This window comes from Bombus flavifrons, chromosome 1, assembly GCF_040668555.2.
Source record: "Bombus flavifrons isolate JBK064 chromosome 1, iyBomFlav1_principal, whole genome shotgun sequence".
In the NCBI taxonomy this organism is placed as follows: Eukaryota; Metazoa; Arthropoda; class Insecta; order Hymenoptera; family Apidae; genus Bombus; species Bombus flavifrons.
Window position 1 is genome coordinate 12211035 of NC_138442.1, and position 243793 is coordinate 12454827.

At 38.6% G+C, this 243793-nt stretch overlaps 17 protein-coding genes and 2 long non-coding RNA genes across 41 annotated transcripts; 11 read left to right on the forward strand and 8 right to left on the reverse strand.

The window, feature by feature from the left end:
- The first annotated feature begins 3486 nt into the window (after positions 1-3486).
- On the forward strand, positions 3487-158847 carry LOC138184321 (discoidin domain-containing receptor 2). The gene is made up of 16 exons (XM_069122187.1): positions 3487-3817; positions 72979-73157; positions 79026-79131; positions 95580-95811; positions 110686-110833; positions 111639-111946; positions 122860-123067; positions 132618-132957; positions 135743-135933; positions 136214-136395; positions 140246-140368; positions 143065-143174; positions 147349-147549; positions 148690-148782; positions 155520-155661; positions 156187-158847. The coding sequence occupies exons 2-16, from the start codon at positions 73058-73060 to the stop codon at positions 156535-156537; spliced, it is 2835 nt and encodes a 944-aa protein (XP_068978288.1). The 5' UTR covers positions 3487-3817; positions 72979-73057; the 3' UTR covers positions 156538-158847.
- Positions 158848-163145: 4298 nt separating this feature from the next.
- Positions 163146-165014, forward strand: LOC138184369 (uncharacterized). The gene is made up of 4 exons (XM_069122255.1): positions 163146-163538; positions 163666-163934; positions 164020-164594; positions 164668-165014. Exons 1-4 carry the CDS (start codon positions 163360-163362, stop codon positions 164914-164916), a joined length of 1272 nt encoding a protein of 423 aa, XP_068978356.1. The 5' UTR covers positions 163146-163359; the 3' UTR covers positions 164917-165014.
- LOC138184380 (magnesium-dependent phosphatase 1) lies at positions 164975-166028 on the reverse strand. Its single transcript, XM_069122265.1, has 4 exons — positions 165812-166028; positions 165568-165622; positions 165273-165494; positions 164975-165195 (listed from the first exon to the last, which is right to left on the reverse strand). The coding sequence occupies exons 1-4, from the start codon at positions 165855-165857 to the stop codon at positions 165039-165041; spliced, it is 480 nt and encodes a 159-aa protein (XP_068978366.1). The 5' UTR covers positions 165858-166028; the 3' UTR covers positions 164975-165038.
- Positions 166029-166302: 274 nt separating this feature from the next.
- Positions 166303-168210, forward strand: Pabp2 (poly(A) binding protein nuclear 1). Of its 2 annotated transcripts, none has more exons than XM_069132577.1 (7): positions 166303-166434; positions 167027-167163; positions 167257-167371; positions 167484-167551; positions 167641-167882; positions 167966-168058; positions 168139-168210. In XM_069132577.1, the coding sequence occupies exons 2-7, from the start codon at positions 167029-167031 to the stop codon at positions 168170-168172; spliced, it is 687 nt and encodes a 228-aa protein (XP_068988678.1). In that variant the 5' UTR covers positions 166303-166434; positions 167027-167028; the 3' UTR covers positions 168173-168210. The 2 variants fall into 2 exon arrangements, with proteins under 2 accessions (XP_068988678.1, XP_068988756.1); XM_069132655.1 differs by having other exon boundaries at positions 166307-166442.
- Positions 168211-171822: 3612 nt separating this feature from the next.
- On the reverse strand, positions 171823-176679 carry LOC138189780 (protein zyg-11 homolog B). Of its 3 annotated transcripts, XM_069132055.1 has the most exons (11): positions 176542-176668; positions 176338-176364; positions 175508-175755; positions 175132-175303; positions 174846-175040; positions 174365-174759; positions 174142-174287; positions 173437-173825; positions 172844-173213; positions 172339-172678; positions 171823-172227 (listed from the first exon to the last, which is right to left on the reverse strand). In XM_069132055.1, exons 3-11 carry the CDS (start codon positions 175638-175640, stop codon positions 172079-172081), a joined length of 2289 nt encoding a protein of 762 aa, XP_068988156.1. In that variant the 5' UTR covers positions 175641-175755; positions 176338-176364; positions 176542-176668; the 3' UTR covers positions 171823-172078. The 3 variants fall into 3 exon arrangements, with proteins under 3 accessions (XP_068988156.1, XP_068988249.1, XP_068988071.1); XM_069132148.1 differs by lacking the exon at positions 176338-176364 and having other exon boundaries at positions 176542-176679; XM_069131970.1 differs by lacking the exons at positions 176338-176364; positions 176542-176668 and adding an exon at positions 175841-176092.
- LOC138189921 (PP2C-like domain-containing protein CG9801) lies at positions 176623-179530 on the forward strand. Of its 3 annotated transcripts, none has more exons than XM_069132268.1 (7): positions 176623-176761; positions 177119-177425; positions 177517-177743; positions 177813-178013; positions 178122-178419; positions 178508-178997; positions 179140-179530. In XM_069132268.1, exons 2-7 carry the CDS (start codon positions 177259-177261, stop codon positions 179353-179355), a joined length of 1599 nt encoding a protein of 532 aa, XP_068988369.1. In that variant the 5' UTR covers positions 176623-176761; positions 177119-177258; the 3' UTR covers positions 179356-179530. The 3 variants fall into 3 exon arrangements, with proteins under 3 accessions (XP_068988369.1, XP_068988457.1, XP_068988545.1); XM_069132356.1 differs by having other exon boundaries at positions 176686-176812; XM_069132444.1 differs by lacking the exon at positions 176623-176761 and adding an exon at positions 176911-177038.
- Positions 179531-179945: 415 nt separating this feature from the next.
- Positions 179946-190451, forward strand: LOC138182418 (mucin-4). 4 transcript variants are annotated; one of them, XM_069118244.1, is made up of 16 exons: positions 179946-180182; positions 180760-181408; positions 181562-181742; positions 181829-181909; positions 181997-183562; positions 183630-183881; positions 183970-184071; positions 184282-184386; positions 184725-184869; positions 184966-187472; positions 187540-187950; positions 188068-188271; positions 188348-188883; positions 188952-189195; positions 189259-189361; positions 189443-190451. In XM_069118244.1, exons 3-16 carry the CDS (start codon positions 181638-181640, stop codon positions 190180-190182), a joined length of 7101 nt encoding a protein of 2366 aa, XP_068974345.1. In that variant the 5' UTR covers positions 179946-180182; positions 180760-181408; positions 181562-181637; the 3' UTR covers positions 190183-190451. The 4 variants fall into 4 exon arrangements, with proteins under 4 accessions (XP_068974345.1, XP_068974351.1, XP_068974356.1 ...); XM_069118250.1 differs by having other exon boundaries at positions 187540-187941; XM_069118255.1 differs by having other exon boundaries at positions 181853-181909.
- A 2405-nt stretch (positions 190452-192856) lies between these two features.
- Dph2 (Diphthamide biosynthesis 2) lies at positions 192857-194909 on the forward strand. Its single transcript, XM_069118479.1, has 5 exons — positions 192857-193115; positions 193373-193706; positions 193780-194261; positions 194335-194629; positions 194709-194909. The coding sequence occupies exons 1-5, from the start codon at positions 193011-193013 to the stop codon at positions 194876-194878; spliced, it is 1386 nt and encodes a 461-aa protein (XP_068974580.1). The 5' UTR covers positions 192857-193010; the 3' UTR covers positions 194879-194909.
- A 473-nt stretch (positions 194910-195382) lies between these two features.
- Nhe1 (Na[+]/H[+] hydrogen exchanger 1) lies at positions 195383-199842 on the forward strand. Of its 2 annotated transcripts, none has more exons than XM_069118347.1 (5): positions 195383-197133; positions 197229-197398; positions 197474-197845; positions 197913-198255; positions 198694-199842. In XM_069118347.1, exons 1-5 carry the CDS (start codon positions 195846-195848, stop codon positions 198720-198722), a joined length of 2202 nt encoding a protein of 733 aa, XP_068974448.1. In that variant the 5' UTR covers positions 195383-195845; the 3' UTR covers positions 198723-199842. The 2 variants fall into 2 exon arrangements, with proteins under 2 accessions (XP_068974448.1, XP_068974455.1); XM_069118354.1 differs by having other exon boundaries at positions 195395-197133; positions 197913-198244.
- A 4037-nt stretch (positions 199843-203879) lies between these two features.
- SRPK (SR splicing factor protein kinase) lies at positions 203880-207768 on the reverse strand. 2 transcript variants are annotated; one of them, XM_069118375.1, is made up of 6 exons: positions 207099-207768; positions 206536-206731; positions 206140-206455; positions 205404-205982; positions 205037-205331; positions 203880-204956 (listed from the first exon to the last, which is right to left on the reverse strand). In XM_069118375.1, exons 1-6 carry the CDS (start codon positions 207317-207319, stop codon positions 204665-204667), a joined length of 1899 nt encoding a protein of 632 aa, XP_068974476.1. In that variant the 5' UTR covers positions 207320-207768; the 3' UTR covers positions 203880-204664. The 2 variants fall into 2 exon arrangements, with proteins under 2 accessions (XP_068974476.1, XP_068974467.1); XM_069118366.1 differs by having other exon boundaries at positions 206536-206749.
- Positions 207769-208182: 414 nt separating this feature from the next.
- Positions 208183-210167, forward strand: LOC138182545 (ataxin-3). 3 transcript variants are annotated; one of them, XM_069118522.1, is made up of 6 exons: positions 208183-208377; positions 208442-208616; positions 208791-208927; positions 209138-209292; positions 209358-209477; positions 209602-210167. In XM_069118522.1, the coding sequence occupies exons 1-6, from the start codon at positions 208370-208372 to the stop codon at positions 210021-210023; spliced, it is 1017 nt and encodes a 338-aa protein (XP_068974623.1). In that variant the 5' UTR covers positions 208183-208369; the 3' UTR covers positions 210024-210167. The 3 variants fall into 3 exon arrangements, with proteins under 3 accessions (XP_068974623.1, XP_068974613.1, XP_068974633.1); XM_069118512.1 differs by having other exon boundaries at positions 208186-208377; positions 208452-208616; XM_069118532.1 differs by lacking the exon at positions 208183-208377 and having other exon boundaries at positions 208480-208616; positions 208770-208927.
- Positions 210168-210677: 510 nt separating this feature from the next.
- On the reverse strand, positions 210678-212174 carry LOC138182028 (piggyBac transposable element-derived protein 4-like). The gene is made up of 2 exons (XM_069117509.1): positions 212063-212174; positions 210678-211996 (listed from the first exon to the last, which is right to left on the reverse strand). Exons 1-2 carry the CDS (start codon positions 212172-212174, stop codon positions 210678-210680), a joined length of 1431 nt encoding a protein of 476 aa, XP_068973610.1.
- A 737-nt stretch (positions 212175-212911) lies between these two features.
- On the forward strand, positions 212912-219718 carry Unr (cold shock domain-containing Unr). Its single transcript, XM_069118333.1, has 11 exons — positions 212912-213054; positions 214199-215485; positions 215571-215750; positions 215844-216034; positions 216126-216336; positions 216419-216648; positions 216716-216977; positions 217053-217289; positions 217361-217566; positions 217659-218243; positions 218336-219718. The coding sequence occupies exons 2-11, from the start codon at positions 215090-215092 to the stop codon at positions 218502-218504; spliced, it is 2667 nt and encodes an 888-aa protein (XP_068974434.1). The 5' UTR covers positions 212912-213054; positions 214199-215089; the 3' UTR covers positions 218505-219718.
- A 141-nt stretch (positions 219719-219859) lies between these two features.
- LOC138182560 (protein crumbs homolog 2) lies at positions 219860-222488 on the reverse strand. The gene is made up of 4 exons (XM_069118545.1): positions 222075-222488; positions 220571-220708; positions 220290-220421; positions 219860-220046 (listed from the first exon to the last, which is right to left on the reverse strand). The coding sequence occupies exons 1-4, from the start codon at positions 222121-222123 to the stop codon at positions 219982-219984; spliced, it is 384 nt and encodes a 127-aa protein (XP_068974646.1). The 5' UTR covers positions 222124-222488; the 3' UTR covers positions 219860-219981.
- A 786-nt stretch (positions 222489-223274) lies between these two features.
- On the reverse strand, positions 223275-225701 carry LOC138182534 (suppressor APC domain-containing protein 2). Of its 2 annotated transcripts, none has more exons than XM_069118492.1 (5): positions 224510-225701; positions 224148-224294; positions 223863-224075; positions 223654-223796; positions 223275-223574 (listed from the first exon to the last, which is right to left on the reverse strand). In XM_069118492.1, the coding sequence occupies exons 1-5, from the start codon at positions 225356-225358 to the stop codon at positions 223568-223570; spliced, it is 1359 nt and encodes a 452-aa protein (XP_068974593.1). In that variant the 5' UTR covers positions 225359-225701; the 3' UTR covers positions 223275-223567. The 2 variants fall into 2 exon arrangements, with proteins under 2 accessions (XP_068974593.1, XP_068974602.1); XM_069118501.1 differs by having other exon boundaries at positions 223649-223796.
- Positions 225702-225959: 258 nt separating this feature from the next.
- On the reverse strand, positions 225960-233803 carry Trhn (tryptophan hydroxylase). Of its 4 annotated transcripts, none has more exons than XM_069118410.1 (15): positions 232069-232376; positions 231335-231630; positions 230403-231123; positions 230217-230346; positions 229840-229944; positions 229285-229498; positions 228911-229014; positions 228746-228813; positions 228604-228654; positions 227926-228024; positions 227802-227848; positions 227579-227714; positions 227261-227387; positions 226821-227050; positions 225960-226682 (listed from the first exon to the last, which is right to left on the reverse strand). In XM_069118410.1, exons 4-15 carry the CDS (start codon positions 230313-230315, stop codon positions 226340-226342), a joined length of 1623 nt encoding a protein of 540 aa, XP_068974511.1. In that variant the 5' UTR covers positions 230316-230346; positions 230403-231123; positions 231335-231630; positions 232069-232376; the 3' UTR covers positions 225960-226339. The 4 variants fall into 4 exon arrangements, with proteins under 4 accessions (XP_068974511.1, XP_068974504.1, XP_068974497.1 ...); XM_069118403.1 differs by having other exon boundaries at positions 225961-226682; positions 230217-230333; XM_069118396.1 differs by lacking the exon at positions 232069-232376 and adding an exon at positions 233712-233803 and having other exon boundaries at positions 225961-226682; positions 230217-231123.
- LOC138182568 (uncharacterized) lies at positions 227287-228573 on the forward strand. The gene is made up of 2 exons (XR_011173829.1): positions 227287-227442; positions 228156-228573. It is a non-coding gene; the product is annotated as an uncharacterized LOC138182568 (long non-coding RNA).
- A 1888-nt stretch (positions 233804-235691) lies between the features above and the next one.
- On the forward strand, positions 235692-242689 carry Aplip1 (JNK-interacting protein Aplip1). 6 transcript variants are annotated; one of them, XM_069118454.1, is made up of 8 exons: positions 235692-235928; positions 238218-238442; positions 239509-239750; positions 240440-240715; positions 240935-241057; positions 241268-241548; positions 241646-241824; positions 242265-242689. In XM_069118454.1, the coding sequence occupies exons 1-8, from the start codon at positions 235846-235848 to the stop codon at positions 242335-242337; spliced, it is 1482 nt and encodes a 493-aa protein (XP_068974555.1). In that variant the 5' UTR covers positions 235692-235845; the 3' UTR covers positions 242338-242689. The 6 variants fall into 6 exon arrangements, with proteins under 6 accessions (XP_068974555.1, XP_068974524.1, XP_068974545.1 ...); XM_069118423.1 differs by having other exon boundaries at positions 235694-235928; positions 240905-241057; XM_069118444.1 differs by having other exon boundaries at positions 235695-235928; positions 239530-239750; positions 240905-241057.
- LOC138182564 (uncharacterized) lies at positions 237500-240484 on the reverse strand. 2 transcript variants are annotated; one of them, XR_011173827.1, is made up of 5 exons: positions 240349-240484; positions 239448-240262; positions 239059-239141; positions 237927-238469; positions 237500-237786 (listed from the first exon to the last, which is right to left on the reverse strand). It is a non-coding gene; the product is annotated as an uncharacterized LOC138182564 (long non-coding RNA). The 2 variants fall into 2 exon arrangements; XR_011173828.1 differs by having other exon boundaries at positions 239448-240245; positions 240349-240464.
- Positions 242690-243793: the final 1104 nt, after the last annotated feature.

Below are 243793 nucleotides of genomic sequence, written 5' to 3' on the forward strand. Positions count from 1 at the left end.
ATGAATAATGTTATACATTATCTGAAATCTCGGAAACGGTATTTTTATACACAGTGATAATACCTTGATGCGTATCTTCCGCTGTTGTTAATGCATACGTATAAATCCTACTGAATTGTAACTCTGGTACAAAAACTTTTAATGCACGTCGTTTCCATATTGTTCCATGATACGAGTTATTAAAAATTATTTTACCAAAAGAGAAAAAAATGAAGAAAAAGCATGGATAATCTTGTTTATACCAAAGATTGTAGCAAATTACGGCAACGAAATTTCATCTCCAAATTGTTATCGCTAACGAGTTAATAATTTACGAAATAATTTCCTCCGCAACGTTAAGTAAATCCACTGTACACAGGTTGCCAAGGTTATACACCGTTATCGCCTTTCTAATTAATAGCATACAATTTGAGCAGAAATATAAAAGCGCCCAGCTCCTTTCTGCGCACGAATAAGTCTGCCACTGCCGTAAAAAATGATTCTTGTTGTTCGCTACACCGAAAGCGTTTATTTCTGCGCGCCACTAAATCTAAGCTCCCGGAAGAAAGGAAGGAGTGTAATGACGGCGTAGTTCGTAGAAACAATTCCGGCTTTTCTTTTTCTACCAGCTGGATAAGCTGAACCCTCCAGCCACTTATCAGGAAGGAATTGCTCCGTGGAAATCTTATTCTACATTTCCGATTGCATCACCAGCAAAAAACGAAAGTCGATCCGTTACAGCTTATTCGCAACGCTGCTAAGACTCGTGAGATTATTCTCTGATAGATTACTAAACGATGCGAACATACGATCAAATAAAGTTGTCCTATAAAAAACACGCGACATGGTATTAAATCTAAACAATTGAATTATTAATTTACTATCTTCGCTCAATAATCTTACGACATTTACGAGATATAATATACCGTATGTAGACTGTTGATTTGAAACGAGAAAGAGACAATAAGGAAACGCTTCTGGGAACGAGTTGGAGAAACTGTTAAAAACGACAGCTCGTCGAGTTAAATGGGATTAGAGGTTTATACATAGTGAGGTCAGCGTACGACTGAAGTGTTTCAACAAGGCATTGTGAATACACACTACACACCAACCTTACACATGTCGCACGCAAGATTGTTTGCGTTATACAAGTACGCCTTATACTCCGTTCAGATGCTCACGACACGTCTGCTGATTGATTCTCTGAAGTGATTTCGTACTATCGGCATGCATTATCATACAGAAGGCAATAGGGAGCAATATCTCGAATGGGTACGCTTGATTCATGGACATGCAATATTGTTCACAATCGCATTGCCGCGACGCTCGTCGACATATCGGAGGCGGACGTTCAATCAGAAGCGTGAACACCGCAGCTGAATACCGGAATTCGATTTTACCTCTTTTTAAATCGTAAGAATTTTTATAAATCGCATAAAAAAAATTTGTATTACGCAGAGTGTTTAAAGGCTTTTAAATTGGTATTAAAGAATGTTTATCAGATTCATATCTGTTTGAATGCAACTGAAGAAATTGCGTCTATGCAGAAATTTATTCTACTTATATGTAATTATCGAAGTTGGAAAAAATATATTTGCACATGTAAATATATTCGTGTAAACAGTAATAAAGCTCCGTTTAAGTTTAAAATACTCAATGAACAGATAAATAAATATTATAACGAGTACATACTTCACTTCTATTTACACATTGTTGTATCTTTAAATTCTTCATAAATGCATAAACATTCACACTCTATTAATTAATTATTACAAGATTCTGCAAATGATATCAAAAGCAAATATTTGCGTACAATACTTATATCATCATATATTATGACTAATATCATCGTTCAAACAAGAGATATGAATATGTATAATCAATATTCCTATGTTCGACTACAAAAGAACTAGAGGAAGGGATAAAGATATGAAGAGAATTTAAAAGTAGAGATGTCTTGACAATGTATAGGTACGTATATTAGTCTGAATTCCTATATGAAGTGAGTTTTACTCATATCTGATATTTCTTCATTTTTAATATGTCAAAACATCCGTTACAGAAGCTGCCCTAAGGATACATTTTTGAAAGGAATCCTCTTATACGCTCCGTTCGTTTCTCTACAGAGCCGCTGAATGTTCGCGTCGACGTTTGACATTCGTCGCGCCAGACGAACCGAATCAGACCTCGGGGTCTACCGTGAATCGTAAAACGCGTGCAAGGAGTCGTACGTGCGGCGTAGTCTCTCATATACGAAGTTACAGTCATGGAAACGGAGTAGTAGAGAAGCGATGCGGTAACTCAAATTCATCCGAAACGACGAAAACACAACAGGGGAAAAAGGAGGAACCGAAAAAACACGATGAAAAACTACGGTCAGTCGTAAACTTGTATGGTACTGTTCGATGTTGCAAAAGATAAAAATAGGAAGAAGAAAAATGGTCGATATGTATGTGTAGACGTTACAAACACAACATCCGAATTTTGAAATCCAATGAATTGTAGAATTTTTATGGCAAAAAGCAGCAGAAATTATGATCGAATTGATAGATGTATAAAGTGATCCTCATGAAGCGACCAATACGGTTATTACAAAGTTTTAAGATGTATGAGAAAAGTATACATGTACAAAATTGTTGTTCTGCAGAGATACGTCGTATACAAACTATTTGTTTTTTAAGGTTATGTGTATCGTAAAATCAAACCTTTCTTTTATCAATTTTTTAATTTATATATACACTGCGCACGTAGGTTATATTGTATATTGTTATTTTCGTGACATGTTCGTAACGCTGTACATTTTCAAACTTATTTAGTTACGTTTAAATTATGATATATGCAAGTTCGAACAGTAATTCAGATACAATATATATCATGTCTTTTAAAGAAATAAAAATTAATTTTCTATTGTCCTAACCTATCAAGATCTATGCAACTGTATAAAAGATCTGACACAGTATTGTAATATGGTGTCTACGCTCTCCATCTATACCATATCGATTAATTTTCATACTCATATCGATATCTCTCTAATGGCGTCACTTTACAAGAATCACTACATATACAACTTATACATATGTAGCTTATATACATCAATTAGAATAATCAAATATATCATTATATATTCTCGAATATCGTCGAAAACATCATTGAGCATGAAAAAGCAGTGTTTTTATAAATATTGTTTATACTCACAGAAGTGCTGTACCCTTGTCAACACTTTGACGTTTGATTAGTTCTTGTCTCGAAGAGTTTGAAGGAAAGTATCACGGCACTATTACAAAGGTCAAACAATTCGATTAGCACTTTACGATCGGATAAATCGAGTCACGTGAAATGAAAATGCGAAAGACGAACAACTTTACCGAACTTCGAAGATACTCCTTTCGTATTTACTAGTCGCGTGTGCGGGCCCACGGTAGACGGTATATACGGGTGCAAGTTTAGTTTACGGTGTCTCCACGGGTCACGGTGGCGCTGTACCATCAGCGCGATCCTCAGTTCGTCACGGGGTCGCGAGGGGTACGCATTGCCTTCGTCGATTGGCCGTACCCACGTTCGTTCGTCATAACGCGCGAAAACTGTACTCGCACGCTTAACCTCTAACATTACGAAGGACGAAATTTCGTCGATCGTGAATCGTTCGCAGTTTTCTGTTAGTGATTTCTGTGCGGTGTCATGTCGCGAAGTTTCATGTTACGCGCGTGATACTTCATATCCTTACGACGCAACGAAGGAGACAGTGCACCAAGGAAAGAGGAAGAGGAAATCAACGATTCAGCGTATCCTGCGACACGAAAACGCAAGGCACGCCGGCTATTTTTGCTGTCAAAAAAACGTGAGTGTTTTCTCTTACTTCCTATTTTCATTCACTTTCTTCGCTTTCGGTTCTTCGAAATTGTTTCGAACGTGCGCGTGGAACACGTCCCGTAAAGGAAGGATAGTTCCAATCGTTACTGACAGTTCGACAGACTTCGATTCTGACGCGTGGTTTAGAATTCTTGATCGCGCACGAGGCGACGTGTTTCCTTTACCTTCCTGCCAATATTCTTAGACCGATAAAGTTGAACTTCCGTTTGAATAGCGCGCGTGAGTACATGTGTGTCGTTTCATGTATATTAGGACGTGTAACGTATTCGTATGCGGTGACATACTCGGCATAGATATACACGGTGCACACTCTGTATACTCCATTTGACAATCGTATACGTTCTATGCATCTCGGTGTTTTGTAAATCCTTTATCGTCAAAATTATTAGTATTTCATATATGAGATATATTTATATTGTGAATTTATGAGAAAGCACGAACCTTTCTAGTCCCAATGCAAATTACGTATTAAAAATGTAAAATTTTTAAGAAAAAGTGACGATTTAGAAGGCAGTAGGAACGAGAAATTTATAATCATAATTCAGGCGACAGCAGTGCAGTTCGCAATCACATAGGTTACAAAAATGGCGCTATTATTTGAAAAGTATATCTTTTTCGTATAACTGCTTATCGAACAATTCTTTTTAATGCAACGATGCAAATAGCATGTTGCATAAAATATTAACTAGACTGAATAACGTATATGAAAGCAGAATATTCTTTTTTATTTCATTTTTTAAATTATGTATTAATAAAAATGAAACGTGTTCTATATATTAAACACAACGAATTCGTTTTATAATAATGAGACGAAAAATCATTACGTAAGCTCTATGCGGTAATTTTCGAGTAATTCAGAATTATGACGAAACAGTAATTATTTAAATAGAGGAAATAGGGGAGGTTCAATTAGTACGGAAAATCCAACTCTGCTATTCTATTCAGAGATATTTTCCCCGAAATAATTTTTCCTCTGTTCGATGATAAAAAAAGTGTAGAGCATTCAAATTTTTTGAACCAGAAACTGAAGGTACGAGATGTAAAAATACTTTCTTGAAACATATTCCGTAAATAAATGATAAAAATTTCATTTTTGATTCATAAAACAAATCATTGATTTTGTAACTGTTTGGATAAAAATACAAAAATAAAAATATCGTAAAAATAATACCAGAAAAGTGATGTAAAAACAAATCGATACATCGCTAACTATACACAGAAGCACGGAGAAAACCATACAAACCAGAAAAAACCAACACACGTTTCGCTTATTTAAGAAACTCTTAGCTTTCCCCGCCCGCTTACGCATACAATTCTAAACAAGAAGAATTACGAAGAAAAGTTCGAGTCTCCGTTTTCTCTTATCTTTCACCGTTTACCAACTGTTTCGTACACTTATCTCGCTGCGCGTCGCAACTAAGAGACAAGGTAACGTCCGTACACTATTCTCAACTCGCATCTATAGGTATAGCGAGGATGTCCCCGTTCACGCATACAGCTAGCTGATATTAATCGTTTCGAAACGTAACTGTCATAAGGCCACGTGGAAACTGCACCACTGGTTGCTTCCTCGCGATAAGCGATTCTCTTCGCGTAATGCAGTAGTGTATACCATGCATGTCATTCTACTTATAAACTACTTCATGTCAACGACTCCTTCGAAGGTTCTTACGATCGCGATCCATTCACGTGTTGGTTTAGAATCTCTCTTGGTGTACTTTCTTCCTGCACTAGGTTAGACACGCATCAACTCGACGTGGCAATCTTCCTGAGATAATACCACGCGCGTTCCGTGGAACGACAGTTTTGCACAATCAACCAGTTACAAGCGTTTTGCACCGATAATAAAGCGACCACCGCATAAATAATTAATCGCGCGTAATCGGCGTATTTACGTCCATATTGCCGTCGGTCCGGCGAAAATTGCTTCTCTTTGTCGTGGAAACGTGAATTGCAAGCTGAATGATGCGTTTTCAAATCGCCCAGCGCGTATATTCTTGCCTCGGTTATTCGTATACGTGTGCATAGAAGAAACAATTTCGCAACGTAATGTTATTTCTTTCAGAGTAATTTCTTTCGCTTAATGCGTGGATTTAAAAAGGTTTTTCTTTACTGTGCCGATCTGCGTGCTTTTCACTCGCTCGCGCTGTTTAAAGAAACTTTCGGTAGACATCGAAGGGTATAATTCTTCTTCGTCACCACAGCCACGTTTTCCAACAACAAAGAACAGGGCTGAAGTTAAATTATGCTTCCTCTGAATATAGATCGGCCTGAACAGAGCATATAAATGTAGTGTAGCAACATCAATCAACGGCCATATGAGCCATTATATTACTTCGGACTGATAACAAATAGCGTTTCTTCCGCGATAATTTCTCTTCCTGTTCGTTCTCGCGTCTTTGGTTCCTTCGCTTCCTTTTTTCGACCGTCTCTCATTTTCCTAGCATTCAAACGCTCATCTGCACAACAGTGGCCCGAACAGGTGCCTATTTTCTTACACTCTCTCGTCCCGGGCACACGTACCGTTTACTTACTATCTTTCTTGTCTCTCCCGTCCATTTCTCTCTTTCTTCCTCTCCCACTCTTTCTCGATGATCAGCCAAAACCATAGGAGCACACGTATTACCCGTTGCTAGAGCAATACTCGTGACTTGCTTGTTTATTGATTAACCATTAACGAAATTAATGGTAGCTCCAGGCTGCAACACAATGCCGCTATAAAGCTTATGAAGGTGAATTAGATACGGGACACTTGCGCGAGTTGCACTTATTCATGCATCATGTGAATAGTCGTTGTGACGCAACGATTGTTCATTTAACTCGTGATTTTCATCGATTAATTAAAACAAAGTAATATAGAGTCTGGGTTAATGATGCGTGTTATACACAGTTATTATAGATATAAATATATCGAAAAGCTATTTTTATATATAGATATTGTAATAATGATAATATCGTTTAAAAACAAGTAGATCAATTTTTTATTACGGCCTGATAAAAAGCTATTTTCATTAAGAAAATGTACCGTTGTACGATGAATTTATTAATATCCAGTTGCTAATAAACATAAAAAGGAAGAAGCTACTTTCTAAGAGATGTATTTCAGGCCACATATTTCGTATTTAATAAGAATCGAATCCTCCAAAAGAGTGATAGGTGAAATTTTTGCTACAACCGGATGAATGAGACGATACCTTTGAACGGGTTGTAAAATGATTAAACTTCCCGAATTTCATTTGTAAATGAAGGGCATCGCGGATGTAGTGCCGTGTTCATTTTATAATGGCAAGAATGTCAAACAAGCAGGATGACAGTGCTCGGCCGAGAAGAAAGCTACACTTGACTATTTTATGTGCCGTACTCCTCTTCGCTCGGAGCCACGGAACCCTCTTGCATGCGCTAGTTCAGTTTCAAACTTTAATTAAAAAGGTGGAGTCGCAATAAGCTACCACCGGCCCCGCGTCCACCCTTCTCTCTTTTTCCCTTTTCACCCCCATCCTTTTTCCCTGCTTTCCTCTTTTCTCGTTCGTTGTCGCCGAAACTGCAGGGCCCCAGAGAAGTAGAGCTATTTTAATTTCATTTACCAGAAATAAACAGAACAATCAAATTAACGTAGGCGAGTGAATATGCACGTCCGGCTCCTGCCTTTGATGTATTCCCGAAGTGCGTATTTTCGGAGCAACGACCATCCCCTTTCTTTCTCTTCCCTTCTCTCTCTCTTTCTTCTCCGATATTCTATTCGGGTCTCTTTCTCTCACGCGCGCACAATTGCAACCGTTGCTTCCATCGGGGTATATTGTAACGCGTGAAAGGATAAAACCACAAGCAGGAATCCGTGAGCGACGATTTGGTATTCACTTTGTGCGTTTGTGAATTAATTAACGGATTTTACCGATGCAGAACGAAGAACGAACGCACGAAACGATCACCCAGGGGATAGAATTGCACAATGTTCACGCCGGTATAGAACTGTTACGAATTCGAATATCGACTTTCGTCTCGTTGCTTTTCGCCAGGAAACGCTCGGATTTTCCGAGTTTCCTAGCTTCGAATTCATAACCCGCGTCCATGGAGAACAATTGGAATCGATGTTTCCTAGCAGAACGATGATTTAAAACGTAGAGAAACAGGCGCGCTGCTAGATACGGGTTTTTTTTTGCGACATATCTCTTTCTGTCTCTGTCTCTTTGTCTTTCTCTTTCTCTTTCTCTTCGTTTCTCTTCCTCGTTTCCTGCTCGTGAAGTGATGCACGAACCTCTATGACTCAATATATTCGAGGAACTACGCAGCTGGATTTACGGCCACGATAATAGTTAATAAGCTTTCATTAAGGATTCGGGGAAAATTGCTCGCATATCTCGTGAAATATTCGCGAACGTTCAATTACGTGCGTTCGCGATAATAAATTTTCCAACGCACGGTTGCTGGGCGCACCGTTTGAATAGAACCCGTTACAAGGCAGAAATTAAATGAAAATTAGCAACCCGTTTTCAACGTTACCTAATTAAAAGCGTAATTATTTAGGAATTACCCGGGCCGTTCGCGGAACAAACAAACGCGCGAGCCGCATCAAAATTTCTCTGTCGATTCGGGAACGAGCCTCGTTGGCCTGTGCTTTCGCGTTTCAACGCTGCCTCGTTTTCGACACCACCACCACCGCTACCGGTTTCGATCGAACAACCACTCTTGAGCCTTTGGCCTTTCGACAACGGATCCTACGCTTTTCACGCAACGAAACACTCTATCCGGGGAGGAATATTTACCGAGACGTTTATTAGGGGCTGTTCCACCATCCCCGACAGAGGAAGCAGAGACGAGCGTCTCTTTCCGCGTCGGAGCAATTATAAGGTCGTCCGATGTAACGAACGATGACACCGGGTCATACTCGGGCGCAATTTACTACGGCACTTTAACCAGGCCTCGTAACGTGCAGCATCGTGGCACACCGAAACCTTAATTTCGCCCGAACAAAATATTTATCGAGGCCCCTAGGAGTAATTGCGTGCACGACATCGTCACGTTGAAACAGCTCAGAGGCGCATAATGAATAATCGGCCTGTTCGCCGAGTGATCACGCGCGTGAGATTACAGTCACATTTTGTGCACGGTACTGTCAGCATCGCGTGCGATTAACACGTCGATTTCAGCCGCCAGGGGACTCGGCTTTCTCGTAAACATTTTTATAGGGATTTCGCGATAAACGAGGCTATATCGGCCGCAGGCATCTCGCTAGCCGGCATCGGTTATTATCGCCCGAGTAATTCTTACTTTACTCACCCCTACCATTAATACGACAAACTTCTTCGTTTCGTTTCTTTCGTACCTGGCGAAATCATTGTCGTTCCATACGTGCAACGAAAAGAGTCCATTATCCGCAGTAGATTGCTCCAAATAAGTAGAAGCGTGCTTGTTTAGTAAAGTGCTCGGTGTTTTAACTACTCCGACCTGTTACGGAGAAAAAATATTACTACTACCTACACGATGTTATTTATTCTTCCGTTTAGAGATCGCAGAAACAGCTCAAAACGTTTAGGTATCGTAGCCATGTTACATAGGTACGTTTCGAACCGATACTTCGCCAAACTGGCATCGAGGTTGTTTAATTTAGGAACCTGTTCTCTCAGCACCTGTTCGACTACGAGACCGCTGGTCGTTGGACGCAGTAACAGTTGTTTAGGTCAGTCCCGTCTTCGTTAGACAGTTTGTATCTCGGCGTCTTTCCAAATAGTCTCGCGACCGTTTACCCATCACGCCTGTTACACTGCTATTTCGAGTTGTTGTTCAGCGCGAGAACGTAGAAGCGCGTCAGGCTTGTACCGCTTGGACAGTAAAGCGATCCGGTTCCACCAATAGAATCTGCGGGCCACCTAAGATCCGTAATGGCAACGGTGTTACATAAAACCTGGTGCCGTCTGCGTGCTCGTTCAGGAATCTTATGCTTTTAGACCGCGAATCGATCTTTCACCGAGGCTGGCATGCAGCATCGATGAAACAGCCCGTGAGATGCTCTGCCATTGAATTTCTTTCCTCATCTAGCACACGCGTCATATCTTTCACGCCTGATATATTTCCTAAAGGGCGATACATCATTTGTCTTAGAAGGCGAAATACGCTCTCGCGCCGATACCATGTTCCAGCTCGCGCCACCCGGGGAATGCTTTATATTTATCGGGACTAATACCATTTCCATGCCATAAACTACTCACCGCGACCGCTTTTCCGTTACCAAGCTGCCTACGTTATCTCAGGCTGTACGAAAGTGGATATGCGTCAAGGTAACGAGAACGTTTACTACGATGCGTGGCGCGCGTTATGTATGCGCCTGTATTAACCCATTATGAAAGCGTTCGTTTACCGCGCGTACCCCTATCGACATTACGTTACGAGGGCGGTGTTTAAAAGAGCCTCGTAGAATATTTTTAAAAATGTATCGTTGAATATGTATTCACTGGAGGGCATCGAATCCTCTCCGCTGAAGCACCATGTTCAACGAAATTGCTGTTTTCTAGTGGTTAAAGCGGCTTAGTTTATCCGCGCGATAAAACTGTTTTTTTTTTTCTTTTTTCTATAGCGGAAATATTTTTGGACGGTATCTACAATTTTATTGTTATTATCTTGAGGCAACGGTGCGTTAAATTTCTGATACAGTTATCAAATTATGGAATTGGGTATTGTATAATACTTAATCATAAGTAGTACTTTGTCTTATGTTCCTTTATACTTAGTTGTAAGTCTATCAAAGTGTTAAATCAAAGATCAACTTTCTCGATCGAAGATACATATCAGAACGTTAAGCTCAACGTCTTATCTCCGAGAAGCCTGTTGTCATCAATTGCAGCCTTGCCGTTAACGACGTTGACGAAACGGTAAGCGAACTGTTTCGTAACGGTGGTTGTTCGTAACTAGGAACGCAAACATGCCAAGTTCGATCCGACAAGACCGAGAGAGCTAGCCGCGTCGTTGGCGCGCGTACAACACACATTTCCCTGTGAGATAATGCATTATGAGAGTGCAGGTTCAGCGCGCACCACACGGAAAGCCTTTCGGAAGGTGCAACTAGGTGCAAACTTCCGAAAGGCGATAACTCGTTCTAACCCAAATAGCCCAGTTGCAGTAGGGAGTAGGGACCGCGGGCCGATCGTGGCCCCGTTTGTCTACGTTTGTCCTCGTTTGTCGTGCGAGCTGTGTGCGTTGTGTACGTGTTCTTTGCACCGGAGCACACTCAAGGGCAAACAGGAAGTCTACCGGTTTGCACCACTATCTGTCCGCGGTAGTGTGGCGCAAACATTTGTTCAGGACACGGGGCGAAACCGGGACGAGACGCGTACGGCAGCGATGCGATATCAGTAATAAGATAACGACTGTCTGGTGAACCGAGTCCGCCTTTCCTGCTGCTGCTGTTCCTGTTGCTGTCCTCTCGCCTTCTTCAACGTCGTATTTCTTGTAGCAAAGAAAGATCTCCGCCTCTTCGTCCGCCTATTTCACGCTGGAGAACGTCTAGCCTACGCGAACGCGCGTTTGCCGCAACCTCACGCGCCGATACACGCTCGTTTGTTCAAACTTCCTCACCGAGGGTCCTCGAGCAAAGTTGCCAGCTTAACTGTCCGCCGCTCTGTCTCTCTTCCTTTCTCTCGCCACTTTGTATCGACCGAGTATCGAGCGAATTTTTGTCAAACCAACATGGAACCACAAAATGCTTGCTCATGCAGAAATTGTCGGAGATCGACATCGTGAAATGCTAACGTCTCACAGAGTACATTCCGCTCCGTAACGTCGTCGCTGCGAAAACTTGAAAGCGAAAATCATAACGGGGAACTATCGCGCGGCAAATATTGATCAATCGTGATAGAAACTCGACGGTTGATTGAATTAAAGTTGGTGTGTCGAAGCGTCGTTCGTTCGACACGATTATTTCAGTCTTCCCCCGATATTGAATACCTGATCCCCGACGATTACTCCTGTCTCCTCCGCGAGAGCCGTCGCTGGAATTGAAATCTTTCAAATGCCTCGGGTACGCCGACGTTCTTACCGGTTCGTAATGGCGTCCGCTTCGTACGAAAGTCCCTACATGGATATCTGGATGCACAAGAAGAATATTTCGTAGTATTCTTGGTCCGGTCGATCTCTCCACGTTTGGGATCCGGCGCTGTCGGACAAAAGAAGAAAAGAAACGCATACGTGTATGTATGCGCACGGATACGAGAACACACTCTGCCAGATATGTATTATGAGCCTCTGGCAGCCACGCGTGATCCGTCTATATTAAGGGAAAAGAGGAGGAAAAAGAAAAGAAAAAAGAAAAGGAACGAAACAACGATCTCTTCCAGAATTTTTGTAACGGACCGCAGTTACGAAGTTGCCTAACCCTCTGGGATTGGTGTCCGTATCCCTGCGCCAATGAGCCAGGCGCGCGCGTGTGTGCACGATTTTACGTTTATACTGCAGCAACCCCCGGACAAGGAACAACGTATGCTACGGCAATGGGCGAAGATTGGCATTGGGTGTTTGGGAGGCCGGCGTCGCGGCCACTCAACCCCATTTCCGTACGGTGTGAGAGTCGAGCATGTGGCAATAAACAATTTGTTACGTGGAGGGTCGAGGCCAGGCGGCATACGCTCTCGCACGTTGTATCCATCTTCTTCTGGCGTACGCACGGTGTTGCTCCAAACAACGCCGACGTAACAATCAATAGCAACGCGTCACGTTTTCCGCAATACCTTCGGTCACGTCGATCGTTAACCTCTCGATTATCGTTGCGGTGAGCGCGGCAATCGACAACGATCCAACCCGTCGCGAATGTCGTTCATTATCTATGCGCTTTGTTCCATCGATAGCGATTCGCGATGTCTAGCACCGATAGCACCGAGTAGATACGCCGATCATCTTTTATATCGACTTTCGTGTCGACATTTCTCGAATAGTATCTTACAAAAAGGCGAATTTCTTTTCTTCCAAAAATTGTTACCGGCAGAGAAGCTCGATTAATAGAGTATTGCAAGTAGCCTTTTATAAGATAATGAGAATATAATGGAGCTCGTAATATCGTAAGTTAATTTTGTTCTATCGCATAAAGTTCCGACTTGTTAACCCTGTTACAGAGAATTCCTTTGGCGTATTCCATATATTCCTATCGTTCGTTACCACTAACGCGATTACGCCTGTCATGCGTCAATCCTGGAAAATATAAGCCCTCCCCACGGCACTTTCTTTTATTCCGCACCACCCGATCGAGTAGAAGAAATATATCGGCAACGTTTGCTCCCAAATCAATACACAAACGAGCGCGTGAACGCACTGTGCGTTTTGCACAGAAGCGCAAGATCGTCGGCGAAAAATCTACTTGACTTTCGTTTGCGCGAAGACGAGGAAGCGCTGGAAAAGGGACGGAAATTCCTTCTTTTTTTTCTCCTTGTTCGACTCCCCTCCTTCTCTCATGAACGCCAGCCGGCGGCGTTATACGAACGCAGACGATAACGGAGAGGCGCAAAATAAAATGAGATCGCATTATGTGCACTCGTGAAAAGGAGCCGGAGGGGTCGAGGTCGCTCGCGCATGGATCATATAGCTGCCGATGCAGATTCGTACAAAAGTGTTTTGTATCACGGATACACGCACGCACACGACTGCGTCTCAGCATTTGCGTCTTCCTTTTTACGCGAAAACGTGGTACACGCGGACTGTCTGCGTCTGTCGTCGTGACTGATTTCACAGAGAGTAGAGGAACCACCGAACGCGCGTCGACGCGTTTATAAGACGGCGTTTTATGAAATCGAGGATTTGCCCGAGCAAAGATGGGTGCATCAGTCGAGCTCTCTTCATTAGAACGATATCCATTGACACGTAACATCGCGGCTCTTCTCTACGCACGATTCGTTCGTATTTTTTGCCCCTCGCTAACCCTCCTCTGTTTCTGTCGTTTTTTACAGTCCTCTCTTTCCCTGCGTTTTTCGTTTTGCAAAGTCACGCTTGGCGGGTGACGGTGTTCACCGTAGCAAAAATGTACGTGTTTACGATTCGCGCGAACGATCGCGCGATTCCCTTCCCTCGTCTTTTCATCCGTTAAACCTTTCCGTTTCCACGCGTTTGTATCGCGCTTCACGAAACTCCTGACTGACGTGGCTGTCGGGGCGTCGTGATGAAAACCGCGCGGTAACGGAACTCCATTAATCACGTGGCTTTCGTCGCCTAATGAAAGGGCAAAATATGGCAGGAGTCGAAAACGACGAGATAGAACGCCGCTGTGGCTACTGAAGTTGCCATTGCACTTCTAACGCGCGCGTGTGTCGCTACCTCCTGTTAAATGATTTAAGTCGAGATTTTCAACGTCGTCGTGGAAAATACGCGGACGGTGTGATCACGTTCCGTGTTTCGATAGCTTGTTTTCGCTCGGGAAACGAAAAGGATATTACAGAAACGAGAAATACCGATCCGCTTAAAGAGAGATTGTACTTCGTGTCTTCTATCGTCGCTGTAAAGCTTTATATTTATTACATTTTTCTATCCGTTGCTTGTGTTTATTCGCCATGAAGACCCTTCTGTTCGTTTATCGCAGGTTCCTTTGGCCGGGGATTCTATTGTAAGCTTGAATTCGAATTTCTCTTGTTAAGCAGAAGACGCGAGCAAGAAATCGATAAAAGATCGCGTTGTCTCGAGACTCCCCGCGGCAACTTCTACCGATTTCTTGTCACACGGCATGTAACTTCTCAAAGCCGATAATGCGATAATGGCTATAGAAAAATTACGTCAGCTCCGTGTATACTTCTCTTTGTACCTACGTTTTACCAACGAAAATTTCACCAGCATTTATTATTGTAACGGTATCTCTTCCTATAACTCGAGACTCTGCTGTAAAAAAAGAAAGTTACTCTCCCGGCTATGTAGCGTTAGACAAGAAAAGATACATCGTGTATATACATATATATATATATATATATATATAGGAAGGGTGTTCTATTAAAAAACTTAGAGCGAACTATTCTAATAAAATGCAGCTTGCACATCGAACGAAATATATACGCGTATACCTGCACTCCCTTTGGCGGTTATACATTCAATCTAGGAGATTACAAGTTTCGAAACGAAGTTCACCAATGAAAAAAGTGAAACGAGAAAAATTGGATTACCCCGGCAGGCAACCGACGAGAAAGTATCTCTCCTCGTGAATCTCGAGACGATGTGGTTGCGGTCAGGTTTCTAGCGTTGCTCGCAACGACAATGAAAGCGCAACGATAATAGCTTATTATTACATCGTATACCTGTCGGGGATACGCACAACCCGTTCACATTGTGAGCTCATTAATAACACTGTACGATTCAAGATAACGCCACGAAAACGGACACGTGGTTTGCGAACGCGTTTAGCAAGTGCCTTCTCCGTGTAACGTGGATCGTAGTCACGCATGAACGAGAAACACTTGTCGCTCGAAATCAGTTAATTCATCGGCTAACACGGGCAAAACATCGAGCCGTACAACACGGGAAACCACGAGTTTCCGCTAAATTATCTCGTTTTCATTCGTAGTTAATATTACGCGGAATATTTTAATGGCGAATATCGGCAGCGGTACGATGATTATTCATATTCCATTCATACAGTGCCGCGTGTCGATTTAAGCTCTTAAAAATCCAATTTGCTCGACGAATATCTCAGACCTACGGCATAAATGAATTAAAAATCACGGTCACGCGAGGATCGCGTATGAATTTCACCGAGCGAGACCGAAACTCGCAGAATTACCCTTCGTATACATAAAACGCGCGTGTTGCTCGTGTGCATATGCACATTGCAGCTGATGACGCGTGACACGTGCGCGTCGTCGTTGGGAATCAATTAGCCCGACATGCACCGCTGCCCCTGGGATACGTGTAACACCTTCCCTGCCGAGCGAACGAACACTTTTCGACGTTCGACATCGACCGATACGCACCCGTGCGTGAGTATACTGAGTGATCCGCAAAAATTCGACTACATTTATTAGATTTAATTTATTATGTACGAAATTTAATTTTTGAAACTTCATACATAGAAAAGGTAAACATACATATCTATGAGTGTAAGGAGGACGTTTGTAGAGTTCATGAAATCTTTCTCGAAATTCGATTATTGAATTTGCAAATGTTGTTGGTTAAATCGCTAGCGAATATAGACAAGTTTCTACGATCTACCACATCTACCTACGAATTTCACATTATTGGCATCTTACTCTTTGGTGCTTGACAGTCAATATTGACACATCGTAAATCTAAAGTAGGAAATGCACAGCAATTGGTCCAGATAGAATTACAACGCTTGGGTATAATTTCCGGTCGAACTTCACGTAGCAAATCGAATCGTTTCGAACAATGCTTCCACTCGGCAATTAGAGATGATTAGATTTTGGATTTGTATATTTTGCAAGCCGTCGGTGATTGAAGGTAAAAAATTGCTCCGATGGAAACTGTCTGGTAGATCCACTGAAACGTCGGTTGATAGCGATATGAAACGGACGCAAACCAAATTCGGAATGATGCACGTGAAAATCTTCACCGTTGATCCGCGCGTTTTTGATGGACGAAATAACTGAAGCCTGATGTCCAGCTACTATCTAGCAGCGGGTTTACGCGCATCTGCACGTGTAATCCCTGAAGGGTTTATAGGCCACCATCGTAGCATATATGTACATAAAGTTACATACCTCTGGAGCGATCAACTACGGTGGGTGTAGGGGAGTGCATGGAGGTTTCTGCAACACCCTCGCGCAGCTCGACTCGTTAATTAAAACTTGCCATGCTCGACTCAGTAAACACGACTACGTCAGGTCATGTCAAATTTTGCTGATCATTTTCGGCATGTAAACTGGAACAGGTTTCGATAACAACGTATCGTTCATATTTTCTATATACATTATTCCTCTAATAAACGAACTTGTAAACGAGGTTTGGTACGTTAAAAAGTAGAAAATCGAAAATGATTGGAATGCCGAGGGACGGCGAACGTGCGTGTCGCCACAATAGGGGATAGATAGTGGATGTTCGATGATGAAATGGGAATGTACGGCGCTTAGCATACCGACATGATTTTTAGCCTATCATCTAGATTGCACTAGATTGCGGTCGCCCGTTATCCGTTTATGCACCGCAACGAAGTGATATGTGGCAGGAACAGGGGTCAATATTATCCAATACCAAAATCGATCCATAATTATTAAGCAAACACAATGGAAATGGGCTCCAAAGCATGCCTGGACAAATATGATTACATCGTTGATGTGAACATTCCGATCAATATAAACTGTGCGGTGGTATTCTCTATCCAATTACGCTTATGGGGTTTTGTCTGTAGGTCCGTGGAAATCAATCCTCGCTGACCGTGCATTGATGGTATCGCCTAATTAGTTTGATTATTCCGCGACTTCCTGGACTCGTCAACTGCGAACAAAGAGCGTGTTATGTGCTGTTTTCGGAAATGAATAGCTCGCTTTAAATACCCCTCGCGTATTAACAACTATGTTATATAATATACTTTTTGCGCAACATTTTCCACGTCCGTTCGCTCGCTCGTTCGTTCGGTTTTATTTATCAAAATGTATCGGGCAGCCATAAAAGAAAATTATCGAGCTGAAAAACATCCTCGCTGTAATTTCACGGTACGTATAGCAAAACGAGGGAAAGAGAGAAGAGAAATAAACGAATCCAAATAACATCGTGCCTCCGTGTGCAATCCAGAAATAATATGAAAGTCAAGTACCTAGATACGTCGGTAATTCCATTTGATTTTATTGCACTTCCGGCAGTTGGCGCGGTCAAAGAATGGGCAAGAATGTGTGCGTGTCAGCATACGCGATAATCGTGATGCGCGAACGTGTCTGCCGCGTGATGATGGAAGATTCGAACGCGCGATAGATGACGATATAGTCACGAGGCTGACTTGAAGCGTTTTCGGATGAATGTAGTGCCATTCATCGTATGCCTAATTAACACAACCTCGAGGTGTTCTGACCCCGGCATTGTGCGGGCCATGGGTGCGCGCGTAGCGTTCCTTTGCGAACCGCGAGCGGTGAGAATTTAATTAACCTGTTCTGCATTTGATAACCGGCAAAAACTTCCGGTCGGTGTCTTTTGTGAAGTGGTCGTAATTAATATTCCACGACAGAGGCAAAGAGCAGAAGAAGCCGGGGTGGTTGCAAGGAACAAGGTCGGGACGCGGAGCTGCGAGAGAATTTCAGTCGGCATCTCTCGCGAGCGAAGCACGCGACGCTGCCTCTTAAAGGCGGAGCCAGAAGAATTTTCGGATGACGAATTCGTTGCTTTCGCAGCATTCGCACCGAACCATAACGTTGTTCGGAAAGTGTTTAATCGGACGTGCAAATCCATCTATCCGGAACAGTTACGAGTATTTCGCTGCGTGCCGCTTTCACTTTCACTTTTGATTATTGGATTTGAAATAAGTTCGAGTCTAGAGTCTCTTTGACACGGAACGTCTGCAAATTTAAATGGTCTTGAAAAGATCCATTTAGTATGAAACAGAAACAGGCTGGTTCCAGGCGGATCTTTAAGAATTCACGATTAAAAATTAATCGAGAATCGACGAAGTTATTGATTTAAGCAAAGTTAAATATTCCTCCGTTTTTAAACTATTTTTATTCGAGTATTCTATTAAGGTTTCTACGCCAAACTTTATTTCATTTCATCGTTGGATCTTTCGTAACTAAATTCCATTACAAAAACTAGATAAAATCAGAAACCAATTAAACTGACAATTTCGTTATTTTTCGCTGGTCTGAGTCCAGAGAAAATCGTATGTAAAAACTGTACAAACTGTATTTACTTTCAAAAGTACACGATATGTAGAAAAAACACTACTTTCTCTGTTCCTCGATCTACGAATGTATACGTATCCATTGACGTAGTAAAGTATTTTTCGCTTGGCGTGTACATTCTCAATAACACCCCCGGATTGAATGGATGTAACGCAAAGTTCGAGCGAGCGGAAGAAAAGTAATCGCAGGTTGGTCGGTGTAGCCGTGAAATCCGAGACTCGAGAGCAACCCCGTCGAAAGTGAAATACGTACACAGTCACGTTACGTCTCGACGTCGAATCCCATTCATGTAGTAGACCCGTACGTGAAACGGTGTGTCTGCGTGACCGAAGTAAGAAAATGGAGAGGAAAAAGTGGCAGGGACAAGGGCGGGGAGAAATCGTATACGCGGGTAAAACACGGCAAAGCAATTTCTGTACAACCGCGTTTTCTCGTTCCCGCGAAAGGAATCTTTGCAGCGAGACGCGGGGGAATTTACATACGCGTGTGCGTCACGTCTGTGAAAAAGGATGAACTCTCCATGAATCGGTTCGGAGCGCACGATTCCTGAGGGTTCTGCCTTATTGCGAATTATTCCACAGCCTCGTATAGCTTATCGACGCTCTCCGTGAAACTTGACGAGCTCGTGTACACCGACAGACCGCTATCGATTTCGCTGTCGTTAATGATAATTAAGGCCTGGCACGATGAGATTTCGGTAATGGAAGATAATATACCGTCCATGGTATCGTATTATTACTCGATTTTCCGTGTGAAAGGTACTCGTTTAACCGAAAATTTTCCGACGTAACCGTTGCAATCGTTTACTTACACCTTAACGATTCTTTCTACCTCTCCTCTTTCTGCACGTTTTTGAGACGCGTTACACTCATATTTAGAAGCCACATTGATCAACTGTATCTATAAACTTCTATTTTCGTTACTCGAACGAACGATCGAAATTCTACTTTTCACAAAACAAATTAATCGTTTACACCGACAAAGTTACTTGTAATAGAGAAATGGCACAAATAATCGTAAACTTCAAAGTAGATTTTAATGAATAATATCTAAAACGACATTACCTTTCGACTCTTTTAATTCACGAAAGTAATCAGTATGTCTGCTAGGTACATCGCGATAGAGCTAGGAAATATAACAAATTGAATTATCGAAAGGAGAAATACTTGGAAAGAAGCAAACTGAAAATTCCCGATATAGAACGCGAGAGGGTTTAAAGCGTACTTTATGAACGTTATATACCAGAGAGTGTACATAAACATTTTATCCATGGTTTACCGATGGCGAGGAATAGTACACGGCGAAAGAGACGAACTCATTATCGATTTCTCTGAATCGTCCTTCGTACATTTGCCATTTATCGTTGAGCGATTGGCGCCAACCGACTTTCCGCATCCGGTTATCGGTTTTATTAATTGCCTAGTAATCAAGAACTCTCCGAACGATTGTAATGTAATCAGCGAGTCGTCCGGGTATAATCGTTTGAAGAACACGCGACTGCCTCGGTTACTCGCCCGCTTATCGATACTCTCGCATTAATGACCACCGATATAAATTAAGAACGAGAGTTAAGGTTAACCGCGTTTTAATTCCGTACTTTTATCGTGGGTACCAATTTTCGTCTATTATTCGTTCGAAAAATTATTTACATTCAGGATATACAAGAATGGTACAGCGTATTGAGTACTAAATCGACGAGACTTAATGGAAGTTCGTGTAACAAAGTCAAAATAGAAGGTACAAAAGGAATAATACCGGTGGAACGAAAAATAGAGAGAAGGATGTGTTTGTTCGGTTTTATTTATACCAGACTGCTTTTATTTATCCCGCGACCGATATCCATCGTGAATCGATCAAACACTCGATGACGTACAACCGACAAGACAGAGAATATCGCGTATAGCGTAGAGCGACAAATATTCGAAAAAAAAAAAATAGCTAACAAACTTTCATCATTCTTTCGGTAACCGACGTAACGTGATGGATTGAGAAAGATCTTTCATTATAGATTTTCAATTTATTTTTCAATACAGATAGCGCGCTTCATTCATCTTGCGCGCTAAGTGATCGCGACACGTATCCATCGAGGCCCGATGTGCATTTAGATAACGCAATTTAATGAGTAATTTGTCGACTATGAATCTCTAGCCGGCGATTATAGCCAACTATTACGAATTATGTCAGATCGCGCGGCTATAAAACGAGAAATACGTGTACGTGTACGAGTGGAAAGAGAAAAATATAATACGCACGATCAGTGACGTTGCTCCGCGACGAGACCTGCATGCATATGTATCTCTCACGCGTGCAACAGGAGAAATTTCTCGGTAAGGCCAACGAACGACTCGCTACATATTTATTTCTCGTAGTCTCGTCATTTGAGTGGAAAGAAGATATCCGAGAATATCGGGGTGGGGGAATCGCTGGAAAAAGTATTTTTCTGGCATCACTGACCCTGGACAATGGGAGAGGAATTTGTAACTAGAGTCGAGAAGAACGAGTCACCCTCGGCAGCGACTTCGTTTAGACAGACTCGGTCTTAAATGAGATTCAACGAGGCAGCCTTATCTCCGGCGTCGGTCTATTGCGAGATTGCTGATTGCTCCCTTCGTTCCTTTAATTTACGATGAATCGCGCGTTGCACTCGTAATAAGGCTGGACGCGATGTCTCGTGCTGAATGGTCGTAAGCTTACATTCGAGTAACGAGCTGGTGTCATAATCTCGCTGCGTGTGCTACCGTCACGCGAGTTACGATGGACCGTGCAACCTCCACCGGCACGATTACACGCAGAGAGGAAGGCCTGGCATAAATAAGAAATGCCGGCGCGGCCAGTGAGTTATTATCATTTCTTAATTAACTTTAGAGGTTCCTATTAACTTCTTTCCGCCGATGGCTGTACTGTCGCGAAACATTTATTAACCGGCCGCCTGAATGGAAGTAGTAAAACACGCGTTTGATAGAATCCCCTTGTAGAATTTTACACAGTCAATAAGATGTTCCCTCTTGAAGAAGATCGGAAAGTGGTAAGAGTTAATAGAGAAATCCTTGTATGTAAATAACCACAGCGATCTTAAGGGGATCGTGATTTTAATATTCAGACAGTGAAGGAAAATAGGTATGTGGAAATGTCGATGATTCAAGCTCTTTGACTTTCGTCGAGTATAAGAATAGATAGTATAGAAAACAACCGTGAAACACGACCAAGTCGTGCGACGTAATGACAGTGGGTGTCGCTGGATGTCCATTTACATAACGAGATTATTTCATTTTCCCCACGATTGGAGCCGTAACCCCACATGTAAATCGGAGACACGTGAAAGGCGTACGATCACGAGTGTTTGAATACGAGGATCTTTGATCGCGATTGTTAGACTCCCTTGTGCGACAATAGCGCGTACAAAGCGCGCATCATGATTGAAAAATTCAATGACCGGCATAATCCATCATCTGCGCCAGTGCGTTGGAGATATAGCAGAAAGGTTACGCTAGTAGGTGCGTCACGGTAGAACGGACAATCGGTTTTTCTGGCAAACGACAAAAGGACTGCGCCACGTATTCTCTTAGAGAACGTTGCTCTAACTATGTTTCGTCGGGAAATTAAAAAATAGTAACGAATTACTTGCTTTTGTTCCTTTTGAAGTGACATTGTCTGTAACACAAGCGAACCGTACCGACATCAAAGCGTCGACCAGTTGAAAAAGCGAACGACCCAGCGTTGTTCGACTAATTTCTAACGTTGAGCCAGAACTCATCGCGACGATGGATCATTAATTCATAGCGTATTCAACAGTAGGCTTCCGTTGTCCTGTTAACCGGTTTATTTGGTCGAGTGCGATGTCAAAAGTTATTCGAAAGTAGGCTAACTGGCCGGAGGGTCCGGCGGAGGGTCTGTAATCGCGTGTAAGCTCCCATTTTCATTCCCGTCCGTCCGGATTTTCTGTGAAGAGGGTGGACGCGCGCCTCTGAAAAGGATTTATATATCGTGATACAAGGGATACAAGGGGTACGACGAGTCATGGATAACAGAAAGCAGAACAGAACGAAGGCAGAGAGCAGACACAAGTGGAAGGAAGGAAGGAAGGGAATGAGCACACACACACAGAGAGAGAGAGAGAAAGAGAGAGAGAACGAAAACGAAAGAAAAGGAGAGATGGAAGCAGAACTATGGTAACATCAAATTCAAGTACCGCCCTTTTGTTCAACTTGCTAAATTATTAATGGGTACCACGTAGTAAGAGCCACGCGAGCTACGTTCGTTCTATGTTCGTGCAGCTTCTGCATATCCAGCGACGTGAAAGGAGTCGGACATCGGGCGTGACATAAATATGTAACGTAACGCGTTGCTATGAAAAATGCACTGGAGATTATAAGCAAACGGATATCCAGCCAAGAGAACGGAAAATCCTGTTGCTCGGTGGATAACAATTTTCCATGCGCATCTTCGATATTACTTCGTTAAGTTTCGTTTTATTCTGCGTAACGACGTTTCCTGGTCGCTTAGAGCGCTTCTCTTATCGTGGAAAAGAGAAAGAACCGATCGATCGGATTTTTGGCCGAGATCGAAGCACGGATTCTTTGATCCTCGGTCAGACGGTTTGTCTACAACTCGAACTATCTAGGTCGATACATTCTTTCGCTCTAAACCTGGCGATAGTTCAAGACCATTCTTCTTCACCAAGCTTGCCTCGTGACTTCAAATATCTCGCAGCCGAGGTTCACCTTTTTTATTCAAAGAACGTATCTCTGAAGTATTTAAATCCTTAAACGACCAGGGATAAATCAAACGATAGGCCTCCCCTTGCGAGATTCGCGGCATATTTCACAGGTATAGAGTATATCCGATGCTAGAGTACTCGATTTTGAACCGGATGACTGGCTCGTGCGCGCACCTTCTTTTTTTTCCATCCCAGCTTTCCCGGGGGTAATCGCATAACCCGATATATCGACGATATTTTCGGTGGATCTAATATTAATTCCGTCATAAATCAGAACGGATGTCTCGGTGAAAGGGCTCGCTCAGATTTATTGGTTGGCAGGTAGGACGATATGACGAAATAACTCGATAAAGGTCTGGCACGAGACTGAAAGGGGTGGTTCTCCCTTTCTTTCTTTTTTCCTTCCGTCATTCGACGAGCTCGTGCTTTCCTTCTTCGATCGCTGTTGTTTCCTCCGATTCCTCTTCATCACCGTTTCTACCTTACCCTTTTCTATCGCAACGAGTCGTGGTTGCATCGCGTTCGAAGCTCGGATCACGGGGATGAAGCGCAGCGTGCAACACAATGCGCCACAGCAGATGTGTCCTACTCAATGGAACCGTGCATAGCCTGGTTTCCCTCTCCTCGAGTACTCGCACGTTCCCTCCCTCTTCAACGACTCTTCTCGACCCCCTTTTTCACTCCGGTTTGGTTCACCGATGCCCCGACACCGTCTCTTTTGCACGCTCATTATGAAAATCCAACTTCCACTCTGTCTATTTTTTCTCTTCCTTCCTCTTCTTCGTTTTTCCTACAAGCTATCCATATTCTCTCACTGAGCGCGCACGCCTGCATGAATTAGCATACTCTCGATATCACTGGCTCGGACATAATCGCTACGAGACGACAGCAATTTCGAATATGAGCGGCAAATCGGCGGTATTCGCTTGATTACGCTTCTTTTTCCCAGGATCGGTTCTCCGAGCTTCGAACGATACGCACCTGGTCTCATTAACTCCGTTCAATTTGCTCAAACAGACGGAGAAACCGAACCGCTCGTGTAGTCACTTTCAATCGTGACCGGGTAATTTTTTACAGTTCGACCCTCGTAATTGCGCACTCGATTGTAACTAGTTAATTCGTGAATATGAAGTGGCTCGTTCCGCTGCTACGTATAAGTAATTAGCGAGAAGGTTTCTTCTTTTTGTGTTGCTATCTTTTCGTTGTTTTTAATTCTACACCCTGTTCTTCGGCTTATATTTTCCGTGCATGTACGTAACACCGATTAACAGATATTTGCTGCTATCCACACGTAAATTGCGATCTCTTAATTAACTGAAACTTAACTGTTTGACGCTATTATTGGAGTTTTGAGTTTACGTGTTTTAACAAAAAGATTTAGCGAGTGTAATCAACGAGATCGAAGTCGAAGATATTTATTAGTTGAATTAAGGATATTTTTGATGAATAAGGTATGTGATTTTTGAGGTAGAATAATCGTATCTTAGTAGCAGCGGATATTTCTCTTCTAAATTTTCATAATAAAAGACGATTAACAATTAGAGAAAATATTCATGATATGTCTTTTACAAAATCCATCTATATCTCCGTGCAAAATATCGTAACTCGAATCAGTAGCTAGAATAAACAAACTGTGAAATGGCAGGCGCGTATGTCACAGCCATGTGCACGAAATATTTAAATTTCTGGTAGAAGAAGCTTCTCTGCTTCCTAAATTTTCTATAACATATTCGTAGCGCTTTCGTGTTTACTTTCCTAACATTTCTGGCATCCAAGACAAACGACAAACGTCTACTCCGTAAACGAGTACGGACAACTGACAAACAACGACGATCGTGGAAACTCGGAGTCCCGTAAGAATGATCTTTTGTTTAGAAACGAAAGGTGAAATAAATTGAAGGCAACAGAGGGACGAGAGAGCACTGAAACGCGCCACTCCCGATATCAAATACGGGATCGTTGCACGTGTTCCCACTTGTCGTTTGTTCTTCTTTCGGACCCCGACACTTTTTCCCCCTTTAGAGACAGACGTACGAATTATTACCAGCAATACGAGCGTGCACGCCGCGAGAGTGGTTCCAGTTATAATGGACACGAGGATGGAGGATTCAAAGTGCACGGAGCACTCGTTCCTCGAGTGTTCGCCAGTGTACGATTTGTATCGATGCCACCAATCCACCCCTGGGGTCGTTTCGTGTGTTCAATTGGAAATACCGTCTGTCGTTTCGGTGCCGCAAATTAAGACGGGAATTTAAATGTGCGCTCGTCTGCATTTTTCTGTCTCTTTTTTTCGCCTATGTCCCACTCGTTATATGCGTGCACTTGAAAAATCATAACCATTACGGTAACACGCGGTGCATTGTGCAAAACTCGTACACGACTCGTAATCAAAGTAATGAATTATATTTCTGTATTTTCGATTCCCTGCGTCGAACGTGCCGAGCTTCCCCTCTTCGTCGTTGCAATTAATTAAATTTTGGCGCAAGAGTGGCGTTTCCATCGTTGACCGTTCGGAACGCGTCGATTACTTTTTCGAACAATTTTACAAGATCTATACGGCAACGATCGTAGCAGGTACGTACGGCTTCGAAAATCGTTACGTTGCTTGTCGCTAATATATTTCAAGCGATAATCGTTTGCAGTGGTAACGAGTCTCGAGCGTTCTCGAGACACTTGGCGACTTTGCGTGGAACACGAGCTCGTAGATCGTGGCGAGTTCGAAAGGGGTTTGCTTGTAAGATCGTAGATTTGCGTCTCGGCGAAAAGCAACGTTCGATGCTCGGGAATGTGTCCGGTGTAGTCAATGGCGACCTCCCCGAGGGAATGCGCGTGGTGCTTTCGGTGAAAGGCGGCCGGACAGCGGAATAACTCTTTTTCGCAATTACTCCGGGTACCTCTGGCGCGCGCAGAAATGCTCGCACGGCACGAAAGTACTCGCGTTCGTGTCGCACTTTATGTGTACGTTGGCTGCGTGCGCAGAAATTGAATCGCTCATGCGGAATGAAGCGTATTAAAGGTGATTCGATTTCTTCGTTTTATTCTCTTCGGATCAAACAGGTTTTCTGTCAAAGGAGGAGAGGGATGTTGTTGCCAGTCGGAGTAGAAGAAATCGTAATCAACGAGCCCCAGTAATTACGTGAGAATAGAATGCTAATAACAGGTAGATCCTTTTTACGCGGGAGATTAGTATGAAAATCGATTTCTAATATGTCAGAAGGAAATTGCTTAAACGAAGCACGAAATTTATTGGAATTCGTCGATTACGACGCAACATCAATTGAGAATCAACTTGGAAAATTGAGCGACTGGGAATGTCAGCAAAAACAGTTACAGAGATTACGATTTCTCGGAATTGAATGATCTGCGAATCAATCTCTGAAGTTACGAGACTATAAAGCGAAATCACCGACACAAGTATACGTACCTTTGCTATTTTGAAATTCATACTTGCAGCAAAGGTGGAAGGAACGATCTTCGCCAGGCGTCCGTTGCCCGCGCGGTCGTTAAAATATGCATCGATCTCAAAAATTGCACGATTTCCAGGCGTCATAACGGACCTAGACAGTCGTGCATCGTCCCGATCTATCTGACTGCTCGCGATATAAATGTTCTACGTGTTTGTAAATTCAATCGCGAGCCAGGTAATACCTTGGATGTGTGATACAGCCTGTCTCGACGATATTGTCTCGCGCTCGATGTCGCGTTACTGTCTCGCATCTGCGGCCTTTTCGTGTCTGAACATCTGGGTCTTCCCGTTCGTCGAGACGCAATAGAGCTTCTCCATTTGATTCCGAGCTGTTACTTTATTAGACCGCAGCCTCGGACGGCGATGAACCGATATTTCCGTGATTCCCCGCATCAAGTACCTCGGTATTCTCCGGTTGCAATTCGCGAGAATAGACATCCGTTATTTGTGGTTGGAACGCGTACGCGCTCTCTGGTGTTATAACGTTCAAATTTGTCCGGAAACGTTTATACAGAGGTACAAATTGACGCGATAGGTGGCGTCGGTCACCACCCCCGGCATTAGTTTGCCTTTCACAGATATTTCACCGGGCAAATTGCGCGTAATTATCGGCAAGCAACTCTCCATCCCTACCACTTGGTTAGCCTGTAGCGAATTTCCTTTTTCGCTCGCACGCACGCAGGTTCCGAGGTTGTTTTCAAGCTCGATCGATTCCCAGTCGGTTTTTTACCTGGTGCTCATTGGACATCGATGAAAGGGAGCATATGACGGTTACGTCTGTGATCACCGATATATCGAACCCATAGTCGGCGGTTTTTGGGCAATATCGTTGCTGGCGCACCCTATTCTGTCTCGCTCTTTCCTGTCTCTTCTTTCGAAATGTACCCGTCTCTGTTCGCGAGTGTGCGCCTGTATCTTTTTTTTTTTTTATTCATCCCGGTGTTTGCCCAAACTGGATATCCACGGTACTTTTCCACGCGTGGTCCTTTGTAACTCGCAATGACCGCTTTTTCGTCCTTTTGTGCCGGTAGTTTTCCATTGCCCGTATTTGCTTTCATTGTTTCTGCCGGACGCAGCCGCAGCTCCCCCGCATTTTCATGCTTTTGATCTGACAGCATACGTACTCCTCCGCACACGTGAACGGACGATAAAAAGCAAGCAACGAGAAAGGAAAGGCAGAGAACGGGTGGTGCCGCGAAAAACTAACTACACCCCACGGACACTCTTTCTCCCTCTTATCGACGATTTTTTACGCGTACCATCCGATTTCACCCCTGTTCCACCCTTACAGTGGCTTCGTCCCTGTCCTTGTTCCGTCTCTCCCGCTCACCACGGTTACTACCGTTCACGGGCAATAATTTTCGCGGTGCTTACGAAACTTTTGAGAAATAAATTTCCACCTGGCTGAGCCACCGCTCGAATTTTATGTTACCACCGAGGGGGATTAATATAATTCTTTCGCTCAATTTAGGAACGAGGTTAAACAATGGAGCATAACGGTAACGAGCTCGGGCTGTTCATTACGAAGAAAGAGCTTTGAGAAATTAAACAGGTAATAAAGCAGATTTTTTGATAAGGCCGGAGCCGGCTATTTATTTCCCGTCGTAACTACGCTTTAAACGTATTGCAGCGTAATGCGCGAAAGAATCGCGTAATTATATGGAAGAATAGCTCGTTTACAAATATAGAAAGAGAAAGAGGGGAACGAGCCGGAGTCTAAGGCGAATTAAATATTCAGGAATCTAGCGTGCCGGTTTTTCCGTCGTCGTCTCTGTGAACATGAAATTTCAGAGAAAGCGACAGCAGCTAGTCTGGCCACAGTATCCCCTCAAGTTCGTAGTGCGTACTCGTCGGTAGTGGTGTGACTGCACCCTCCGGCATCCCTTGGTGCACTTAACCGTAGAAGGGCTTGGAAGCACACAGGACACCATCCACTTATGTCGCGGTTTCCCCATTGGCATCATACTAAACTAAGTGAACGGGAGAATGAGTATCGTCATTAAGCAATTCCGCTTGTAAGCGTGTTGAAGGAGGAAAACGGACCCCGTGAATTCGACACGGAACGCATCCTCGATGTAGCGCGGCGCTCGTTAACCACTAACCATGCAATTACTTATTATCTCGAAAACGAGACGTCCTCGCTCTTCAGAAAATAGAACCGTTTCCTTTTCTTCCATTTCCTCACCACCACTAAAGCTTAAAAGATCCCGATGTCGCGCAGCGTTTCTCACGCCTCCATTCCACCGACGGCTAAAACTTAAATTTAAACTACTTTCGCGCAATCGTTTCTTAAGAAATCTAATACGCTCGTATACGTAACAAGGACGGCCTGTACACGCTCGTTTATCATCCAGTTACAGAGGAAAGTACTACTTGACACGGGGGGCCAATTACGTTTAATATTACAGAGTTCACCGCGATGGCGCGGCGTGACGTGTTATTTCGATCGACCAACGAAGAAACCGATTGCAACGGTACACCGCTCTCCTCGTTTCCTTGTCGTGTTCTTCGTTGAATTTTCTTCATCTCAAAAATTTCAAACCATACCACTGCTAGGTTGTAACAACCAGCAAACTGCCTTGCTACATTGTAGAATCGCCATACCGATGTGCATTTTATTGATAATGCAATGCATCGTGTCAACAACACGAATTTACCTAATAACTAACTGGTAGAAAACGTAAATCCGGATTTTCAAGCGACGGTCTTTGGAATAATGAATAAAATATCGCTAGTGAACAAATTGTAAGTTCGTAATACACGATACACCCAACATTTTTTATCATATTTAATTTTTTAACATATTTTATAATTATTCTAATTTCTATAATATTATTCTATTTCTATAATAATCGACAACTTCCAGTTCGTCGAATTTAATCACCGAGTTTAGTCATCTGGTTTTCGTTCCTCTTCGACCAAGTCTTAGCGACTAATCGACGATGCGTAATAGCACCAACAGCTACTACAGCGTGTACAGTGGTGTGTAGTGGAACTCGCGTTCTCGTAGAACGTACCTACACATCTACTTCTATTCTTTTTTTTTTTTTCTCGTGCATCGCCTTCGCTCAAAGCTGCGAAATAATTCCACCGCGTAATTACAGCTCTTTGGACGCGAATCGTACGCGCCTTGGTCTACGACGCAACCTGATTTCCGTAGCCCCGTACGAACGGACTGCCACGACGTGGCATACGAAGAGATTAATTAAAGGGGCAAAGAGATTAAATTCGACGCCGTTGAGAACGCGGAGGCGACGTGCCGCGGGCGCGTCAGCGCAAAAATCAGCGTGCACCACGAAAGCTATGAGCATCTCGTGGTTCTCACGCTTGTCGGTGTTTATGAGCGACCCCTCCGCGGCCGGATCGTGCAAGCATTACATTTGAACAATGAGAACCATTCTATTGAAATGCAACAATGGTGCATTGTGAAACATCGTGCAGGATGAATATTCAAGAACCGGCCGCTCGAACCTGCATTAACGAACGCGTTTCCTTCAAAAGCGTTGACAATTTCATTTGTAATATCCTCTGAGCCCCTTCCATCCGCTAGTAATATCTCTCCGAGTTTCGTTTCATTGATCGATGAATCAGTTAATTAAGATCACGGTGATACGTCACCGAAATCTTCTTAAAAGGTTATAGGGTTAATTTCTTATCCTTTTTCGACGTGCATCGTATCTCGTAGGAAGAAAAACAAGTTCAACAACCTATGGTAAAAACGCGTGAATGCATATCGTTCTGTTACTACTCACGATGATGGTTGGTATCAAAAGCGATACAACGTTGTCAAAACCATCATTTGCACGATGTTTTTAATCAACTTCTGGTTACCTGTAGTTTAGATCACCGCATCTTAGAAAGTCGTTAAACTTGAACGATAAGAAAGACGATACAGAATGAGTTAGGCTGGGATAATAGGTGAACAAACTCGACGTTAAAGTTACTACAAGTTTGTTATTTCGAACCCTTGTTGATCCCTAAGTAATCCCTAAACACAAGCAATTTGTTGTATCGATCAGCGTGTCCTAACAATCAGTTCCCGTACGGAATTGCTTAAACGTTATGAAATGAGTGGTGGCTTTGCAGAAGCGGTAAAGTGTTTCGTGCTGCGAAATTAGTATAGCTCATTCCGTTCTATATCCCGTTCGTTAAGCAATTTCTCGTATAACCGCGAGATGCGCGCTTTGGATGAACGGATGTTCAATATCGACAGGCATTTCCGTGCAAATGGTACACGCGTGTTGTGTTCGGCTCAAAGGGAATTCGGCCTATTTACGAGAGGAAGAATTAACGGAGTCATGCTTACGGGGTCGCGCAGAACCATCCGAAATTATGTATATGAGTAAGAATTCTTGCTTAATTACCGATATTACCGCTTATCTCGATATTGAAATTTCAGGAAATTATGAAATTTTTCACGTTCCTCGAGCATCGGTTTGTTACATGTTGTCAAACGATACGGTCGACCGATGATGGAGGGGAACGTTAAATGAAAATTCATATTGATCCGGACATTCTTCCTTCTCGTGTGATCCTTTTTATATATATATATGTATATATATACACACGCACGTGCTCGTTTCATGATTAAAAAGGGGGCGGCCGATTGTCGTTTCGATCGACGGCGCGACGCTTGCATCGCGAAATACACATTTTACGGCGGCGGCGTGTAATTTTAATCGCACGTAATTAGTTGTATTTCAGTTGGAAATTACGATGAAACCCTCAAACCGGTAATTAATATCTCGAATTAATCAAAAGATCGGCACTAGGTTACGATAATTAAACGCACAATAACGTTTTGCTTCTGCGATTAAACGTTCATTGGAAATGTTGTCGCGATAGTAGCTACGACACGTGTTAAATATTAATTCGAAAGCGTTAAAGCAAAGTCGCGATTTTCTTTGATAAAATTTAAATGATAGGGGATTAAGAGCTGAAGTAGCGGAGCACATAATCTCCAGCGATTTCGTGTCAAGAGTCATCGTGACTTATACATGCTACCGTTTTCGTTCCCAGAAATTTATAAACCCGTGTAAAAAGTTACATTTTACAAAATTCAACGCTTAACAACGTTTACCGAAATAATCGTTCGATGCGATTGACTGTGACCGAGGAGGTTAGCACGTACGTGGAGGACGTTCGTTTGAATTATTGCCAATATTTCCTGGGACGTAATGCACACGATAGAGCCTACGGACAACGTTAATCCTGACTGACAATTTTCGTTCTACCTCTGCACTAGTGCTAGCGCGTATTTCCATCTCGTTCGCACACGGTCTTCCCTTAAACTTCGTTTCGCTCGCCATTCGATCGACAAGTCGAAATTCATGGAGTATTTTTCTATCGGATAGTCGTATCGGTATACATCAATTTATAACAGTTTATCTATATCTCTGCTCTCGTGTTGATCCACGCCGCCTATCGCAGTTTAGTCTAAATATTTCGGTATAGTTTTATATCGTATATAGTATAGTTTATTCGACGCCGAACTCACTTACGTACGTCTGTTAATCTCAACTCCGAAAAATATTTTAATCGATCGCTCAAACGTTGACAACACCTTTTAGATCGTACGCGTCGCGTAACACCTTTGCCAATTTTCCTTCCGTTTCTTCCGATCGACGATTCCTCTCAGTCCGATAAACTGCCAATTACACCGACAGCCATTCTCCTCGCGTTTCAAAGTGTAACGACAATCGACTCGTTACATCCTTTGCTCATTTCGTATCGACGGTACAAAGACGATTTCACGGATAAAAAGGGACCGCTTCGAAGTCACGACTGGGCATAATTTACAATTTAATTAGCCAGAGGGGAGACATCGAAAAATATTTCCAACGACGAATGAAGATATTCACTCGCAACGGCGTCTGAATGAGTCGGTTGTGCATGCGACTAACGAATGCCTCGTAACTTGTTAGACATTCATCCGGCGTCGTGACAGCCGCACGTTTCGTCTGTCGAAGAAGCAACAATCCGTTCGTTAAGCTTTTTCCCGGTATTACGGCAATCGAGTTGAGTCAGGACATTCGATACAGCCGGACGACTGGCCAACAGTCATACGCTGTGAATGCACAGATAAAGCAATGGAAGCGTCTTCCAGATTGCTCGTTGCTTCCAAGAAAAGGCAGCCGGCCCCCGCTATGATAGTTCCTGTCCATTCAATGAGAATTCCTATACGGACCCATAAAAGACCACGTGTGCGATGATGCGCGTGCTGGATTTATCGACGTTCCGCGAAACGATCGTAGAACGCGAAACGGTCGCAGAATTTGTTCCAGTCTCATCTGGATGCTGGTTGATTTTCGCTGGTAATTGCTCAGAAGGATCGTCGATGGCCTCGAAGGTTGATCGACGTAGAATATTCGGGAGTAGATTAGAATTCGATTAAGGTCGAGTTTGTTCGAGTTGGATTCAAATGAGTCTGCATCCCCGATGTTGGCTATTTGGAATATCAAATTGGAACGAGATCGTGGCCTGGCAGGTGCCGTGGTCTTTTGGAAGCGAAGTCTGCTTTCGTAACTCCGCGGTCAATTTTCTTATCACTTGGAATTTGTGAATTTGCATTTGGCCAGTCGGTGAATTCGACGATTTTAATAACCTCGCTAAGCGTAAGCTTCAAGTCATAGGAAGTATAAATCACATCGTGGATTTTACCACGCGACGTAAATTTCCAAGATGTAAATGTTGCCGTTCGAAAATATGCGACCATAACTCAGACTGTTCGCAGTTTGGTCAGCGGTCGGTAAAGCGTCGAGTGTTTCCGCGGGGCCAATTTTAATAAAACGTCTGAAGTGGCGCAACAAAAGCGTCCCTGCTAGCTTTCAACCACTTTCACACCGATGTATACTCGCTGGAGAATCCCGCGCCTCTTTTCAAGTTGCCTTTCTCGTTCCTTCGTCCAGACTTTCGATTCGATTCGCCACGGCTGTCTTACCCTTTGAACTTGTTGTTCTGTTTCCTTTGGGCTACTTGGTTAAAGCGATTACGGGACAGCTTCACACTACGCTCGTTCACCGTTCTCCCTGCTTTTTAAGTGCTATCGAGGATTTAGTTTCTTCCGGTCGGTCATTCGCGCGCTCGAGGTACGAACATAATCTCATTGTACGTCGAGCATCATTAACGTGTCTAGACATCGTATTGTGATTTAAACGTAATTTCACTATTCATAAAAGCAAGAGATAAGACGCGATGAATGAAGAGCACACCGTGCACGCGACTCAATCTCTGTCCTCGTGCACTCCTCGTCCTCATCCGTCGAATCTTTGCCGTTCGATTCGCCGGACTGGCTCGTCTCCACTTTTTCCCCTCTCGTTCGTCCCTTGATTGCTTCTTCGCTGGCTGCGTCTCTATCTCCGGGAAAACGGTCTGGACGTTCCAAGCAGAAGGAAGACTTCCGGGCTGTCGACGAGTAATTAGAAGGAGCAGTTGTGGAAGGAAACAATCGGTTCGAGTCAACGACGAAACTTCCTCGGTCGGGTAACTAATCGTGATTCGCGACACGAAAAACGACCAGTGTTCAACCGATCGTATTATCGTTTCGATCGATAGCTTCAGTTAAGTTAAAAGTAACGACAACGCCGGAATCACGTTATATACGCCTGTTTGTCGTATTGATATTAATTTAATTGATACAGCACCGCCGACAACGATGTTGTCTTGTTTGATTCGCTTCGACAAATATCCGCACGGATGTAATTTCTCTTCCGTTTAGTACGCATCGGTATTTTAATTGAACGAAATGATAATTAAACCACCATACTTGCGAGAATACCGCGAAAAGAAGAATAATCTAGTCTTGTCAGTGGAAACGTTGAATTGATCCGACTCGTTGCCACGGTTTAACCACGTTATTTCGGGATTCTAGTCTCTCTCTATCTCTCTCTCTCTCTCTCTCTCCCTCTAACTCCCTTTCTCCGAGTATTCTCGCAGTTCCCTTTGCCTGTCTACTGTTAACGAGGAGACTGACGCAGCAGGTAATTAGTAGGTGCACTTCTTGGAGGAAAGCAGACGTGCAATGCGAAACTCCGAAACAACAAGGCTCGGTTCTGTGTACCATAGTTAGTCGTGCGTCCTATGCGTCGACGGATTTGAAAAATCCCATTGATTTAGAAACTCTCGGTCGGAGTATAACGAAATAACGAACGATCGGATAATCGTTTGAAACGTCGACGAGGTACGCGTAACCGCGTAATTGATGCCGCCTCGTCAGGGTAATTAAGCGGGAAACGTCGAGGGAATGGAAGTATAAAATGTGTAGCGATCGAAACGTTAATGGAACAATCAAAAGTGATAAACTAACAAATCGTATCGTTAACCGTTGCAGAGGTGGGAAAATCTAACGCGGGGTCGCGAATTACGCGTGGGGCGTTGTTATAATCTACGATCGAATAATAACGTTTGTCGGGCATAGCCGAAGTCTGCTACTCTTCAGTGGGTAAATTAGCCAGCAATATGCCCGGTGTTGCTGGCAAACTGCTACGCAAAATTAATCCGACCGCGTACAAACAATGAGCGCAATATTAAATGCAAAATCGGCGACCGATGCGATTGAATTGCTCGTACGCGTCGCTAATACTCGGCGCCACCTCGTGAATTTCAATTTCGCAGCTCTCGGTTTCTTGTTGTGGCCAGAAACGTGTACCGTTTGCACGCATCGAAAGATGGTGTATGGTTCTCAAATTGAATACCTGACAGGAAGCCAAACGTTGTTCTTTGTTCGACTTCGTATTCGATCGACGATTATCGAGCTATGCAACGACGCGAAGATTCGCAAATTTACATTCAAAGGACACGTGGTACGATATCGATGACTTCGAATCGACCTCCTCCGGCGAACGTACGAGAACTCGACGAGAACAAGAGAAGCGAATCAGGTTGAAAAGTGCATTTGCACATAATCGTGATACGCGAAATATTTTTTTAAACGAACGCGTTTAATGACATATTATTAAACCGGGACCTGGGATATTCTGCCTCGTCCATCTTCTCGTCGCATGGCTCTCGTGGCGGTCGCTGGAGCTGTATCCTTTGGCGAAGCCGACTTTGCAGGCGCTTTTAATGCCAGGTCCGTGGCGCATTACTCACCGCAATGTAAAGTAGGCGAACATGTGTAGAAGTCGGCCTTAGCTCATGCCCTCTACCTGCCTCGCCAGTACACAGGTAAGTACCTGTGGGCAGCATCGAGTATATATCGCATATATCACGCGTTTAAGTACCCAAGCATAGCCCTTTCAACCTCGCAGCCTCACTCGTGAGCCCTTGAGCCGGGCCGAGTCTACCAAACGAAGACAAAGAACGCTTCCGAAGGAGACTCCCCGATCCTGCGGAGACCGTGACCGATGAAATATGCAACGTTGCCTCGTGCATTTCTGTCAAAATGTTTCTCTAAATCTTCGTGGATTCGTGATTCATGTTTCGTCGCTGCTGTAGGTTCCCGTGGAAGGAAACTGCGCCGCCAGTGCTTTATGCTTTCAAACTCGCCTTTACGTTTCCGTGAATATGTCTCTTTTCTTTCTTATTCTTAGAAAATTCTGGTCTTTGGGGGATATTTTCTGTGCGAATAGTTTCCACGTTTTTGTTATTGTATGAAAGTAGGATGGATCCTGTGAAAGATGGATCAAAAAATAATTTCGTCGTAAGATTTCGGCCGAAATTAAAATTTATTCGGCGGGGAAGCAACACAAAATACAAATTCCCGAGTTCTATGAAACTCTTATTCGAAACTATTTTTCGTTTGTTTGACAGATCTACGATTGAAAATTTACTATCGCGACAAATTGAAGTTGAATAGTTTTGAAATTATTCTATTAACCAGGGCAATATATTTTTAGTTAACGCTAAAAGCACCAAATGACACAATGGTTTTTGATAAGTATCGTGTAATGGCGCGTACATTCATGCGAAGGAAGTGGGATTTCACATTTCATTTTAAAGGAACAAGCAATCCTCGTGCTTTGTACGAGATCCTGGATATAGGCGTCCGGAAATTAAAACCCATATGTATCTCCTTGAATTTTTTACGGGGAAATAATTTCTGCCCGTGGTAAAAACGTGTTCGTGTAAATAAGAGACTGTCGTTCCCGACAGAAAGAAATGCATGGAAATAAGGTTGACGATGTCGTTTAGAATTTCCTTGCTAGATACATTTCATTCGTAATCGAGCAACAAGAATATTATGAATTTCACTATTTCCAGAAACGTAATCTCAAAATTATCTGGTAATTTGTCTCCATTCACGAGCCCACGAACGTTCTGCGAAACACTCGAAAATAATTCTTCCATGGTTTCTAAAAAATTATTTATTCTAGACGAGAAGATAGCAACACGGATGGACAATGCAATTTTGTGATTCTGTATCAAACACGCTGTACGTTTCATCGAATTTATGTATCTAACAACAGAACCATAATGCACTCGCTTATATTTCGTTATTAAAGTTATAAATCTGTCGAATCGCTATGAAATCGCACCAATATTTCGTCGTTCTACGTTATCAAACCTAAAGTCCTAAAGAAAAGTTCCTTGCCTGAACTTATACACACGCACACGCACACACGCACACAGGAACGATTTCGCACCCCATTTTTCCATTCCATAACAGACAGCAACATAACGAGAGGCGCGTTTGGTTCGTAGAACGAAAACCGCGAAGGAACCGCGGCAGGGTTGGGTGTAGCAAGGGGTTCGCTTGCGAGTGAAAAAAGGGAAAAAAGAAGAGGAAGATATGAATAAATGAATCGGTGGCCCCCGTTATGGGTCTGGCTAAACCACGGGACAGCGAAAGCGGCAGGGATGTGAGAAAAAGACGAAGGGCGAGGCTAAGAGGAGTGCGGGAAAGAGAGGGCAGAAACGGGCGAATAAAAGCTAGCGTCGAGCAGATGGCTGGTGCGGCCATTAGCTAATGGATCCCCTAACACCAGTACAGCGGCGAGTCATCCGCTAGGAAGTACAAACCGGTAGGTGGACGCGTCTATTGGTGACGGTGGTGCCGTATCCGTGCACCCTTTCACTCCGTGAACACGCAGCCAACGAAATCGTGCGGCGGCAATCGCGCTAAATCACAAACGGACCGACTGAGTAGCACGCTTTTCCGTCCGCAGCATCCTGCTCTGGCATGTTTCTCGGTTCGATCGACCGTGTACGCGTTTCCACGTACATAGACACCCCGTACCTATACGCACAATTGCCGCAAGCCGCCACGAAAATTACCAGAATACAACGCCTACGATCTCGGATGATTTCCAATCACTTAACGCGTCATCCAAAACACAGGCACCTGAGCTCCTACGACGACGTGACTTCGTGTCGTGGTCCCCTTTTTACGATCCCGCTGCGAAACGACGAGACGAACGATCGTCATTCGGATCACGCGTCGATCGAGTAAAACACGGCATCGTTTATCCGTCGACAACGAATGAGATGAAAACGACGCGTACGCGCGTAATTGCTGTTGTTACTGGAAATTAATCGAACCGACCATGTTTTGTCGTTAGCCGCTATTTCGTACCACGCGTAGGTATGTACTTTGCGATCCGTTTTGCTTTAACTCGGCACGCTGCGTGTTTTCGTAACGAGAACCGGTGATTTTTTGGCGTCGCGTATAAACCCGACGTAAATTGGATCAAGCGCGCCGGTCCGGATAGGGTGAAACGGCTTGGTAAAGAAAGAATATATTAGTCGGCGCGATGCACTGGGTGTATCGTAAAGCGTGGATTTAAGTTTGCAGGTTAGTACGGAGCGCGGGAGAGATAAAAAAGTTTGTGCAAATGTTTGCACCATCCGATTTCCTTTCTAAACCACCGTTCTTGCGCTAAACTAGTTGTTCGCCCTTCCTCGCGCGTAACTTTCCTAGAAACTATTGCACCGTTGCTATCGAAACGATCCGGGTTATATAACTCGTTTAATATTACCCACCGTATGATTATTAAATCCTGTAACGTGAGTTCTTAAATCGCAAATATATTATAACGAGGAATAATAATTAAAACACAAAAGCTCTATCTTTTTATTTTTTTCTTGTCATTTCGGTGCGTTGAATTTACCTCTAGATTTACGTCGACATTTTACGGTACGACCAGCCATTAAATAGTATTAATTACAACCAAAATCCACCGGAATCTCTCCGGATTAATTTTCTCGTTGCAAGAACAGGAAATAAAAAGAGCCACTTCGCGGCAGTGAAATTATTAATTCAGCGAGAATTACGACGTCGAACGTTTTAACAGCCGACGGGGGTGGCTGGCGGAAGGGCCGATACAAATTGTCGGACATTTTAAAGTCTCCCCTCCTGGCTCCCGTTGCCGGGCTATTTCTTTTTTTCTTTTTTTTTTTCGTTTTTTACTTTCTGCTCCTTCGTGGTAGACGCGTGTACGCGTTTTTCTGGACGGTGGAAAATGCGAGTGCGACGACGAAGAGCGGAAGAGAGCGACAGAGAAATAAAATAAAAGGGTGAGCGAGTCGATTTTGGCGGACGAGAGGAACCCACCCCCAATTACCTAAAATACACCGGCGACGCAACGCTCCCCGATATCTATAATTAACACGGTGATCGCACGGTACGCCCAGCGACGCGTGAATTCGGTATCACTTTCCAATTTACGCCTGTTACGCCGGCGAAGAACGAAGGCAGTCGTTACCAGCGATGATACGGCCGTGTCACGGCTCGCCGCGCGCTCGCTAATTGAACATTCCGAATTAAAATCCGCGACAGTTGGCGATTCTCGTTATTATTAACCAAGGCTGGCGTGCAAGATCGGTTTTCCTCTTTCCATCTCTCTCTCTCTCTTTCTCTCTCTCTCTTTCTCTCTCTCTTTCTCTCTCTCTCTCTCTCTCTTTCTCTCTCTCTTTCTCTCTCTCTCTCTCTCTCTCTCTCTGTCTCTTTCTCTCTTCAATTCCAATTCTCTTCGCAAACTCTGTTTCCGTTTCTCGTTCGCCTCGCGTCCAGTGCGAGCTCGGTTAATTTTCGTTATTAACAACTATCCCGTGACCTTCCGCGTTAATTATTTCGCAAGTTGCTTTGTGATCGCACTTACACGCCGGCACGGTTGATTAGACGTTCATCGGGTATTCCTTGTTATCGTAGTTTCACCGTGTTAAATGTATCTTGGGTAATTACGTCAGCTTTTCACCGGTGCCCGTTCTCCAACCGTATCTACTTAGCGACAAAGTGGTACTTTATGAGGCCCGAAGTTTCCGCGGCACACCGGTTCCAAAGTTTCTTTTTAAGGAAGTATTTGCAAGTATGTCTTTAGCAGGAAACTTTCTACTCGGCGGAATTGAATTTTACCTCTGTAGCGGCGGACAAGGCGGGAAAAGGCGGTTTCGGTCCTTGACGGCGAATTAAAATTCACCGAGCAACGTTTATTAAATAAATGCATTTATACAATTCGGATATCTCGCCGTGTACCATCTTCGGGCGTCGATAATTTCTGTTTCGATCTCTTTCTTTCTCGAGTTCGCCGTTACGCTTCTGCTTCTCCACAATAGAGGTAGGGTTTTAATCAGGCAGCGGCGTAACTTGCAGAAATTTCATTCTACTTTGGTATTAATCACGTTACATGCTGTTCAACCGGCACAACTTCTGCAACTTTGACTCGCGTAACTCGCAGCGTAGCTTAAAAATTCCAAGAACTTGAAAATCCTATACTATTAATTCCTAATAACTAACCTTTGCCTCGCTTTCCTCTCTCCTCGTTCTTTCTTACGTTCTTACGTTCCTAGTTTGCCACGCAACAAATTATTCTATCAAACTATACGAAATTGTATTTTTTAAGTAAATTCATCGCATCCTCGTTACGTAGGAGCAACGTTCGGCTACTCGTTCCATTGCGTGCTTTACCACTGTTCGATACCCGTGACAAATACGTACAACGAGCATTTCATTTAAAAACCAAATCGATCGACTTCATTTTCTGAAAACTTCTAATTTCATTACCGGAATATATTAATTTTCTATTTGGATAAAATCAATCAGTTTACCTTCTGTATACGTATATGGATCATATACGAGCCGGACAAAGATTAGAGATTTCTCCTAACAATCTTTTCGAAAATTTTAGTCATTCGAACGATTACCCACTGAGTTTCCTTCGAATCCCTCGTTCCTTTGATTGCTGACGAATTTTCCAGCCTCGATGTATCCTATTCCGCACCGCAACAACCGACTTTTGTCAAGTACACGCTCCCTTGTAACCGTCTTAGCGAAGTTGCATCGTGGAGGAAACGCACCGTGGAATTTGCAGTTTTTGACAGAGCGTAATTATAGCAAAGCGTCGTTGGCAAGTTGTAAACAACGTCGACGCAACGAAACGACATACGGATCCCCGTTGGCGGAAGTTAAGACGGAGGCACCGCCTGTTACGTCGCGTTACGAAAGGGATGAAAAGGTCGGATAAGGAGAAGGGGAGGTTAACGTTGCAGTATAGTCGCGCGTCTACGAGGCGTCTTAACGTTTTCAAGCACCACCGTTAAATATTCATCGCGTCGAAACGTAAAGCGCCGAATATCCTCGGGTTCCGAGCGGAATTCGAGCTCGCCGCCATCGTCGAGCCTCCGTAATCCTCGACGTTTTGCGAATGCCGGAATTAAAATCGTACCGCGATTCTGACTTACGAAAGCGTGCCGTGACGCGCCGCGGTTTTCATCTCCAGAAACCGAATTTCACTCTCTTTTCGTGGTTTCGAGCCGCGACCGCAGGAAAAAGAGACCCGCGTAAACTCGTTGAAAAGTTTGCCCTTTCTCTGCTTTCTTTTCTCCCTTTTTTTCTTCTCTTTTTTCTTTCTGACGTAGACGGATTCTTTCATAGAGGTGGAGATGAATATGCTCGAAAGAGGCATCGCGAGCGTAGTGTTTAAAGCGAGATTGCGAAATTTTCCTTAAACGTGTGTACGGAGTCGGTTAATTAAAAAAGCTAATTAGCTTTTTTATCACTTCCTTTTCAACGTAATACGTGGATCTAATGCGTGGTTAAGATTTATCGTAGTAATTTATATGGAGAACAAGTAGGTAAAAATGAAGATTCGAAGGGATCTATCGTTCTCCTACGGTCGTTACGTTGATCTTAAGACCGATTCGTTTACACGACCATTCCTCGTCGCTAATAGAACCACGAATAGCTGGAGAATATCGGAATTTATCGGACAAAGGGTGAGATTTGCTTTTAAAGTTTCAAATATACCGGCAGCGTACCGCATTGACGTAACCCTTGAATAAGTTAGCTCACAATTGCGCACACCATCGGCTGCTTCCGTGCCATTGTTTGTATTCATCCAAGGTATGCACACTCCTTGTCAGCCTCTTTGAGAACTATTGTGCCAAAGGTTCTACGCAAACATACTCTGATCTCAAGGTACCGGCCTAATCTAACTCGATAACAAATGCCTATATGTACGAGAAGGACAAACGCCTCGAGCGAATAAAGGACGAAATTGCGAATTCCCTAAATGAATTACGCTCGATTCGCTACGTTTCCTCCCTCCTCTTCCGTTCCATAACTTTTCTAATCGACGACTCGTTCACTCGTACGAGCCAACTCTCTGATTTCTTTAAAAAATCTCTTTGATGTCGATAGTAAGGTATCGATAGCGAATGAGCCTTGACGTCGAACTATGTACATATAAAGAGACGTAAAAAGATCTCGCATATCAAGTGCAAACGTACTCGATTGATATTCAAATACGTTTCTACCGTACACGCTCTTTCGAGTTATAAAAACGAGCTCACGTTATTTGTACCACGATTTTGAGGACACGGTGTACATGTAACGGAAAACCACGAAGCAAAGTTCAATTTCCATATGTGAATTCACAAAAGGATAAGATTGACAGAACGTTTACTCGGAACAAGAAATAACCTGAATCAAGGTAACGGTAAGAACACATCAATCGGGTGTTCTCATCGTCCCATCTGTGGACGCGTTTTCCAATAAGAAAGCAGGTCGGCACGCACGGAGGGGTAAAGACTTTTAAAGGTCGATCCCAAGCCACGTTTCAGAAATTCTCATTCCGGTGGCGTTTGTTTAGCTCGCACGAGGAAGCCCGTGATTGCTCAGAGTTCTTTCTATTGGGGCAAGAAGTCGCTACCGTTTTTTCTTTAACCCCGTCGCGTATACACACGCGCGTATTCTTCCTGCTCGCATTCAGCCGCGTTTGGAATAGCAAATAAGAATGGGCGCGCATCCTTCTTGCTCGGTATAACGTTCGTTTTAACGGAGAATGTCGAGAATGGCGGTCAGACAGCAAAACAAGGGAGAAAAAAGGGGGAAGCAAAGGCACGGAAACGAAAATAGGAAGCGGAAGAGGTGGAAAACGGCGGGAAGAGGGGTTAGAGGATGCGGACAGGAGAAACAGAAAAGAAAAAGTCAGAGAGACGGAAAGCAAGAGCAGTAGTAGAAGCAAAGGAAGAGAAAGCGAAAGAGCTGAAAGAGAAAGATAGAAGCTGTCCAAGACAGCGGGACATTGTTCAAATTGCGGAGAGTGGAGACATCGATCACCGTGGTGCCGCCGCAGCTGAGCCCCCGGGGACAGACACAAGCGACCTAACCGTCCCTCCTCAACCTCTCCTACCTTCGCCCTCTGTTGCTGCCTCCGTATCCCGACTCCATCGTTTGCCGACGCGTCCTGCTGGAAACCGTATCACGCGGTGATCCATCCAGACAATCCCTTCCCTCTCTGCGTTCCGTGGCCGTGCCGCCTCCGCGCATCGTCTAACTGCTGAATTTTTCAAGTGCACCGAACGCCCCGACGCGTTATTACGCTTTTTTCCCTCGTCTCGTACAATTTCGTTAATGCGCGCGCCGCCACAGCCACCAAGCAGGAATAATACCGACAAGATAAAACCGCGAACCCGAAGAAGTCGCGATGGAAAGACCTGGGAAAGAGGATGAGAGGAAGAGTGTTCTTTCTTCTTTTATCCGCGAAGGTTGGCGCGTGGAAGAAGCGTCGAACAGGATCCGGGAAATAAGCCGCGTTTTCCCGAAGTTGAAACTGCCAGCGCGACGCCGATACGTCCACTGCACGTGAAAGTAAGTCGATACCCGGCCGGAAAGATCGAGTGGGAAATGGAACTCGAGAAAGATTTACGACGGAGCCGGGAATCGTCGATCGCGACGGACTCGTGCTCGATGCGAGCAGCCGGTCGTTAAACTTCCTTTCCCGATCGGTTCGACCGAGTGATGCATAGCGCTTGGACAGCCTGAAATTATTTTCCGTCCGCCGCTAGGATAATTATATTCCGACCGCGAGATCTTACACGGTTCGTCTTACAAGCGCGTCCGAGACCGAGAGAAACGCGGGTCGAAATAAATTAATCGCTGAAAGCGAAGAGCCTATCTAAGCGAAATCGTGTTAACGTTGTAACTCAAGGTTTGCAATGACTTTATCTTGGATTTAGCGAGAATGTAATGGAATATATTTGAGTACGTTGCTTTTTGCGTCTACATCGTCCGTGTCGCGTCTAGACAATTTTAATAGATGATAGGATAAACTAACGTTTTACTTGACTCGTTTGCTTTTTCCAACGAGTCTCGCGTGCAAGGCGTACAAGACTATTACTTTGTATCATTAGTATTATTTATCGAATATTTTCTTTCTACCGTTCTATCCTTAGAATCGTGTTTTCCGTTATCTCTAATAAATAGAAGGTACTTACGTTCGTGAATAAGTAAGTTAAGTTGTATTCGTTCATTTTTAAATTTTATCTTCGAGAGGAACGTCTTAAGAAGGATACTAAAAATTCCAGCACACATCCTACAAGCGAGAACGATGTTCGAGAAACAGACCAGCCGTAAATCGAATCGATATCGATCGACAAACTTCTTTTCTTGCATTCGATTCCATTAGATATTCAGCAGTGGAAACAGACTGTAGGTCAAATCCTGCTAACGTTGAAATTTTGATACGCAGACACCGGTGGGATAAATTCTTGGATGACGTCCAACGACGCTTTTGCACCGCGGTCATTCTACATACATTCTCCAATTTATCGCAGATCCAGTTCGTTATTTATTTCTCGTGTCGGACGTAACGTCGATTCGCTCTCGTAATTTTCCTCGGCGAACATCTCTACCGTACAATGGTTCAAAGAAGCGTAGTCTCCGATAAGTACTTTTCTCTCGCAAAGTACTTTTCTCGAAAGATCTACAAACTCTTGGAGCAACTTACCTACTAACTTTACCTAAGAAAATCATGGAATTCCTAATTGAAATTATTGCCGGAAGAACGCGAACAATTTTCAAAGGAATCGAGAGCGATCGAGGATTCGCGCGGATTAGTCTTTAGTTCCGTGCAAATAGTTACCTCGAGCACGCAAACCGCGTTGTTCCGTGTATAAAAATACTCGTGGCGATGATACGCGGCCGTCGACCTGAACAAACACGGGGAATTTCTTCCGGATGAATAGGAAGATTCGGTGTGCGCGCCGGTGCTCGAGTTATGCTCTTGTCTACGGTATTAATGGACGCTGTTAGGAAGGCGCAATTCAGCACACGCCTTGCCGCGTAGTAAAGCGGCTCCGTAAACTATAGCAACATCTTCGCAAGTATTAGTTCTCAAACCGCGGAGAATACTTCACCGGCTAGGATTGGTTGTTTCAACACCGAGCCGTTCGACATTCGGCTCTCATGACTTTAGAGAGTACTCGAGCCGTTACTCCTGCCGAGGTATACAAGCTACTCGAGCCCCAAGTGCTTCTTGTCAGTCTCACTTTCTCAGCCAGGAAGCATATTTGGTAAGATGATACTCCGCCGGCTGACGGATAACAATGCGTCCTCTACCGGATTCTCTTGTTTAACTCATCAGCCGCGTCGCTGATCCTTTATAAACCACCGTCGAAATTTCAACGCTCGCCGAACCGTGAAGCTGATTTTCGCGCGCGGCTGTCGGTGCGCAACGAATTTCGTGCGTAACCGTTGGAGGCGACGCACCGCCTGCACGCCATCGCAGTTCGCGAGGAAAATTACAACCCTCGTCTCTCTGACTCTGGTTGCGCGCGTACCGCGTACAGCGAGCGAGTTATGCAAATGAGATAGGCTCGTGTTTTCTCCTTAGCCGAAGATAAGGGGAAAGAGAAAGGAAAAAAGGTCGGATGGTCGTTACGCGGCAAGCTTCGGCGATTTTATTTTACCTTAACGCATTCGCCGTTACGGCGAATCGATGACCGACGCTGTTAGCTTTAATTAAAACAGCTTACAGCGAATATGCTAATAGCGTCGTCTGCGCGTTAGCTAACGCGGTTCGCGTCTAATTTAATGTTATAATTCGTTTGCACGGTCTGTTTGTCTCGCGACATATGAATTCGCGATGGTTAAGGGGTCTAGTTGTGTGAGACTCGTTAGGTAACGCGTATACACGCTGCGTTCTATATCGGCTTCTTGATATACCGCCCGATGTAGGTACAGGTCGTTAGCGATTGTTCTTATGAAACACACGCCGCGTACTCGCGCAATATCCTCTTAGTACGATGTATTTCATGGCACAAAATCGCTCATTGTTTATATCTTATGTCGCGTTGTATAGTTCACTAAGACCTGTTTTCAAACGTATTCGCTTCTTTACCGTTATGTAATAATTAGCCTGTAAGTTATCGAATGTAAAATTTCTTAGAGCTAAAGATCTAAAGATCTCTTCGAGTCTTAACAAATGTTAAGACGATCAATATTTTTCGAACATCCACGAAACTGTCAAAAATACGTTTAGTACAGATCTGTGTATTTTCATCACTGTCACAGATTTTCTCAGACTCACAGTGTTTCTCAAATTATTGATAATGATTTTCACAGTTTAAATCATTCAATGAATTAATCTAACGTATATTATGTAACATATATTTGTTTGTCGATATCTTTTTCTTTACAAAAGGTACTTTAATACTGAACGTATAACGCTGTCAGAGACAAGTGGTGTGTAATTAAGGATTAATTTCAGACATTTTCCTTCCATTTGTGGTCTACGATCGATAACGTTGGTTCTGTATTTAAGACGTCAAAGGGTTTTAACGAAATTCCTTCATTGCCGTAAAAATCACGGACGAAGACGACACTTAAATCAGCCAGCCAAATTAAAGTCAATGTTACGCTCTGTTACAGCTAAATGATCCGATATAAGTCTAGATTCGACGTTCCTGGCTGGCTGGCGCCAGTGTAAACGCAGCCTTACCCCTCGCCAGCCGGTGTTTCATTCTCCCTTCGACGAAACTTTCGTCCCGGCATAATTCTGTCCCGAGGTTCGGTGTCCTCGCAAAAGTACCTACTGCTAATTAATCCTTTTAACAGCGCTTAAATTTAATTAATCTGAAAGTTATGTGGTCGATCCCGACTCCGTTGCTCTCGGCTGTCACTGACCTCCGTCGCATTTTCTCGTTGCTGCTCGATTTCACACGCTGGCAAATTTACCGCCGGAAATCATATACGTTAACCAGTTAGCTGTTTTTGACGAGTATACTCGTCACGAAGAAACTGCAATATTTCGTGTTACGAAGAGCCTTGTCGTGAATAAAATTAAAAAGTAAAACGGTCGTTTCGTTACAAGTTCATTCTACACTAAAACAGTCACACATACCCCGTATTTCACGAGTGTACTCGTCGTCGCTTACTTTTTGCCACACGTTTCAGGTACACAGTTTTCAAAGAAGCCGCAACAGCTAACTGACTAAACGGTCTTTGGAAATACCATTTCACGGTTCCTTCGTTCCCTCGAAACGCCATGAATCTTCTTTTTCTTCGACTTTCTTGCCTCGTTTCGTTGGTGATTTCCACTCGTTTCGTCCTTCGTCGTTCTCTTGGTCGTTCGATCTTTGGATCTCCGACGACACGTTATCGCACTCAGCAAACTTGTCTTTCACCAGATTGCTAATTCCTCGGTCGACGTTTGCAAAATTGTACGAAGTCGCGCCTGATATCCCCAGCGAGAGGAGAGAAAGAATTCCTGCGCGCTCCCCTGAAACAATTACGCGACCGCCTTTCGCCCTTGTTTCTCCGTATTCTCGACTAGTCCGCTCTCCCCAAGTAATAAGGCAGAATTCCACTTTCTACTTCTGCTTTCCCCCTTTCTCTTACTTTTTTTTTTTTTTTTTTTAATATACTCTCGAGAGAAAACCATGAGTTCTTCCAAGGGTTCTTCGGATAATCCGATTACAGCTTCGACTGTACAAATTAGAGAGGAATGAACGTCGAAGTATTGGAAATAATAAATCAAACAAATTCTTTGATCGTTTTGTATAAAAGGGAGCGCGATAACGCGTTCGAGAAAGCGAGAGGCAAAGAGACGCGTCCGTCGGACTTGGCAATTTTCCAATGCAACGACGCAACAAAACGCCGCATCCCTCATTCACGGTGCCGAATAATGAAAAAACAACATTTACAGATCGCGGCCGATTAACCGCGATCTCGCCGCAAAGCTTATCCGGCTTTGCACGCTCGTCCGGTGTATGTAGATACCTCTTCGGCGCAGTCTATGATCTCACCGGAGGAAATTTACGATCTCCACACTTTGTAGGGGAGCAAGCGCTGCGTACACGAGGCCCTCAGTCACCCCCTCGTGCATTATCGACGCTGGCCCGCGAAGTTTCGCCGTGAAGGGAACGCTGCACAAGCCGATAGGGGATAATCAATCTCGAAACACAGAACGTTCCCCCGGAGAGATTGTTGTAGGGCGGAGAAGTAAGAGGGTGAGAGAAAGCGAGAGAGGCAGGAGGCGGTGATGTTGGTGGTGGATACGGGCAGGCTTGGCTACGTGTGTTTGCATTTGCGTGCTAATTTGCCCTAACCTAATGAGAGACCGGCTTGCGCAAACTCTTACTCTCCTCCGGTTCATCCCCTTGTGCTACGCCGTGGATGAGCAAGAGCTGCCCACCGGGCATAAGCGCGTTGAAAAATTGGATCGCGAAACTTCGCCACTCGCCACGGCTGTGTCGAGGTCCGGTGTGTTTGCCGTGCGGCGATCTTTAATGAAACTAGCCGGAACACTGGATTATTTGCCGAGCTAGCAGTGTAATTATGCCTGATTAGCGATGCGACCGTAATTGGCAAGAAAGAAGTTCGCTCTAGTGAGGGAGTTTTCCGGCATCTCGTGTCGGGGTATTGTTACCGTAATTGCTAATTGATTTTTCAGACAAAATTTCTCGTTTTGAGATCAGATGGTACGACGCTGACAAATATTAAGTTTCTTTAATTAGAAAAACGAGGATTGCGGGAAAACGCGGTACGATATTGTTGAAGTAGATCCCTCTTCTAAGAAAACTCCACATCTTTTCTAAAGTTTAGTTTTCTTAGTCCTGGAAGCCATTGAGTATTGTTTAGCACTAAGTCAATTTGAAGAGCCTCTCAGGCTCATAGCTTTCTAGGAACATGCCTTGCACAGATGATGCAACGGGGTATAGACAAGCCAGTCTTTCCATAATTATATAAATACCTATAGACCCATGGGCTTCGACGCTCTTTCGTAATGTAACGCTGCCAGCGTGCATACACATTGTACTTATACTTAAACTTGCTTAAATATATTTTTCTATTAGGTTGCCCGAAAAGTTTCTTTCGTTCTATGAGGAAATAATAGACGCACGACGTTTTTTGTTTTATATTATTTTCTCGAATTACGTACGATCCATTTTATTCTGTTGAGATAAACACCGCGACATTTCACAGATTTGGTTTCACATTTGTATGAAAGTGCACTGTTGTAAAAAACACGTTTGTGAAAGAAAGACACTTTCCGGACTTTCTCTCTCTCTATTACGAGATAACACCTTAACAAATACGAACTTGCAATGGGGATTATAGTAGAAAGTATCGTATTTGGAATAAGAAATATAGCGTTGATGTACTTATGTGTATAAACCTAAACCTCTAAACCTAAAGGTCGTAGTACATTAGATCGTTGAATTCGTCTTGACATCAGCTAGTTGCGGAATCAAAAATAGATAGTTCATTTGTCGATCTTTTCGCTACGGTTTAAGGAAAAAGTCGATGTTCACAGTACGAGTTTCAAATTTTCAACATGTTGCGTAATATGTCGATAAGCAGAGATAATCCAAGCGGCTTTTAGAATGCTCATGTACGTGCGACGCTGAGACTGTGGAAAGCAACTAGTGCGTCACATATGCGCGACGCGTACTAACTAAAGCTTTTATTTTTTATCGAAAAAAAAGTTCTTTGAAATTTTTAGTACTGCATTTTGTAGCCGATTGAAAACTCGAATAATGCGAGTATCTTGGAACTATGCGTGAAACTAGTCACACAGATGTGGTTATACATCGTTTAAAATTGCATTTTCTTTCTTTCTTTCGCGAAAGATCTGATACTTTGACGTAAAATATCAGATGAAAATATCAGATCGCGTCAGTGAATCTCATTGTATTCCAACCGTAAAATTGGTTCATCTATCGAAGAGTTGATGTATTTCTCCGAAGAATTTTCAGTAAGAATAGCGTATTCATCTAGGAAATACATATTTACAAAGGATCGACATCTTCTTTTTCTTCTTCTTCTCTATCTTCTTATTGAATAAAGGCATGCCCCAACATTCAAGTGGAAAAATATGCAAAATTCTGCTGCAGCAAAGCACCTTTGCAAGTAGCATCCGAGTGATTCGTGGAACTAACATTTCTACTACGTTGTTCCAGTAAACGTCTTTCCATTAACTACCTCCTCAACCCTGGTGGTATCTTGTCTTTATTTAATAGACTCATTTGTATATTAACCTAATTAATATTTCAAACTGTTCCTGAAAGCGTCAATTTTAGACATTACAGTAAGAAAAACAATTTTTGAAATTTGAACTATCAACTGTGAACAGTTATATAAGTATAGTTTGAAAGCTATAGAAATACATAAACTTTGCACCAAAGAATTCAGAACGAAAGATGTCTAGAAAAATGTTGAATATCGTTCAAATTTCAAAAATATACCCTTGCAAATTTCCAAAATTTCCACGAATATTTCTATCAACTACGAATCGAGATTACTTGGACCATTTTGCTGATTATACAGCCAGCGAATCTCATAACTCGTTCAGAATTTTCCCTTTGTACGCTTCTAGTGCCACTACACCGACACTGACAATATAAAAATTGCTTTCTCCAAATTTACAAATACTCGTAATATTTTCCTCGCCAACATACAACTCTCTGTCCCATATCTTCATAATGAAAGTACACTAAAATCGCTGATCAATCGTACCATAAAAATTTACATTTTCACAGTCGGTTAAGAAATTCGCACCCTACGTGGGAAATTTCTCTGTCTGCCGATGAAAATCCCCGCTATCAATTTTACGTAACTCTTTCGAGCCACGAAAAGTCCCTCGTTCGTATCAATTCCATCCACGAACATCCAGCCACGATTCTCGCAAGGGACGTACTGTCTCGGAATAGAGGAGAGAGAAATGAAATCAAGGTGCACCTTACCTTGGACGTAATTGTATTCGCCCCAGCTTGGATCGATCCCCTGCAGGGCAAATGTTAGCGCAACAATTAAACCGGCGAAAGAAGAAAGGACAAAAGGTGGAGATGCTGGCAGGCCTTAGCTCGGTGAATGCGACTGCGCTGCTCCCATAGACGCGGCGCGTCATTATGCGGGAGGACGAATGAATCGCGACAAAAGGGGTGGAAGGGTTGGCGAAAGGGACGAAGGGATGGTGGTAGGAAACGGGCAAATGTTTTCGAGTAGTCCCACTTCCACGGACCCATTGTTATTTAACGCGGGCACATTGAGGATGAGCACGGGGAAGACTGAAAGACGAGGCAGAGGAACGGTAAGGAGAGAGGACAGCCCGAGAAAGGGAAAGCATTGTTGAAGTTCTGTAAAATACGATCCTCTTGGCTAGCACGTGTAAGAGTACTTGATATTCAACATATTTCTAACGCGACGGTTATCAGTCGACCCTTTTCCTTTACCTACCGTAATTGCCTTTAAGACTATTCAATCCGTGCTAATTTCACGTTGCACGTTGCATTTAACCGTGGAAATTTCAAATTAATCAAAAACTTACCCTCAGAAATTATTGTAAATCTCTGTGTAATTCTGTTACGTATACTCCTTTCTATCCGTCGCTATATACTGGTGTACTTACTTAACGCATAGCCTAATTTCCGAGAATATAAATCTCGTGAATATAAATAAATAAAAATAAATCTTCCGAATATGACGAATGAAAAGTTCGCAGGTTAAACAGGCAGATAGAGAATTACATTAAACGAGTCTATTGGATTTGAAACGATCGGAACGACGGTAAACGTTTGGTTTCGAAACGAAAACGTTTTGAGGATTTTTGGGAGTTGAAAAAAATTCATGACAAAAATCTCGCCAACGATATCCCGGCGGAGAACAAAGAAGGAGGAAAGCAGATATAAATTTTTGTTTTCTCCGGGGAGAAAAATTCCGTGTACACAGTCGATATACTCCGGTCGGGACGAACCGTAATGTTTCATCGGTCGGCTTAGCGTGGGATTACCATTATGTTTCCCGGATTACACGTAGCATCGAAAATATCACGGCCAACGGAATATACTTTTTATTGGGGTAAAAGCGTCCAGCCGATTTTTGTTTTTAATACGCGCCCGCTTGCGACCAGGATGCCATGCAAGCGGGTGTAAAGGAGAGAGATGGGATGTATGATTTTTATTTAAATTTACATAGGGGTACGGTAATGCGTCGTCGAATTGGAAACTTGATGCACGTTGGGTAAATGAAAATTTGTTGATGCACACGCCGCATCTATATCAATAAACTACCATTTCATTGTGGAGGGCCGATCGAGCATGTCCGTAATGGAAATCCCAGGCGTCGTTCTCATCCGCGTGTGCTTATAATTCGAACGCTCGTTTCATGCCTTCGTTTCGACTACGAGCCATCTAAATCAAAATTGATAGGGTTGACAAAAATCCAAGCAGACAGGATTCGAGTGAAAGGGAATGAGGGAAACAGAGAAAATAAGGAATGTATTCGCGACACGGTTTTTAAACGATGGACGTAAGTAGTAAGTCAAACGCGAGCAGTTCCGAGAGATGGTTCGCTTACCATTTACTGCCTATAAAGTTTGAAAAATGGCATTTTCGCGATTCGAGCGTTACCTGGTATAGTAATAAAAAGAAGGAGAGGAAAAAGGAGAGAAAGTTTATACGCTGTTTTACCTTGATACGCCTCTTTTATGACGGTATAAAAATATTATTAAAAAACGATGGAAAACAGCCGTACACAAGGAAGAAAAGTGGGGAAGGAAAAGACACGAGCAAGGAAAATCAATTAGGCGTGTAGCGTGGCATAAAAATACGGCTAATAAAAGAATTACTCTATAAAAATAGGTTTAAAATAGAAATTTATCGTGACGTTAAATAATTACTCGCAACGAGAGAACCCGTTCGATCTTTTCGTAGTTGCTGTCGTAAAATTTCTAGACGCTACGGTTTATACCCGACGTTAAAGTGGCACGCTGGAAAACGAAATTTCCAGAAAATTTAGCCGGTGAAGTAAAGAAAAGCAAGAAAATACATGATCGTGTAATGGCACGCGTATGTGTTAGCTCGATACAATGTGCGTCGGATTACCTCAAGAATGCTCGTAGCTATTCAGCCATGCCCGGAGAAACCACTCGGCTAAGTATTCCCAACGATCCTGCCACCGATGTTCTCTACCTCCTTCTCTCTAGCTCGGCCAGGTCTACTACGTGCCTCTGAATAACTCGCGGTCATTAGCAGGCGGTCCTTTTTACATAGAGTGCCCGGCATGTAACACCCTGACGAAATACCTCTCGCCCCCCTTTCAACCCCTCGACCCTCTTTCCGACGCTCCGCTACGATAATGAGTACTATTTCGGTAATGAGGTCGCACGCCATTGAAAATCGCGGAGAAGCACGCGATCTACACTCGCAGAAACACTGCGAGCCAGTGCTCGGGAGACCGTAAAACTTAATGAACGGAGAAATAACCGTTTCGAAAGAATCCCTGGGATCTATTCCCTCTCATACTTCCAGCCGCGCTACCTCTATCCTTTCTACTTTTCCACCCTCCTCGAGCCAGGCTAGGAGAATGGGAATGCCCGACTAAACGACCGGTCGACTTTTCACTCGCGGAGATTCGATCTATCCGGCCGAGACGCTATCAACGCCCGAGAATTCCTCCGCTCAAAAACGCGCTCGCCGCTGTAAATCGACTTTCTTGTACGTGCGCCCTTCCGTTTTCTTTCTCTCTGTACGCCCTCTGTACGAGCTCGTCCTTTCTCCTTCGCTCTTCTTGCTCAAATCTCGCATTTTCTTCAACACCAGCACCGTGGTGCAGCTCGAATTACTTTGCCAAATTTTTTATCGTACCTGCTATAGCCTCCGTCGATGGATAACGATGGTTGCGTGTCTGCTGCGATCGGGCAATATTTCACTGTCTATTTAACGTTGTTTTACGTCACTCTTTCGAGGTTATTAACATCATTAAACGGGTATTCTTTCTAATTCTGACTGTTATCGATGTGCCGTTCGTTCAGCGGTAGTCCGACTCCTCGAATTTAACGAGTTTATAACTTTCACGTATGTGACACACAACGATTTTCGTACAGTGACTCGTGTCAATTTAACGAGACAAACTTCGTTTGTTTAGTGGATGCATGCGATGAAGCGAAGGGAATTTAATGATAAATATATTATTTTGATAACGAATAACGTAGTTTCTATGTAACCAGTTTAAACCGAAATATAATCGGTGTTTGTTATTCGTATTGCAGGCAATGTGTTTGTGAAAGCTTGCCTGATTTACTGTGAACGGCAGAGTTGACAAATTTTATTTTATATCTCTAGGAAAATGGGCCGTGAAGGGAGTAGATCTGAAGCTGAAATAAATGTCGATGGCAAATAATGGACAGCCGTAAACTGTAAAATTACAAAGCAGCGAATCCGTGAGTTATAATGAGACTAGAAAATGCAGTTTGAACGGGTCCAAGTCGATTGAGTTCTTAGATTATTCTCCGAGGACAAACCAATCGACTTCGTTTCTTGTAAATTTCCCAATTTTATTGTCTAGTACGTGATTAATGTTCAACTCGCCTAAAAACGAACAGACGACACGAACAATCAAGGTAAATCTTAAAAAATAATATATCATCTTTGCTTTGTCTTGATCTACGGAAAATTAATCAGCTACGTGTCTTATTTTATCGAAATAATGTTACTACCAAATTCTAGGAATTCGCGAATACTCGTCGTTTTCATTAAAAAATAAACGACTAAACGATTACTAGGCATCGGTCGTCATAAGAAAGTATTCAGCGCTAGCAAAGATAAAGAAGAAAACGCAATGGTATCGCGCCCATTTCCGAGTATCTTAAAATTAAATTCCCAGGACGCGAGAGATCGTTGTTGGCGCGAAGAGGAGGCGAGGATCGAAACTCGCGACTTTAACGATCCACTTCGTTTGCGTGATGTTTCGCCGTACCCTCCCTTTTCTTTCGACGCGGCATCGAAGCCGGTAACTCAATTCGCGTATAATGACGTGACAAGGTACAGTACGCGTAGAACAGTCTGCAATTCCCGCGAGAACTTGTCGTTCACCTTCCTTTGATTCCGTCGTAGTCGCCGGGGAATGGTATCGGTTCGCCTCGCTCTCTCGGTCAACTTTTCACCGAAAAAGATACGATCTAGCCGAGCGGAATGTTATCACCGGGCCGGAAATTTCTAGGGCCGAGGTCGTCGTCGCTTGTACGAAGCTGATTTTCGATTTTGCGCTGTCCCACTTTCCGCTTCCTCTCCGTTTCTTTCGCCGATTTTCTTCTCGCCCCTTTTACGAGGTCGAACGCGCAACGTGAAACGTTCCAACGAAAATAATCAACGCGGAGAAAACCGATCTCCCGCTGTCTGCCTCTGTGACTTTCGTCGCGCGAGTCGCTTGTCCCCGTGCACGTGCCTCGCGACATACCGTACCGATAACGATTTCGAATCAATCGTCTGGCGAACACGTTCGCGAGGTATTCTCCCACGACCTACGTAATGGGCGACGAACTTTAGGTGGTTACGGTGTAGCCGCGAATCTTGCGGAAATCTGCCGGATACTTGCGCGAAACTCTCGACAATCTATTTATCCCGCGCGTTTAAACTTGTTCTTACGTGCATCGTTTAACCTATCCTCGTCTGTTGCATGGTCGGCGAAGACAACGGTGGAATCGCGCGAACACCCGACGTGCTCCGGTTTTCAGGAAGCCCGCAGGGATTTCAGCTGCGATGTCAGAATTTATATTTATCTCCGTTCGACTGAAGGAGCGCGACTCGTGTTCGCGTTGTTCAAATAATTCTCGTCACAGCCGTGGATTTTGAAATACCGTAGACTGTAGGATCTTCGCGGTATATCGTGGATTTTCTATTTTAATTTCTATCTCTTATTTGATCGCTAATGATTTGTTTAAGTTGCTGCCGATTTATTCTTTGTAAAATGGCAAGCTAATGGAAGGACGAACGAGGATTAATCGAAATGGAAAACCCTCGTATCGGGAATAGAAACGTGTGAAATACGTGTCCATTCGAGTATACGATTGCCCGTTTCGTTTACAAACAATAAAACAAGACACAGTGGCCATACGGTGGTTTTACGTTGATCATAACGTGTCGAATTGATGCGAGGGCTAATTCGATGAAGCATACCCCATCACCGTAAATCGTTGCACGCGATCGAAATGCTGCTACTCAAGCACCATTAGATACGAAGGAAATGTATCGGAACCGCGTGAAACCATACGTTCCGTTTCATTGTAAATTAGTCGAGCCATCTGAAACAAGGATTCCCGGTATCACGGACAACCGCTCCGCTTGTAATCTGTGGCGGCTGATTGGACCGGAAAGTCGGGTATGCGAGACACGACGTGTACCGGATACGTCGAAACAACACGCCGCTCATTGTGTCAGTGCCCGGCACGTTCTACAAGGGGCAACGAAGTAAAAATAAAGAAAGGGGCTGCGTGGACAGGAGCGGCGAAGAGAAGAGAACGAGGAAGATAGACCTGGTGAAGTGGCATAAGGAGCGGAAAAGAGAGTGAAAAAAAGAAAGAGGAGGAGGGGAAAATGAAAGAGAAAGCGAGAAAGCAGAGAGACGTAGGAGTGGCAGGGTGAAGAGGCAGATGTGATAAATGGTAATTGCGCAAAAGTACCGCGGAGGACACGAGTAACACCCGTTCCTCATTAGAGGCTTGTTAAGGAGCCGAGACACAGAGTGACGGAATGCGGAGAGAGAACCGGAGGGCACAGAAGTCGGAGTGTTCGCGGAGGCGCCTCGTCTTTTCTACCGTACACGCTTTATCCTCTCTTCTTCCGCGACGTCTGTTCTCGTTTTAGGTCAACTGGTGCGTGTGCAGCCCGCTCGTTTCTATCCGTCTTAATAACCAATCGCTTTGATCGCGTCGCGTTACTCCAACCAGACGCTCTCGCGCGTCTTCTTCGTTCGTTTCTCGCCGTTTCACTTAAGAATATTATTGTTTTGGTCCGCGTCCGGATTTATAGGGGGCGATTTTTCGCGCTGCTCGTTTTTCTTTTTTCTTTTCTTTTTTTCTTTTTCCTTTTCTTTTTGTCCGCAGAGTTCGTTATTCCTCGTGGAACAGCTGCCGCTTGGAAATCACATTTAATCGCGTTGAATCGCGTTCTTTCACGAGTGGCTTCTCACAGCGAAGTTTCTCTCTGGTATTTGATTTAATAGGACGATATAAAAGGGGTGTTCCCTCGCTCGCTATCTCTTTTTATTCCTCAGCGGCGGACGACGCGGACGACGTTATTTTGAAAATGTGGAAGATTCCTTGGGCACAAACATGTCAGAGCGCGACGGGGACATGAAAGGCGTAATTTAAGAACCGCCGCGTCGCTTTGAATGGAAACTTAAATCACTTCGTTTCTCTTTCTATCCTTGATCCGTTTTCATCGGAGCTGACGTGCTTCGTTACGGGCTTCATAATTTGTCGCTTTTGTCCGTTGACGGATCATTAAACGGATGAGGCATTCGATTAAATTGTATCTCCTTCGGCTGAATTCATTCCTGGCTTTTATATAACGTACAATACTATTTTGGTAACGCCGCTTTCACGCTCCCGTCCCGGGCTAATTGACGAGCACGATGATTGATATGAAATTACTAACGAGTACACTGTTATTCACACATCATACGTAATACCTACGTCTTGACTATAGAGATTCCTATAAATTTAATTTCTAATACAGGATATGACAAGAGAAATAAGAAAGTCAAAACAGTTAGAAACGTGAGAACGAATGACATAGAAAGTGACTTGAAGCTTTTCTCTCAAGTCTGTCTAAAATTCTCCAACGCTATTCCATTTCATCGACATGGCTACTTTAAATCCTCCGATGCGTCGCTTCCACCTTAAAAAATATAAGTCTGAAGTAACCGGTAAAAATGGTTCTTATAATTTTCGATAAGAATCGTGTTAGTTACTAAGTATACATCAGACTCAGCAAGAATCACCGTGAACTAATTAGATCCGAGTAGAATCATTTCCGACTTGTCAAGACCGAGTAAAGGTCATCTTAAACTCATACCTAGTAAAGGTCGATCCAGAGTCAGCAGGAATTAACATCCCTAGAAGCTCAAGGGTGTAGACAGGAACTACCCCCTTGCGTATCTCGTGTCCATAGAAGCCAGATTCTAGAGACTTAGCTAAAACCATCTTTAAGTCGAGAAATCTCGTAACTGCGTGGTTTTCAAGTCCCAAGGTCCAAAGATGACATCGCTCCGTGATGCTGTAGTGAGAAAGGGGAGAAATAAGGAAGCGAGAGTTTCGACGCTAGCGAAGTCGTCAGTAAGGCTACTCATCGCTAAAAGGTTCCTGTCTCAGACGCTGAAATAGTACTACAAGTTAGGTCGGAGATTGTACGTAGAGGAGGATAGACGAGTACTTGGAGGAAATGTATTTTCGGCGCGTATATATGTGGATATATATGTAATAACGAATGTAGTACAAAAATAGGAATATTACAAGAATTTCTTTTTCGAAAATGACAAGATTATCGTAATTTCCGTTAAATTTAGCGAGATTGAGTTGACCTATCGAGTCTGACACGTTTCGAACGATTTCTATGAAAAGTCCGACATATCTGGGTGAAATTAGATTTGCCGAATCTGACACAGCTTTTGTTGGATTTAACAAGTCTAATGTAACTTTCGTTGGTTCTGACAAATTTGAGCACATTTCTATCGGATTTCTAACGTGGCTGGAAAGACTTCTAGCAGTCTCGGCGAATTTTCAGCGGTTCCTATAAATTCTTACGAGCCGGGAGTGATATTTTTCCCAACGTTCCATTATGTTGGCTATAGTAAGTTCTTAGGGCGTTATATTTTGAGTTTCGTTAACGAATTCCGAACTTGGCCAGATATTTCATTTCGTCCGTTCACGTGCTACGAATTCGATTGAAAATAATATGCAATAAACGACGCATCTGCTATACTTGACACAAGAGTTAACACGCGTTATATCTATCATTGTTAACACTAGAACCACCACACCAGTCAAATTGGCTGGTTTTACAATTTTATTTTAAAATTCCTACTTCATGTTATATTTTTTCCCCGCAATGATGTAATGACGTTCGCAACGATAACTAAAAGAATAATATAATGAATTTTGTTTTGTTTTTTATGTATTCGAACTCAAAATAATTTTGTATCAAGGCTATTTATACCAATACCAGTCAAAATAACTGGTACTTGTCAAAGTATAAAAAGGTCTTGCAATCTGTTTATCGATCCCCAATTAACCAGTTTCCTCGTTTTGTACAACTTGCCACGCGTTTTTAAAATTTTTACTGCGTATCATTCAATATGATGATATCAGTTATCAGGAAAATTCCAGATCAAACGCTAGATCTCTAGTTGCCAGTACTCGAAATACCATACCAGGCAAAATGACTGGCGCTACAATTTAAAAAATGTGTCATTCCTCGTTTATACCAAAAATGGAATTCCTTCTGAAAGAAAGTAATAAATCAATAAATATAAAAATATTCTATTATTACGTATTTTTTAAAAACCAGTCATGTTGATTGGTCTTGGTAGAAATAATTTCGTGTTAATATCGATAGTTCTAGCGTTAATGGTTCCGCTAGACCGCGCGCGCGTTGCTCTATTCGCATTACACAGAATACAAACTCGATTCGAACAATCTTCGCGTTTCCCGTTCTGTGCACTCGTCCGTACCGGTCTCCTGCTTTGTACATTATCCAAAGAGATAAAAAAAAAAGCAAGTCTCGCGTCTCAACGAAACGGTATCACGTCTCGTTGATTTACACATGTATCGGCGTTACGAGGGGTTGTTATCTGAAAATTAAAATCAGAGCTCCATTTCGGTGGATAGCTCTGGTTTCCTAGACTGCAGGAAAATCCCGCGCTATTAAGGAAGTGAATCTGAAAGAAATTGTAGTAGACCGGATAAAGGAAAGGAGGGAGGAGGGCGCAGGAACCGAGGATGGGAGGGACAAAGCGGGAGTCAGGGTAAAAAGAGTTGGAGGGAAGGCAGTTTATGCATGTAAATCGTCCGTCCTGACTCGCTGTTTGTTGTTCTTTGCTTCGCCAGAGCGCGTCGGCGTTTTACGTGCGCCGCTGTATTTTATTGCGAAAGGTAACTATATATGTAGATACGTATACACAAACATACACACATACGCGCGCATATATATGTATATGTATATATGCATATGTATATATGTATGTGTGTGTGTGTGTGTATACACGAATCGGGAAAACGTAGTTGCGCGCATACATATACATGTGCCAGGGGTTTCGCTTTTCCATCCGCTTTTGTATCCCTGAATTCCCTTCGGCGGATCGACTGGTGGTGCATGCACTTTTCGCAGATACGGTCGATTCATCGAAAACTCATGTATTTGCGTTATGCGTATTCCAATAAATAATGGATCTGATATACGATGACCGATATCTTTTCCATCGCCCACCTCCAACCTGTTCAATCGTCGCTAACATTGCATTTCAACGTGTGTACCACTGCATTTCAATTGTCACTCTGCTAGGCGTTCATTGATTTATCGTTTCTAGATTTTTCTATCGGTTAGAAACGAGAGCAGTTAGGCGTTGAAAAATAGTTATTGGAAGTAAGTCGTTTGAGAATACGATAGTGACAGCCCTGGAAGTCTCTCGAGTCAGATTTAACAGAAATTAAGCTGGAAAGTCGCGAGTCGTTAAGAGGCCATCGCAATGCGACACTTACCCGAGCCACATGCACGAACTGCCGATCTGTTTGATTAACCGGAATTTTATCCCCGTTTTTATTTGCTGAATCAAACGAACGGTCCGTGTAACCTTGCCAATGTCGTCGGCTGACCTAAAAAATTGTACCAGTTTACCCAGGGGAGCGCGCGTTCTTTCTCGTCCCACGACCGATCATTATCGTTCGTGCTCATCTCGCGATGATAAATCACGCGAATGGCCAATAAATGCCAGCCAGCCGTACAGGTTAGACAAATAAACCGAGCACGGCCTGTGCGATTCCCAAACGCATCGGATAAATCTATCGCGTGATTGGTTAATTAACAGATAAACGTCTTACGCACTTGCGACAAATGATTGAACGCGGCGGAAATTACACGAGACGATGAAACGGCCAACTTCCAGATGTCACGTTCACGAATGTTCTTAATTTGAATCACGCGCTTCTTCGTTCAAAGAGTTTCCGAAGATCAAATTTTCAAATTATACACGACATAAGTTACACGAGCGTGTAAGGCGTTTAAACTTCACGTTCAAGAATTTCTAGATTTTTCGGCATACGCGTGGAATCGTTACGAGCTATTCTAACGTTATTCTGATCGTTGATAAATGATGGGGGATTTAATCCAATGGCCGACTCTAATACTCAGGATGAAAAGGCGCGAATCAGTAGCAAAGATCAGAATGTGATTCAGCGGGCGAGGAGAATTACGTTTGGAAATGGCCCAACTTCGATTGCGCTCCTCTCAGCCCCTTTTTTTCACTGCGTCAGTCGGATGACTCAGCACCGGTTGTCGCCTTTCTCGGGCGACGAACGTCTTGAAGAAGACTAACGACGCGTTTAGACGCCAGATTAGGAAATAAATGAACAAACACTGACGTCACTGAGGCACGCGGCTACGTCGAATAGTTGTGCAAATATCTACGTACGTGTGGATTTAAACATTCCAGTGGTTCGCATATATGCTGGCTCACGGAATACGGTTACATATTCTCAACATTTTTACACGGTACAGAGTACGTAAAAAAATAAAAAAGAGGATCGAGAAGAGCACAGTTTATCTCGAAGCAACACGAGATCGTCCGTTCAAACAAGATTTTAAACGCGCGTGAACAGCGTCTCGTCTTCTCCTCGAAGAGCGTCTCGTTCGCTTTTGTTTTGTTCGGTCAGAAAAGAAACATCGACGGACAACGTCCAGCCGTGGTTTCGTTGGATCTGTGGCCGTTACAGACGAACACTCGACGGCGAATCCATGTTCCATCCCCGAGAATAATGGACATTAATGACAGCCGCGGCTAAACAGTTCTCTCGAGTGTTTGCGCGAACCTTTTCTCCGTGCAGCTCGGTAATCCGAGGGTCAAATAAAATCATTTAGCAGCACAATAAGCAACATACTTTCAGCCACTTCGTCTTGTCGAGAAAAGTACTTGGTTTAAGTGCTGATTACAATCCCTCTACTCGAATGGCCACCAAACTGCCGGATCATCCGACACCATTGTTCCGCTCACCTGCGATGCCAAATACACTCAAAGGCGTTCTCGAGTATTTCAAGAGTGTTGCATTTGCGAAATGTGTTTCGTGGAATCCGCGTGGCAGTTTATAGTCGCACCGGTGCCGATACACGCGTGCCGAGTTTAACGTTAAAAACTATTTATAACGAGACGCGAAGCACGCTGCAGCAGTCAGTTTCTTAATTGACTTTCTACCGTCGCTTTACAGTCTGCTTTGAACTTTACGCTACCCTCGTAATCATTAACTTGAAATATTCGCCGTGATATTAAATTATTAATCATCGTCACCGGTTGCCATTTATTATTTTAGTTTGTACCGTGATGTGACATATTCGCGATGCCACGACAGGCTACGTAAAGGCAGAAATAACGGCTCACCCTTTAAGGGAATATTCTACTGTGAAGCGAGATTTTTAAGTTTTCTTTTCTCTTGTTAGAAATTGTTTAAGGGAAATTGATCGAAATCGACGCTAATGTAAACCGTGTCCATTCTGCTGAATCGAAATGAATTTGACTATACCGAAATGAGAAGACAAATAGCCAATAATGAAATAATGGCGACACTTTGAAACTTTGACTCTTGACTTTTTTGTATCCAAGGAAAATACCTTTAATCGTAGGATACGATGTATTTTATTGCATGCAGCCATAAAACAGAATGTAGGAAATATATTCGAAGTATACGCCTGCGACATTAATCGCTTTCTCCATTCGTCGCTTTAATTTACGATACTATACCGTAGCACAAATAAATTACAAGCTGATACTTACATTTAAATTAGAATGAAAAGAATTAAGATTAGATGCAAAATTCTACGGATCGCAAATGTTGTGCAAAAATGTACAAAATACGCGATACCATGCAACGGACGAAATAAATATTTCGTTAGATTCCAATTTTTCTTCTTTTTTTAATTATCTTAATAAAAACAAATATCCGTGATCTACCGATATACCGCAATCGATATCAGAGTAGCTATCGTCGTTTTGTTAACAGCGTGAAGTAAACGAAAACAGCTGACACCGTATAAATTTGCGATCGTGAAAAATGCGGCTGGTTTCTCGGTGAGCACCTAACCGGGGCACAAGTGTAGCTTCCTGCTCACCATACGGTGGAGTACACACTCACGACTTTGACTTGTATAAAGTCGTTGTTCTAATGCGGCGCCACTCGACGCTCTCCGTCGAGTGCTCCTAGAAAAGAGCTAGACGACGTTCGTCTTGAAGAAGAGGACCCTTTTATGGTTTTGCACCGACTAACCACGAAAACCAACCCCCGTAAGACGTTTTCACTGCAGTTCCATCGCGGACCGTCGGGCTTCAACTTCGTCGAGAGGAAATTGAATTACAATTAACACTGGCGGAGTGCTTTACAGCTATCGTTATTTTCGTTCGCCTGAAAACACCATTAACTCGAAACAATTTCCACGAACGAAGCAAAGAAAGGAGAAAAAAAGCAGAAGGATGGAAGACTTTTTGACTGATCGGCACCTTTAATGCATTTAACAATAGAACTACCGGCATTTGAGACGTAGCCATCTCTACCAAAGCCAGTCAAAATGATTGGTCTTTAAAAAATACGTAATAGTAAAATATTTTTATATTTATTGATCTATTATTATCTTACAAAAGAAACTCTATATAAACTATATAATAACAACTTTAATAATAACAATAAGTACAATAACGAAGAATATTCAGTACTAAAATCTTTGGTAATAAGAATATTAAAATAAATTTCCATTGGTAAATATAAGAAGTGTAATATAATAATATAATGATAAGCGTAATAACGCAATAGAATAAATAAAATACAAATATAACTTAAATTATTAAGTACAAAATTTATCATTCATCACAATCGATTCAAAATCCTTTTTCATTTTAAGAAGCATACACTAAGAAATATTATTGCGGTATACTCAAAGCGGAAAGATAAGGAAGTTTTACGTTTACCAGATATCGTTTCAATACTAAAATAAAATGATGATCAGTTATACGAAAATGAACGATAGATTATGTTATTGTATCGTTTTACGATATCGTAGACTGCGACAGTATAACGCAAAGCATCCCAACGATTACGTGTCATTGTAAAATGGAGTTTAAGTATGAAAAGTAGGCATCGTGAACGCGATACGTATATTCTAACGTGCATTTGTTCTTTCTTTCTCTGTTTCGCAATTGCTTTTACTCGCTTCAGGAAAACTACGCATCCCTTTGTCAGAACATAGGAATTTAATCACATTGACTTTGAACTATACATTGTCGTACACTCTTCGTTGTGACCGTAGTCTGAAACAAGCGTTTCTGCTACTGTACTTGTAATTCGATCGCTCGCAACGAACAACCGCTCGCAATTTGTTACGATACAATTAATTGCTGGAAACTCGATGCACGTTCACCTGCTCTCATTTCTCGTATTTCCACGATGCCACGGCAAATTGATATGAAGAAACAAAAACAGAAAAAATGGAATATACTGGAAAGGAAACAAGTGGCATGCAATATCCACGTAATGGAACGTCAATGACAAACCGCGGGTCATTCTGTCGTCTACCGTTCATAGTAGAACTTATGGCGGGCCAATGGAGGATACACGTATCGGTAAGATGGCTGGAAATATTTCACGGTACATCTCTTTAGTCCGACGATCGGTAAAACTCTCCTTTCGTCAGCATTGTTACGGAAAATCAGTGTGCATTTTTCACGAGTCGGCGCACAATAGGAAGGGAACGTCGAAGCATCCGAAGCCGCCTCCCATTGTGATTTTTCCATCCGCGTTTTTCCTTTTGCGGAACTCCATCCATTTGTTCGCGGGATCGAAGTTTGCGGATGTTTCGCAGCCATTCGGACCGAATGCTACAGGTACCATTCTGATAAATGGAACGTCGACCGGCCTCTACATACAACGCTATAAATCTAAACGTCGCGATACACGGTTCTCGAATAAAGCCCACCATAATTCCAGGGTATCTTATCCACCGATGTCTGTCGATGCGAGACGATGAACAGTCGGTGGCATACTTTCTCCATTACGTTCACCACGTAACGTTGCATCTTAGACGAGCGGAAAATCCGTGTTGAAATCGCCGGAAAACCATTTCCTTTCCCATCTATCCTGATCGTATTTACGACCATCGCGGTTTGCAATTTTCATCTTGAGCCAAGGACAGAGAGCCTGTTTGGTGGGTAAATATTTGAAAGGAACACGAACGTGCATCGAGCGAACCGACGAAATGCCAGGAAGAAAGTCCGTCAGGCGGACAACTGTCTCTTTTCGGACACACGAATTTTCAGCCTCGGAATGGATTGGAATCGTCGAAGCGTGCTGTCGAACAGGACGCGGGGATCACGCGAAGGATCGAACCGCAAACTTGCCCTGATCCGTCCATGTTTTTTGTTCGTTGTTAAATTCCCTCGTCGAAAGGCTGACATGGTAGCGATGAAATACCACCGGTAAAAACGTGAAAAATTGCCATCGATTGCTATGTGAACAATTCCAATATCGCCAGCGTCCTCCTTCGGCCGCCCTATCCTTCTCTTGAAACCGAAGGAAAAAAAGGAACAAATTGAAAAATACGAACACGGGAGAATTATTTCAATTATCTTAACGAATCTTTAGAAAGTTACTGTATCTGCAGCTATACGTAACATGCATATTTACGTAGATTCTAGATTCTAAAGAGTTGATTATCTAACGAAACGCGGCGATTCTTTCTCGTTGCATCGAGCGAAAGAGGAAGCATAAACGAGCCGCGTTTTTTCACGAGCTCGAAATCGACAACGAGAAATTCTGTACGGCCGTCGTGATTCCAGAAAACACGCGGGCCGCGCCCACGCGTTACAAGCACGTCGGTTCGAAAACGAATCCCCCGCCTCGAGCGTTTTACAGATAATTAACTGACATTAACATTTCGTTCGGACATGGAGCGCAGCGTGCTCGTATTTCTCCCATTTCCGACGTGTACGCATATTTCCATGGCGGATAAGCATCGCTTTTCCACCAGTTCCACACAGCCTTTTATTTTTTCTCCCTTTGTCTCCTTTGCCTTTCCCGTTCTGCACCATTTGGTCGGTTTCGATGATACGCCGGATTACCAATGTGCCGCGTGTATCTTCTTTTTTTCTTCTTTTCCTTGCTTTTTTTTTCGCTTGCATCTGGCTGACGCGGGAACGTCGAGAGCGTATCGAGGCTCTTCTCGATCCGTAATTAAGGTCAACGCGGCGATCCACCGCGCCAGTAACGACTCCTTTTTCACCAGTCTTTTTACCGTGAAATCTATCCGCGATGCCATCCTCGTCGATGTTATCGCGACATCGATTACGTTTTAACGCCCCGTGCAATAAAATAGCCGCTGCGTGGGCGGTTGTACGTTTAATTGCGGACAATGGAAGGTTCGATAAGCGCGAGACCCGTATTTTATCACGTTTCTTTATGCATTCGATTTCACGAGAAAGGAAATCGATGCTGTTTTTTGCGAGAAAAAGAGACGAACCTTTTCGTATATGTGGATTTAATCCTTCGCATATATGCACGAGATACGAGTATCTCGAGCTGTAGCGTTGTTCGTGCAATACTTTGCATAAGATATCTTTAAGGCGTGTGGTTTTCATTACGACGTGAGATACGTAAATACGTCGTCTCGGTGTAAAAGTCAACTCGTGTGAAAGTGGCAATTAAATACCGTGGTACTTAAATAAAGCGTCGATTAGAGAATGTACTGTCGCGATAAATGCTATTTCTCTCGCTTTCGTTACTGTTACGAATAACCTAAAATTGAAACTGCGAAAGGGAAAATGTAAATTATCTAGTTTAGCAATGCAAATCCAGTGCATCCGAAGGATAGAAGTTAATCAAGAATTTCCAAAGAGTAAACATTAAAAGGTATACAAAATTTGCAATATCTCAATTGCGCTTTGCGATAGACGAGATACGTATTTCGAATATTAAAATATTGTAATCTTTACGAATCTAGAAACATTTAATTACACAGAAAATTACAAAATTACCCTATATATATAAAATACCAAATATAAATTTCCATTTATATGTACATATTTACGTTCCGTATACAGCCAGAATTAACGCCCATGGAAATTTCAGATCTTCAATAAATAGAAATAAAAGTCATTTGGCCAGACATTTCGTCTGTGAATGCTAATTACAGCGTTACGCTATTATTCGCCATGCTATTCATACTAAATACAGTGTTACAGTTCAAAAAACAAATTTGTTTTATTTTTTATCTTCTTTTGCACGAAGTGATATTCAATCATAGTATCAAAAACAGATTCTCATGTTTATTCAGTCGAATATCCCGTTCAAAACGTGATACGAATATCATATCGCGAGATATTTCGTCCACAGATGCGAAACGTTAAGGGTAATTTCGTCTAAGGAACACGATGATGTTTAATTTGAAAAGGGAGGTTGGACAGGTGGCAAACAGCCGTGTACCACTTACAATTAGAACGTGTTAGTCAAGACGCAAACACCAGTGTTACAGCTTTTGTATCGCAAAGTGGGCAGGAGGACAAACAAAGCGAACCGTGCAAGGCTTGATTACAATAACCACCCCAATTGAGCGCTAACTGTCCTCGGTACTAATTGTCTAATCTCTGTTGCTCTTCCGCCGCTCAAACATACCATTCTTCGACAGAATTTGGAAACAGATAAAGCATTTCCGAAATTAGATAGATCTCGACGATGAAAATGTTTCGAATTTGGTTTTAAACGTACTGACTCCCTGTGAAATTACTTCGTTGAAAGGATAATGATACGCGCAAAAATATAAACACCGTTATGTGATTACGTTATTTAAACTTATTCTACGAGAATAATATAATCATTTTCTCAAGCGACAAAATGATAGCGATTCTTAGAGCCACGCAAAGTTCATAACACGAATTAAAACCTCGATTTCCATTAGATCCTCGTAGAAATATGAAACTACGATCACTTGAACGTTTGACAGATGATATAAAAAGATAGCAATCTAATCTCTACCTGAATTACCTTACTATCTAACTCCTTTCTCTTCTGCTCTTCGGAAAGCAAACTTGTTTTTTTTTTTTTTCAAAAAACCGGTATCCATAAAACGAAATCAATCAGGAAGAAACGCATCGTGTTCTAAACGAAACACGACACTAAATCTTCCCCGATAAATCCTAAGCCCGCGTTCTAGACTACCGACATAGCACGCGAACGCCGGAGCACAACGGGCCGGATCAGCCCGAACGAAAAAAGAAACACGAGAAGAGAAAACGAATCGATATATACCGGTCGTATATCGGGCTTCTATCATTCGCTAAACAGCTTGCGGACCGGCGGGCTTATATCTGATCCCAGAGAGACAAGCAGGCCGACCCAGGCTATTGTTTGATAAAGTCTCAGAGCCGCGGATTATAACTAATGGAACTGCGAGAGGGAGACAAATCGCGGGTGTAGGTTCGCGACGCGCGTGCTGGGTTTATGCGATCGGGAATCCTTAAGCGCCCGGCGCCGCCAATAAAATATGCATGCACGCTCGCGGGATCCGTGTAGGTACCGGTGCTTTACATCCCACGAGACGTTGTACGCGTAGACGTACCGCGTGTATTAATCTGCATAAACTCATTGCTATGCAAACGAAGAGATTCGACGTCGAACTAGGATATCACGGGGAGCCTCCGCGGCTTACACCGTGGCTTAACCGGGCCTCTTACGTTCGTTCGACTCCACGTGTGCACACCCGCCGAACACCTAGTCACGATAAACGTATAAACAGCAGGTAGCTTGGTCTACAAGTATATACGTAAGCATATAGACACGTATATATTATAGGACGATACCGATCGTAAAACGGACCTCCTTCGTCGATGGAATAATAATTGCAAAAGCTTGGCCTAGCTTGACGAGCAGGAAAATCGAGTCAGGTTTCGTAAACGAGATGAAGACAACGGCGCGCATCACCACCTGTTCCCTTGCGAGCATCGATAATCCGCCCCCTCCCCCGCAACAGCGAGATGAAAAGAAAACAGTCGATGAATAATTTCGTTATTGGAACGCGCGACAGGAAACAGGTGACGTGAAATTGATTGGAATGTTTAAAACCACTCTCGAGAGTCACAGTATCGAGATAAGAGCCAAGGGACTCTTTCTCGCTCGTCGTTCCGTCGAACCATGGAACAGAAAAATTTGCATAACCTCGAATTTTACCAAATGGAAGATATTTCACGAATCGACGTGGTCGAGTGATTTCGATTTTCTTTGGCCGCTTGTGGTCGGTAGAAGAGAATTTCATCGTTTCGCCGCGGATGAAGTCTAGAGGATCGTAGAGAAAGTTCATCCGGGCCGCAATAGGCGTAATTGTAGGCGGTTGAAGCACTTTGTTTGATCAGCAATTGAAGCTGCCGTGCCAGTACGTCTCGTAACAAGCCCTGGCCGAGTTGAAAGAATTTTCTAAAAGAGCGCCAGAGAGAAGTATTCCAGGGAGATAGACGCTAACGCTGAAAAGTATCAGAACGTTTGCGTACTTTGGCGATATTATGGACAAATTAAATTGCAGTGACTTGATTCGAATAAAACTTCGGGTGACGCATCGATTAATTTCATAAATTGGAAAGTACAGGAAACTTATGACGCTACGAACATTGTTTTTTTCAAATTTCCCTTAAAATCGACCATTATTTACGTCATCCTGTTACGATGAATCAACCGCTAAGGCTATACATCTTTTGCTTCTTCGGAATTGAACATTAATCGTGGCTGTGTAATGAAATTGAAAAATTGATGAAAAATGGAGTCGATCAGTATGCCTTTCAAGAGTCTCGTACATTACTGCCCCATCTTTTAACAGGTAATTTTTTTATACCCTTTTAATTCCAAAGGTAGCACGTACCGCTTCTAATTATGTCAATTCACCATTAGCTCGTACACTTTGATCAACTTTAAATACTCTCGCTAGAGATCGACCAAAGCGTCCGGATACTTATGATACGCCAGTGTATGTATAGATATAGAGAGGAGAACGTCGGTTCCGACGTAGCACAAAGTATACGGGACGTACACGCACTAAACTGTGGATTTTCCGCCTCGTCGGCCGTAAGTTGCCGCATGTATGTTTAATGCGAGCACGCGAGGCCTACGACCGGGCGACTTCTTACTACCGTTCGCCATTACTTATTCACTTCCGGCGCAATTACCGCCGTGTACTCCATCAAAGTCCAGACACGGGAATCGCACCTTTCTTACGAGCGTATCGTCCCCGTCGACTCCTCGACAGCGCGCGCGTCTTTTCTCTTGCCGCTTATTCGCTTGACGCGTAACACCGACAATAACGTTGCAATGAGGCATCGTACTGTCGAACTAATAAATCCATAGCCATCTCCCGTTGCGTCGTCCACAGCCGTGAATTAGTTATTCGACCTTTCGCTTTCCCATGCCGCGTCACACCTGTGTACACCGTGTCTCGAGATATCACGTCGCGCGATCAGTTAACGGTAAGTGACACGGGCATACGCAATCGAATCGCGTTGCTTTATCATTCGTATGTACGTTTGCTTCGTACAAGATTGTTGAGAATTGTGGATCTTAATCGCGGAAATAATTGTACAGGAACACTTAGATTACATTTAGAATTGATATCACAATAGTTTCAGATTTATTTAATATGTGATTTACGAGATATTCGTCGATACATATTTGCACGCGTCTCAGCACTCTCTTTATCTCACCATCTTCCATACCACACTACTAACGAAACAGTTGCATTTATCTGTTTTACGAGACGAGTAGCACACAAAATTACACGTATCTCAATAAAGATGTTTCCCAATTTTGTAAAAGTTTAACTTGGGATTGTGGCTTTCTTTTTAAGTGAGTACTTTTGGAACGTTTAGCTTAGATTATAGTCACTGAAGAGCAGTATTTCTCGTTCATCTCGAAAATTTTAAATTCGTATCGTTTTTTAAACAAAATTCTCTGTAGATTCGTTCGTTTCGTGATAATTTAACCATCGTCGTAATCGTAGTGTAAATCGATATTTCAAGTATAAATTTGTTGTAACAACAAACGCAGAACGCTATTTTATGCAAACAAGTAGTAGACTAATTTATATCTCGGGTTTGTAAGCCTCTTGTGAAAGATCATTATTCGTAGATTTTAACTCAACAAGGACTTTATTCCGAAGCAATGGAACAAATTATTTATCCCATTACAAGTTATTCTGAAACACCAAGTATATTTCAATGTCATGCAACGATGTATCAGAGATTCGAGCAAAGGATAATTAGGAAGGTACATCTCTATCGTTTTAACGGCACCCTGTCTGAGCCGGAATAAAAATGGATCGGTTGACATCGACAAAACGGCCGCGGGCAGCCCTTCAGGGCGCTTTTTAAACGCGTTATTTTTCGAGTCTGCTCGTTTTGTTGGTTTTGCTTATGAAACTTTGTTTTACCGACACGACAAACACGATACCCGTTTGTTGTCCGCGTTGTTTGTTGCGCTTTGTTTTTAGAAGCTCCGTACGCTTCCACAAATAAGATAAAGCACGCTAATGCTGAGAACGTAATAATTTTACAATTACGACATTACGCTCGAGCGTTGATTTAAGTTTAAATTGTTCGAACGAGCCGTTTCGCTTGCTCGGAGAACAACAAATTAACACGGTAGGAAACGAAAATTTCACGGTAGCTTTGTCCGGTTTGAATTTTTCATTGGACACGAACGGGATAATTTCATGAATTAATCGCAAACGCTGCGCGCAATATCGCCGATATTCTCTTCCGCGATATTGCCAACTCATCGTACGTTGTTTCAAATTTTATAAATTACGCTTTGAACGTTACACGAATCAAAGTATGGTAAAATTCCGTGCAACCAAGAGTTCATGTATTTAATTGAAAATCATATAATAAGAGTCCATTGGTTCTGCCAATTACCTATGATTTTTTATTCGTATAACATCACGTTCGAACAAGCGAATTAAATCAGTAAAAATTGATTGAACCAGTGCTAGCCAGAATTCGCTTCCGATAAATACACAGTTCTACCGTGTATATTCTCGATCGTGGTAATTTTCGAGGAAAAATTTTTCGAAATCAACGCAACAAGTGAAAAGACCGATCAGTCAGTCATCGTTGAAAGTTGAAAACTTGTTCGGGTATCTGAGAACCCATACCCTATTTGTATTTTCATTGAAGATAAAATCGATGATCGGGCCGGGAGACACTCGACTCCCTTACCGTTGTCATCTCCCGTCGAGTACCACCCTAACGAAGTCATCGAACTTGCCAGCGGAAGAGGCACCGCGCGACGAAAGCGTTCGAACGCGAAACGAGAGCGAGGAACAACAAAACACACCCTCGAAATCCCTCACCCCAGGCTATGGTGGTATATCGTTAAAGGTGGCGAGTCTCATAACGGTTTCCATGTTTTTCTCTGCTTTTTTTGTTCCAGGTTGACGAGGCAGAAATGGCACGGTCGGAGTCACGGTGAGAAAAGGGCGAGGGTGAAGCCCTCGCGCGAAACGGGAGCTATGGTGAAAAGCTTCGGTTTCTTCGCCGGGAGGGCGATACCTGCCGTCCACCTTATGCTTTTTCTCGCTCTGGCCGACACGACGAGCGCCGTAGACCTCTGTAAGTAGACCACTGCAAAGCCATGATCTGTCCCCTTTCCCTCGCCGGAGGTTTATAGTTTTCATCGCGAAACTTCCTCTGTAAGTTATTAACGAGCAAGACGCGAAGCGCCGCGCGCCACGACGATACACGTGGCGCTTGACCGCAGTCGACGAACTTTCGATCCGGAATCGACTTTGGCCGCGTTCGCATGGAAAAGCTGGATTCGCGCGTTTGTAACTCCGTCGTCGCCGCCCTCTTACACACCCTCGACCATTTGCCTCGCAGTCAGACTGCTACCTCCCTCTCTTCAAATTGCAAACTTTTAGGCAGAAGTTGTGTATTTAAACAGTGTTCACGAGGCTGGCCGTTGGCAGGGGGAGTAGAGCCGCACCATGGAACTCATGATACGCCCGCTCGATACTACAACCAGCAAACCTTTGTGCGCAATGCATCGACGACAAGCGATTTTGTTCGATCCAAATTACTTCGCGGTGATCGACCAACTTTCGTAGAATTGAAACGGACGGTGGTGTTGGTACGCTCGAATGCCGGAACGTACGCCAACTACACCGAGAAGAATCGTACATATGTGTCTCGGGTTATGGACTTTCATTTCCGACGGGTTTTCGCTTCAAGGGTGAGATTACGTTCTACGTTTAGCCCTCTATATTGTCGCGAGAGTTGAAAGTTACGCACCTGGATATTTACGTTTCTTATATATTTAGTTTCCCGATTAGGTAATATTTTATTTATTTAATTGTAGAATGAACGTTGACTGTTACAAATAATGAAATTATTCGCATTCGAAATTAGCAGCAATTAATTTAATTGTAAAATATACGGTGCTGTTTTTCAACGAGTTTCTAGTATCCTAAATTTGATATGAACTCATCCTATTTAACCTTTGGTTGGATCAGGTTAAAGAATTTTGATTGCACGAAACAACAAATACATTTGCTCGTATTTTTTAAAGGTAAAACAATACGTAGAAAAATTGCCCATTACTCGGTTGAAAATGTAGTACTGGTACCTAAAAGGTACCTCAATGTGTCCACATTAGTGGCACTTTTTCTGAAATAAAAGAAGACTTTTACACCCATTCTCGACCGAAGGTCTCCAGAATTTAATGGGTCAATAAACGTCCAAGTAAATTTCCCGTGGTAGACGTCTCGCAAGTTGTCCACATCGAGCGTTTAATCGATCATCAGTCCACTGTCCGTGCGAAAAAAGCAACCTGCATCGATTTACATGTCGGAGTGGCTTAGTCAGCATCCAGCAGGCCCGTTAACTTCGCTAAACGATCTGTCGGTGTCAGGCGCGTTACTTTTCCTTGTAACGAGTTCAGCAGTTGAAAGTATCGAAATCGTTTGGGAGCTGGGATAAACGATAGATCGTGCTTCGAATTCCGATTCAAGAAGGAGAAACATCATTTCGATTTTATCGTTTTCAGAAACTAAAAGTGTACATATAAATTCATAGATGCAGGTATACGATGGTGGAGCACGTATCGCGGTGGTGAGAATTCTCTGAGAACGATGAGTGATAGAAAACTGAATGAACGTTGAAATGCCAAAGTACCGGTAGCTAATGAAAAGCAATTCGAGTGGCAGAGAGAACGCGCAAGTAGATCAAAGCGTAGAGTACCATGTGAATATTCGAAAATTTTTCAAGTTTATATTCGATTAGTTTACGAAACTGAGGAGACCGGAGAATGTGTGGATACAGCTCGTATAAAGCGAGAGAATTTCAAGCGAATCACTAGAGTATTAAAAATGTCGTACTAGTTTAAAATCAAATCATTATTGTCTTATTTTTCTGTCGCTATTAAATAGAGTTTTATGGATGTTACTTTACGTGTAACGAATAAAAACCTACCACCTGCAGTTCGACATTCCTACAGTAGGTATTCTTGCGAAATTCGTATCGTTGACGTTTTACAGAAAATTTCCGAATCGATATTCAAACAAGCTTGGCCAAGTGCGCTGCTTATCCCTGTACGTTCCTTTCGCCGAGATAGCAAACGTATTAACCTGTTGCTACACGAACATCACGAGAATTTTCAACGTGCGCGATAAACTTTCAACCAGAGAATCGTTTCGTAAAATGAACGAACCGGTTGCCGTAACTATGAAAAAATTGGCAATATCCCAAGATAGAATTTCACTGGCTGAAACAAGACCTTTATATTTACACCAAGAGCATTTGCAGCAAAGTACATCGATTCTATAAACTGTAACAGACACTCGTTTCTCGCTGTACCCCTTAAACGTTCAACTCCTTACCTCCAGCACGAAAAGGGACTCGTTAATGTAATACATAGCGCAGAGTCGTTTCCGGAGAATCAATTCAGAATCGTGTTTCGTTGAGCAACCACGAGTCACCAACGAAAAAAGGAGAAAGAGAGAAAGAAAGAGAGAGCAAATTAAAAAAAAAGCGAAATATACATGGCAAGAAGAGAAATATCGTCATAACTTTCGTTTCGTTGAAAATGGTTGTACGGTCGTACGTTGAAAACGGTTTTTCATTAAAGAAATGGAAACGCCATCGTCGGGCTTTATCAAATGCTTGCTCTTAATTGCGATATAAATTTTCCTGGAAACCAGCGGAAAGAAATGTCCCCGTTTCGGGACCATTCATCCCAGTGTCGATAGAGTAGAAGCAATTAATGATGTTTCCGTGGCGATCAAATGCAATCCTTAAAGGGTACGCCACGTTGAAAGAGACAATTCGCGATCGGACAACGCGAGAACGAGGCTAACAGCGACGAAAAAAATAACGTTGCCGCGGAACACTTAGGCGGAATTAACAGAAACAGGGAAGTAAGTTTTCCACGCCGCGGAAACCCGTTATTCACGATCGATTTACGAGCGCGATATCTCACCGTGGTGGCTCGTTAGGGAGAACGTGCCGACAAAGGAAACGGATTCTACGAGAGGAACGATTCAAGTTTACCTCGCGAAAAGGGAGAAGTTGCAACGACAGCCGAGGATCGTGAGAATTCTAGAGGGTGCGAGCGATATATCGAGGCTTCATTAATAATAATAGCGTGCTTGATTCACGGGCGACCGCTTTGTTTCGCTGATGGGTATCGTTATTGATTCTTACTCGTAAATTTTCAGGACGCGATCCATAATACAAGTAGACGAGACGCTATGGATCTTTGTGCTATTTTTTCCTCTTATCGTTCTTTATTTATTTGTAGCTGTTATGAAATTTTAGAGTGCTTTAATGGATAGAAATGCTTCTCCGCTTTCCATCTCCCTTTCGTTGCTTTCCTCATCTACCTACTTTTTTCTTCTCCTACCCCATGCTTTCCCGTTTCTCCTCTCCTGTCTTCTCTTCATCCTGTCCCCTTTCCTCTTTCTACTTCCCTTTTATATTTCCCTTCCTCTTACTTCTCCCTGTATATACGTATACACAAACGGAAGGTATTCAGCAGAACAAACATCCATTGCGTTTTCGCATCTAAATTTCGTAGAAACTATGACGTATAAATATCTTACGAGACGTACCTCGGTAAAAGCTATCGATATAACTATTTCGCGAGCTGCTCGTTTCACGAGAATGCTTTCTCTCGACATAGCAACGATAATTTTCCAAAACTTGGGGGCGCCGTCGAGTTTCATCGATGCCCCAGTTTTCGGGGACACGTTCGCGCGACAAGTTCGCGGAAATTAATTCATTTACACGCGAGTTACTTCGTTAGCCGGTTCGAAGCACAGAGTAACGTGCTTTTCACGACAGGCTCGCAATCTGTAGAAATTTCATCTTACCAACGATAACACGACGGACCCTACCACTGCCATCGTATCCACGAAATTACGACGTCGCGGATTCGTCCAAGGATGGTGCAAAGTTTCACCGATATTAATGGCTACCTACGTGGCCATTCTGTTTCTCGATGGCTTAGCACGGATTCCTTCCGTTATAAGCTCGAATTCCCTGCTATTAATTCTCGCGGGGTCTCTGGTTATTCGCGGCACAAAGCTGCAACCTCCCATCACGTTGTTCCGGTACACCTGCACTCGATATCCGGCATTACGTATTATCGTTTATTCGCCGCGTATTCGATCCATTCAGGCAAACGATGCTCCAGCAAATTTTACCGTGGCGCATTTTAGTTGGTAATAGAACTTCGATATGCATAAATTGCAATCGATGCGACCCGCGCCATGAAGCGAAACCACCCCCAGCCCCGTCGCGCACCAGTCGCCCCTCGCAGCATCCTCGATAATCGAACTATGTTCGCGAGACAGCCAGACGTCCTCAAATTTAGAGAATTCGACGCGTTCTTCCTATTGTATATCCAATTTTACTAGTAATGCAAAGTGTGTATGATATTTAGGGGTTGAGGAAAAATGCAGGCATTCGTGAATATCGGACCTCTGACTGGCAAGCTTGGAATTCCATCTCTATCGCAAAGGCGTCATTTTAATTCTTCGCTGTTATCGTTCCCGTTTGTCAGATACGATTTCCTCATGTAAATATAAAATTGTTTTATCCGGATTTTCCGCTTCTCCTGAAAACGCGATAAAGTAAAGGATTAACGTTAGAACCATCGATAACCGAAGCGTAAAAATTGTATCGTAGAAATTGCAATGAAAAGCGTTAATACGTAGGAATATATAAGTAATGCGAGAAATATTTCACAAGAAATTATTCGAATCTGCGAAATTGCGTCGTTATAAATGTTGAAGTAACTACTTCAAGAAAAACTCTACATCTTTGTTTATGTATATCCGTGACCTGCAGACTGCTATTACGCAGAAATATTCTAAATAAGGAAAGGTGTATATTATTGTACCCTTGAATATACATTATGTTTTGGATTGCGAAGTCTAGGAACAAAGGAACTAATAAACAGATTTCTATTTATGTTCCCTGTAGCCTCTAGCCAAAGCTGTAAGCTTAACTTTTTTGGTAATGTCCTTTTGCTATAAATATATGAACGTGCTATCATTACATTTTCTAGTAACACTAAGAGACTAAGGATCTGAATCAGCATAAACTTATACTTATACCTTTAATTATTTCAATATAATTTTCTACTGCAAATTCATCCACTCGTTCTTCAATCAGTCAACCTCAACCTCAACGATAAATTTACAAAGTTTCTGTGAAAATCTACGTATCGATCATTTTGTCCGTTCTAATAACTCTGGTGTTCATTGATAAAGTGATACACAGATAGTTGAGCAGAGCGTAAAGAGTGAAACGTTACGAACACTGAATATTCCAGTTTCTATTACGGATGCAAACAAGTAGCTATATTCCGCGACTCGACGATGAAATCACGAGCATCGATGACAACGCGGAATATCAATTTACACGAACTGCCATCCGAATCGTAATTTTAGTTCCATCGACGATTTATCGTGCCACGTTACAGGCGCAACGTCTCCACGGTGCATGTTTCGTTAGCCACGATTTCGAAGTTTTCGCCGTGGCGGAACGATGGCAAAACCGTAAATAACGTGGCCAGTTCTCCATGGCCGACAATATTGTATCAAGATAGGCCCGGTTCCTGGTAGCAGGATACATTGCGTCCCCGTAACGCTGCTGTGTTCCCCTATGAAACAATTTGATCGGTCCCGAAGATACGAAAACGTTGAGGTAGTCCTTGCCGTCGTCCTAACTCTTCTCGTTCTCCTCGCATCGAAGCTGGAGGAAAGGCGGTCGTATACAAGAACGTAAACCGGCTCTATCCGACAGATTCATCTCGGTTACCTGGTTATTTAGCCATTTATGATCCGCTGGCGAAAACAGGACGAGCATCGATACCCAACCAAACCTTTTCCTCTCTGCCTTCTTCCTTTAGACTCGTATGTAAATTTTTCGTTACAAGACGAAACTTTAAACTCGATTGCACGTTTTCGTTTGTTTCAGCCCAATGCATCGCGCCGCTTGGTATGGAATCCGGCGCGATCCCGGACGCGGATATCACGGCAAGCTCTACGTTCGACACGGGAAACGTTGGTCCACACCTAGCACGGTAAGCGACGCTTTTTCATTTCGATAGCCTACCCTCCATATCATTCGTCATCCCTATCTATCGGTGACTTCTGTTGCTCTGGCCGCGCGCCATCCAATTGCCATCGGCCACGACCCTCCAACGATACTACGCATGCATGGAAAGTTACTTGCTGAGGGACAGCTTGGGGATAAGAAGAAGAGTGAGTTCAAAAATGGTAAATGTAGGAATCTGTAAGATGTTTTCGTTGTTTGTTGATCGATTGTAACGGATATGAAATTTCTATGATCCTAAACGGTCAGGACAATGGGAGAAAATAGAAGAACACCATAAAATTGTATTTGAGCAATGGAGTAGCAGGGGTTGACACACAGTGGAACGTTTGCACCGAAAGGCCGAAATAATTACTTTTCCATGAAAATCACATGACATTTTATATATTATATTATGCGCATTCTGTGCAATTTTGCATTTTCAACTTTCCCATAAACGCATAAAAATCCGCAGTTTAGAGATTGTTGAGAATTTTGGATCTTAATTGCCGAAATAATGGTATAGGAACACTAAATTTACACTTAGAATTTATATTAAAATAGTTACATATTTATTTGATAAACGATTTCAAAGATATTCATCGATACACACTTGCACGTGTCTCACCTTCTTCCATATCAGACTGTTAACTGAACAGTTTACGTTCCTTTGTTTTCGAGGCGCCACGCGCACACATACTTCCACACACTCATATTCACATACATGTATCACTACTACGCGGTCAATCTAGTCTAGCACATAAAATTATACATATCTCAATAGAGATAATTTATTACTTCGAAGAAGAGGTAATAAATGTAAAATCTTTGTAACAATTTGTTATATAAATAACAAAAATACGTTTCCTGTGAATTATACTGCCCATTTGATTCCAATAGCTAACTTTCAAATCTACTGTGGGAATCTGACAATGAGTTAGGTGTTCTATAGTACTTTGTCTTTACGACAATGTTACGCGCCTTCCTGTATCTTCGAATAGCCGTTATAACGATGGATTTCGCGAGACAACCAGTTTAGAGCAGACGGGTATCCAAGATGAAACTGCGTGCCATTCGAGTGGCAAGAGAGGGTTGATCGAGGGTTTTACTAAGGTCGTTAGATCGAGGGACGAGGGTTTATGTTTTCGAGAAATAGCGGTGATCTTGGGAGACATGTAAACGAAGGGGGACGAGTTGGCGATGGTAACGAAGGCGGAGACGGGAGGGACTTATTTAGGAAAGCACGTTTACTAGTCATGCAAAACTTAAATGGGATTGTGGAATGATTTGTAGTTTCGATGGTTGTACTTTAGTTAAGAACGTGTATTTCTACAAACATGTATTGCCTTGTGTGTGTATGTTGATTTGGTATGTGAGTACTACGAGCAACGAGTAAAGAATTTTATTTGTTCGGATGAAATAAAATTTATTTATCCAGTTAACTAGACGGGATATTGGAATTATTGTTCCATCGATTAATAATCGAGCGTGACGTTGCAAAGCGAGCAAAAGCTTCGGCGAAGATTAGAACGTACCTACATAATATATGATAGTTGCTTAGTTACAGAAGATTAAGAGAAGCTCATTAGAATTCCAATTTTATATTGAAAAAAATGACAACCATCGTTTATAACAAATCCAAAAGGGAAATCCAAGAAACTCGAAACATAGATTGAACGATCTCGCGAAGTACTCGAGCCTCGAAAATTTACTGCCTGTTTCTTCTCTACGCCCTTCTTCTCTCTCTCTCTCTCTTTCTCTCTCTTTCTCTCGACGAAATATTATCTCTTACATTTAAATCACTCTATGTGATCAAATGCACGACTAGCCAAAGAAACGACTCCCCCGAGGGGAGTTCCTTTCGAGGCTCCGATTTGCTCACGCCCAATTATACCATAATTATTTCAAGATGCCAACCAAGCAGTTATTCGGTGAATTATTCATACGCGGCGACGATGTTCGTGCGTCGAAAACCTCGTGGCAAATTCGCGAAGACGTGATACGCAGCCGGGAAAAGTAAATCAGCGCCCCTTTCCACGCGCGGCAGCCAGTTTAATCGCGGCCGAAACGCGAAGGGAACGAAAATTAATACTTCAGGATTCATTAATCGCGACGCGGCTCGCATGAATATTAAAAATGCGTTGCATCGTGCCACCATGGTAACTCGTTAATACGTAAAATCCGGTTTATCGAGTTTGCGTGCACGCACGACGAAAGACGTTATCACGCGTAAACAAAGAGAGCAGAGTGGGAAAAGCCGCCAGTAATTATTTCTAATCTGACCGCGTCACGCGCTTTTTCCCCCGATTTATACACGGAAACCACGTGACGACTACGCGGTATTTCTCACTGTCGCGACTCGTGCAGCCAGATAAAATTAACAAAATTTTTCAAGTATGAAAAAAAAGAGTACACGCGTGTATAGAGGTTGCGGTTGTACAAACGTATTGGACAAACAGGCAGAAGGTAATTCTTTATGCAAAAGTGAGCGAAATATGCGGGATAAAATTTTTCAGTCCGAGGTTCAATTTGTGAAAAACCTTGATTTTGCATACGCGATCACGCGATTATTGCGGTATATGAAATTTGTATTGAAAATTTTCAGTGTAAACTAAAAATATCGCTTTGGGACTGAAAAAGCTATTATAAATTATTTCGTCGCTTACAACGTTCGACGCTGTATCCAATATGGAAATTACCTACATCATCTTACAGTGAAAAAAATCTTTACGCCATTTAAATCGCGCAATTATAACGACCACGCGACTTTCGCGAGTTGTTTTAAGTACGAAAGGAACACGAAACACAACGGTAATTAGCACAAAGTAAACAGGGGATGGAAAGTAACAAAACAGTTATTAACAAAAGCATCGATTAAATGTAGATTGCGGATCTTTTGTACGTTTATAGAAATTTTTAATTCGCAGAGATATTCACAATACGTATATGTAATACACACACACACGTTCAGTGTCCCAAGTATTTTCCATAATATGTAAGCAGCGAAACAAATCTAGATTTCATTTTTTCGGTTTTATTTGTAAAAATATGAATTTGCATAATAAACCACAGTCTAGTTGTGCGATGAAAAAATAAATAGTTAATCGAAATACATATATCAATGCCCTATCAGTGCAGGTTCATTTATTCGGATAGGTGAAATAGAGGGGAAAAAAAGGAAAGAAGCGGAGAAGGCTGTTCGATTCTCGCAACCCGCGAAGAGGTTGATGAATTTAATCGCAAGGGTGATGCATATTCCAGGAAGAATAAATCCTAAGATAATCCAACGTGCAATTAAATCACCGGGATCGCATGTTCCACACTTTTTCGTACGCGCGCTGTGTCGCTCGGCTGTAATTAATATTTACGCGAAACACTTCCTTCGCGGCGGTGTTTATCCAGGCCGCTCCCCGTGCAATTAATCCAACCGGACGATAGTTCGATAATTCCGCGGTGATCGAACGCATGCGAACCTCGTTCCATATTCATCGGTCTTCCATTGACGCGATCGTATCCGCGCCCGTACTTTTGTCTGCTAATAAGTAATTTTACATGACAATGCGTATAACAATGCGTACATGCGATGATTGGGAAAATGGATTAAACAATTTATGATTTTATTGGAGATAAAAGAATAAATGTTATTGAGGATAAAATCATATATTTGCAGTATATCACTGGTTAAAATAAACAAAAGATATTCAATTGTATTAATACGTTGTTTATATATTTATCTGTGTAGTGTATTCATTCTATGGCAGATTTATATTGATAAAGGTAAGACAAGAGAGAAACGAACGTTTACTGCCAGTCGGACTTTTATTTTATCCTTCTGTAAAAGAAATTCTGCCTTTTCTTAGTTTTTCACTTCAATGTAAATTTGACATCTTCGTAAGAAGGAATTACGAATATATGTATAAGCGGGATGTCCGTGTCTCCTTTGAGATTCATTTGCAGACCTATATTAATGAGACATTTCTTGCTTGTTTTAATACAGTAGCTGGCAAGAGTTTGCAGGTTGCACTTCTGCTGCTTGAATCATACGTTAATAAAGTCCCTTTTACACAAATTTAATAACACTGTATTTCATAACTCACGGTAGAAGCTATACTCATAAAGCAGTCCTTTATCATCAAAAACTCTTTATTTCGATCTAATAAAATTATACCACGACAGGAAACTTCTAACAGCCATCGTCAAAAGTACTATATCCGCCGAGAGCTCTCCTTTGTCCGAATCTATCTAATATATCTTTCAAATTCATTCTTTCACCTCCAACTAGCCAACGCAACTGAAATTTAAATCGTCTATCCACGCAACTCCTTTGCTACCCTTCCACCGTAAAACTTACAGCAGCCTCGAGCCTCTAATACAATTATCACGGGGAGATGTTTGACGTCGGCCAGCGACGTAAAAAGAATATTACACCTGGCTGGTGGCGAAAGGGTTGGCCATGTAACGCCTCTTGTAACCGACGGTGCAACGCATGAATACGAGATGCGACGGCAGCGCGTGCGCTATACCGTTTCTCTTGCTCTCTTCTATCGTCACTCCATTCGTCTCGTTCTCTTTCTGGTCGACTCGAGTTCTCGTTCCAGCCAAACCCTCTCGTACACCCTCTCGTCCCCTTGTCTCGCCCCACGGATAGCCTTCCGTCGGTGGCGTTTAGATATTAATGCGTAGGGTCCGGTATTCAGCGGCGGTTGCAGCGCAACAACGGTTTATACGAATATTCCATCCCACGGGACATATCCGCTCTGGTGCAGGCCGCGGTTGTAACTCGAAGCGAGGGCCAAACCAACCAGCTCGGGCAACGTGGAACACGGAGAGCGTCGGTCGCCGGCCCCGCGGGCTCTCCGATATTAATACATTCCATTACCGCAGACAATGACTGGCTGAATGGGCCTGACTCTTGATGAGCTTCGCGGCGCCCCCGCATCGCATCCAAGTGCCTCCTTTGCCAGTCCACGTCACCGTCTAATTTAATACACCGCGACCTCGGGCGAAGGTGCTTAGAATGGCTGACGATGCACCGCCGAGCAAACCGCACCAAAGAACAACCATCGACAATGCTATTTGATACAGCGTTCTTCTTCCAACTCGAAGATTGTTACATGGGTTGCGCTATTGGACGGTGGGTGGGCGCTATAAATTGAAATCGAATCGAAAGTACCGCGGTTTTGTTGGGTTTCGCGCGACTGCGGTGATTGGATACTCTATTCACTGTACTGGGAATTGTGTCTTGCTTGTAAAGTTTCATTTAAGGTAGATGGACTCGATTGATTTGAATATATCGTGCTGTTCAGACTATTCCAAGTATTCTCTCGGGTTTATACGCGTATCTTTATTTCACATAATTCGATTAAGTTTCCTCCGTACAGAGTGTTTCTGCATTTTGTCATCTAAGTTTCTCGATGAACGAGCCCATCGGTTTTGCTTTCTCAATTTCGTTGCACAGGTACGTTGTCATATTCCATTTTTTCAAGAACGAATCACTTGCAAACTTTATTTTACTTTACTCTTACGAGTGTATTTATTACAGAAAGATGTAAGTTGTAAAAAAATACTGTTTTTGAAATTTCGTAATATTTCCCTATTTTTCTCTCTATCAAGAGAGGATCGGTATGGCCCTCTTAAGTTTCAAGCGAAATTGAGATTCTTTCAACTATTTCATCGTTTAAAGGGAAGGATAGTTACTAGGTAACGTAATGTTATTTCCAGCTTCGCTATTGGCTTCCTAAATCTAATCTACTCTTTATGAACTTTGCGTTTAATCATATCGCGCAAATCATCAAACTTTCCTACAGACCTTCCGAGATGATTTTTATACTCTTCTTTATCTTCCTACAGCTAACTTTTTTAACAAAGTCTCTGATGGATTCATCTGGTAATTTACTTCCTTACTCAAATTGATTGTTTCTTTTCAGTATTGTCTTTCTAGACTTCTAGCAACTCGTTCTCTATTTCTCTCGTTATTATAAATATCGCAGACAATACTTTCTTCCACGCTATTTTAAGCATCCGCTTGCCATCAACTAAATTCTTTTATTTCAATCTCGTTAAAACGAACATAAAAGCACCTAAAGCTATAAAAAAGTTTTTTAATATCGATCACACATCGATAACGATTCTGCCGTTTTATTTTCGAGATTGAGAAACTTTTTAACGATAGAGGAATACCATTAGATGAAAAATGACTCGGAACGGTAATAAGATCAAAATGACGTTACTTAAACGCGAGTAACTTAACTTGTATGAACAGAAACGTAAATTCAAGTAACCCGAATAATCCAACCAAAGCTTAAAAATAATAGATTTCAAAGGTAAAAGATAGGTCTGTACGATGTCTCTTTCGTTGCGGTTACGATAAATCCTCGGTGGAACGAAACGTGACGCACGAAAAGAATACAATTACGTAGCTTGAAAAGGTAGAATTCCCAACTGTCTGAATATTTGAATCGATGAAATATTCAAGCACTCTGTCTTCTTTCCGCAAAAGATAAAATCAGAAATAGCTTGTCCTATATAAACTTCCTGGCCAGGGAACCGACAAAAATGCCAGACGTCGTTCGATCGTTCATATTGACTTCAATTAAGGCCAGATTATCCCCAGTAGGTCGTGTCAATCCTGTCCATAATTGATGTATAAAGGTAACTCGGTCTGTCTGTGGCTTGGAAACCTGCCGAGAAACCGGGACAGAGCTCGCGAAAATTAAGGACGTCGAGTAATTGAGAAAGAGCCGCAACAAGCGAAACGACGAAAATACCGAAAATCCGTATCCGAGACCGTGGAACACGAACGATCGCCGTCAGAGCGCGTCAAAGCACCGATAAATCGGTGTCATGCCGTGTTTCCACAGTCGCGGCAGCGTTGCGAGCGTGACATTTAAAAAATTGCCGCGTTACTTCTCTCGGCTTCTGGCAAAAAGTTCGTACGGATGTCAAACACGTTTGCGGTGTAATTTAATTAACGGTGTTGAAATGGTAACGTCGCCGTGATAATTTCATTTCAAGCGGCTTGCGGGATAAAGAGGCAACGGCTGATCGATGAACGAATCCCCGAAGACGCTTTTCGCGTGGATGGAATGTTCAGAGATGGAAAACGGGGAACAACGGATAGAAGGGAGAAAGAAAAAAGGGCGAGAAAAGAGGAAACGAGTCGAATACAAAGTTTCCCTTGAATGCAGGTTTTTCTTCGTTGAATGGCGAAACATCGGAAACGACGTTACAGACAAATCTGGAGTAGCCGTTTTCTGCAGCGCGAAACGATCGTTTTCCATATGCGAGTACACAAAACGATTCTCAAGCGCGCCATCGTAAGAAGACACACGACTCGTGCTTTTACTATAAGAAACACCCTGGCTTTTCCGCTTCTTTCGCGCGTCTTTTTCCCTTTTCTTGCCGTGTTCCCAGTTTCAACGATATTTCCAGAATGGACGCAATTAAGATACTGGTTAGAGAGCGTGCGCGGTATATAAGAGAGCGGTCTCCTGTTGAGAGAAATAGCAGTGGACTGAGAAGTCAAAAGGCAAGTCGTAACTGCGAGTTTGCCCGCTGCTTCACCGTGTACACACAGTCCGATTCAACGAGCGAATTCAATTGGAATTACCCGAGGGGTGAACGCACTTTGGAAAAACTGGAACGTAACTGCCCGGTTTCTTCGCGTGCACTTGTTCAGATAGCCGAATTCGAACGCCTGTGTACATCATTTTTTATACTTATCTTCTAAATTCTTGCGTTAAGAGGCTGCGTATTATATTCGAACCGATAAATAAAATAAAATTACTTATACAGTTCGTTTTTATTCGAGTATGGTAAAAACTCTTTGAATATAATTTTATCGTATTTTATTCTGAAATAGTGTCACCGAATGTAGAGGATACGTCATCGTTGTCGTCAAAGAAATTAAACAGAGTACGTAGGTAAAAAGGAATAAGATTAATCGGAATGCTCTGGTAGGAACATTTTTCTAAACCTACGACTCGATCGTCGAATATCTTTTCGTTTCACGATTCCCATTTGCTGGCCGATGAGAATGCGTACCTGGCAAGAACAATTTTCCGCGATACCGCTTTTAACCTCCTAAGAAGGAGGAAAGGAATTTTTTTTTAATGAAACTGGAGGGAAGTAGGGGGCTGTTTCTCTGTACGGCAGAGTTTGACGCGAATTACGCGTAAACGATACAGCACTGCAATGTGTGACGGATAATACTGTTCTATACGTAAGCACATTGGAATAAAGTTTTTGATAATTAAATTGTAATTTTTCTTAAAGATATGACGCATATACTTGAACTTTAATAATTTACTTTATAATTAATAATACAATTGTGTGTGATATGTTTTAAAGCACGGTACGACACATAGCGCGATAGTGTTTTTCAAATTGCTCTTCGTTTTCTATTTTGAAGCGACATTTTCAGCTTGAAGTTTCTAAAAAATTACAATGACACGGATCGGCAAGTTAAAAAAAACATCTAATAATGGTATATTTATTTTAACGGAAAGCAACAATTGATATCTGACACTGGCGCATCAGAAACAAAGACTATATATTCTACCTGTATATTGTTAACAATGTTATAAAACGTTGCGAGGACAAGAAAAGTGTGAAGCAAGACAAATGAAAACGACCGTTCGGTTCAAATGGGGAGCGAATGAGTCAGTACAGTGAGCCACTATAGTGGCGCGTCGTAATAAAATGACATCCGCGAAAGCCACTATAGTGGCGCATCGTACCTAAGAGGTTAAAGGAACGAGGAATCTTTGTGTTCCCCGTTCGCGTGGCACGCTGCATAAAAATTAAAACTGTCAAGATACGATGGCGAAACAACGCCGGCTGGAATAGAAATACTTAGCTAGTGCAACGAGGTACGCGACGACGTCCAGCCCGGACTTGCGAGTAATGGCTTTTAGAGTCATTACTTGATACACTGTAATTTCGAAGAGGCAGATAAGGCTGCAGCTACGAGGGTTATACGCTGGCTTTGTATCTCGGCAGTCGATTACACACTCGCGTTTGACGATACCAAGGTGAATCCCATTTTCGATCTTGCTCGCGCTAGGCTAGGAGGAGGGTAATTCAGTTCCATTGTTCGTTCCTCGAGCTTCTACGAAAGTTCCATAAAATTTCGAGACATCTGATAAAATCGGAAACCCACGATCCCTGGGAAAGATGTGGAAGAAAAATTGTTCGTAGAAGATGCGATGTTCCGTTTAGTTGTTCCACGAAAAGGAATTTTTTTTAATGAAACTGGAGGGAAGTTGAACTGGGTCGTGTGGCGATAATTCGGGGACGAGAAAATCAGGCAGCCTGTCGTTATCCGCGTTACACGCGTTCTCTGCTGATACCAAATCGAAAACCGGAATTCAATTTGCACGGCTGCTGTATCGAATCGTACGGGACGAGAACAAATTTCAACGGGTCCAATAAGCGAACTTCTGATATTCCTCGAAGCAATACCAACCGCGAGAGAATAGAAACGTTCCTGAATAGGGTGGCGAGATAAAAGAACGAAAAATGGCCAACGGAGGATGATAGTTGGTTTCCTAAGTATCGGCAGTGTGCTCTTGATTTCGCGAAAGAAAAACGCAACGAACCTTTAAGGAAGTAGTTTCTTATCTAAGAGCAGAGCGTATCGCGATAACGTTTATTGCTCGAACGTAGTAGCGTCCACGATGCTCCGTATCGTTTAACTTCAATTTTCCAACTGGCTAATTTAAAATTTCAAACGTGTTTTAGTCGATCAATTGAATAATCAAACGAAAAAGATAGTGCAGGTTAACGGGTATAAATAGTAATCGATTGGAAGAGGAGAGAAGAAAAGTGTGAAAAAGAAAATCGTAGGAAGCCCTAGCTATATCGCTTGGTTTCATCTTATCGAATAAAAATTCTAGCAACGATTCATAATAACGTTCGAGAACCGTGTTCAGAATTATAAAGCTGTACTCGATCGTGGTAATATATGGGGAAAATAAAAGCATTGGAGAACAGGAACCTTGTTAGAGTACCTAACAGCGATTGCCGAGGTCACACAGTGGCCAGCGAAGCATCAGCGAAAGCAACGAGAATAGGAGACACATGATAATTGCAGGAACGTGGTCACACTCCAGCTTTAACCTAATCGAGTAACTATCTGCAATTGCGGTACCTGATCGCGTACTTGTTACCGGGTTTAATTCGGAAACGTAAGAGTATTTTAATTAACTGAAAAACATGTTATCGAGGGAAATTGCAGAACCATTTTGCGATAAGAAATTCTAACGATATCTTTCTCAACGAGTAATACAAAAACATTTATTACAATTACACGATCGATAGAGAAACTCCGGAGAATACAATTAGAGGAAGATAGAGGATAATTGCAGGGACGTGACTACATTCTAACCTTAATCTTATCGGTTGGATTTCCTCCACTGCGAGATCACCTCATAGTCACTAGATTTACCTACAAATTTCCTACAACCGTAAATCCACCCCTGTTCTAAACTTCCGAATTCTCATCGAACCGTAATGTCAAAGGGAATTTCTCCGACTTGCTGTAACGGAGATCGAGACGTTAAATGGAAGCAAGAAGTTTTGTGTTTAAAAAACAATCGGAACTGGAAACGATCCGACTGCGAAAACGGAGCAAGCAAATGTTCTCGCGTGCTGCGTCGATACGAAAACGCTGAAATTTACGGTTCGACGTGAACTCGAAATTTCCATCGGTCAAGGACCTATCGGGGAATTACGACCTGCTTTTCCCTCTTCCTTCCGTCGTTTCTTTTCCCTCCTTGCTTTTCTTCTTTTGTTCGACGCGCGTCTACGCAACCCGAATCAGATAAGTCTACCCGCATGTCAATTCCCCTGGCGAACATTTTGCATAATATAAACGGTATACCGTTGCTAAGAGACAGCTAAGAGGAGACAGTGTCGCGTCTCAGCTAATTTCAGCGAAGTCGAAATCATCCGCGAAGCGGTTAACGCGATGGGAAATTTAAGCCGGTCACGGTATCTCTTTTTGGTCGTGGTCGATTTAATGCAGCCAGTAAAGGGACAGGATTTCCGAAGGTTCGAAACAAAGTCTCCTCTCGCGGAACACACGCGACCGATCGTTCTTTTTCGACGGACGTCGGACCACACACGGCGCTCGATGCTTTTCTCGAGACCGGGCCCCGCAAAAAGTCGCTTTAAATGGCACGTGTAGGCTGTGGCCGGACGAAACGTCGACTAAATGTCGGCTGAAGACAGAAATGATGGAAGGGGCAAACTGCGATGATCGCGGCATTACTTTTTCGACGCCAATAATGATAATAATGGAGAGTATTTTAACCATCTTGGCTACAACGACGCTAATGGAGAAATGTATGGAAATGTTGAATGTAACATCGGTCAAAAATTAAATAAAAAATCGTGGAAGTGATAGAATGATGATAGTGCTGGATGAGTCGAGAGTGTCTAGGACAGAGAAATAGACGTGTGATTAATTTACGCGTTCCAAATTTAAATTAATGTAGATGTATTTAATACTACAAATTCAGAGACGCGTCGATTTTAGTAAAATTCATGTGAAAGAAAGATATTTCTTCTTTTAATCAGGAATTGTCTGCATTAAAGGGCGAAAGTTTTCAAGATAGTGGTTTGAAATCGTATGTGATAGGGTATCTTGTATATGAAGCGCGAGAATGATTTTTCCTTTTTAAATCGACCTTGCTTTGCGTTGAATAGAAAACTCGAAGTTCTGGATAAACGTTAAAAACGAAGGAAAAAGAGCGAAGAAAGAATTTGCCGCGTGCAAGCGTAAGTGGTGTAGAATTCATTGAAACGTGAAGTTCAGAGTTCGGAGAAAGTATGAGTGTATCTAAGAAAGTAAGAGTTCTCGACCGGCTGTTTTATAATACAGAGCAAGAATTATCGCACAATCGAATTATTATTTATTAGACAAATTATTATTTACTAAACGCAGCCACTACTATTTTACATGAAAATTTACGAGTCAAAAGTCTACCACCATCCAACATTCCTACGGGTAATACGTTTAAATGGATTTACGGGGTACGTCCGCTATAACATACACACGCATAAACTACCAATAAACTATCGATAAATCTCATGGCCGAGAAAATATCTAAAACCTAAAGCAGAAACGTCCGAAGCGCTTTAAGATTCTTTAAGACAGACATCAGCTAACCGCATCGTAAACTCTGTGTAATTAAATATTCTTCGCATCTACATTTGCATATACGTTCCAGAGGCACTGTAAATTACGTTAAGTTACGTTATCGTAACAAATGCAAACCTGGCAATATCTTAGTTACACCACGTCAGCAAACACGCGACATCTATGTATACAACGATCCATGCCAATTAGTCGTTAATGCCAAACGGTATCAATTAACGTTTTGTTGTAGCCGGCCGTACGACGATGCAATTTTACGAGACGACTTTGGCTCGCGTCTGTGGTCCAGCTAATGCCCCGACCAACACCATAAAACCGACCTACGCGTCCATTTGTCTATTATTCCATCACGGAATTGCAGGTTGCGTTTGGGTTCTCGCCGGCCGTGGTATCGTTGCGCCTCCTTGTTCGTTGTTCCAACAACAGGAAACCGGACCGTTCGAGCTGGTTGTTAAGGATAAAGAGGCGGTTGCATCGTGAGAGCTGTAAATCTCGCAAAACCAGGCCCCAGACGTTGTTATAACGACGCGTTGCCCTCGAGAACGCCGCCGCGTTATCATTCTCGGTTTGATGGCCGGTAAGCACGATTATTAGCACCACCACGCCGAGACACGATACCACGCCGAGGCGATAGGAGAACATCCTGGAAAAATCCCCTGGTACGCATTAATTTTGCCGGCCTGTTGCAAATTACCTGAAACACCGGCGAGTAAATACTATGTAACGCGCAAAGCTGAACGAGCGGTCAGGTGAGACGAGTTTAGATAAACTGGACTCAACTTCAATCCTCTTGAGATAGAGGCAGCGTGAAGTGATAGAAGCATCATCGTTATTTCTGCAGGCGTGAGTAGTTAGTCAAGGTGTCGACCATCTCACGAGGTGTCGAGTTCTTGGGATTGCACATGGAACGATGATCTCCGATCTCCGTTGATTTTTTTAAACGCTTTGTTGGATCGTTTGATTACGTTTTATCGGTGACACACCTAGAATTTCTCTTGGGAATTTGAAGCCGATGAATAATTTATTTTTACGCAACGGGTGTGGCTAGAGACACTCTTTCTCTTTGAAGAAAAGATAGCGAGTGGTTTAATTTTATGGTAAATAACAGAGCTGTAATGTTAATATCTGCCGTGATTGGCGTTGTAGTTAAAAATCATGGAATGGATAGACTAGAAATAGAGAGAGAAGATGGAGGTAGAATACGAGAAATCTAGACAACAAAGTCATTAAATGGATACATTTACGTGTCACGCTACCTAGAAAATTGAAAAACATATATTAACACCGGACGATGCTGCTACATACCTTAACTTTCTGGGTTTATTCCTACTACGTGTCTGATAAAAAACCTTTGTAGAAAGCTAATTCTAGAGGAAAACCTGGTCGATAGACTAGACCTGATTTTTCTTTTCCATTGAGCTCGAAGAACGAAGAAAAATAAAACGTTTCCCCCGCTGCAATTTGCATCGAAAGGCAAATACACCGTTAATTAAGATCAACAAAATTAAACGAGGGAATACTCTGTCCAAATCCTAATTACATTCTCAAAATTCCGCAAAGATTGCAAAGCTCGCGTTGGCTCCCTCTTTTCCTCTTACGAAAGAAACCGAATTATCCTCATCGCGTCCAAAAGAGAATCGTCGTCTCGTCGTTGTCGCCGCCGCCGTCGTCGTCGTCAGGTCGATTTCCCTAGCGACAATTAAGGATAGAGCAAATATCGTCAGGTACACGTTGTTAGGACACGCCTCCAAATATTCCAGTAATGAAGAATAATGCACGATGCTAAAACAAACTCTCCCGAGAGGGAGAGTACCGGTTAAACCTCGAAGACGTCGGATGTCCCCCATCCACGGTGTAGGCTTCTCGTCTCTTTCCGCGCCATTCACCTCGCACCATCCAAAAGGATATACCAACACGGCTGTATACAGGTATAGCGTGACGTTACGACCGGCAGAAGCTTCCCTCTTAGCCAAGCATTTAAACGGTCCACGCAATTAGGGAAGGCGCTTCGCGCCTCATCTTTTATTCATGCCGACTACGGCCAGCCTCTCCGCGCCTTGCTTTCGACCCCCGGAAAGATTAAAACCGAACCACGCCGATCCCTCGGCTCTACAGCTTGCACGTATTAAATGGCCAGCTTGCACCTTCGATCGAGATCACCTGTGTGTATACGCGTCAGGATGGATCGAGCTGTCCAGAGATATCGCTGTGTCTCTCCTCGACAACCTCGAGCCTTCGGCTTCTTTCTTTTTAAGGATCGTCATCTGGACACATAATGCGAGCTTCTACGGTTTCACGTTCATCTTTCAATTTGGCGAGCTACAATTTTTATTATCCTGACGCTGGCTTGTGAATAATTTATATTTGATCGCGGTGCTGGATGCGAGCGAGAACTGCGTGTTAAAAGTTTTGAGGAAAATGGCTTCAGCCATGAATAACGAAACAGTTGAATGGGTTTCGTAATTGGCGCGTGTTCAGGAATGTCCCGGATATTTCAAAATATTTCGTGTTTCTTCTTTTCAGGTTTATGGTTTTTGGTAAGAAATATGCGTAGTAAGTTAAATGATTAATCGAAATTATAATTTTCTCTGTTTCTCGCTTGTTTCGTGCAAGAGGTTAAAAAGAATGCAGGATATCGTGAAATGACTACAAAATTTGTGAAAGCGAAGATCTTAAGATAGGTCAAGTCAGCCAACATAGTCCGATTCGAGCCTAATCTCATAGACTAATTCTCGTTAAAAACTAGAAATGAAATTTGCAGGAAATGCGGAAGAAAGAAGGAGAAACGCGTGCAAAACGTTCTATGTTTTATGCAAATGGGATTCGAGTATTCCGCGCAAGATTCTTTCGTCCAACAACGCAATTTCGTTGTTTACTTTTCACCGTTCTTTTTTCTTTGCTATTAATTATTCGTAATAAGCGTAAAGGGGGGAAACGAGAGAAATACGTTAATCCTAGAGGGTGGGAGTTGGGGCACGCGGTCCCACAGGCGGTGAAGTTTCGCGAGGGTACGAAGATTTTACGGTGTTATGATTATTCTACTCGTTTTTAATTTCAAATGAGCCTCGCAGCGCTCGTGTCGCTGTTTCTTTTTTAATGACGATTGAAATTGTTTGGTCTGGGATAGCAGGGGTGGGAAACCAACCTGAGAATCTCAAAGTTTCTCGAAACGTTGTAATTTTCGTGAGAAAGGAAGCTCCCTTCTATGCCGGAGAAAACTATTTGCTACATTGCTTTATGGAGGAAACATGGTACGTCTTTGTCGTGGTTAAAGCGCGCTAAGGGTTCACGTGACAAAGATGATTTTGAAAGTTTCCAAGTATCACTTATACTTCTCCCGGGCTATCTGCTCGTGCTGGATCCCATTAAGTAGTTAAACTCGTGTTTTTCCTTTCTTTTTTTCTTATTTTTTTTTTCTCCTACTTCTTCTTTCTCCTCGTTACTTCGAGAGTGTATTTAATGTGCAAGATCGAGCAAGAGTAAGCCCGAGTCTAAGAAGTTGCCGCTGTAGGGTGCTCAAATTTATTATTGGAATAATGAAAGTATTAAAAGTTGCCGATGAACGAGCCACCGTATTACGATATCGGAATTTAGTTTGAAAATCCCGGCTAACCGGCTGGATTGGGAAGGAGACGGTGGGTCGCCGGGTATCTTCACGTTTAATTAATTCGTTACGTTCGCCTTAGTATTGAAAGACGAGGTGAAAAATAGCCGATCCTCGCGAACGTTCGAGGGCAGAAACGTCGAAGTTCACGGAATCTCCCAAGAATGTTGTGTCTGATTACCCCGATGCTTGAAAACTTCTTCGAGCGTGCCTGGAGTTACAACCCTCTCGATTGCGTTTCCTTTAACCTTTTCTCTCTTTACACACTTTCGCGTTGATTTACGAATATCAGGCTTCTGTCCATTCTCTCACAATAAACAAGCTCGCTAGTTCGTGCAACGAGAAATGACAAATAAAAAATAGTCGATAAATTGTTCCAATTATTAACTTTAGAACTATCAATGATTGAAGTACGATACTCGTATCAAGAGAAATCTAAACGAAAAATGTACAAGAAATACATTCTGAGCGCAAAACAAGCCTTGTTTCATAGTTAAAAATAAATCACAGAAATTCTTCAAGATTTCTATATAAAAAAAAAACTCATAAAGTTTATATCGGAGAAATTACAAATTAATTGTTACCACTCTGATAGTAGATTCTAGTGTTAAAGAAGCAAAACTCCTCAAGTTCGAAAGGATAATAAACTTCGACGTTTAAACATCTGTTTCAGATTAAAAGTGGAGAATCTGGGTGGCGCTTGGTGTCCGAAAAATCAGATCACCCAAGAAGCCCGAGAATGGTTAGAGATCGACCTTCATACGGTTCACTTGATCACGGCTACCGCTACGCAAGGTCGCTTCGGCAACGGTCTCGGTGTTGAGTATGCAGAGGCGTATCTGCTCGAGTACTGGCGACCGCGTCTGGGCAAGTGGGTTCGATACAGAGATATCAAAGGAAAAGAGGTGAGTGCCCTTATCTCTTCCAGAGCTCCATTAACTAATTTACTGACACGAAGTCATCTAGTTTCGATATACCTCTCAGACTTTCTCGGACTTATCACAAATCTAGTCGATCATGCTATTTAAGTTTCAAGACTAAGTGAATATACGTAAGATGGGTTGTAATTCGCTGTACAAACGCGTTGCGGAAGATTCCGCGATTAAACATAAATCGCAGTGATAAAATAACTTTTTGTCGTACGAAGCGAAGCTTCGTACAAAAATATTATAATTGAACGTTAATCGAGTACTTATGTATTATGCGTGATTGCTTTCGTTGCACGATATTAATTCATACGTTCGATTATTTCTGCCATTCGATTCAATGTTATGGTAATAGGCATTGTGTCATTCGTAGAAACGGTTAGGTACTGACATAAAGTAATTTTATCGTTTCGATTTGTTTTAAGCCACGCAATTTACCGATTACATATATACGATACTACCTTTATAGGTTTTTCTGCGACATAAAATAAACGAATTACGTCGGAAGATCGGAAGGCGTAATGAAATAATTAACGCAGAGACCGAAAGATCTCTGAAAGAGTACACGATATTTTACCACGAAGGTATCGAGCGTACGATGAGATACGGAAAAGGATAAAGCGATTAAGATACTTTGTTGTTTTTATATTCGAAACGACTAACTTTCCAAACGAAACCAAAAATTGTTCGTAACGTTGAAAATATTAATTTAACATCCCTGTCTCTGTTAATACGTTTTAACGAGATTATCTAACGTTTCAATTTCGGAATATGTTTCTCTTTCTGTTAACGAGCGTTACGATCAGTGGCACCGATCGTTGTAACGTTTCAAAGAAGCCAAAGGGTCGCCAGCGAAAGTGCACGCGCAGCCGCGAGATTGATAAAAACAGCTTACGATATCGTGATTTATGAACGATTCGCGCATCTGCTCGCCGTCGATCGGCAGCAGCTGCGTTCGTAATAGTCGAAACCGAATTGGCAGGCTGGTCATTGGCCTGAAATAATAATTCCGTGACGATTAAAGCGGCGTGATTGTTATTCCTGGTTGTGCTCTTGAAGCGCAGAAGCGCGCGCCGAGCGAGTAGAACGCGCAAGCTTCGAGCGCTCCGGCCTATGATCAAGAATCGAAGACCAACGGGAAGGATTATCCCGCTCGAAACGTAAGCAGCTTATCGCGAATCCGTAAGCTAATTTCGTACCGACGATGTGCCACTTTGTCGAGGCCCGTACCGAAGCCGGAGCCCTGCGGTCTTTGTGTTCCTGAGTTTCGCCAGCGGCTTCTGAATTATACAGAACTTTTCGAGAGGCTACGGATCTTGGATTTTTCCCTGGCAAAATGTTAGATTAATGCTCGAGTTCCGTTGAATCTTTAACATTTGCCGCTAGAACTACTGGTCGAAATGATTAATTCGTAACGTCTCGTAGAAATTTTATGGATTTACAACGATTTTCAGGCATTTGTATGGTTCCTTTATTTTTTGTAAAATATTCAAACGAATAAAAGCTTGCTTCTCTTCTTTCGTTATACGTTTTTTATCTTCTATATAATAGTTTTACACTTTAATTTCCTGTAGCATTGTATAGCTTTACCGTTCTCAATAATATTGGAAAATACGCGTTACACACGACCCGTATGCTTTCAATTTCGTTAATCGCAAGTTTCAATAATCGTTTCTTTCAATTTTTCTACCGTCGTGATGAAACAACCGATGGACTATTTCTGAAAAAATATCGATATAATCTCCAAACGCCCAGTTTCTCTTATATAGTACATTTTTCTATACAAATAGTATCTGAAATATTTTATAGTATTACGAGAAACAAAGAAGGTAGTTAGGTACTCGAGGTACTTGATTAGGTACCGTTGTCAAAACACCGCCTATATATCAAAGCGTAAATCGAAAGGGTTCAAACAAAAAGATTGCGTACAAATAGCATGAGAATCCTCGAACGTTTTAACATCCTGCCAATGAACCGATCGAGCCTCGAATAAACCTGTCAATGTCCCAATAAATTTCAAGCTAGATTAAGCGTGCAACTAAGGAACTTATCGAAGAATTAAGAGCACTTGAAACGGCGGGAATAGCACGACAGAGAATATACCGGGGCTGTTTCAACAAGTACCGGTTTAAAGTAGAAGCAACGTGCAGACTAGCAATAAGAGACTCGTAAGGAGTTCGCCAAGGGCGACACGATACGTTTTTACCAAACTTATCGTCCTATGGTCCGTCCAGTGTTTATGGACTTCGTCGGTATGGCTATTACGACACTTTAAACACGGTGTGTCCCTCCGGGGCGCGATTTCCAACTGACGTGACGGTCATTAATGCACGAATGGGGTTCTCGCTTCGTTTTACGACGCTACCAACGATACGCTGCCAACGAAAGGCGGAATGAAAAAGCTCGGCAGGTCAAATTGCCTGGTCTCTCGATCGTCTTGGTATCTCTGCTGTCCGGTCTTTGGGATCTTATTAATATTGATGGACCGAGGCGAGCCAAGAATCGAACGCGCCAAGGGACCGGCGGTCTCGTCTGCGAGCCACGATGGTTTCACGTCGCGTGTTCCACTTCGTGATTTCGTGTAAAGACTAATTTCGACGCCGATAACGATCGCCAGACTACTCTTGGGGCACGCTTGAACCATCGTTCCTACACTACCAAACCGATAGAAATTAGCGTTGAACGTTGCACGTACACCGAGTATTCCGCTTCGTGATTTATAGCCTATCCTGAAACGTTCGCTTTTCTAACGGTTATAGTTTCCAACAAAACTACGGCACGTTAATCCGATCGGATATTTTCAAGAAGGTGAAAAAGGTTCAAAGACACGGCGGACTGTGTGGGCGAAACTGCGATTTACCAAAGCTATCAACAGCATCGAGGCTCAAAGAAATTCTCGAATCAGGATATCGAATTACTCGCCGGCAGATATCGTCATTAAATGCAAATCCCTGGCTACTAGGCGTCACAGGATTAATCATCCCGTCGTCGTCGCCGTCGTCGTCGTAGTCGTAGTCGTCGCTGTCGTCGAACTTTCACGTTCCGAGGGAGAAAAATTCTGCCCTCGTAGCCAGCATGCAAAATAGAACTGTAAATTTTCCCGAAGGCCGACCAATCGCGAACCTTCTGTCTTTCTCTCTCTTTTCGGTAAATCGGTTATCCGATCGGCCATCTCTATACATCCGCTGTCCAGTTACTGCCTTATTAATATTGATGGACCACTTGCGCCGGCGCTAATGTAGCAACGCCAACAGACTGCACAAGTTGGCTTCTCAGGGCGACGCCTTCCCCGTCACGTGTTCAACCTTATGATTTCATGCAAAGACCAACTTCCATCTTCAGACTCATGATTATTCACTGATTCGCGACCAAGCTGTCCCAATTATCGGTCTCCAGCGGGATCTTCGTCGGTGTAACGAAGTCCATCCTCGTGCTTGTAAATTGGACGATTACAACCGGTTGAACATCTGAAAATCGAGTAACATCTTGATGATTGAACGGTTTCCTTTTGCGACGAAGATCGTGCGCGTTTGAAGCAAATAAACGACGATTTATTAAGTTGACGCATAGGTTCGCGTATTTTTTTCTCAATACAAAGTAGTCCACCATTATTCATCGCTTTTTCCAACGCTGACAACTTTTAGATCTTCTTCTCGGACACGCTCGTCGAGCCACACTTGTAGTTTCGCGTCGTTGCAAAGGGAAACTCTACTTAACGCGTTTTGGATGAAGCGAAAGAAAGAGCAAAAGTAAAACGGATGCTGGATGACTTGGCCAGGTGAAGCGATACACAAGGGTGTTATAACCACGCTGCGGATATTTGATATTTCTGCGAATATTATTTTAAATACAGCCATACTTTCTACATACGGTAAAAAAAAAGTGAAACGTGGACAAAAATTCATTTTATCTACTGAATATATTATTATATATACCTAGAGCACTGCACTTTGAATATATTATATATTTTGCGTAGTACGCGCATTTGCATAAAAATCCACAATCCAGTTACCACATATGCATTTTATAGAAAATGAGAGGTTGGTATTTGCGCGGAATAAGAGAAACCTTGACCAGAAACGTAATCTTTTGAGACGTATCCTCCTCTCCGTGAAAGCGGACCAGCAGATTCCTTAATTACTTGCGGACTCACGACGAACCTTCCTCGTCGACGAAAGCCGAATTTCTTCATTTTTTGGCCGCGGTTTCCGCGACATCAACGTATACGCTTAACTCGTCAGAATTTCTCGGATATTTCCACGAAATTATCCATAGAAGGGAGAGAAAAGAGTGCTCTCGAATACCGTGCGCCTCGCTATGGCGCGGAAGCCTCAAGTTTTCAAGGCAGCCGGGTGCCATCCGTGTTTCGTACCGCGCGTTACCACTAGAGCGGGGAAGGCAGGCAAGAATGTCCTCGTAGCTGTTTGCGTATGCGGCCGTGCAAGTTGTACCGCGTAATAATAATTGTCACCGAGCCAAAGACGGTAGCGGTGTTGCTTCAAAAGCCCGCCAGAGGTAATTAAGGCTCCAGGCGCCAACAAGCTTCTCCCTTCTGCCAGTACCGCGAATGCGAGTGCACGTTCTCGTTCTGGGGCAAGAAGGAGGCCTGCTTTTCTCTGGTCCTCATATTCGATAACGAACGGCTGCGCTGCATTCTAGTCAGCGGAATAATTAAATGGCGTTTTCAAATGGCCGAAATTTTTGTCGATTCTATAACAATTCTTGCGATACTTTTTATGAATGGAAGGAAATGATTAGTTTTTAATTAGAAGGGATGGCAGAAAGTTGGAAATTTCTTTTGGCGGGTTTCGATGTATCTATCGCGTTTGATAGTTGAAATAATAGCGAGTTTGTAGACTTTATCCACTTTTACTTGTTCGGTTACGCGTAATTAATGGAATTGATGAGAAGTTAGTATCTTTGTGTAAAACGAATAAGTATAAGTTTCGTTCCACTTATTGCGTTTAATGATCCAAGTAACAGCGAGTCCGCTTTTAATAATTCAAATTCCACTGTTGGCTACAAGAAGTCGCTGTAATTTTCCAGAATTATCTTTCGATTCGTTTAAAGTTTATATTCAACCCCAGTTCGGCCAGTAGTTTTGGTCTCTTCTTGACAAAGGTTTCATTCGGATACCGCGAACGAAACGATGATTTCGCGATAAAAGGAAACATTCTTCCCCATTCAGCCACTCGTGCCACGAGCAACGATCCGAAACTGATAAACGCGACGTGTCGAGATTTATTTCAACGACACGAAGCGTTCTCGCGGCTGATTGTCGAATTATCGACGCGCTACTCCGCGTGTTCCCGTTTTAATCGACGTGTCACGCCCCTCGCGAACGTCCTTCTCTTTTCTCGTACGAAAAGACCAACAAGAACGAACAAGGAAAAATGGCAGAGAACGTATGGAAAAATAGAAAAATAGGCGTTCCACCGATACTCGAAGCCCCTAGAATCGTTCTACTTTTTGCCTTTCCTCCATTGCGATAGTTTTTAATAAGCACTGACGTACTTCCCGTTCCACTTTCTGTCTTCCTTTTCTACGACCGCCATTCTGCCTCGTTATTTTATTTAGTGCAACGTAAGCTGTTAAACCGGGATTACATCTTTTGATAACCGGCCGTCCCGCGTCTGCAAAAAAATTCCATGCCGCCACACGAATATGCAAAACCCTGTTAGACGATATAAAAAGTACCGTTCAGTGTTTTATAGAGTGGTTCGTGGAATAAAGGGCCTTCCAACTGGCTCGTACAAAATTCTTACCACACATTTAGAAATTATGTTCGTGTTGAAAAATGATTTATTCGAGAGTTATGGCAGGACGCTAGAAGCGAGTAAAATGAAAAACACTTCAATTTCTAAAAACTCGTTTGCTTATTCAAATATTAATTTCGAGCGAGGCTTGTAGCTCAACGCGCGCTTCGTCACACTTTGCAAGAAATGTAACTGGTTTTCTTAATGTTCGTTTACCTCAACGTTAAATCGGTCACGATCAGCGATATAATTTTGCTCGACCTCCTAAGTCACCGGATTTCACATCGCGCGATTTTTATTTACGAAGCCATGTGAAGCTCTTGACAATACGAAAATAGAATGGAACATAGGCTTCGAAGGTATTAAAAATGTAATTTCTAAAAATTCCTGAAAAGCCAATATAAAGTCCCTCGAACGCTATTTCGGTGTCTGAAGGACTACATTATCGTAAATGAAAGAACTTTCGAAGAAGAAGACGATTTGTTTGATTTCAATTTTCCTTTCACGAATCCGTAAACATTTGCAATCGAACGATCGCGCTCGTCTTCGATATCGGAAAGATTAAATTCCTATAACGCCTGGCCAAACCATTCTGATACATAATCCCCTGAAAACCATTTTCTTTTCAACCTTCGTTAAAATTAACCTTTCGAAACACTCTGTATCTTTTTATCGAGAGCTCCCAGCGGGACGATACGGTTGCGTAACGTCGGCCCACAGAGGGATGTCACGGCATTAATTACCCGTATTTTAATGGGACGAAAATAGAGAAAGGATCGGGGCAGGGAAGATCGGCCGGTTTTCGCAAAAACTTCAATTAATCAGAGTGACCCGGTTTCGCTCTCAAAGGAGGCGGCCGTGTATCCCCGTGTACGGCAGCTTTAAAACGACCCTTAATCATGCTTCTCGGTAGAGTACAGTGACCCTCGACACTGGAGGGACGCTGTCGTTCGCCTGCCCCTTCTCCCATCGTCCTCCACCACCCACAGTCCACCGTTAACATTTTCCCTTTCACGAACGTCCTCTAGCTCGCGATTTTACTATGACAAACTCGCTACGTTGAATCTCGAAACGTCACTTAATCACGGAGTTCCACGCACGTTGCACCGATACAAAGAAGCGTCGCGTGCTCGGCCATCTATCTATCTTTGCTCGACAATTTATACGAAAAGTTGCGCTCTGTTCGACCACGTTTAATTTCCATCAGTTAGAAGGGAAAAGTACCGAAGAAGAAAAACGCGATGGTAGCCAGTAACATGGTGAACAACACGGACAACCACGTCTAACGACAGCCGGTGATGGTTAAAACTGACGCGTCACGCGAGTCATTTCCTCGACTCGTTTCACCGTCGAACGTCGCTTCGTAAAATCAACGAGTTCGTCGACTTGTCGCGCGAAACGCTCGTCGTTAAGCGAGATGGCGTGCGCCGTTCGCGTATACGGAGTGTCTGCAGATAGACGATATAGTTGATAATTGTAAATATCATATTGTTAATCAAAAATATTCAGAATTTCGTGAGTGCACGTGAACTGAATGTTGGACAACGGACGACGAAATATCTCCAGTGTAACTTCTGACCATATGCCGATGACATCTATACGGAATTTAATTTTCTAGAGAACAAAGCCTATAACAAACGAATTCTATCTTACATTTCATATTCTTGTCTATAAAGTAACTTTGCTTATCGTACTACCACCCCTAATCGGCTTAAAGAGAGCCAAGTACACGTATAGCCACAAACTTGCAACCCTGATTTTCTTCAAAACGGAGCCTCAAACGGGAAACCTTTCTTCCTTCTATCCCTATAATTTTTTCACGAAGAATAACCAGCTGCTCAGGTGTATCACCAGGCTGAAAGCACCCTATACGCCGATCGTTCAATTCGTCATTATCGTGTCACGCGAACAACCAGCTCGAACTGTCAGCTTTTCTTCGTGTGTACCTCGACCCATGACGCGGGAATTCCGTGTGGAAATCCGATAATTACGGAAAGGGATAAGTATAGAGGGGCGAAGGAGGGTGCGTGAGGAGACGAATGCCTGCGTGTCGACACGCAAGCAACGTTGCGTTGGTTCCCAGTCCTGGAACCTGGCTAAGCCACGATTCCACGTAAATCACGCGCTCGTACGCACGCAAACGCACGCACACACACGCATACACGCGCACACGTACACGCGTAAATGGTAAATGGCGCGCGATGGGGTGGTGGAAAAAATAAGGGTGACAGGTCGACGCGATATTGCGGCCGGTGTGTAATGTTAGTTATAATGTCGCACGCACAGGAAGCCGGGAACATTAGCGAAATGTTGTCCGCGTGATAATTCGGCCGCGTCACGGAATACGCGCGGTCGAAGCTTTATCACGGCCGATTGTTATTCTAACCGGTACCATAACTGTTTCTAATGGGCCGGATGAAGCGAGGCGCGCTTCGACGGAAACCAGATCTTCGCCCGTTGCCGGAGATACCACCGGGATGGATATCGAACCACGGACAGACTCGAAAGTTTAACCACCACCGGTCTACGCGGCGGGTATGCGAAACGCGAAATTTCCTGCGATGAGCGAACCGTGCAGCCGTGCTCGTGTATGTATAGGTACGTGTATTTTCAGAGTCTACCAAAAAGCTTGCCAACGTTTCCGAAAATTAAACATCTGTGCGATGTTACACGCTGAAATTTTACAATTGTCGAATACTCGAGGGAAAATATCTCAATGGTCTGCGGTTTGCGGCAAGAGTAATACGATTAAGAAAGGCAAATTTTTCGGAAAATTTGAAACAAAGATTTTGAAATATCTGAATTACTCGAGCAATTCGCGATGGAAAAGTTTGGTTTCTTTTATAATTCCCCCGATAGTTTTCTAAAGCCAGTTTCTCATTCGTGTTATTCGATAGCGTTCGACAAATAGCATTAACTTGATTCGATGAAATGACGACATTGTCATCCCACTTAATATCTCGCTTTAACAGATTTAATTGTAACAGATATGTGGAAGTTGAGGATTTTTGAAATATGTCACACTCCTAGCAAACAGGTGATATGATATATCGCATATTGGATTACGTATTCGAACCGTCAAATTGTACGAAATTCCTTGTAGAGCAACGTTCGTCGATTTAACTCGTCGATTTACCGCGAATACGATGTTTGCATTCGTGTAAAAGGTAATCAGCTGGATCTGCAGATATATAGTTACGAGTAGCGGTGGGAGGCAAATAAGTAAAACGTTCTCGTAAAAATATCGTTCTATCGAGAACCGAAAATCCAATAACATCGCGAGTGTAGCGGTTCACGGAAACGCTCGTCCATGGTACGCGACGTACACGCTCCGATGCAATAAATTTCTTTTATACGCCGGCTCGATAGGCAAAAACGGTCATGGGCATAAGTTATAGGTACTTGAAAATCGCGTATCTTAAGTGGAGGACGTTGGAACGCCTGGCTCACCGAATTTTTCCTCCGAGCATCTCTTCGGGGATAAGCGATCTCTTTAGCGTTTTCCCGTACGTTGCTTCCCATCCATATAAACGGAATCAAAGTTGCTAACTTTCGATCGACAGCTCGTCCAAACCTATGAAGCTAAACGATTTTCAAAGAGCCGCGAGTGTCTCGACGACACAGGAGTTTCGAGGATCTCGATTCAGAGAAATCCATTTCTACTTTTGATTCGTCGTTGTTAATATTCTCACGAGCAAGTTATTCTCGTCATTCTTGATCTTTTGCAATTCAAATGAAACAAAATGGATGTTAAACTTCAGTTTTCACATTTTAAAGCGTTTGAACGCTTATAGGTATTTTTTATGAATATATATTGCGCGTGTTGTAGGGAACATATTGAAATCTCGTTAGTACCGTAACGAGACACGATTATCAAGACTATATCGGTAAAATTTGGAACAAACCTGAAGTTACACGATATTCATTGCAAGTTTGAATAATCAATTATGCGCTATATAAATAAATCACAATATTCAGCGAGACCATCTTTCATACTAATTATATGTTTGAGCTCATTATTCATTCCGTTCTTTTATTTTTGCTCGGTGAACGTGTGCTTGCGATAAATGTCTGATAACTTGCACATATATTTTCGAACTGTTTTCAAATTTTACCGATATAATCAGAATTCGTACGACATACATTATATATTCATACAAATTTTTTATGATAAATTTTTGTAAGAAATGTTAAAATACTTTTCTGTAACAAAAGGAATATTATGTAAAATCTATTCCAGTATCTTTTTGCTAAATCCCTTTCTAGTAAGTATATACAATAATTTCTCTTGTATTTGTGCTCCGAATTTTGAATTTATTTTCGATCGTCACACGAACGAAAGTAAATTCGGTGGCTTCCAATTAACGTTCGGTTGCTCGATACGATGTTTACATTCAATTTCCTTGGCCATAAAAATGAGGACTTGAATAACGATGTTACTACAAACATATCTTTATATAGTATACGATGGATATAGCTGGAAACAAAGAGGTAAAGGTGGATACCTTGATTCCGTAGCGAGACAATAACAAAACTCGTTCGAGGCTAAACAATCGCTCTTGAGAAACTTTCCGCGTCGTTTGCTTCTTCAAAAATACATCGCATCTTTGATAATCGCGGAACGAGACCACGACGTAATTTTATAGTGTTTGAATGATGAATGAAAGGCATACAAAACAACGGCTATCTTCGCTGATATTGTCTCGTGTCCCCGAGTTATTAACAAGATCAACTTGCTTCATACGCCTTACAATTTCACTTGCTTAAAACGTAATAAACTCATGGTAAACGTTTATTTATCTCTTTTTTTTGTATTCTGCGCTCCCATAGAGTGCTGCTATAATTAAAGAAATTTTTTCAAAACATTTCGACGTTACAAAAACACGTTGAATTGTTCCAAATACTTTTTTAACTTCTGCAGTTCCGTTTCCTTAATTCACGATTTAAAAATCTCAGGAAGAAAAGATGATAAGTTTTTTCTCGTTGATCTTTTTATAATTAAGAGAAAGTGCATCGTAAAGAACAGTCTGTTAGGTTCAACGATGTGAATCTTTTAACAGTAGGAAGTAAATCCGCAAAGTTTCATGAAAATGTCAATGGGATTACTGGAATGTATTAATCTCTTTAGTATTGAAAATGTTCAAGAAAATAGACAAAATATATAATTAACCCAAAAAACCAAATAAAAACATATTCTTTCTGTAACAAAAAATTATTATCTAATAACATATTGAATTTTGAAATTGCTCCCTTATAAGAACAAAAGATTTCACTTATCACGTTCTTCCTCTATCACCTTCATATACGAAATATGAGGAAAAATAGAAAATAAACAGGAATGCTTAATCCACACTTAGTTCACAAACAGTCAACGAAAGAATATTAATGCCACGATGGAATTGTTCCAAACATTTTATCAGCACGCTTTCCATTATATCGATGATAATGGTCAGACGAAAGGGAACAGTGGCAGATAATACGTATCACACGAGCAAACACTCGTGAACCGGAGAACCCCGAACAATAACGCAGATCGATATCAGCTATAATTGCTCAGCGCTTAACACTTGACCCCTGTGCGCATGCACTGGCGTGCTACGCATGCACGCACGCACGCATTCGTGCATCGAGAGGGGAAAGTAAAAGTAGCAGGAAATCGCATTAGAAGGGCACGCGACGTCTCCCTCTCCGTCTCCACAGCTTTCCCTCTTTTCCTGTAAACGTATTCGGTTGTGTAAACGTAGTAGCGAACAGGTAGAGTTGCAAGGTCGTCTAGCGTTTCGAAGGTCTCGCGCTGCCAAGGTAATGAAAAGTAATATCTACCCTTTTCAGTCATCGCCCTGAAGGCTAATGCGTGGAAGAATGGCGTGCATCTGTTCAATGGCGTCGACCCTCGCGAAAGTATCGTACTTTGTTCGGTGTTTATCACACGAGACCTACGACGTATAGCAGACAGTCTGGATATATGCGGGATAAATTGCCTCGTTGACATTTCAACCTCGATCGTGGAACGAACGAGGAAGTAGAATGGCAAGCAATGGTAGAGTTTTTGGTATTAGACACGATTTATTTTTCAACTATTAACGATGATTGTACAAAGATTAACTTAACTTGGATTTACGAATTCAATTGTCTGAACCCGCGCGAGCCAATGGTATTAGCGAAATTTCACAAGACACAAGTTACCAGTTAGAAGTAGTTAAATAAACTCTCTTACGTGACAGCAATTAATTTGACGATAAAAGAATTTAGATCTTGCGATTAAATTTTACAAATTGCGAGGTGGTAATTTCGGTGCGAAAAGAGTAGAATTCTATTTATTCGAGCGTAGCAAGCGATACATACGTATAACCAGGATTCGCATGATAGAAGTTCAAATAAATGTATTCGATTTGCGAGTTTATTTAATCGACCGTAAATAAAGATTTCGTTCCAACGAATACAGTTCCACTGCGTGTATATGACTATGATTACCAATTTCAATGTGACGTCAAGAAGAAAGAAAGCAAAGGTCGAGAATATTCTGAGAACGAATGTTCGCATAGGCGATAGATTTAGCGGATCCATTTCGAGAAATTAAATTCTGCTCGTACGTGGCAATCTCATTAAATTCCAAAGGAACAAACTTACGCTTCTACGCCAGTGAAAAGCGTGGCAGAGGTGATGGTGTAACATGCTACCGGTACGGGTCCCTGGGTGCCCGAAATGAGAAAGAATCGACCCCAGACAGAAGGGTGGGTTGCTACTCTGCGTTCTGTAAGGTATATGCCGACCAAGAAGTAAGGGTTCACCTCGGGGAGCGCTTTCCAAGTGGCAGTTCCTCGAAGGAAGCGATGACCTGCAAGCCGGCTAGGACCAGCTTCGAGGTGGAAAAAGCCTAAAACTTGCTCTCCGGCGCTGAAAAACCTTAATTATATATTTATAAAGAAAAGTCGATATGTATGGCGGGCACGTTCCGTATTCAACGACCCGTATCCGTGTCGTACTCGTAGAAAACATTTTTGGTACGGTTAGGTTAATAGAATATTTCTTAAAGGTACGTCATATTTATTGAATGCGGTACATTGTAATTTATTTACAATTTATATTACATATAAATGATCGGATTTCCAACGAGGTATTGTTTCGGTCTTTTTTGAAATTATAAAACTTGCAACAAACGTATTATTTTTTCCCGAAGAATTCAATCTGTTAACCGCTTTACCGATTCGATGATATTTTTAGAGCAAATCTACTTCTTTCAAGATACAATGAACGTTAATTCGAAAAGCCCAAACAAACAAAATTACAATGCGAAGGGAGAAAAGAAAAATGACACTTGGAAAACATATCGTAGAGAAATTCTATCGGTTAACAACTACCTTTATCCTGCTAAAATGCTGGCATCTCCCCTAACAAAAAATAAAAGTGTCAACAGCAACATTCGAAACACGCTAGAAACAGTGGACCAAGTAATCCAATATCAGGAAGAGCAAACAGTCGACCAAAAACAAGGTGGAAAAGGTATTTCAATAACCGCGCAAACAAATCGAAAGAAACGGCCTCTCGGTTATACATGGAGTGACGCCGGTGGTACAAAGGAATGGAAGAGCGCGGTGGGAGTAGAGGCGGTAATAGTAGTCGAAGTCGATGCTTAGTCGTACCAAAAAGAGACAGAGGCTGGCCGATGGTACGGAACGTGTATATGTTAAAAGGTGGGAGGGATAGGAAACGTGCACAGAATGTGTCGTGCCAGCCGCAAAATGCTCCGTCACGCAACTGTGTTGCACGCTGGGCCGCAACACACAAGAAACTGCCGGTTTGTCCACACATCCACGTAGATTTATCCGCTCGTCCCTTGTGTACCTACACATGTATCCGTGTGTCGAGGTGTGTACGACGTATACCGTGTACACAAGAGTATCTCCGTGGCGGTAGCTATCTACTCGCCATGGGCAACGCCACTTCGCGTGATCCCGAGGGACCTCGCACCCCTTTTCCACCTTAGAGTTTCTGCACGCCGTCCACACCAGCCTTTCCCAACGTCAGATAAACCGCTTATTTTATTCATAAATCCACAACGTGAAATCAATATTGCATCACTATGTGCACGTTCCAAGATGTAGACGTGGAAACGTATACAAGGATATAGAGGGAAGAGAGAGAGAGAGAGAGAGGAGTATCTGCAATATGTTCGTCTCCCTGACGAAGATCAGAGAATGCGGGCGATGGACGTTTAACTCAAACCCTCGGACTATATCTCTCTTGCTATATGCGTCTGTCGCTCTTCCTCGGCCTGTCTGTGCCTCTGTGATCCAACCCACGTCGATTCCCGGCTCGCTTCCCACTCTCTCCCTCATCATACCTAACGTGGTGGAATGTGGGATGAAATTAGTCCTTAGCCCCCGTCTGATGCGATGGAACGCGGTGTCCGCCCTGTGACGGGATGTCCACGGTCAGACGATGGTATGCCAGTATGTGCCGAAGTGCAGAAACGCATCTTCCCGGTGATATAAATGTCATCACGAGCGAGGGAGGTGCTTTGACAGAATACCGTGCGGACAGAAGAGGGGCCGAACTTGTCGCAGACACATTGACGCGCGCCGATTATAGCTTTTCCCATTGCCGTCGCGTCACATACGTACGTTGAAAGGTTCGCGTATGGGAAAGCGGAAGGATCCACGTCGAAAATGTTCCCCTCGTGAACCATTCGTTCGAAGCACGTCCCGTTGCGAAACATCGCACCGTGTCGCGTGCTGCTGCTTTTTGGTTTGGGTTAAGTTCAAATGTCTTTGGCTTAGGTGCCGGAAAGACCTAAAGTCTGACCAAGCAAGAGTCAGAAATTGCTGTACGACCGACGAATCGTCCCGGCGATTCGTTGAAACTTTCCTCGATGCTGTTCGAGAGTTGAACAAAGTTGGAGTGTCCCCGAGTGACGTATATGTTCCTAATGATCTAAGTTGAAGGTATCTAGGACACTGGGGTGAGAGGGAAAGGGGAAAGAAATAGAGAGAGAGGAAATGCCACGTTCTCTCGCGAGGCTGAAACGACAGAACTCAAAGGTTAGGCCGAAGTACGAAATTGTCCTGGTCTTTAACCAAGGTTTCCACGGTTACAGGTAATACAGGGTAACACGAACACGTATTTGGAGTCCAAGCACGAGCTGGAGCCGCCTCTGTGGGCGAGCAAGATCCGTTTTCTGCCCTACAGCCATCACACGCGGACGGTTTGCATGCGGGTCGAGCTCTACGGATGTTACTGGAGCGGTAAGCTGTTTGCACTCTCCAATTTTCGTTGAACTTGCCGCCGCTTAGAATACTCACTGGACTGTCCATTAACCCTTATGCCATTGCCGTGTGCGCAAATTTGCTTTTCAGAATCTTGCTTGTACAATTATCCCTTTCTTCCTTTGATGAACCAACATCGAATTAAACGTTTAACCAAACGGAAAGGTACACACCAAGTAACATAGACCTACTACTGTGTCTTGCACGTTTGCAACGCGTGCGAGTCCAATTAATTGTGAATTCAAACGCCTTCGGGTATTTTGCCAGACTTGCATCGACTTCGCGCGCTCTCTCTCTCTCTCTCTCTCTCTCTCTCTTTCTCTCTCTCTCTCTCTCTCTCTCTTCCTTTCTTGCACGCGCGCGGGCGTATGTCAATGATTGTCATAATAAAAAAAACTGCAAATTTCTACGTTCAAGCTAAATCTTAATCAACCAACGATGTTGCTTCGGATAAAATATCCTTTTAGTTTCAACGTTTAATTGAAAACGTCCATTATTCCTCGTATCATTTTCCATCGTACATATTCCGTTAATTACATTCACGCGGTATCAAAAAATTAACATCTACGGATTGTACATTCATTAAAATATCGGTACACGTATTTGTGTATCATTAATCTTTGTTCCTTTCACTGCATTGTCGAAACTCCTAACGTATCCCGTATCGTGTTTCTATACGATCATAACGATGTCAGCCGACAGAGTCGAAGCTTTTACACGAGTCATTAAAAGGTGGAGGATGACCATTCAGCAGTGACTTTACACCTTGACCTCCTGATCGCAGATGGCGTAGTATCCTATTCGATGCCGCAAGGTGATAAAAGGGGTAATGGATGGGAATTCTTCGATGCCACCTACGATGGACACTGGGACGGAGAGCTACGACGTGGACTGGGCCAGCTGACAGACGGCAGGACGGGTCCTGATAACTTCAAACTGGGATACTACGATAACGATCGCACGCAGGGATGGGTTGGATGGAGAAACGATACACGTGGACAACCGGTCGAGATCAAGTTCGAATTCGACAAGGTTAGAGAGTTCTCGGCCATCCACATCTACTGCAACAATCAGTTCACCAAGGATGTTCAGGTGAGTGTTTTACTGATCGTTGAATTCTTCATTCGTTAATCGTCTCAGAGCGTAGTAGTAAAACTTGGGGCCAGTTTTATCGAAAACGAATATCTTTGTCGTTTAGTTAATTAACGATATTTATTAAAGTACAATATCGTGTACATGTAACATCGAGCGTGAGAGATTTGAGAAACAACATCGTGTTTCATTCGCAATCTTCTATCACTTAATTTTGCATTATTAAATCACCCAAAGTTTTGTGGTTATGACGGAGAATTTCAAAAGTTTGTATAATATTCTTTTTATAAGTTGCTCTCTTAGATTGTACAATCTTACGAACTTCTATAGAATTACGATAATGTACTCTGTACGAACTGTACAAATTTTTTCTCATCGCCGACTGTATATAGCGAACCTCCGCAAGAATCTATTATTCTAACACATTTTCCATACCTCGCAGTATTTCTCTGCTCGCCTTAATTACCTCCAAGTTATTTCAAGATGGCAATTTAACGCGATTACGAAAAGGTCGTTGCCTCTGACCCTCGGCGCGACGTGAATCTTTAACGAAATTCCACACGTAAAAGCGTTGGGAAACATCATTCGATGGTTGAAATAAAAGATCCGAAATAAAATTCCACGGTACCTTTATAAATCGTGGATCTCGGTAAAATAAAGATAAAGTGGGAATTAAGAAGGAACAGGTTTTACGTCTAATTACGTATCCACGCCCTTGTCGCCAGCGTAAACACACAGAAAGCGAAATCGTTTACCCTCGCTTTGGCGACGTTATTCCTGCAACCCCCGTAAGGAATGCGCAAGCAGCGCACGATCAACAGGCTCACCATCCACAGTTGTTCGAGATCCTTTTACCGTTAGCTCGCTTTAGCTTGGTCGTTTCGGAGCGTCTCTTCCTTCTCCGTATCCCCCCACGGTTGATCGAATATTCCACTCGACGCTTTATCAGTCAGACGCCGGCTGAATATAAATACAATTTGAAACGGTAATTCCTGTAGTTGGGTATCTTCGAAGCGTGCCTTATTGGCTAGATCGCGCGATATTGCTTAAAAGCAGCAATAATCGGGACACGTGATCTCTGTTATTAAACAGCCCAGCGACTTACTTTCATCATCGGCGATCTAGCTTTCATTAGCATATGCTTTTAAGCCGAACGCATTAACGCTCGAATTCGCTCCCCTTTCGCTTTCAACGTTGGTATCGTGAATCTTTATGCTTCTCTGCCGGTCATTCGATTTAACAAAAATGATCCACTTGCATAAATAGGAATTATGTTAGGTTGTTACATGAAAATGCCAGATAAATTATCTATATCTACTGCACAGGATCTGTGAGAAGACCAGTGTCGTTCGATACTTCTTTCGAGTTTTAACCTATTTCCTATAGTCTATATAATAAATAATTCTTAATGACAAAGTGGTATTACTATGGTAGTATGATTCCGTTAGGTGATTATACATTACGAATACTCCTTTTAACGAAAAATAAAGAACGTTTCCTCTTATTACATTTATATTCACTGCCAAGCATACGACTGAATCAGAATGAATCATACATGCTGCGAGACAGCCTGTATATAAAAATTCCACTACGTTACATTTGCTAACAACGTTACGAACGATCGTCGTTGGGAAAGAGCAGAGTAACGATATGACTGTTACTAATTCATTCCCACTTCAAAATGCCATGAATTCGAGACGAGCTCGAGTCAAGGAAAGTTTCGCTTTAATTCCCCCGTGCTTCGTTAATTACAAAAATACGCCAGGCATTACACGCATGCCGGACGGTATTATAGTGTGTTCACGCGAGCCTCGATTCTGACGCTTCCTCCTGTCCCATCTTTTTTTTTTTTTTCTTTTTTGGTCCCGTAAAATTAATGTAAATTCGCAAATCTAATTCCAACGCGCGCGTGCGCGAACAGAAAAACGCTATCGCCGGTCGTTTGAGAGCGCGGAAGAAACATTGCCGCGTGTCGTTCGTTACGGTTATAATCGAATGCGTGACGACGAACCGGAAATGAGTTGGCGAACTCGTGTTATTCGTGACATTCTTCGTCGCTTGGCCAATAATTCGATCCCTTGTACAATTTCCGTTTCGCTGCGATTTCGCGACCCTTCCGCGTCGTCCGAGTTAAGTTCGATAATATAATGCAAATACGTCCGCCACTCGATCTGTTCGCCTCTCTCTTTCAACCCCCACGGCTCCACGCCACCCTCTGCATTGATACGGACACGATAGCGGCGGACGCATGCGACTCGAATGCGAAATCGGTCCGACAATGGAATTATTTCCGCCCGCGGAATAAAATTCACGATTACCATGCACAAAGAGATCAAAACTGCAGATTTATCCGATTCGACGAATCGTTGCTGACCCAGCGATTTGTCACCGGTATATCTATACCCAGAAGGATAATGTAACTCTTAAAGACAATGGTCGTAAAAGCTTTAATGTTTATTGATAACGAAGAGAATAATCGAAGGATTTGGAGCAGACAACTATATTTAACCCTGCTATGTTCCATTTGTATTTCAATCTTGTTCTGATTTTAGCAAACAGAAAGAATTTGTAACGTTTAAAACCGTGTTTGACATAAAATTGAGACGAGAAATCGTGCGCGCTAATGAAAATGCTTCCTTCGTATTCTGCCCAAATCGAATGTATCTTTTAACGTTAGAAAGATGTAATCGGGTCGAAAATAACCGATAAAACGTGACAGGATTAAATCGTAACTGTTGAAATATTCAAACGTGTAAAAGCTTATTAGTAACGCGTATTAGTTGACTATCAATTTGTAGCACGTTCCGCAAAATGATTTGATTTCGATCGATGTCGAGTTGGTTTTTGTTGGTTTCCTCAAATTACTAGAAAGTGGATCTGTTTTCAATTTTGATTTTCATATGCCTGTATATTACGTATGCCTGAGTTTCAAATATTTAAAAGTTGAGAAACTGACGATGAATATCTAGAATTAACTCCGCGCACATCATGGATAATCTAACTGATATAAGCGAAGTCTTTTGAGAGAAGATAGAATAGGGACAGAGAATGGGGAAAAGCAAGAAAAGAAGAAGGAAAGAAATAGTATAATAGGAAAGATAATAGGGACGAGAAAGTAGGGAATAAGAGGAGAAAAAGAACAGAAACCTAAGAATCGAAGAGAGAGAGAAGGAAAGAAAAAGGAAGGAAAGAAAGTAAACCCCCGATACCTATCTTTGCTAGCACCTCGCTAACCGATTCTAAATCTCTTTTGCCAAAAGTCAATCAAGACTCTTTTGCCCGTAAACCGTCTATATCTCGTCGGAGCTTTTTACCACTTCCTAACCGAGTAAAAAAGTCAAAGAAGCGTCGCTTATACAATCTTCGAGTTTCTACGGCAAGGCATTTTCGCGCGGCAGTAACGAAATCACGTTCCATGGAACGCGTACAACATTCTTATATAGAATTAATTATTTTCGCGTAATTAAATTTCTCCCCTATATACAACTTATATACAACCTTCCCGCCAGAGACAATCGATAGCATGCCAAACGATAAATAATCAAAAATGTTTCATTTATCTCGTTTCGCCACTTTCTGAAATAACATAGCGGCTTTGATATGAAAATAATTTATCGTACGCAAAAGCAACGCGCGAGCAAACACATCGCAATTAATATCGGAATCTTTTTCTTCGAAACGATAAACGCGAACACATTCTCACTGCCGTTAACATCGCTGTGCTACGATAACGCAAATACTTGAAACGGCAATAACACACCGGTAGAGCGCGTTTGCCAAGCCACGCAATCCACAGGGTGCTCGTCGCAAATCCGCTTTAACTCGCGCGGCTGTTTTGCTCGTCGGCGTAGCGCATTTAAAGATTTGGTAGCGCGTGCGATGAAATATGCATGGACGATTATTGAACAGTATGTACTATAAATGGGGAGTGGCCGAATTTTGATTCGGATAAAAGCGTTCCGGGTATTTCGTGTATTTCGTAAGCGACAGGGTGCGTGGGTGGCCGAGGGTGCCCCGGGCATGTTCGACTTTCAATCAATAAGGCTAAATCATACAATGTTAATCGAACATCGGTCGTATTCTCGCTCATCAAAAAATCATTTTCAATAATTGTTACCGTGATTATCTGACAACGGTCGTTCGTGTTCGCAACGGTGTATCTCCGTGTGCAACGTTGATAACCAGCTTGATGAACTTTAAAAATTTCATACGACGTCACGCTCATGAATACATTGACGCGGAGCATTTTGTCCGAATAAATAACACCGTTTAATTGAAACGTTCGATCTCCGCAACTCGGGGCCACGCTGTTCGACAGGCGCGCACCACCGACCAACACAGGAAGAGACTATATTTTCGGTATCAGCGATTTCACGCGCGCGGCCACGGTGAAGCTGACGATATTTTATTCAGCCATGACCAGTGGGACAGGTGGGGATAGGGTTGGGTAGAGGAAAAATCATCGGGACATTTCGACAGGGCTTGGCTGGCGTGCACGGCCCACGTTTTTCAAGGCAATTAATGCCGAAGATCGACAAACTGAGCGAACCGGAGAACGAACAAAATAGAGAGAGAGAGAGAGAGAGGGGAAGGGTAGAAAAAAAAATTCCCGCCTGCAGGAAAAGCGCGTTCACCGCGGAACGCAAATACGCGCGGCGGCGAACACCGGCGAGCGAAAAACGCGTTTGCGTTCCGATTCGACGTGTTGCGATCGTGGGAGAGCGGTCTTCCTCTGAACGACCACGGTAAGCGCTTTTTCGCCGTTCGACCGCGGAACGCGTGCAATTGAAACGAACCTGGGGGCAGCGGTATATACGTGACGTGTTCGCGAGACCGTCAAAACGGATGGATAAAAATTACGCGTACGAAATTCTTCACTTATCCCGGTCGCTAGCGTACGCAAATATGCATGCTCACGGGCCATCACGAATATTGTAAAAGAATGAGAGAAAATAGAAACAGAGACAGAAGGAGAGAGAGAGAGAGAGAGGGAGAGAATACTGTAACAAGCGCGTATAATAAACTATGAACGGGAGGACGCTCTTTGACGCGGCAGCCCTCTGATACCGCCATGTCGGTGCCCTCTTGGTGGTCGAGCCTGGAAACAGAAGCACTCGAACACCCGATCGTCCTCCAGATTCCCTTCCGCGTCGCCAGGTTTTATATACAGAGTGACCCCGTCTACCGGCGTAGTTTCGCAAGCTCATAAACCGGAACCCCTCGCACAATGGCTGTGTCGGGGCTTTGCCCGTGGCGCATCTTTGATATCCAAATAACATTTTCCCCTTCGACGGAACCAACCAACGAAACACGCCGCCTACGGGCGATAATAGACTGCGATACGAAACGCTATTCTCCTCCCACGCGTTTAAAAAAGCCCTGACGAGCGGCGTTTTGCCCGGCGTTGCCAAAAGGGGCGGGCCTCTCCCGTTCGGGACAAAAAGGAGACGTCGCGTCGCCGTCGTCGTCTTTAAAGACGACAAGAAATTAGCTGCGAACGAACTGCGAAAGGAGCCGCTAACTTTCTAATTATTACGGCACTTTTTGGCTTGCAAACACGTAGTTTCTTTTCGGAGACTGTAGGTTCGTATATACCCGAGATGGAATTTTTCTTGTGAAACAATGTACTTGCCGAAGGATTCTAGATATGTACGCGTTGCAGTACGAGAGATCGTTCGCGCGAACTTTTACTCGGCTCCCTGGAACTGCAACTTGATGCAATCGAGTCTCTTTGAAGCGCAAGGACAGTTTGAAAAAAGCAAGATAGGCGCGCAGACTTGTAGATGAAATACGTGTGCTTTCGATGAGTTTAGTCTTAAATGTTGCAGACTTGTGGAAGAAAAATAATTGTGAGTTGGACAAGTTGTTGGGGGTGTACGGTCGAATTTCCTGACTTGGTATTTTCTCGAGTGCGTGTTTCGAGGAATTAGAAAGTACAATCTTTAGTTTATAATTAGTCACATCGGACTAACAGCTATAAAATAACAAAACCCATTGGGTTTAAGGAAAGGAAAAGGACTGCCAATTGCAAAAACATTCCGCGTCATTGAGTTTTTTTTCTTTCTTTACTATGTTATAAACTTCCCTGTTCCTTAATCCTTCCATTGCATATCTGAGATTGCACTTTGCGTAGCGGCTCACAAGAATCATAAAATTTTCTCGCACATTTGTATTATAAGCGAATCGAATCCAATGACCTCATAGTCGTGCTCTAGTTGGATCATGGGATCGTCTGGATATAAACCCGGAACAATGGGATTTATTTGACATTACCGTGATAGTATCCCGGTTCCATGGCATACTATAGCTACTATGGGACCTACCTGAGGCCTTCCACGATATACGCCCGGACTTACAGGATTCAGCTAGAATCATCCCAAATCCGTGGACTCTGACAGTCTCTGTGGTCAAACGCATCAAACTTACTAGCAACCATTTAAAAAAAATCACTTCAAATTCTTCTGATCCGACAAAAATCATTTCAAACTCGTTAGATTTAACAAAATTATGGCAGAATTAGTTCTACCAGTCCTGTGATATTTTCTAATTCGAGTGACCCAGAACTAGCAGGTAACAAATCTTAGAACTACCATAATTCCAGCTAAAACTCATGCATCCATGATTGTGCTCGCCATAGCCTGTTAAATGTCATGAGTTCTAAGAAATACTCTTAGCTGTCTTCTGATCAGTCCAAGATGATCTTACATGTTTCTTACAACTCTCTGTTTGATCAGGTATAGTAGTAGAAATTAGCTCACGTTTTCATTCTACACAAAAACTTATAGACTTATCTAGCTTCTCTCTCGCTGAATGGTAATAAAATCCAGCCACGTGAATTTTCATTATCGAAACGACGAATCGATATCAAGTGCTGCAGACAAAATCCTCTGATCGTAGATCAACATCGGTTGTCTAGTTGCACAAGTTGGAAGTAACGACACCGGGATATCGTTAAACGCGTGATACCTTGAGTCATAGAATTTCATTCGAAGTTCGAGGAGTAGATCATTTTAACGCGTTTGCCCCGATATTGATTGATGCACATAAACGAGATGGCGGCATCCGGTTTGATAGAAGTTGACGAAATCTCGAACATAAGTAACGAGATCACTTTGTAATTTTCTTGTATACGCGGAGAGATGTTTGGCGTAGCAATTTAATAAACGTAACGACCGAGACGTCTGCGAGTCGATTTACTTATTCCTTCTTCGTCGAAGAGAAGGAAACGAAAACGAGCAAACTCGACAAGCTGATAAGATCTTTCACTGCGTTTCTGACAGTGTGCAAATACTTTTCCTTGGTCGTGTAAGGACCGAAACCCGGTCTACTTTGCCGCCGGTTCACCGTTCCGGCTTGTCAAAGTGCATAAATTTCCGTGATTGCATCCTCTACCGGGTCTCGATGCAACGGTTCTTCGCCCCCTTCAGGTCCCAGGCTGCTCTCGTGTCAATTTTGTTTACGAATGCTCTTTCCTACGGACTCCATTTCAATTTCACCGGTGGGTGCGTTCCCTTTGACGGTCACGAATGGAAGCGAGCGCCGTCTATTCCGCATAATACATAAGACTCGACGACCGGCTAATAGGCGAAATGAGCCGCGTTGCACTGACCAAGCCTGCCGGCTATTTTCACGCGAACCGAATCGAATCCGGCTCTGCATGATTTTTTAAAAAAGTCCGAGCTCTCGCTTTGCAAAATGTAACGAAACGTCGAGTCGACTAATTAAAAGCACCATCCAGTTTCGTCTGTCAAATCATCTCGTTAAATTACACGTAGGCCACTGGATCTACGTACGTAGATGGAGAAAGCATGAAAGAACCGACGAATCGATACGATGACGAGATAGAAGGAAAAGTCCGTGCATGAACGAAAGATTAGAACGTTTTAAAACGTTTATACACGCTGCTACGTTGTACTCGAATCGTCGATAGAATGAAATAATGTTGCTCTTTGAGCGTAAGGCTCTCTGTTTGCGCGAGAACTGCAGATACGTTTCAACGAAATCATTTTCCCGGTCCAGAGGAAAAAAGAGCCGTTCGCCGGGCCAGGCTTCTCCATTTTTCTTCGTTGAACCGTACTGTAAAAAAGAGATTTACTTCCAGATCAGTTATTGCGCTTCATCCGGTATATTATATCGGATAAGCCGTGCGCGGCTTCCGTCTCTCTGCATCTGACTCCTGGCGCGGTCGCGCGCGTTCTCTACCCGCACACATTCACACAGCTTTTCCTCGCTTGTCTCTCGTCGAGCTTCGATTGAATACACGCCCGGTGTCGACGGACCTTCGCCACCGAAATCCACCCCGAAGAGACGACAAGGGTGAAGCAAACGAGTTTTATGACGATCCACCAGCAGGGAACCACCAGGCAAAGCGACGGATACAGGAACATCGATATCGATAGCGGCGGGATAAACGCCTCGTTCTCTTTCTCGTTTCTCTGTCTATCTCCGTCCGTCTCTATGCCGTCATTGGGATATCGTTTCCGACTCCCATCGGACCTGAAACGAATCTTTCGTAATTGGATTTACATGACGCGAATTACGATAACGAAATCTTCGGGAACCGATTCGACGACGAATCCGTTCCAGATGTTGCCCCGCGGTTGTGACAATCGCATTATCGACTTTCGGCTCGTACGCCACCGCAACGCCGCGCCGGCTGAAAGCAAGTTTTCCTTCCACGGGTAATTCGATAGCCCGTAAAACAGCGAATAGTAGTTTTTCCATGGTCTTTCGTTCGAATTGAAATTTCAAGGATTTCTTTTTTTTTTTACGGAACTCGTTTCACCTTTTGAGGTCTTACGTACGTATGTTTATAGCTGTTGGTTCAAAGTACGGTTTTACCATTTATACCGATACAATGGGAAAGCACATTGTTAATTTCCTAGAAGCGATTTTCAACAGGTCTACGTCAGACACATGCGTCTGGATCGTCTTCAGTTGGTGACTAATATATGTACATATGCAAATAAGCGTTAAACTGTCGCGGTAGAATCGACAAGTCGCAAACCAACACGTTACCGTACACTCGTACGCTCATAACGTTCTAGTCGGTGAAAACGATTTAACGAGTAAATTAGAAAATTTTCTACGGTTTACGTAACAAACAGCATCGATGGCATATATCGCGTGTAATATTGAAGACGAATTAAAAATTTAACCGATGTAACCTATGATCGAAAAATATGTATATCCCTTTCGTAATATCAATCCTCGTATCGTAGTAAGAAGATAGTAATCCTTACAAACTGACAATTCCAAATTCACATCGCGCGTGCTCCATACAAAGTTCGAGCTCGTTATACACGAAATGTCTCAAATAACTCGTTTCAAACCTCGTAACATGTAAATTTCAGCTGCTGACCTATTTTAAAACCTCGTTTCACAAGTTGCGCCAAGTATACCCGTATTATTCGACAATATTTTTTTACCCGGAAATTAACAAAATTTCCAATTATCGTTCGTGTCTCTCGATCCAGAGCGATTCGCATTATTATCCACTTTGGATTTCACCGCTCGACAGGCTGCACCGTCGAAAATTCAATTTGTCCTCTTTCGCTCGTTATTTTGTTTTTCCTTTCTTCTTTTTTTCTATTTTTCTTTTTTACTTGACATTTTTGTCAACGTGAAATTCGATGGTGGCTGCAGTTTTTATTCCTTTCGATAGCTTCAATTTTCATCTTCCACGCGACGTTTTTTACGTGCGCTTTCATAGCAAAGCAAAAAAAAAAAGAAAGAAGAGCGAGATAGAAAAAATATAGAGGGGGAAAGGAAAAAAAGAGGGAGAGAGGGAGAGACGGGGAACAAAAAACGGACGAGATGGATCGTAAAATACTCAAATCCCGTGACGACCGGCAAGATCATACGAACGTAGCGCCGATACAACGCTGGCTAAGTAAAGCCTTTTGCGACCTCGGATAATATCCCTGATTTATGATCAGATCATATACCCTATCGAACTTCAGGGACGTATTAAACTTTTATAACGTTCTCAAAAGTCATACGACTTTCGTTTTGCCTCTTCGTTCTATCTCTTCCTCTGTTTCTTCCGCGCCGGAGGATCGTATTTTACTTTGTTCCTAAATCTTCTTCGGCGAAGAGCGGGTTTTCACGTCGGCTCTATCCATCAACGTCCCACTTCGTCTACGTCTGTTTTATTTCGTCTATACGCCGGCTTATTTAGGTTTCCGATGTATTTTAAGGCCACCTCGATCAATCTCTCCTGGTTACCGCCACTTTGATAGAAATGGATCTTTGTTTCGCTCCGTTCTCTTCTAATATGCAGATACTTTGTTTCTGAACTTCGATCCAGAGGATAAAATAGACGAGCATTCTTCCTATCGAATGAAACTTGGATCGTCAGATCGTTGAAGTTTGGTCAATTCTTCTTTAGAAGAATTTTTCAATCTCGTAAGATGTCTACGTATCCGAAATAAAAATCTAAAAAATATTTCAATATTCAAGTTACAGATCTGATCAACCGCCGTTTTAACTACAATAGCCGATCCCACCATCTCCAATTTCTTCTCTTTTCAAATCTTTTGACCTTCCTCTGTCAGACTCGCGCTGTATTCATTCAGTTCTAACTTATTGTTAGATTTCTATGTTACTTCTTATTGGATCGTAAATCATAAATCGCAAATAGGAAAGATTCGACCAAGAACGCCTCAAAATTTCATATTATATCGCGCCCCAAACCTAAACCACCCGAGGTTGCGTGTCTCCAATATCTTCACGTGTCTGTTTACGTGTCTCAGAGCTGTTTCCTATTGGCACGAAGAGTTATATTCCACTTCTATTATCGTACAAAGACCACGGATCTTCTCCCTCAGAAAATTTCTTCCTCTCTCTCTCTCTCTCTCTCTGTTATTCTTTCTCCTATCTCAACTGACAAAAAATTATACTTTATTTTTCAGATATTTTCCCAAGTCGACATACTGTTCAGTATCGGTGGCAAATATTACACGGGCGAGCCAATAACATATACCTACATGGAGGACAAGATCTTCGAATCATCTAGAAACATCACCATCAAGCTCCATCATCGAGTCGGCAAGTACGTGAAGTTGAGGCTTCACTTCTCCGACAGATGGATCATGATCAGCGAAGTGACCTTCGATTCCGGTAAGCGAGCAAAATTCCTCATGTTCGAACAATCGTGCGCCAGTCGACGTGAAAATATTGGGATTCGCGGCTCCCTCTCGAAAGAACAAGCACACGAAACACGCGATCCCCGCGGTATGATATATCGCACAATCTTCATCGAAACATTTCTCGTTCCCCGGTCTGAAGTGTCGAGCGATAAAACGTACAGTACCCGTAGTACGTTCACGCATGTACATATATATATATATATACGTATATACATATAGGTTTATATCAGCGTTCGTTCCCCGGGTCTGAGGATAAAAACGTATCGCAGGATAAAAACAATAGCTAAGGAAGAAAGTCCTGTCACGCGTCGTACTGCCGCCGCGGCGAAAACTTAAAACGAAAAATTTCTGCTTGTGACGCAAAATCGTTTTTGCGGCGCCCAGACTTTTGGTCGTGAACGCCGTAGGGAGAAGGAACGCACAAACGGTATTTCTTTTTGTAATTCCAGTCGTTTCATTCGGATTTGACGTGACTCGTAGTCTGCCGGGGCTCGCAGGCTCCGCGATTCCGCGCTCAACCCTCTTTCCACTCCCACCGATTTTCCACCCCGTACACACCAATCTGACAGACCAGCCAGCGACTGTCAATCATCGAGGAATAAAACCAGGCTCGTGTGTATATAAATTGATACACGGTAATTGACAACGGCTTATTATATATCTGTCAGTCAAACGATTTCGATTAAGTCGTACACACGCTGTCCATAGACAGAAAGAAAGAAAAAAGGAAAGATAACAGGTGGATAAGTTCTCATGCAGAAGGATGGATCGCAAATCGAACCTCGCTTCACTGCCGCTTCTGTTGCTCGTTGCTTGTTTTATTATCCTTTGCCCTGTTTTTTTTTCTTCCTTTCCTTTTCTCTTTCCCGCTAGCGCTCCATATTTTTCTTCCACGCGAATGAAAACCAGGTCTGCCTTCGGTATATACGGACAGGTCAACGTAGCTGTTTCAATAGAAATCAAGTTGTCCGGACGAAGACAGCAGAAATAACGACACGAATGTTAGACAGGTTAAAGCGTTTTATCAACGAGACGATATAAAATCGCGAACGTACGAATAACGGAGTGTCCTCGATCCTCTCGACCGAATACAGCTTCCGTACGATTTAACGCGGCATTCGATGGAAATCGTCTCGTTGCGTTGAGTTTAGCCGCGTTTACAGAATATTCTGTCTTCCGTATTGTATAAAGAGGATTTATAATAGAAACACGAGGTTGTCCAGGATCGTGAAATACGAAGCAGATCTTTCATTTTAAAGCGCGATATAAGAGCTAAGATTTTAATAAATATCCACAAAATTTTTGTGCGAATCGAGAATTGCAAATCACGATATTCGGCGAACAAGTTCACCCGAGTTTTAGGCGTTGAAATACTAAGCGTACGGTTTGATAAATTTTCTGAAAATGTTTGTTAAATTTAATAATTGGGAATCGAGAATTGTAGTGTCTAGTCGATCGAAACAAATTCTTTAGATTTAATGCGTATTCGAGATACTCGTACATAATAATATTTGAAAAAGATTCTGGAAAATGTTTGTCGGATTCAAAGATCTCGAATCGACGTCTCTGTGGATAAGGTTCTCCATCGAGTTAGCGGTAAAAATTGACGGTAGCCTCGACTGTGAGTCCTTGTCCCGTTTCGTTCGCGTCTTTCGAATTAGTTCATTTTTCCGTGCGATTAAATCGACGAACGGCCCGGTTCGGCGCAGTCACGGGAAAAGAAATCCAATTAATTCGAAGATGATGTACAAACCGGCGGATAGAAGAAGGAAGAAAAACGAGAAGCAACCGAGGGCAGAGAAAAATCTAAAGGGAGAAGAAAGAAGGGATTAAACAAGCTTTGGCGTTCGTTGAAAAAGGTACCGGAACAACAAGAATGAAACGCGCTAAAACTCTCCTCGTTTCCAGCGAGCGGCCATGGTTCTGTGAAGAAAAATTCTTTGTTATCCGTAGCGGAGGGATTAAACGCAACGGTGCTCGAGTCACCGAACAATTGAACAGAAGAGTCTGCCCTCCTCGTATAAACCGTGTCACGAAACTCGACTTCCGAGCTTTATCATTTAACCCAAGAGCATTTCTAAATAGACCTCAAAGACGCTCTTCGAGCGGAAGAATCGATGAATGAAAAGAGAATCAGCCAACGATCGAGGCAACGTTAAATGCGCTGGTTTTCGTAGAACCACGTGTGAAATCAAGTTACATGTGTATGCGCTACGCGTACATAGAACACCGTGTAATCTGTTTTTCCTTCTTTCTTCTTAAATTAAACGCGGCAAAACGCGTCGCATCGAAGATAACGCGTCACAAACCGAGACCACGAAGGAACAGCGCTGAAAGAAGACTTAACATTATACAAGGTATTCGTGGCACAAAGGGTCCTTTGTCAGCGAGATTTGCCCACCTAACAACAGGTTCATAAAGTGGGCATGAAACTCTTCCAGGCTACGTTCCGCCGTCCGCTGTTTTTCCATCTCAAAGGATGTACATGGAACTGTACGGCGGACAATTTTCCCGTCGAGCAAATAGCGGTTGGAAAGCGGTTGGCTGAGACGTAGACTCAAGCGAAATACGGGATCGTTGAATCGATAAGGTCGTATATCTGAAGTATATAATAATATTCGAAGAGGATATTAAATATTTATGTATAGAAAATCGAGATCTGAAAAGAAACTTTCATAACCGTGGCACAGAAAATATTCCATCGAGGAAGATCGTCAAGGTGTTATACGACCTAATAAAGGATTGGTCATTATATCAGAATTTTCTGAGGATAATAAATGATCCGAGAGAAAAGTACCATTGGGAAGGGAACCCTTCTTAATCGTGTTCTATCATTTCACGAGATCTCCGGAAGGAATCCTAATCGAAATCGTGTTTTTACACAGGTAAACGAATCGGCCGGCAACATCGACGAAACAAATCCGAAACGATTCATCGATTGAAAGGATAAGGCTTTTGTAGGAGCCTCGAAACAGAAGCTTCTGCAACGGGCTGTTGCTAATGACGCGTCAGCTCGACTACTTTATTTAGACAAGTTTGCCACCCTATCGGGAACAACCCTTTTACTCGGTGCACCCTTTTCGAAATCGACCCCTCCTCTAGACAGATAATTTCATACGGATCTCATTCGCGTGCTCTGCGTGAAATTCATGCTCGTTGATCCAGCAGCAGCCGCTCATTTATTTCGGAAGAAAAGGATCGTAGGGCGAAAGGGGGATAGAAAGCAGGAAATAGCAGTCGAAGAAAAATGACCCGGGTCTAACGGCACACCCTACAAATGTGACCACCGTGTGACTGATGTCCACGAATAATTCCTGTCCGCGAAATGGGAAATCGTTCTCGGTGCGGGAACGCTTGTCGCTGGAAATTGATTATGTAAGCGTCACGGAGAACCTCCAAGAAGATCGATAATTGTATTTTCGACTTTAAAGTCACAAATTTATACGAGACATTACCCTTATAAAATAGATTTAGTCCGTTTCACCGTTAACAACTTTCAACCGACATTTTCATCGGATTCTCTCACCTCCAGTGAAGCTTAACGAAAACATCGATGCTTTGGAATAACGATGAACAGCGTTGGAAACGATGGAAAGAAAAGGCCAAGGTGCTCGAAAGAAAGAGACGAATCGCCTGGAACGTGGCAATCGAGTTTCGCGAGTCCTTGGAACAACCTCGCGTCGCGCGACGCCTCGTCGATGGCAAAAGGGATTCGTTAAAAAGTTTATCGACAGTTCCTGCCCGTTTATTTCCTCGCAATTTCTTTGAATACAATCGTTCGATCCACTTTTAAAGCACGTCCACGATAAGCAAGAGAGAGAGAGAGAGGAGAAAGGAAGAATAATAAGAAAAAAACAAGGGAATACTATAATGGATGTACCCGGTCAGATTCTTTCAGCTCTTCCTCGTTCCATTTTTCGCGAAGGTCCTGCAGGGATTTCTACGCTGCTTCTTCTTGTTCTCCTCTACGAGAAACGTAATTGGACAGGGAAATACGAGAAGCTGGGTCGTGGATCGCCTTGCCAGGTGGAGGAGCTCTGCCCCCTTTTCTTCTCCGCCTCTCCGGTTACCGGTGGCTGCCGTAAAAATGATTCACCGTCGAGGATCGCTCATCCCATTCTGTTCCTTAAATATTCAAAATATCGTGTCCCAGCGCTGATATATCGCGAGCATTTTCCTGGCACGCCGGCCGGGTTCTTGTGCTCCGCTTCCGTGTTATCGGCCCCCGGAAACCGCCTCCGGCGAGTGTCTACTCTAAAGACTCTACGCCGGATACTCGATTATTAATTGACAGAGAGGAACGTAACTGGCCCGCGAAAAATTCCCTTAAACTTATCTCGTTAATAATCCCATTACCGGGACACCGCTGGTACGCCTGGCTCCGAGATTAAGTCACTCGGATCCATGGGAAAACCTTACAAACAGGGGGACGAAATTAATCGCGAGTCACCCCGTTCGAGAACTTTGTTAGCTGTTCCGCGTTAAATTTGTACCGTGTCACATTGTTCCAGTTACGCTTCTTATTTTTTTACTCGCGATTTCTCCCAAGACGAAACATCACGGAGAAAAAGGAGATTAACGTTAGAAACGCTAGAGTTTCCTTTTTCTGCTGTCTCGTGTCTTACAAATTATGGATAGACAAGGATTTGCCGTTATTTTAAACGAACGCAAGAGAAAAGCAAGTTCGACTAATCAATCGATGGATCAAAATGGTAAAGAATACCAAAACTTACTAATCTGCGATTAATGTAATACTTTATTGTTCGATAAATATGCGGATTTAAAGGTGGAAACTGAAACGATAAGCCGAGAATAGGAAAATCGTTGGACAATAGACGCGATATCGGGCAATAAATAATGGTAAAACGAGGGGTGGATGTATTAAGGCAACGATTGGCGGCGACGTCTGACGTGCTCCAAGCACCGGAAGCATCCTTTCGCCAGACAATCCCACGGTGGCCGATTCACAATGGCCGTCGTTCGATTAAGCGGCCTCGCTCTCTGTGCTTGAAAATGAGGTCGAACACGAAGGCCGAGAAACGAAGTTCGCGGCTCCATTTCCGTTTCCAACGGTAAATCAAAGCGCTTTTAAAATTGTTGAGCCTTCCTTTCCCCTTGCCTCTCTGCCTCTCTTTTTCCTATTTCTTCGCGAGGAAACCGCGTCGCAAGATCAAGGAGCGCATTAGTTGCATTTGACGTAGAGCGTCAGCTGCGTGTGCACGCTGCACGTGCAACCGTCTTTGCACCGTCTCTCGTTGTCCTTGTCGTGGCTGTAACGTGCCTGTTGCACGGACCACGCAAAAGTAGAGACGAAACGAAGGGTACAAAGAAACAGCGAGGAAAAAGAAAGAAGGGAAAGATACGAAAGCGTAGCGCGAGGAAATCGCGGGACGTAAGAACGAGGTCTCTTACCGGACTCCTCTTTTCGTCTCCCTTTCTACTTCCATTGATTTTATTTTCATTCCTGTTCGAAGAAAGGCATCCCGTAGCATCTCTCGGTGCACGATGATTTATACGCGGAAGATCCACCTACGTAAGTTATGGCCCACCCTTGTCGCAATCGCGCAGCATCCTGATCCAATCGTAAATCTGACTACCACTGTACTCTCGAAGTGTGTATGCAGCCACGGGAGGACGGCTCTGTTATTGTTTTGATGGCGAAATAATCACGGGTCTAGAGAGAGCCCGCTATAATTAAACGGGAATTCGGTATCGAGGCAGGCCGAAGGAGCCACTTGGAAAATATTTAGTCGAGCTACGGTAATGTATAGCTGCCTCTGACTCTATTTCCAGTTCGCAATTTCCTTCGTTTTTGGTCCGCTGAATCTGCACCGCGTATTTCGTCGACGTAGATTGAACATTGTTTTAGTAATGGTCGTTCGGACCTGAGATATGAAAGCAAGTGATCGTTTGTCCGCTTCCACGTATCGAACGTGTACTTGCTTGATGATATTATTTGGTGTATTGATACAGCGATATAGTAATCTTTGTGGCTGGTTGGAATGTTTTACGACCATTTGCCTGAAAAAATGAATGTCAGATAACGGAAAGAAACCTTCTGTTAGGGAAACAACGTTTTATAACAGAAACCTGGAAGATTCGAGTCATTTGTTGCTATTTACAAGTTGCTTCTTAAGAACTGCAGATCTGAAAGACACTCTAAGCCTCGAATGGTATCAATCAAAATCGATACTCATCGCATTTCATATTTGACGTAGCAACGAGAAACAGCGTGGCTGGTGAATACCTGAACACGAAATACCAAAACGATTTCTCAGCAAGAGCTGCATAACTAGCACGGCATGTATTTAATAAATCAATTTCACAAATCACGCACGAATCATCATCTTGACTGATCGTCGCGAATAAGAATAAGCCAGACTCGACTGCACGTAATTCAAATACCATAGATCGCAGTGTATGAAACGTTATCTTATTTCTTTGACGTTTTACGTACTAATTCGAATAAGAAAAAAGTCGGTCGCGTTAATCGCAAGACAGACGCAACAATTCAACGTGTACGTGGACGCGCAACGAGGATAACGAGCACACCGGATAAAGAATTTAATTGAAAACTCAATTTCGATTATGATACTCGAAGTCCTTTGCACACGCGCAACCGTGACAAGAATTTAATTGTTGCGTAAAAATAGGAGCACTGCTTAACACGTTGTTCGGCGCGACGTTGTCCGGCAGGCTTTTTAATTTAAATCGCGCTCGAAGTATCAATCGACACGGTTAACACTCTTGCGTGCGCGCATGTCCCCTATGGAAGCAACCTCCGCCATAGAATCGCATTTCCTGCTCTGTACAGCAATCGCTTCTTCTAAAGTGGAGAGGGCACCCGATGGAAACCAGAAATTCGTTTTTCAATCATCTCGGCTCTCAGCCACCAACGATCAATTGTACAGAGGGATTATATGGCTACAATTATTCGAGTACCAATCAATCTGCGAACAATGCATCGTTTTTCTAAGAGCCGCAATCGTTGGTTTACGAAAATTGCTCTTCGATCACCTTTGCCCTTGTCAAATCCATCTTTATCGTCTGCCAGATCCATTTTCATCGAATTACCACCGTACAGCTACAGTGTTTGTACGGTACAGCTTGAATCGTTGTCACTTCATTTACGAATATTTTATTTTATAGTAATAAAGGGAACAACTGATCGAAAAGCAACTTTATCCTTTTACATATTTTTCCTTGCATTTACTTCCAAGCCTACTACAAGCCGATTAATTTTAGTTTCCGATAGACATACTTTTATCTAGTAGCAACACGACAATGATAACAAATACGATATTCGTTTTTGATGTTCAAAGAATTATTAAGGTATTGAAGAATTTTTAGATAGTTGAACGAATGAAAGAAGTATTCGTGTAATCTGCAAATTTTTATCTATAAGCATACATAGCTTGATAGAACGTATTGATAAATGTGATTTACAGAGAGGTAAACATAAAATACTTACATGAGTCAGAGTTGATCCGCTTTTGCCCATCCAAGAGTTAATTAAAACCGGTCAACATAGTCTGTTGTAACCACACAATTTCTACGAGTAGAACCATATTTACCGATTCACAGAAACCATTCCGCTCGAAACGGTGAACAGTGGTATGAAAACCTCGTTCTTCAACCACCTTGGTTCTCGTCAGCAGCACCTGCAACCCCACTGGTTTGCATCGCATGCATACTCATTACCGTTAGATTACCAGCGTGCCCGTAACTATGGCTGCTGAACGGAACGAGAAACAGACAGAAAGAGAAAGAGAGAAAGAGAGAGAGAGAGAAGCAAACCTGACGCACTGTACCACCTGACGGTGTGGCCTTCGCGAGACAAAACCTCTTTTCACAGTTAACCCCCTGGGCCACGCAAAGAATGTTTAATATCAGATTTCATACGGGATGCACGGGAAACGGTAGACGGTTTGTCGGAGGCGACAGGAGAGGGCAGAACGCTTGCCAGACCATGTAAAAGCCGATATCAAACGCGACGACAGCTTTGTTTCGTGCGGTATAATCCTGCCAGGAACCCACGGAATACGGGTTTGCTCGTTGGCGCGAGTGGAAAAAGCTTGGTGAATCGAGATAGAGAAGGCTTCACCTGTGAAACCTCGGTGAACCTCGCTACCCACTTCTGCGAGTCAATCTTCCGTCCTTTCCTTTTTTTCTTCTTTTCCTTTATCACGCCGTTAACCTCGAACCGTTTTTGCTGCTCCGCCCGACGGCCCCGCTACGTCGCACGAATGTCTGGCAAGATCTTATTTAACGAAACAAACCGCGGAGATAGAATTCAGCAGCGAGCTAGGGCTGGAAAAAAAAATTTTCCCCACAATGAGACGAGAGAGAGAAATAGCAAGTTTTATCAATAGCCCGTTTTAATTAATTAGCGCCGCGCGCCATTTCGTTAATTTCACGGTAATCTTCCCGCTGAATCATACGGGACGTTCTTAATATAGAAAGTAACTCGTTTCGGAATATACGTTTCTGTTCATAAGTCACTGAATATTTGTTGACATTACGTAATTTCAACGTAGTAAAGATTATTCGATAATGCAAAATCGTGCATATTTTAATTTGACTAACTTATTATTTAACTAATTTAATTTAACTACAGAGAAACTTTTTCTTCTCGACGCGTAGGTCCCGCGTTTGGCAATTGGGCGGCAGAAACTAATTTCGTACAACCCGCGCAACCGTCTTTTCGCGGTGCTTGAATTATTCGAGCGTCGTGCGACCGAGATAAAGGGACCACGAGTTAACCAGCGAGAAACACGTGTGTGTCGCGTCTCGTGTCGAAAAAATTCGCTCAAGACTCGTACGCCGCGTTTAGTTGCTTGTGACAGCGTGTAACGTGGTTCTGTCGCCCCTTTCGCGACAAAACAGCTTGTTGGAATATTTTTCTTCCGACAATTTCCCTCTTTCAAGACGAAATTTCGTCGTTTCTCGAATTCTAGAGTAGCCGACGAATATTAAAAATCTCTCCTCGGGGATACGAAAATGAAATATACCTACAGCTGAGGAACGAAGCGGTAATCGGACAATCGAATCACTCAATGCCGTTGTAATAAAGCAAATGGAGAACTTGACGGTATACTACGCGCTTTTTTTCATCAAAACGCATATAGGTTGATTATGCGGTCTATATGCGCTCAAGTATCTTCCTTCCGTTTAATGATTCCGCGTTTACCCGTTGGTTCGTACGATAATGTTTTTCTGCCCCAAATGCTCGCGGCCGACGAACCTCTGTAGTAGGCGCTACATTACGCATGGTGTAATCCCATAGAAAAGATAAACCCCTTTCCCCTGAACTCTCTCGGAGCGAACGGGATTTTCATACCACGGAACACGAAGGAGATAAAATAACGTTGAAGCAAAATGTTGCTCCATTTTCCCGATATTTTTAGTGCCTTGGTTTTGTATAATTTCCACGATAATATCGGATAGCGAACGAGAAACTCGTTTAATTTCATAGTCGTCGAACCACGAGTAACCCTGTGCCGGTGATTGTTTTCACGCAGACGTGGCTCACGGTAACTTCACGCCAGAGGAAGCACCGACAACCGAGTCACCTATTCAGAGCGACGTCTTCGTGGAGAAAAACGGTGCTGCGGAGGGTGAACTTCCGGTCTCGACTGCGAAGCACGACGACCCGACGTACATGGCGGTCGTGATCGGCGTGCTAACCGCCGTGATCCTTCTGCTCGCCGTTGCGATATTTCTCATCGTCTCCAGGCACAGGCAACGAAAGTGTTTCGCCAGTCCTATGACTGGAAAGGCACCATCCCATCTTGGATCTACCTGCGCTACGGTCGAGAAAGGAGCCGCACTCATGGCGTACACTTTGGAGGATGATGAAAGGTATTCGATGAATGAAGATTATACGATCGGAGGCAAAAGTAAGTGGACAGCTAATAGAAATAGATATCAACGAAGTTTTGTTTAGTACGGCTTGTTTACGCATAAATACAAATATTGATTTTAATTATACATGTACTATAAGAATATATAATGGATGAAAATAAACTGCACGGTACTGGTATTAATCCGATTAAACTTCAGCAATCTTCCATTATCTGTCCATTTATTTTTATCTTCGACTTTATTAAAAAACTACAAAGCGAAATTTAAAAATTTTAGACGTTTCTTTGATTGGAGGGCGATTTGTAGAAGAACAAATTTTGATAGGCTCATGGGAAATTTGTAGGTTCAAAGATGCATAGAATACACGTAATATGTAAAAATGTATTTAATATTTAATAGGTAAAACAATTTTCTATCTACATTTAGGTAAATTTGATTCGGTTAGATTTAATTTTTTTCATTTCTTACTTTAACATGAATTTGCTTAAATATTCACGGTGTAGTAATTCATCGGTTGACAAAATTTACCAAAGCTGGATTAGGTATTTGAAAGAATAAGTAGAAAAGATGACTATTATAAATCGTTGAGGATTACGTAGACAAACAAAGATATTTTATTTATTACTATTGTTTAGTTACAATAACTCGAAATATTCGTTGGAAATATTTCGTGCAAATATTTGAAATCAAATGATAACGGTACGATACAATACTGGCACCGCGACACTCGGTTACGGTGAAAGGAAACGGTGTGGACACAAAGGATTTGCGGCTTTCGCTGTTATAGTAAATATTACTACTAATAATATTAGCTTTCGTGATAGGCCTACGGTTTCGCGTCGATTTCGCGTCTACCTTGTACAAACACCATGGTTTACCGATTTTAGTACCTTGCTTAGGTTCCGATGAAACGATGTTTGCCAACTGTCGGCATAAAATGGTTGCAAAACAGCTATATGCGATATATGTATCGTTATCGTCGCAAGACGAAAGAAATACGTTAAAACGATTTATATTTTCACGAATGATATTTAAAGTACAATTTAATCTCAATGCATCTAAACATTTAAAAACGAAATTGTGAAGGCATACAAACAAATTACTCTGCATATCATACACATCTATAACACAGTATAAATTCGATCTAAGAAATTTAAAATTACAAAGATTTCCAGATAAATAGAATTCCAGTAGCATTCCAATACATCTAAAAGATTAAAAAAAAAAAGAATAAGAAGATACTCAAATAAATCACTCTATACATCATACGCATTTGCAATAGGCTATAAATCCAAAATATCCAAGAAATGTAAGAAAAATAATCAGAAAAATTTTTAATAAATCTCTCTTTATATTATACTCTTAAAAACCCCTTCAATTAGCGAGGAATACTTTTAAGATTCTTATTCTGCGAATTATGAAAGCAACCTACTTGATTATAAAGATGTTCTAATAACGTGGAATTCCGCAACATCCTTTTCCAACTTTACAACCATTCACAGTACTCCATGACGGCGGAAGCCACCTTCCAATAAACTTTCCATCCGTCGTGCTCGTTAGTAGATGTCCAATAACGGACATCCTCGGGCAATATATCGAGTTTGTATGGCACGAATGTCTCCAGACGAGATCCTCGAGCCACGTCGTAACTCGGACGCGACCTACACGTTTCAACATTGATCTTCAACCTTGGCTCCGCTTTGTGCAACCTAATATTGCCGTTCGAAGAATGTCCTAAAAGAGAACCGTATAGACGAGTGCTTCAAGTGCACGTACGAACGTTTTACCACCCTTTGACGAATATCTGACGTGCACTTAAGTTGAACGGCGAAACTCGCCGAGTAAAAAGTATCCACTCGAAAAACGATGCACTTTCGTCGCTACAAAAGACGCTTTAAAGCCGGCTTTCCAGTCGCGCTGTTCTCTTTAACGGTCCATCCTCTTCGGCTAATGGTTGTCGTACAGCTTAAAAAATACCGTCACTCTTTAGCGACGATTCAAAGGTCACAATCGTGAGTTTGTGAGTTTTATTAAATTCTATCAGAGAATCTGGGTCTAGCCTAATTTGGCACATACATACGTGGATACATATTTCGTTTGAAAGACTCTTCGTTGGAACAGTGGAATACGCTGGAACTCCATTTATCTGAACTTGTGGCGGGACAAATAATTTATATGTATAATTGGAGTTTGTATAAAATAGGTTATCACTATTTACCGTTTTCCAATCACATAACAGGAACTCACGTTCAGATAAGTGAATTCAACTAGCAAAAGTTCAGTTAATCGGGCATTAACTACGATTTCGTCTGAGTAAATAGAGTTCTACTCTAAATGCATTTTTCCGAAATATTAAAAATACTTAAGATTCGTATTTATTTAGAAGATTCGGTGTTTAGAAGCATACGGATTATTCTTTGTCAAATTAAAGATTTCATCACACATACCACCTTTCTTCTCAACTCTTCCTTGTTGTTTAGCTAAAGCAAACCTTTAGCTAAATCAAAGAAAAAAGCAAACCTTCCAACTGAACAAAATACTAGAATACAAATTCTAGTCGATTTCTCGACGATGCAACCCCGTTTCCATTCTACGCTATCGGCACGGTGTCGGATAAACATAAAAGTACTAGACATTTTCACACCCTAGCGAATCCGAACTCTGCGTATTCCCGTAGCCACCTCCCATTCGCAATCCCATACGATGCATCACCGAAACACAGGGAAATCCCACGATGGATAATCCGAGTGAAACGAGTGTTTCTGTTCTTTCTGTTCGTAAGGTATGCCGGTGGTTCGCTACCGACACTGCCGCGGGACTTAGGGAACCGTTTTCTGGACATCGTGAAACTCGACGACTATCAAGAACCCTACCAGGCCCTGAAGTACGCACCGTACTACAGCTACAGCACCGTCGTTATGGAGATGAAAGACATGATGCTGAACAACAAGGGCAGCAACATCAATCACTCAGGTATGCCGTGCTCCGTACACGGTCGCCCCGCGTTGTTTTGCGTGCATACATACATACGTACGCGTACCATGCGCGTGCACACACGCGTATCAACCGTATATTTATACGCTGGCGCACGTTGGTTCCTGTGCTCGCTACGAGCTACCGCTGCTACGCGTACGTATGTACCAAACAACAAAGCATTCGCCTGACCGCAATCAATACACTGTCCCCCTGCACTCTCTTCTCCCTACCCTCCCCCTGTTCCGCGCCCGTTCCTCCTTTGCTATATCATCCGCAGCGGTGTACGCGAATGGTGCAGTTGACACATCGTACGATTATGCGGTACCGGAACTCGGCACGGTGCCCCTGCTCAACCAGGACAGCACAGGACGCGGGCCTGCCGTTTCCAGCGGCACCAGCGACCAGGACAGCATCTTCTCCAAGACCTCTTCGCGTGGCAACAAGACAGAAAACAAAAAGGTACGAATCGTCCTTACTTTGGTACGAATTGCAACGGGCAGCAATTCGATTCGAGTGCAGTCGCGTCGCGTTAAATGGATGACACTAGGCTCTACGAGATGTTGAGATTCAATTCGTAGGAAAGTGTCTAATCCTGTATCCATGTCGATGTCCGTGAACAAATCATAGATCGCGTTCGATAGTAGCGTCGACGCATTTCCCAGCGGGCATTGTCCATTCGAGAGATGATATATTAACGCGTTGACCGCGGAGATGAGATTGAAATGGTTCAGCGTGAGTGAATTTTTTTATTTCTTAACACGCTGAGTGCTAATGACGCCGACGTGGTGTCGCTCGTCTTCTGGAGCAGCCAGGTCATGACACCACTGTGGAATTATCCGCACTCAACGTTTTAAAGGATCTGTTCACGACACGTCTGGTTGTATTCTGCTCGCGAGTTGTTCGCAAGTTCCAACGTAAACACAATGCATTTATTCGCGATAAGAATGCCAACAACTCGCTACCTGGTGGCGAACAGTTTTATGCGAAGCCTCGGCATAACGTTGCTTTCGTAAAATAAACAAATGTATGTATCTGACTCGCAATCAATGGAGAAGAAATATACTCGCAATTCCCTATGCCTCCTTCGATAATTGGCCAGATAGTATACCTACTCAGAACCAGTTAACGCAATACTACTGCATTTGTACGATTTCTGTCTGAGTTTATCGAGGTGTTTTATGAGATGATTATTCTCCCAATGGAACTAGTTGCTCGTAATTTTTATTACGAGTATTTTATTCGAAATTAACAAGGGAAATTCGAGCACGCTTGTAGCCGAGTTAGAGGAAATAAAAGTTGAATACAACGTCGGAGTGAATACCGTAATTTATTACTTAGGAGATAATCTGGAACGTAACGTGTATTTGCAAACATTTTCATAATGTACGTTAAAACTACTCTCCGAATGGGTCGGATCTTTGATATGCAAACTCTAATTCGATTTCGCAACGCGAAGATATGCAAAATGGCGTACGGGGAGACGAGCGGGGTGGGACTGAATAGGTAGAACGCGTATCGGGACCGATAAAACGGCGTCCGGACGACGAAGGAAATAATCGTAACGTTCGATCGCGAACAAAGTAAACGAAAGTCGACGCGCAAAAATTCAACTACGTTATCGCTGGATCTATAAATAATAGCCACCCTTGCTCAAATGTACTTGTATTTCTGCAGTAGCCATTAAACGTGCACTCTATTCGTCGAGGGAAAGTTCGCAATTAATAATTTAAATCAATATGGCGGAACGAGTGCAGACCATTTGGGGTAGATATACCTCCCGTGGGTACAGTATAACGTAGCTCGTATCCGGAATACCAGAACGCCGGAACGTGAGGGCGGATGAAGAGAGAAAAGAGTAAAAAAGCGGAGGAGCTACGCACCGTCGACGTCAAACGCGCGAGACGTTCCCCAGGGCTCTCTTTTGGCATAAAAAATCACCGAATCGCGACTAAAGGTCAATACGAATACTTTCGATCGATACCGCGAGCTTTCTATCGGATTAGATAATAATTCGTGTAACCAATGCAATAGATGTTACAGATGCAAAATACGCTCCATTGAATCTGCTCGTTAACAGATTTGTTTCGTCGATATTAGTTTTAACTGGTTGAGATAATTTAATTATACGTATTTTGAATATAGATCGAGCAAAACCAATACAGTCGCGTTACGTAAAACCGACAACTGAAAGATTTTTAGATAATACCTCGCTCTGATATATACCATTATTTCTGGAATTAATCCTTAATAATCCTTTGACGAAACTAGCTTCAATCAGTTTTAATTGTGACTGTAATACTGACATTGTATCGATTACCAGTTCGGATGATTGATCTTCAGTTTTCCATACTACCTATCAAAAATTTACTAGATTTTCCAACATTTGATCGAACCAAATCACCCAATATCTATCGTACGATACAATAAAAGTAATAAACGTTGTATCGACCATTTTGCATAAACATCAAGACACTGAGCACGATGTATAACGTTGTTTACGCATAACAAGTAACGTAAAAGGTATGCACGCTGGTAAACAAATAAAGTATCGCGCGCATTCAGGAACGTTTCCGCTCAATCTGCAGAATCATTCGATTGATCGGTTTGTCGACGTATAAACGAACTGCCGTCAACGGGCTGCGTCGAACCCTTTCGCGAATACCCTCGGAGCAACCCTCGTGGAATGTATCATCATTACGCGGTCCGGTGGCTTCCGGGCCAGTTCGCTCTGTTAATTGCGGAGAGAAAGCGCGTCGTGTAATCACGTTTGCAATCCTATCTCCCTTCTGCCACCCTCTGTCGTTCTAGCCCTCTCTCTCTCTCTCTCTATCTTTCTCTCTCTCTCTCTCTCTCCCTCTCTCCCTCTCTCCAACTTTCTCCCTCTTTTTTTCTCTTTCACGTTTTCGCGTGCTCAACCCATCCCCCAATTTCCGTCGACTCGCGTGCCGACATCGCAGAAATATTACACATAGGGGGTGGTTGATTCGGCAACCTGCGCCTAAATCGGCGCCTACCCGCCGCGATCTGTTGGAATAAAAATACGCCGCGGCAAATTTGTAGCATGCCGGTGATTTATTTTCTGCAACGCGTACGCCGAATACACACCGTGCCAACCGACGGAACGACGTATTTTTCGAGAATACCGATCTCGTGTTCGCGCGCCCCGTTTCATCGAGCACCCAGTCATCCATCCCCTGTACAACCAACATCTTTGCCCGCCACAGAGTGAAAAGGAATGGATCGATCCGACAGCTGAATACGAATCTGGGTCTTTCGTTCGTCGTGTGAGTTACCTGTCCATTAAACTTCTTTGAATTTTCTATAAGCTTTATGTTTGGCGACGTTATGAATCGCTACCTATGAAGGTGTACGAATTTTACCTGTAAAGGCTCTTAAAGTCAGAAGTGATAGATCGTCGATGGCAAGATTTCTTTCTGACGCGAAGACGCAACACCGACTATCGGACGGAACGATTGCAGTGCGATCGCCACGATTTCCGCGGTATGTAGACAGATTGATTCGAACACAATGCTCCCAAAGTGGTCGTCTACGTCGAGACGTCTGCGCGTGATTGACAGACGACAGCGCCACTCGAAACAGTCAAAACATTTCGGGGTGGCTCGTCGAGCCTGGCCTTGACGCATCGTAGCGACGCCAATCATTGTCCCCGCGCGATCCGTCATTAGACCCAAACGGCCGTCCTCCGAAAACATCGCGCCAGGGGTTATCGGTGGCTCGATGCAGTTTTACAATGGGACGTGTCGAATGTTATACCCGTCACGTTCGACTGGTCCTTTCGACGCGATCTCTGCTCCCCTTTTTTTTTCTCCCTCTCTCTCTGTCTCTCTCTTTCTCTCACTCTCTCTCTCTCTCTCTGCCTCATCTCCCCCGTTTTATTTCACGTCGGTAACAATGAACGTTTTAACGTAAAATTGAGAGTATCGATGTGACGAACGAGTGTATGCAATTCCCGATCATAGACATATGGAAATTATTCGAAAAATAGATTTTTAGTCGACAGGAAGCTTTCGAGGGATGTCAAATGGATGAAATCGACGATGAACGAGATATTTTATACAGAGAGAGATATAGGCTCCGATTTATAGAGATAATTTTGCCACTTAAATTATTGTATAAGTCTGTCGGGTTTGTAATACATCACAGGTAATTTACTGGCGCGGGAAACGACGAATAATTCATCCGCAGACCGGCCCCCATGAAACCCTCGTGTTACCGCGGTTAGCGTGATCATAGATCGTTGATTATCGATCGATACCACGAACGATGCATTGTTCTTTCGTTGTTTCAGTCGCCGACTCAACAGGAGGTACTTTCGGCCCTGAAGAGACGTCTGGAGCAGACAAGCGTCCCGCTCTTCCCACGGCATCGCCTCCGCATGCTCTCGAAACTTGCCGAAGGGGCCTTCGGAACGGTAACGACATTGTTATTACGTACCAACCACATATCTATTTTAAATTAGACACGCGAATTGGACGCCACGATCGACGATTCGTCACGTCCACTTCGGTAACGAATTACCCCCGTGTTAGGATTTGCTTTATTATCCTCTTCGCATTGAAACGTAGATACTTTGTTCATTTTGATCTCGATCTTGTACGATAGGCTTCCTCTTAGTCGATCTTTACGGGACTGGATGTAGGGATGCATGAATGAGCAATCAATTAAGCTGAAAATATATGCAGAATATCATTTGTAGGTTGTAAATAAAATGAAATAATTTTTGATATTTTGTCTACGAAATATACGCAAACAAATAACGTTTCATCGATAATTTTCGTTTGCTTTCTTGATCGTGATCCATTTGCTGCAGGAAAATCGCACTATTTTCATTTTCACCTCCATTTGGAGTTTCTAAATTTTTAATTCCTCATTTTCCATAAATTCTCTTTAACTTTAACCCGCGTTCAGAATATTAAATGGCAAGAATATTTATCTATACTTTATTATTTATCTAGGAAAACAGAACTCTTTAATTAAACATCTTACACACTTCCATCTCCTTCCTTTTCTTCTGCTTCAAAATTAGATCCAAAGAATGTCCTCGTCATTCGTTCGATTGAAATTTCCTTTACGAAGTTCTCTTATTCATCCCTTTGGACTTCGTAACGAAAATATAATTAAAGCGGAGTTCTATTAAAGGAGAACCGGATAAGAGGAAATCCTATTACTTTCTATCAGCGCAATTCCCAAAGAAGACAGAGACATTTTATCCAAAAAAAAAAAACAAATATATCCCTACATCGTATAACATCAAGTTGCTTCTGAACGTCACATAATCGCCCTATATCATTCGCGTTCATCACAGAATCACGAAATTAGCGATCTCGCGTTTTCCAATGCTATTGTATAGTACGTCATATCATCGGGGCGGCGCTGTAACCTCAGACCTAACCTCTCTATGCGATTCCCGCAACATTATCATAATACACTGGCTGTTTATAAAGTGTCGCTTTACCCCGCTAATACAGACCAACGGAAACACCTACTGAAATAGCATCGAGCCACACAGGGTTAAATTACAAACGGGGCCGATATTACGAACGAACCGGATGTTGCGTTGGTAGCACTGCTTGCGCAACCAATCGTCAACAACGAACGACAGAGGCATCGTGACGGGTATTCCCAGCCGTCGATTTTGCATGAATTCGGGAATACGCGCGATACGCGTCTAGCTTTCCTTGCACGGTGGTGGTTAAACGACAACCAGAGAACACCGTAGCGACGAGAGAAACCGAGAGTAGAGCCAGTGAGAGAGAAATCAATCCGTTTGTTGACCGTACACGGACAATTCGCCACTGGCTATGCGCAACAATACGTCGATTAACGAAGTGTCCACCCTGTTATTCTTCCCGTCACAATAGCGCCTCGTCTAGCTCGTCCAGGATAATCAGTTTCGAATGCGTTAGAGCGGCTAATAATTCCCTTTTGTTTCCTATCCGGCCTCTGGCACACCGTTAATGACCGGGCCAAGAGAGATGCTTCTCTCCCGTTCGAGTTTCGGCCGTGTCAGCCGGCCGCTGCATCTACATGCACGCGATCGCTTTGACTTCGAAATCTCGACCGCGGATCAAGCGCGGAATTAATCGTTGTTCGCTCTACATAGGATAATGGTGTCGGTTACCATCAGAAAATTACTAATTTCCCAGCTGGATTTCGATGTATATCGTATGTGGCAACGACAATGCTCGAATGTTGATTGTTTAACCCATTCGCTTTTACTAAAATACAGCCTAATCCTATATCTACGATTGCTGTTCTAACGAACGGCCTACTACTTTGTAGAATCGCGGAATGAATTTTGTTGACACGCTTAAAGCATGAAGACGCGGGAATCGCGTCGGTAACGTTACTTGGTTAATTGCATCGACGTAATTCGTACGTCGATAGCAAAGAATGTGTTGGGCTTGATGCGAACGATGTCGTAGCAGTGACGCTGTGCCATTCGACGAATCAAAGGGGCTACTATAAGGACATTGCTCTACTTTCCAGTAATTTGAATAAAATAACAAACACTAGCTGAAAATCAAATCGTTTTTTAAAGCGTGCTATAAATTCAGAGTCGACTGGTATGTTCGTAGTGATAAGCTTTCCTGTTTTTGAATATGAAACCTGTACTTTTCTCTCTCTCTTCCGATAAATACAATTTCGATATTGTTAACCCCGTATCGCTGCGAAACTGTCAATTAATGTATTTCTAATAACGAGATGCACGCAAACATACAGTATCGCTGTTGAAAATGTAAAGTTGAATCGCGCGATGTCACCGCTACGAAACTGAAACGATATCGTATCGCTCGTGTGTATCGAACCTTATCTGACTTCCGGTGTCTGACTGGCCGCTATCGACGGCCATCTTCCACAAACGTGGCGGCGAGTATAACCGTTCCGGTGAAAGTTTCGCGATAAATTCGCCGTACGACGAATAATCTAATTCAGGGATCATCCATTCTCGTTAGACGAATTTATAGCTCTAACGAGCAGCTCGCGATACCCAGACATTTTATTTTGTAATAAACGGTCGACACCGGGAGAATTCTTCTTCATAGCTGACCAATCCCAAACGAAAACGATTCCCGTGTAAAATGTAAACAAATTATGCCCATAAAGGTGTACGTGGCGGAAGCAGAAGGGATCCCGGAATACGGAACGACGACCACCGTTGGCAAGCGTCTCGTCGCCGTCAAATTTTTACTGCCGGAAGCCAGCGAGAAAGAAAAGTGAGTATAGAAAAGTTGCGCGCATCGCTCGCACGTAATTTGCATTCCGTTTCGCCGTTACAACGAGCTCGATCGAGCCATTGCCCCGCATCTTCTTGTCCCGCTTTTCTCGACGTCAGGGCGATAAACATTTTACAACCGCGGAAGAACGGTCCCGGTTAAGCGAGACCTGATTTTACGCAAGATTTCTTCTTCTATTCAACCAAGGCCGTACTTTTCAAAGAGTCGACTGATCACCGGGAAAGATGTTGGTGATAAGAAAGATGAAAGATCGGCTCGTTACGACTAATTTTTTATATTTAATTTATCCTGCCTCGGTAGTACAAGATAGCGGTAGATTTAATAAGACGAGAATTCGAAGTTTTCAAAGTACCGATTTTTATTTATTAATTGCCATGAAAAATGGCAATAAATTCTTGAAATAGCAGGTATTGCAATATTACCAATGTCTTCGAAGGAATAGAAAAAGCAAAAAGCGGAGGAGAAAAAATAGAAAGAGAAGAAATAGAAGGAAGCGTAAAACAGGAGAGAGTGTTAAAGCGGAAGGGAAAGGAGAAGGATAACGTTTATCCCAAGATTCAAGTAGAAATAGCCCAATATTTCCCTGACGTAAGACGTTATTGCCCTATCTTTCAACTATCCAGTTGGAAAACCTGATTAAAAAGAAACCCGGATTACCTACTTTAAATGTTTCGTTAAAATCGGCAATCCAAAGTAGAAGTCCTCTGCTTACAAGCAACAGTAGTCGTTATAACAAAGAGACGCTTCTAACACTTCTCGCATAGAAAATAATGACTAGAACCTATCTACAAAATCTCTCTCAAACCCATTCAAAAGTATTGCGATTAAAACCAAAAAAGAAACATAAATGGCACCGTTCGAGGAAACGGCGTCCTCGATACCGATGCTACCTGCAAGATACACAATGGCTGGCGAGCATAACGCAACAAAATCGGGTCTATTTCGCTAGCAGCACCGTACACAGGAGCAACGTAGGTCGTGATACAAACCGATTGCGAATGCATCGAGCGATCGCCATCCCCGGAATAGCTGCCCTGTGCATAAAATTCATAGCGTTGCTGGCTCTTCCCAAATGTGTCCCGGTTTTTCTTTTCCTCCGAAACCGGGGCCACCGGTTCTCTCTGTCCCTCTCCTCCTGGTTCTAGCAGTCGCATCGTGGCCGTGTCGTTTTATAGAGGAAACCACACGGCGGTGAAACGTCCAGATATACCGGCGAAGACGATCGTTCTCGCGGCTATCAAGCTAGACATCAGAAAAAGGCCAGTTCGATTCCACGAATGGAATAGATTTGCATACAATGACCAGAGAGATAGGGTATCGGGAGTTCGCCGCGCTTCGTGGCGACGCGAAAGAGGGATCATAGGGTGGTTGGCCAGGGGACAGGAAGAGCAAACCAAACGAATCCACCAGGGACAAACGACAAAGCTTTCTTCCGAAACGAATATCGACAACGTCCATCGGACATCGTTGCAGCTCCCTCCAGCTTTTGTGACCGAGAAACTCTGTGCAAGGGAGGGGATAAGGAAAGTTTCATCGTCGCGAATGAGTTATCTGATGCTTGCTGAAAAGGAGAACGGAAAAACGATTCGCCTTCAAGACTTTTAAGACCGTGACGTTCTAGTTTCTAACTAATTTCGATGATGTCGCACGGGTGATGACAAGAAGGATGCGAAAGACGAGTCGTTTACGTAGTCTATTTAGTTCGTAGAAGATTTTTCTTCTTCTTTGAGCTTTTAGCGAGGAGATCCTGGGAAAAGTGCTCCACTAACGTACAGTTTACTCCAGCGTCTTAAAGCACACGCTTCGACGCGGTGTAACATCTTTCTCTTTAGAATGGTATTTTACATGCAAAGCTTCTTCGCTGTTTCTAGTTATCTTTAGCGTCGTGCAATTTTTTCTTTTTTTAATGAAATACTACATTCTCTTTACATCTCAGCCAATCGTACGTGACTGCGATAGGTCTAAGATTAGGTTTCAATTAAATCACATAATTCTGTAATCATTTATGACCCGTTAATATCACTCGGACATTTCAATGAATATAAAAAGTGGTAACCGTGTAACATAATATGATAAAAGAAGAACGTACTTAATCGAAGCTGCCAATGTTGCTCACCAATGATCAACACGGTAACGCGTCAATTTCAATGGGAAAATCATTGCCTCGCTTTCAAACTGACCCAATAGATTTCGAAACTCTCCTCGTAGTATTAACAGAGGTAATTGCGTTCATGATTTATCACGTATACCAATCGTTTCTACTAATATACTCTTGTCGTTCCGCCTTATCGTGATTTGTGTAAATATCGGTGCTTCGAAGACCAGCGGCGCACGCACCATCGTAAATAAAAAACGAAACGATCCGACCCATAGTTCCTCCGTGGTTTCCACGGTTCTTCGAACGTCTGCTCACGCAACAAGTCTCCCACCGCGAGGATGACTTATCGCGCCCCTATCGTGACTGGAACTTGCTCCACTTCCTTTTCCACCTCGCGCTTCCACCTTGTGCTTTCAACTTATCCACGTGATCTCACCATCAAAGACAAAAAAATCTCGTGTTTCTTCGGCTTTCACTTTGCAAATGTTTGATGGTCGCTTAACGATCCAACCAATTCAACTTTCTCGTCCAAACACGCAACAAGAATACCAGCTCGCTCTTGACGACTGGTCTACGTTCACGAAAGATCCTGCTTACAACGAATAAGGAATATTTTATGCGTCATAGCCGACATCAAGATATATACAGGTATTGACTCTCTTGATGGTGTACGCTTTGTTCAAAACAACGTTAAATAACGAGCCGGTTAATGTTCTGCCGGTCATATTCTCGTTAAAAAACAGCACGTTGAATTCTTCGATCCCGGATACGCGATATGATTTAATCGCGTTCACGTTTCCCGGCTCTGAGCACCCTTTTACCGTTCCATCGTTTCGTGTTTCGTTCATTATTGAAGAGAGTTTTTCTCCCTTCGTTAACAATCGCGGCCATTTTTCGGGGAATATGTATAACTTCGGTCCTCCAGCCATCGAACAATGCTTTCAATTTTCACGAACAAACACAGAGTCGTTCGAACATTTCGATTTTGTGAAATCCAATTTTTTTTTTTAGAAATAATATTTTTCAACGTAACTTTACTTTTACGTTCAACTCGATTGCAAGGTCAAAGGCAATATCACCACTGTAGTTCAGCTTTGTTCGGACACTTCTCATTATATCCGTGTTTCTTTACTCGCCAACATTTTCATCTCTCGATTTCTTGCCTTGCCTATCTTCCATGAATATTCATTCGAAAAATGAATCGCGCCTCTTAAGCTTATCCCTGCGGAACAGATAGCGTAACGACGTTCCCTGGACGCTTGATCACGCGGACATTTGATAAGGAGAATCGGAAGACGATGGACAAGCTGCAATTAACGCGCTCCACCTACGGACATCGAGACCGGCAACGTATTATTTCGCTTACAATTTAGCCCCATCAGGGATATATTTGTCGCCCACGCGACGTTCCGAGGTGCCAGGACCATGGAACGCACCAGAATTCGCAGTTTATGGAGAATCGATACGAGCCACGTAGTTTTGTTAACGGCCGCATTAAGCTATCACGCGAGAGTGCCATTACCAAGTCGATCGTAAGTAAAGCTGAAGTAACGATGCTGCGTGGAAACGCGTCTTGTTACCGCGTTTCTGAAAAGCAGAGCTTCCCTCGACACGGCTACGTCTTGGGTTCGCTTTACCTCCGGTGCCTGCATACAAACGAAACGCCGAAACTTTCTTCGAAAATCTTACGGTTATTTCGCACGATGGACACTGCCGAGCCAAGCAATGGCTCCATTTGCTTTAACAATCTTCCAGTTGCCTCGCGTCGATGTAAAATTGGACGCTGTATACGGTTTTCTACGTTTATACTTGTTTTTTTTTTCCTCTTTTTATTTCTTTTTTATCGTACGGAATTTCTGTTTATGTACACGGGTGTTGGCGATAGACATTTGAAGAAGATAACAAATAACAGGATTACCTAAGAAAAGAACACGTTAGAATGCAGAAAAGAAATTGGAATTCAGATGTTTCGTTTTTTCGAACGATCGAATCATCCAAACCAAATATTCGTAGGTAATAAAGCCACGAGTTAGTAAATCCTATGGATCTGTTAAGGATGGATTTCCAACGAGACGTCAGGATCCTGGCAGCTCTAGAGGATCGCAATATCGCCCGAGTCCTGGGTGCTTGCTGCCGCGAAGAGCCATATTGCGTAGTAATGGAGTACCTGGAACATGGAGATCTCTGCCAATTCCTCAAGACGCATATCACTGCCGAAGATGCCCATTCTATGCCGATCGGTGTCAAAACGCTCAGGTAACTATCCATTTAACGACGCTAGAAAACCAATCATCCGCGAATGTTCATGCATTTGTTAAATTTAAACGTAGAAATATGTACCGAATGCGGATAATATGCAACAGTATGAAAAACATCCGAAGTAGAATGTACCTTGTCACAGCATTTAGAAAATGAAATCACAGTCTGATAAACTTCAGACAGTAAATAAAAATTGCATCAGGTAGAGATGGGATCTTGGAAATATCTTTAAAATAGTAAAATCGAAACTATCCGCGTACTTTCAAACACCTAATGAGTGACGATTTCGGAAAAAAGAGAAAATACTTTTAAGTAGATTCGAATCTTCACAAGGTGGGTTAGAACTCTTTGCAAGTATCCCGAGTAAGCGGTACTTTCAAGTACAATCAAACTTTCAGCAAGGAGATTCGAGCCTTTTATGAGTACTTTAACCAGAAGATTAGTCTGTGTAATAGCTTTCCATCTACAACATCGAACTCTAGTAAAATCTTAATCCACGTTGTACATAATCTATAGTATTTACGCTACTTTCTTATACTTCTGTACTTATAACTACACGTCGTATTTTACAGTATTCACTAACGTTATATCACTTTACAAGTACAGAAACTGCAATAAAACATCAGAAACTGTAACGAATATCGTTCGGATCCTACGAAACTTTCGTACGGAAATTGACCCGGATTCGCAAGTACACAGTGAGATTGATCCCATGCCTACGAGGCTAGCGTCGAGGCAACGCGTGAAAATTAATCAAACGCTAGAATTTCAATAACTCCTCCGGTGAAACATCGGCGTTCGTCAGCAAGACTCGTGGTTTAGTTCCATCCGCTGTGGCGAGGCGTCGCGAAGTTAACACCCAATAAGTTTCGCCCAGGTTGGAGTTTGAAGCGTTTATTAATCGTGAGCGACGTAGCCTTCGAGTACAGTCAGCAACCCCCTTCGCGTTCCGTCGTTTCCGACGAACCCGTCCGTCTCTTTCCAACCAACCAGGCCTTCCTCTTCTCTGTTCCTCTATCTGCCTTTCCTATCACCCTCCCCCTCCCTCACTCCTTGACTCACCCCATCTCTGAAAAGCTTGCAGTCTCACGCCTTAACTTCGTCCTCTTGCAACTCATGCCGCTTTCCTCGTTTCAGTTTCAACTGTCTCATCTACATGGCGGCGCAAATCGCGTCGGGCATGCGGTACCTGGAGAATCTGAACTTCGTGCACCGGGATCTGGCTACTAGGTGAGTACGACGAGAAGTTCGAGCGAACGTATCCGGCCGGATCTCTCTTTCCCACGAGGATAAACGCGTCTTAGCAGCGCACATCCAAACTATCATCGTTTCGTCCGTAGCGCAGATGTTTTGTTACTCTAAATAGGAGGAGTCGACAAGAAAGAGAGAAGACAGAGAGATACGTAAATGTTGTTTCGACTTCTAGCCCGTGGAATACAACAGGGAATGCGTATAAATGACGTCCTTTAATCAAGCTGTTTCGTACTCTTCGCGATTTCATTTCCCTTTAACCGCTCGTCGCGTCGGCGCAACACAGATGTAGCTACGAATACGGAGAAAGCAATTTTCGAGGTTCCTGAAAGGATTACCGTGATGTGATATTCCATAGAGGAAGACGAATTTCTGGAGCTTTCGCTTTGGAATATAATCCTGTGTTTTCGTACTTACATTCGATTCCGAATGGCATTTTCTGGTTTTTCATCCACCATTCCGTCTCTATAAGACACTATGCGAGCTAAGAAAATTTTACTTCCTTGTTCTATGATTACACATACTTGTGTACAAAATATTCCAGTAGCGTGATTATTTTTTTGTACCGGTAAAAATGTGTATCGTAATTTTGAAAGTTACTTTTGTGTTATTTATCCACAATGTTTATAAAAGAAATCGTATAATCGATATGCCTCTAAGCATTCTGGAAATATTGATATGTGGTATAAAAATAAAATTGAAAGAATTGACGATTAACGAAATGGTCAGAAATAAATACCGCTTAAAGAAGTGGTTCTTTAGAACGTGATAAGCATCAGTTCGCAGGAAAGCGAAAACCCGATATCGGGGTTTGTCGCTGAAGTTGAAATTAAATTATAGCTTTCCCAGAGCGCATTTCCATAAGCCCCCAAAACAAACGAAGCCGCAAAACCACATGGGAAATCAGCGATTCGTTAGCGATACGTCGAGCGGAAAATAGCAAGAACGGTAGTTTATTTTCCCGTGGAATAACGATTAAACGTGTACGTTGCAGTCATTATCGGCTATGCGTCAACATCAAAATTGTTTGCTCGGTTTATTACAACTATAAATTAGTTCGACCTGGTTGTTCGTAAAATCCGGCGTAACTTTCCAATCGTACGAAATTATCACAGCACGAATCTCCTAACAACGTACCAGTACCAAAATTACATTCGATTCGATAGGAAGGCTCGATAAACTTTTATAGAGTGTACAAGCGTGACACCCCCTAGAAAGAGTATTTTCGTAATATGGGACATTCCCAATTCTACGTTTCGATATCGTTGCGATCAATTTTATTTCGATGTGTTTTACGCGTCATTCAATTTCGCCAATATTGTTCCTCGCCCAGTACGTGATAGTAATAGCCCACTATATTTATATTTTTCAATTAATCGACCCGAAATAAATTTGCTCGAATATATTTTATGTCCAACTGTATTTCATAAAAAAAAAATTACTTCGCTTAATATAGGTATTTACTTTATTTTTATTGATATCGACGAGGCAATAGATTTGCTAAAAATTTCGAAGAAAATCCTAAAGACTAACAAATGCTCTGTTATTGGCCAATAGAACTGGATGATCTTTGACATCCCGCACAAGGCGTATAATATCCAGGATCAGAAACCCTTGACTTTCACAGACAAAAGCGTACATGTATAGCCGGTATGCAACGAAACCCATCCATGTTCCTGTTATTGAAATGCAATGGCCATCCCCGTTGAATCGATGGGAAGTATAGATGCACATATGTGCATATGTGCTCTACATACATATTCACGCTAACCGCGGTGCTCTTACAACACGTGGAACCTAGTTTCCGGTTGACCAGTGTCTCTCAAACGACCGCTCGTAAATCTTAATAGAATACCAGGATGCGCTTCCTATACGTTCTCTCCGTAGTATTATTAGAAGCAGATTTAAGTCGATCTCATCATCATCCACGCCATTCCCTAAATACATCAGACATTTTTATTTCTTTTTATGTTTCGATAACAATTAATTTAACATTGACTTTAGAAAAATGATATTTAATTATTTTCATATTATCGGTCGCAAGTCCAATGTTTCTGATGCAAAGCATAATGTTTCCTGCATTTTTCTTCCTCTTTCTTTAGTTACGATGTAGGTTAATTATAGAGATGGAAATTCCAAACATCAAAGTTCGTACGGTCCGAGTGCTCAAACGATCCGACGAAAGAAAACGTATTTCTCGGTTGCCACAAAGCTTTAAACAGCCCTTTGTCGATTCAAAGAGAAGATTCTTGTTGTGAAATTGCAAAAACTAAAGTTATTTTACTATCAGCTTTATTAAATCTTCGCGTATAGCATGCGATATCCGTGATCGCGAGAGAGCTGCACACGAGATCCGTCACACACGAATTTCAACTTTTCACGAATGAACGGAGAACCGGAAAATAACCGAGCTCTGTTTGAACATTAACGAAAACACGAAGTTACACGTTCGTTGGGCAATGTTTAACAAGGAACGTTTCACAAAATAGAACTCCGCAATTCGTTCAAACAAAATTCGTGGCCCACTGGAGTATTTCTTAAACAATTAAACACACGTCACATGTTTTTCCATTCTTTGTTTTACCATTTAACCTGTTTGACCACGGCTGAAATATTTATATTTCAGTGGAAAATTCAATGCAAAATTCAATTAACAAGGTAACAATTCTCGAAATCAGAAGAGAAAAATAACTGTAAATAACTCGATGAATTTGACTCGTTAAATTTTATCAGGTCGAATCGTGACTCATTCGATTTTCGAGAATTCGTAACGAGGCGGCGAGAGGACGTTCGACGAAAATATTTAACCGGCTTTTACCGAGCTGGTCGTCGAACGTGAACGACCTGTTGTCGCATGATGTAACTGGAGAGCAGCCGCAAACGCGGTGAATCCATTTGCAAAGGAATCAGAATTTCATGGTGGCCCGGAATTTAATCAAAATGTAATGCCGTAGATAAACGTCCGTCCGGATGATAGGCGTTGACGCGACGAACCGACGATTTCCAGCGAAACATATGATTCTGCGGGAATTTCGTCATGATCGTCGCGTAAATTCTTCCACTGACTGTAACGCGTTGAAAGAGCAACGTCCACGATAGGTGGCCCATCCTGTGCTCGTCCTCTTTTATGAACCTGATTCCTTTCGTCCATCGAAACATGACGCGTGCATCGCGTGCCACGACCAATTAAGCTCGCATCGTGAAAAAGGAACTGCTTTCTGTGAAGTCTGAAGTAGCCCTGAAAGAGGAATTAAGAGATCAGCTTATTACAGACCTCTTACGAACCTCGTAATCCAAAGCTTATAATCTTCGTCCCTAAAAATTCTCTTTCAAGAACAGGTAACTTTGTACCTCTGTTACATTCCTACATGTTCTCTTCTTGTTTCATAGTCAATAACTCGTTACTTTTCTAACTTTGTCGTATGCACGGGATAACATTGATTGACCAACATATTGTAATCAGATATAAAGAAAGAATATTTCGTATTCGAATTTGAGACCCGAGATTTGAAGTACTTTTCAGAGGGTAAGATAAATCTCGCTGGGAATCAATCGAGGTTTAAGCGAGCATGATGAAAATCTGAGTGAAGGTAAAAGGGAAAGAATCAATTGGAAGGGGCGAGTTCACGTATGTATCGCCGGTGTCGGAGAAGCTCCGCAACCCCGACTGCCTATCCTAACACTCGCCAGCCAATTTCTCCTGGCACCTTATTTTATTCGCGAGTGCGCGCCGTATAAAGTCATTCTCGGAGCCGGACCAAGTGGAAAAGAGGAAAGAATCGATCGCTGATCAAACGGTAATGCAATTCAATTGGCACGATCGAAAAAAGGACGAGAACGGACGGAAGGGTTCTTCCTTGTACGTGTATACGTGTGTATACGTACGTATATTCGTGTGCGTCTATAATAGTCGAGGAAAGGAAGAACGTGCGTGTGATCGGGATATAAGAGAGTATATGAGTAAGCGCGTATGAGTGAAACACTTAAGGATAAAGAGAAAGACGATAGAAAGGAGCAGCACACAAGCATACACATACACAGAATGGTTCTATGTGGTCGTCAGGATAAGAGCAATACCAATAGCGATGGTGGTGGTTCGTGATGGTGATGGTGTTACCAGAAACGGCAATAGTGGTCGCACACGCCGCAAGAACGTGTAGCTCGATCATGGAGAACGACGAAGACTCAATGTAGGTACTCCAACCCCGACTAAGCGTGGCTCTTCCTTTGTTCCGACTTCGATTACAAATGTAGAGAATAGCTTTCTCTACCTCCCACATCTTTCTACCGTCCCTTTCTTCTTTTCCTCTCTTACTCGCTTCCTTTTCCTTTTTTTTTTTTTTTAGATCATTCACCTCTCCCATCACCCTCTTTCTAGCGACAAGAGCAACCTCTGCTACTCGGTTTTCGATGTGACGGCGTCGAGACATCACGAGGTCGAAGTCCGGCCGATCGCACACAGGGCCTTCGAACTCCTTGGCTCGACGACTAACGCGAGAGCATCGCCGAAGACACTTGAACGCAGTGACAATCGATAATAGCCGTACGAGTGACTCTTCTCGAGTTGTCGAGGGAAAGTAGATACCCTCTGTCTTCGGGGAGGATTCGTTCGTCTGAACTCGAGCAAGAAGTCTTCTGTCGCGCATTACGGACCCCCTGAATATTTCAAGACCCTCTTTGATGAATAACTTAATACCGGGACTGAGTAGTACCTAAGTAACGAAAAATCATAAGTAAAGACTACAGTGAGTGTGGAAAGCTCGCGAGCAGTATTTATAAAATATAATTAGCGACGGAGTACAGTTTAACAGAGTAGTTCGAATTAGAACATCAGTGGTTTGAGGTTGGTTCGTCAGTCGTTAACTATCGCCGCTTGTCGCGAAATCCAATTATAATCGAGTCAAACATACTGGTATCTGCAGATAGACACTTCCACTTAATATAATTCACACAGAGGCTCAATAGGATCCGGCTAGTGAACATTGCTTATTGCATTAACGTTCTGACCCAGGACTTCCGTGGATCAGGTTAGCCGTTGTTGCCGCCGCCGTCGTCGTCGTCGTCGTCGTCGCCATCCGTGTACTCCAGGAACATGCTATAGCCAATAACGTGATCGATAAAGTGCGGCTAATTACCTAGGTTCTGGCTGCAAATTGAAGCTTTGTTCCACCGTCGAAATTAATTGACTCCATTCACTCGATAGCGCTGGATACTCAAATACCGTTCAGTTGCTCGTTTGTCTCGGCGAGAATTATAGTTCGTCTTTGAAAGCAGGAGGCAGTCCGCCGACCGACACCAAAATGGAATGCTGTTAGATGGATATTTCGCGGTGTTCGAGTGTCCTCTATGAAGACACGAATTAACACCGTTTCGCGACAACGAGAAACGTATACGGATGTGCTCGACCATCGTGCAACTTCGCTACAGAACTGATTCATTTCTATTAATGGGCGAACTTTGTAATTCGCGCCGATTATCGCGTGACAATGTTCTTGTCACTTCTCCGTAGCCTGATTCCCTTAACTTCGTTCTTGAAAGCCTTATGAAAGGAGAATTCACCTCCGTGATTTAGAGTTAATGGGAATCTAATATTACAAACGGCGAATTAATTACAGAATTTGGTGCTTCTAAGAATTAACAACTTGGTATTTCTTAAGTTTTTATTCTTCTAGAAACATTCCGTCCCCCAAAAACCATAGAAACGAGACGTTTAATAACAAATTTAAACGTTCAAGTCAATCTTAAACCTCGCTAATTATCTCAAGCAATGGAACATTCAACGTTTCGGGATAGATCAAGACATAATTAAGCACAACTCGTTTCAAATCCAGTTAGAATTAAACCAGCATCTGAATTATATATTATATACAAACTAGAATTATAGCAGCATCCATACAACCATACACAAACGTATATAAATCTGCTAATGTATACAGTACATACATAAACGCGTACACGTGATAGAACACGATACATCCGTATTTAGATTCGCATTCTTTTACGACCGCGAATCTTATCCCGTTTCATAACGATCCACGATGATCATTCAACGATCCAGCCGGTCGCTTGTAAACTTTGCCACAACGCTACGTTCGATTGTAGAGTTGCGTGTGCTTGTACAGGAAACGTAGCTCATCTACACGTACGTGCAAATACAGCCTGCAGGCAGCCATTCCTGCTTCCGGTCGGCTACCATGCACAGAATGCGTACGCGTATGCAGATTGGCGGCTACGCTATGCACCCCACATACCGACGAGAGATCGATTTGAACCGTGCCTTTTTCATTCGAAATGAATCGGTCGGAAAAGTATTCGAATTCTCCGGCTGAAGTCGAAACTGATTCACGTATCTGCGGCCGAGCCTACAATCATTCCCAAAGTGTTCTCGATACAAGTTTCCCCTTTGAGGTGCACAGAGAAAACTGCACCCTTTTAGCAAGCGAAAGCTACAAACGAAACACAAGAGCCGATCAACGTTTCCTGTCCACGTGAAACGCGCTGGAAACGAAATTTGACGGACGAAATAACACGAATCAAAAACCTATGGAAGCAGTTATCGTGCGGTAAATTAGATGATCGTTAGCAATAGCGATAATAACGATAAAAGCTCGTTCGATGTTGTTTCGGAAGTTAATTAAGTGGCGCAGATCGGAACGTTTGTAGAGCAGAACAGTCGATTCATCGCGTTCATCGATAACGATGATTTTCGATTACAGGAATTGCTTGGTGGGCAAAGCTTATCACATTAAAATCTCGGATTTTGGTACGGACAACGAATTGTACGCGAGCGATTATTACAAAGTCGATGGCACGGTACCCCTGCCGATACGCTGGATGGCCTGGGAATCCATATTCCTGGTAAGCTTTATTCGAACGATACCAATCGAACGCGATATACAATGCCTCATGCATGCATGTTTTCGAATTGTCTACAAATCGTGTATGACCGATATACGAAGCTATCGTAGTTCAAATCGTCGCAATATGCCTGTATAATTCAACTGTATCTTTTTATCGTATGACCATTTAAATATATCTTTAAGCAATCGTTCGTACTAATTTTTACTGTTATCAGCTTTTGTTTTTATTACATACATACATATATGTTTTCTATATATCTAGTTTTAAGCATTATCGAGTTAAATATCAAAACAACGTTTAAAAAATGTTCGATACTCATTACGCACGATAAAGTCCATTTACCGAAACTTTTACTGCTATTTATTTTAATAGTCGTGACATGGATATAAAAAAGATTTTATCGATTAAAACCAACTCGAAAACAAACATACATAACTTTCTAAGATCAAATCTAAGCAATATCACGTGCAGCCAAATTCTTTGTAACCAGAAGAAACCAATAATCGATACGATCGTTCACAGGGCAAGTACACGACGAAGAGCGATGTATGGGCGTTTGCCGTGACCCTGTGGGAGATCTTGAACCTGGGCAGACGGGTCCCCTACGAGCACTTGTCGAACGAGGAAGTGGTCCAGAGCCTGCGACGATTGCATCGCGCCACGGAGTGTACCGACGCCGATGGCGAGAACAGCGGCTGCAAAGAGGATACCGATAACCTTTTCAACTATTTACCACAACCGACCGCGTGCTCGAAGGATATTTACGATTTGATGCTGGATTGTTGGCGACGTGAGGAGACGGAGAGGCCGACCTTCCGGGAGATCTCGATGTTTCTCCAGCGGAAGAACCTCGGCTACGCGCCCACGTCCTGATATTGAACGTCCGGTAAAGTCGAGGAGCACATGGTTCGTGGCGGTTGCCACGCGTGCCCGGCTAAACGACGCTCGAACATAGACCATGGGCTGGTCGAAGACGCCGTCTACCCACATTGGATAACCATGAGAACAAAGTTCTGAATTCTTCGACGAGGCAAGCTTTCGATGTACTCGAACGAAGGATCGAGACGCGTAAAGGTATAGAAACATCGAAGAAGAAGATACAACGATAAGGTTCAATCTTGGTTTCCGGCAACGAAATCGAACTCTTCAGGCTGCTTACATAATTTATTCCACGAAACAGTTCTTTCGAACGATGCCGATACGAAGAGATATTCCGTAGGGGCGTTAAAGACTTCGAAACGACTTTCAGGGAAACTGATGTGAATAATCCATCGCGCAGCACTGTCGTAGATATAAAAGGACTGTCCGTGTCAAAGTCGAAATAGTAGGAAGATACTCGAGGAAATATCGTATTTGCTTAGTACATAAGTCAGCGAGATTCATCGAAACGCTAGATGATCTAGACGCGAGAGCATATTCGACGAGACCGTTGTTTAGAAGTAAGACGCATATAAGGAATACAAATGTAAAACTGTGAATTCGACAATCGAACGAAGAGAACGCGAGGCGACTTTTGTTCACCGAAGTTGTTGGACTGCGCGAAATCTGTTGACAGTTTCACGCACGAGACAGCAAAGATCTCGAGCGATCCGTTGATCCTCGATATGATCGTCGAAAATTTAGGAGCAATATCGTGTAATTATAATACAGCTGTGAACATTCCTGCATGGATTTAAAGATATGTCTATATCTTCGAGGTAAATAAGAGATATTCGCCGTTTAAGATATTAGAAGTTACCCTTTGGAAAATGTCTTTCCTTTATAAAGAAACAATAAAAGAAAAATAAGAAAATGGCTGAACAGGAAAAGGGAAAGGAAAGAAATTGCAATTGTATGGCAATATGGTAACTAAGTATCAAACTCCTCCGTGGGTTGTCAATCGAGTAGACAAAGGGAAAAAAGATTATGACATATGAAAAAACGAGTATGAATGCGTGTGTTTGTGAACGTATAGGTGGTTACAATTCATCGTGCGTAAATTTATCGTAATCGTTAGGCAGCTCGATAGGGTTTTGCTTCGAACGAAGCGAACAAAGACTATCGAACTTCTCGTGTAATTCGTACACGTTAGGGCTCTCATCGCATACATCGTAAACTAGAAAGATTCGCCATGGTATTATTTTATGGCTTCTGTATTCGGTCGGATTACATTAAAATTAGGATAATATTTAGGAACGAAACTAAATCGTTAAGTTATTAAGCAGAGAATCGAATTGTAGATTGAAAAAGACTTAACAAAGTTTTTAGCCTCGGTGAATGTATCGAAGTAGCAATTTTCGCGTGAGAGCTCGGCGATATCATGTAGTTCGTGATTCACGAAGATATACATATTTCGCTGTTGACAAATGGTGACTCTCACCATGACTATGACACATCATAATTGTAACTTTATATGATAGGCGGGATCAATACAAAGACAAAAAAAAGAACTAATATATTGTACATATAGACGTACATCGAGAAGTAGGAGACGTTTATCATTGCGCTGAGAGAGACAAACGCGAACGAGACGACGAGATTAGCAGCGTACAAGCAATTCGTCTTTGCGTGTCGTCTTTGGAACCGTGTTCCTTTTTGTCTCTTTCGTCAACACGATTCCGTTGAGAAACCAACGGAATTGGTCGTTCTAAGGATAGCAACAGAATATTTCGGTGTGAAGTCTGGAACGTTATCAACATATCGGAGTCTTGGTTTCGTAATGGAACGAAGCAAGAAAATAAAAATGCGAAGGGACAAGAAAACGACGAGTTTATAAGATTTCCAAGTCAGATGTTCGTTTAGCGATGCTATTCTCACGACATTCAACTAATTAATCATTCGATTCGTTATGTTCCGTATGTATTTATACAAGATGAATACTATTAATAGCATTCGCAATATCTAGTAAGTAGGTGATGTTACCGTTATAACATTAAAAATACTATTTATATATCTTAATGTAACGCCGCGTAAGAAGTAGATATATCAGAGACATAGCCGTTCGTATATAAATCGTACGTGCGTTGAATTTAAACGTAACATATTCGTAAGTTTGCTTCTCTGTCGTTGAACAAAGGAAACAAAGAGTTGAGGAAAGAAGTGGAAAATAAAAAAGGGTAAAAATATACGAGATAATCATAATATAATTTCAAATCAAGCGTAGATCAGTTTACGATGTTATCGATAATAAAAAAAAAAAAGAAATATTAAGGGACACTGTTTTCCGTATTGATAACGTAGGACAGTTTAACAGTGTAGAATTTTATACTGGAATCGGGCACCTTGTTAAAATAGAGATTCACACGAATTCATAGTTTTCACTTCATTAGCGTCAAAGTAAAGAAAAAGAAAAAAAAAAAAAGAAAAAATTGAAAAGAAACTGCCGTCACTCGCATGTGACATTAGAAAAACGAATCATAGTTGCGTTTAGATTCATCGATATAAGCATATTGCTGCCTTTGGCTGTATCGTTGCCCCTACTGCTAACGAGTAACTCACTTGTCTACTCATGTGATAATTTAGTATATCTCTACGTACCTACCTGTACCTACACCGGTTCGGAAATCTCAGTAGTAAAGGGGTTTATTTATCTTACGTTGCGTTCTGTCTCAATTTCGTCGACTGACAGAATTATCTTTATTGATAGAAACTAAAAATGAATATCAGCTGACGAAAGATAGCTTAAGGAACGAAGTTTTCTTAAGAAAACTTCATAAAAAATTATGTAGATTCGCTTCTGATCTCCTAAGATTCAACACAAAATTTTCTTAAAAATGCACGTTCTTCCCTCTATTCAAATATTTGTCCTATATTATTCGAGTAATTTAGTATTGTTTCCAATGATCGTTAAGAATTAGAACATTGAAGAAATATATTAAAACGAAGAACAAAGATAATCCATTTATATAGCAATTATTTTAACGACATTGTTACAACGAATCTTATCTCCTGTGCTTTTAAAAGTTGATCCTTTCCTTTTCGAAAAGATATTCTGTCAGTAGATATTCTCCATCATTATTACATCGATCGCTTGAAAACAATCGTTTCAACGAACCTAATAATGTTTCATGAACGTCACTTTGGTTCGTGAGCTCTACGTTGATTTCGACGATCCCAGTTAACGGGGTGAATTGGAAATCGGTCGAATTTTCTGTGAAGCGAACGAATTTCGTTTCTCTTCTGTTCCCTTTGAACGAATGTTTTTCGACAAGTGTACGATCGACAATCACGTTTAAGCCCCAAGGCTTCCGGGATCGCTCAATCTTCCATGTTGGTGCTATTGCAAATAGTATTGACAATGAGAAGAGCATTGCGTAAACAGTGGAATTGCCGTTTCGTTCCAATTTCCTACTGTAACCGAGTCCACGACGAGTTTTATATTAGATTTTGCAAAGTATTTATTTGCATTTTCCTCAACCCGTTTGTTTAAGTACGTTTTGCATGGTACGAAATAGCAAAAGATTTCTATACAGGGTACTTTTCCATTATTGACTTACTTAATGGATTAAGTATTGAAGAAAAGAAATTCCTATTTAATCTCGTGGCCGAATTGTAATAACTTTCGTATATCGATACTCGCATAATATTTTATTAATTGTACTGTATTTATTATATATTATATTTATTACAAACATATCCTAAAATTTTTAAAGATAACATTTCTTTACAGAAAAGGTGTGATCGTTTTAACAAGCATTCGATTTAAAGATGAATACAAGATTATCGAAGGTGCACAAATATTTACGAGTTGAGAACAGGATTAAATAGATTAGATGAAAGTTATTTAGCAATTTTCCAATACTTAATTTATTTAATTCATTTAAAACGAGCCCCATTGCTGAAGTAAATCCCTATTACATTATTTGCAAAAAATAAACAAAAAATACTCAGCTAACGCAGATTATTTATTGTACACTGAAATAGGAACTTAAATATATGAATTTGACAGGGTTAATTTTCCAGTCTATGTTTACTGAATATTTCTTGTTTATCTTCATCAATACAGCTAAAATCTGTAACTCTTTTTACGACAAATACATCAACGAATTTGTTAATTGATTATCGAATTCCATCATGTAAAACGAACTTTCCATAGTTTCGACTGTTTTAAGCAAATTTCTTTTATAATTTCGCAAAGATAAAAGAGCGTCATTAACTGTGGTCTTATTGAATCAGATTCCCGGCACACCCGATTGTTAATCTGACGTGGAATTGAGAGAAATGTAGAGGTAATCACGGAAGACTGTGCAGAGCTCACCTAGCTATATCTTCTACTCAGGCACAGGCAATCTCTGGCTTTTTCACTATAACATACCATCATACATTCAGTTTTCGATTCATCTTGCATTTTTCTCTTCGTGGGACAATAATTTTCAACAACCAATAATTTAAATAAACTACCAAAAAATTATCAAATATTGTATTGTAATATTTCATCTAGAAAATAATTTTTCATCGACTTGAATCATTTCTTGTGGTTCTATCTTGGCATAAGAATAATATAAGATAGTTCTCCTTGCTTTATTGTTGTCAAAAGATACTGAATAATTGTTACAAAACATTTGGTAGGCAATGTTCGTCATCGGTTAGCATTATAATGAAATCTGATGTCGGCCGGTTGATGTTCTTCCTGGCAACTAAGCGTATTTGGTAAAAAGTGGAACTTAATGTTGCAGAATCTGTAAATATCACACTCCAGGCGAATCTGGTAAATGTGAAATGTTTCATCTGAATGATTATGATCATTAACACGTTAAAAAAAAACAAGGAAGAGGGAAAGAGTGGGAAGGAAAGAGAAAACCTGCTAATAGGCCGTGAAAGGTTGCCTAGGCCTGCTCTATGCTATTAAACCTTAATCGTTATAGTCATAAAATTATTTTGTACTAAAAACTGTTTATAATTTTGTATCTAATCTCTGTAAATACCAAGCAGATTGTCTATGGCTAATAAAGCTTAAACAAAATTGATATAACTAGACTATGTAAAGGGAATTATATATATATATATATATATATATATATATATAGATATTTATAATATATATATATACATATATATTTTAATTAGTGATAAGAAAGCGAGCGAGAAAATGTAATTAAATTTCACTGGAAAACTGGTAATATACCAATGTACAACGATCTAGGAATTATTTGTACTATACAGGTGACAATTTAAGGGACAAATCATAAAAGTATACATGTTACTCAATAGCCACGTATGTGTATAGGGTACTCCATTCCATATTTGTTCTGAAATTCCGATCGAGAATAATTATTATTATATATATAGAAAATAATTATCTTACATTTCGTTACAAATTTTCAAGGTATTAAATAAATATAACATAATAAACAGTCTTAACGTTAATTTATCATGTCTAATTAACGAGAAAAGTTATTTTCTGTTATCATTTAAATTATTTAATTAATATTAACTTATATACGAACACAAGATTGTCGCGGAATTTTAGAAGAAAATGTTTCGACACTTGAGAAACCCTGTACAGTATTACGGTGTAGAATCCAACTAGTCATTTATGACACTTTATAATAACTAAAGTAAATCTTTTACAAAGAAACACGACATACGAAGAACGTGTTGTTCTAAATTATGTTTTAATTAAAAAAAAAAGAAAGAAAAAAATTGAAATGTTCGCGCCCTAAAAATAAATGTTTCCACATGCACCTTTAACATAATGTCCTTTTTATTTCTTCTATTATAATTACATGTACGTTTGTACATTGTTATAAATGAAACCCATTTGTCAACTATTGTATTATTTCTATTTCTATCTGTCTGCCTCTAAGTGCGAACTATCACTTAAACGTTATTGACGGTAATCTAAGTCTTGCGTAAGATAATTCTATTCGTATATCTTATATGTATGTGTCGATAAAGACGGAAGAAGTACACGTTGTAAGTTCAAGTAGCAGGAAATCGCGGGAAGCACAACGATAAAACCTATTTGTATCGAACAGTCAAATGAAACAATATTACACATTTCAACGAAAACCTACTATTTAGTAATTCTTTGCCTTTCCTTCTCTTCCTAAAATAAATTAAGCATTGAAAAATTGCTAAAAAAATTTGTATTCAATCTATTTAATTTTACAAAGTAAACATTGAATATATCCAAATATAAATTGTATTCAAATATTCAATACGGTATTACTGGACATTGGATGAAAGTAATTTATACTATTCAGTATTAATATATAATTCAAATGACTACACCAATCTCGTTAAAAAAGACAGGTGTTCTCAAATCACATGATGTTCATAAATATACCATGTTATTGAATTGAAATGAAAAGTATAATATTTTTATTCAATTAAATGTTATATAGCAAATTAAAAAATGAATTTAAATGTGGATAAACAACACGAAACATACAATTTTAGTAGTCATAAAAAGAATTACAAAATATTAAAATACCATTGTTTAAAAATTAGATTGACAAAGAAACAATGAAAATGTAATCGTAACTTATTTGTTTGCTCAGAATATAAGTAAACTATGAAAATATGTTAAACATATAAAGATCATGTATTAAGTATTGCAATAAAATAAATTTATATGTAACATTCAGTCTTGATTATTCAAGTATAGTTGAACGTAGTAGTTTCGAACAATGTTTAACGTTAGCAATTATTCAGATACAAAAATGTTTTGTAATTAAAAAATAATGATCTTTAAAAGTATTATTTATTTAAAAAATGTTTTATATTAAAACTCCTACAGGACAAATATCGTTTCATATTATAGAAAAGTGCGTCCTTGATAGGTTAGAATACTTACAATTATTGTACGAGGGTAAACCTCATGAATTTAATGGTGATTTTGAGTATTTATTAGAAAATTCAGTATATGATAAAATTGGACATTTTATTTTACGGTAAGTTTTTCAAGCGATTACAATAATTATTAATCTTCAAACATACATATTTATGAGGTTTTTTAATATAATTTATTAATTCATTATTTAATGTAGCAATTCTGCAATATATAAATAACTGTTTTAGATTATTAGCATCTGTGTCACAGGAGATATGTAATTATTGGGTTATAAGAGAAACATTATTATTCCAAACTAGGCTGAATTATATTTTACCAAGACAACTATATAGGCTATTTAAGAGTATTTTATATCAATTAGGAGAGCTTAAAGATAAAAAAGGACTGATTAATAGAACATTAATCGATATATGTAATTTCTTCTCAAAACCACTTGTCTTTAAACATATTGTATCAAAAAATCATACAGAGGATTGTGATTTTCTTAAAACTAAAGGTATATACACACACACACATATATAGGTCAACTCATATTTCTAATTTAATGACTTAAAAATTACGTTAATTTTTATTTTTTCAAGTGAGACATGAGGCAATACCAGATTTAATAAAAAAAAGAAAACTAGACTTGAGTGCAGGATATGCTATTGTATACTGCTCCAACTGGAAAAAAATATTAAAATCATTGTTTTACACTTATATAAGTAATGAAGTAATATGCATGAAATCAAAAGCGCAATATATTATAAATCAGGATATTAGACTTAATTACTTATATTACAAAATTCATTCTAAAATATCGCAAGAGAATCAAATATCTATCAAATATGGACATATAACTAAAAAAAATATAGACATAGAAATAAAAAATTTTCCGCTTTGTATGCAACACCTGCACACAAAACTAAGGACGACACATAGACTTAGTCACTATGCTCGTTTTTATTATAGTTTATTTTTAAAAGATGGTGGAATGAAACTAGAGGATGCTATAAATTATTGGGAAGAAGAATATTCTAAACCTCATTCCTGTTCTTCTAATTGTTTACATAATTGGAAATCAAATGAACGAAAATTTATATACAGTATTCGTCACCTTTATGGTTTAGAAGGATCTCGGAAAAATTATAAATCTCCTACTTGCAAGTTGCTATGTGTAAGTAATATTTTCTTAAGTCAAGAAAGTTTGGTATCTAGTTCAAACTCATCCTTTTTTATTATGTTATCAGATGAATACATCAAATCCCATGTATGAAGGAGGATGTCCATTTAAAAGCTTTGATGTAAATACTTTAAAAGATCTTTTATCTTTATCATTATCAAGTGATTGTGTTACAAATTTATTGAAAACGACATGTTCTCAAACTCCTCAAATTTCCTGTGCTAAATATTTTAGGATGCTAAATCAAAATAACAGCAATAATATTGTTATTAATAGCCCTTTACAATATTATTTTACAATGATTAATCAAATTTAGATATATAAAACATGAATTTGTTATTAAATATAAATTAGAAGCATTTTAATCTCAAATATTCAGTGCAATAAAATATAAAAATAAAGCTATTTATTATATACATTTCTCTTAAATTATAAAAATTAAAATTTTTTAAGGACGCTTTCTACAAGTGCATGATTCACACCATTTTTAACAAATATACAAGTAACACCAAGTTTACCCACATCAACAATATTTCTATCTTCATCATCAAAAAACACCATATCTTTATAATCAATTCCTGATGCTTTTTGAATCCTAAAAAACAATAATTTATAAACAACTTTTCTTAGATAAATGGGAACAAATAAAGCTGAAATTTCATTGATACTTACTTAGAAAAATGAGTTACTTTACATCCTGGATAAATTTCTTTATATTTCAAATACTTGTCCCAATTAAACAGATTTAATAATTGTTTAGCACCTTGTATTTCTGATGTACGAGATGCAACACCAAGTTCATATCCTTCTTCATATAAATGTTTTAAAACATCAGGTACTTCTTTGTAATATCGAATAATTTGACCACGAGAATCTACTACATCATTTCCTTTCCTTAAACGAATTCAACAGAAATTTTCACCAATCATAAAATCATATATATTAAAATTATGTTCCTTGAACTCACTTTTTAAAAGGAGGAATAACATGAGTATCGACCCAAAATGGCCATAAAGTATAGTCTGAAACGTTATTAAATTGGTATTTTATTAAATTACTATTTTAATAATATAAGTATTTTAGTAAAATAACTATTTTAATAAAATTTAAATAATATTAATGCTAATTTATTAAATTACTATTTTAATAAAATACCAATTTCTTTATAAGAAAACAATTAAAAAAGTAAGAAAAAAGAAAAAGTTTTTAACCTAAGTCAAAGATAATTATTTTCGGTTTACAGTTTGTTTTACACATATTTTGTTCCTGCTTTTTACTGTTTATAACCTTAAACTGGAATTATTGCACAAATAATATTGAGAGAATTTCTGCAGTTCTATAAATTATATATATTTAAAATATAATTTTTATTTAAGATTAACGATGATATCAAAATGATAACTCTATATACGTAAAAAAACTACGATCATATATTGCTAACGTAACTACAGTAATACTTAGTAGTATAGTAAAGTACTAACAATTGTTAAAAAATTGTTTCTTATATAAAAGGAGAATAAAAATTATATTTCATGTATAAGAGAATAATATTATTTCTTTTAAGATTAACTTTGTATTTTTAATAAAAACAGTCTTATACGATCATTAGATTTTCAATCTCTTATTTCCACCAATAACATTAAATTCCTGTATTTCGTTGCAACCAATCATAGAAGGAATACATGTTAAGGCGATTTTCTAACTTATGTACCTTGTTGTATCTTCAGTAGTAGCGTCAATCTCGCTTAGCGAACTTGTGGAATCGTGAACTGTTGATTAAAAATAATTATTAAATTTATCATAAAATTACTATTTTAAATAACAACGTCTGAAGGTATACACGTACGTTATATTTATTTGTATAATTAACAACAATAAGTATTATATATTGTTTATACATCGCAAGGATTACGAATGTATATTTTGTTACATTGCACGCTATTGGAATTGTTTTTATCAGATTGTATTGTTGCTTAAATTGATTTTAGTTTTTTGTATATTTATCATCACACGAATATATTTTATAATTACATTAATTTAAACAAAAAGAGCGAAGGAAAGAAAGTAATATAATATATTTTTTTATATTATACCGCATCTGAAACAATTTTGGTATGTTATATTGCTAATTTGAACAATTTTTTGATATTGTAAATTACTCAGTAATTTCAGTTTGTAGTTATTTTTTATCTATGCAATATATCTTGTATATAATAGAATGTTTTATTTACCCCTTTTTGATAATAATTTGTTAATTTAACCTTTATTCGTTTAATTTAAATCTAAATTGAAAAAGTATATGATACTATATTTAGAAAAAATATTTATATTTTATTACTAGCATTTTTATCCTTTATATGTATGTTTATATCTTTATATATCTTATATATCTTATATATCAATAGTATTTTATATCTTTATTGCAGAAATGTCTGAATCAGATCTTTTAGCTGCTGATCATATTGATGGTCTAGACGGACTTGAAAATGGTCAAGATGGAGATGCTATTATGCAGTGCGATGGCGTAAAACGTGAATTAAATGAAGCAAATATTGATGACCCGGTAGCTTGTTTTATTTTATTATAACAAATAAATGACAAATGTTTCTGTTACTTTTTCTTTATAAGTTAAATTTTTTTTATATTTTAATTATAGGAACTAGAGGCTATTAAAGCACGTGTTAGGGAAATGGAAGAAGAAGCGGAAAAATTAAAACAATTACAATCTGAAGTGGACAAACAAATGAATATGGGTAGTCCACCCGGAATAAGTAAGTTATAGATTATATTAAATTTAGCATATATCAAAATTTAGTGCTATAATTTTGTACTTGAACATTTTTTTTTTGTAAATGATTACATAATATTTTGTCAAATTTTTAGCAAGTCCATTAAATATGTCACTTGAAGACAAAATGGAAGTTGATAATAGGTCCATCTATGTTGGTAATGTAAGTTAAATGTTGCATCCAAATTGCAATAAACAACTTTTTATTTCATTAAGAAGTTATTAATTAATATACACTATGCAAAATTAAAGGTTGATTACGGTGCCACAGCAGAAGAATTAGAGCAACATTTTCATGGTTGTGGCAGTATTAACAGAGTAACAATATTGTGCAATAAATTTGATGGACATCCCAAGGGTTTCGCTTACATAGAATTTGCAGAACGTGATTCTGTACAAACAGCTATGGCAATAGATGAATCCATGTTTAGAGGACGTCAAATTAAAGTAATGCCTAAAAGAACAAATAGACCTGGATTATCAGTGACAAATAGGTGCTTTAAAAATACATTACATGTATATTATATCTATATGTTTCTTAAAGATAATAACTACAATATATTTAAATAACTTTAAGGGGACCGCGGGGAGCGCGAGGTTACCGAGGTATAGCCAGAGGAATCATACGTGGTAGTGCATATTTCGGATATAGACCTATAAGACGACCTAGGTATATTGTATAATTAAATATATATTTATTTATAATTCAAACAAAATAAAATATTTCTTTTTAATATTCTCTATACATAGAAGCTATAGGCGAGGATACTACATGCCGTATTGACCGTTTTAATGTATTTTACTGCAATTTGACAAATTAAGGTAAGTTTTTATATTATTGCGATTTATGAGATATGTTGTTTATGTGATTGTTCAAACATAAAATATCTGATGAAAGTATAATAAATTTTTATACATAAAACAATTGCATGCATTAAACAGAAGGTATTTCTGATATATTTTGTATTGTACAATCACACTATAAAGTTAAAGATCTTTTTGTTTGAACAATCAATGTATGTATTATAGAACAATGCATTTATAGGAAAAGCTGGTGAAATAATAAATGTCAAAAATAATATTATTCCAAAATTATAAATACTAAGATAAATGATAAAATAAACTATTATAACATTCACTAGCCATTCCTGTATAAATGTAAAATTATTATTTTTCCAGTGACAGTTATTGTATGTACTAGATCCTTGTTTTAATGTTCTGATGTATCTATATAATTTAACAAATCTTGTAAATCTTTTTATGACGTCAAATAATCTAAAATTAAAAATGCTATACAGAGTATCCATCAATCTTTTACAGTGGATATTATAAAATTTATATCTAGATACATTAGCTTCCTTAGGAATGTGCTCGAAATTCGTATTCATCCTTAACACTTGGCCATATTTTAAATATTATTAAAAACAGAAGAAACACTTATATTGGAACATTATTTTATTTTTTTATTGTACTCTAATCTACTTATTGCCAAAAGTTTTGCAGATTTAAATATTTTGTATTGTACTGTTCTTAAATAAATAAGTGGTATTCATATTTATATTGTAGACTTATAGAATATGGCCATGTGAACTGTAACACTAAATATTGTAAGTTTTTGTGCATATCTTATTTTTAGGTTACACAAAACTTACATATTTCTATGAACACGCATTACACTGTCATGCAGTTAAAGTGTTTAAGTAAATTCTTATGATATGTCCACAGAAAAAAAAACTGATACGATGGGGAAAAAAAGAGAAAGAAAAAACCTCATGTCAAAAGAAAAAAAAAAAGATTGGACAAAGATGGGCACAATTATTCATATTTGATTTAACAAATCTTCATATAAAAATTACAAATGTAGATCAGCGATAATTTGCAATTGCAGTTCAATTGTATTTTTTCATAATTTACAATGAAATTCAAACAATTTCGTAGTATCAGCCTTTATTAGTTTCCAAGAACTTAAGTTTGTTTAGATTACAAAAGTATATAAAACACTAGGATGTTAATAACATTATATTGACACATACAAAAAAAGATGCACTGATTAAATGAGCGCGCGTGTGTATGTATGTGTGCAACGTAAATGCATACATATATATATACGTACACACGCAAATTTATATATATGGATATATGCATAAATATACAACTCTATAATTACTAAATACTATTTTAGCACAAAAGAAATGTAATTGTTAATCTGTTATGCATTTTGAAAAAATTTATGTTTATATCTTGGGTTATTACAAAATAAAAAATGTGTCATTCCTTTTCATGCATATCTAAATAATTGTAAGATATCATCATCCGTAACTTATGTTATCTTTCTTTTTGTAACAATTATAGTAAATTTCTTAAAATGTAATTTTTGTTTTTTATACCTGACATATTAGCATATTGTAAAAAAACTCAAATATTTCTATTATTTGCTAAAATTTGTATTTAACTCAATATATTAGACTATAATGCATTTAAAATTAGATTTTTTCCTACTTAAAACAAATTAATATAATATATAAAAGAATCATCTCTCGATTTTAAATTACTTAAATATAATTGTGACTGTTAATAAAGATGATAATAATATTAAATATGTTAAGATAATATTAAATTGTACACAGAGAGAACAATTTTTGTAGTATACGCGATATTCAAAGAAGTATATTAACAATTTAAAAATTGATTTTAATACATTATGAAATAGCAATAATAATTTTAGAATATTTTTTGGTATAGTATAAAGGCTGATAATATAATTATGGCTAAAAATAAAGTTCATGGTGTGGCTATTTAAGTAATGTTATTACAATATAGTTTTCATATATTTGTAATAACTCTAAAATCAATGTTTAATAATTTCATATTTTTCAATCATATAAGTTTATATTTAAGAATATACTTTAGATATATGATGAAAAGAATTGAACTGCAATGTAAATATCTAGAGTAATATCATATTACTATAATTTATAGTAACTTTTGTATGCTACAGTAAGTGAAAGTTGCGGAGAGTACAGATTGTTACAATTTCTAAAATGATATTAATAATGTGTGCAACTTTCATTTATTTATTACTAACTATACATCCTCAATTTTATCTCAAACATATTGCTACTAATTTGTAAGATGCGTGTAAAATGTTTTTGAACTATTAATCCACTGTGCTATGATGTTAGGAGGAGAGCCAAGTTTCCACATATTAATAATCGAACCACATTTCGTAACGTTACTTCCATGTCGCTAAGTATTTTGCAGGTGCAGTGCAGCATCAGCATCAATTGAGTGATAATCATACAAATTTCATGAACAGTTTTTACGTTCCATTAAGAAAAAGAAAGAAAGAAAGAAAAGAAAAGAAAAGATAATTAACATATAAGTGTAATATATAAATGTAACATGATCGGGTGGTCAATAAAGATTTTCTTGGCTTAAAAATCACATGTTGAATATATCACTGGATTTATATATATTTATATTTAGCATTATTATAAGTAGGTAAAATAAAATTAACTTCTCCAAGGATTAATGATTTGTGTTTATTAACAGTCAGTAGTATTTAAACCGACATTTTTACATTTCAATTAATGTTACCAGGTGGATAAATTTTATTCTTATACAAATTAATAATATTTTAATAACAGATATAACCAGAATATTGTTGTATTTGTTTTATTAGAAATTTGTATTTCTTTATATCTCTGAAAGCATATAAATGCACAATTGATTTCTAAAAAGTTTTCAATTCATGGGAAGGTTGTAAAAGGGGTATAACAGAAAAAATTGAAGACCAGAATTCATTATGTTAAAAATACAACATAATAAAATATTTACTACTGTATCTTTTAATAACTACATAATAATGTAAATAAATTACATTTTTGAAGCATATATTTATTAGATTCTAGTCTAATTATCATTTTGTTTGTGATGTTAACATGAAGTATGTGTACAGATTCTGAATATTTCTAACATAATTAGTACTTTTAATGGCCACAAGAGGTATATTAGATACCTAATTTTAGTACAAATAAAAATACCTCAAACATGTCAGTAAATTAGAAAATTTTACAACATTCTACTTAATTACTGAATTTATTAGGTTGGAACTTTAAAACGAAAATATATTTTCAAATTTTATAATATCAAACAATATGATTTATGAAAGATAACTAAATTAATTCTTAAAAAATTATCACTTATTCATTAAATCATTTTATTTTTATATAATTAAGTCACTTTGAGATACACAAATATTGGACATACCAATATATAATTAATAATTAAAAAATATAATTGTAATATTAGAAAGTTAAAAATTTGTCTCTTTTAAACTCCCAATACATAGCTTTAAGCATTTAAATGTATTCTTTTGTAATAATCAGGCTTTAAATGTAACTTATTCTATATATTCAACATACTTTTTTGAGTATCAGATCTATGAATAATGTACTTCATAATGCACAGCTATTCTTTATAATTCAGGTCTTCAATGTAAATCTACAAAATTTAATAGCAACATCCTGGACTTGTTTCATTTCAGTCCTCTTTTGACAAATATCCATGTTCGCATAATAGTTTTAATTATTTGGTCTACAGAACAGGATATAAGATTGCATTGAGATAAACATTGACTAGTATACCAACTTCATGGTTTCAACAAATTTAGTTTGGAAGGCAATAGTGATCATTGAGAATTTAGTTCAAGTGTTTCAAAAATTGATCGACATAAACTTTGTAAGTTTGGTCTTGTTGTCTGATCTGTATGCATATTCTCCAAACATTTTAATATCTCTACTCCACCTTCTCTGACTAACATACTGCAATACCGTTTTGCTACAACAGTGTAATAATATAAACATAACACATAAACAATAATTTTTGTTATTAATATGATTAAATATATATAATCGCATTTAGTATATTCATTCATATAAATGTACTTACGATTCTTTGTGCATACATGATGTATTGCCCAAACTGCCCAAAGTTGAACAGGATATGCATCTGAACAATGCAGAAGTGGGAAAAATGGATGGAAACTTCTATATGCAACCATTTCCCCTTGAGGAGTTTGCCAATGTGTTATAGTATATGCTAATTGTTCTAATAATACATCTCTACTTGGCATTAAGGATATTATAGGCCATGTATGTGGACCATCGCTAAGTAAATGTGCAGCAATACCTGCTGCGAAATAAGATACATCAATATGTACAGATGTCAGCAACGTAGAAAGCATAGAAATGAACCTAGGTTGCATAAGTCTTGGTCTTAGATGTACCACCTATAACGAATTACAAAATATAACCAATTATACGAATCTGTGTATGTGTACTTATAATCACTAATAGATTAAATCATAACCAGATAATAACTACTTATATAATAATTATAAAAAAAATTAAACTAAATTTACTGCATTTATAAAATCATGAATTATATTACAAACCTCTGCTATATTGTTTAATGAACCAAGTACTTTAGTTTCAACACTAAACTGTCCTTGGAAACTTTCTAACACTTTAAGAAATAATTCCATTCCACCTTCATCTAGAAAGACTTCACATGTTGTAGCACTTTCATCGGTTAAATTCCATAGAGCACTTAATGTAAACTTCATTGTTATGTCTACTGATCTAGTTTCAACTTTAGTCCTAACCATTGCTAATAATTTAGACATATATTGAGGTTGAGCACCAAGCATAGATGTTTCCACCGTTGATATTTTTGCTGCCAATATGGAGCAAATGGCAACAGACATACGATTCATTGAGGGTTCGTTAAAGGTCAACAAAGAATTTAACACTAATCTTGCACATCTACATAAATGGAAAATAATTGAACTATAGATTGTATATAGATTTAAAGAATGCAATTATATATTAATAAATACATAAAATTTTAGACAAAAGTAATATTTATGCTTTCTATTGGGTTGGCAACTATTAGCAACTATCAATACCACCTATTGACCAAATCCGCAATCACTTAGTTACCAATCCAATAAAATGCAAAAGATATAATTTTATGAATTTTGATTACCTGTATTTGTCAAAAGTAATTTCCTGTAGAATTCTGTCACTACACAAAATTAATAATGTATTCATTTGAAGTCGATAGTTGGCTGGATAACATTCCATTGCAATCATTGTTAGTTCAACAACTTGTTTGAGAATTGATGGGTGAATCATAATTGAGAATTCACCTTTTGTGAGATTATAAAGACATGCAGTACATGGCACTTGTACACGTACTTCTTGTGGATGTTCTCTCATTGCAGGCAACACTAATTTTATAACATCAATCCGTGATTCAAGAAAGTTGTGTGTTAAACGGAATAAATTAAATAAACATTTCTCGAGATAAAGTGGTCTGCATGTATATCTTCTCAAACCTTCTAAAATTTGGGATTCTGTGGCTGTACCAGTAACCTACAGTAAACATTAAATATCTTAGAACATACAAGTATATTTTCAGTCATTTGTCTATTTAAATGTTAAGATAGGATATTTTATTCATGGAAATCTTATGTAGTGGACCCCAGTATAACGCAGGTAAAAATATTTTTCTAAGCTAAAGTCAAAAAATATTTTAAAATGTTAAATTTATCTAACATGTTATATGGTGCGTTTATCACGTTTTTATGAATACTGGTTGCTATTTTTTCATCATGTTATATGGGAGTCTACTGTATTTTTTTATTAATTATTTAACTGTCTTTCTATAGAATATCCTAATAGTACTTACAACAAGTCCAGGCTTGTAATATTCATCTGCGGGATTTGTTAAACTGTCATCATAACAAGCATCTGTACTTACAAGTCCCAAAAACCTTAAATATGTATGAGCTTTAATAAATTCTTTTAAATCTTTTGAATTTATATCACTTCTACCTATATTAAGTATTAAGACAAAGTTCTTAAATTAATCTGTATATTATACAGAAACACATTATAAATTATATAATTACCAGATAAATCTAAACTAGTTAGATATGGCATACAATGTACAGCTTTCAAAAAATCTTCTATGTCTGGCTTTCCAGGCACAAACATACAGTTAAGAGCATGCATATCTTTTTCATCTGAAATATCTAAATTCCTTAATTCATTCAGCTCCAATAATACTGAGACTAAATCTGTATTTTCATCTATCTTCACATTATACATATTAAGTGTTTTTAGACGATTTTTACACTTTTTCAGTGCTGTTATATCATTCACCTTTGTACATGAAATGTCTAAACTTTCTAGAAGAGGAAGATCCTCAACTACTATCCCCAAACCATGTGTATTAAATTCTGTACATGACACATTTAATGTATGCAGTGACCTCAATTTACTTAAAGTTACTACCACACAATACCTATTATGAAATAATGGATATATATAATGTAAATATTGTAAAATACTTAATTATATTTATAGAAATAAATTAATTGCATTAAATACCGAGAACAGTCTATAAAACTTCCTTTTGCTACACTTAATGATCTAAGATTTTGTAAACTCCAGTCACCTAAACAACTTATAAGATCATTAACAGTTATTTTTAACCCATTCACCATTAGATCTACCACTTTATGCTGTTTTAAAACTTTTAAGCCTTTCGCTGATAATGTAGATGCATCTTTCAACCGTACATGTCTATGGATAATAAAAAATAGTGAGTACTTTATTTTTTATGTACATTTTACACTCCAATCAAATTTGCATACTTAAAATGAGATATGAGTACCTTAACCTTGTGGACTTTGCGTTGAAAAGTGTAATTGTTAAATCAGATAATGTCTTTTTCTCACAAAGGTGAGCCAATAATTGTTCTGATACTTCAGCTGGTAAAAAAGCATCTGGATGTCTAAAACTAAGTCTTGTAGCTGAACTTGATGATCCATCGTTAGATGCTTTACCTATTGCATTTAAGATATCTGTATTATTACAATCTATTAAAAGTTAACTAACTGATTTAAGACCTTATAACAAATTGTTGCATTAAAATAGCTTCCTCTAACTCTAATGAAATATCTAAATTCATTTTAAAATGAAGTAAAATATGAATAAAATATAAGATAATTGAAAAAATATTTTCTTAAATAATTATGATGAATACTTACTACATGTGTTTGTATCCAGTGAATTAGGGGAATGTTCTTCCGTATCACCTAGGTGTACGTCACACAAATCCAAGACATTGTTACAAATAAAATCTATGCAAACCTCAAGGAGGCTTTTCGGTGACTCAAACATTTTACTTTCTTATTTACACACAAATATTCTTCTTTTATTTCCTCTATAGCTTTTTAAATAATTGATTATTTCAAATAGTTTAACATCTCATTCTTTCATATTTATTTTAAAGAATCTGTTAACATAGAACACACACATATACATGTATATACATCTGATGCACTATGTTTAGAATGTAAGTTTTCTAATATTAAACATACACTATAAAATGAAATACACTAAGTTTATGAAAATCGATACACCTGTCATCCGAAAAAAACTAGATCACATGCAATTTAACTTTCTTATGACAACAAAATATTAAAAAACATTCTACATCTGTAGAAAATGTACACTTAAAAAATGAGGTACAGTTGTATACGCGACGATTTCTAAAGGAAATGTCGAGAAAAAACCACACACATAATTTTATTCCTAACATACAGGTGACAGAATTTAAAATAATGATTATGTAATGACAAGTCCATCGAATGGAATAAATATTTGTGTCTAAGCAATTTGTGTAATCTAAGCACGTTGTGTATAACACGTATCGAAAGAAACGTATGAAATTGACAAGTTATTTATTAGATACACTAAACTTTATTTCGCGAGTAGAATATTCTTAGAAAATTATTAAATGATTATGTAAACTTATTTATGCAAATAGCACTGAACGCAATTGTGAAAACAACTGCAGAAGATTGTAGTCTCTCACCTGTGAAGAGGACGCCATTTTGATTTGCTAAGTGTCAAAACAGATTAAAAAATACGATATAGACGCATATTGTTAAATATATGAACATGATTATTAAGTACAATGATACAATCAAAAAAGTATATTGTCTACTATAATTTTTTTGTTTGGTTTAATTTCTAAAATCGTTTTATGTTGATTCATGATGATTTTAAACATACATACCTCAAAATTAGAAAAAACTGACATATTTGTTATCCTTATCGAAAAAGTTTATTTTGTGAAAAGTATTTGTAGGTAAAAATTAGAGAACATTCCTTAATAGTTACACAAATCTTTTCATTCTTGAAGACATAATAGAAGATAAATATTACTTGTAAGGGAATTCATCGGTTATTGACACACTATCAATATGGCGGTAAAGTGGAAAACGATGTGCTTTTCAGTATGTATTACGATTTCACTTCCGTATAATATACATAAGAATTTTTTCTAGGTACGATTATAATGTCTATATAAGGATTGTTCAAAAGTATTTGTTTGTAGTGAACTTAATGATTATTTTATATTATAGAATGATAAATATTCTATTCTAAAATTAAATGAATAAAGAATATGTCAAAGAAACTGATTTAAAAGTTCTCAATTTTAAGAGTTGTACTGCATCTAATTATTTAATCATTTTTTTACTCTGCATTATATTAGATTTTTCACATATATAAGTATGGATATAAATATAAATTATTAAATATCTCATAGAAATATAGTTTGTAACTGTGATATAAATTTCTTTGTTTCTAAGGTTTAGATAGGAACGTGTTTTCCAAAATAAAATCATGGTTTAAGTGTCCACTGATATGTGTCAGTCATTTTATAACGTCATGTTGTATGTTATGTGGCATTGATCATTTTGCTTGCATTTAAATTTAATTTCATAAAAGAATGCCAAGTTTGCGAAAAAAGGTTGCTGGTTTTATGCGACAACTATCTATTAGCAATTTGGCTGGAGCTGTAGAAAATTTAAGTCAGGGAGAACAGACTTTACGTAGTCCTAGATCATTAACGCAAGATTTTACAAGTGGTTGTTTTATTACACGGTATCTTGATGGGTAATAATCTTTTTACAATGTGCATATGTATAATTTTTATTTATTAACATCTTAAATAAGGGTTGACATATGTTGATATATATATTTTCAGTTTGGAAACGAAACAGGAAGGGCCAGCAATTTTGCATGGCAGAAATCCAGAGGAACTTCCAATTAGGCAGCTTGGAAATTTTCAGCAAGATAGAGATGTAGTTTCCGCTCATACAGGTCCAGATAATGGACTTACAACTGTTAATGTACAACAAAGACATTTAAGTATTAATGATATTGATATAGATTACATTGATATGTTAGATCAAGGAGAACAGTATAGAAATAGTATGTATTAAAGGCATTATGAAGTTATGAAATAATAGCAAAATACATTAACAATATTATTTTCTCTAGCATCAACAACAACAACTCCTACAATTGCTGGTATTACTGATTGGTTTAATCCTCATGAAATGGCTTATGGAATTGCTACTACATTATATGAGAAAAATCCTACAAATAATACAAATAATGGTGAACCAATAGCAGATTGTTTTGGTATTGTAGCAAGATCGAATTCAGCTATTTTAGCACTTGCTGATGGTGTTAATTGGGGTATGATTATAGATGATAGTAGACTATCTTAGATAAGATTATATAAAGATATGGCAATATATACATATACATATATATACGTGTTTTATAATGAAATAAAATTATTAGGTACCAAAGCAAGTATTGCAGCAAGGTCTGCAGTACATGGAAGTATAGAATACTTAAATAAAGCACTTTTTTGTCCTTCGATTAATGGAGAAATGACTACAACAAAAGACGTTTTTATAGCACTACTTCGTTCATTCCATGCTGCACATTCGTTAATTTTGCAGGAACAAGGAATGCTTACAACATTAACTGTGTGTGCAGTTCTGCCACTGCCAAATTCTGATTCTAATACAGAAAAAAATAAATATATGGCATGTACCTGTAATGTTGGTGACAGTTTAGCTTATGTGTATTCAAGGTAATACATAAACAAGAACTTATAAACTATCCCTACTGATACTAAGTAGAATATTGTTTAAGATAAAAACAATATTTCATATTGACAGAAAAACTGGTGTAAGAGAAATAACAAGAGGATCCCATGATATTCACTGTATGCGTGACATGCGTGATGCTCTTGGAGCTTTAGGCCCTGTGGATGGATCTAACCCTGAATTGAATAATTTGACTCTTGCAATGACCGAAGTTGAGAAAGGAGATATTGTATTTTTGACTAGTGATGGAATTTCGGATAATTTTGATCCTGTAGTCGGAAAATTTGCTATTTTACCATGTCACAATTCCGTACCTGATTCAAATGTAAAAAATCACACTGAAGGAAGATCAAAAACACGTCGAAAGTCTGCAGAAAACTTGAGACATGCAGAATCCGGCAATAGTAATAGAAATAAATCTAACTTGCCTGTAGTTGAGGCATATCAAAGACACGAGCTCACATTGCTTAGAATGGAAGATTTGTTAAGAAGGGGTGTATCTGGAGAAGGACCACCATGTAACAGTGCCAAACATCTCTGCGAACTCCTCTTAGATTTTGCAGTAAGTTATTTACCATATAATAGTAATGAATGCAATACAATATGTATGTACTGTAAGTTCTTTTAATCTTTTTATGAGGGAGGAAAAGAGTAAGGCGTAGTGTTAATTTTAATACTAACATTTAATTTTTATACATAATAAGGTACGCATAACTGCCGCTAAAAGACGAATATTGGAAGATACAGATTTATATTATGCACAAAATAAAGATGGCCAATTAATTCAGCTTTCCAAACAAGAACAGAGAACTCGACGAATAAAAACTTTGGATAAGGTTTCCATGATCCCTGGGAAATTAGATCATGCTACAGTTGTAGCATATGTAGTTGGATCTATCAATTCAGAATATGGTTTATAATTAATTACAATAACAAATTACAGTTTCAATTTGTAAGAAAATTAATAAATTTTAGAATTTTCTTCAACAGTGACATTTTATGAATGAATTGAGTTGAAATTAATGTTTTATTGTGAGATTAAGTTGTTTATATAATTTTTTGTTATTTAAAATAAAAACATACATTTAAAGATAAGCATGTAGCAATACTTATTTCATTATAAATTTAATTTATAGATGTGTGCAAGTAAAATATACATATCCTATATTTATATTTATGTATTACATTACGTTATGTATATACATAATGTAAATGCGTTGGCAAATAATTTCGAAAATCACTTATTAATAATAATTGTCGAGTTTACTAAGTACTTATGATATAATTGAATAGAAATGTTTAGCGAATCTGTATTGCTTAAAATCTTGAAAAAGCTATCATATTAAGATCACCAACACTTTCTATTTACTGATTGGTCATAAGTAAAATATTGGCCAATCAGGATAAAGATTTTGCTAAATGGGTGCTGCAAAAAGTTACAGTACCATAACCGAGGTGTCGCCAATGGTAAAAGCTCTGGGATTTTATAGACTTGTGCTAATGGCAGCCTTGACAAATACATGATGGCCGTTGCCACCGAATAGTGTAACGCGTACATGAAACTGTCGTGTACCAGAGAAGTTTATTATTTTAAGTAGAATTTTTCCTCTTATGTACCTAATCTATATTGTTTCTGTTTGTAAAAGAATAAAATTTTGTGTCCAGAACTAAAATCATGCAAAAAGAAGTGTGAAAAAACGTAAAATCGCGAGAAGAAAACACGGGTGGCAAAACCGCGTTCGCGGAGGTAATATTGACAATTTTTCATCACGACGCTATTCGCATTTTTCCGCGTCAATATGAAATAGTTGTATCCAGGATACCTTCTTTGGGTTTCTCAGCTATTCGAACCGAAAAATTTTTCACAGATGGTTGCTTTTTCTTTTGTTTACGCCTTGTCAGTTGGGCTTTTGTTGTGTGCATCCGCGCGCCGCTGGTACCTATAAGTGAGAGTGAGATGTATGCGACCCTTGTATGCGTGTAAGTGGCTTGTGTGGCACGTATGCTTGCACACAGGCGCGCAAGTTATAACCTCAAAATATGCTTCCAGCTGTCGAATTTTTCTACAAAACTTTTTTTCCACTTTAAAATGGTTACTTGTACATGCAAGTGTTATTGTGTCATAAAATTGTCATGATTCCTGACATAGTGTACATGACATTATTACCCAGTAGTATTATGTATTTTGTTCTATAGTACAAGTTCTAACAAACTTAAATATTAATAGTTTAGTGCAAATTCGAAAGAAGTAACGCTATTCGAATGAAACTATAAAGTGTTATTCTATCTACAATGACTAATTGAATATTGTTTACATGTTACAGGGTGCAAATTAAATATAGAATCTGTGAAGCCATAAGTGTAGTGTATGTGACATTTTTAAACAACACCAAACTTGAAACAGTTCTGAACTATGTTTGTAGTTCAAATGTAAAATGACTTGATATTAGTGCTTTAAACATTACTAAAGAATATCTATGGATTACTAAAGGATATCTATTAAATGTTATTTGATAAATTGGGATAATACAGAATATAGTATTTGTAAAGTGATAAAATTGTTTTATATGCCCAAATTCTGATGTTATGTCATGGAAAAATGTAGTTCAATTGTGTTTATACATGGATGTAATTTTGCAACAAATGTGTTTTAAAGATAAGTCAGAGTACTTTCAAAATGCAGTTGTGCAATTATTCTTTAATGGATAATGTAGTTCGAAAAAGAACTACCTACTATATACAAGAAATTAATATAAAAACATGGGTAACATTAAAGTGTGATATTAAAAACTAATATCAACAATCCATGTAAATAAACATATTTTGAAAACATAAAGGAGTATTGCCTAAACAACAGATGAAATAAGAAGTTACATGCATGACAGGAATAGGAGACGTAGGTCGCAGACGCGTTGAATGGCGCCGTAGCGCAAATACAGTCTTCTACTGTCATTGAGTTGTAATTTATAAGTGGTAAGTTCTGCAGTTGGTTTACATACAACATTTATTAAAAACTTAAAATATGAAATTATGTATAACTTTATATAGCTGTATATTTATATTAAATTTAGTTATGATTATCTTGATTTTAGTTAATAACTTTTATAATGTCTTACAAATATATAGGAGTATATAGAAACAAACATAGATAAGCTGAAAAGGTGGCTAGACGCTGCCCGGAGTAAAGAGGGGCTGCGTGGGCATGCAGCAGCCTCAGTCACGCCCTCTTCTCGGGGACTCAGTATCCTCTACAACCTCCCCGACTGCTCGGCGTAACAATCCTGTTGCTGTTTTGACACATCAACAAGTATGAACTTTTTAAATAAACCTTCAATGATACTCTAAAATTCATATAATACTTAGTATCATATTTTTTACTGCAATTTATTTCAGTTACAACAGTTACAACAATTGCAGGCTCAAAATTCGAGTGGCCAATCATTGACATTTGCTTTACAACAAACATCAAACAATGTAAGTAATTAAAAATATATATTTATTTGGAAAGATATATCATCAAAGTAAGTAAGTAATATTTGTTTCTATTACAAAATCTTACAGCCGCAAGACCAAGGAAATAGGTCAACGACTGGGAATCATATAGTATATGTAAACCAGTTAAACCATTTAAATCAGGGTACCATAAATCCCTCAGGGACTGGTATGGGCCTACCCCCGGCCACCCCCACTTTTGGGGTGGGCCTTAATATGGGATTGCCACTATCACTTCTAAATACTAGCCTTACATCCCTTACATCTAATGTTATCACTACATCAAATCCTCTGCTCAATTTGGGCCTGCCAAGTATAAATACAGGACTAACTACAATAAATCCTAGCCTCAATCACTTGAATACCATAAACTCAAATTTAACTTCAAATATTGGTTCAAACAGTATTAATAATGGTTTATCTGGTTTGGGACAGGATATAAATAGTATAAATACTGGAATTAATAGGCTCAATACATTAAATTCAACAAATATAAATTCTGGATTGCCCAGTGTGAATACTGGAATTACCAATGTAAATCAGAATTTGACAAGTTTAAATTCAAACATAAACCAGAATGTTACCAGTTTGAGCACAAACTTTACATCCCCAAGCTCTGGTGTATCTGGCTTAACTGCTATTACCCCAAATATAAATACAAATTTAACTACTACCAGTATAAATTCTGGTATAAATCAAGGTCTCAATCGACCTATTAATGCTTTAACAACTGGATTGACTCAAACTAGTCTAAATTCCAGCAGTACACAATTTCCATTCCAAGCCATACAAAGTATACAAAGCATTGCACCACACATTGTTGGGTCAAATATTGCACATGTACCAAGTTCTGCTATATCGCAGCACCCGAATTCAAACGTTTCTACTATTTCACAAATGTCAAATACCGGTACCTTGACAAGTTCCAGTATATTCACGAGCACTTCCAGCGAACCAATTCATTCAACCACAGCAAATGTGAATCACGCTTCAAACGTGAATCTCACTACAAATATTCCACATCTTGGTACAATGCACTCAAATTTATCTAATGTATCAACATCTAATGTGCAGCATATATCTGCATCAAACGAACCGAATATGTCACTGAGCCATACTTCTTCTTTAAGTTCTTCTCAGACAACTGGATTTCAACCTCAGCGACAGTATTCACAGGGAATTAACCCTGGTTTAAGTTCATCAGTAACATTAACGGGCTCATCTCAGCCATCAAATGTGGTCAGTACAATAAATACTGTAAAATCTATGCAGAACATTCAAAGTCAAAATATTAGTTCTCCAAGCAGTCCATTTTCAATACCATTAAAAAGTCCAGCATCTAATATTGCACCACCTACACCAAGCCCTAGTCCTAACAGACTATTACTTAGAAGTCCAGCATCAAACTCAATACAATCTAATAGAAATAGTCCAAGTCCTGTTGGAACATCGACATCAAATAATAATTTTAATATACAAATGCAAAGTCCAATGCAGAGTCCAATGAGTGTTAGCCAAATACAGAGTCCTGTACTTAGTCCATATCCTCCTGCAAAAAGTCCTCATCTGTTAAGTGGAAATAACTCTCTGAACAACAGAAGTCCAGCACCTGGTGGGAGTCCTGGTCCACCTGTGGTAAGTAGCAACTTACATTAATGTAAACTAAAAAAAAGTTGAACACAAACATTTATTTCATTTCCAGGTTAGACCCAATACACCAATACTTCAGCAAGGCATGCAAGTATTGCAAATAATTCATGGTACACCACAGGGGTATCAATCAACACCAACACAGTTGGTTACTAGGACGCATTTAATTGGAAATCAACAAATTCAAATAGCTGCGACTAAACCGGCAAAACAGCCACCACAAATTTTACCAAAACCTCCAAATCAACAAGCTGCTGGATCACAACAAAAACAACAACGTGTTAATACTACAATTACAAATCAAGTAATATATTTTGAAATGTCTATTCTATTCGAAATATCTTAGACATTATTTATTCCTATTAAAACATGAAATATTGATTTATTATAAGGTGACACAACAAACTCAGCCACAGTTAGTTCTTGCTGGACCACAACCAAATCCTACAACAGCTACAATGATACCAACAGCACAAGGTCTACTGTTAAATCAGGTAATAACATCTGTTTAAGATATTCATCATGTGCATGTCTCTTTGTTATGTGATCATTTAAAAGTTTACACATTGTGCCTGTTTTAGCAGTTATCAATATTATATGAAATATTTTTAATATGCTTGATATCTATTGTAAGAGCTTACATGCATTTTAGTGTCACAAATATCTGCTTTGTGCTTCATATGTTTATCACATTTCATACATAGGTTTTGCCGTCAACCGGACCCGTTATTGTACAGCAACAACCAGGTGGTGTTCAGCTCATACTAAGAACGCCAGCGAGCGCCCAGCAACAAACACATACTGCACAGGTGATGGTTTCATCCATTCAGCCATTCAACTTCATCATGTTCACAATCATTGCTTACTTAATACTTTATGAATTTATTTTTATATGTCACTTTAAATATTACTTAAGTTCATCAACATTTTTACATGCTATATCAACAGTTGGATCTTATATGTGTTTTATGTTTTATATTTAGCATCTTTGCAAGTTTCAGATAAGTTACTTTAGTGTAAATAATATTACAATATTGAAAAATATATTAGGATAATAACATGAACAAAATTAGGAAGACAATTTTTTTTGTTAATATAGTGGAAGAAATATATTCTTGTATAAATCTGTTTCTTTTTTTTTTTATAGTTAACACAACAGCAGTTAGTAAGAGTTGTCACAGCACAAGGTATGCAGTTACAAGGCATTACACCTACATTTTTTGCTGTACCTAATGGTTTTCCTCCAGCTGCATCTCCAGTAATTAGACATACTCCCTCTAGTCCTGCACCTTGTAAGTGTTTATAATATACTTGAAAATTTGTTTAAATATTTTTCTATAAAAGAATTAAAAAATATTTATATTAAAATTATTTATTTTTTAACATAGCTGCTAATTCAGGGACTGGTAATTCCATAGTGATTCAAAATGCAATGGTACAAAGCCCTCAGCCACAAATTTCACAAGTAGGTTCAGGTTCCAATACTGGTAACACTCCATGTACGCAAGCTGTTGTTGAGCAAACTTTATTACCACCTCCTAAGAAAAAAGCAAAGAAAAAAAAGAAAGCAAAACGGAAAGATGATGAACCACCAAGACTAGATCTTGCTAGTATAATGAAAATATCAGGAATTGGAGATGATGATGATATTTTTGATACTGATCTTACAACTGAATCAGATGTTTCTTGTCAAGTTCAAGTTGAATCAAGTTCGGGACAAAACCTGGGACAACTTTCATCCCAAATACCTACAATACCTACCAGTTCTGCTCAGAATTTGATACAAGTACCTGCACCAAATACAACGAACACACAAACGTCTGCATCTCAGACATTTAATAGCCAACTTGTCGCCCAACTTCAGATGCCTGTGCAGAATGTACAAGGGCAATTACGATTTGCTCTTGGAGAAGATGGGAGAGTTGTTTTACACCGTACTCCAGAACTAAATCAGCCTGAAATGGATCAAGCTACTGCTCAAGCACTGATACGATCATTAACACAAGGTGGTGGACAAAATTCACCAATTATTTCTCATCTTCTTGGGCAAGCACAAACGACGACACAATCTACACAAAGTACTGTGCTACAGAGACAAAAATTCGTTAAATCACCTTTATCATCCAGTGTTTCAGCGGTTACTACTACTGTAAGTTCTGCAGCTCCACAAAGTGTTACTTGTGCTACTAGTCCACAGCATGTGCAAGTATGCTCGAAATCAAACAATCAACAGAAAAGTGTAAATGTTCCTCAAGAATCCAGTCCTGTGTTAAATGTTTGTGTTCAAAACAATCTTGTATCTCTACAAACATTGGATATGCAAGCATCGAAAAATATTAATGTACAAAATCTCACACCAACAACAAAAGCTAATCAGTCATCTAATTCTAGCCTTCCACAACCAAACAGTAATGTTCTAACTTCTGATGTTTTAGCAACAAAACCTTCGTGTACTACATTCAGTGTACAAAATTCTCGATTGACTAATACAAGTCAAACGACTAGTAATCAACAAAATTCTAATGTTTCTGCACAAAAATCTAGTCAAGTGCGACTTACAAATGCTTGTGTTACTACTAATGTGCGACAAAATTTAAATAAAATATCTCAGAGTGCTGCTCATGTTCAAAAATCCTTACCAAATAATTTAACTGTACAAAATGAACACACAGTGACAAAAAGTAATCAAAGTCATCAGCAGGAATCAATAACACTGCAACAAGAAACACCAATATATCAGCATAATCAACATCAGCAAATAACAGCACAGACTGTACAAACACAGAATGTCCAACAAGTTTTTGAACAAAATCTTCAAACTTCTGGATCAAATGCTCAACATAATTCTTTAAACATGTTACAACAACAAAGTTCTTGCAATACCGCAATGCAGCATGATGCTATGAATGTTTTGCAACAACATTCTAGTATTCAACAAAATACAATTAATGTTTTACAGCAAAATGCATCTAGTAATGTACAAAACATTGAACAAAATTTGCAGTCTGCCATTGGTGATTTATCTCATGCACAGCAAAATGTTATTACGAGTATGCAACAACAAAATACATCTGCTATTTTGCATAATACAAGTGTACAACAAAATGTAAATGTACAGCAGCAAAATGTAAATGTACAACAACAAAACGTTAATGTACAACAACAAAAAGTTGTTGCAGCAAACACATTTTCTTCTGTGAATACGCATCATTTTGAATCCCAGAATACGGTTAATGCTATACAACAAGGACTAAATACACAGCAAAATAATCAACATCAAAATATTCTGATTACAAATGCTCCACCTCCTAATGCTATGCAGCAAAATGAATCTCAGAAAGTAGAAACCCAAACTGCAACAATGCTTAATTCAACAACAAATAATATATTAAATAATGCACCAAAAATTACTCCTGAAATTTTAAATGCATTAAGTAATTTAAATCCTAATGAACAGTTATTAATTGCAAATGCAAACGGACAAATGCAATTAATTAGTCAACAATTGTTGCAACAATTTTTAGCAGGACAATTAAATGCAACTAATCAGGTACAAAATCAAAACCAAACTCAGAAAATAGTGATCGGTGAGCCAGATGCAAATAATCAGAATTTACAAGGTGTACAAATCAATACTCCAACGAGTCAAATAATTGTAAATAGTTCTGGTGGAGCTCCTACAATTCAAAATAATATACAGAATATTGTAGTACAAGCTGCTCCTTCGCAAATGCCGCAACATATACAAATTCAAAATTCTAGTTTTCCTAGTCAATTTATTGACAATCTAAATCAACAGCAAATCAGAAATTTAGGTAACAACCAGCCAAAGAAGACAAAAATTATTAAAAGAACAAAAACTGCTGTTACTACTCAAAATTCTGGAAATACCCAGGTATGTGTAGGTTTTTTCCATTTTTCTATTCAGTCTCCTTTTTGTTGTTAATTTAATATAATAACAGGTGACAAAAACAATTACGGTTCCCCGCCCGACAATGATTTCAACAAATACAACTAATCTTCAGAAAGTTGATAATTCTAACAAAATAAACACTGTAGTGTCTCAAAGTACAAATCCAATTAAGAGTGAATCTTCTCAAATTATTACAAATGGTCCTGTACTTCCATCTTCTCCTGGAAATCATTTATCAGTTCCTTCAAATGGTCAAATGGTTCAAAGAGTACAGACTATTCAACTTACTGCTCAAAAACAGCAATTATTAAAAAATATACAATCTCAAATACAAGTTATATTAACTCGTAAACCGGGTTCACAACCAGATCAAACCGTTTTAACAAAGTTATATCAAGACCAAGCAAAAATTGTGGCAAGTGGAAAGGTTGTCGGTACTGCAACACATCACGTTAGTAGTGTAAGTCTTATTATATTATTAATACAAAAAGCAAAAAGTTTGTAGTAACTTATAATGTAAAAAGTGTAAAGTAATGTAAAAGGAATGTATAATGCTATGCAATTTTATTTTATATAGGGTACAGAAACGGGTTTTAGTATGAATGCAGTTTCAACAATGGCACCAAATATAATATCCCAGAATTCGTACAAAAATCAGACATCAGCTGTGCAAACTCAAACACAACCATCTACTACTGTGGTAACTTCACAAAGCTTGAATCCAAGTACATCTTCGACGGTACAGAATAATTCATCTAACAGTTATATGAATAACCTTTCGGTATATAATAATTTTTTATATCGTAATTGAATTTTCATTTATGTTTTTATTGATGACTTATTGGTGAAATTTACAGATATCACAGAATGTGCAAGGACAACAATGTGTACAACAAAATAATCAAAATGTACACCAAACGCACACAAAACAGCACAAGATTTATCAAAATCATGGAAATCAGATATTGAGTCCGTCCTCTGCCAATATGCAAATTTTTTCACCACCAATTACCTCTACAGCTACTGTACAGAGTAACGCACAACAATCACCTTCAGTCCAAACACAACAAATGGGAATGCAACAATCAACCCAATGTCAAACAGACCCATTAGACATAAAACCAAATATACAAATGTCAAGTCCTGTTAAACAAGAACTTTCTTCACCTATTCAAATACAAGTTCAAAGTGGATCACCTGCAGGACAGGTGGCCTCACCTAGAATGATTGGCAAAGGACCACAAAGAATTCAAAGTCCTGTAAATACCAGTGGTAATCCCAATAAACAAACCGTTAGTCCCAACAATAATTCAAGTCCTTTAGTAAGTCCAAGACAAGGTATAAAAAGACCTGCATCCAGTCCAATTTGCAGACAAATTAATCGTAGTGATTTGTAAGTATAATCTTTTATTTTAATATAATGATACGCATACGAATATATCTTTATTTTTATATTTACAGATTAGAGCAACAATTAAAAATTGATCAAAACGGTGCGATAAATCCAGACGTAAACACACCGTTTTTGAGTAAGCGTGATGCTTGTAAACGTCTTGTACGTTATCATTGTTTAAATGAGCAAGTACTTAGTTCTAAGGACTTGGCAAAAGCTGATGAGATGTTTGAAGAAACAGCCAAACATTTACTATCAAAATTCAATTCTATGATGAACAAGTACACGTATCTTCTTCTGATGGAGAGCATGGTATGTTAAAAATATGTAATTTTATTCTTAAAATTTTAATAATCACCTAATTTAAACTTACAGCGAGAAGTGAGGACGTCGGAGTTGATGATGATTGATAGAACTTTTGTTGCTGAAGAACAAAGTATATTAAATAGGTTACGAGAACAAGAGGCTAAAGTTAATGGTAAAGTTAACATATTAATGTATACATTTCTTCTGTTATGTTATTTATTGTAATAATCTTTTTCTTGTATTTATTTTATAGAAGAGTTCAAAAAAGAAGAGAAGCCATTAGTGCCAAAGGTTGAACCTGGTCTTACAGAAGAAGAGAAATTATCACCAACATTAACTAATGTATCTGTAAAACGTGAGTTAGAAGATGACTTTCTAAGTGATGAAATGGAATGTAAACCAATGCTTAAATCAACAAATTGCACTAGTGGTGATTATGATGAGTGGGTAGAAATACAAAAAGAACTTGGTGTATATCCATCTACCACAGACTCGTTTAAATGTAAAAATATAAATAATAGTGGTAGTAATAGTGCATGTGCTGTGGCTGTTACAAGGTCATCAAAAACTGAAAGAACACGAGCAAATGGTGAATGTCGTACTACTGTACCAAGTACGAGTATTTCTGGAGTTCAAAATGCAGTTATAAAGGACAATTGTGAACAGGATAGTACTCCAGATTTTGAAAAACGTTGGAATAGTGCTACTGATCTCGAGCGAGATTTGTTAGAAGATACAGACAGCCTAGATGGACTGGCCTTACATTCTCAAACTCAATGTCCAGGCTCTCTTCAAGTAACAACCGAAAGTGGAAATGGTAATGAACACGATGACATTACCGCACAGGTACAATCTGCCATTGATAGCATTCTTAATCTTAAAAAACGTCCTACAAATACATTATCTGGCAGTAGTGGTAACAGTGCATCACAATCCAGTGAATCAAAGGACACAGTGCTTGACCAAGCAGTCCGCAGCATTTTAGGCTCGTGACCCTCCTTTAATAAAGTATGTTAAACAAGTGAAGTTAATGGTGAACATCATGCTAATTGTTCGTTTAAAAAATTTTTAAGAACTAGACATTTTTTTGGTGATTTTTTTGTGGTTATGTGAATAATATAAAAACTATGTTTGATATTAAGAATGCGACATTATCTTTGGCAATGCATATTTGAAACCCTGCAAATTGTTGCTAAGTTATTTGTACAAATCCTACAATTTTAATTTCATTTATACATAAATTAAAACGACTATCTGGATTATCCAATTTTGTATACTTCTCCAAAATTTGTCAAAAATTTTTTTCTGCAATGGCAATAACTACTCATAATATAAAAACAAGTATACTTTCCAGTAGTTTAGCTGTAATAAAGCCATCGCGTTTACCTAAATTTAGCAGCTGTACATGTGGATAGATAGACAAATAGATTAATAGCTAGATAGTAAAATAAATAGTTAATTCGCTCAGATTTTTCAATCTGCCACTTTGTAATGTAATTTTGTAAAAAGTAATTATTTAAAACAACTTATTCCACTTTGTCCGTAGTACTTGTAGAAAAATCTTACAGATACTTAAAACTGGGTCGGTAAATTGTACATACATTTTTAATGTGTATTAATATTATTATTATTATTATTGGTATTATTTGTATTATTGTTATTGAGATTCACATTCTCAGAATTATAATTGTATTATTATTATTATGATTATTATTATTATTATTATCATTATAATTGTCATTAATATTATTATCATTATCATTACTATTATCATTATTATTATTATTATTATATTATTATTATTACAATTATTATTGTCAATACCATCAACTACATTGATGAAGAGAATGTATGGTATAAAGAGAAAGTAGTGATTTAAGAGACTGAAATGGAAGACAATGAAAACAAAAGGCAAATGATATATAAGGTGAAAAGGGAACACAAAAATTTCTATGATAATTTGAATTTATTTCTATTTAATGTATATGCAGTCTTAAATGTTACAATGCAAAATCAAACAGATAGACATTTTTTAAGTAGATATAGTATTTTACAAGTTTTTTGTCATCACATGAAATCACAATAGATCTGAGTAAATGAGTACATGTGTAGAGAGCACATGTGTGGAAAAAGGGTAATTACATGTTGGTGACATTTTAAACAAACAGTAGATGACCGGTGAATAAGATTTAAAAAAACAAATCTTTCTATATGTGCCTTTTTATTTTCTACATAGTTGATGACTAATATATCTTATATGTACACCTGACTTGTAATTTTTATTCGATCAATGCTAACATGTTACATAATGCAGATTTCTTAATCAGTATGTTATACATACAAGATTATGGTCTGATTTAATCATTTTCTGAAGATCATACATTAAAAGAATAACTTATTATCACCAGCAGTGCTTTTGCAACAAAGATTTAGTTACATGATTGTATTTTTACATCCTTTTCCCACAAAACTTCATGATAGCTCTCTATACACAGAGGCAATGAAATGTTTTTGGCAAAAGCAATCCAAGACTGACATATATACAGAGAATCAAGCAAAACTATGTAATGTATTACAATAAGAAATAATCATTTGTACATAATATCAATTACACTCTCGACGGCAATCGTGACTTAATGAATTCTTCAAAGATTTTAAAATTTGGATATGCTATAGTTCTTTTGATCCTAATAAATTGCCGATATTTCACAAGTATGTGTATGAAAATATTTTTATCCTTGTCTATAATTAAAATTTCAGTTTGCAGCAAAATATTCGATTTCTAATACTTAAAAGTTTACACAGTAATGTGAGATGCCTGACGAGAGTGAAGTCAAGTGGTTAATATGATAAAATGTAATTAGCATTATCAATTACATGATTTTGAATATCATGAATATCTTGTAGTGAACAATTCCTCTCCTAATATTATGGAAATATTGATTTCAATCATAAATTTAGGTGCCTTATAAGATAATGTTCAGTCAACTTTTTTATCTTGTCAGGACTATATAGTATTTTAATAGAGGCACATAAAATTTATATTAAATTACATGTTTTTTACGTGTATCTATATTCTAATATATCCCAAAGATTACAAAATTAGTTGGAATTGTATTACAGTACACACTATTTAGTTTCTAACATGTCTCAAATTAATGCTTTCTACTTGTAGATGTATATTATCAAAATTATTTCAGACTATTTTAATGGATACCTTAAAGTATTTAATCATTAGTTATGTAAAATTGTTGAATTAATAGAAATGAAATAACGTCCATTGGATATATGAAAATATTACCAAATTTAATTATAAAACTTAATGTAATATTTGAACTCATAGAACTTCAGTAACATTGACATTTAATTTTTAGTGAGTTGCAATTTTATTGAAAATATATCATTTCTTTATTTATGAAGAATATATAAAAAAAACTTTACAGGTAAGTTAAATTAAAAATATATATTATAAGATTAAAACCATAATAAGACATCAAAAATGTATTTAATAAATAATTTGAATAATTAAAAAATTAGATGTATGCAAGAATTGTTGTAAAGAGTTTCAAATTTATAATTATCTTTGTGAATATTATTACATTTTAAGTATGTAATTTATACAGTATACATAGGTGAATATGGTCTATACAGATTTTTCATGTTGTATAAGTGTACGTGATTTAAGTACTAACAATAAGTGTGAATACATGTGTATGCAATACGTTCATAGATTTATGTTATATGTAAATGTATTTGTTTGTAAACAATTTTTATTATGTACAATTTAGTGTATTAGTATATGAAATGATATAATTTCAGAAATGACTAATAGAAATATAGAAGACAAAATGAACGATACTAGTAAAGATGATTCTTACGAGGTAGCAAAATGTGGTAAATGGATTAATGAGCGTAATTTAAATAAGGTTTGAGTCTTTTATTTCTTTGATAGTTGTCTTATTAATTAGAAATATATGACATATAATATAATTTTAATAAAATATTTAATTTTCTTCTATATTTCCAATAGGCTAAAAACACGATTTGGAGGTTAGATGTATCTGTCATTATATTGACATATACTATAATATTTCACGAATATATTTACAATTAAAAGTAGTCAAGTTTATAATTATAAATACATACTACAAATATCAGTCTGATAACTGTTCTATATTTCTAGGTCTGCCTACAATTTCCTGATAACCTTTTACCAGATTCAGTAGAAATTGCATTACGTTTGGAAAACTGTATCAACAAGAAAGTATATATTTTGGGAGATACTTCTTATGGTAATTGTTGTGTTGATGAAATAGCTGCTCAGCATATTAATGCTGATAGCATAATACATTTTGGTCACGCTTGTCTAAATCCAACTACTCGTTTACCTGTATTTCATGTGTTACCCAAACAAGAAATTGATACATCAGAACTTATTAGTAAATTTAAATTAAATTTTGTGGATCAGACTGAAAAGATTTTATTTTTTTATGATATTGCTTATGCACATAAAATTGGTAAGTTTCTTAAATCTAAAAAAATGTTTATTTAATATATTCAATTACTTTTACAAATATATTTCTATTTCAGAAAAGATATATAAAATATTAAATGCTGTTTATAAGAATTTAATCTTTACTTCATTAAACTGTATCTCTAATGTAGAATTCACAGATGTCAAAGATGATGCATCTACGATAATCTTAGGTAGATGTTTTAAATTAGATAAGGAATATAAAATAGAAGATTATATAGCATTTTTCTTGGGAAATGGTGGAAACACATTTACTAGATTAGCAATGACAATCTCTGCGAAAAAATGGTACTATTTTGAAAATAATAGTGTTGTTGAATATGAAATTTTAAATACACCATGGTTAAAAAGAAGAAGATTTGTAGTTGAGAAATTAAAAGATGCTAGAGTTATTGGTATAGTTGTGGCTACTCTAGGTATTAAAGATTATCTTAAAATAATAACAATGGTTAAAAACATCATAAAAGAAAAAAAGAAAAAATCTTATATTTTAAGTGTTGGTAAAATAAATCCAACAAAACTTGCTAATTTTCCTGAGGTATGTTGAATAATGTTACTTGAAGTATGAAATACATTGCTAATATGGGTAACAATGTATTTTATCTTTCCAGATTGATGCTTTTGTTGTAATAACATGCCCCGAAAATGAAATATTTGATTCTAGAGAATTCTTAAAGCCACTATTATTGCCTTATGAAGTAGAATTGGCATTTAATAGTTCAAGGGAATGTTATGCACAATATTGTATGGATTTTAGACAAATACTTCCTGGAGGAGTGAATTATGTTGATTTTAAGCCATCAACAGATTCAGATGTTTCTTTAATTACTGGTGAACTTAGAAACTGTGATGAAAATATTCCATGTACAGACAAGATGAATGCTCTAGCAATTAATAATTCATCAGGTATTTGCATGTTTTAAAAGATATCAACAAATTACAATGAAGCATATTTTGTCTAATACCATTATTTTAATGGACTTAGATGTTGTTGCAATTGGGAAAGCAGGAGCAGAATTTTTATATAATAGATCGTGGAAAGGGGTTGAACAAAGATTAGGCAAAGATGCAGTACATTCAGCAGAAATTGGCCGCTGTGGATTACCAAGTTGCTATGAAAACGAGCCGATTTCCAGAGAAGATAATAATGAATGAACATAATAAATATAATAATTTCTATACTCTATTCTCTATATTCTATTATTTCAAGAGAAAGAATATTGTTTAATTTCTCTAATCTTTACACACAAGTGTTAGTGATATAATTAACCCTTTCACATACTTTATGTTTCCTATGCTTAACTATAACTGCTTAAACTATAACTTCCTATGCTTAACCATGTATTTTGACAAACTGTTAATTAATTAAACGATAAATGTATTTATTTTCGAAAAAATGCATTATGTCCTGTTTACAAAAAATCAGATAAGAAGTGTTTCTATTACTGACAATTGATTAAAAATGCACTCGTTAATGCACTGATTAAAAATGACAAAAAACATTCTTTCCTGAAAGAGTTAATTTTTTTTAATTTTACTGCGTTCTTTATTAATTTATCTGAAACAGTATTAAAAAATAACTTATAGTTTATATGAAACATTTTTTGTTAATTTACGTTTTATGAGTCTGTATAAATTTCCCTGTCAAAACCATAGACTTATACAGATAGACTACGCGTTCTTATGTGCGATCTGAAGACCACATTGAAGGACACAGATAGTACCGAAATCGCCAGGAAGTATCGCGCTCTCTTTCGCATTGTGCAAAAAGTGGGGAGAACAATAAAGGAGCGACCCGCCGTACACTGTCTACGACATAATTTCTTCCTCTATTTTCTCCCTTTTCTTGCCCCATCAAAATATCCATTAAAGAGAGAAAGGAATAGTCACAATATTGCTCTCTCATTGCTGGGTTACCTTCACTGCCTCTTACCGACAGTGTTACGTTACGTCTTACGGAAATGCGTAGTATATCTGTATATGTCTATGATTGAAGTTGAAACACGTGTTCAATATATGACGTAAGCACATAACGAGTATTGAAATAATCTGAATCAGCTGTCATTGCAATGTTAAACATAACCAGAGAAATGTACATCTAAGTGACGAAAATATTTTAAAAATGAAGTTTTATTCAATTAGTAATAAACTCTTATATAAAAGTTTTATAATTTATATTATATTTTTTGGCTTTAATGTGTGGGCTGTAGTGTCAAATGCGCAAGAGGTTTCTAACCTCAAGCACGAAAATATCACATTGGACAGCACAAATATCGTAATAAAACATTTCACGCCAACAAAGATAAGTACTGATGTATCAATAGAATCGCATACATCAGAAAACTCGGATAGCAATAATTTAAAATTAAATGCTATCACTTCAAATACAGTAAATACATCTCAAAATGTACTTACAACCTCAGTTCGACCAGATCGTGATATTAATCAAACAACAGAAAAAGTTAATATAATATCTACAACTATTATTAATGATAAAAATGGGAACAATATGTCAGATTTCACAATTCCATCGCAAAGTCCAGATATTAGTAATGTAACAAACACAAGTACAACAACAGTTGTGCCAGCAGAACCAGTATTACCCGATAAGGGATCCGCAGAAGAAGAACATAATAGTTCTATGTCCATATTTTTTGTCCTCTGTGTTTTAGCTTTAGGTATTTTACTTATACATCTTATGTTACAAACAAATTTTCAATACCTTCCAGAGTCAGTGGTAATTGTTTTCTTGGGGGGAGCTATTGGTATGATTATAAATCTCATGTCAAATCAAAATATAGCTAATTGGAGAAAAGAAGAAGCCTTTTCTCCAACTGCATTTTTTCTCGTACTTCTTCCACCAATTATATTTGAATCAGGATATAATTTGCACAAAGGAAATTTCTTTCAAAATATTGGTAGTATTTTAGTTTTTGCTATATTTGGAACAGCAATATCTGCATTTGTTATTGGAGCTGGAATTTATTTGTTGGGATTAGCACAGGTAGCATATAAACTTAGTTTTGTTGAAAGTTTTGCATTTGGATCATTGATATCAGCAGTAGATCCTGTTGCTACTGTAGCTATATTTCATGCTTTAGAAGTAGATCCAGTATTAAATATGTTAGTTTTCGGTGAGTCTATATTAAATGATGCCATTTCAATTGTATTAACTACATCTGTGTTGGAGTCCAATAATGCAACAACTACCAGTGAAGCCATTATACTTGGCTTAAATAGATTTTGTCTTATGTTTTTTGCCTCTGCTGGCATTGGAGTTGTTTTTGCTCTCATAAGTGCTTTATTACTTAAACATGTGGATCTCAGAAAAAATCCCTCTCTTGAATTTGGACTTATGTTGGTATTTACTTATGCACCTTATGTTTTGGCAGAAGGCATACAACTGTCTGGTATGAACATAAATTTTTAAATTTAATATAAAAATGAAATAAATAAATTAAGATAAGTAAATAATTTAATAGTTTAATATAATAAATTGTTTCAGGTATTATGGCAATTTTATTTAATGGGATTGTAATGTCACATTATACACATTTCAATTTATCAACTGTTACTCAAATTACAATGCAACAAACTATGAGAACTTTAGCGTTTATTGCTGAAACTTGTGTATTTGCATATCTGGGACTAGCTTTGTTTAGTTTCAGACATAGGGTAAAGTAATATGATATAAGATTTATATTTAATTTCCATAATATATTTTATATTAATACTGATTATCAATTGTAGGTTGAACCAGCATTGGTTATATGGTCTATAGTTCTATGTCTGATTGGAAGAGCTGCAAATATCTTCCCTTTAGCTTTTCTTGTAAATCGTTTCCGGGAACATCAGATTACTAGAAAAATGATGTTTATAATGTGGTTTAGTGGTTTACGTGGTGCTATTTCTTATGCTTTATCATTGCATTTGGATTTTAGTGATGAAACACGACATGTGATTATAACCACTACTTTAATTATTGTATTGTTTACAACATTAATATTTGGTGGTTCTACTATGCCATTATTGAAATTTTTGAGAGCAGAAAAGAAGCAAAAGAGTAATAGTAGAAGGAAAAGAAAAGATAAAGAAATTTCACTAAGTAAAACTAGAGAATGGGTATGTTTATATATAAAAATATTTATATAAAAAAGATATTTATATTTTGTGTATGTTTTTATTTTAGGGACAAACAATAGATTCTGAACATTTATCAGAACTTACAGAAGAAGAGATTGAAGTATCTTTTCTTCAGTCCCGTATTCGTGGTTTTGCAAGATGGGATCTAAAATTCTTTATCCCCTTTTTCACAAGGAGATTTACACAGCAAGAACTGAAAGATTGTAAATCTCAAATGACAGATTTAACAAATCAATGGTATCAAGCCATTCGAATTAGTCCAATGGAGTCAGATGATGAAGTAACAACTGCATCAACAGCACAATTAAATATAAATTTGTCCGTGGAAAATCAGAATCAAATACATGGAAAGCAAAGCAAAAGACGTCCAAGTCATGGGTCTATATTAAGTATTTAATTTATTTTGTGTGATGTGCTAAATGTGCTGTCATTGCTCTGCTTATATTGTAAATGTATATGAACTTTCCTTAATAATGACATCCACTACAATTTAACAAACAAATTTTCTGTGATTCTGAGCATAGCTTTAATTTTTTCTTCTACAATATTTTAAAATCCAAGGTCGTAACTCACTTTTTTCTGATTTATATTGCAACGAAGTAATATTCTCTACGACAATAAGGTATTATTTCAGAAGAAAGTATATCAATAAAAAAATTATTTATTAGCTCAATGAACAGCTTATGATTGTTATATAGTTATGAAAATTTAGTAATGAAGATCATATGGCATCTAAACATTGCTTTGCTGTCAAAGCTTATTGTTGGTGAGGGGTGAGTTGGGGTATCACTTAAAATTTTGAAACATTAATTACTATTAATTTACAGAGAGGACGAGGATTGGTCTGATTAATTAATGATCAAGTAAATTTAGTATCAAGTAAATTATATATAACTTTATGAGTTGTTTCATCAGTTAAAAATACCTGCAAACTCATATTGTAGAAATTGACATTACATTAATATTGGAGAAAGTATAAAAATAACAAATTCCTACATTATATTAACAATGATACAGTTGATCATCTTTAAAAACTTATAAGTTATAATTTTTAAATCACTATGTAATATTATAAGTAATGGATGAGAAAAAGTATTTAATTCACGTTGATTTAATTAACAATGATTAAATAATATAATGTAATAATGAGAAATGTGATATTTTTAAAAATATTTAAATTTCTGCACAAAAGATTATATACATTATAAAATAGTTATACTGCATATCGTGCAAAATAAATATTTGTATGAATTATAAAATTCATATGGCACTAAAAATATACTTATTAGGAAGTATAAGTATAATTTCATAAAAATATAGATTAATCTAAGACATAGAGATTTTAATTATTTAGTGCGAATATCAGTTTGATGATTAAAATTTTTTTTAAGTAACTAGTTCTTTGTGAATTATATAAAATAACATATTTTTTATCTGTGTATATACATATATGATACATAAAGATATATTACCATAGGGTATTTATACATTCCATTTTTTCAATAAAATCTGTAACAGTTAATGTTATAATAGCATATAATTCTAAATTTACACAAGGTCGCTTACTATTGATCATACTATTTATAAATACCCTATTATGTTATTAAAGTATCAGTGTATAAAATGATTACATTTTGTACATACAATATATATGTGTGAAGTATTATATTTTAATTTGTATGATATAAAAGATATATATTTTCTTGTATCTTAATATATGTTTTTATTATATATAATATTAATTAATAATATGATCCGTTTCCGAAATAAATTTTAGATTATACTACTTATATTTCATATCCAAAACAGAAAAACAATTTTTAATTTTTCAATAATAACAATTTACGAAAGTATTTTACTTTCATATTTCTTTTATATCGTACTAATTATGAATCACAATATGTGGATGCATATCTTGATTTTTTATGTTGTAATATTTTATTTACCTAATAAATTCGATTATTTTAATATAGTTAGATCGAATAATTATATTTTCTCAATTTAGGAATAAATATTTTCAATTGTAATCTATAACTTTCATAATTAAAATCTCACTTAATGTATAAGGATATTAATAATTCGAAATATATAGTTTGTATAATAAACCATTGATTCTGAAAAAAGTTTTTTAGTGATTTCAAAGGCCATATGGAGATAAAAGAAAAAAATACAGTAAATTTTATTTTAATGTGAATTTATTTTTAATATCATATACCGATCTCGGAAGGTGGGTACATGGGTCTGTTATCTTATTTTTCTGCGGCAGGGCACATAACGGAGGCAGCGTCTAAACATCAAATCCGTTTATTTGTTCGAATCATTATCTCTACTTTATTATGTCTACACTTTTTATGCCTCATCTGGTTGTACATTGATTGACTGGAGCATAAGGCATATTTGTCTTTAAAAACGATTTACTGCAATTTCCTAATACCCTTCTTATAATTGATCTTTTACGATATTTCCTTTTGATCATGAAGATATAATGGTATGAAGGTAAATGTATATATGTATGTATATAGGCATAGAAAACAGTAGTTTTGATTTTATGATACGTTTCTTTCCTCTATTAGTGCAAAAACACATCGAGTATAGGAAATACAGTGATGAACGTTGCATGAAATTTAAATTCAATGTAAGATATTTTTAGAATGATCGAAGTTGATAAAATGAGCAAAATTTGCACCATTTCTTTTTATAAAGAGCACATCATTTGTTTTTATGTTATTTATTTTTTATTTGATATTACGGCAATTTAAATTCTATTCAGCCAACGTTAATACAAGGATAAATATTATTATCCCTTTGATTAATGAAGTATTGTCTGAAAGCATGGTAGAACACACTTGCCTCCTTTTCTGCTAATGCTCCAGTCAGTTTAATTATACATATTCTCTGTTCAAATATTATTCACGCATTGGATTATCACCCAATAAAGTTCTAAAAAGGATCTTCATATATCATGAGCTTCTATATGCATTTTTATCAATAGTTATATCCTTATTAATGCTCAGTACAGTACATGTGTGTATGTACAACATCGAGCAATCGACTAAGCATGCAGAGTTAAATAATCCTACAACGCTATGACCATTATGACTATATATCAATTCGTAAAACAATATCATACCCGATTGTATCCATTTATTACAGAAAATGTTCCAAGGGATTATAATTTGACTAAGTGGTCGTTATACAGCGTGCATAATCCATTGGAGTAGATTTTCAAGCACTTCCCTAAACTTATCGCAGATTTTTTTTTAATGCAGACGCTTCGGTCTAAAAATGTGTAAAATCCCCAATTCCATTTCAATATTTACAATATCTCATAGATACGTGTGTGTTACACACGCCACAATTTACATAATATAACTTGGTGTTCATGTGAGATTCATTTTCTTTTATTTTATCAAACATCAGATTTCCATTCCGAGTCCACAACTTTATCTGCCGATCCACGTTTTTTAATGTTGTAATATTACAAAAAATCACATTGTATATTCCATTTACACACGTTTCCTTGATACTGATATTGTTTGTTCCTCCTCAGTGCGTTAATAGTTTTTATAATTCATTTACTATTTTCTTGCTTTTTTATGATCGAAAAATCTTATCCCAACTATAGCAGATTGAAAGAAACATGTAATAGTGAGGATTCTTGAAGACCCAGTTCAGACGAATTTTAAGAACAAAATTAGATTTCCTATATCGAACTTAGCTCACTATGTATAATTAATGCGCGTAAATTTTAATCATTCAGTCATATCTCTACATGGCGCATGATTAGATCTACTGACTGGAACATAAATCTGTAAAAGTTTCAAATTTGGGTCCCTGTATAAACAAGCCTCTTTGGCTTTGCTTAACTCTTCATTGATCTTTCTTGTTCTGTACTCGCAGAAGTGGTTCTTCTATTATGGAATTATATAATATATTATAAGAAAAAAATGATGCTCAACGAGCTTTCAAGTTTTAATATATGTACGAATACATTACTTCTTCAAACCTTAGAGGGAAACGAGGGGGGCGGGCGGTCTCTCGTACATCAAGCTATACACATTTTTTGCTGTTAATGTATGTTAATTTCATCCTAACTATCCTAGCGCCAAGCAGCGAATCACACCTACATAAATTGTCATTAGATTTATTCTATGTATATATGTATATCTATATATATATATATATATATATATATTTATATATTTATATGTATATTTCGGTATGTATAATCGTAATGTGCGGCTACGCGGTGAAATCGCATGTCGTTGAAATCCGTTGAACCGTTACTAAAAAAGTCAATCATTCGCTTATCATACAACATGATTGTTGCATAATTGCAAATTATCATTCGTTTTTGAAGATCCTCCTCGCTTGGTAACATACATCGTATTATATATTGTTCTTCATCAAAATGAGAATTATCATTAACAACATAGAAACACACGATGATCGGTTACCAATCATCAGCTAGAAGGACGGCCGTGCAAAAATTCGAGATGTACTTTGGAAAAGATATTCTTCCATGCAATTCCTTGTGTCCTTGTTATTTACTGCACTGTTTCCGGATTTCACTGGCCGCGTTTCATAAAATAATATCGGTGTATATAACTACGATAACTTCGGTTGCGTACTGTACAAATTCAACACGATTGCCATCATCAGTCCCAAGATCATAATTACGGTGGGATCACATGATTACACGGGGATGGTTAAGCAAGTACGATAATGTGAAATGAAGAGCTTGAATTTCATCGATCACAGTACAGGTAGAAGAGGCATTTTCGTTAAGGATATGCATAGAAATAAAATAAAATAAAACAAATATTCTTACGACCTGAATCATGTATCTCTATTAAATATTGTAAAAGTCAACATCAACAATCCCATATCTTTCCTTTCATTTTTCGAAAGTACGAATATTAAATGTTAAAGTGAATTATGGATTAAACTACTAGAGTAGTCTCTTTTTAAGACTCATCGATTTACAAACTCTTAACAAAAATAAACGTAACTATATTTAAATAGCTTACTTTAACTAATTATTTTCCTCTTTTACCCGGAATAAATATATTCTCAACTAATGAAACGTAGTTAATAATAACTGTCCTTTTCATATGCATCTCTACCAGTTTCATTCAAAATGCTTTTTAACTACTCAGTTTTTTGATGATGAAATGATTTTAAATTGGCAGACACAGCGAAACAGAACATTCGTTTGGAAGCATAAACAGAATTCAACAACACAAATATATTTGTGATGTTGAATGTTCACTAGTTCAATGATCGTACTGTTTCGCTATCTTTATTATAAAATAGAAGACAATTTATCGGCAGAGAGCTTAATAATCAGTCAATAGCTCGAAGTAAAGAAGGTCGCGCAGAACTTAACATCGTATCTCCTTTACCATGGTTATTTTATGTTTACCGAAATTTCAGTCATGATGTAGAAACTAGTCTCCCTTTTTCATAATTGTACAATATGTATATGATACACGCTTCTCAGCAGTATAAAGAAATGTATAATAAATAAAAGTGAACGAAAATATATACCACAAATGTTGAATGCCTCGGTTATTGTTCGAAATTCGACAGTGTATATGCATTTGCAATAATTCCATTACAAATTCATTTTTTGATACCTATAAGTTTATTATTTATGTGATAGTTAAAATTTATAATTATTGTAAGATTACTGTATATTACTACAAGCTCGAATCCTTTCGTCTGGTTTATTTACTGTAGTTGAATAAAGTATGCACTGTCTTATTCCGAAACATATCTGTTGTTTTACCAAGAATCTGGCGACCAACTCTTAATTATACTAACAATATATGTATTTCTGCATTCATTGAATTTGTACAAAGATTCAGTTCCTTAAACACACGTTCCGGTATGTGTTATGAGTATCTTTTTAATCAGTATAGAGACAATGATAGTAATGATTATTAAATTTTTTCTGAACACACACTAATTAAGCACAAGGAGAGATCACAGAGAAAAAACCTGCTATTAGTAAATTTCGAATAATCAATTTAATGAAAAAGAAATATTTTAATGAAAATTTCAATATTCGTTATAATACAACAATGGGCTTGCCCTTCCTTAAAGTACATTATGAGTAGGTCCCATGACTCTTGGGATATTTTATAAATTAAGTGACAAGTAGTATAAAGGATAATATAACGATGACCATGTAAAATAATAAAGTACTACGAAATTTTAATTTAAGGTAGCATTATACTAAATGAAAAACATGATTTAACAAATTTATAAATACACAAGTAGGCAGCCATCGTCGAGAGTGTTACAATTAGAAGCATACTCAACTGCAGCAAATATTGGAATTTGGTGGAATGTAGCAAGTTCTTTCTTTTCCAATTGTCCCAATATTAAATATCTCCTTTGCTGTATGAAATTAGTCATAATCACGTGGACATAAATGATAATCAAAATTACCAACAGCTAAAAAAGGTAAAAATCATTTCTAAATTATAATTTATAAAATATATTTTTAATAATTTTGCATTCTATAATATTAAATATTATAACATTATTACATTATGTATGTATATTATAATAATATTATAATATTAAATATTAAATAATTTTATACTGTGCGTTTTCTTCAGTGGTGATACACTCGTCACGCAAGAATAAAGCTATATGTATAATGCGAAAGAACCTGACCATTGTCGGTCGTTGCCTCTTGTCACACTCCCGACATATGTATAATTACATCAGGATGGTAGAAGTGTAGTTGTGTTGAAGAATTTAAAGATAAAACAATAAAAAAAATGATCACTTTTTGATTTTCAGCCACGGATGCTTCAGGCACTCTGCTGCTGTAGCTCGCATACTCGGGTCAAACTCTAGCATCGGAACTAGGAACTCTTCAAATTCGCGCGCTTCTCTTGGCGACCAATCGTACTTTTCTGTGAGCACCTCGTACAGTCCCCAAGGTTTTAGTCCAGTAATCCGCTTCAGTTCACCTTTCTTATTGAAGTACATTTTTGAGTTTTTGCCAGAAAGAGCAATATGTCTTGGTATATCTCCAAGCAATTCAATAATATGTGCTAAATGATCTTCGTCTCTGTAATAAAGAAGCAAAATGTACTTTATAATGATGCTAATAAATAATTTTAAACAATTACAAAAAAGATGATGCTTTACCTGCAATAATAATTACCACTATGTGGTTCAAAGAGATAATCACCAGTCGCTAGTTCAAATGCCATACAGGCAGTGGACCATATATCTGCAGATGTATCATATCCAGAGCCTAATAACACTTCTAATGATCTATACTGACGAGTTTGAATATCATCTGTAAATTTTCTGTAGACCCAACATGCATTACCAAGATCTGCTATTTTTACTTCAACATCACATTCTACTAGGGCGGGATCTAAAGGAGCTACGCATGCTCTTTTCAATTGTTTACTTTCAGGTGGATGTAAATTGCGACCTATAAAAAATAATAAATGTAAAGTTATTGTAATTATTTATAAGTTATATAATATAGTACTGTAAATTTTACCCTCACTACACTCGTCTGTATCGTCATGATCAGGTGAATGTACTTCTTCACCACAATTCTTCTCTATGTCACATGAGTTTGCATTTTCCATTTTTTCAGGTTGTTGAGGTAATTGATTTTCTGCTTTCTCTTCAGCTGTTAAACTATCTACACCATTTATGTGTAATGAAGGTGCTGATGGTTCTAAGATATCAGGTGAACCTTTGCTTTCAGTATTATCTTCTATACTTTCTGTATTTATGTCTTGATCTGGACTATTTGTTTCTAATTCTCCATTTGCTCTTGTACTATTTGCAAGTTTATCTTGTTCTTCAAGTTCTTCTATTTGTTCCATTTGTTTCTTTAATAATTCATTTTGACGTTTCGCTTTCTTCTTAAGCTTTTTCTTTTTATTTTTTGACATTTTAGAATTAGGAGTAGGTTCTTGGAATTCCTTTGGTGCAGTTGAGATTAAAGATACTGGCAACTTCATTCCAAGTGAATGTAATTCTGTAGCTTCACAAGCCAATTTTCTTATATAAGCTTCATCAACACAAACAAGGACATTTTCGGGTTTGATGTCTGTATGAATAATTTTACCTAAAAAAGAAAAGTATTTTATGCTAGTAATTAATTCCTATGATAATAATGTTAAATATTTCAAATTTAAATCATGTTAGAATAACCTATTGACACAAATTGTATCCAGTATAGTAATATTAAATACTAAACACGGTTTTCATTAAGAAAATCTTACATTTATTGTGTAGATAATCAAGACCTTCAAGAACTTGTCTGATGATACGTTTAACATTGTTTCTTGGAATTCCTCTATAGTTGGATTTGATGATCAATTTTAGAAGATTATGCCCAAGCACTTCAAATACCATGCAAACATGCAAACCATTAATGCCACTGATCTTGAAGTCATTGAGTAACTGGACGGTTTTATTGCGTTTAGGATCACTGGGATCTATATCACGCACATCTTTTAATAATTTAATTTCATCCAATGCAGTTTCAGTAAAATGAGATGCAGATTTGACGACTTTAAGTGCCACAAATCGTTTATCCTGAAGAACACATTTTAGAACATTCCACTTATAATTTTACCGAACAAAAAAATGCCTTTTATTATAAATCAGATATATACCTGTAAATCCCAACAAAGCCAGACTGTTGAGAAATGACCCCAACCAAGTTTACGAGTTACATGATAACGATTTAAGAATAAATCTCCTATTTTAACAGGATGATATCCTCCTTTACAATAGTCACTACTGTCCTCTTGTTCTTCATCCTCACTACTGTATACTTCATCACCATCCTCCATTGTTTCGTTACTTGAGCTATGACATGGTTCCAATCTGTAAGTTCCAGTTAGGAAAGGTAGGGAGCAAGTCGAATCAAAAAATAAAAGACTACAGACTGCTTTCAAAAATTTTCATGGGGATTTCAACAGATAAAAGTTTCTAAATTAAATTATTCCATAATAAAACGGAACACAACGAAATACATTTATTCAAATATTTATTATATTTCGCAAGAGTTATCGAATGATAAAATTTATCCATGTTGCTGTGTAAAAAAGATTTTGATAGAAAGTTTGATGGAACTTTCATATCATATCAACGACATTTACATAAATAACAAAATGACAGTAAGAATAGTATCAACATAATAGAATAAAATGACATATTAAAGAAACTCAGATACCTGTTTCCATTGTCACTGGAATATGGTCTCTGTGCAGAAGCATCCTGATAGAAACCCGATCCTTGTCCTTGTTGAGTAGCCGATGCTTTCGAGCATTGAGCTCCTGATGTTTCTGATTCATCTTGAGCGTTACCCTTTCCTTTTCGCTTACTTGGCTTGTGCCTTTTTTTTTTGGCCTGTATTGCTAGGACTCGCCTGTTCACGTCTGTCTTTGCACTCATACCGTTCTCTGCACCTCGATTCGTCGGGCCGCTTTCGTCTCTTTCTTTAACACTTCTCACACTTCCGTCTTCGCTTCTTTCCGTAATTTTTCGTTTCAATGGAGGCACTTACACCCGTTACCGTCACCCACCCCGGGTTTACGAACGATATGATTATGATGCGGTTTATTATCGTCTCATTTCTGCGCTGTGCCGCGCACTTCGTTCGGCGGTTGTTTGAGTATGGCCGCCCCCGCCCACTCACAATCTTCTACTTCTCCCTTCGTTAATGCTTGTTACTCGATAATTCAGTATACTTTTCTATCCCGTGGTAGGAATCGAGCTTCCAATTCGATCTAAAGCCTTTAAATAATTATTTTATAGTTTCTGATGCTTCGGTTATTCTAAAGTCTCTGTTCTATCCTTTGATGAAATTCATAGAGTACTCTGTACTTAGCTTAAGGTTTCCTTTGGTGAAACTTGAAACACGTTTCGATGAATAATGTATTAATCACATCGCAGCCAATCAAAAATAATGTTTAGTATCAGCTAGTATCATATTATATAACGATACATACCAATTATAATTAACACATATATAATCAATGGAAGCACATTATACGAAATATATCTAAATTAATCTCTTATATTTTGTATAAAATTCTTCTGTATTTTTTCATTATGCTCAGATTAAGATCTTATATAAGAAATCATTTATGTATAAAATAATTTCTACGTTTATCTATATAAATAGTTTCTATATAAAAAAATTAGATAATTATTAATAGTACGCATGAATAACGGATTTTAAATGAGGAACATTTAGTTATAATTGTACAACTATAGAATTTGTTACAAGATGGCAATACTATATACGTGAATCATAATATCCAAAAGTACCGCCAACTGTATATGACACATTTCTGGTTATAACCAAAAAATATTTTTGTGGGTGACGTTTGATCGTAGAATCTTCTTAGATTTTTCGACGTATGATTTGGTTATTACTTAATATTTATATGTCCCACGCACTACGTTAAAGAAGTGTTAATAAAATGGACACCATATTTCATGAAAAGGTAAATAATAATATACATGAGTATCTAATGACTTTCTCCAATGTAAATCGTTTTAACGGCAAAGTTTATTACAGCAAGAAGGATTTTTATGCGCACAACATTGTTTAAACGCACTTCTACAAGGACCATATTACAATGCTGTAGATCTTGCTAGTTTAGGTCATCAAATGGATGAAGAGGAGAGGATAAGAATGGCAGAATCTGGTGTTGACAGCGAAGATTATAAACTTTTTTTAGAGGTGAATCTGTGCATTGTAGATATTTTACATCTTTTATTGCAATATATTGCATAATATAACAACAAATTATAACTTTTTAAACATTCTATGATATTCGTCAATTTATTTTATTTGAAATATTAATATGTACTAATAATATCATATGTGGTAAAGGGCATTAATTATTTTGCTTAGCAACCATCAGGAAACATGGATGACAGTGGATACTTCTCAGTTCAAGTAATCAGTAGTGCGTTAAAAGTTTGGGGATTGGAGTTAATTCCATATAATAGTACGGAATCTGCAGCTATAATGGCACAGAACGATCCTTTGTATGTTACTTAATTGTTTCTAATTCATTTAAGAGATAGTTTAAAGATATTTATTAAGTATAATTATTTTGTATCACTATAAATGGAGAAATTAATATATAATTTATATTTATATGTTATATATATATATGCATGAATTATTATATATCAAAACTTACAGTTAAATTTTATTATTTATGTATAAATTTAAAAGAGGCCTATTATTTTTAGAGAAATGAAAGCATATATTTGTAACTACAAAGGTCATTGGTTCACTATAAGAAAAATCGGAAGACAATGGTTTAATTTAAATTCAGTACTAAGTGGGCCAGAACTTATATCGGATACTTATCTTTCAATGTATTTAGCCCAGTTGTTACAAGAAGGTAAACATCTTAATGAAATATAGTAAAGAACAAAATTATATATAGGTAATTACATATTTTTATAGGTTATTCTATTTTTATTGTTATTGGTGCACTTCCACAATGTACTGCAGATGATATTCTTATGAAAAATCCAATAGAACCTATGTCAAAAGGACAAACATCATTAAGAACAAAACCAAAAGGTTATTATCTAGGTATCAAAGGAAAAAATAATGAATTTCTAAATACTGTTCATTCTAGAAGAAATTGTATTATTTCACAATAGCATATTTTCTTCTACTACATTGAGCATTTTTCGTTTTACAGCTGTAAGTAATAATGTGATATCAAATACGTTTACCAGAACATTAACTAGTAAAGAAAAGGTACCGACAAGCAAGTTACAAGAAAAGATAATTCCCATAAAAATTGAGAAAATTGATGAAGATGATGATGAAAATACAGAATTACAAAGAGCACTTCAATTAAGTTTTGAAGAGAATAAAAGAAACGATGTAGATAAATATCTTAAATTAAGTTTGGATTTTCATGATTACAATAAAAAAGCATGTGGGACTGATGACACAGATGAGGACGATGATTTAAGGAGGGCTCTTCAATTAAGTTTAGAGTGTGCTACTGCTCCTTCAACGCCAGAATCTGAAGACTTACACTGGCATCAATTAAATCACTTTGGTACATACTCAAGAACGTCAAATGGAGAAACTTCACAGAAATTGAATATTTAATAATATGTGCAAGAATATTTTTAATATTATATTAAAATAAATTTTATTTGTAAATTATAAATAACTAGTTACTTTGTGTAGTATGGATAAGTATTTCAAGAATAAATATATAAATAAAAGATCTGTACATGTTATAAGTTTTAATTGACTGCATTACTGGTTTATTTTACCAATGCTTAATCTTATTGTCATTTAACCCTTAGAGTGCTGAATACTCGCGGCCTATGCGGTCCGTACGGACGGCGCACAGCCAGCGTTGACGATCGCTGTGGACGGAGTACTTTTTCGCTAGACTGAACTCTGTTGATTGACTATTCAAAGCGCAAATCGTAATAAGTTATAGTAATTCTTTTGCATGAGATTAAATGATTCAAGAGCGTTATTTTTTAGTATTAATTATTTATTATAAACACAAGTTAATAATTCAGTTGTATGTGAAAAATTTCAAAACAATTATCAATACATAATTCGACATCGCATTTTCTGCATTCGTATTGCGTGTCGCTCCTTCTCTTATTTTTCACACAAACAACACATTTTCTTCTTGATAATTGTATTGTGCCGGCACGATTAGGGCATTCTGATGGAAAATGCCTATCAATTAAACGAAATGGTAAATCCTCAGACTTTCTCTTTCCTCCTCCTACCATGCTTCTACGTTGGAAATATTTTCGTAAAATCTCTTATCAACGCTAAATGAAATTCACTAAATTTTTGTTTCGAAGCAGTAGATTTTTGATATAAAATATATGTATTGTATATAGCTAAATCTAACAAGTGGAAAAATAATTTTTTGTACCACTTTATAGTTTTCCATAGGGAATTAAGTGTATTCAAAATCATATCAACTCTATTTACAGCACCCATGTTGGAATTATAGTCGGCAATACATGATGGTTTCTTCTTATATAATCCTATACGATAATCCCCTTTCTCAGATTCAATCAATGCAGCTGCATGTACAGAAGACAACATCCAAACCTCCTTTTTATCATGCCATTTCATTGCCAATAAAATGCCAGTCGATCGGTAGTACATTTCTCCTCTCTTCAACTTTTCTTCCATGTGGGGCATATCTCTCCTATTTTTACGAATAGTTCCAAATGCGTTGGTTTCGTTTTCGTGTAATAAGGTATATAAACATGGACTCGTGTACCAATTATCCGTAATTAGTGTATGGCCCTTTCCAAGATATGACTGAAGCAGCGTCATCACATCTCCAGAAATTCCAATGGCTGTGTTACTTCTACTAATGTTTGTTTTTTGTCCAGTATAAATTATGAAGTCCAATACATAATTAGTTTTATAGTCACTAAGGAGAAATAATTTAATGCCGAACCTACTTCTCTTGGATGGTATAAACTGTTTAAAATAACATCTACCCTTGTATAGCAGAAGACTTTCGTTGATGCATAGATTTTCGTAAGGTGCAAATGACTGTAAAAAGGAAATCTTTAATTTATCGATTACTGGTCGTATTTTTGCTAAAGGATCGTCACTTGCTGTATTATTATCGTTAAAGTGCAACATTTGTAATAATACCATGTATCGATCTTGTGTCATTATTTTGCGGAAAATATTATTTTTCAACAGTTCGTCCGTAGACCAATATTCTCTCAAAGACAGTTTCTTCGAACGCGGCATTAGCATTGAAATGCATAAAAATACGTACATTTCAGGGACTGAAGCATCCTTCCAATTCATCAAAAGGGAATTCTTTTTATATGCTGTACACTGTTGTACGCATTTGAAATAATTGTTTGCCTGCTCGGTAATTTGAGCGACTAATTCTTCCGAAAATATCATTTGAAAGACGTCTAAAGGTGTTGATTCTGGGTTCAGATTTCCTTTTACTCCTGCATTTTGTTCGTCAAAGATATGTAGTTTAGGCATTAAATTCGTTTTTGACCACAATAATATCCCTGTTTGATAAGAGGTCTCGATATTTGCAGGTACTTCTGAACTTTCCTCTTCTGAAGATGTACTTAGTGTTCTGGGCCGTTTTCTATTTATTCTTCTTTAATCGATCGATTCTTCACTGTTTGATGATGGTAGATCAAACTGGTACACATCATTCATCAAATCGCCTGAATCGTAATCTTCTATTTCGCTGTCGTCTCTTGTAAAATATTCTCCAATATTACTTGCCATTTTGAAGGGTGTCACAAGTAAAAGATTATATAGGGCACTATCGTGAATATAGATTATATAGGGCATTATCTTGGACTCTCCGGTACGTGACGAGCCTCTGAGGTTCTTGGAAGTTGTTATAAATTGTCTTTATGCCGCAGATTTTCTGGGTGTCCTCGGTCATTGTCCGGTACGGAACAGTCCGCGAAACAGATGCGACTGTCCGCAAAACAGGTAGACAACTGCTATAACGAGGCATTATTGGCATTTGTTTACTGCCGTTACTAAGAAATGCATTTATATTTATCTCATACAAACGTAATAGTATTACTTCTGCGTAGGTGTTCGGAAAAATTGACAAACGCATATATGCGTCCTTAGTCCATGTCGGACACTTACAGAAAATGCATATATGTGTCCTTAGTCCACACCGATAGCTTTCGCCAGACGCATATATGCGTCCATAGCACTCTAAGGGTTAAAGAACACTCCATTTTGTATTTTTAGCACAAATATGAAACACTTGCTTTTTTGATAATTCCGGCAAAATATTAAACTTGACAGCTTTTCGAACGCACTTTAATATCATTGGTTTAAATTTTTCCTGGACATAACTCAAAAACGTTATGTTGAGAACACACTTTCATTTTCATGTGCACCCTATTTCTATAATCAACCAATTATTTATTCTTTATTAAATTTATTAGCTTTTAAATATAAATTTATAGTTTTCTACGATTAATAGGACTAGCGAATAATTGTTTTTGTAGCAATATTACCAGATGGCTATGAACCCAAATTTTTAGCTGTAGTCACTCTGTAGTTGCTCCTGTTTTGTATGTGAATACTGAATGTTGACATTCAACATGGCGGCATGTCGTCAGTGCTGTGCTGTGTCGTGGTGAGTTTTATAAATCTTTTTAAAGCTATTCGATTATGAGCTTTGCAATGAAACATTTATAATTAGCAGAATTATTTGCTTCCTGACAATTGTATATATATTTTATATGCATACGGGACTTTGATAAATCATTATGATACCCAAAGAAACGAGTGACCTCATAAAAAATTAGATTCTCGTAACTAGCGAGCATGTACAATATTTCAGATTTTTGTTTAGATACATCCTATAAACAGTTATCGTTATATTGAATTCAATATTATCTTGCATGAAATTCCGTTGAATGAAACGTCTGTTTATTTACTTTTTAAAGAAACTTGTAATTGCTTATATTGTTACATATATTTCAAACATTTTCATGTGGGTGTCCAAGTATTGCATCTCATTTACAGTAAAGTTCGAGAATTATGATTTAAATGATAAATTAATGATAAGGATGTTTTGACTAATTGCATCATATTGATAAATGAGACTTTGAATAAGAGTAAAATTTCGAAAAATAAATAAAAGACAATGAAGAAACAGTGCCAGTTGGAGTATAAAAAGTCAATGTCAAACTGGCAGTCAATTATTGTAAATATCTTATTTATCTCATATGTAACCACAAATAGATCACAAGAAATATATTTTAGAATGCTATATATATTTGAATATTGTGGGATGAAAAATATATATAATAACCTATATATACAAATGAGATATTATTCTTTTTATTTCTGATAACAATTTTTCTACTTTAGTTAGAATAACACTTCTGTTCTGAATTATGATATGTATAGCTAATAGAATTTTTTAATTTTGCATGTTGTAAAAGTTTATAATTATAAATTAAAATCATAATAAGAAACAAATAATTTAATTTTATATTCCACTATGTTTATAAAATAATGTATTACTACAAATGTATAATACTTTATCTAAGATACATAAACAATATTGTTTATTTTTTTATTTTAACATAAAGAATCTTCTTTAGATATAATCATATAACTTAGTATATTATTGTAGATGCTTTTTAAGTATTAAGAGGAAAAGTAATTACTTACTATTATTTTCATAAAGCTCATAATCATTATGATAATACATTTTTATTTCTTTAATGTGTGCTTGATTATATTAATTAAATAAATGTTTTTTATTTCAGCTTGTGTAATTGTTAGTTTAGGACATTTTTGAAACCAAGGCTCACTGTAAATTCCATAATTAAATGCTGAAGAAAGAAACGCTAACATAGAAATATTGGAACAACACAATCACACTCAGCACGCATTGAAGACATCTGAGGATTTTCAAGTCAACATTTATCTTTTAAATCTCCTATGTTTTTTGATTTACTCCTTTTATAAAGGATGACTGCTGTTTAAAAGGAACACAGTTGTTCTAGTGTACGCTAAATTGAGTAAATATCAAACAGTTGTTATAACATGTGCATACATATATGGAAAGTATCAATGGTCTATGACGTGCTAAGAATTTTGTACTTGTATTAATTCGTAAATCAACATTAACTATATTGTTCATTTGTATATTGTGTACACAAGCTTTGTGAGAAAGAGTTAGGTGAGCTATAAAGTGACCGTGATTGTGATTGCGGCTGAGATTGTGCTGCTCTTGACTAATAAAACACTTGTATTCGTATTTAAAGAGTGCCAATTTTGCACAGAGTTGCCTGGGTACTCTCTTATAAATAATTTATGACAAACGTCAAAATACTTTCAAACCCTTCCTTCCACTTCTTGGTCACAAAGGAGCCTGCATTTCTGCAGCATTTTAAAGAGCCTCTCTTCCTCTGTATTAAGTTCTTGTAACATTATAATAGTGAATGAAGATATAAGGTACCAAGAACCGTTCTGTGATATCTATGTTAACACTTAAATAATTGAAAAGACTAAAAATTTCTAAATATAAGTATATATATATAAATATATATTGTGGTGAAACAGAAGTGAACATAAAAGAAATTAAGTAATTGTTTCAAGAAAAGAGGAAAACTTATACGTAAAGATTACATTTAAAATTCTGCAAATTCGAGACAATGTCCAAAAATCCTCAGTGGAAAACGTTCCAGCCGCCAATCATGAACTCTGACCCTGCAATACTTGATTACAAGTCTATGACTATACCAAGTCCCAAAGTTATAACGGGATCACATCAACCAACAACCAATATCTACAGAAATGGTACCAATCATAGTGGTGATCATTATATGATGGATTCACCTCCTGGGAATGGAAAAAATTCTATACAATATGCTGGTTATCCCAACACTAAAATGTCACGTAATGAAGTTACCAGATTTCCTTTTGGAACATTTACAGGAATGGAAGGAGGTACTGGCTATACAGAAGAGCCAACAACAAATAATTCTACTTATCAAGATCAATTTGAGAATCAAGGACCTCGAGAAACTGGAATAATCGAAAAATTATTAGTAAGGATCTTGTTACTTATTCTTTATTAGCTTTTTAATATTTGTTTTACCATATAATAATTACAATACTATTATTTTCTTTTAGCATTCATATGGATTTATACAGTGCTGTGAAAGACAAGCAAGGTTGTTCTTTCATTTTAGCCAATTTAGTGGTAATATAGAACACTTAAAAATTGGAGATCCCGTTGAATTTGAAATGACTTATGATCGACGGACAGGCAAACCTATTGCTAGTATTGTTAGTAAGATTGCTCCAGAAGTGGTTAGTATATCATTAATATATTTACACAAAAATTATCTAAAGTATTAAATATAATATACAAAGAGCACAGAATCACATAAATATATGATATAGGTGCTAAATGAAGAAAGAGTACTTGGAAATGTAACAACAGAATTGCATACAAATGGTGATACACAAGGACGTATCAGTTATGAAAATCGTGGAGAGTGTTTTTTTCTGCCATATACGAAAGATGATGTTGAAGGCAATGTTACTTTGCGTGCTGGTGACAGAGTATCATTTCAAATTGCTGAGACTCAACGGTAAATCATTTATTCATTATCAAATTTTATCATATTTATACATTATAAATTGTCGCAGAATACAGAGTTAATGCAATACTGCTAATTACAGTGGAAATTTGGGTGCATGTCATGTAAGGTTGGAAAATCCAACACGTCCAGTTCGCTATCGTGGAGTTGTATGCTCGATGAAAGAAAATTTCGGCTTCATTGAACGTGCTGACGTAGTTAAGGAAATTTTCTTTCACTTTAGCGAAGCTAAATCTATGAAAGAAGAACTTAGACTAGGAGATGACGTTGAATTTACAATACAAATACGAAATGTATAAATATTTTCTTCATTTTACATGAACAATTATCGTGCGCGTTTCGTTGAGATAAATTTAATTATTGTTAATATTTCAGGGAAAAGAAGTAGCTTGTAATATTACTAAGCTACCACCTGGTTCAATAGTTTTTGAAGAAGTTAGCAATGAAGTAGTAAAAGGACAAGTATTGAAACCTCTGGAAAGGGGCACTGCAGCTCGTCATCAAAATGATCCATTGCCTGGAAGAATTCGATATAGAGATACACAGCATTCTGAAGTTGAGATTCCTTTTGGTGATAAAGATCAAAAAGGAGATTTTACTCTCAGGTATATTTATAGATATTTTTATTCATTTTTATTTTTCATTGAAATAATTATGACTTTATATTTGTAGACATGGGGACTGGGTCCAATTTCGTATTGCTACAGATACTAGAGATCAACTCAAGAGAGCTACTGAAATTTTATTGTTATCTGAATCTTTCACTGTATCCGGCGAAAGACGAGAACAAGGTATTATAGTTACACTCAAAGATGGATTTGGCTTTATTCGTTGTGTAGATCGAGATACACGACTTTTTTTCCACTTTAATGAAGTCTTGGATGTTGATAGAGAAATTAGTGTAGGAGATGAGGTCGAATTCACAGTAATTCAAGTAAGTATGATATACATATTTTTCGAAATTATTTTAACATTTTAAATATATTTTAATTAATTATCTTTATATTAGGACCCATCCTCTTCATTTTCAAACAATCGACAAAGTGCAATTAGGTTGAAGCATTTACCAGCTGGTACAGTTCAATTCGAAACAATTATAGAAAAAGATTTATTGGGTACTATAATTCAGGGTATAAATGGCGTTGTACCTGGTCTTATTGGATATACAAAAGAAAATCAACAAAAGAGCGTTATTTTCTTTAGTAAAGATTGTGATCCTAAGAATATTCCAAGACTTGGTGACAAGGTATATTAATATATATATATGTACTATTGTAATTTTATTAATGCATTTCTTTTAAAGTATTAGTGTTTCAGGTTCAATTTAGTATCTGTCAAGTAAAACGAAATAAAGAACTTGTTGCAGTTGACATATCTCTAGTGAACTCTTCTGGTGAAAAAACTCAAAATGGCAACAAAAAATTGAATGATCAAGTTTGTCAAGGTTTCATTGCTGCACTGAAAGATGGATTTGGTTTTATTGAGACTGTAAATCATGATAAAGAAATATTTTTTCACTTCAGGTGAATAATTAACATATACGTATTTAAGAAAATATTATTATATTTCTATATTTTTATCATCTTTTTATATTTTCATTATTTCTATTTTCTAGCAATTTTGAAGGGGATGTAGGAGCTTTGGAAGTAGGAGCTGATATTGAATGTACGATCAGTTCTGGAAATAGTAGAGGTAATGGTGGTTGCGTAGCCGCGGAATACGTCACATTGCTACCTCGTGGAAGCATTCCTAGGCCAACGCCAGTTAGCGAAGTACTTGATGGAACGGTTATTAGACCTTTACGAAGTGCAAATCCTGACCAGGCAGAGTATGCTGGTTTAATAAAGATAAATGCCGCTAATGAAGACGAAGATACTCCGGAATATGAATTTAGAATTATGGGACTTGTCAACAAACGCGAGCTATTACAAGCTGGTGATCCTGTACAATTACAGGTTGATTCGGCAGGTCACGCTTGTAATATCGTAGCAGTTAGGAAAAAGAGGAGAGCAACAGTTGATGCAGTGAAAGGTCCTTTCGGTTTTCTTGCTTATGAAGTTGATGAGGGTAAGAAGTTATTTTTCCACATGAGCGAAGTTCGAGATCATGCAATACTTCAACCAGGAGATCAGGTTGAATTCGTTTTGATTACGAATCAGCGTACTGGTAAATCATCTGCATGCAATGTAACGCGATTAAGGTGAATTTTTTAAATTGTTTACTTAAATATTTTCTTTTCGTTAATATCTTGATTAATTGATATATTATTCTATTTTCTTTATTATAATACAGTGATGCAGTTCAACAACGACCCGAACGTCTGATCAGCCGTTTACGTACTACATCTTTGGAAGACACAGGTCCTAAATTAACAATAGTTAGACAACCAAGAGGGCCAGACGGCACACGTGGATTTAGTCAGGAAAGATCCCAGCATACCCCTGGTGCCATCCAAGAGTAATGTCGTATTGAAAGGATTATTGCTTATCCAAATTGTAATCTACATTACTTGTTTTTAGTCCATACACTTCGGTACCGAGATTATTATTATTATAAGCATCGTAAACATTTGCCAAATTGAGACTAATGTGACAACAATAATAACATTGATAATAATCAATTGGATTTTCTTGTTGAGGAAAGAATATAAAATAAAACACAACGAGTCATTTTATCATCTTATAAAGTATAAAGATAATCAGAAAGGCAGTTTGTCTGAACCATTTCAATTTCTTTAAAAAATTTACTGAAAATCTTTTTTTCGAAAAGCATGTGGATTTTTATAATTGTGAACAATGGTTACGAAATATTATTAAAACTTTTAATTACTACATTTTCTTTTCAATAAAAAATTTTAAGATATTTCCTTCATTCAGTTTATTATAGGTACAGTTATAGATTGGAAAATAATTTAACATTGAACTGTTTGACAACCTGTCTGTTTGTAACGTTCAAAGATAATGTCCCGTCTGTCTTTATAAAAATATACGTACATGTTGATAAAATCTTTATTTATATTATTTTCTTTAGAATATTTGTTTTACCCGTAATGTGTATTGCGATCAGTTAAAATAATGTATAATAGTCGGAAATGAAATCATATGCAATACATGGCATATGTGATAATATTAATTGGCCATATAATCAAAAAAATTGAAGAAGACGCATTCGTATTATTTGCTAAAATTTGTGAATTTACATAATTTTTTAATGGAAGAAGCAGACATGTGTTTTCTACTATATAAATTATTGTAACATGTTACTCTATTGAGGAGAAAATGTCTATGAATTTGTAAAAAAAGTTACAACTGGCCAATTGTTTGTCCTAGATAATATATAACATATAAATATATATACATGTCGTTAAGTTCCTGATGCAGTCTCGTGTTATAAAATCAAACTAGTATTACGGATTCAGTCGATATATAATACAAAAAATTACAAAAAGTACTTATGCGAAGAATAAAAAAATTGCATTTTATAAGTTCTGCCATCAGAAACAGCAAGCGAGGTACACGTGGCATTATGTAGAAAATAGGAAAGGAGTAAAATAACAACTTGCATTAACGCAAGCACGATACAAACTAAACGTTTGTCAAAAACTCATGGATCCAACACATCATGTGCATACATATTGTAAAATTATTGATGAATAAACAGTGAAAATATCAGATATATCTTCTTTCTATGAATCTCAGAAATTTAAATAATATGTAAAAAATTGAGATTTCTACAGATTATAATTTTTTTAATGAATATTATTTGTAAGTAGTATTTTAATAATTTTTAAAAGTATTTCTAGTAACAAGACGATCATCATATATACAATATATTTATTATGTATGTACAAAGATGTGTAAATTTTCGCAAAATACGTTTATTTTTTGTACTTAATATGTATTTGATTTTTGATAGATTAAAAGAAGGTAAATTACAAATTAAATTACAACACACTCGTAAGGAAATGGTCCTCGAAAACGTTGGTTATTTGGTCCTGGGCAAGCTGCAAAATGTATCATTTCATTAAAAAATGTTTTGTTATATTTTCTACTTACTAGTCTTATTCAATTTTATATCAAAACAATACTTTAATTTTAAATAATATATTATTAGCATTTTTAAATAATTGAAAATTGAGCAGGTTGTGTTTAGTACCGAATTGAATAATTATCAATTAGTTAGTAAAATATATGTCTGCGAAGTTTATAATTATAATCATTACTTATCGATGATAATAATTACTAACGTTTATCACAATGTGGTCCGTAATAACCAGTTCCTTCGCAGCGACATTTAAATCCAGGATCTGATGATATTTGCAAACATGATCCTCCATTCAAACAAGGTTTCGATCTATAACATATATCACTACGCCTACCTAAAAAATAATAATAAAATAATAAAAAGCAATCGGTTAATTCTCTCAGTATTAATATTGGATACTTATATGTATTCGTCTAAGTATCTATGAACAAGTTTAACAGTGATATTTAATATCGTGGATAAAATTAACAGGTAAGTAATTACCTCTTAACGCTTCTTTGCAATCTTCGTTAGTATTGTATCTGTATTCAGAAGAACAACCGTAACCGCATCTGCATTGTGCATTATAGATACGACATCCATATTGCATTTGATCCAAATCGCAAGCTTTTGATAATGTGCCTATGATTTAAACCAAATCGAAGTACTTAGTAAATATACATATAACAATATGATACAGCACATAATAATCAAATTCTAACTATTCGTCGTATCTTTTATGTTATTTTCATAAATATCAATATGTACATCATGTAAACTATAAAAAAGATACAAAGTAATTAATTTTTTAGTTCTCTTCTTTTATTAAGAATAGCATGGAAATATATAATTTAATACATATTAAGAGTAGTATGGAAATATATAATTTAATACAATGTTCATATTGTATTTTATGTGCGATTCTGGAAACAACAATAAGCGAAATATAAAACGTTTACCATCGGATTAAATGACAATAGCATAAAAGAATACCACTTCTATCAGTAGATGATAAATAAGTCTCTATATGAAATCAATTATGTAACTTCTAATATAACTAAGTGGATTAGAACTTAATGAAATTAAATTAATATTCATTTGGAAATAGAACAAACTTTATTAGTAATAAAAATAATTTTATATTACGAAATAATGCGATAAATATTGAAACAATAAGTTATAAATTGCACATTTTCTACAACATTTTCTGTTCGCAGTGAATATATCTGCAGTTTATTTACCCTGAAAAGATAATGCTACGAAGAAACACGCTGCCAGAGGCAACTACATATTTGTACCGGATGTGTCCACTGCACTTCCCACTTGTCTAGATTGATAAACATTTAACGAGATAAAGCATGTCTGCGCGGGTTAATTGATTTTCGGGTATGCATCAGAAATTACTATTATTTTCTTCTATAAATGCTTAAATATATTTCTTCTTATTCATGCAAAAGACGAAATTTAATCGTAAACATATTTCATAAGGTACATTCGAGAAGAAACGCGGAATGTGCATCATTGAAAGTACGCTTTATTATCGTGACACATTATCTGTCTACTCGGTGAATGAACCGAGACGTTTCTTTTAACAGGACGGTTGCATTTATTTTATCTTAAGCAAATTACTATTAAAGAGTTACTATTCAACATTTAAATCAACGTCGTTTAAGGAAAGTAGTACAAATAATATCATACGAAAATAACTTTTCCATGATCTTAAAATAAAATCTATCGCCTTCAAATTTAAAAATTTATTAATGTAATTTTTATATTTCTTAAGGTCATCTTTATACAATTGATGAAGACACGCATGCAGAAGTAAGTTATTATGAAATGATAAAATACAGTTGCAATATGCCGATTAAATTAGAAGAAAAATTTTCATAGTGATAACATACCACTATATAAATTACGTTATCGTAAGCGAAATATCGATTTCTCGATCCTCTCTGATATGTTTAATCAGTATGAAAATTCTAGTGAAACGCAAGTAACGTGTTCGTACCTATAATAACGAGTAGCAGAATTATTGGTAGTATCAGTCTTGGTAGCATGATGGGCTTAAAGCTCTCACAAAATCCGGGGGAGAACTGTTCCGATAACGATAATCCAGATAATTGTAGATCTCAGAAGACAGAGATCGACGACCAGCGCCTGCAGCTAGGCTATTACTTGAACTCAGTAGGGTTAAAGGTCGTTCGTTAAAAGGGGGTTCTTTACACATTCACTATCGCGAGGATAAAATTTGTGCTCCAATGCAACGTTCCCTATGTCAGCTAGCATCTATACTCGCTGAACGCGTCAACTGAACTGAACTCCGACTAGCCGACTCCGGACAGCAGCAGAGGCAACTGCCTCTTAATGACTATGACTATTAACTAAATGCGGACTAATGCGCTTAGCTAGTATACCCACCAGACTCTACTAAGCTAAAGAACCATGCGTGGGGTGTAAAATAAGCCACTGACTATACATAATATATTTCTAACAAACATATACATATAGATTTAAAATTTCATTTGTTCTACCGATATGAATTATTATTTATATTTTGGATTTTTGTTCAGTTAATTTTAAATTTAGTACTTTTTCAAAATTTGTTATAATTTTTTATTATCAATATCGTTCATTTGTGCATTTATATATTATTTTAGACAAAATAACGAGAGAGGTCTTGAGATTCCGGACTAGTATGACCTGAGACACGGAACGTTATATCGGTCGGGATTAGCCCCAGTCCATTATATGATTCCGCACATGTTTTTATAAACAGAACACATGGTCGGCAGAAAACATTATTAGCTCTTTACTTTTGTAAGTAACTAAAATATCTTTTATAGTTGAAATAGAATGTCAACGAACGTTAATTTTTACCATATTTCTCTTATATTGTACATTTTTGCAATGACACTTATTTTTTTAAGTAAATTTAGTGCCAATAGTAACGCTGGGTGGTTAGGGAAGTACATTATCACATTTTAAAGTTCGATAACATTTGACACGTACAGTCATAATTCCGGAAGTAGATGTAGCTTACAGTTTACAGTACGGAACGTGTATAATTTATTCTTTCAATTTTCTTTTGTGGATAGTTGTTTATAAGATAAGGATAATCAGTTTCAAAAATGTAATACGAACATATTTAATTTTGCGTATAAACTAAGATTATGATATCGTAATAAAATAAAAAATTAGGTCAAGGCAATTTATTAATTAGAATAATAATTTATTAGAGAAGAACATAATCTCTCTTTTGAGACTTGGACGGATTATAAAAATTTTAAGACTTCATTTACAATGTATAAGTACATTCGAGTATTAGTACTGTGAATATTTCACACAAATATTTCATGTTTTATGCAGATATTTAAAATATTTCAACACATATAACAGATATAAAAGTTTATAACAATGATTTTAATTATTTTTCTAATATATGTGTATCTGATATTTTGCATGTAATTCATTATATCATCAAAGGCAAATCTTCTTGTTTATTTATATTCTAAAAGAACAATATTTATGTAAAATATAATTTTATGTTATACATAAAAGAATTAAAATATTAACTGTTAGTACCTTACATGAATGTTTGATCATGTTGTTCATGAATCATTGTTGCTCTTCTAGATTGAACTATACCACTTTGTCTATTATACAATTCTCGTACCAAGTTGTCCTTTTCTTGTTCAAGTAATGCTATCCGTTGGCTTTTTTTACTGACTTCCTAATTTTTAATCATCAAATGTGAATTAAATATATTATTAATTATATATATATTTATTTCATTTACCTCTGTTAGTCTATGATTCTGTTGCTTTAACCTAGATAATATATCCTGCTGAAGTTGGGTCGATGTAGGAGTGCTAAGAAACGCAAGATTCATGTGAAGAGGAAGTCCACCACGTTCCCAACTACTTATTAGTGCAGCTAAGTGTCTGTTGACTTCTAAGACGCGAGCACGTTGTAATTCTAAACGTTCTTGCTGTGCCTCTGTCCATTGTTCCTAAATAAAATCATACATGTTAACACAGAATATTTCAGATAATTTTATAAAGTTGGAAAGCATATTTGATACCACATGAGATCCCATACGCCCAAGATGTTTAATTTTTTCCTGAGTAGCAGATATTTGTTTCAAATACCATTCTCTAGCTTTATCAACTGCAGCTAGACCTTGAAGTAATACATCTTTCTCTTGTTCAATCTGTTTCATTCTTTTCATCTAAAAAAGAGAGCTATCAAATAGTTACTGCTGTTAAAAATTAAGAAACAGGCTTCCCAACTATGTATTAAAATATAATATAAACATATTATATACTATGCTGAATTTAGTATAAATTGTATTATGGTCTACATGTTAATAATCACCAAATTTCATGCATACCCAAAACCAATCACCAATCGTTAGTTGGGAATCCTAGAGAAGAATATCTTTACCATATTGTAATCAATACCATTCTGCAACGTATGACGCCTAGGTTCTCTGCGTCTATTTAATGGTTTCTTAGGCTGTAAGCCAACTTGATTATTTTGCAACTCAACTGCTTTACCATCTCCCAATACTCTGGTTGGTCTTAATAATGTTCTAGTGTCAGATCTATAGTTTACCGTTGGTAATTGTCTTTTTTCTATAGCTTTATCATCATTCATTAACAAACCCATCTGCCAATTTTGTAATACAGTTCGAATTTCAGATTTGTCAAAATTTCTTTCTGAATTAATAGTTCTAGCTTCTAATGCAGCACCCATCCGTGGAGGTTTAGGTGGTCCATATGCCTTATTTAGCTTCAATTCAGGACCACCTCTACTATCCATTAATTCTAAGTGTGTATGATTAACATCTTTTCGACCTGCTAATAATTGTGGCATGCTTAAGGTACGTTGCTGTGATATAGCATTATTTGGCCTAATAGTTGCTGTATTTGGAGATGTCCATGTTGTTTTATTTTGATTATCAGGTATAAGTATTGGAGCAGATGGTGGTCTATTTGGTTGACCATCATGTTTTTTAGAGTCACCATCTGTTTGAATTTGTAGCAAACATATCTTGAGTCCTGTACAAAATCTTTCAAAAGACAATAATCCATTAGGTGGAGTGACTTTTTTAAGGCTGTCCAAAACACCTTTTGGTAGACCTTGCGTTCCATCATCTTGCCATCTGCCTTCAATATCAGAAAATTTTACAAACCCTGTATTTTGGTCATCCATTATATCAAAAAGTGTACGCATAGCGGTGACAAAGTGCTTTGGTAGTCCATCCGCGCTCGAAGTTTGTATTTGCGCCATATTTATATGCAAGCGTATTTAAAATATAGTTATTAAGAAAACATACATTCATTTAAATATTCCAGACTCATATATTACCTTCCTGGTAGTGGAAGGTATAACATTGTTTCTTTTAAGGAATATTTGTCCGATTAGTCATTTCGTTAATTAAATATTGTTTCATTCATCTGATAAATGTCTTTTCGTTTATTTAACATTTATTAAAGTGTACTGCCAAATTATTAGTAGAATTATTTGTGCCAAATATGAATACACTTAAGGCGTTTTGAATACATTTTCCTTTTTTGTATTTTATTAACAGTTAACTTTTTGATAACCTCTTTAAACCTTCGATTGTATGCAACTAAATATGAACGCAACAGATGAAACAGGTGTGTCGAAGTACGAATCTATCTAGAACGTACTACAGTTATTTTACTCATAGAAACAGTTCTTAAAGTATGATATTTAATTTATATACGCATAATATATACATATATAACTTAAACAATATATGAAATTAATATATTACAAAAATAATCATGATATTTTGATGTTTGATAAATAAAAGAAATAAGATGCTAACTATAAATTTTTGAATTTTATTTATCGATTGTTGATACGTATTTGTCGCAGGGATCTCGATAAAGCAAAAAAAGATAATTGTTAATATCAAAAAACATGTTATAGACCGTATCAAAAAGAAAATCAGACGAGTTTTCTAAAACAATATGATTCACACGTAACAGGATATTTTATAATGAAAGTAAATATGTTAGTATATTAAAACTTTTGATTACTATACTTCACATAATTTTTTATTCATTTTCATTCTACTCAGTGCAACTTTAGTAATCTTCTAATTTAAATATCGTTTTCTACAAGCATAGACAACTGTGCATATTTCATATACATATTGCTAAACTCTATAATTATATACGTACAATCATAATTTCTAATTTTGATAGTTCTATTAGCAGACTACGTTTACAGAAATAACGTTCATGAGTTAACAACAATATTGTCAGAAGAATAGTTTTTATTCTGATTTTTTATTGGTTTCTCAGGCGACTCGACATTAGGACTTCTATCAACATCGCTGTCAGAAGACGAAGAATCTTGAGGTAATTCGATACCTTGCGTTAAAAGGCTGGTTATCCTCTCAACGTCTACCGTATCATCCTGTTCGTGTATCTTCTTTAGGGCATTTGAGACGATACAGAGGTCACCCCTAAGTTCACTGACTACCGCCGTGATTTTTTGAGCGTCCGTGAGAACTTCCACTGATTGAGTGTAGGGATTATAGCGTAATCCAAATGGTCGTTGTATTTGGTTCGCAAATGCTCTAAAACCAGAAATTGATATTCCTTTTACAATCTTCTTTTTTACTGTATTTTTATTTCAATATTTTAGAATTTTGGAATATTTTTATTATATTTTAATATTTTAGAATTTCGGAAGAATAAAGTATGTACAACATTACCGCATTTTTTCTTTTGCTTCTTCAAAGCTATCCGTGTAATAGTACGCATTTTGAAACGCGGTAATGATGCATTCTTGCTTGCAAGTCACTTCTGGATCGAATCGGAACGTCTTCTCGGGAACGGACACAGCATGTTTCAGTTCCGCGACAGAAGACAATAAACCAGCTCCGTAAACGCGAAGTATACCATCTTGCTTGCATAATCCAAATTCCACCGTAAAGAAATAGAGCTAAAAACAAAAATAAAACAAGGACGAGCTCAACATAGTTAATGACTTCTACAATTAAAGCTAAAACAAAATACAATCTTCTTGTTTTCTGAATTTTCTTCTTATTTATAAATATTAATTTCTTTAATATGACGTTCTTTACACTCGTGAAATGAGCTTTTATAAATTTTTGATGAAAGTAAGAAACTACCTGGAGCATAGAACACTTACAGTTGCCAATTTATTGATGTCCTCGTCCGAAGCTCCAAGCGAAGCAAGTCCAAGTTCCTGCGAGAATTGTGCGAAACTTGGATTCGCCAGAAGCGGCATGTGCCCTAACAATTCGTGACAGCAGTCCCTATAAATAATTCAATAGAGTTAAAAGAAAAAAGGAAAAATATAAAGAAGGAATGGTAAGAAAATGTGTTTACAGCTTTATTTTTATTCTTTAATTTTATCTAGCTTTACTTTTATCTATATTATTTATTTGCTGTGTGTACAATATATTTATGTTATTTGATATGATTTATACACTTTTAAATTACTCACGGTTCAGGCGTATAAAAAGGATCGGATGAATGTCGAATGTATTGTGTACAATGAAATACTCGAAAAGCAAGACCGGCCAAAAAATCTCTTGGTGTAAGGTAGCCTGCTACGGGTCGAAGTTGAAATCCAGTTGTTCCTAATAGTATCATAGACAAATTGTATTTGTTTATTTCTCATTCATTTCTAATTAGAATAATTCCATTATCATTAATCGTATACTTACGCTTCAAGAAAACGTTTACATCTTGCAACTGTGGTATATTATCCTCTCTGTCGATCAAATATGAAGTTTATTTAAATTAATTATGTTTGATATCATTTGATTTAATCCTCAGAAGAATCTTTACCTATAGCCACAGTATTTCTCCAGTTTTGGCCAATTTTCCAGATATTCCTTACAAGCATGTTTTTGATAAAGCTGATGCAATTCGCGGAAAACAGTTCCCCTATAGAAAACGAATGTTATTCATTGATAAATTTTAAGAATATAAAATTGCAAAGAATTATTTATAAATATTATTAACGATGATGTTAAGTTTTAAATTAATTGGTTCTCATTCTTGAATATGTCTCGTAGGTTTCAACGAAACTAGATTACTTATCCACGCTTCTCGTATACACATCTGGAGAAAATCGTATTAGGGAAGTCACTCGAAGATCGCGAGGATAAATTAGATAAGGACAATTAAGGAGTGCATTCAACGCGGGCAATCTTGGCTGCTTCATACGTCCCATAGGCGACGGGTGAAGTTGAAACTTTCCTTGTTATATTGGTAGAACTAGGATATCGTTTCGTAATTGAAGGGAAATCTTGCGAAGTTATCAAAAGAATTTGTTCTTCTCCGTCATAGATTGCTTTCATGTTTGTCGAAGCACGTACGAAGATTTCTTGCAACGAGCGAAAGTTTTATCAAAAACTTCATACACACAACGAACATATTTATTTTTATCGAAACAACGTTAAAACATCTTTTTAACAAATAAGAAAAAGAAAATACGTAACGCAATGATGTAAATTTACGAACCAAGTTTTGATCTCTTCTGGCGTGTATTGAACGCGAGGAATTGCTTGACCACTAAAAGAAAATTAATGTTAGTAGTGTTTTATATCGTAATTAATAATTATATTTTTTTTCGTAAAAGATCATTGATTTTTTTTTAACGTACTATCTGTAATTGTTTGCGATATCCGCGAATTCCACACGACGTTTGCGATACACCGGGTCCTTGAAGCCCTGGAAATATTGAATTAAACGTATTATATAATGTTGCATATATCTTAGGTACTATGTATTTAACAAGAGAAAACAGTGTTTGAAAACAGAAACGTACTGGATGATCCGCGTCTAATTCGGATCCGTACATGAGCACATTTTGAGCTTGATCTAGATCCGATATTTTTCGTGGAAACCAGGGCATATCTACTTCGCTGAAATCTATAAAGTTTGAACATGATCAGCACTTGTTGGTTCAGGAAAGTTCTTTATTTTAAAAGTGATTTTGATTGTAAAAAATCATTCAACGAAATTGCTCTAAAAGAATTATCGTTCGATGAAATGATAGTTTAAATTTTAAATTTATAGTAAAAATTAATAGTAGGTATTATAAACTTCTAATTGATAGCAAAAAGGTTAGAAGTTTAAGTACAAAATTTAAACAATGTAAAATGATATTTAATGAAGAAATAAAATCTATTAATGACTTACCAAAACTCGGAGCGGCGGAAAGTGATGGAGCATGAGGAATATTTCCTGTTTGCTCGTACTGTGCCAAATTAATGGCGGCGACTTCTCGGCTCAACATCCTCATCAACTGTTCCATTCTTTTCGAATCACATTCAACATCGACGAGAATTTCGAATTCGGAGCCGCGACGCAATGATTTTCGTGACTCGATATGAATAACATTCACACCCAGGTCCTTTACGGAATATTGATTTAAAAATACATTGGTACATTTTCATGAAAGTTTCTACGCATTCTAATGTTTCTAATGTTAGAAGACACTTTAAAAAGATGTTACAGATATCTTTATTGTCTATAAGAATTCTGTAGTTGGTAAATAATCAAATATCGATTTTTAAAGAAAAGTAAGTGTTAATAAAGTAATGTTAACATATTTTTATGAAAAATGACAGACTAAAAAATGTATTATTATTTATATGTATGCAAGAATAAATTTTCAAAATTCTATTTCCTTTTTGACCCTAACGTGGGTGAGATCTTATATTAGGCCCTGTGTAATATCGTTAAACATCATACCTGAAAAACTTGCAGAGCTCGTGCCAAGCCACCGATTTGGTTTTTCAAGGAAAAAACGACAGAATTTTTATTATCGCTGTTTGATTTCCGCTCGACCATGGGGATCTGAACGAATGAGAGAACATATCCATGCGTTACGTTTAACTTTTACCACACACTCAACCGCCTTTTTTCCCTCGTTATTTGCTTCGATTTTCTACATTGTCTTAAGTCACGTAATAATCTTACGAATGAAATACAAGAAAAGGAGGATTAGAAAGATTGCTCCAGCTTGGAACAATTAAGAAACTCGGAACATGAATTTGTCGAAGAAGAAAGAACAACGAGTTAAAAAAAGCATTTTATATTTTGTAACAACAGTTCAAAAATCAACGCACATCGCTCGACTTATGTATGGGACTTCCTTCTTTAATGGCCCAGTGTTCGCCTCTTCTGTATAGCCACACCCCGAGAAGGCCCTTTCCGGAACCACTCATACTGATCCTCGGTTCAAACTGAACAAACTTTCTAATTTTTCAACCAAATTTTCTATCTCTACTGTAACATATAATACTTTCGCTCACCAATAAGAAAATCAATCGAACGATGCAAGTAAGTATTTCTATTTAAAAATCTATCTAAATGTTGAATTTAGATAACACTGAAACAGTTTCTCTCGACGGAATCGGCAATAGCTGTTAGTCCAATGAATCGTCCCTCTAAGCACCGCGTGCGACAGTGTCCCGGTACCAGTGTCTTCTGCTCTTCTTAAGACCTCGGTCCCCTCCGTGTACGTGTCCTTCTCAATGACGATCTGTTCGCGATTGGTCGACGCACAGTAGTACGAAGTTCCCCCATTGGTCGGATAAGACTTTTCATGGGGTTGAAGAGGAGTGTTGGCTCACCCCATTTAACGGTAACTGTGCCGGTTCCACAATGTATTCTGTGTGACGTCACTGGAGTGCACGAAATGTGGGTGGCGCAAGAACTAGCAACGGTGAATGGGGAGAAGAGATTGCAAGGTCTTCGAGACAGGGATGTTATACTTTTCTTTCGGTACCCCTCTTCGCTATTCTCCAAAGATTTCTTCCCTCCCATCCGCACCATACGTTTATACTCAGAGTTTCTGGGCCAAGTGAAATTAGTCTACCATGGAAAAGACACGAATCCAACCATCGATTTACCGAGTTCACGCTTTTCCGCGTTCATTTAGCAACTCGTGATACTTCCTTCGACTTTGACTTTGTTCTGGTAACAATTACATCATCGAAGATTTTTCGGATTTCTTTCTCGATATTTATTTTTCTGTTTAAATATATAATGTTGTTAGTCATAAGTTAATAACGGGGCACACGTTTCAATTGTTATTAAATATCAGCAAGTATATGTCTGTAATAGACGACGTGTCGTAGAAAATGTTACGCAATTTATCGTATTATTAACATTTGTGAATTACTAAATCCACGATTGTGAAAATATTGTGAAACGATATCGCGAGTGAGTGTGAACCACATACCTAAATGGAGAAGTGCTTTTAGAAAAGTGTAATCTTCTTCGGAGAATTTAATTTTTTTCTTTCTTTTCCGTTTCTTTTTTTCAACGAGACAATCATTCTCGCTTTTGTGTATCTTTTCCACAGAACAAAGAGGCTGTTTAATAAAAGCTCGAACAGCCGAGAACACTCCTCCGCCTCGTGGCAAAGCAGATGCAGCACATTACCAATGTCCATCACTTACGACTATCAGCTAGCACCCTTGTTGAATTATACCGAGCGTTCCTCTGGCATTAAGAGAATTGAGAGTATCGTTCGATCTGCGGAGAGAATCTTTCGTTTATCGGCCCCGTCTGCCAGTCACTAAATCGTCGCGGAAAATATCTTTTGGATTATTTTTTCAGGCAATATTGATAAATGGCGAGATTTAACTAGTAGATAAGAGACACTGTGTTATAATGTTTTGCTGAAACAATCGGTCGCATCGATTTTCGATACATTCTCTTGTTTAAAGTGCTAAGCTGTTGAGACTGTGTTACTTTAGTAACACGAGAATAATTAAAAGTACCGATGGAATCTTGACAAAAAATCGAAAGCTTTTAGTAAGAGTGTTTTGCTTTTTGCAGAAAATATTTTACTACATTTTACAAAGTTTCTTCTTGGTACTTCCGTGTTGTTACATATATTTAAGTGAGCCTAAACTGAGAATGGTTGTTACATTTGTTAATTAATTTTTTTTTCTGCGATTGTTCTCTCACTTAACGGACCTATACCTTAGACGCAATGAGAGAAGAGAGAAAGTGAGTATTTCGTCCAAGATCTGCTAGTATGGACTCTTCAGTAAGGCTCTCACTTAACAGTTCTGCGATTGTTATTATGGTTATTTAAAAAATTTCTTTATAATAAGAGTAAATATAAAGATACATATGCATTTATACTTGTGATATTAAAAAAAAATGATATTCTGGCTTTAGTGTAAATACTTATCTTTTTTGCATCTAATTGCATAATTATGAAATATTAACATATGTATAATTATAGTACTGTAACACAAAAAAAAAGATAAGTGCTGTAGTCATAATATCAGCTTAAATACTTATTCCTATTTTATGTTAAATTCCTTAATTTTTCGTATATTTCTGTACTCGATAAAAATTTTATTTTTGGGCGGTCCATGTAGTATATGTCGTATGAACATAAGTAATTGTTGTACTATTCATCCTTTACCCGTATCGCCAAATTCACTTCCCATTCACAGAGATTCTACAAAGCATGATATCTCTTATCATACTGTCATCCTTTGAGCCCGGAGTTCAACATTTGTAATTTGCTTCTGTTGTTTTACTAATAACTTTAAGGTTAAGATATCGTTGAAATACAAAGTACTAATTCGATCGTTATCTAAGAAACGAAATCATTCACACAAATTTTTGTACAACATCAACGATATAATTATAACAACTTGTTTTCTAAGCACACAGATTAAATTGGTCGATACCCCTTCTTTTTTCTTGTTTAGTACCAGGATCTATAAATATGCTTCCTTGGAAATGTGTGCGAGCCATGTATGCATACATATATTTCGTCTTTATGGATCTATCAAACAACTTACGATAATAATATAGATTTTGTTCGAAACTAATGTCAATTTCATGAATATTACTTTAATAAAAAATCAATGCAAGCACCCTAATATTTTTATACTAAACTTTAAATATTGAACGCGTAGATCAATTCCATGGTTTCTTAAATATAACTAATATTTTATTTATGGTTAGTGTAATATAAATTTAATACTCCGTTGGAAGAAGCAAGATTGGGTTGGGTTGGCAAACTGGGTCATTTATATGTCATTTATAAGCCTAATCTTTGTTATTGTTCTAGGCTTCTATAAAGTCTGGAAAGCTTATAAGAGGTCTATACTTATCAAGGTATATATATTACGTTATATTACATTATAATCGCTCGTTAAGTCAAATATTTGAAACTTTACCCAATAGAAATAAAAATTCTTTTCGAAGAAATTCAAGAGTGAAATCTCGCTTGGGTTGTCAACGACCCAGTTTGCTTACGGAGGGCTAATCATCGAAACCGTCTCTTTAAACCTTCACCACTTTTTTCAAATACTACATTCTATCGGAAAAAAATGTGTCGTAGTTTGGATTCGATGGATTCTTCTGTATCTTTCCCAACTTTTTCGATCATTTTAACGTGTCAGATTAAAATGAGACGAATTAAACAAGTTAAAAATTGGAATCTGTAGCCAAGTTTGAAAAATACAGTATATATTGCAAGACGTCTTAATGAAGATACAAACTTGTTGCTTTTGTAACCTTCCCAACACAAGATCTTATACAACAAGATCACTACTTCTCATTTCTTCTTCTGTATGCTTACATACCATCTCTATTCCATGTCATCAGCAACTTAATTCAAAGTATGAAGCTTTTGTAAGTTTTTAAGATTAAAATAGTTATTTCGGAAACGGATAATTCCAAAGTTATCGAATTAATATATCCTACTATGGATATTAAATAAAAATGTTTATAAAATGTTATGATCCTTGGATTATTGTGGTACGTATAATCGATATCCTGAAATAATATAGCTTTTAGTATGTACAAAAGTGATAAACACATTATTATGTAAAATACACAACTTTTTATCTACCTGTTGTGAAAAAATCGTCCGTTATCATCATTTTATCATCAGTTTCCATATAAATCGAGTCTCTACTTTCTTCTTCATTCTTCTATTGAAGTCTTAACACAAATCGGCTTCTTCAAACCATTTAATCGATTAGTGAAAAATAAGTAACTAAGTAAGGACAAGACGATGAGTATTCGCTGTTTGCAGACAGAAAGATCCTTTTGGAGCGCATTCTCAGCACGAGTGATTCAAAGGAAGAAGTTGGCTGCACGAGAAGACGAATAAAAGTTAAGATATGGTAGAAAAAAGGAAACATTTTACAATCAAATAGATTGAGAACGGTGTTGTTACTTTATAGGCAGATTTACGAACAAATTTAATCTTAGGCGCGGATCGAATGCAAACTGTCGTGCTGTTTCCTTGCCAATTGTATTTTATATAACTAAATAACGAAATCTTCAAACGCTAAGGATTTTGATTCAGGAAATCGAGAAGAAACGCAAGGTCGCTCGCAAGGTGTTTCACTAAACTTCAAGCGCTCGCAACTTCCTTAACTCGATTAACCGGCATTAATTACTCTTCCTGGCTCGTTCATCTCAACTTTCCCTTCTACTACAGTTCGTTTTCATTAAGTCTATACTTCACTACTATGCGTCCTAAAATATACTTCTGATATCCCCATACAAACATAATTCGAGAATATAGTATTCGAATGTAGGACACGTAGAACGTTTCCTTCTGGAATTTGCTACTCTATACATCTTTCCAACCAATATAAAAAATTAACGCTCTTGACTTGCCACCACTTTGACCGTTCAAAGGTGATCTATTTATGGATGACGGTTTTCTTAATTCCTAAGTGGATTGAACTTTAAGATAAGCGCTTTTGGTAGGAATTCATTAAAAATCAACGCTGAGTTAATGCAATATTTCATTTGCAATTGTTTTTAGTATTTCGTCTAGTTTGCTATCTATTTTCTTATATTAAAAAATGCACGTTCGTCTTGCACGTTTTTTCTTCCGATCGTCAAATTATGAGTTTTATGCATTTTCATATTATCAAAGTTACTATTTTAAAGACGTGTATGTGTAATTAGAACATGAATACTCATAATTATAAATTCAATGTTAGCTTGTAGCAATATACTACATTTCCTTCCGTCGATTCAGAAAATCGCATAATTCAACGAATGGTAGCAATAATCCTCGTCATAAAACAAAAGAAATCATTCTACACAAAAATCTTATCGTTACATGTCTGTAAAAATCAAATTTCTCATCATACTAAAAAATATAAAAATAAAAAAAGCCATGATTCTAAGATCCCTTGAAGAAACACGCTCCTTCTACGTACATACACAATTTATAGTGGACGTCGAACGCGTTAAAAGGTTTCTCATTAACGAAAGCAAACCGCTCGATCCATCCGTTCCATCGAAGGGAAATTTACCCTCTTGTTTCGAAGTAAAAAACTGGTCGTTAGATCTCAGTACATGGTGTGTCGATATTTTTGGTTTTGCGCGTTTCAGGGTCGTCAGTTCGGATCGGGTCGGCCTGATTGAAATATTAAATCGAGGAGCTATGGTTCGCCAAGGCGTTTCGGCTTACATTCGGCCGGCTGGCTTCTCCCGTTCGATTTCCTGGCGGCGCGTTCACGGAAAATCATCGAGTGCACGCGGGGGTGTGCGCGACGCTTACCACGCAGGAATCAATAGGGCGTCGCGAGTAGCGTCGAAGCGGTGGTGCTCGACCGACGTCGTCCCCAACATCAGCGACATCTTGGCCCTAACGGTTTTCCGGGGGTCGCCGAGCAGCTCTCCATCAGGCCGTCACGGCCGCCTTCAGGACCGACCCCACGCCGTCTGTTTTCCGCTGGCTGTTGCAGAATGGCCGATACCGAATTTGAGGAATTTCGACACTACTTTGAGAGGCTTCCGCAGCATCTCAAGGCACCACTTTCTAATTACACGTGAGTACATGGCGTTCCATTCTCCTGTTTTGCCTTTCCGAATATATTCCTGTACAACGTGCGATGTCTCTGACGTTTGAAGGCGAATCGTTAGAAAGGATGGCGTGAAACGTACATCGGTGACACGTCGATGGGACATTCTATTTGTAGAGTGTATAATTTACTTGCTCTTCCTTTTTCCTTGTTTTATTAGAAAAGTAGATTTTTGAACATGTTGGTTTTTGCTACGATGACTGAATTAGGACGATCTTTGACGTAAAAGTACACCTCCTTAAATAGGGGTTGCGCTATCGACACTGTGACAAGGCTTCTGACAGTATAGTAGGTGATCGTGTTTTTTAGGGTCGAGCTGTAAGGAGCTGTAAAAATGGTAGAGACAGGATGAAATTAATTGGCAACGTTCGGTGTAAATGAACGTCTATGATATAGCATGTCTATTGTAGCAATTGTGAAATTGGGAATTAGTTGTATGTGATTACAATGGGAAGAAAAGCAACCCTTTTGATTTAACTTGTAGTAGTATGATTACTTTCTTGTAGAAATACTTGTGGTCTTTTTATTAATCTAGTCTGACATAGTTTCGTCATTGCAAAATTTTAACTTGTGTTTTTAATTTTTAATTGTGTTTTTGTAGCTCGTTTCTGTAACTGATGATTAATTCAATACATTTCGAGTCGAGTTGCGTTAGGATTTTATTGCTTAGGGAGTAGGTTTCGACCCGATGAATCGCACATTCGGGAGGAGATTAAAGGGGTAAGGTATAAGTGCATCAAAAAGATACACTGTAGAGGCGCGGTCGATGCTGTTCCCTGTCTGTGAAATAAATTCAGTGCGGAAGAATGCAGTACATATACGACACTTGCCAAATGTTATCGTTTTCCATAAGAAAAGCTACAAATTTAATATTTTATTAAACTGATATTATGATTAAATCAAATATTACTTTACCGTTTTTAACGTTATATGTCATCTTTGATTTACTATTATAAGATTTTTCCTTCTTACTTTTACAAGTGTATAAATAACATCTTTTTATTTTGTCTATTTTAATCATAAAAAATAACGAATTAATGTAGAGATCTTAAACACGAAAATATAAAAATGAAATATCTCCTTTATTGCTACTAATAAGTCAAATCTATAAATCAAATGGTATTTTCGCAAGTGATCAACCGTGATTTGAAAATGCAAAGTGTGCGTAAAAATTTTATTTATTTACGGTCAACGATACTCGATGCAATGGCAAGATAGAATGAAATAAAATCAATTGGAGTCTATCGTATACGTGAAACGATTTCCACTTTAGCTGTCAGTCATGATTACTTGCCTTTTGTACAAAACAAGCACGCGCTATTAATGGACCAGTCACGACTCAGTTTTTATCGTTAATTATCTAATCTGTCGTCCCCATTTCTTTACAGCGACGAATTGATTATAAGTTTCGAGGTTCGTAAATAGAATCGGATTTAAAACGACTAACCATCTCTCCGTTTTCGATAATAATAAATAATTATATTTATAAAACAACCGTTATAATTTCCAGAAAAATAAAATATAATTTTTCATATAACTGTTGGGCGATATGAACATTGAAGTTTATAGAAGATACGTATACATATACCGCAAACCACAAGATTAAAATAACACGTCATTTACCTGTTGGTCAATGGTATCCGAGTGTTTCTTAGTCGCGAAACGTTTCCTGAGAGTTCCAATCTGTTAACTTTGATTCACTTGCTTTTTAAATAGATAATACTTTAACAGAAGACGTATTAAAACACGACATATTATTTTTGTTAGGAAGTTTCAATTGATTCTGATATTCGTTGAATATGACATAAAAGATCTTACTTATTCCCTAGAAACGAAAATATACCTTTTATATTATCCGTTGTATAACAACAACGTCATTTTTATATTACAAAACATTTAATTATTTAGTAGAAAAATTAATCTACAGAATATATCATTCATCTACATGATATAAAATTCATTAACAGTTGTATAGTCGATTCCCTGGTACATACAAACATTGACTTTTCAGATACAGCTCCTGTATCATTACATTCTCATTCTGTTAATATCATCCTCCTGCTTTCTCAATTTCTTAGTTTCACGCTTAAAACTTCTTCGTGTCTCACTCTTTGCCTCTAAAATTAATCAAGAATTTAATATAATGATCATTGCTGCTGTAAGAACATTAGTAACATTTGATCTTTGCTCTTAAAAGTTTTATATTTTAAATGATCAATTTCAATAATTAATACTGCGAACTATTACTGAAAACAGGCTCGTTCACGATGTGATGATAGACGATTCACCGACCTCGTCGCAGGATAGCGACCCAGAGGTCGAGAGATCTTGCGATGGAGTCGCAGGCGATTCCGAGGACGAGGAAGTGGTGGTCATTCATCGACACGAGAATCAGAGCGGACACACTTCCGGTGACGATAGCGAAGATCTCGATCACAACTGTTCCATCGTCGCTGATAGCGACTTTAGGTTGGTAACATCGTAAGTGCACACTACTTCTCTTTTGGCCTGCGAGCATATAAATTCCATAGATCAATATTTTTGATTCAAGACTGTGGAATTGAAAAATTATCGAGAGATCGTGCAATTTTTGTTTAAGTCAGAATTTTCCTCTAAAAATTATAATGATATTGATATAAGTGTAAATCAAAGTGGCAATTTTAACTAACTCGTCTTGAATTTTGTTCGAGATAATCAGAGGACTTCTTGCTCGAAGAAATTAACTCAAAGAATAGATTGAATTTTAGTTATAATTTTCGAAATGAGTAGGCAAGCCTCTAATTATTTCCAACTATATGTCATGTTCAATAAATTACGTTTCGTTGATATTAAACAATTTAGATGGCCTGTTTAAATTCAAATTCAAATTTAGTCGTGCATCTATGTTTCCTCTTTGAATGCAACTTCTTGTAATTTCTGCATGCAAGAAGTTTTTGTTCCTCTATTAATTTAAACATTTCCAATTAAATCTTTATAGATGTACAAGGTTACAATTATTTTTAAGCACTCGTTATTCTTTCCAAGAAAAAAAGCTATCGATATTCTTTTAATTTTAGAAATGCTACTATGGTAAAGGCAAATTTGCACGTCGATTTACTTATGACTAGGATAGTGACTCGTGCAGTGCGTTCCAGTGTCATCTGTGTATCCTCTTGCATCTCCTGAAGAAATGATCTCTCCCTGTCGTTAAAGCATTGAGAACAGATTACATAACATTAGGCACTAAACGCGATAGGATCTGAAATTGCGTGTGATATAGACCGACAAATGAAATGAAATTTATTACAATAAAAAGGAAAAACGAATGACCATTCGCTGATTGATTAAACAGAAAAGATACAAGTATGCAAGGATACGAGTGTCGTGGTGTTTTTGTGTAAAGAAACAAATTTTGTTATCCGTTCTCAATCGTGATGGGAATTTATTAGTGGCACTCACTATTGTGGAAACCCAATTAGAGAGAAAAAGAAAGTAAAATCTACACACTTTAAATGGCATGGTGAAAGGTAGCTTAGCTCACTACACGACTACCCTTGGGTGACATTAGCTTGTTCGGTGGACTGAGCAGCAGGGGTCGATCGGCAGGCGTCGGTGGACCGGGCCCTGGTGGAGGTAGCACTGCCGGTACCGGTAACGGTGGTAGAGATAGCGTAGTCAGCGACGTCGGGGATTCCTGTTCGAGTCTGAGTTCCTGGCCGACACCTGAACATGTACCCTCGAATCGTCCTGGAAGTGGTAGTACCGAGCGCAGACGTCGGAGATTACCGGAAATTCCTAAAACGAAGAAATGTAAGAAACTTAAAACTGTAAATATCGATATACATATATACATATACATATGTTTAACCCTTTAGACATAATATCACCCAGTAACTATTAAATCCTTCTTAAATTACGTATTATAGAACTGTAGTAGTCATAATAGTTTATCAGAGACAATTCAGCTTTGTTCATGGTTTTTTCTCCCATTTCTTTGCGAATCAAAAAGATAGGTTATAATAGATATACAATAAAATTGCTACGATATTTTATACTATAAAAGGTCAGTGAGAAAAAGGTTGTTACGCTATGATACCTTGGCAACGTGACCCTCAATGTGTAACACGATCCATCGCGAATCAGCCTTATCTTTTGCGTTTCTCATCACCTGTTTTGATTCACTGATCTTGACGATACCATGCATTCAACCGCAGAATCGACGACCGCAACCAAAGAAAATCCATAATGACATCTAACTTACGTCACGTCACTTGTTGAAGATACATATAACTGAGACTTATTGACCTGTGATCACATTTGTACTAATATGCGTCGAACGCATTATGAGTAGTCTATCATTGTTTATACATGAAAATTAAACATGTTAAATTTACATGATTTGAAGTACCTGCTCATTCGGGAAGAAGGTAGCCATTTATTAATTATTCAAATTACTTGAATAAATTTATTTGTTTTGTAAAATATTTGCTTTTTTTTAGCTCTGTCTATCGGTCAGACGTCTACGCAGTCGTCATCGTCTTTGGCAGACGAATTGAATGCAGCAACTGGTTCGAGTTCTAGCCGGCCGCATTTAGTCTTACGAAAATGTCACTCGAGGCTTCGTCATGAGGATAGTTCACCTGACAGCGAGCGAATGGCTACTGACAGTGGTCATTCCACTGCCCATTCGCCGGAAAATGGACCGAAAAGTGTGTCGCCGATTCCCTGTAACACGTTGCAGAACACTGACTCTGTTTCGCCGAGTAGTACACCAGGTGATTTTTTCCTCGATATCATTCTCGTAAATTATATATAAATATTTTACTTAGTTTTACTTGGTCGTGTGTCTCGTGCTAAGAGTTTCTATCTGTTTCTCATACGATGGAATGTCATTGTTCATTGCAACTTTCAATACAATTTTACATTATAATTTCCATTATATTTGTTTCCGTGTTGCTTCGAAGGAAGCGGTGGTGTGCCTTTTACTCAATTAGAGCTGTTGGAGGCGACGCATCGAGGATTGCATAAATTCGTACCAAGACATCATGATGAGATCGACCTCGAAATCGGTGATCCTATTTACGTTCAGAAAGAGGCTGACGATCTATGGTGTGAAGGTTCGAATATTCTTTGACTCCTAGGTTTGACCAACCCGTTCTTTATCTTGAGCAATCATACAAAATTTTTATTATTCCTAAATAAGATCAAGGAAATTCTTCTTATGACATAATGTTGAACAACCTGAAATTCAAGTTAAAGAACATCAATGACAATGAACTTGTTAGTAATAATTGATATATGTTTATATGTTTGTGTTCGTATTGAAGGTGTGAATCTGAGAACAGGTCGCCAAGGTATCTTCCCCTCGGCTTACGCGGTCGACATGGATTACAGTGACTTTGATCCCTCGGCGCCGAAGGTGAAGAGGGAAAGATACCTTCTTGGTTATTTGGGATCTGTGGAGACATTGGCGCATAAAGGCACTGGTGTCGTTTGTCAAGCAGTTCGAAGAATTGTCGGAAACTCGCAAGAATCTCCCGTTTCACAAAGCTGTATCTTGGAAGTGTCCGATCAGGGTCTTCGAATGGTCGATAGAAGTAAACCACGGGTATATTCAAGATTTAAAAGTTCTTCTTAAATTTCCTTCTCCATCGTACCTATTCTTTCCTTTTCTTTTAAACAAATGGTACGCTATGTTTTTGCAGAAGAATCAAGGACCCTGTCACGATTATTTCTACTCGCTTAAGAATGTTTCATTTTGCGCGTTTCATCCTCGTGATCATCGCTACCTCGGCTTCATCACGAAGCATCCTACCTTGCAAAGGTTCGCTTGCCACGTTTTCATCGGTCAAGAATCTACGAGGCCCGTTGCCGAAGCCGTCGGGTATGCATTTCCCTGTACTTTCTTATTATCAATTTGTTTTTATTATAATTCATAATTTCATTTAACCCCTTTACTCACAACATAAAATCGTACTCATGAGAATTCCTTTCTTGATTCAATAAAGATAGATTACGTTCAGAACTCTATCTTCAGTTTCAATTCCTTAGACCGAGAATGTTAAATAAAAGTTGTATTATAGTAATAAATAGTTACTGTTTAGTCATGAACCAACTAAATCATTCTTGAAATTAAAGGACAAGGGGTTAATTTCACGCCTGAATTAAAACAAATTTTTCTTTATCGGCCGTAACGTTCTGTAATTTAAATTTTTCTCTTCATTAAACATTATAAGCCACCGTATAAGCCAATGTTCGTTTTAAACCACCTACGATTGTTAAAAAGGTTACTGATATGTAAGTATATTATGTTTTCTTTCGTAGGCGTGCTTTCCATCGGTTCTACACGAAGTTCATCGAGACTGCTTTCCCGATAGAGGATATCTATATCGAATAGATTGTACTGCTGGCCTGTCGTATAGCGGCTACGGAGGAAAAGATAAATCTCACATTCCTTTGTCCCTTGTACATACTGCCCTTAGTTGTAGATATTATAAAAGAAAAATGATAGACGCGAATCAAATACCCAATTTATGTACATATACATATATGCATATACATGTACACATAAGTACTTACCTGTATGTAGACCTATATGTATGTACATATATCTGTATGTATCGAGCAATTTCGGGAAGCGTCACGTCGGGACCGATTATTCAATGCCGTCTATTGTTTCCACATATTCAATTTATTATTTATATTTCTTGTTTTTTATTAATTATTAAATTTAATCTATTATTTATATATTTTTTAATTTATCATTTCTACAGATCTCGACCGTTTTCCATTATCTCATCCATCCATCCTGCCTTCACCACTTTCCATTTATGCACGAATCAATCCATAGTTCCTGTGAGGCAATTTCATTAGTCGCGAAATCATTTTTCCTCGCTTTCATTACTTTTTGTTACTACGATGGGATGCGGCGACTTAAACTCCGGGTGAAAAATCTTTAATATTTGAATAACATACACTAATTACTTACCAGATAAGAATTAATCGTTAACCTTTCGATCCTTCGACCAAGATATCCGTATAGCAACACATAGAACGAGACAAAACCGACAATAGTGTGGATCGTTCCAACATTTTATTTCAGAATAAAAAAAATGGTAGCGAACAAAATTTCAGTTTGAATTTCTTTTGTCGTGCGCGTGTAGAACGACCGATTCATTGCTTTCAACCGTATAAACGTTTCGAATTTGCTCCGAATTACGTTTAAATCGTGGCAACGAAAGAATATCGTTTTCTTCAAAAAAGAAAAAAGAAAGGAAACGATCTCCAAACGCGCCAAGAGATATTATTATCGTATCGTATTTAGAGACACGTCTATTTTTCTATCTTTCTTTCTGAAAGAATCGTTAATTATAGATTGCGTTGTAAACGATAAGGCTTTAACGTTTTACGATCTTATTCGATTCCGCGACCTCCGGATGATTCGAATCGCAAAACGACGATTGAAACGCACATTGGCCTCCCTGAATCTTGATTATTATTATCGATTGTACTGCGTTACAGCGTTTCGCGAACTTTCATGCAGTACGAATCAAATCGCACGCACCGAACGATAAAAGGTCGATCTATAAATATAAACAATGAATAAGAATGAAAGGTATATATAAAACAGTCGCGATTATTAATTTGTACCATACTTATTATAATGTTCGATCGTGAGTCTCATGATAAGTCTCGTAATTCGAAAATTCTTTGACATCCTTCGATGTATCGCTTTTGTCAACGAAAATACTCTTAGATTGGTGCATATGAAATGTCGTTGATGGGATAACCCATTAAATTTTGTCTTATTGCCAATTATCAACTACAAATAAGAAGAGGAAATTTATTATAAA

What these genes read in the sequence shown, in the direction of transcription:
- LOC138184369 (XM_069122255.1), top strand. Translation starts at nt 163,360, where the DNA reads ATGTTTTATATTAAAACTCCTACAGGACAAATATCGTTTCATATTATA. An exon ending in TGATTTTCTTAAAACTAAAG is followed by an intron (nt 163,935 to 164,019) that starts GTATATACACAC and finishes TATTTTTTCAAG; the next exon opens with TGAGACATGAGGCAATACCA. An exon ending in CTACTTGCAAGTTGCTATGT is followed by an intron (nt 164,595 to 164,667) that starts GTAAGTAATATT and finishes TTATGTTATCAG; the next exon opens with ATGAATACATCAAATCCCAT.
- Dph2 (XM_069118479.1), top strand. Translation starts at nt 193,011, where the DNA reads ATGACTAATAGAAATATAGAAGACAAAATGAACGATACTAGTAAAGAT. An exon ending in TGCTTATGCACATAAAATTG is followed by an intron (nt 193,707 to 193,779) that starts GTAAGTTTCTTA and finishes TTTCTATTTCAG; the next exon opens with AAAAGATATATAAAATATTA. An exon ending in AGCAATTAATAATTCATCAG is followed by an intron (nt 194,630 to 194,708) that starts GTATTTGCATGT and finishes TAATGGACTTAG; the next exon opens with ATGTTGTTGCAATTGGGAAA.
- LOC138182560 (XM_069118545.1), bottom strand. Translation starts at nt 222,123, where the DNA reads ATGCTACCAAGACTGATACTACCAATAATTCTGCTACTCGTTATTATA. An exon ending in TCTGCTACTCGTTATTATAG is followed by an intron (nt 220,709 to 222,074) that starts GTACGAACACGT and finishes TTTAAATCATAG; the next exon opens with GCACATTATCAAAAGCTTGC. An exon ending in TTGCAAAGAAGCGTTAAGAG is followed by an intron (nt 220,422 to 220,570) that starts GTAATTACTTAC and finishes ATTATTTTTTAG; the next exon opens with GTAGGCGTAGTGATATATGT.
- LOC138182028 (XM_069117509.1), bottom strand. Translation starts at nt 212,174, where the DNA reads ATGGCAAGTAATATTGGAGAATATTTTACAAGAGACGACAGCGAAATA. An exon ending in TGATCTACCATCATCAAACA is followed by an intron (nt 211,997 to 212,062) that starts GTGAAGAATCGA and finishes GTACATCTTCAG; the next exon opens with AAGAGGAAAGTTCAGAAGTA.
- Trhn (XM_069118410.1), bottom strand. Translation starts at nt 230,315, where the DNA reads ATGAGTGGTTCCGGAAAGGGCCTTCTCGGGGTGTGGCTATACAGAAGA. An exon ending in TTCCGCCGCTCCGAGTTTTG is followed by an intron (nt 229,015 to 229,284) that starts GTAAGTCATTAA and finishes CAAACTTTATAG; the next exon opens with ATTTCAGCGAAGTAGATATG. An exon ending in TGTAAACGTTTTCTTGAAGC is followed by an intron (nt 227,715 to 227,801) that starts GTAAGTATACGA and finishes TGATACTATTAG; the next exon opens with GAACAACTGGATTTCAACTT.
- LOC138189780 (XM_069132148.1), bottom strand. Translation starts at nt 175,640, where the DNA reads ATGTTTGAGTCACCGAAAAGCCTCCTTGAGGTTTGCATAGATTTTATT. An exon ending in GCAAAGTCCACAAGGTTAAG is followed by an intron (nt 175,041 to 175,131) that starts GTACTCATATCT and finishes TATTATCCATAG; the next exon opens with ACATGTACGGTTGAAAGATG. An exon ending in CATTAAACAATATAGCAGAG is followed by an intron (nt 172,679 to 172,843) that starts GTTTGTAATATA and finishes AATTCGTTATAG; the next exon opens with GTGGTACATCTAAGACCAAG.
- LOC138182418 (XM_069118244.1), top strand. Translation starts at nt 181,638, where the DNA reads ATGCAGCAGCCTCAGTCACGCCCTCTTCTCGGGGACTCAGTATCCTCT. An exon ending in AACAAACACATACTGCACAG is followed by an intron (nt 184,387 to 184,724) that starts GTGATGGTTTCA and finishes TTTTTTTTATAG; the next exon opens with TTAACACAACAGCAGTTAGT. An exon ending in CAAATTAATCGTAGTGATTT is followed by an intron (nt 188,884 to 188,951) that starts GTAAGTATAATC and finishes TTATATTTACAG; the next exon opens with ATTAGAGCAACAATTAAAAA.
- LOC138184321 (XM_069122187.1), top strand. Translation starts at nt 73,058, where the DNA reads ATGGTGAAAAGCTTCGGTTTCTTCGCCGGGAGGGCGATACCTGCCGTC. An exon ending in ACTTTGGAGGATGATGAAAG is followed by an intron (nt 132,958 to 135,742) that starts GTATTCGATGAA and finishes TCTGTTCGTAAG; the next exon opens with GTATGCCGGTGGTTCGCTAC. An exon ending in ACAAGACAGAAAACAAAAAG is followed by an intron (nt 136,396 to 140,245) that starts GTACGAATCGTC and finishes TCGTTGTTTCAG; the next exon opens with TCGCCGACTCAACAGGAGGT.
- Nhe1 (XM_069118347.1), top strand. Translation starts at nt 195,846, where the DNA reads ATGAAGTTTTATTCAATTAGTAATAAACTCTTATATAAAAGTTTTATA. An exon ending in AGAAGGCATACAACTGTCTG is followed by an intron (nt 197,134 to 197,228) that starts GTATGAACATAA and finishes AAATTGTTTCAG; the next exon opens with GTATTATGGCAATTTTATTT. An exon ending in TAAGTAAAACTAGAGAATGG is followed by an intron (nt 197,846 to 197,912) that starts GTATGTTTATAT and finishes TTTTTATTTTAG; the next exon opens with GGACAAACAATAGATTCTGA.
- LOC138184380 (XM_069122265.1), bottom strand. Translation starts at nt 165,857, where the DNA reads ATGTGTAAAACAAACTGTAAACCGAAAATAATTATCTTTGACTTAG. An exon ending in GTTATTCCTCCTTTTAAAAA is followed by an intron (nt 165,495 to 165,567) that starts GTGAGTTCAAGG and finishes AATTCGTTTAAG; the next exon opens with GAAAGGAAATGATGTAGTAG. An exon ending in AAAGTAACTCATTTTTCTAA is followed by an intron (nt 165,196 to 165,272) that starts GTAAGTATCAAT and finishes ATTGTTTTTTAG; the next exon opens with GATTCAAAAAGCATCAGGAA.
- LOC138182545 (XM_069118512.1), top strand. Translation starts at nt 208,354, where the DNA reads ATGGACACCATATTTCATGAAAAG. An exon ending in ATTATAAACTTTTTTTAGAG is followed by an intron (nt 208,617 to 208,790) that starts GTGAATCTGTGC and finishes TATTTTGCTTAG; the next exon opens with CAACCATCAGGAAACATGGA. An exon ending in ATGGCACAGAACGATCCTTT is followed by an intron (nt 208,928 to 209,137) that starts GTATGTTACTTA and finishes TATTATTTTTAG; the next exon opens with AGAAATGAAAGCATATATTT.
- LOC138189921 (XM_069132268.1), top strand. Translation starts at nt 177,259, where the DNA reads ATGCCAAGTTTGCGAAAAAAGGTTGCTGGTTTTATGCGACAACTATCT. An exon ending in AGGAGAACAGTATAGAAATA is followed by an intron (nt 177,744 to 177,812) that starts GTATGTATTAAA and finishes TATTTTCTCTAG; the next exon opens with CATCAACAACAACAACTCCT. An exon ending in TGCTGATGGTGTTAATTGGG is followed by an intron (nt 178,014 to 178,121) that starts GTATGATTATAG and finishes TAAAATTATTAG; the next exon opens with GTACCAAAGCAAGTATTGCA.
- Aplip1 (XM_069118423.1), top strand. Translation starts at nt 235,846, where the DNA reads ATGGCCGATACCGAATTTGAGGAATTTCGACACTACTTTGAGAGGCTT. An exon ending in TGACGATCTATGGTGTGAAG is followed by an intron (nt 241,058 to 241,267) that starts GTTCGAATATTC and finishes TTCGTATTGAAG; the next exon opens with GTGTGAATCTGAGAACAGGT. An exon ending in CCCGTTGCCGAAGCCGTCGG is followed by an intron (nt 241,825 to 242,264) that starts GTATGCATTTCC and finishes TTTCTTTCGTAG; the next exon opens with GCGTGCTTTCCATCGGTTCT.
- Unr (XM_069118333.1), top strand. Translation starts at nt 215,090, where the DNA reads ATGTCCAAAAATCCTCAGTGGAAAACGTTCCAGCCGCCAATCATGAAC. An exon ending in TTACAATACAAATACGAAAT is followed by an intron (nt 216,337 to 216,418) that starts GTATAAATATTT and finishes TTAATATTTCAG; the next exon opens with GGAAAAGAAGTAGCTTGTAA. An exon ending in TGCAATGTAACGCGATTAAG is followed by an intron (nt 218,244 to 218,335) that starts GTGAATTTTTTA and finishes ATTATAATACAG; the next exon opens with TGATGCAGTTCAACAACGAC.
- LOC138182534 (XM_069118492.1), bottom strand. Translation starts at nt 225,358, where the DNA reads ATGGCGCAAATACAAACTTCGAGCGCGGATGGACTACCAAAGCACTTT. An exon ending in GGCGTATGGGATCTCATGTG is followed by an intron (nt 224,076 to 224,147) that starts GTATCAAATATG and finishes GATTTTATTTAG; the next exon opens with GAACAATGGACAGAGGCACA. An exon ending in AGAATCATAGACTAACAGAG is followed by an intron (nt 223,797 to 223,862) that starts GTAAATGAAATA and finishes ATTAAAAATTAG; the next exon opens with GAAGTCAGTAAAAAAAGCCA.
- SRPK (XM_069118366.1), bottom strand. Translation starts at nt 207,319, where the DNA reads ATGAGTGCAAAGACAGACGTGAACAGGCGAGTCCTAGCAATACAGGCC. An exon ending in TCCAGTGACAATGGAAACAG is followed by an intron (nt 206,750 to 207,098) that starts GTATCTGAGTTT and finishes TGGAACTTACAG; the next exon opens with ATTGGAACCATGTCATAGCT. An exon ending in TGATTATCTACACAATAAAT is followed by an intron (nt 205,983 to 206,139) that starts GTAAGATTTTCT and finishes TTTCTTTTTTAG; the next exon opens with GTAAAATTATTCATACAGAC.
- Pabp2 (XM_069132577.1), top strand. Translation starts at nt 167,029, where the DNA reads ATGTCTGAATCAGATCTTTTAGCTGCTGATCATATTGATGGTCTAGAC. An exon ending in GGTCCATCTATGTTGGTAAT is followed by an intron (nt 167,552 to 167,640) that starts GTAAGTTAAATG and finishes GCAAAATTAAAG; the next exon opens with GTTGATTACGGTGCCACAGC. An exon ending in GGATTATCAGTGACAAATAG is followed by an intron (nt 167,883 to 167,965) that starts GTGCTTTAAAAA and finishes AATAACTTTAAG; the next exon opens with GGGACCGCGGGGAGCGCGAG.